This window comes from Excalfactoria chinensis, chromosome 3 (assembly GCF_039878825.1).
Source record: "Excalfactoria chinensis isolate bCotChi1 chromosome 3, bCotChi1.hap2, whole genome shotgun sequence".
In the NCBI taxonomy this organism is placed as follows: Eukaryota; Metazoa; Chordata; class Aves; order Galliformes; family Phasianidae; genus Excalfactoria; species Excalfactoria chinensis.
Window position 1 is genome coordinate 75196627 of NC_092827.1, and position 246006 is coordinate 75442632.

Here is a 246006-nt window from a genome sequence, read left to right on the forward strand (position 1 = left end):
TCAGAATAGAACTCCCAGAGGGTGAACGTGCTCCAATTTAGATTAATATTTCATATTAAGAAACACATTCTTGTTCTATTTTTGTTTTTGGAATGCCAAGGAATATGTTCTGGGCATGATTTGTAAAGAAAACCAAGGAAAATTCCACTTTTTCCTATCCCATAAACCTGCTAATCATTTGTAGATAAGATCATTAGAGTAAACTCAAGTTAGAATGCAGGGTCTAAATCTTCGTGTTTTTAGTCAATTATTTATGAAAATGTTTTTAAAAGCTCCGTCGTAAATAACATTATCAATTATAACAGCATGTCCTTGTTTATTTTTCCTTTTAAGAAATGGCATATAAAAGAAAGGTTAAATAAAAGCCTACTCCTTACAGACATAAAACCACCTTCCAAACAACACTTATCGCACAAGAAATATTCCAAAAAGCTGATTTTTGATAATTACGTAAAAGTCAACTCGTAGGAGCTCCCTGAAAATCTCTCCCCCATTTTATAGAGCAACAAACTATATATGATATAGTAGCTAAAGAAACTTCACTGTGAAAAACTGAGTAACTTTTGTGTAAGCTATCTATCTATATGCATGCACACACAGACACAAATACAGTGACAGGGATGTCCAGAACTGGTGTTTTATCCTCTGTTTGAGACAGAAGTCTCTAGTTTAATCTGTTGGGAGCAACAGCCTACATTTTTGAAGAGGCCAGGTAGCCACATTCAAGGCATTTGAGAAGATTTTGATGTTTTGAGGGAAATTGAGGTTGAAAATTAGGTTACGACTATTTTTCATCAGAGCCATCCTTCCAAAGTGCAAATGTCACAAATACATCTGAACCAGGTATTAAAAACAGGGTCTGTGACTGAAAGCTCTGATGCATAAAGATTGGAATTTTGGCATAGTGCGGAAGACAAATAATGCACTGTAGGCACTTCGATGCCACAGAGAATTAGCAAAACACCGTTAAAATGTTATAAATACAAAAAAAAATAATTCCTCATCTGGAGTCCAGCTAAAATGAAAAATTAGCTGTAAAATAATAATAATAATAATAATAATAATAATAATAATAATAATAATAATAATAATAATAATAATAATAATAATAATAATCTACTAAAAGCAATTCTTTGTCTCATTTTAAAGCTGTTCATAAAAATGATTAAGGTTCTTTGAAAGATCTTCAGATTAAATTAAAAAAAAGAGTACCTCTACCCAATCAGTACCAATACAATTATTTTTCCATCATTTTCTCATTTCTTACACTTTCTGTCCCTTAAACATGATATTTTTTCTGTCTTCCTATTTCTGTTCAGAAGCCAAAACCAAAACAAAGTCAGAACATGCAAACCAAACAATACATAGCAAGTTTCCATTCTTCTGTTCTGCAGCTTATGACGTTGTTGGCAGTGTGTAGTGGGAATGCCCTACCTCCTGCCATAGAAGGAGACTTTAGCCACCACTAAGAAATACTGGCTATTCTTGTGCCCCCACAAAGACATTTTGAGGAAAACGGGCTTGCCCATATCTCTTGCACCTTGTTCTTAAGCAGCTTGCTGCTACCTGGTCCAGAACAGTTGTGCCTGGTGCAGGCACTCAGTGCTGTCTCCATCCCAAGGCTGAAGAAGAAGCAATTTTAATTTTCCATTCTTCTGTACCAATGTAGAAAAAGCTTTTCATGTATGGATAGCAGAGAAGGATGCTATTAAGAGAAGTTTCGAACAAATGGAAACATTCTTTCTCCAAACACAATAGAATTATTGCAGCACTGAAGGTTAATTTTCATATAGTTCCTGTGTAAAAATTGTGCGCTGTTTGGAGGATCAAAGCCAAAGTCTGATCTCACTGATGTCAGATGAGATACCCTCAAGATGAATGTGATTCTTGGCTTCCCAGGCAGCCATTGGAGTCAATGTGTTTCTAATAAAATGGAGATTCAGAAGGGGCCAGGTGCTCTATTAGCTTAAATGGTGGGTCTAGTAGGAGTTGTGTAGAAAGTTAGTAGATGGAAAATGTTTTCTGCCATTCTAGACTTGTTCTCCTAGGCCAGAAATTCAGTCACTGCAGCCCAACGTTTGTACTGGCTGAAGTTCTGACTGAGGCTTACTTTACTAACCCTTTATGTAACAGTAATAAAGCAAACGCTTGATGTTGCACATTTGTACATGAACTGTATTTCAGCTGCTTTATTTCTCTCTTATTTTGTTTTTGAGCAGAATTTTGCCTTTTTAAGTATTTTTTTCCTATATTTTCAAAAAGACTTTTGTACCTGCTATTTAAATAGACCTTTAGTTCAAAGGTAGACAGTGTTCATTAAGAGTACTACTGAACAGAATACTTTGTGCAAGCTAAACAGAATACTTCGTGCAAGCTAAACACAAAACCCGTGGCTTCATAATAATGCTATAATGGAACAAAATGTTATATTGCAAGATGAAAGCTAAGGGAAGCTTCACGTAGTCAGGCTGGAGTAATTTCAGACCACAGAGCTGCAAAGAGGCTGGCACGCAGGGGGGTGATTTGCACTGCTGTTGATGGCACTCCTAATGGAGGGAGCCCCATGACATCTCAGTCATTCCAGAAGCACTTCTGGCAACAATGCAGCACCTGGAGGAACACCACTGGGATGCCCACATCAGCTTCCTGGCACTGGGCTCTTTTTCCAGAATAGGGAAGCTGCTCATTGATAGATGCAATTCTTCAGGATACGCCGTGTATGTGCTACTTGGCACAGCAAAGTGTATCTTCTCATTCTGACAGCTCCTGCAGCAGCTCTCATCTGCCTTTCCCAGAAGCAAGGCTTTGCTTCTAAGTGGTGCTATAGCCCCAAGATCCTCTTGGCTTCATAAATCCTGCAGATTTTCAGGGACTCAGGACAGATAGAGGTTAGGGAGTACACTGGAAGTATACCCATGGAAAACACAGCTTGAACAAATTCCAATTACCAGTAATCTCTGTTTTTCTCTGAGTGCTTATCTATACACATATTTACACAATATGTGACTTCAAGCAGTACCTCCAATTTACCACAGCAGTGCTGGAGAAGTGCCCTGGTGTCCCTTAAATCAACCACGACAGAGAGACATTTTTTTCAGGACAGAGCAGTCTGATGCCTAAAAGTATCTATATTTGTGTAGTGCAATTAAAGAGAGAGCGAATGAAGTCCAGATGGCAGCCCTGCAACTCACAGAGATGAAAACATCGCATAGAAAGGTCGCTAGTACCATCTGAGCTGTAATGGAGGTTCAGATCACACCGCGCTATCCTGACTTGCTGATGCTTAAAAGGTTTTAGCATCATCTGTGACACACTAACACAGTCTGTGCGGAGATGGCTGACCTCTTTTACAAGCCTTCAGACACAAATTTCAAAACACAGGAACAAAATTCTGTGTATTTCATCAAGATTTTTGAAAAATATACAAGAATAGTTGAGACAGAAAAAAAAAAAAAAAAAAGCAAAAAAGCACCAACATAGATTAATTTTTCAAGTAGAAAAGAAGCTGGACTTTACCATAGAGAGACATGCAGGAGGAGTCCTAAGTGCGGCTTGATCATAACAGAAAAAGAAAAGGAAAAAAAAGCTACTTTTGCTGCAGTGAAAGAAGAAGCTCAGAACTGACCTTTTGGGGAGTAAAGAATAGGCTCAGCTCCTCAAAACACTGATATCTGACAGAGACTTACACATGCCAGTGAACTGCCCTTAAGTGGAGGAAGCAATGTCAGAATGGCCTCCTGCTCTGAGATCTTCCTTTCTCACTGAAAATATCTACTACCTGCTTCTTGCTGATCTGAGTGTTCTGCTGTTCCATCCCACCTGACCACAGGTTTGGTGGTTCCATGGCAAAAACACACCCAATATCACGTCTTTGTAGAAATATATAACTATTATCCGTTCTACCATCAACTAAAGCATCTGCTGTGTGGTGCATGAGGTCCTCGTGCACTCTGCATGTGAGGCCAACCTGACCTCAGTGCTATCAGACACGAGGTGCTCCTCCCTGGGAGTGCAGGTGGCGGGCATGAACTGAGAAGGACAGGCAACAAGGATGAGACCAGGGCACGCTGCCCTGGTAGGAGATGGTAAGGAGGGTGAGTGTGCAGTGGTCCACCTCCTACAGTAGGAAGACTACAGTGTGTGTGGGAACAACAGCGTGAGTGTAGAAACAGCCAAGTACTGGAAAAGAGTCCTTCCCAGAAAATAGCTAGCTTGCATGACAAATTAACAGTCTACCACATTAAGAGATACAGTGCTTTTCTTTTGTAGTCTAGATGAAAATGATTTACTCATAATTAGTTCTACAACATAAGGAAAAAATTAGCTTCCTTTTGAAACCATTCTGTTGCCAGAAAGAAAAAATAAGAGCAAAATCTAGAGCAATATCCTTATCTTTCTTTGGGCAGTGTGGTAACATTTTCCATTCAACAAGTGTTAACACTAAGAGAAAGCAGGTAGTTATTTTGTACAAGCCATACTGGATTCAGCCCCTGCAAAGATGGGAGCACTCTGTCTGAGGTAGATGAGTTTCTATGTCTACCAATTGTGTGTGTCAGCTGACGCAAAGAGGGGCAGCAGAAAGAACTGTCTGACAAATAGATACCTCCATTCAGCCCCTGCACACACTGCACTGCTGTAAATGTAATCAGAAGCAACCACTTTGTGGGAACGGAACAGTAGAGAAGACATCTTGAAAAGCCTTGAGAAGTCTTCACTGTCATCTGATTTTTTTTCTTACCATAGCATAGTTAAAAAATACTCAGTGAGAGAAAAACAAGGTTAAAATGTTTTATTGTATTTATAAAAACAAGAAAATGAAAATGTTGATGATAGTTCATTTTATCGTACTGCTTGTGGTTGAGATAGCCAGACATTATATCAGTATGCACACAGTTAACATTGGGTGTGCAGTTGTCAGTCGGCACTTACAAGCCTGCTTGAAAAGACTGCAGTTGGTGTATTACAGTCTATGGAGGGCTTTATTATTTTTTTCTGCTCTACATATATACACCATTTACAAACACAGAACTAAGGTACATGATTGAAATCACACAGCCAGTGTCAGAAAAGAGTCTTTCCGTCCCCAGACTTGGAACTGGAAAAGGATATCATCCCCTTTTCTGTACTGAGACAAAGTAGGAAATAATTTCAGTGTTTCACATGATGCACGTCTTGTTAAGTCCTATGAAAAGAGAGAGACCACATACTGCGCTAACTTCAAACCCCCATCTTGCTGAAAAATACAGTAGTAATTCCCTGCTCATGATAATCTATTTTCTGAAGGAACTCATTTTTAGATATGGCTCACAGGGGGTATTCATGAAATTAATCAATGAAATTAAAATTACTTTCCCTTTTAACTCAAGCGACTAGTTAGGGCAAGGAGAACACAAGAATAAGGATAAGAGAGCATTAATTAGCTCTACTCCATAAAATACTGTCTACTTTGGGAACAGTATTTCTGTTCTTTTACTATCCTAAGAGCATTTGTCTTTAGTTGTATTTTTAATATGTATGTGAACATTATTATACACTCCTGTCTGCTTTGCAGCTCTTCTAAGTACATGCCTGTGTGTAAACGCTAATGTATTTTAATGATTTGAAAACAGTCATTAAAGAAATACTGTTTTATGATTATACACAACTGTGGGCTTTTGAAATTTTGGTTTGTTTGTTTTCTTTTCTCCAGTATAATTTTGTACTCTGTAAATGGTAACTGGTCTATGAGCTGAGCAGCTATTTTGTGAACACAGTTACTAACTTCCATTGAAAGACATGATAAAAAAACGGTATCTTCTCTTTGTGGAAAGGGTGACATGATTATCTTGGGAGGAATTATGGCCTAAATCAAAAGGAAAACATCTACCCTGATACACCTTCTTACTCGGTATGCTATCATTGCACTACCAACACATTACCATGTGGGAAAATTCTCTTACACTTCCCAAAGGAAATGGTATAAAATAAAAGAAGCCTGTCCAATACAAATGTCCAAGAAACAACTCTCACAGAAAGCAATGTCTTTGTGCTGGATGGTATTATAGAGGTTAGGGTGCCAAAGATTTCAAAAGTAGTTGAGGTTGAAAGACAAGTGCATCTGGAGATGTTTAAGGGAGAGGTCAGCTATGGGTTTGCAAGTGGCTGAAAAAAAGAGCTTCAGCAGAGAGAATAGGAGCAGGTTTTCTTGTAAAAGGCATCATCTAAATTAATAATCTAAATTAATCAATCACAACCCTTTTAAAGTTTGAGCTTAACTTGGAGAAGGCGTTCAGGGATGACTCCCATTTCACCAAAACAGTTCTTAATTTTTAAGCTGCAATCAGCAGACATTACTCTTCAGCTTTCTTAAAATCGTGGAAACACTGTATGTCAAGATCACACATGCACCCTTTGTTGAGGAAGAACAGCGGTCCATTTGTCCAGCTGATGTGAATAGGGTCAAGGGAGTTCAACACCTGCTTTAGGAAAACATGCTCGACACTTAGCACATTTTGCAGCAACAGGTGCTGAACTCATCTAACCTTGGTCATGCAAGACGAACAACTGTTTTCAATGCTATTTGATGGGAGGGGTAAGCTCTGGTATGTTTATTAGCAATATCTTTGCCATAGTTACATCTCTGCATTCATGTGGAAGGGAATATTTAATGGCTATGGTTTACAATTGCGGTTCCCTCAGAAGAACTTCCCTCAGCCAGTTTCTGTGTTTCTCTAAGGTGGGTGAATAAGGCTGATACTTGTCTGTACTTGTGAAAAATGATTCCTAGAAACTCTAAGAAAATGGCCTATCAAATAAAGCAAGAAAAGGTAGATCTCTGTTGTGTGATGTTGTAACCCAGTGTCACAGCACTGTGAGCTGCTCAGTCTCATAAGAAACAAGTCATAAAAAATACAAGAAGGTTGTGAATAAGACCACTAAATTACAATTAAACACTGTTACAATCAAATAGCTCATGTACAACTTCATAAACACTTCAGCTGGTGCTCTTAAATTTCCAGATATATTTATTTTACTCCTCCAAAGCATGCTAAAGAAAAAGCGTTCTTTGTTATCTGGAACTATTTTGGATCTTTAGCAGTTCACTTAACACATCATAATGTCTGTCATAGGCTTTGCTAAAACACCAGGGAAAAATGCATACCTCAGGAGGGGAATAAATCTCCTGTAAGGCATTAGTGTAATTATGTAGGTAGCTCTGTAGAGGTGAAGTGCCTGTCAGTATCAGTGGCTTTTAGTCCCGATTTGGCAGTGTTTAAGCAAGCTTCACTAAAAGCAGCATGCAAACACAGATGCAAGTTCTTTTCTGAGTCATACTCTTTGTCATCCTGCTGGTTCGGGTGAATTCTGCCTCTTTGCTTCTCAATTGAGAATCAGTCTTACAGCACATGACAGAGCCAGATGTCCAAACATAAATTATAAGTCTGTCTTTAAAGTTTATTGTTTCTCTTCTAAGCTGTCAAAGTACAAACCCATCCTATTCCAAACACACATGCTTGAGAGTTGCATTCAAACCCGTGTGTCCTGTGGTAAATCTGCAAGAAAGCAGAACAGTGTGATTAGTATTTTCATACCTGTGTCTGCTCACACAAAAACACACAGAAGGTTGGAGGGAGCCAACTGTCTGGTCCTGCTCAGATCTGAGTAAGGTTGATTTTGTTGGTGTCCAGTTGGGTTTTGAATTATTTCTAATGATGGATGACACAACCTGCCTCAACAACCTATGAAGACTTTCCTTATGTTTAAACAGAATTTCCTGTATTCCCACATGTATCCATTGCATCTTGTCCTTTTACTGGGAACCACTGAGAGTTCAGGGCACTCTCTCTTCTTTACTCCCCGTTTACTCTGTTTCTGAAGCATTATTCTGAAGCATTTCATTTCAGAAAAAGCATTGGAAAGAAAGCACAGATAATTGGAAGCAAATTTCATGCAACACTAGAAGCACAGACCATCAAACAAGCTGGCTTCTGTACTATGATTTTAGCTCCTTGACTCAAGGGTGTTCAGTTCTCTGACCAGAGACAGCATTTTCCACCATTCTTACAAACTAACACGAATCTCTTGTTCTGACATTTTCTCTGCCTTCAGTCTTTCCTGGGCCACAGCCTATCTTCATTTTCTACTCTTCATCATTAACTTAGTCTCATATTAGGGAAATTTTGAAAACAGTGAGATAGTCTGGCTTTGTGACAAGAGATTGAATTAATTTGACTACATGGTACAGTTAAAGCCATGATAGGATCTGAAGTATGCTTGCTGTAACTTTCTGTATTCTGACTCCTCGTGGATGTAGCAGGGGGATTGGTGTTTTTGATGCCTCTGTAGATAGCCTGACATGAAAGATGGATCCCAAAGGACAGAATAAACAAACTGAATGGTCAAAGGAGCTGACAGACCAGCTGCCAGTGCATAGAAGGTAGCTAAGGGGAAGGTATGTGAACATTTCACTAGGCTGAAAAGTTCTCACAGCTGTTCAGGCAACCAAACTCTTCTAATTTTTTATTTGAAGGATGAATTCATAACTACTTAGATTCAAATGCATGCACTTTACATTTTAGTCATTACAGAAATGGCTGAAGAATGGTTTTACCATCATAAAAATACAGCATCCCCTACCAAAATACAGCAATCCCTACCAAACATGCAGATATTTCAGCTTCCCAGCCCCTGAAAGCTAAAGCTGTTGTTCAGGTAGGAGTGATGTTCTGAGTGCTGGTTCATCTCTTTGTGGAGAATTTGCAATGTGTTTTCTGTGCTGGAAACAGTTCAGACACACTCATGCAGATGCATTTGCAGTTGACAAATGCTCCTTTTGGTGGACTTGCTTTCCAGGAAGATCTCACAAAGATGAAGGGCTGGAGAAAAGAAGAGAGAGAAAAAAAAAGACTGATTAACTTCAGTGTAAAAAAAGGGGAATTATTTCACCTTGGAGAATAAGAGGACGCTGAGCTTGAAGCTGGCGGTTGCAGCTCAGGGAAGAGATCTTGCAGTCATCACTGGCAATGCTGTGAAATCACCACCTTAAGATAAAATGGCTGTGAAAATACCCCCCAGGACAGGTCAAGCGTGATCAGAAAGGGCACTGAGGTCATAACAGAAAGCATCATTCTGCTGCAGTACAAAATCTTGTACTCACTCACATCTTGAGCATGGTGTGCAGTTTGTTTTCACATTGCAAAGAGTTACAGTCACATTAGAAAAGGTGCGGGGAAAGATAGGAAATGATAAAGGGTATAAAGTAGCTGCATTACAGAAAGAGACTTAAAGGTCGAAATCTTCAATTTGGAGCAGAGAATGCTCATTAAGAAATGTGAAGGCACTCAATGAAGTGAATGCAGAGCTGTTAATCCACCAAATCCTTCAGTAATAAAACTAGGTGGCACCCAGTAAAACTAGTAGAAAAATAAGTTTTAAAACAGATGGAGTTATATATTTTCTCACACAGTAGGCAGTCAAGTTCTGAAATTTACTGCCATAAATTCTGGGAGGTAGCAGGTGCTAAAAGGATTTGGGTGTGCCTGAAAAACCAGTTAGGATTTGCTTAACCAGTGACTGTGGACACAGGAGCAGAAGCATCAGGATAGTGGCCAAGAGCACTTACTCTCTCCAAACGTTATTTCCTACTGCCACTGGTGGATGGAGAATACTGGTCCAACACAGTAGGGCGTATCTGAGCACTGCTGAGACATAACTTTCATTTGCTTCACAGTACCATGTACAGGAGCCAGCTGGTCTGCAGACTACAGATCAGTAGATCAGATCCACTTCATACTTACAGTGCGTGAAGTCTCAGAGCAGCAGAGAGACTGCAACAGCTTGTAGCAAGTCCATGAGAACCTCAGGCAACATCTGGAGCACGAGATGCGGTCAAGTGATTAAGTCATCTGCTGTCTATCATGCCTGGTTGTCAGGGCTTCTGTCAGAGGAAAGCACTGAGAAAATCAGGCTGATATTCAGTTATAACAAAGCATGTAAATTGCTCCTTCTGATTCCTTCTGTTCCTCTTCTGGCTCCTACTACATGTCTTGAGAACAGGATTATGGGAGGCCATGAACAAGCTTAAAATCTGGGCACTACTTAACCACCTCCTATTTCATATGTGGGAAGGAAGTGGCCTAAATCTGACCCATCTAATATATATAATATATTCCACAGCATGTAATGTTTTGACAGCTTAAGTAGATATACGAGCACTGAATTGGTAACTCATTCAAATCCAAATTGGTATGCCTCCTATCTAAGTATTGCGAGTTCTGGTTTTATTCAGATAATTGTGTTTATTTTTCCTTTTCCAGTGAGATAATTGTGAGTATTACTTCAGCCTCTGGTATGTGTTAATCCCATCCAGGTTTTTTCTAACACACTTTTCTGAAATTTTAGATATTTTTCACTGTTACTAATAAGAAATGTAGGTGCTGGATGGGAACACAGAGGGATGAGAATCTGTTTTGTTAGGGTCAAAGAGTTGTTGCTTCTGTTAGGTATTTTTTTTCCCCAAGTACAACACTACATAGACTTTATGAGGACATCACAAATGAGCTGATCATCCTGGCATGTTCATCAGGAACATTTCCATTTTACAAATGAGGGGCTAAGTCACTGAGAAATTTGTGTTTTGTCAGACATCAGTAACAGAGATAAGAAAAAACTGCAGACTGCCTTTATAATGTTAGTGGGAAGATAAAAGACATGGGCTGAATTTTGAAGTGCTTAATCCCAAAACATGACTTTGATTGCTTAAGGTAATCTGTCTATATGTAGTCTTTGCCTATCCAATCCTTCCTGGATCTTTTTCTTGTCATTCTTCTCTTGCCTCTTACCTTCTTTCTCTCTTTCACGATATAAATTACCTCCCCTTCCAGAATTTGATAGACACTGTTAAGGAGAGACCTTCTGAGAAGCCTGAGAAGGAAGGCAAGGCTGAGGAGCCATTCTGCAACATATTTAAAGCAAACTTCAAGAAGCCACTGAAGGATGCTCATTTACTTCAGCTTTGGAAGCTCAATTAACTGGTTGTTTGTGGGGGTCACAAGAGCTCGAAAGAACAGTGAAAGCAATTAGAAGGGTAAAAAATGAAAAAATACTTCTATGAAGCAGATCTTAGTACAGTTTTTTGGAAACAACCCTGCAATTTCCTGAACCCATGAGGAAGAAGGCTGAAGGAACTTGCCTCATTCACAGGTTCTGCTTATGAGTGCAATTTTATACTGAAGAGAATGACTGAAATTGGGCTCTCTGTGTCCGCCACTATTTAATAGCGCATGCTAAGCAGGTCTATAGAAAATCTTCCCATCAATTTTAATTATTTTTAACCATTTTAACCATTTCCTAATGCAGCTTTTACTAAGGTAGGGTGAGTTATTTTAGCAACAGGCTAAATAAATACACAATAAATCTGGTCGCGCTGCTCTTAGGAAGGTGAGAATATTTTCTAATCTGGAGTTCTGGGCACAGGGAAAGGCCTTCTTGCTTGCGCAAGCAATCCATCAAATCCTCGTCTGCATTTTTGAACATTCATTATCAATACGGATATAAAGCTGAGTGGCTCAAAGATTGCAAATGAGTTGCTCAGTTCCTTTATTCTGTCAACACCGATGAAAGAGCAAGTCCAGTAAAGTGGGGACACATAATACATGCACATAATTATAGCAAAGAACTTAAGCACATTAATGTATTTCTCATATATTTGAAATTTAATGCCCTTTACTTCAATAGTCTTTGATTAGGAAAGTCAGAAAACAATGACAAGAAAACAGAAAAAGAACTGGGAAATCCCCTATGATAAGTGAAGAGGAAAAATTGTAACTCAAGGCAGAGAACATTTTGCTGTCTCTGAGGATTTGTAAAGGGGAAAATAAGAAACATTAAATAAATGTTTTCATTTGCTTCACTATCTGGGTTATTCTTATACTGAGATATATCCTCAAAACTACTGTAACAGATGAATTGTTGGGAAAAAAAATATGGCAGATCAATTTTGTTACATCTGGAGAAAATTAAGCCACACCATATTTAACACTGAATCTTTACTCTGATTTCTATACAAGTTCTCTTAGGTTGCACAGATAAGTCCAAAAGATCCTTTCAAAGCTTACATACTTAAACTTGGTGTGCAAATAAAGAAGTTGTATTGGCTATTCAGTTTTTTAAGATAGCCAAAGAACTATTAAACGCACAATAGTATTTTTCATTTGTTCCCATTTCTGAGATTATTTTGGTGCTTTGGCGAGGACTTTATTTTCTCCTACCAGTATCCAACCTTATGCTGTTACCTTCATGTCTTTCATGTCTTCAGACCAGCATCTTGCTCTACTGCAGCAGCATCTGTGAGGAAGAAGGTGTAGAAGATTAATACATGCATTCCATTCAAAAACTGAGACCTGAACTCCACCTCTCACTTAAATAAAACCTTCAGAGATTCAGAACTTTCTTACATCAAATCAGGAATTATTATTATTATTATTATTTTTTTTTTTTGGAAAATAATTATGCAGAAAAATAGGAAGAAGTCATTGCTGATTTAAAAAACAAAACAAAACAAAAAGTCACAGTACATCTCTGGTCTGTGTTTTAGTTAATCTATATAGCTTAGCGTTTCTGTGGTTATGCAATCCTTCATATCAATGGAAGTGAACTGGATCTGAATCATTGCTCAGTTAGACTTCAAAATGAGTTACAGCAGCGCACTGAAATGCCACGAGGAAGCAATTAGTTCTATCCATGCTGTCTGTGTGGCAGAGCACTGAGGCCATCTCCAAGATCAGATTCACTGTGTGCGCAGGAGGTGAAGCTGAATACACAGCCCCAGATGTGATAGCATGGTGCACAAGGGAGCCTGCAAGCTCTTGTGTGCCCCAGCACACCCTGCATGCAGCAAATCTCGACAAGCTGGCTGCTGGCTGAGTGCAGGTGTCCACATGCCATCCCAGTCAGGAAGAGGCAAGCAGGTTGAGGCGTGCTCTCAGCCACTCCCCAGTCTGCTGCTCTAAGGAGGTGTAAATGTAGCCGCTAGGGCTGACTCATGGCTGCTGCTTTTTGGTTTATCATTAGCACAGTTTTTCATGTGGCAGGAGAAATATGAAGAACGCAGACGATGTTATCAGAATGATGAGGAAAAACGAATAGATGAAGGACTAAGAACTTAGCACCTGTGTTTTGCAGTGATGAAAAGGGGAGATCATTCACTGTAAGGAGTTAGAAAACTCGGATATGTTGAGCATCTGCATGGGGAGGAAACGCCTTATATTTGGATGATGTCTCAACAGATGGTGTTCTGCATCAGGACATGCTAGCTTGCTTGGATTCCATTAAAAAAGGCACTCAGACACTGGGAAGTATTTCTTAAAATGTCATTTATTGAATGGTATAGGTAACATTATCTCACTGCACATGCAGGGAACCCAACTATGCAGGATTGAATAGGCCTTCAGTCAGGACACAACACATTGCATAAATCCTGTCCAAGGAAAGGTGTTCCCATTTTGGTCATTCAAGCTCTTATTTTAATTTATTAAAATAGAACAGTTTTATTCATCATTTTTACTGTCAAATAAAAAGGATGTTCACATGGGAGCTTGTTGCTGCAGCTTTAGAAAAAGGCAGGTCCATGCAGGTGGCGTCCCTACCAGCTGGAAGTGGGAGCTGCCTGCAAGTTCCTCTTTTGCAGTTAGACAGCTGTGTTTATCCTGCTTGCAAGGGACATGTGCTGTACAGACAAACCCTGCATAGGCCTGAAGGCCATGCTCTACATGCAGCATAGCACAGGCCTGAACCCGCTCAGATGGGTCACCAGCTCCATGATGTGCAACGGTCTTCTCACTAGAATCACTACAACTGTGAAGGAGGAATACTGAAAGACTCTTAGGTTATGAGTACAGGTGATAGGGCAGCACTGCTTTTTCAAATGTCAGCTATGGCTAGACATGCCAGGATAATGACTTGTATTTTCTACAGTTTTTTGTGTTTTTTTTTTTTTTTTTTTTCTGTGTGCTTAAATCATTTATCAGTGTCTTCTGAAAGGACATCAGTCCAATCTCCCAGGCCCATCTGTGCCCTTCCGCTACTATCTCTGGTCCTAGTCCTGCTAAGGCTTCTACAAAGGAAAGACAAAAGAATTCCTCAAAGGCAGCATAGTGTTGATGAAGAGCAAACAACTAGATGGCATTTCTGAGCAAAAGGGCAAGGAGATTTAGATCACAATGAAGGAGGCATAAAAATGCGTTTAGGACACAACTTAGAAGTATTCATCTGAATTCGCCCAGTTAGCTCTGGCAAAATCTTATCTGTAGCATGGGAAATGGGAAGCTCATTTCAAGAAAGCCATGAACTAGAAGAAAGCAGCAAAGATGATCAGAAGTCATGAAAATCTGGCCTATGAGATTGAAAAGATGATAATTGTTTTGTCTAGAGAAAAGGGAACCAAGGGTAGACATGAGACCAGTCTTCACGTACTGAGAGACTGCTGTGAAAAGGGTGGAAACAAATTACTTTATTGGTGATGAGTTAAAAATACAATGTGCTTATCTCCAGCAAGGGAAATTCAGGTTAAAAAAGAGGGAAGACTTCCCAAATGTAAAATAAGAAAGCACTCGAATAGACTACTCACCAGATACAATAGTTTGGGGCCCTCTGATGCTCTGCCAGCCTTTTTCCATGGCATGAAGGATGCTTCCACAGTAGTTCAGTTTAGGAAATATTTTAAGTGGGAATCAGAAATACTAGAAGACAAGGTGGAGACCAGCTCATAATTTGGATTAAATGGAGAGAGTAGGGTGAGAGGAAAAGTTAGTGCAGAAGGGATAAGGCTGTATGAGAAGGTGGGTGTGATTCAGAGGAAGAGAAGACAGACCTAAAACCAAATGAGGTTTCAGTGGATTGTGAGCCCCAGCACAACTCCAAGCAAGGAGAGTTAGGTGGCCTAGCGTGCTTTACACTTAAGCATCTATGAGAAAAACTCATTGAAACTGCAAATATAACTAAGAATATTGTTTGACTTTTTAATTTTGCATCATCATCCAAATGATACAATTTCAGTGTGACGTAAGATATTTAATGAAAGCATCTTCAAGTACCTACCATTTGATTTGGGGACTGCCGATGGTGAATTGTATTGTAAATGCCAGTTGTACCATGTTTCTTGGATTTGTTTGATATAAAAGCTGCCAAAAGAATTTATAAAAGGAATGTTTTTTAAGGAACGAAGCACAGACTTCTGAAGAAATTCTTTTCTTTCTCAGTGCTTACAGTACACATGCTAGTCTGCATGCTGACTGCATATGTCATCTTGTAGCTCTGGAAGATTAATCTCCCATAATCTTGCCTCTGTGGAAATTCATGCTCTGTGCTTCTAGCTGACAAAACAATATTTTCTTTAGAATTCAGTATGTTATGTGTTGTACTAACCACGGCCATCTAAGGTCACATGATAATTTTGTTTAAGATTGTTTAATTCAATTGCATTCACAGAATATTTTAGGGACGTTCCTAATAGAATCTTGCACTCTGTAAATTTCCTGGGTGACTTTGCTTCCTGCATAAGTATCAGTATTGCATTACATCTAGAATACTAATTAGTTTATATAAGAGAACTTATAATAGAATATTAGGCAAAATTATAGTGGAAAATTGCATCTGTGGCAAAGTAGAGCAGTTACAATATTTTGTTCAAATCCAGCTAAAAAAACATAAAAATATCCCTCTGAGATGAATATTATGTTTCTCAAATTGTATTTATATGACTAAAACCAAAAGAGCCAAAGTGTTACGAATGGAGTTTAGACTTGACTGATAATAAGTAGCCTACATTGTGACTATATATTTAAATTTTATGTTCAAGATTTACTGCTGTGTGCTAACTGCACCTAGAAGTTCCATCCAAATTCATGTCCCTTTGTCCTTGGCTAATTTTCTTTATTGAAGGATTTCCAAATTAAATAAATGAAAAAGAAAAGGAATGAACGTACACAGAGGCAGGAGGACAATCAAGATTTTTGGGGGCAGGAAGTTGGAAATATTATCAGTAGTATTTCTGAGTCCAAGTTCAGTGATTCAGTGAAGCACATTGCCTGGAGAAATATAAGTTTCACTTAGAAATACCCCTTAAAATCGAATCATGCCTAGCTTGCTCATGGTACTGGTCTTGTTGATTTCATAAGACTTTGAATAAGACGGTACCTTAGTCTTAGAGTTTTCTAGTCTTTCAGTGACTTAGGCTACTGCTGAGCTTTATTTGGTAGACAGATAAGTAGCTGTGCACCATAAAGGCACCTCATTCAGGCACCTGACAAAATTCTCCTCACTTTGGTCTTTCTGCTTTCTCTCTTTACACATCTGTGTAAGATGCTGGTCTCTGGTAACACAAGTCTCTGGTGACACCAGGAATGTATCTTTTCATTAGAGAAGTCTTTTTAGCATTACTATTTCCTTGCAGAAAGTTCATTTCCATTTTCAGTGTAATTCACTCCTGTTGAATTCAGTGTTTTGGATTATGTTTCCCCAAATGTTTCAGCTTGTAAGATATATTTGCTGTGGAGCTGATTTCCACCCATTATTTAGTTGCAATCTGTCTACACTATTATTTATATCTCCCACTAAATTTGAATCACATAGTAGCCATTTACCGTGGTCTACAGTGGGAATTTTTTATTTATTAACATGATAGCTTTCATATGTGATCACAGTACAATAGCAGGATATTCCTTCACTGTTGCCTTATTTTCTTCTTCTCTTTTCCTCTTTCTTTTTCTCGTCCTCTCTTCCTGTCTTCTCTCTTTTCTCACTTTCCTTCTTCTTACTTATCTTCAAAGAGACATGAACATGGACACATCAATCTCTATATTAAAAAAAGCAAAACAAGGTCATTATCCAAACAGTGTATTTTCAGGTAAAAGCACCTGACAATAATCTGTTCACCAAGGTTTATTATATCTCTGTTTATTTTAACTCATGCATTAGTCTATCAGTCATAAGTTATCTATTAACCCTTTTGATTCTCACAGTTCTGAAACAACCTTTTTGTTTCTGAGTTCTCTGATGGAACAGATCACCTACTTCTGTGCTCCACACAATCTCATAGCTCATAAAAACCTTGGTGGAATCATTGGCACTCTTCTTTCTCTGAAGTATAGCCACTGAAGACTGTATAGGATGAATCAAATTAAATGCCCACTAAACACTCAGAGTTTTACCCATGAAATCAGAAGGAATTCTGTTTCTGTAAAGCTTTTATAATGTCATGGAAAGGACGATCTGGAGCTTAAAACTATGCTTGTAGCAACTTGGAGAAGATGGTCTGATCCCAAAAGCCTTTTTATTTTCTGTTTGGTCTAATGTAAAATAATCAGTTGGTCAAAAGTAAAATATTGTTTTTTCTCTGTAAACACTTCTTGTTTGTATTGTTTAACATAAAAAGCCTTTAAACTCCTAAAGCAAACCAAAGCAGTGGAAGCTAATGGCAAAGTATTTTGGCATCTCTTCTTTTGTAAGATAAGTTAAACAGCCACTCATTTATTTGGTATTTGTTGCCCATAACTCTATCACTTACAAATTCTTGCTAGCTGGAAAATAGAAAGACTAATTACATGATTGCTGTAAGTGTATTTGTCATTACTGTGATGAGTCACAATTTGCACTACTTGTGTTAAAGAGAAATACAGGTTTGTGTTTAAGGAGTTGGAGTCAGTAGTGCAACTGGTGACTTGATCGTGTACTCCTGTAAAACTCAGTGATGTCTCCTTCATAAACTGACTGCCACCTACACGTTAATTAGTGCTCTTATTCTGGCAGTGATCTCTGTGCGGCATGTCAATATGGGCAGTATGGCAGTACAGAGATTCTTGAGGTAAGAATGGACAAACCATTTAAGAATGAGCACTAATGAGAAGATGAGCCTTGTGCTATGGGACACCATGGTGTTGGGACTCAGAATGTGCTTTCAGGTTGAATTAGGTCACAGAAATCTGTCTTGCATCTCTTAAACAACACAATAGAGTAAAGTGTGAGTGATCAAGTCTGGTCTTCTGCAGCTCTGCAGAAGTTTAATCTATTCTGGCACTTAAGTTTAAAGCAGGAATACACCTATGTGTGTATCTCCTGATAGATCTCTGCACTCTGGCTTGTATAATGGAGAAGGTCTGAAGTATTCAAAACTGCATACTCCCAGATGAAATGTACCTGGGAGTTTCCCCAAGAGCACAGCTAATACATTCTAAAATGTATTCAGTCCATGGGATCACACAAACACTAGTCTGAAGTAAAACTCCTAAAACAAATAGCATGGGGGTGGGGTCCTATGCATTCTGTTTCTCTTACCAACCCATTCCAATTATAGAAATATGATCATGGCATAGAAACCTAGCTGTACAGCATTTGGCATCTTAGGAAGGAAGGTAAGATTAAACAAGCTTTGTACCTTCCAGTGACACTACAGAGACTGGAGAAGTGTTTGGTTTAATGTAGACAGCCTAGCCTGTAATTTCTTAAGTGCAGTACAGGGTTCAGCATCTTTTGAACTTATTCCTTCTGACATCAGAGTACTTCTTGTGCTTGGAAAGTGGTACCATAGCAAAACTTTTATGACCTCTTTCCTGCATTGCTCAGCCAGTCCTCACTCAGACAAGCACAGAAATTTTAGTCTACATATACCATCTGGCACTGCTGTTTGTCTTGAAACTTTCACTAGAAAATCTTCTAAACAAAAAGTCTTGACTGCATTAAAAGGCCTTTAGTACTCTGACTAGATTGCTTATGCCAGTGGTCCTTATAGAGCAGCAGGAGAGGATACAATGGAGAATGATCATTCTTCCCTGCAGTCTTCTGAGTATTGTTTAATGAAGCCTACAGATAACATCTTCTTTGATCTTAGATTTTATTTTATTTTATTTTTTTTAATTTCCATAACAGTCTTTAGAAAATCCCATGTCCTATCAGTTTTCTTCCTCTTTATGGCTTTTCCACAAATAATTCCTCAAGTGAAGGGAAAGTATTTCCTCAAGTGAAGGGAAAGTATTTCCTCAAGTGAGAGTTTCAGTTTGGGGGTTCTTTAGAACCACGTAGAAATACAGAAGGATGTTTCTCTTGGCCTCATAGAAATGTTCTAAAAGTTTAAATTTAGTTGCTACCTAAAATGAGAAATCATGTTTTAAAAAATACAAACAACAAAACAAAAAAACTTACTTAAAGATGACCTACTGTTATTACCACGTCCTATCTTCACAAACACTTCTACTGTCCAACAGTATTGGTGCTACACTCTCTCTTGCAGCTGGCCTGTAATCCTCTGTTCTATAAAAGAAGGCTTTGCTGCCATTTCCCTGTGGTTTTTCTCTCTTCCTCAGGCACCTCCTTCAGTTCTCAGCACCATACTGCAAGCTCCAGATCAGATCCTGCTTACACTTACAGCACAAAGGAGGGAACTATGGGCCTCTCACCCTCACTGCTCATTGCATTATTACCCTGTACCACATTCAATCATTTCCACCAGGGCAGGAGGCAGCATGAACTGGTACAGTTTTGCAGACAGATATTTTCATTCTGTGTCACAGTTACTAACAATGCAAAGGGCAAAAACAAGGATAAGCTGAGCCTGTTGTACCGAGTTCTCTCACTTACATAGCATGTGATCACACCTATATGTCAGATAAGAGACATAGACAGTGCATATTCACAGAATGTTAGAATCCACCTTAGGCATGAAATGTCCTTTCTCTTCTTGTGTTCTGTAAAATAATCCCCTTGCAAATGCAAATGGTCTGGCAGTAAATGAGATAATTCAGCGAAACTTAATTCATAAAATTGAAAATGTATACTCTCTTCCCTCCAGCAATATATTCCAATGTTTAAATCAAGCTCCGTGTTTCTTTTTAAATAGTCTTTAGGCTTGTCTCAAATGAAAAGTTATTCCAAAGTTTGAAAATATCCTCTATCATATTATTTATGAACTCAAAATATTTTTTTCAGAACCATACATTATTTCTAAGCCTGTTTCCCCAGAGTCCCATTATGAAATGAACTTTAAAGCTACAGTTGGAAGGTGAATTTAATACCAATCATATAAGATATAAAGTTTCAGTCCTGCAAACACATCTGTGTCTAACTTTAAGCCAATGAGTTTTTCTACTGAATTCAGTGGAATTACTCCCGCTAAACATAAGTATGTCTATAGTTTGGAGTCCTGGATCTGAAAGTACCAAAGTAGTATAATAAGTAAATATTTGCACAGCCTTTCTTTTCTCTAAATGTTTAATTCTCTGAGCATCTTTAAGATTCCTAGCTAAGAAGTCTGTTTGGCAATATTAAGAAGTCCAGAGCAAACCAAAAGCTAGAATTCTGCAAACCTTGCCAGTTTTGATTTACATGGGCACGAACAATTCTGGCTACTTAAGGTTCTGGTTTGCATTGTTGCTTTGACTTAATACGGACAAGGAATATTTAGCAACTAGAGCATTTTGAAATATGGATGTGTTTATTTTAGTTTTGATTGAAACCAGAAACAGGACAAATAGCTGCTTATTTGGAAATTTTTAAAGGTAGGTCAAATTTTGAAAAAATAAGTTTGTTTTGGAGAGGACAATGTTTCCAACTTGTCTGAGCAAGAAAAACAGACCTTGACTGAAAACGCTTAGAATCTTCTTTGGACAGTAAGTTGAAGTTACATAAAAATAAATAGAGATGGATGCCTTTAAAAGTGTGTTTGGAAGTGCAAACCTACAATTCAGTTGTAAATGTTATGCTTTGTTTTAAATATCACCTATTTTTCTCATGAAAGCCAAATAGAGACTAGAGAAAGGAAAAGGACAGACAAAAACATAATAGCTGTTTTGCTTCATAAGATTCATTTTAAGTTGGAACTATAGCATGTTGCATGCTCAGTAGTTTTGGAAAGATGCATTCTTTTATCACATACCGTATCTCCTTGTGTTCTGACTGTGCTCATGATGGCTGTAGCCCATTAGCATTGACAGTCTGCCAGAAGTTTGCGGTAGACGTGAAAAGGCTACCTACATTCAAGCTTTCAAGGGAGGAAAACAGCCCCTTTGTAACCAAGTGCAATATATGACAAATGAAAGCAAATGCTGTTTGCCACCATCTATCTACATGCATGTGTAGTCAGCATCAGCTTCTGTAGAAAGCTTTGAAAATACAGAAGTAAATCATTTTTCACATGGACAGTGTCTACAGATCTGTTTTACCAAATGGCACAGAGATGCATGTGAGTGAGGGTCTGTTGCTAACATAGAAGTGGTGAAACAAATGTGCCATTTGGCACATTCTGGGAAGTGGGGAACTGTGGCAAAGGAACAAACTTACTTTGAGATAAAGTAATCCTGATGACAACAGGATGCATTTCTATATATGTAGCATCTACCAACAAGTGTGACTATCAGTGAGTGGAAGTTTGCTGCACCCATATGGGTGGGATGCATTGATCATCATCAGGGACCAGAGAAATCATCATAAAAGGAACTCCGCTGTAGTTTAACATGCTGAGTGCAACTGATGGGAAAATATTAGGAAGTGAGGGAATATTAGGAATTTTAATGCAAAAATAAACAGTTAAAATGTGAATAGACTTTGCAGTATAAAAATGTGTAGTATTTCATTTGTTGTCGTTATTTTTAAGCTTGCAGTTCAGATCAGCATATAATCTGTACAGAAGATGTTAGAAATAAACAATAATGCTGAACAGGAGTAAAAAAAAAAACAAACAAAACATAAGGACAGTGGCAATACTGTATGACAAATCATGTGAATTCTACCATCAGTTAAACAGAAAGTCAAATTCAATGCCTGCAATAAAAAGAAAATATCTGTTTGCATAAATCTAGGTAGTACTGCATAGGAAGGAAGGGAGGAGGGGAGGAAAGGGAAGGTGAAGGGGAAGTTGGAAGGGAAGGGGAGAGGAAGAAGAGGGGAGGGGAGAAAAGGGGAAGAAAGGAGGAAAGAAAGAAAGGTTCTACACACAATTTGATGTTGAGCTTGATGGAGGAGGTGTTTTAGATGATCTGTATTTTTTGTCAGACTTCTAGGAAAAATTTTGTTTTATTCCCATACCCAGGATTGCAGTAGTACAAGAAAGGAGACATAAAACAGCATACATGTCAGGAGAAGGTAGGGTCAACAAAATTATTTCTTGTTCACTCCTTCCATTTTCCATGTGGAGTTGCATTAGGCCCTGATATCCTGATATTGGTTTACTTCCAAAAATGAGAAACAGAGGACAAAAACTCAGATGCCTTGCATGACAAATATGTATTAAAAAACAGTCAAACCAAAAGGCTCTGGGAAATAGCCAGGGAAATATCAGTTTTCCTAGTTTTCTTCCCTTAAAATTCAACCCAATCTGTAATAGGTTTGCATTGGTAACGAAATTCAGTCTGCTAGAGTGAAGCCTTTCCTTGGAGCAAAAAAACTATCTTTTATCCATCTCCCAGGTTATTCTTTGCCAAGAAAATATACATAGCTCAAAAATTAAACAAGATTTTTTTGTTCTTAGCTACCCACAAAAGAACATCCTTCAATATTGTTTTGGAAATACTGCTGCACAATTAAGATAGAGTGTAAATCATAGAAAGAATATTTCCTGTAGCCTTTGAAATGTTCTAAAGCAGCCTGAAGTGAAAGCAAAGGCCTTTATGTTGCTTAGTGCCAAGTGGATATTTCTGTCCAAGAAACCAATTTATGATTAAGATCTCACAAATAAAAATAAATAAATAAATAAAAACCCTTTTCTCTTTTGCATTTCAAAGGCAGAAGAAATTACAGTGCTTGCTTATATACTGTTTAAAGTGAAAAAACAACCAGAAAGTAAAAACCAATAACAGCAAATAGGACTTCATAACCTGTTGGATAAACTACAACATAGGGTCATGACTCAGCACCCAGATGTCAAATGGATTTTTAAGTGGAAGTTTTGGGGTAAAAGAAAGTCATGAGTGAACAGGGGGAAGGGTACCAAGAGATTTAATAATTAAGGGTCTCAAAATGGAGATCCTTTACTCCAGCTCCAGTAGGAGAAAAATGTGGGAAATAATGCAAGCCTTCATTTTCTTCCCTCTCCACTCAGTCATATTGTCTGAAGGACCTCATGAAGACAGAAGAAATTATTCAAGGGTCCTTTTAGTGGAGGACCTTGATCTCCCTGACATCTGTCAGAGTGCTCACTGGCTCAGCCTACTAACACAGGAGTAAAACCACATCTTCACTGGAGTCATCAGTCAAATTCCCATTTAATTTTCTGACATTTTAAAGGTTCTTCAGGAGTTTATCTCAAAATGCTTGCTAGACACACAAGGTTTCCATTCAGACTCTGGATATTCTTGCTTCTTGTCTCAGTGGTTGTTCTCAGAACTGACTTAAAGGACAGGAGTATCTCCCCTTCTATGATGAAGATTTATGAAATGCTGCTGGAGCTCCATGTGCCTCCTGCTGGTATTCTCATTTCTGGCCTCTGTATATGTGAGAGTCTGAATCTGCCAAAGGATCGTCTTCCTGTCTGAGGTAAGGAGATAGTATGTGAGTAAATAGCTGCACTGGATCCACAGAAAGAATGAGATCAAAGGGCAGACACACTTTTTGTGATTTAGAAGGTGCTTCTGCTTTATTACCCCATTTTTAGAGATGATTCAGTTGTGAAGTCAAAAGCAAAATAAACACTTGTGGATAAGAGCAGTTACTTCTGAAATTCAATGAAGCTTTCAATCAATGCAAGCTTGTTACCAATGGATAAAACTTCATTTGTAGAAATGGAGGAAAATGACAAAATGAGGGTAGACACGGTTTCTTCTTTACTGAATATATATGTAGTAAGCATTTGATTTTTAACAAGCAGTAAAGTGATCAGAGTTCTGGTCTTGACAGTTGTGAGTATAGAAGCAGCATTAATGACAAGGATTCCTCAAACAGATTTCTAGAAACAATCGCTATAGTAAATAAATATGTTCTCATTTTGCTCTTATTTAAGTGCTCCAGTATTGGAGCTCCTGGAAGCCAGACAGCTGAAACATCATTTAGAAAAATATTCATAGCTAGATTCCTGACATTTTGAAATGCAATCTGTTCTGTAGTTATAGCTGTGTCCAAACATTACTAGCAGTATATTTAGAAGATGTATAAACTGTGTGACATTAAATTGATTCACACGGAAATGGCTCACCGCCCTGTAATTCCTCTCAATAGCTTATACTAAACTACATTTTATGCAAAAGTGAACATTTTTTTCCCTAATTCCTGAAGAAGGTAAGTAGGATATCAGGAAAGGTGCACCTCATGCAGAATATGCAGATGTCAAAAATCTTGGAAAGGTCCTCAGTAGTATACTTTAAAGGAAGAAAAAATCCACTTAGAAGGTGAGAAAACAGGAGAAAAGGAGACAAAACAGTCATAAATGGAGAGCATAAAATGCGGGTTAGATGGATTAATCTGATAAGGAAGAAAGTCTGCAGAAGTTCTTACTAACCTTGTTTTCAAAGAGGCTTGTACTCTGACATAAATTACTAGAAAATCAGCTATTCTAATAAGGGACAGAGTGCTCAGCACCTTGCAGTTTGACGTCCCCAATGAGAAATAAATATGCAAAAGTCAGTGCTCACTTTCTAATTCCACCACTCTTCATTTCTTTTCACATCTGAGACAAAGATGACGATTGGTATGAGTGACATTCATAAGCAGTGCATCTTTTCTTTATTGGTTTCCATCTCTAAGAAAACACAGTAATGACATTCACTTGACATGTTTGTTCTATAACTCAGTTTACATATGTTCAGTGCCTAAAAGAGCATTTTGCTTGATCAAAGAATCATAGAATCATGGAATCACTCAGGTTGGAAAAGACCTTAAAGATCAGTGAGTCCAACCACGACCCAACCATACTACCCTAACCCACTGCTAAATCATGTCCCTGAGCACCACATCCAAGTGGTTTTTAGACACATCCAGGGATGGCGATTCAACCACCTCCCTGGGGAGCCTATTCCAGTGATTGATAACCCTTTATATGAAGAAGTTTTTCCTGATATCCAACCTAAACTTACCCTGGTGCAACTTGAGGCCATTTCCCCTCATCCCATCACCTGTCACCAGTGAAAAGAGACCAAGCCGCTCTCACTGTAAGCACCTTTCAGGTACTGGAAGAGAGCAATAACGTCTCTCCTCAGCCTGCTGTTCCGCAGACTAAACAGCCCCAGTTTCCTCAGCCTCTCCTCATAGGGCACATTCTCCAAGCCCTTCACAAGCCTTGTTGCCCTTCTTTAGACCTGCTCCAGCTCCTCAGTGTCCTTTTCTTACTGAGGTGCCCAAAATTGAACACAGTACTCGAGGTGAGGCCTCACCAATGCCAAATACAGAGACAGGATTACTTCGCTAGTCCTGCTCACACCATTCCTGATACAAGCCAGGATGCCATTGGCCTTCTTGGCTACCTGGGCACACTGCTGGCTTATATTCAGATGACTGTCCATCAGTACGCCAACTGAAGATGAATCTCAACTTGAAATTAAGCCTAGATAAAAATTATAAGAATAAATAAATAGGTGACTAGGTGAAAGGTATATTTATTATGAATGAGGCTTTTTTTTTTTAGACAGTCCTCAGTCATTTTTTAAAAAACATTATGAGCTTGAATGTTCCTTTACTAGCTCAATACTGAAAGGGAGTTGCTACCACACTGAAGATCTACTAAGTCAAATGGTAAAGGAAAGCTGCACGAATGTGTTAATTTTCAGCACCTATTGTACAACAGTGAAGTATAGTCATTGTTTTCAACCTCAAGAACCAAAAGCCATTTTACTCCTGCTGTCCTTCTGGCTCTGCACAGCTTGGTTTCTTGCCTCTTGTTCCCTGGGCAGAAACAGGGAACTGATGACTACAGCATGACACTTTGCAGCCAATCCTTTGAACTCATCCTGCAGCTGAGTCATAAATCTTATAATATCAGGAGCTTCTTTTCATCTTTGGAGAAAAGGGCAGAATTTATCCTAAAAGCCTCCTCATAAACACTATTTTATAGCTTATTTTTCTATTTATTAAGAAAGCAGCATTACAAAAGATGAGCCCACAAACCACAGAACTAGTTTCTTAAGACTGTTTATTGTAGCACTGCATTTTCATAACAGCTTACTTCGACACTCACCATTTCAAAATAGTTGCCTTCATATTTCCCTGAGCTACAGCTGTCTCACATCAGAAATGATATTTAGTGAGTGGTTTCTGTTGCTCTGGCAACAGCCTTTGACAAGTTCTGTCTGTGATACTGCAGAGAAGAGAAATTGCTTAGAGAGGTCCATGCCTTTTTCACTGATGTTCTGACTTTGCTATAAAAACAGTACCCTGTTTCTGAGAGCTGCCAGTAAATACATGCAAAAGAGTATATTTCCTGACTATCATAGAGTATTACAGGGAGGAGAACTTATGAGATAACTATGCAGGTTAAGAAATAAATTCTTCTAATTCTATCATACATAATATCCAAAGAAACAAAACTGTATTATTATGCATTCTATTACTTGCAAATTTCAATTTTAAATGGTAGTAACATAGGTGATAAAGATACCCAGCAAGTATGAACAACATCAGAGTGGAGAGCAGACAGATTGTCAATATAACAATATTTTCAAGAAGTAATTTCATTCATGTTTATTGTTTATTGTTTTTACCATCAGAAAAGATGACGTGTCTTGCCATTTTCTTTTTTTGTGTGGAAAGGTGATAATTATACATCCCTTGGGCAGTAAGTTAATCCAATCTAATTAATTTGCTTTCTGGATAAGACAGATGTTCCCGTTCACCAATTAATCTTAACCTTTGGCAGGGTCTCTGGAATGGTGCTCTTTCTGTCATGGTCATGTGACAGTAGATCCTTCCAGATTGCTATTTTAATTCAGCCTTTGGGTTGTCCAAAAAGGTTGATTTATGGAGTGGCTTGCTACTGAAGCCCAGGGAGCTTCTGGAAAGAAGCTCTGGTCTTAACCCCTTCACTTGCTGCCCCCAGGTTTCTAAGAGCTTTGAGATCCTTAAAGCTTTGTTTCTTAGAGAAAATTGAGATTGTCTCCCTGGACATATTAGGTATCCAAAGGATTTTACTGTCACACATTAGAAGTCAGTGACAAGGTTAAGGACCATGAAGTCAGATGCATGCTCTTGTCTGAGAACACTAAGCTGTGAAATTAGTTCTTGGCTGCAGTGACAAATCTAGGATCATGAAAAAAATTAGATAACTTAGCAAGGAATCTGTGAGTCTCTCGTATCTGTCAAGAACACTCATACTGTCAACAGCTTCATGAAAATTAAATGTAGGACGTCAGGTGCTGCCATTCCTCATTTTGTTCAGTGAAGCTGCATAGAAAGAAAACTAAATAAATGCAAGAGGAGTCAGCAAAATCTTGACGTTTTCAAAATCTGCTACCTACCACATTGTGGATTCTTTCCCATATAACTGTACAGAAGAGTTTGTTTGGGACCAGAACCAAAGTGAGCCCACACCAGATGTTGCGGTCATCCTGATCTTCCTTCCTGAGTAATATGATGAAAGGGTTTTTTCACCTGGTTCTTCTAGGATGAATTCTTTTCCTAACTTGCAGCAACATTTTCAAGTTCTTTTGCCACTTTCTTTAAGCACATTTTTTTCTTCTGCTTTCAGAGTAAATTTCTGCTGTAGGGTATGTTATGTTTCACAGTAAAAAGCCGTGCATCAAACATTCTCATAAAACGTGAGCCAGATCCCCCAAATTTTATACTGGCTTTGAAATAAAATTTTGAACAGCAACTAACTAACTAAATAAATAAAGATTTCTGTTTCTCTTTAAATGTTTCTTGCTGTTAACATAAAAGCTTCCATCTTAAAGCTTTTACCTCAAAACTGGAATACTAGAAAATTTCTCTTATTTTTATTTTTATTTCCCTAGTAAGAAAATCTGCAGTTTTTAAACAGGCTTGCCATAGCAGTTGAGAAACTCAAGGGAACTCAGGGAGCAACAACTATTGCAGGACTGTTGAAATAATCAAGAACTGAGAGCTTACTAGTTTTATTGGAGCTGAATTCTTTTAACTAGATTTCCAATCAGAGGCAAGGAAAGTACTATATGGAATTCACCTCTAAATTTGCATGTAAGTGAGTGGCACATTCGCAGTATGGTGATATGCATTAATATAGAATCTTAACATAAATAATTCTAGCACTGCTGCCAGATTATCCAAACAGCGAAGCGGCAGCAGAAAGGAGATCCCAACAATGCCAATAAGTTAGTGCTGGCAATGTATTATGGAGTGACGCCTATAATCAGTGCTGAAAACTGTTACATGTATTCTGCCAGTAGATTTTAGGAGGTGTATCTTACTGAAAATGATACAGCTCAGCAGTGATCTCAATGATTATGATTTCTTTCATATCATTTTCATGTATTCCTTACGATTTTGTGCCATGAAGTATCTCACATCTAATAGCCGAGGAGGTGAAACTAGATATTATACAAGAGCAGAAGATGTATCCACCTTTCGTAATTAAATTATATATGCTTATAATTATTGTTAAATTAAACCTTTCTCAATGTTGTATATGTCTGTAGTCAAAAATTCAGAAGCACAGGAATTCACAGGAACTGTAGGTATACAGAACACTTTAATCTGTGGGTAATCACAGGGAAATAACAGATTCAGCTGATGTTCCATTCAGCTGCGTTGTTGGTTCATGTCTCACAGGCAATTCATTATCTTCTTCCCAAGATATTCTTCCTGGGTTCCAATAGCCCTGTTAACCCCGTATAAGTGCTAGCTATTTGCTTACACAGTCATGCCCCTGGAATCCAGAAAAATCCTTTGGTATTACGAACAAACAAGTAGAGAACTGGTACAGGAGAAGCAAACCATCTAAGATCCATAATGGCCTTATGGCTTTCAAATATTTTGTTACTTACTTTATAAAGAGTGACTTTTCACCATGAATTATGTCTCTGAGGACTGATCCAAGAGGCAAGAAGTTATCATGAATACGTACAAATGTACTTATTGTCATCATTTCAAGGGATACAAGGATGAATTTAGCAATGTCAGGGTTGTTACCTTTCCTGCCCAGATATGTACTTCAATTTTTTTCCTACCAAAGAAGTGGACAGTGAGAAAGGCACCAATAATTTATCAAATGGAACGCCTGAGTACATGCTTTATAAATCTAGGCACATTAAATCACACAGTCATTCAAGATATGAAAGTTTTGCAGCACTCTGTTACAACAGAAGAACACATGAGGGTCTCCTGTTCCACTAACAAGTCAGAACTTGCCAGTATGCAACCTTTGATGATATTGATTCTCACCCATTATTATCTTGCTTCTGGGCAGTCTGATGGCAACCCTGCCCATGGCGGGGGGGTTGGAACTGGATGATTTTTGAGATGCCTTCCAACCTAAGCCATTCTGTTATTCTGTGAAATCAGCCAAAAGATTTTAAATGCAATTGTGAACATGTTTTACAAGAATTCAGCTTTGCTGGAAGCATGTTGAGCTTATGTCTTATCTTACATCTTCAGTTTTCTACCACTTTGCAGGAGCGAACTGCACGAATCTTTACCACAATCAAATTTCTGGCAGAAATGAACTATTCCATTTTCAGTCTTAAACATTATTAAAGGACTTTGGGAACACATTGGGAAGTATTGTCTTCTTTTACCAAAATGCGCATGCTTCATCTATTTTTTTATGGCATGGTTTCAGTCTCTGGTTGCTAACTAGAGTATTCTTGGAAGCTGCCGTGCAACAACAAATTTGGCTATTCTACTGTTTTCATTACGGATGTGACATCACTAGCAGTAAGAAGGAGGGCATTTTTTCTTTGTGGAAGGTAGGACCTCATAATAAGTTGCTGTGAGTAGTATTTAATGTTGATTTTTTCTCTAATATTTCCTCTTTATTTGCTACATCTAGTAATGATCCTAAAAAACTGAGTCACATCAACATCTTCTATCCTAGCAGATGCAAACATCAGTTCTGGTTTAGAATTAATGAATTCATCCTAGAGACTCCAATGAAAAAGTTCATGTAGGAACCCTAGATGACACACTACAGTATTTCAGAGCTGCTGGGAAATCATTCTGTTAGTCTCACAAAGCTCTGAATTTTCAAAACAAACAAGGCATAGATAAGAGATTAAACTTCTCTGCAACTCAGTGCTCTCATGTGTGAGAAAATGTATTTTAGAAAATGTCACATTGTTTGTAAACGGGTTAACTCTCCAGTCCCCTGAAGACAATTACTTGTGTTTACATGGTTTTCTTTTATCTAAAATTACTCTTTTCTTAACTATTCCAGTTTTCTCTCTTACTGTTGCATTTTTTCTTCTACATGGAGTTTCTTGCTTGTGTGTCAGTATATTCCATCTGCATTGGGTAGTGACCAGTTTCCAAAGTTTAGGATTTAGATTTCATCTGTATGAGCCTGCAAAAAATGTGGACACATTTACCAGCAAAATGGCTTTTCTATCCACTTTACTTTTAAGCCTGGAATATAATGAGACCTTTGAACACTGTCTTGTTCCCTTTAAGGTTTAAACGATTTGCTCTGCTTTCTCTGCCTTCTCCAAGTCCTCATGTGCAGCATACGAGCAAAACTCATTGCCTCTCTTGGCCACCTGTACAGCCTCTTCTCTCAATATCTTGGGGAGAAACTGTTAGGAGAACTTAGAAATAGGTAGTGCTTACTCTAAGCATACTTCTTATTTTAATTTCCTGAGGTTTCTGTTATTTCATCAAAGTATCAGGGTATCCAAATAAACAGAAATCTCACTGCTCATGTCACCCAGTGAAAACATAACCCTGTAGTACTGTTCTCAGAAAATCTTTTCTGATGGATGACAGACAACTGTATATCACTAAAATGTACATGCTGTCTTGCCCCTCTGTCTTCTGTCTGCATTTCCAAATACCAGTTAGTGTCTTGCCCGTACTTTACAACAGCACTAGCACTGCTTTTCCTTATTTTCTTTGGAGGTGAGAGTAGACTCATTCCTGAATAGATTAATGGCATGTGCAGCACATACGTAACATTTGCCCTGGGTTTTCACTTGGCACCACAAGACCCAACAGTACATCCCAGTTTTTCTTTGGAAGGAATTAAGAAGATGCTGGGAACAAACTATCATTTAGCAGTGTGGATGGCCCACAAATCAGGACACAAAGCAAATGAGGGAAGTCAGTTATTCAATACCGTAAATGTACTGACCAAAAATAGATTTAGTGGTCACTCACATTTTAATCCTCAAATGCCTTTCATTACCATTGTGTGGTCATTACTTGCTAGAGTGATTGAAAATCTACATTCATTGTTTTGGAATTTAAAAAACTACCTTATAAGGCAATATGTATAGATGTTTAAAGCTTTTCACACCAGTCTGCAGGGTGAATTTAAGTCAGAAGTGACTAACTGTACAGTACTTGAGATCTCCAGGAACTTGCAGGGTGCATTTCCAAATTGAATTCTACATTTCATGTGCAGAAGCTCAAATCAATATTTAATTAATATGAAATATTCTTTCTCAAGCATAATTTTATCACTACTTGAAGGACATTTGACACCTTTAAAATGAAACAGCATCTTGGGAAGACATAGTGCAAGGGAAAGAGGACTGTTCTCCCTTCTATTCCCATCACTCAGCCTCCAGCCTACACTGGGATGGTCTAGACATGGTCATTGACTGACCTGCAGCTCTGCACAACTGTGCTGGTCAGGAGAGGCTCAGCTCCTCTCCTTCCTTCCATCAGTTCCTGTATCCCATTTCTGCCACACGTAGTGCAGCTGATTGCCCCCTGCAGTGCTGCAGCTGCTCTCAGTCTCCTCAGAGACACCACCACATTACTTCTCTGAATGGGAGTGGTGGTAGAGTAACAAAGAGTGCAAGCTAACAGGAAAAGAACTCCCTATTTCCTTTTCTACCCAAAAAAAAGTTTTGCCTGTAAAGTGTAAAGAAACCATGATTTGAATGGGATATAATTAGGTTTTCATTTTTTTCTCTCTCTCTGCTTAGCTGCAATTTAAGCAAAGCTGTGTAGTGTTGTCTCGGGGAACAGAATCATTTCTGGTGAGTTCCACAAATGGAAAATGGGGAACAGGATTATATGGAAGCTTTAATAGTAAAAATAAGAAAGGAGAAGAGTGAAATTCCTGTTGTTAACAAAATTCCTTTTTCCAGTAAGGATGTTTGAAAAAAAAATGTTTCATGTGCAGTCTCTTTTAACAGAGGTGTTGTGTTCCAGTAAAATTTCATGTGGTGTTTACTGTGCATACAAACAGTGTTGCACTCCAAACCCAAAGTACCCTTTGGCATCCCTACGTACCTAAAATTATCTAAGAGTAAGAGCCTACCAGAGCTATGTGCCAGGGGTTCACACCTTCAGGGCCCAGTGTAGATTCATTTACAATGGAAACATGAGGATTCATATCTCCAAGGTAAACTGCTCAAGTCTGACCAAAAAAAGAATATCAGAACCAAAGGCATTATAAAAAACTGTCTAATCTCCAGCAATATATAGGCAGGAATTTTAAGAAAGAGCTCTAGAAAAAACTACTACCTCAGAGTATTGAATCTTAGAAGTATTCAGAGATCAGAAATTAGACACATAAATGTAGCTACTATACCTGTTTGGTAGTTACCCAACCGGGGAATTTAGCTTTGTTCTTATCTAGCACTTCATGCTATTTTGCCTATGGCCTTTCACAGACCTTATCTGAGAGGTGAGGCCTCACACATCACGTGTTCTGTTTGTAAGCAAGGAGCTGAGCTGCTGGGTTGGGCCTGGAGTTTGAGTGGGAATCATGCCTCTTCACTTAGGATGAGCAAGGAGATTGCCCAATTCCTTAAAGCACTCTGATGGAAAAAGAAGAATCTATTTCCCACTGCAGATTCATTGCATAGAAGAAAATTCAGCTGAGGACCCATATCTGCCCACTTTTAGGAACAAGGACACCTAACACTACAGTCTCCGGATCGAGGTTATACTTTTACTACTTTTAAGAGTCCTCAGGATTCTTAAATTCTTAGGAACTCAGCACAAAATAAAGGCAAGCCATAGCTGCTCAGGAATTCGAACGCTCTGAGCAGAGATACTTTGGCTGCATGAGGTTCCTGAAAAAGCGTGTGTCTGTGTGTGTGCACACACTGCTCTGCCTGTTTGCGCGTGTGATATGGCTTGGGGAGAGGAGGAGTGGGACCACACACTGAAGGAGAGAAAAAAGCAGCTTTGGCAGTCTAAGCAACTCTGCTGTGCAAGCTTGTGGGAAGCCTGGAGGTGACTCTTGGATTAAGATTCTGGCAGAAAGAGTCTTGAAAGAGTGAGTGAAGAAGCTGTCAGGTTGTTTGATTATTTTCTGTAGTCACAGAATCAGGATTTGTGCGTTGCTGTAAGTTGCGTAAAAGATACATGATTGAATCCATGTCTGGTTTTCTTCCCAATGGTCAGATCCTAGGAGATCCTGGCATTTGAATACCTGCCTTGATCAAAACATGTTGCTAATAGCAGTAAGATGTTTTCCTGACCAATCATAGGGAAAGTTCAGATACTCTTAAAAAGTTTTGTATTTTTACCTACCAGTGGTGTGCCTACTTCCTCACTCCTGCTTTCCCTATTTTGTGGTATTCAAAGATGCTATTATTTTATAAAATCAATTTATATTGGAATAACTCTGGTAACTCTCAAGTGCTTCCTCTCTCCCAAGAACAAAGGTGGGCTTCCCATGCTGTCTGTGCCATTGTAAAGTTTAATCAGTTTTAAGTTCAGTCAACATACTGTCAACTGACATCAGCTGACTTTACATTTGAAGTGAATCCTGCAACCCAGATCCACTGAGTTGCTCAAAATCTGTGTCAGAAATAACAACGTGAGTCTCAGCTACAAGTATAAGCCACAATGCTGTATGTTACCTTTCTTTTCTAAAAATTAATCCCTTGGCAAATCACTCTGTTAACAAAGAGTGCAAGAGACTGGTGTGGAGATGTACAACTGGCAGCCCTGAACAGTCAGGGAGAGACTGAGGCAGCCTGCTTCTAAAGGGAGGAAGGATGGTAGGGAAGGCAGTCAGATTTCTTTTGGAAGAAGGAACCTATGCACAGAAAGCTTAAGAGAAGTGAATGAACTTCAGACAGGCTGCTCTGTTGAAAGCAAGCAGTGCTGGTTTCTGCAGAGGCAAGGGAGGTAAGCAAAGAAGCACCTTCCCTATGAGCTCAGCAACCCACTAATACCGACATCTTTTAAGATGTCTGAATTATTCAGTTTGTAACTTGGATTACAGCAGTTAAGGATAGCAGCTTGGACGTAAGTTTAATTTATATACAGATGATGCACCCATGTGTCCTTCAGGAAAGGACGCAGCACTCTGCATTCACATCGCAGTCTGCACGTGCATCTTGGTGAGGCTCCTGCCCATCACTGCCAGAGGCTCTGGGTTAGGCTGGGTCAGGCTGGGGCTCCAGGTGGCTCTGCTTCCAGGCAGTGCTCAGGGCTCGTCCTGCCAGCTCCCAGTGAGAGGGACATGCTCCCTATGGCTGTAGAAACCAATGTGGAATTTAACTGAATAAATAGTTGAGCAATGAATTTTACCAAGTAACCTTTTAGTTGGTTGCTTTGTTTTTTTTTTTTTTTTCTTTAAACGGAGATAGATATTTTGCTGCCAGTTTGTGTGTTTATTTTCCAGTTGCCATAGAAAATAATTGACTTATTTTCTTCCAAGAATAAATATCTTTATTCAAGCTCCCTAAAAAAAACACACAGCCAAGACTTGCACTGAGGCCCCACCCATGCTGTCTGCAGCTACGGCCCACAGAGGACAGATTAAGCTTTGCCATTTTTACTGAGGCTTTTGAACTGTTGGATGCAAATGTGTTTCTTACAGTACATTTATCCTGCGGACTCCTACTGTTTCAGACCAGTGATGTGGTTCTAATGAGAAGCCTGAGGAGATGCGAAATGTAGAAAAAGCCATTCAGCAGTGTTACAGCCCACAGCTCCTGGCTGTTTTCTCACCATTTCTTTGACTGTCCCAAACAGATAACAAAGTCACCTTCAGAACATTGCTCCCTATCATTCCTATTTCTTTTCACCGCTGTGGATGTATAAAAGTTTCATCCAAAGCACACTGATTTTACAGGAGGTGCTGATCACATTAGGTTTTTCGATGCTAATTGCATTATCCTTTGTTTCTGGGTCATCTTTCTTTTGCTCATGGATTTAAAGGAGAATGAAACCATTGGGATCTTCACGCAGCTTCCCTTCAAAAACCAGGCCATTTGCTCACTTAGCCTTTCTGTAACCCCAGAATGTGTGCTCAGGCACTGGTCACTTTTTCCCCTCGTTCTAGTCCCTTAATATTAATCTTTGTGCATATTTTTCATGTTTGCATACTGCTGTCAACCAGAAATCACTCAAACATTCTTTCTGCCAGATTATAGGCAGTGCTTCTATTTATATACCATGGATTTATTTTCACTGCTGCTAAGCGCTGCACTGAATCTTAGAGCTTTACCTACGGCTTTGTCCAGCAATATTTCTGTTCAGTGTTCAGCGGTGTACATGGCAAGTGAGGCAGGCTTGTTGTGACTGAAACGTCTGCAGCATTCCTGCCTTATTTGCTGAAAATGTGAGAGCGTGTGCTAAGTACAGCACAAGGACACACAGAATGAAAGAACAGCTGTGTCGTCCTGACCTAAATTTATGTACCTGCAGGGGAAGTTGTTATGAACAGCAGAGGCTTCTTCCAGTCTTCTTCTGTGAAAGGATCAGCATCTTAACACCTGTTCACCGGGCAGACAGCTGTGTGTGGCTCCCAAGCCTATCCTTCGCATCTGCAGATGGAAATCTCTGTTATCTACATCCTGTCTTCCACTACCAATTATAGATCATGTGTGCATTAAAATGCACTTGTTTAAACCAGACCAGCTTGTTTGTAAGTTCCTTTTTAAAATACACAAATATACAAAAATGTTTACTTAGTGCAGGATTTTTGCTTAGTTCCAGGATTGTTTCAGGTATTAAATTAAAATCAAGCATAGCTGAAATTCCTGAAATAAATAAGACCTATTGCCACTGGACAAGGAAAGGAAAATTATTATTTACCCAATGTTGGCTGTAACTCCAAGTTAATGAAGACAAGCTTTTGATCCCACTATGTTTTTGTGTATGAGGGTTAAGGGATCCCAAAGATGCTCATGGGCCTGCCCACTCCCGTATTACAAATTGCTTAGTGTTCTCTATGGATTGATAGTCAGATAAATAGAGGCAGTGTTTGTTTTGCCACTCAGCAGATCTTTCAAATATTATTCCTGTGGCATATTTCCTTTGTTTTATTTTATTTCAAGTGGAATGCTAATTAAGACTTCAGGTCACTGCTTCATGCCCTTGGGCAGGGTACAGATCTTTAACCAAGCCACTACAAATAAATGGTAGAGATTTTTGTGTGATTGCAGATCATGACAACCCTGTTGGGAACATTTTATTTAAATGCCATGTCATTTTCACCTACTGCCTTCAGGCCAGTGCATGACATGCAGTAAGTGTCACACAAAATGTCACATCTGTGAGGAAGAGCTTGTGTGAATGTCAAACTGGAATGTGGAAAAATGGTGTCTCATACCCTGTAATCTAATATTGTTCTGCCTTAAAAGGGATGTTTTCTCCACGGAGATATGTGTTTAACCAGAATGACTTGCGCTTGAAGTTCAACAGAAACTAAACTTATCTGTTTATCCCAAACTTTCTTGGGAAGCTCTTGCTACAGTGGTTCAGTTCCAGGTCCTTGTATATTTTGCTGACATGATAAGAGCCTTTAACAAATAAACTCAAAACGTGGAAAGAAGAGGACTGAAATTATTTTTTCTTACAGCATGAGAATATCATCCTTCTCCGAAGGCCCTGGAGCCAAGCTGAGAATATATCAATTCTGTGATATATCATTCTGTACCCAAAAGTTGTTCCTATGTCCATTTTCACTCTGCTTTGTCAACTGGTCATTCATTTAAGGAACACATCCTCTTAAGCAGAAATAATACCTAAAGAAATATCTAAGGAACCAAAGGACAGAAAGATTGTTGTTTTCTCTACTGGTAGATAATAGCTAAGTAGTCGGACTACTATCTTGCTCTGTTTTACCTGGCAAAGTCAAACGGAGTCAGGGAAATAGCCTTCCATCAATCAACATGACATTTTGTCTTTTCCCATTTGCCAAGATCAGGTAGTGGACAACTACCTCTTACTCACCTTTCCATTACTACTCTTTGGCTAATGGAAGTCTGTCATAGTATGCCTCAGCTTCTTTATTTTTTTGTGAGCTGTGTGGCTTCCCTGAATCATCATTTAGCACTGGTGCTCCTTGTTTTCCTTCTCTTTATCATTTTTACTTTTACATTAAGTGGTTGGAGATGAGAGTGCACTATGGATTCATACGATACTCTTTTCCAAAAAGTCCTGAGAATTTTAGCAGCGTAATCACTCGTTATTAAAGACTGACCGTCCAAAATATCTCCTCTGAGTGATGGAAACTATTTCCAAGTCTAACATGTATATAGGATTGTTTGTCCCACAGGCATTACTTTACATTTATGCATTCAGTTTCATTTGTTGTTTTATTACTCCATTAGCATCACAAGGATCTCCCGCAAATCTTCAGCGTCAGCTTTCTTTTCTATTACCCTGGACAATACATCAGCAAATTTTGCCACTTCACTGCTTAACCTCTTTTCCAGCTCACTAATTATATTTTCTATCCCTCTTTTTACTGGCTTAACTAGCATTTTCAGTGGTTTTGAATTCTTATTTCTGACGGATTTATCGAATTCTGTTCACCTGGTATCAAGATGGTTTTAAACAATTATACACAGTAGTTAACAGTTCAGACTTGCTTTCCATTACAGTTCAGCTATGAACAAGGTTCTGGGCACGATGATTTGTTACTATTCATTTGGTTGATGGTTTCACTTTCACTGACAATTCAGTCATGACACGTCCTCAGATACAACCACCGTGAAGAACAAGTCTGAGGGGGAAATATTCCTGAGGTCTCCAAAGGGAGCACAGCCACAAAAAAAATCTGTTTACCATTTCCTTATGACCTTATGTTCTCTGAGTATTCCCTTTTATGCTTGGCCATTTATTACCCTGCAAACTTTCTGGCTGACTTTTCATTCCTCATCTGTTTGAAAAAGAATTTATTATGACATTTTATGTCTTTTTTGAGTTATTCATCAAATTCTTTTCTAACCTGCATTTACATTTAACCTGCCAGAGTTTTTATTATTTTCCATTTTCCTCCTTTTGATGTAGCCTCAGATATTTGAAAGCTGTCTTCCTACTTCAAGTATCTTCCATTAACCCAATACTGAATCACGTCCATCGACTGTTTTGGACATAGGGTGGATTTTGCTGTTATTTTGAAAGTCTGTGCGGATGAAATGATACAATTATTCAGAGCCTTTGACATCTTGACAATAAGTAGCCTTCATGTCAACTGCAGATGTTTACTCTTTTAATTGCTATTTTTTCAATAAGATGTCTCATTTTTGCATGGGTGGGTTTTTTGTTGGTTTTTTTTTTTTTTTCTAATCAACTGTTACTGAATTATATTTTGGAGACTCACTGCTACCTAAAATTTTACTTGCATAGATTTTAAATGTAGGTGTATTACAGTCAGTGGTTTATTTTTACCTACAAGGAGACTTCTCCTAGACTGTTTCTTTTTCCTGACACTGTGCCACACACCATGTTGTCTTCTCACCTCTCTGTATCTCATTCTGTGGCAACCAGTGCATATGTTAGAGTTTGGAGCTCACTGGTCTTTTTGCTAAATAGCATTTGTGTTGACCACATTTTGGCTGATGTGAGCTAAAACTGTTGCTGAAGGGAGTCTGAATGACAGGCAGTGAAAGCTTTAAGTGTGTACAGAGGCCAAATTGCTCATGGATACCTATCAGTGATCTCACCATCACTGATATAACACTAACTGGTATCAAGGGTAATATATGTTACAACTCCATTTTAACTTCAAAATACTTACCTCTTTATTTTCCATTCCAGACTTTCTACCATTGCTTTTGAGACCTTGTTGCTGTCTTCTCAGTTGCCTTAATACCTTGCCATAACTGTCTGCCTTTTTGTGTCTCTTTCAAACATGAAGAGAGATTCTGCCCGTGTCCTACTTTCATCTGAGGTCATGAACGCAGTAACGCGTTGCCTGATTCAGATGGGATTCTCTGCAAGCAACTACACTTTCTTCCAGTGAAATACTCCTTTCTGTGAACTATTTAATTGCATCAACATGCAACTTGTCCATTTATTTCTAGACAGAAGGATAATTATGTAGCATCATCCCAGATTCTTAAACAAACCTGTCAGTCATGCATTGATAAATCAGTCACAGGACTATATTCATATATAGGTTTATATATGCCAACATGTTGGTATCATTACCTCTGCCCTCAAAGTGATCAGCTTTTCCCTGAGCTCTCTTCATCAATCTCAGAAGTAAATCTCTTAAATTTTCTACATGATGGCACAGTACAGGACAGTGAGATTTCTGACCTTGCTTAATACTTTATTAATGAATAAGTGCATTATTAATATACGTACAGAAAGAAGGACCAAAAAAAAAAAAGAAAAGAAAAAAAAAAACCTATGCTATAAATAGAATAAGCTTACTACTTCAGAGTTAGCCATTCATCCATACTCACCTTCTGAATTATTTAACCAGCTGCTCCAATTCATCAGTTTTTTATCCAGAAAAATAAAATAAAATAAAGCACTCATTTCTATGACAGTCCTCTGAATTTACATTGAGATTTTTGTCTGTTTAACCAAAACCTACAAATTCATGTTTACCTTTATCTTTTGAAGATACTCTTGAGGTTAGCACTGGGGCTATACACCGGTAACAGCTACAGCGCAGTAGAAAAATGAATAAAGAAGCTTTAAATTGGTTTCATCAGGATGTTTTAGCCACAGTAACCTTGACATAAACCAGCTGCAAGTTTCCCAGGCTAAAACAGCACTGAGATGGATCAGATTTAATAATACTTCTGGCTTGTGCACCATTGTAATTATATCTAAAAGTTCTCTAGGTTTATTGAGTTCAAGAGATAGTATTATTATTCAAAGAGTTTTATTTGCATTAGTCTCGTAAAACTCAAGCAATAAGCTCTTCACATGCTATGTACTCTAGAGGCTCCTAAGTGACCAGTAAAGAAGTTTGTTGTAAATCCCTTATCTCAAAGCTGAGCAGACAGGCCCAAGTGTAACCCAAGTGTAAGCTCAGAACAAATCATACGTCTCTGCACAAAAGGCCAGAAAAAAAAAATCCTTATTCTTCATTGCTTTCTTGGTTTCTGATTAAGAGGTGGGCCTCTAAATGCCATATCCAGCAAGATCTGTGCCACTGCCCCAAACCTTACAGAAAGGGAAAGGTAACCCCATCAGCCCATTCTCCAGGGAAGTTCACTTTAAGGTCAGTAGAAGTGAGTATCTTCAGTTCAACTCACCTACCATTCCAAGAGTTACTAGACTAACCTATGAGTGATTGCTGTTCTGTTTGTTTATTGTCTCAAGTGATGAAAAGTATGCTTATTTTGACAAGTTTCTTTAGAGCGCATTAGGCTTCTGCAGCTGTCACTGTGTTTAATCTTGGTGAAGAGTGAACAGGAAAGTTTTGGGACTGAATCTGTATTATGGCTGAGTTTGCACTCAGTCTCACTTTGAAGACAAATCTTGGTGACTATCAAGTGAAGTCTGATGGCAACAAATTCTTGTGTGAAATTTCTGGAATATTTTGCCTCCCCCTCTTTGGTGCACTTCTTATTTTCTCACCAGTGAGGCAAATCAGGGGTAATTCTGAAAAACAAATGCTTTGATTAGTCTTGAACTAAGCATTACTGAGGCCAATTTGGGTCTTGATCTTTGAATCTGAATTTACCAGCCACCTGAAATGTAAAGGCAAGAGAACGAGTCAGTGATTTTACATCACTCAGAGACTCGGTGCAAAATGACAACATTTGAGAGCCTCCATGTGTATGGCCTTAGTGGTGACCCTGACACTAAGGACTGCGGTATTAGGATCATGTGCCTAGTACCGCAGTGAAAAGTAGTTTAAGAATGAAACACAGGTTTAAAAAACAACAACAAAAGGCTAGAAGGTACATCATTGCTCTGTCATTAATATTCTTAGCTTATGAAATGAAGAATTTAGGGGTAGGAAACTGGATTTATTCTTCACCATATGATGGAAAGATGGAATAGAAAATAGGTGTAGTTGATAACAGCATGTGTAGCCAAACAGGTAATCCTGCACAAAGACTCTTAAATAGTCAAAGAGAGATGTTCCTGGTGAGACCACCCTTTGCAGTACTGCAGGTATCTCTGCTGGATATGTGGGGACATGTCAGTTTAATCACATCATAGGAGGTGAATATTCCTATTAATCTCGTCTTTTCCCATCTTACTGCACCTATTTGCCATCAACCAAAACATATGCATCCACAGATGTTGCTTTTAAATTTGCAGAATGGGGCTGGAAGTTTGTAAACACCCTGGTTTCTTGTTATTTGGCTCAATGCAATCGTCTTATCCTTTCAGTCCATAAATTTCATCAACACTTGCAGTTTATTGCATTCAAATGAGTGATCTCAGTATAAATGTATGCCTTTGGAGTTCTTCTTTTCCAGCATCCTGTGATTTTCCCTTCAAGGAAAGGGAATTTTGAAATGCAAATGGCAATTTTAAGTAGTGGCAAGACCTTTTGCAAAGCCTTCTCACAGCTTGAGAAAGGTCCTTTTACAAAACTGCGTGTGCTCTCTGGCAGGACTAGATGATGATCTAATTCCTGTCACAGAACCAGAACAAAGACCTGACTGGGGCTATTCAGGAATTCTAGGACAAAATGTAATGTCATTGGAAAATGCTGACCTGTCAAAGACAACATACTCTTTGGAAATAGCTTGGCTTCAACAAACTGGTATCAAATCACAGCCATGTTACCCTTAAGAACTTGCCTGGTTTTCTGAGAGTCTGTGTAGAGATCTGCTCAGGAGTTTGTGTTTCCAGGGTCTGAAGCTCTGGCCAGTTGAGCTGGAAGGAGCTGAAGCCCCAGAGTTTCAATTTCTTGAAAGGAAAGGTGGTTTTCTGAAGAGAACACTTGAGAAAATACTCAGAAGAAATCCCCCTTGTTAGCTGCTGTCTTTCCAGCTCCACTTCTGGGCTACACCAGCTGATGAGATCTTCTGCAGGGAAAGAGGAGGGCCTGCCACTTGGCTCTCCTGCTACAGACAGAGCAGGAATGACCCAGAGCCTCAGGCTCCATCCTGGCTGCCAGGATGCTCCTCTTTTTTCTGCCCCTACACAACCTACTCAGGAAAGGGGCAGGGCCAAACAGCACCTTGCTCTGCCCAACCATTAGGAAGGATGAGGATGCTGCCACTGGAGATGTGGGAGGATACATCTTCATAAATCTTTCTCCCACCAGCATTGGCCGGAATTGGAGTTTGAGAGATCAAATCTGTGGACTGGAGGGGTGGCTGGTGGCTGCCGTGTGCTTTACTCAGTGTTTACAGAACATGCAGAGCACCAACACCTGCTGTCAGGCAAGCTGGGGGTGAGAGGCCCTCTGCTTGTAGAGCTGGAGGCATCCTTCCTCATTAACCCTCAGCCTGTGTCACAGTCCTCAGCAGCACAGAGAGCTTCATGCTCTCAAGTTCCAGCAGGGGCTGGAAAGGCTTCCAGCCTCCCTGCAGCAGGACTGGATGCCAAATGTAGACGCTGCACTTTTTCAGCTGCCTGATCTGGGGTTAGGAGCCAGGGAGCCGGGACACAGACAGGGGCATTTGAGTGCTCTGGGCCAGCTGCCAGAGTGCTGCGTGCCATGTCAGTTCTTGGGGCCTGTGGCCAGGGCTGCACTGGGGCGTCCCCAGGAGATAAGTCAGCTCAGCTGTGCTTTGAAAAAATGTAACAAGGAGAGGCAACAAGAGAAATTTCTGGAGGATGACAGTGACTGTAGTTTCCATTCCAAATCAGAGGGGAGATCGTTCATGTCTCGAACTACAAAAAAGCTAAGTTTTAGGCAGTCCTAGCCACAGCCTCAGTCTGTGCAACAACTCAGGTATCTGCAGACACAGAGAGGCAGAGCTAACCAGATACGTGTTCTGTCCCATCATCAGAGATTGTTTATAATGTGTGATCAGACTTCAGGAGACAAAATACACGTCTCACAGTAATTCAGTACTTACTGCTTCTTCCTTCAGGATGCTGACCATCCTGCCTATTGCTGGGCCTGATCTATCAGCATATTGTAGCTGATACCCACAGCTGTCCATAACAATCATTAATGCTTCAGTCCAGCAACCAGATGCACCACACACATTGGATCCTAAATAAAAAGGCATTTCACCAGCACTTCCCTTGCTCTGCAGCAAACACAAAAGCAAAACATACACTGGATCTCATACCTTCAGCAGAGCTTGCCACACTTCACACTTTCTGCTCAAGCTGGTGTTAAGTCCACAAAGGACAGGAGAGTATCACCATGTTTTATGTCTGAGCCTGGCATAAATGCCACTCATGAGTACACAGTAGAATCACTTGAGAGAGATGGTGAGAGGCCACCTACATGCTTGGACTCTCCAGTGAGTAGGACTTTAAAGGATGCTGGTTAGCAGGACATGGCCTGCATCCCTTTCTGCTTCTGCTCTACCCACTAGCAGACAGCTCCTCTGCACCAGCTTTGGAGAGCTCTGCTCCACAATGGGCTGCTGCTGTTGCAAGGGACCAGGAGTGAGCCTTACAGGACAAGTCAGCCATCAATGATATGTTGTGAAACCCAGAGAGTTTGCGTTATTTAGAGGTACATAATGTGTACTATGGACTCTGAAGCCTAAAAGTCTTTCTGGTTTTTGCTGTCTAGGTCAAAATGGAAGCTGTCAGCGAAAGAGAGGGTTGGGAACCCAATTTTGAGCTGTTCTGGGCAGCAATCAATCTTTTAAAAATGTTTGCTTGAGAAAGATCTGCCTACTGGAGCACACATTATTTACAAGCCAAATTCCATCCTGCAGCTGATATTTATAGCCACCACGAGTCTTTTAAAGGAGAACGGCCTCCAACTGCAGTATGGTATGAGGTTTCAATGATACAGTGCCCACAGAGGTTGGATAATAGGTATGGTAGCTATTTCTTTTTATTTTATTTTATTTTATTTTATTTTATTTTATTTTATTTTATTTTATTTTATTTTATTTCATTTTATTTTATTTTATTTTATTTTATTTCTTTTTATTTTATTTTATTTTATTTTATTTTATTTTATTTTATTTTATTTTATTTTATTTTATTTTATTTATTGTAGCCAACACACTGCAAACAAAGAAACATAAAATGATCTGCATTCGTGCTGTTTTGAGCAATCACAATTACAGATTTATTTATACAAAGAAAATGAACGAGTATCTCTTTTTCCCAGGGCAACCTCCTACTTGGTTGTCTGATCATTTGCTGTCGGATTTACAAGACATTTTTAAAAGGTTCTCACATACACAGGAGGATAAGCAAACTGATGGTTCCATTAGAAGACACAATAATTGTATGCGTTATATGAAATACAGATGTGTTTGTTTCTTTAATAAAGCAGGCTCATTTTAGCTGCATTTGTAGAGACACAGTGACTCCCAGTGTTTCTTAGCAAATATAACAGACTGACCTAGAATTTATTCAGAGTACTGGATCAGCCCGTTAAGTTAACCAGTTCATGTGCACACCAGGGCCAGAAAATTCTCGTGTATGCTGTTCATTAATGGAAATATGAGTCAGTACCCACCTCTATTTTATGCATTTAATTGAATGGCCTAAACTTAGATAAAACAGGAACATACAACACTAATTACACAAAACAAAGAATAATACAAATTTCACAAGTCTCCATCTTCTTAGCTTGCAGTTTGCACTTTATGCTGGAAAATTCCTTTATGAAAATAAAACAGTGCAGTTCTTGATTTTTCCAGCTTCCCACACTACCACAAAGTTAATGCAATGTTTTCTCAATGCCCTCACTAAATAAAACGCTATTGGCTTGAGTACAATTCAAATGATTCACTGTTTTCATTTGTCACAGAACTTCTCCTGAAATCTGTCAGGAAAACTATTTTGTCTTTAGGGGAGAAGATGGGCTCTTTTGAATTCATTTTCTTCCTCCATCTTTATTCTAGCTTTCTGGCTAGGAAATCTGCTTTTACAGTTAATAATGTGTGAAGATCGCTACATATTTTCAACAGCAAAGCTGGCTTTGCACTACCTTTGAAGTGCAGATTGAAATTCTACTGTGGATTTTTATTATTTTATTTTTTTTGGGGGGGAGCAACGTTAGCCTTCCAAGAGGAAATGCAGTGCCAGCTTTAATTAGAAGATAATAACAATAATCTATTGTTTCATTTAACATAAGTGAAAAATTTCCTCCTTGATGTGTTGAGGAGTAACTACTAATCCAACAGCACTAGAGTCATCGATCATTTATGAAGAGCAGCAGCTCAGTAACTCAATTCAATGCAAAATTTTTGCTTCATCTCTGCTGCAAAGTCACAGGGGTTATTCTCACGTTCTTATGGTCAGCAGAAGCGGTACAAGAGTTTAAGGGCACTTCTGTGCCAAGCACAGACTAGCACTGTTACACCGCAAAAGATGAGACAGTGCATCTTCAAGACCCAGGGGAAGCAAAAAAGCCCTGAAGCCCAGGCTCTTCTGATGGTCCAAGAGAAAGTCCTAGTGACATCAGTGTAGCATAATTGGGGGTAACTGCTTAGATGTGTTGGTCCAAATGAGTCAGATGTTTATAAATCTGCCAGTGAAAAAATCCCTCTGGCCTGGGGAATACATAAGCCTATGACTCTTCAAATATACCACAACAGTCAAGGTTGGGATTGGGAGTATTGCTCCTGAGACATTCACATGCCACAGAGCAGCAATAGGCTGGAAGGAGCTAGTTTTCTGCAGACATCTCCAGATCAATGAGATTTCTCTCTGCACACCGGGATATCCATGGGCTTGAAAACGAATAACCACTTTCTGTTTTCTCTATCACGGTTTTGTAGTTTTAATGACTTTTATTGAGCTTTAACTGTAACAAACATTTTCTTCGTGTTATTTTCTTCCTTTTGACAAGTGGCACCATTTGATCCGATTTTTGATCAAATTTTTGAGATCCTAGGGTTGAAAGGATTGGAGCGGATGCAGCTGCCATAAAAGAAAGACGATCATTCTAATTTCTGTTTCAAAATATGTCTCCATATAGTTAGCTATAAATCTCTTTAAATTTAAAAATAAATAAGGGTCTCAGAGGAAAGTCACAGAGTAAAAAGGGAAAAGGACCAGAAAGGAGTAAAGCTGAAGGAAAATGAAAGCAAACACAAGGGAGTAAAGTAAAAGGTTTGCTGCCTGTATATGAAGGAATCTCTGCGGCTAGAAATAGTCCCAATCTTATTTTCCTTTCTCTGGAACCCGTTATATTTTCACACAAGAGAAGTAACACAATAAGGGAGTTAATGCTCTTCTTGCGTGCTAACTAGTTATTAGAGACTCACAGCAAGGAAGGTGATCAGAGAATACTTGTCACATGCCCAAACTACCCTAATTCAAGGAAACTGCCACCTCAGTACATCATATGAGGCAGGTCAAGCCTAGGGTGAAACAAGCTTTTTGTGTAAGAATTTTAATTAGCAATGAGCACAATAAAATACATAAGCTGCTGAAAGTTAACAAGTGCTACTGTTTGAGATTTACGCTCAAATCCATGCTATGTACTTCCCTTTCCTCACCGCCATAATGGATTAGCAGTATACTGGATAGTAATCTACAAATATTACAATCATCCTTCTAATCTTATTAAAAAACTTGTAAGAAGCATTAAGGGCACATTTATACCACTTGTGGGAAACAGTCCAAATACAACGAACCAAAAGCTGCTTATCTACAAGTAAAAACAGAATTATATGACCGAAGGGGGCCAAGTTAATCAGAGCTATCAAGGGACTAATTCAGGTCCAGAGGGCTGGGAAGGCAGATTAAATGATCGTTGGTAAATCATTGAAGGCATACACTATACAGCATTGTAACAACAAACAATGATCTTCTGTAGGGTGCAGTTTCCTGCTTTCTATATATCTATGTTTTGACATTTTAAGTATCTCATCAGCATCTTTTTATCCCTAAGTTGTGAACGTGTAGCAATAGCGTTATAACTCAGCTTGTTAATCATCAGACCCGTAGGAAGGAAAGGGATAGACTGTAAAAACAAACCTAAAAATGTCCTGATTTTTCTCTTCTTTTACTAAAAGCACAAAGCACAAAATAGAATACGATCCAAGATACCGTGAACACAAACTGAGGAGTGCAACTGAGGGACTGTGAGAACTCAGCTTTATATATGTCTTAGGCTTCTTTGCTTTATAGAGTGGCAGGGAGGGCACTGCTGGTTAATATTTTTCTTCTAAAATACTGTGTAGACAAAAGCACCACAGCAATATGAAAGCCCAACATCTGGTACTCACTCCCAATCTCAAAATGTAAGGAGCACACTCTAGTTCTCTATACAACACCATTTTCCACTCTAATGCCTGATTTTCTATTGCTCTGTACCGTGTGCACTTATTTATATCAGCACAAAGTGAAGGCCAAGCATTCTCTGTGGAAATGTGACTCTGGGATATAAGACAACACAACACACTGGGGAGAAGGGAGAGTCCTTCCATTACAATAATTTAATTATCCGCACTTTTTTTTTCCCCCCTTGTTTTTGTTTTTCTCATAGAAAACAGAAAGGTTCTCAACTTGGAAGGGTAAGGCTGAATATCATGGGTGCCTAAAAACAAATGAAGGATGCAGTTCAATCGGATAGAGCTGTCAGACTAAACTTGTACAGATTTGTCCCAAACTCTCCGAAAAATGTGACTTGTTCATTTTTGTGACTTCATTAAATTGTTTCTTTTCCTTTTCTTCCCCTTTCCCTTTCTACAAGTACATATCCCAGTCATAGCTGGTTGCTCAGCACAGCTCTACGGTTCTTGGCATAAGTAAGAAGTCCTCATCTGTCTGTTTCCAAGCCATACCCAAATCTTCCTCCTCTATGGCTCAGGTTTCCAGCTTAGTCCTATTATTTTAAGATGTCAACAGCCAATAAAATGCCACAAGCTCTTGGAATACAAAGAAATATTTTTCTTGGGGATTCCCATTTTTTAACGTCTCATCCAAGATCCTGGTTTGCTGTGACCTTCTTCTAAGGTTCCTTAATTGCATCATCTTCGAAAGATCACTCAGCTATATATATATATACCTTCAGCTATAAATGAAATGAAACAAAAACAAACAAACAGGTCACACTGTTTGGTGTATGCTTCTGGTATGTTATAATGTCTTGGTTACAGCAAATGGATGGAAAGGATTAGATGCTTATTGCCTGGATTGCCACAGTTATCTGTATTTGAATGCCATCATCTATATGATAGCTTCTGTTTGCAGAAAATGATAAACACTGCCTCTTACTCTATTACTGTATCACGTGGCCAATATAAACTGCCCCTCAGCCCAGAGAAGGTAATAGATCAAACATGACCTTCCTGTGGAACAAATCAAGAAGAAGCATTCTGTTAGCATGCCTTCAAAGAGGACATTGGTAGACGTAGGAATGGCCATCTCTGTTTCAGTTACTGTGTTGCATGGCGCCAGCGAGCATTATTCAGACTTTTCAGAACTTGGCATCCAGTGACTGACCACGCAGACTGTCAGCAATAGGTCATGAAAAGTAGTGGTACCGCCTTCACAACCTCCTGACATAAGCTTCATACAGATTAGGTGGACCTGGGACTGGTACACCAGGTTTCTTTGACTACAGCATGCATTGCTGAGCTAGCAAGACCACAATGCAGTGTGTAAGAAATAGCTTCTCTAAAACTGTATGATAAGATTTTCAAGTCCAAATAGTGTACAAACTCCGGATCAACTTGTTAAAACATTCAGGTTCTCAGCATTAACAAGGATCTTTATCCCATCAGTAAGTTCAGCTGCAAGAAAACCTCACCAGATTTACACACCACGTTAAGTTGGTGGAGATGGGCTCCCTGTGAGGAGCTGCAGCCACCATGAGGCCTCCCCTCGGCTCCTCTGCTCTGGGCTGAGCAAACCAAAGGACCTCAGCTGCTCCTCTCATGTCTGAAAGATTAATTTGAATTGGCTCCTGCTGAACTATCACTGTAAATATTACACCTTTTTTTTTAAGCTTATTTTAAGCAAACGTCACCCAGGCTTTTCTATGTTTAAAGAGACAGTTATAATAAATGGCTGAAATTCCCCACTGCCTGACAAAGGTATCTGAGATTTTGTGGAGAAAACCACGTACAGTAAAATGAAGCTAAGCCTCTCTGAACCCTCTTTACAAACTCAAGCGGTAAGATAATGCTAAGAAAGAAAAAAATGAACCCACTTCAGCTTGCTGTTCAATTAAAAAAAGACCCTCAAGGAGCAGCAAATTGCCATAGTGCTATAATGCTTTACACCACCTTATCAGCAAGTTTCTTCTTCTGCAAGTTTCCTTCTGGTACAATTACCTAACATCCTGATTGCTTAAAGAGTAAGTTGTACAATATCTTTCTGTTGCCAAAAATTGATGGAAATAAAAGCGTTCCTTGACATACAACAAGCTCCAGTACATAACCAGTTGAAATCATCAGTCACGGCCGTTCTCATAGGCCTTCAGTCCAAGATCTTCCTACCCACAGGGACGAGCGCCCTCCGGACGACCACCCTCGCTCTCCCCCCAGCCAAGCCGTGCGGCCGCGCTCTGCTCCCGGGCAAAAGCAGTGCTGGGGCGCCCCCTGCTGGCGGCAGGGCGGGTTTGTTCGTCGTCCCTTTCACACGATGGGGCAAAGGGAGCAGCGGGTCTGTGCGGCTTCAAAACCGGCCCGCGGCCATGAGAAGCCACTCGTGAGCAAGGCGTATTTTCGCTTTGTCCCATTCACCCTCAAGTCTTGCTCTCGCGCTGCAGTTTGCTAGGAGACAGGTACCAAGCTCCGCCGAGGTTCTGAGATCCTACAAGGAAGGATTCCGACATAGCAAATGAACGTTTGGCCTTTAGCACAAGCTATTCTTGGACCTTTCGCTCTCGTCGTGGCTTAGTGCTTAACTAAAGAGCTTCCCCAGCGCACTCTTTCCGTACAAATCAGTTTGGCTTTTAGCTTGTTCCAATTTATTTGCGAAGGAACTCGCAGTGATTTCCCGCAATGGAACATACGTGGGAAACAAAGTTCCTTCTCCAAACCAAACTGCCAACGCACGTTTTCTTCCTGTGTTTTTTCAGTCTGTAATATACCCATATTTACAGGTGAGGCTCAGACACGGCATTATGAGAAACTTCCCAGCCACGCAAGCAGTCAAACACTGACACAGACTTCCTAGCGCGGTGGTCGATGCTCCGCAGCCGCTCATTTGGACAGTGCCCTCCTTAGCAAGCTTTAACTTTTGCTTGACCGCTAACGCGACCACCGACGGCTACTCCCCGTTCTAGGCGCCGCGTACCCCGCCCTGCCGCGGGGCGGTCCCTGTTTGGGGCGGTGCTCCATTGCCGCGCACAGCCCTTACGCACACAACTGCGCCGCGCGGCTGACGAGCAACAGGGCGGCGACCGCCGCAGGCCGAACGCGGACCCGGCCCGGTGGGCGTGAAGCTCCGAGCCCCGGCCAATCGGCGGCCGCTCTGAGCCGGAGCCGCACCGCCCGCTCGCTGGGACGGAAGAGGGCGGGCCCTGCGGCAGCCAATCGCCGCGGAGCAGCGGGCGGGGCTATGCGCTCGGTGCCGCCCCGTGAGGCGGCTGCGCCGTGGGCCTTGGGCGCCGCTCAGCGCCGCGGCCGCCACCCGGAGGCCCCAGGCAGTTCCAGGCCTCTCCGCCCGCCCCTCTCTGCCCGCAGCCCCGCAGCCCCGCGGAGGGCGGGGAGATGCAGCCCCCGGGCCCTCAGCAGCAGCAGCCGTCGCCGCCTCCGCTCTTCGCTCCTACCAACGGAGACTTCACTTTCGTCTCCTCGGCCGATGCCGAAGGTGAGTGCGGGGCCGTCGTGGGGGCCGCTCCCGCTGAACGAGGGCCCCGGCCCGGCCCGAGGGCGGCGGGCGGCTCTCGCTCCCGTGGCGGAGGCGCCGGCCTTCTCCCCGGCCCGCCGGCAGGGCGCCGGGCGCTGAGGCGGCGCTGGCGCCGTGTGTGCGTGGCAGGGCCGGCGGGCTGCTCGGTACCTGACGTAACCGCGACGGTTGCTGTCCGCGGCGTCCTATTGCCCCTAACGCTGGCGGTGTCCGTTACGCCGTGCTGCCTGCTGTCGCGCGGTGTAGCCGTGCTCGGGGCTGTGTTTGGCAGGGTAATAAGGGGTTAAGCAGGGACTGCGCGTAGGTGAGGGGGCGAGGTGCGGCCTACTTGCCGTGCAGGCTGGATACCTGTCCTGTAGCTGCTTGCCATGAAGGCTTATGTCCCGGCTCTGCAAAAAGGAACGTGGAAGAGTCAACGTTGTGCTACCTTATTTTGATGGAGAACGACCCTTGGGACTGCAGCCATTTAAATAACCAACTTTCTGCTTCATCTGCTAGTTAACTGGTAGTTGTGGATCAGGTTGGGAACAGTGTACATCCTGGCGCTCATGGCCTAGCCTGGAAATGAAGAATTGAAGTGAAATGCCACTATAGAATGCTTAACTCTGTTCTTCGGTGAGCTTGTCAGTTCTGCTGACAAGGAATGCTAATCAACAGGTACAGTGTGTATTAGTGTCATTTTTTTTCCCTTGGCCTGGAAAGGGAGTCAGGTGCCTCAGGAAGGAGACTCTGGATTCTCCCTGGAAGTATTTGTTGTTAGTGTTGTTGTGTTAGTGCTTTGCTGGGCCTGAGCCATAGTAAGCACCTGCCCTGTAGAATGTGTTGAACAAGGTTTGGCTCTGCGCTCTCTGTGAGTGCAAGCAAGGTGTGATCTCATCCCTGTTTGAGTGTAGCCCTGTGTACTTTGCAGTGTTCTGCCTGTGACAGTGGTGAAAACATCCTGACTCTCTCATTAGCAAACACCAGAAACGTGAATTCCTGTCAGGTTCTTCGGTGCTTGGTTGGCTTGTTATTAGCTATTTCATACAAAGCAGACTAAAGAAGAGGCAATACAAGATTTTTTTTTTTTTCCTTAGTTTCTTCAGCTTTGTCCCACCTGAGATATCATCTTTCAAAATAGACTTAAGGTCATGTTAATAGGTTTCATGATCTATAATGTGGTATTCTATAATCATCTTTTGCTAAAAAGAACATCGGTTAGTAAGACACATGTAGAAGTTTTCTTACCTCAAGGTGGGTAATTATTCTCAACTCCACTGAGAACTGAGAAATCTGATTGGACTGTTAGTTTCTTGTTTTGGCAGGCACAGTTGTGTGCCAAGTGTAGCAAGGACCCCTTCTTGCAAAGCAGTGTTGCGTTACGGGACAAACCAATAACTTTAAAATGATAGAAGGGCCCCATTGATAATAGAAGTCTTGCAAGCCCTTCTCTACCTTGAAGTTCAGGCATGAAAAATCTATCTTTCCTCCTCCTCTGTCAGCAGCTGAAGAAGGCTTTGCTTGCATCTGATGGGAATGATGTGAATGTGCTTATGGGTGCAGGAGCAAAGAGAAGTTCCTTCTTTACGTTACTGTGATCTTTGTGAGGATCCTGTGGGATGATGTTCTTGTAACCAAAGCATTGGTTGTTAGCTATCACAGTTACAAAACGACTGAAAAGCAGTAATGGGGAATCTTAAGTTTAAGCTGGAGTGGCCTGGCAAGCTGCTTTGGGACAAAGAATTCTGTTAAATTAATGGTCATCCAAGTGTAATGGATGATTCAATGATTGAATAAACGCTGGCTGAACGCTGCAGGACATCCTGTCATTGTAAGAATCTAAACTCTCCACAACTACGTTGCTTTTGGTTAGGTGTCTCAGATGTAATCCACAGATGTGACCTGGCTTCTGTGGGAGTGTGCGCTGCAGAAACATCTAAGAAGTACTTGCTGTAGCTGAGTGTTTGAGGAAGTTCATACATGTGTTTGTGTGTGCAAAAGTACGCAATGGTACAGATGCAAAACAAGGTTTTCTTTGGTGAAGCAAGATGATGTTGGATGAGAAGGAAGTTTTTGCTTCTCAAAACATTTGTAACGAGGTTCATGCAGAGAATTGACTTGCTGTCATGTTGTGTTTTTATGCAAAAAAGTGAATTCGCGAGTTCTTAGAATGCATACTCTTTTCATACCCCTCTGTTTTTTTATTACTTGAAGCTACTTAGTGTGTTTTCAGCTACTGTTTTGTTTTTTTCCTTGGTATATAACTGACTACAAAGTGAATGAAATGAATATTGGTGACTTTGGCACAGCTGAAACACGTAACAGTTGCTTATGTTTGTGTTTAGTACTGTGGCAGAGCCAAGATGATAGCATGTTAGAGAGCATTCCTTGCATCTCTCATTGAACAGAAGGAACCTGGGGAGCTCTGGCAGTGTTCTTTCTCCTAACATTTCCCACTGTATTAAAAGCTGGTTGCGAATGAGAAAAGCTACAAATGTTTTAATTCTGTGAAAGCTGGATGTAAGCAGAGAATAGTTTGGATGAAACAGTGCCACTGTGCAGGAACGGACTCTCACAGAGATAGCGTGGTCAGCAAAAAATGATAAATAATCCACAGTTTACAGCATGATGAGACTTTCATTAGTTTAGCTCCCTTTATGCCTCTGAACAATTAATGATAAAGCATGAATTGAAGCATACTCTGTTATCTAGGAGCTAGAAATTGCTAACTGGAGTCCTAAAATGACTTTGTTACTGTTGCATAAAACCAGAGGTACCCTTTCAGATTATGTAAGTGTTGGTGTCTAACTTTGAATATTTTGTGGTGGTGACCTACCCGTGGAGCCTTTGTACATACTAATTTATTTTGCAGTAATTCTGAAACGAAATGTGTTTTTATTGCAAAATGAAAACGTGTTTCTTCCTCTCCCTTTTTCTCCAAGATCCCAGTGGGTCCATAACAACTCCAGATGTTAAGCTGAATCTTGGAGGAGAATTCATCAAAGAATCATCGGCAACTACATTCCTGAGACAGAGGGGGTATGGCTGGCTTCTGGAAGTGGAAGATGATGACCCGGAAGATAACAAGCCACTCCTGTATGTAGTAATCATTTGTGGATATCTCTTTGTTAGCTGCATAGGGAAAACATAGTGCTTGTAAGTCCTCAAACTATCTCCTAACGTGGCTAAAATTCTGTTTGACAAATTGCTTGACCAATTAACCTCTTTTGGTGCAGGAATGAAAATGCTGTTTTTCATTGTGGTGGGTTTTGTTTTGTTTTTTATTATTTTTGTTGTTTCTTTGGCTATTAAAGAGACTTTTGTTATTCACTGCAGGAGAGGAAGGAAAGAGGAATTAAAATCAAAGTTTTATTACATTATAAGTATATAAATGTAATGTTTTTTGTATTCTTATCTGTTGATCTTGTTGTGGTTTAAAAAACTAGATTGTGTTCTGCAGCAGGGTTGCAAGTAAGGTAGCAGAAACTTTATATTCTCTGATGCTACCTTATGAAGTTCTCCTAAGGGAGGTTATTGTTGAAAGACAAAAATGTCTTTGAAACTGCTGATGTCTGCGTCACTTGTTCTGTTCACAGAAACATGATTGTCAGTAGAAAGCTGTATCTGGAGGTTACTACACTGAGTGGGGCTGCCTGGGTCTTAGTCTGTGTTCTCCACCTAAGCAGCAATATTCTTGTTGTCTCAAAGCTTTCCCGTGTTTAAAGATAATGGAGTGAGAAGGCAAGTACCCCGAAGAGTTGAAATAAGAGCGCTGAGAGAAAACAGAAACCTGGAGAGCCTAATAATGACATTGCTACTTGAATAGTGCTTGAAATGTGCTAAAGTAGCACCTGTGTGATTGAGTCTGTTCTGTAAACCTGTAATTTTTAATTAAGAAATAGAATGGCGTATGGAGGCGACAGGATATGAATTCCCTCTTTGTGTAACATTGTATGCTACAAAAAAGAACAAGTTTGTGATTCAAAGACAGCTCTGTGTTCTAAGAAACCTATTCTTAGAAGTGAGGAGAACAAGCCAGGAATAATTTTACAGCAAAGAAGACAAACATCATCTTCCCAACAGAGAAACTCAATCTGACTTCATGTCGCAGCTTTTATGTGCTTCTGATTATTCCGATGCATTCTTATGAAGAATTCTAATTTGAATGCTTCTATGGGTTTAAAGAGTAGCAGACAGCAAAGATAAGTTCACTGATGTGGTGTTGTCACGCAAGCACTTTGTTCAACAATTACATTATTTCTTTCCCCTCATTAGACAGCTGTGCTTTTGGCACTTGTCTCCTCTTATAGCTACTATCTCCTCTTCAGTGAGGTAATTGTCAGCTTTGTGGGAAAGACACTTTATTGACTTGAAACACTATCAGAAGCCATAAGCAATGACAAAGAAGTCCACAGAGGAAATATTTCTGTTATGCAACTGATTGGAATATATTTATGTTAAATAAATTCAGGAGAAATACAGCACTGCTTAGAAATGGGGGAAAAAACGTATGCTTTTGGCCTACTCAAGGTTGTGTGAAAGAACAATTTTTGTTACTTAGGCACAGGTTAGTAACAACAGTTGTGACATGGCCTCAGCAATAGCAGTCCTGAAATGGCCTGAAGAGAGTCACTGAACAGTACTTCATTTTTGAAAGAGAAATTGTGCTGAATTGTCTTTGCATTTATTCCTTGTCTCTTCTTTATTTTCTATTAATCTGATGAGATATATTTTGATTGGTATGAGATTAGTGAATGCAACTAAAATATTTCTTTTAGAATTTGAAACAAAGTTATCCCATAATAGATGTGCTTGTGGCAAACTGCTCAGCACAGGAATACACAGATATCCTACTCATGAGTACGTTTTTGACTTCTGTTTCCAATTTCATGAATGTCTCATGTTCCTGTGTGCCAGAAAATAGATTTGGCGTCTTGCTGTAGACTGTTAAGATGCACTGTGGATGTTTTCTATTCTCAGTCATGTAATTGATTTTTGTAGAATAAAATATATCTGTGCCGTGCTGGTTGTTGAATGTATGATGAAAGTATGGCATTGCTTTTCTGTGGACAAATTGTTCCATTGCTAGTCATGGCTGCAGAAAGCCTTCTGGGGACAGGAGACCTGTTCTACAAACCTTCTCTTAGTCCATGAACTTAATTTTTATGCTCTGTTTCATTCATGTGCTGTACAGTAACGCTCCCTTGCTTTACAATTTCAGGGAAGAACTCGACATTGATCTGAAGGACATTTACTACAAAATTCGGTGTGTGTTGATGCCTATGCCATCTCTTGGGTTTAATAGGCAGGTAGTGAGAGACAATCCAGATTTCTGGGGTCCTCTGGCAGTTGTCCTCTTCTTCTCAATGATTTCGTTATATGGACAATTTAAGGTAGGTACAAACCTTCTACCTGAAAAGAATTCTGAACTAAATTTGGGGACGTTATTGCTAAGCAATTTGCATTCTTATGTAGGCAGAAAGTCTCTTCTTCACATATTAATGTAGGGCATTCTAATTATAGTTTCTTGACTTATGATGTAGAAAGACAGCAATAAGAAATGTATTAAGTAACCTACAGAAAAGTTAATCTTTATTAGAATGTCAGGGTTTTTTATATAATAAAATGAAATAAAGATCTGGTTTCTAAAGGAAATAGATCAATGCTAACACATTTATAAATGTCTTAGTGAATCTTTCCATTTTAGTTGTGACATCTTGTTAATTTTCTTTTTATTGCTAAAAGTGCTACCTAAGAACATTTTTGCGTAGATGTCATGGATTTTAATTTCCCAACAAGTTAAGCTGTTTAATCTCTGGTTCATTACAGTGGTTTTCTGATATGTTTAGTCTTCACTAGCACATTACTCTTTTGTCCTCTATGCTCAATTACAATATCTTTCCTTTGGTTAATAGAATTTGCCTGTAATTCTTTTTGAATGCAAGACTGAGTAGTTATTTGAAGGTACTGTGCAGATTTACTTGGCTTCTCTAAACACAGTTAACCTTGCATTCAAATTGCAATAGAGAAGTGCTATCTTTTACAGTCACAATTTGAATGTGAGCCTAGGTGATGTTTTTCCAGGAGTTAGTTGCATTCCCCCATGGAAATCTTGGATTATTTGTGTAGTTACAGATTGCTTTAATTACAGTATAGAAGAGCAGTAAGGCATAATGTGAAGCAGCAGAGTATGTCTATGCTAGGGTTTTTGTGAAAGGTAAGACGGGCTCTCTGTGGCCTCTAGCTTCCATTTGGTATACCAAATGGGGATGGAGAATTCACTCTGTCACGTTTCTGTGAGACTTGAAGTGAGTAGACTAAAATACTGTCAGATTCAAATCTGGGTGCACCACTTGGCTGTTTTCTAGACAAAGCAGGGACCATCCCTCAACCCCACAATGGAGCAGTTTGCTACTGTTGTTTGTGTGTCTACTGCATATGAAAAGTGGGCCTAATGCTCATTAGGAACGTGGATTTACCATCTAGATCTGAAGAGTGCTTTTTTGTGTGAGAAAGGAAAGCAGGTAGCTAGAAACAGAATGGATGGCAGCAGCTAGGCTAGATGAACTAGGTGGGCTGTAAGCTGGAGGGAGCTGAGCGTTGCTGCTGTAAAGCTTTAATCTGGTTCTCTTCTTTTAGACAGCTGAGGAAAGCAGGAAGTAAAAAGAGGACATATGTTATTTTCACAAATAACAGTGTTGTATTTATCTATTTTTTTTCTTTCAAGATATAGAGTTTGTATCAGTTAAAAAACAAATACCTTCATCTTCCTTCTGATTCTTCTGTAAATCTGGAACTTACATGAAAAAATGGTGTTGAGTACTAATGTTTAAGTACTGCCATGGTACAATTAGAAACACAAAGAGTAGACTGAGATTATTGTTTCCATCTAAACAAGTCTTTCAAAAGGGAGAGTTTTGCTTCTAATCCACGCAGTGGCTGAACCCCAGGAACACCTAAGTTACTTTGAAGCTGGAGAATGATTTTAAGATTTCTGAAACAATAAATGAAGGAGGAAAATAATTAGTTGGTTTCTTTTTTTCCAGGACTCTGGATCTGTTTGTTAAATTGTAATCATTAAGTTTTACCAAGAATAAAAGTCCCACGCCTTCTTCTCAGTATTACTGGCCTGAGAAAAGAATTAACTCATGTCTTTATAGATGAAGGAAGGAGAATCTCAACTCTTTGTACTGGCTGGGCTGACTTAAAGAGAATAAATAAATACATCAAAACCAAATCAAACAAAAACCTGAGCCAATTGTTTTGAATAAGTGAAGGTGTTTAAGTAGCGTGATCTTAGCTTTACTTTAGCCAACCTCTTCCTACTCTGATGCAATAGTTTGGTACTTAGAGAACTCTGTTTAAGCATTCCTTCTTCACTGAACTTACCAATACTGTGATTTTGTAAATGTAACATCTGGATTTTATTTTCAAGCTCTATTGTGATGCTGAATAAAACTATTCTTGCTGCAGTTCAGAACTTAATTTTGTGTAATGAAGCTCAAGTGATTTATGATTTGTCCTTCCTTACAGTGAAAAAGAATAATATAAATTAATTGTTCTTTCCATTTTAAGGTTGTTTCTTGGATTATAACTATCTGGATATTTGGATCCTTGACAATTTTTTTACTGGCCAGGGTTCTTGGAGGAGAAGTAAGTACCTCTAATATATGAAAAGTTGGTGAGAGGGTGGTAATTTCAAAATCTCTTGGCTATGTTTTTCATTAGTGGCTGGGTTTTCTTAGTGCTTGACTTTCAATGTTGTAGCCACCTAAGAATGGGGGAAATTGATAAACTTCAGTGTATAGATTTCAGGTTCTTGGTCACCAAAGCAGAATCTAAAATAAAGAAGTGGGCAGCTACTCTTGCTGTGCAGTGCAGCTGGATGTGGTAAATAATCTGTAAATTCTTACCACAGATCTCAGAGGTTGTTGTGTGCGCCTCTGACCCAGAGCTGAAATCCTTTTTTCAGGTCAGTTTCTTGAAGTGCTTTCCATTTTTCAGACACTGAGCTAAATGGAGCCACTTATTTCACTTTTTTAAAACTGGGCTGGCAGCAGTTGCGTAGTGGCCTTTCATACAGAGCACCTACTGGTGTTTGTTTTCATCCTTGGCCTGATGGAGTTCAAACCCATTAAGGGATGAAAGTCAGTGTATGTACTTCAGCTGCAAAGCCAATTGAAGTTCTGGCCTACATCCCTCCCTCCAGCTGCTTGCATCAGCAGGGTTGGCGTAGCTGTTAAAGCTCTGTGTTTATGAACTGAGTCACTCAGTGATTCAGGTGTAAACAAAGTATCGTGGCTTACAGCAAAGCCCACAAACAGCTACTGTGGAACAGTCACAAGGTCAGAAACTTCTGAAAGTGGATTTGCAGTTTAAAATGCATTTATCATCTTATTGTTATCAGTGATAAGTAATTTTTATGTATTTGCTATGCATTTTCCATTAATGGTCAACTAGTTTTGCAGACTCCCTACATTATTTAAGTTTAGTGTGCTTTGGTGGTGTGGTTTTATTTTATTTTTTACTTCTTAGGTTTTCCCTTTAATCGTAATTGCTAGAGGCTTCTTGTCTGAAAAGTACTTGGAAAGAAAAAGCTTTTATGAATGTGATTGCGTGGTATTTTAGCATACCAGCATAATCCAGATCCCTTTAAGACTGTAGGTTTTGTGGCTTAAAATGTAAAATTATCAGAACGTATAAACTGGTGAGAAAAGGGGCTGGGGGAATCACTACGGCTCTTCAGAGTCGATTGTGGAGAACTTACTGCTACAGGATGTTGCTTAAAAACAGATGCTTCTCTTGCTGCTGTTTTTCCTAAGTTAAATCCAGGATGTCTAACAGAGCCAAGGGACGCTTCCAACTGCAGTAGGGAAAAATCAGACATTTTAATAGCATGAAGCTAAAAGCAGTTATGGAAGTACTTTGAACAATCTGTTTAAGCTACTCATAGTATATCAGGTCCTAGATCTTGATCTAGATCCAATTGCTTCTCTTGGAAGTGTTAAAATTGTCATCTGAAGTTGTTTTTGTTTTGGTTTTTAAAACAAATTATGTTTATTAAATAGATTAACTACAAAATTCTTGAGGATCGAATAGAAAAAACAGTTTGCATGCTAGCAATCTTCCGCTGGCTAAAAATGGTCAACACATTTTTCTGGTTACTCATACTGTTATAAGAGGATGAAACTGAGAAACATTGTTTTGTACTAATGATTCTTTTTATGCACTTGAAAATTCCAGGTTGCTTATGGCCAAGTTCTTGGTGTGATAGGATATTCCTTGCTTCCCCTCATTGTCATAGCACCTGTGCTTTTGGTGGTTGGATCATTTGAAGTGGTTTCTACCTTAATAAAAGTAAGTTCAGTAACGTCTACTGAGAATTGTTTGCTGTTATTCTAAGTTGCTTTCCTAACATTTGAAGTCATCAATCCATTCAGGACAACATGTGATAAAATACTCAGAAATATAACCTGAACTCTGCAGTTCTTTTGGTTATGAATGCTAAGCAAATCATGTTTAAATGTTTCTTTTGAGTATTTGGAAATATACAGTCTCCAAGGAAACAGAAAACCAGCTTAGCCTCTATTTTGCAGCATTATAATAGTTGCATTAAAAATTAAACAGGACTATCATTTTTAAAGAAGGATGCATAATTAAAGATCAGAATAAAGTATCTGAAAATAAGCTATTCTATTCCTTCCCCCAGCGTCAAGTTTTAGTTATTGCTTTACAGATGTAGGGTGTGGGGCACAATGCGAAATGACGTGCTTGATGCTACCTGCTGCTGGACACCTTTTATGAAGTTAGCATCATTCCATGATGCATCATACAAGCCCATAATGTTCTTGAACACTTAGTACAACCCTTACAGTTAGCTTTTGAAATCATTGCTAAACTTCTGGCGCTGACTGAGCAGACTTTTTGAGATCTTATTTGGATGATTTGATTAATTTCTGTCCTGTCGGCTTGCTGATTTACGGTATAATTGAACTACAACTGACTGTATGATAAACCAGAATAATAGCTCTGCTTGTGATTTGATAACTTGCAATTACTATTAGGCGATACATTCAGAAAGCAAATTATTAACTTAGCAGTTAACTAATATGTAACTTAAAAAAAATACAGGTAGTTAATGAAACTGCTGTTACCTGATTGCTATGAACAGCCTTACATTAACTTCAGGGCAAGGCTGTACAAGTGTCTTACCTCTGGATGATTAGTGTGAAAATGCAGAACAAGCTCCACATGGACAGAACTGCCCACACTGTGACAAGTACTGCTGCCTATGGCTTAGGAGCTCAGGGGAAATATTCCTTAGTCTTAAAGCTGGGGAACCTAAGTAGGGAAGCAGCATTAGTCAGTTGTCTTCCAGCCACAGACAGCAAAGTAAACTACTTAAGTAAATCACCTTGATTGTTTGTTTCTTTGTTTTTACTGCAGCTTTCTTAATGTATCAGGGAATTGATCACATTACTGATATATATATATATATATGTACATATATATACATACACATATGTATATGTATGTATACATATATAAAATTATTACTTACTTTCTTGTTCACCTCCACAGTCCCAGTTCAGGCAGCTCAAGCACAAGTATGCAGTCGGGGTTGGTTTGCTTTTAGCAGTGGCAGTTGAACCAGTCACACAATCCATTGACCATGTTGAGCTTCTCTGACAGCACTGTGGGGAAAAATCCTTTACTGGGATTCTGTTATGTCTGCCCTTCCCTGAACAGACCAGACCTCTGGCCTTGCTGTTTGCAGGAAATAGTGCTTTTCCTTTTTCGTTAATATTCAAGTTGTTACTTGAGGATAAAAGATGTCCCATTACTTGTTGCTGTAAGCTTATTAGCTTGAGACTTGTGTCAAATTCACTGACCTGGAGGCAGTGAATAAAAGTTTTAAAAAGTAGGTGGACTAACATGTAACATAGTGTATATTTACACATTGTGATACTTTCTACCAGTCTTTTGAAATGGTTAGTTATTAACCGAGGAAGCAATTGAGCCTTTGATACAGGTTCTATTTTGGGAAGCTTCTCACTGCACCTGGAAGGAGTAGGAACATGAAGTTTCAGTTACTTTAAGTTGGGGGCCCATAAATAAAGTACAGTTCTGAGTCAGACAAATACTGAAATAAAAAAGGGCGTTTTAACCCTCTGGTACATGCCATAGGAGGAAGAGTCAAGCATAGCAACGTTCTTCTCCAGAGGAAAAAAAAATCAGTGTCTTTTGTGTTGAAGAGGCTTATAGCTCGTATTATCCGTGTATTCTATGTTAGAGGAAACGTACTGTGCGTTGGCTGCTTGCCTCGGTAGACATGTTGTCTTAGTCTAAAGTAACATACCCTTTTTAAACACTTTTCAAGTGATTATTCATAGCACATTATTTCTTGTGTGGGGCCAGAAGTTTTGTTTGTGAGGTTTGATGGATTATTTTCTTTCTTCCCCACAAAGCTGTACATTTCTAATTATGTTGAAAGTAGCTGCTGTTGCTTTTTGTTTGTTTGGTTTGAATTTTGGGCAATTTTCTTATAGCGTCAGCTAAGACCGTTTGTTTTCTGTTTCAGTTGTTTGGAGTCTTTTGGGCTGCGTACAGCGCTGCATCTTTACTAGTCGGAGAAGAATTCAAGACCAAGAAACCCCTTCTAATTTATCCCATCTTTTTATTATACATTTATTTCCTGTCCTTGTACACTGGGGTGTGATCTAGTGAAAGATGTGGCCAAAACCCATGTTTTCTTCACTTGCAGACTGATAACGAGTAAGATTAAGGAGGCTGGAAATAACACGAGTGACTGTTTTGTATCCAGTTGTCAAGATGTTTTAAGATTGAAGAGCATATTTGTGTATATTATTTAATGAAGTAATTGTAGCTATATAGATTTGTATCAAAGTTCTAGGTTTGTTTAAGACTCTTCAGATTTTAATGAACAAAATAAAAGACCTTGTGTTTTATAAAAAAAAAAAGAAGTGTAGCAAAACCACAGCTCTATACCTGTGCCAAAAGCACTAGGACCAGATTACTATATTAGAGGAGAAAAATAAGTTAACTGTAACGATCTCAAAGTGCAATTTTTTCTTTTGAGCTTAAACAGCTGGCTTTTTTTGGCACAGCAAAGTCTGTAGATAATATATATATTTATTAAGCAGTCCTTATTGTTCACAGAATAGCCTGTCTAATGAAGACATGAAGATACCACTTATAATTTAGTGCCTCAATTACTTTGATTTGGCTCTTGAGCTTTTATAAATTCCAATTTGTTTCCAAAATATGTATATACTGTGTATTTTGTATCTATGACTTGCGTGTAGCATCACTACTCCTTGCTTAAGGATGTATATTGGGTTTTTAAAATTGAAAACCACAAGAGTTTGAGGTCTTCATTTACCATCTCTGACCAAAGGAGCAAGACACGTGTAACATAAATCATTACATTGCTTCTTTAGAGACTCAGATTAATTTACTCAAGTTTTGAATTCACAAAGAAACAGGTGAACGCCTTCCTCAACTGTAGTGCTGGCTTAGTGTCAGAGGGAGAAAAAAAGGTGACCGATCCGATTTGTGTGCTCTTGAAACAACGTTTTATGATGACCAAATAAAAAGAATGCTTCCCTAACTGTATTTTATAACATCTTGCTCTATTTGTTTTTAATGGTAAGAACATTTAACCTGCGGGTATTTTTGTCCCAAGGTTGATCTCTTTCGAAAAGTAATAATGTTTATGAGGCCAGATTCTAACCCCCCCAACCCCCACTAGAAGAGGTAGAACTGCAGCCTCAGTAACAGTCTTGCTAATTTTGACTATCCAAGGATTATGTAATAATGTGATGACGTTAAATATTTCCTGTGTACTGTGTTGACTGCTTATGTAATAGTCCTAGCGGTAACGTTTCTTCACTAGGAAACTCCTCTGAAATTCACTTTGCATGGTACTTAGTCGTTTGCAACCTTCAGTATTTAGTGTTACCAAATAGATCCCAAGTATCTCTTATTTTGTTTAATCTTTGGTTGGGAGAAGCATTTCCCTCGCCGTTTTCCCCCAACCCAATGTGGGAAATAAAAATCACCCATGAAGGGTAATAGCAAGGGCTGGCTTTGATCCCTAATGGATGTATTTCCTTATCAGAAGTTTCTCAGCTTTTTCCGTGGCGTAACTTGCCATTTTTGCAACTTATTTTTTACCACTCATTGCTGATGCAAAATACAGACGTAAATTCCAGTTCTACTGTGACCCTTCAGTTTACTTGGACTGCTTTTCTGGCTGATGCTTACATTGGTTTGAAAGAAAACTATTGAAAGTTGATGCTGGACATAAACTGTAACGTAATATTCTAGCTTGTGATACGTTAAAGGACAAAACCTGGTGGAGTGACTGACTTTACACCTAATTTTTGACCTCTGTGGAAGTTGGGATGGAATTGCTGTAGAGTCGTAATAAACCAATTATGCTGGCAGCTTAGTTCTTACCTGGAAGCGTTTTGAGAATACTCATTCCCCACCTAAAATAATTAAGAGAAATAATAATTAAAGTGATGCACACTGCCTTTATAATCTTGAGTAATGATCTGGTCTTGCTTCTTTCGTGGCTGTGTTTCTTCTTAAGAGTATGAGACTCCAGACAAACACTGAGAGTTCACATTTAATGCCACTGCAGACATGAGGGGTAGGGATGGATGTAGTTTACTGGGCTGACGGAGAGCTTTAGGCTCACCTCCTCTTTGCGTAGCTGTTGTGTTGGTGTTCATGATAGTCATTGCAGACACACAGGTCTATGAATACTGAGGATGCAACAACGTTCTATTTTGTCTTTAAATATCTTCATTTCCTCTGTCTTAGCATGAAAACTGATAGCTGCAGCTCAGATGTTCCTTTTGGCAGATGGGCACATGCAATATGCGGTGTCAGTGTGCACAACAGCACGTATTTTGTACGCAGTTGCAGATTTGCACCTTTTACTCAGCACCTTTAGGGTCTCACCTTTATGCATATGCTGTGCAACAATATGTACAGACAGCTCAAACGGTTCTCATAGTTTGTAATAACTTTGCATTCAATAAACTTATTTTTAGAGAAGGGATGCGTAAGTACAAGGTGTATTTTATAAAAGTTTTTCATTAAACTCGTTTACGTAATATATATTTATTGAGGCACATCTCTATTCCTATCCCTGTCATCCATCCCAAGCCTTCTGACAATAAATCGTTATATAAATATATATACAGCTTTTATGTATCGTGCGTGGATGCCTGACACCTGCCAGCAACGTGGGCCTCCTCAAGATGGAACACAGTAGGTCAATAGGGAGACATGCGCCTGCCACGTGCTCTTTGCTGCATGGAAGCTGAGCGGTTCTCACCTGCACCCCCCTCTCACCTGCTGCCCATCGCACAGATTCTCGATCAGGAAGAGTTACACCTTGGAAATCACGCTCGGAAATTACACGGAAGCCCTTGGTCTGGTTTGGAGACACGGGCGCTTTCTCGCTATTGACGTCTGCAAATTTGAATGCTTTCATAAAGTCGCTCCAGCGCTGGCTCCGACGGACCGCCGCCAGGGGCAGCACAGAACCCGCGATGTCTGAAGCCTGCCTACGGGCGGCCGCTCCGCTGTAACCCGCGAAGCTAACGAGCAGCGGAGCAGCCGGGCACGAGCAGCCGGGCACGAGCAGCCGGGCACGAGCAGCCGGGCACGAGCAGCCGGGCACGAGCAGCCGGGCACGAGCAGCCGGCACGGGGCGCGGCCGCCGGCCTCCGGCTGTGGGCGGAGCTGCTGCCGCCGCCGTCAAGCAGCGCGGCCCCGCGCGCGACGGAGGCTCGCGCCCTTCGGAGTCCGAGCGCGCGCGGCCCAGCTCCGCCCCTGGCTTCCCGCCCGCCCGCCATTCTCTGTGACGGGCGGTCGCTCGTTCCCTCCTCCCGCTCTCAGGCCCGCGCTCGGTTCCGCATCCGGCGCGATTGCGTCACTTCCCGCTCACGCTGGCGCTCTCCCTTTCCCCATCTTCCCGGACCCGGATGGTGACTGGCGGCGGCGGCCGGGCCTGTCACTGAGCGGCCCCGGGGCCTCTTGTCCTGAGGGCGGCGGCGGCCGGCAACATGGCGGCGGCGGCCTCCTGCTCCGCGGCGGCGGCGGCGGCGCCCGCCGGGCCCGGACCGGGGCCGGCGTCGGCCGGGCCCGGCTCCTGCGAGTGGCTGCTGCTGCGGGACGGCTGCCTGCGCTGCGACGCCGACGGGCTGTGCAGCCTGTGCTACCACCCGGCGCTCAACGCCATCCTGGCCGTGACCGCGCGCGGCGCCATCAAAGTCATCGACGGCACGTCGGGGGCCACGCTGCAGGCCTCGGCCCTCAACGGTGAGCGCGGCCCCGCGGCGAGGAGAGGCGGCGGCCGCTCTGCTGTGCGCCATCGCGACGGGAGGGGCGGCCTTCGGGCAGGGGTTGGCCCCGGGGCAGCGCCGAGGGGGTGTTCCCGGCTCCGCGGCACCTCTCCGCGTTTGCCATCCGGAGCCGTTCTTGCTCTGCCTCGGCGGACGCGCTCGTGTGAGCAGCGCCGGCTCGTCTGCGTTCCGTAACGCGTACCGGCGTGGTCGCTGCGGGCTGAAGCGAGGATGGGAGAAAGGGCCGCGTAGGGCGGCGTTTTGCTGCTTCGGTTTTTCAGGTGCCGGCAGCATAAATTTGAGCCTTTAAGCGCGTTGTGCTGGATGGGCGTAGTTCTTGTTCCTATCGATGTGTAAGTACCGAGCCTTCACCCGGGTTCGTTAAGAAGGTTTTCTCAGGGGTGTGATTTGTCTTGCAGCTAAGAATTATTTAAGATTAAAGTCGTTCTGAAAGTTTTTTGGTAGTGCGTTTTGAAGATATATTTGCATTGTTCTCCAGGCTGCGGAGTGTCTTGGCTGTCTTTGGTGCTAGTAGTGATATCCTTGCTGTGATGGTTGGGCTGGATTATCTTAGGGGCCTTTTCCAACTTAAACGGTTCAATGACCCCGTGGTAGAGAGGTAGTTACACACTGACTTGGTGAAGGCTCTGACTCGATAACTGCGAAGCTGTTCTCTGTTGCCCACTGATGTTTTACTCTACTTACAAACCAGACCTGTAGGAGAAGTTCCATGTGCAACTCATTCCCCCCCCAGTTTATGCCTTTGTTCTTAGGCTGTGCTGCTCGTCAGAATACTGCAAGGTGGCTTTTTGTACATAGTGTGAGCAGACCTTGGAATAGAAATTTGTGCTCTTGTTGTGTGTTTTGCACTTTGTTTCTCCTTACAGTTGTAGACTTGTAGAGTGTTGTGAAGTGGATCTGGCTTTGCAGAGTAGTGTGAGTGAAGGGTTGATGGTTGTCACTTGCATGTGGCCTAGCAATGTCAGCAGCTGTACGGACGTGACACGGTCTGAGTAATATATGTACTTTTACCTTGAAAGCCAGCAGCTACATTATAACGCCAAGCTAAAGAGAACAAAAGAGAAGAACGTGATTTCCTGTCATGATTCAAAGTTAGGTGCGTTAAAAACTGATAAGTGGTTGGAGCAAAAATAATCTCTGTGGGATGCAGAAGCTGTCAGCTGCTTTTGCTGAACCTTGCTCACATTGAGACTCTTGTGTGGTGTTCCCCTCTTTGTTCAGAATTCAGATCACTGCTTCTACAATCCCCTTTCTTCCACCTTACTTGTTCCTCAAGTGCTTCTACATTAATAACTTCCATTTCTTCTAACTGTTATCGCAGTTCGAGGATTGCGTCCAAGTTGTTGGGGAAGTAGGGATAAATGGAACCAATTTGTGATTGGTTGCCTGTGTGTTTAATGTCCGTGAGCAGAAGAAGTGAACTCTAAATCATTGAAGTCTGAGGTTTGGATTTGGTTGGTTGGTGGGTTTTTGTTGTGTTTTTTTTTCATATTTTTTTCTATGATCAAATTCTCGCAAGGGATTTGATTTAGTATTCAAAACGCTAATGGCAATTTTCCCCTACATAGTAACTATTTAAAAATATCTCACTGCTCTGCCTCTGTTACGTACGTTCAGCCATGTGTGCTTCCGGTAGTGTCAGTCTTCTCTGCGACAGGCGGAATGACTGCAAAAGATGGATTCTACTCCTCCTCACGCCAAACAACAGAGCTGCTTGCAATGTGACCAGATATCGTCTGCTCCCAGGTGTCTCGTGGTTCCGTTTAAATTTATAACCTTCACTAATTGGGAGAAAATGTATGTGAACGTCCTTATAGATTGAGACTGACATGGCTGTCAGGAACTGGGTTCGTCTCAGCAGTTGGTGGCTGTTGAGGCTGCTGTTGACTGTGCTGATTGTTGTTCTCAGCCGTTCTTTGGGAAGAAGAGAAAAAGAGAATGTGTCTGTTCTCTGATGACCGTGTACTCTGTGCGGGACAAACTCTTTGAGTGTCAGATGTTGGTAGCTGGACACTCAGACCTGCAGGCCGGCTTTCCCCGTGTGCTCCCCTGACATAAATGACAAGTCAAAGGATATTGTTGCTGCAGGGACTTCTGGTGCCACACCTAAAAATAGAATCTCTAGGAATTAAAACTGCTTCTCTTGAGAGGCCGATGTCCTCCTTGGTGACTGGGCTGCAGGCCTTTTGCCCTGCCAGGAGCTTTGCATTGGACAGAAATGCTTTAGATCGTTCTCCATGGGGGATAAAAACCAAACAAATAAAACCATAGCAGCTTTTCTCTCTAGAAAACAGAGGAAGGAAAAGGGTCCCCAAACAAGGGAAAGAAATAAAAATACAATAAAATGAATGATCACCAAACCCTGCTGTTGCTTGCATCTGAGTTTCACTGTGACAAGATATTAAACGTTGAGCTCCTTCTTATTGAAAAGATTGAATCTGTGGAATACTAAAACCAGTAGAGCAGTGGAGCCTGCTTTCATTAGCATGTATGTGCGGATTGCTGTCATCGGTGTGTTAAAAGAGCAAGATAAAAGATTCACAGCCAGAAGGCAGGTCAGTTATAGATCAGGTCTTTGTGCTTCTGGAGATTTGGACATGGTCTCTGGCCTTTGTGCTTAAGTTTCTGATGTCAACATAATTGGTTTGATTTATCTGGGGATGGTTCTTCTGAGCCCAAGCTGCAGGAATTCCTCGAGGAATACTCATGCTTTTCACTTCCATCCCGTGTTTCTTTGAGATGCAACACTGAGTCTTCCAAGATCCGCCTCCTGAACGTGTGCAGTCATTTTCTGCTGTTTATGTCTGTTCCCTGGGTGAGCATTGTAGGTGTATTCAGGGCAGCCAGGGGATCGGTTGCAACAAGGTAGGGTATGATAGTGAAAAAGAGCGTCAGCTGTAAGGGGAAAATGAAGTGAGCATTTAGTGTGAATCTTTGCCTTACCTGGTCAGGATTGTCCTTTCTGTTCTCTCAAGTGAACATGGTCACTTCAGAGAGACCTGCAGGCAAATGCAAGCACGGTTCTTGTGATTGCTGGTGATTGTGCATTTTTGTGCTTGTTAGTAGTGGTCAGTTAGGAGTAGTAGGAGTCTGTCACACAAGTGAGTACATTGAGTACGTTATTCCTGCTTAGGCATTTCAGTACTTGGGTGCTTCCAGTTTCAAGTTGAACACTGGTATCCAAAGAACATAAATGATTCAAATACCAGGTTCCAGATACAGTGCTAAGGAAAAACCTTTTCCTCTGTCTTAATAAAAACAAAAAAACTGAAAAACTGAAAAGCCTTCCCCCTGGCAAAACAGAATTGTACAATATCAGGTGACTTTCTTAGTGTTCATATGATATTTGATTTGTCAGCTCCGTTTATTTACAAATGAAATGAGAAAACTGTGTGAATAGAGAGAGTGCTGCAGTTCCCAGGGAGGCTTGACCAGGAACACAGGAGGGAACCCGAATGTACTGTGTGAGGGCCAGTGACTGTCTTGTATGCTTCTGTAGTTCTTTTTTTTCCTAAAGGAAATTGTCATAGCAATGGCTTCAGGGTCTCGTTTGCTAAAGTATACAGTGTTTGCTTGCTAGAGTCTTCAGGATGACTGTAGAGGCCCTGACAGTAATCAAAGTACAAACCTCTGAATCCTAGTGCTTAATATAGAAAGGGATCTGTTCATTGTATGCATACACCAGTTCCTGCAAGGGAAACAGAGATTCTGAATTATCACCAGAAGCCCTCGTGTTCCTCCAGCAGAAGAGTTTAGAAAGAAAGAGATCCCAGCCCAGGAGGGTCACCTGTGGTAGCAGGTTGTCCTCAGATACCTTTTCAGTTTTATGTTTTGCATTTCTGTGTGGTGCAAGAAGAAGAGATTCTCTTGTGCAGCTTGGAAGTCGTGGAGTGAGCTTGCACTTTGTGTAAGCTTGGAAAACACGGTTGGGATACTCTGCCATCCATTCCTAGGCTTGAAATGCATGAAGGGCAGCAGAAGCAGTTCCATCTGTTTACAGCTCACTGCAGTAACACTGCTCAAGTCATTTCCATTCAGACCTTTGTATGGTTTCTTTAATTACAAGACAAAAAAGAAAACCATGTGATTACATTACAGTATTGCTGGGTATTTGACAGTATCTTGCTTTTGAATATACCTGGATCTGGATGACCACGCCAGTCTAGGAAAAGTGCTTCTCAATGAGATCATTCAATTGATTTATTGATCTTAAGGTCATTCACGAGAAGTCTCAAGTGCTAACAAACCCCAACAAAACAGGAGAATTGTCAGATTTGGGTTGTATTTAATCCCAGTGAAGACTGTAGGACTACTGTGAGCTCCATTTGTCAGTTGGCTGAATCAGCTTGTGTCCCATATCCCCTTCTGATACGTGTCTTGCCAACTTATCAAGGTGCTGGTAAATGATACTTCCAGGCTTTGTGGAAACACATCTGCTTTATATTCTGCAGAAGCTAAAATAAAAGATCAATTCTTTTTCATTGCTGTGTTTTTTGCAGTGATCCAGGAGTGACAACAAACAGTGATGGACATGTATGTTCTGTTGCCAGGCAAAACATAAAAATGTTTTTTATTGACAGATCATTCGTATCTTGACTGATGGCTTCATGGCTGTCATCACAACAGTGGTGCTGCATGAGTGAAGAATTCAGAATACTTTAATGTATTTTATGGGAAGTTTCCTTTTCTTGTGCAAATGGAATTTGAAAAAGGTCCTCTGCAGGCAGGAAGATGCATCTTGAAATGCTCCTAACTGACCTGAAAGGGTAGTACTGTGCTCTGCAGCAGGGGATTTGAGCTTTGCCTTCCTGCTGTATTCCATCTGCAGGTAGCGGAGGTACTTCTGATGGATATGATAAGCTACATTTCAACTGCAGTACTGACTGTCATCCGTCTTTGGTCAAGACAGTTTTCAACATGGTTACATGACAAACCCTTCAGCTCAGCTCCTGGTCTTGTTGTATGCTGTATTACACAGAATGTAGGAGATAATATGTTCTGGTTGAGCTAACTCCTTCCTTCCATCAAATTCTGGACTTGAACTAAGCAGATAAATCTGCTTGACTCTTCAGTAATGGTAGTGTGAAGAATGCTTTTGCTTTGGATTGCCCAGTTTGTGAGTTTATCTTTTTCCTCTTCTGAACATCATGATGCTCAGTGATTCATGTCTGGATATGCTCTCTTGTGCTACAGTTGGTCCTTTCGAGCAGCCTGCTGTATTTTAGCTGGCTCAGTAGAACCCCTTTCAAAGTCCTTAGCAGTACAGTTTATAACAATGCTTGCTATTGCATTGGAATCCATCAATTGAGCTTAAGTGAAATGCAGCCTCTCTGGTTTCTTTAGACAGAGTATAAGAAAAAATGACCTAGACTGAAGTTTCACTGTAGTCGTTTCTCTTGAGGTTTTAATAGTGATTGTATTTGTTGGGTTTTTATGTGTGTGGTGTATCTGGTCTTTCAGGTTTTCTTCTCGAATACTTTCAAACAAAATTGTCCATCCTTGCTGCTATAAAGATTCTCTTAATTTTCTCTGAACAGTAGAACATCCTTAAAAAATGCTTCTTCAGGACATCTTGGAAGTAGAGATAAGGTTTATAACCAGGCAGACTCCAGGACAACTTCTGAGTGTCTCAAAGTGTGCTAGGTCCTGTTAGGAGATAGCAGTTGCTTGCTGTCTCTTCCCTGTGGCTCTGGAGCTGCTCGCTAGTTTTTTGTTCTTAAATAAAAAATGTCCAACTGGCTCACTTTGCTTTCCTGCTGCTTCTTAATTGATGCCACAGTATCGCCTTCTGCCGTTAGAAAGCTGTCCTTTAAATAGTTAATGCTGTCTTAATTGCAGTGACTGCTTGCAGTCAGCAGAGGAGCGCTTATTGCTAAGTGGACAGTTGTAGAAAGAACAGCTATTGCTCAGTTCTTTGGGGCGTGTGTGTGGATACCAATATTTGTAGCTTCTTTTGGTTTCTGTGGAGTCGGTTACTGGTTTTCATGCTGCCTGTTTCCTTTGCTACCTTGTCTTTCAGAAGGCTGTCAAGATTTGCTAAAGACCCAGCGCATGGTGCCAGTCAAAAAATAGACATGAAGTCTGGTACATGCTAAATGTATTTGAAGATTAGTCCGTGTATTAGGGCAAAGGGCACTGTGCTGGTAAGGATGGGAAGGGGAAAAAACAAGAAACTGCTTTTTGTTTTACTGCCTAAATGAAAAGTGTAAAATTTTGGAAATAACAACTTACTTGTTATGTAGTCACAATCACCGCATTTCAGAAATTATTGGGGCATTTGCTAAAGCTGTTCTGCAGATGTTTTACTGATATTTTTTACTCATTACTCTGAGGAAAAGGGAATTTGCTCATCAGTTTGGTAGTCTTGGAAATGAGTGTCCTTCATGAAAATGCAAATCCTGTCTCATGTTTAGGATCAGAGGGAATGGTTTCAAGCTACAGCAGGGGAGATTCAGGCTGGACATTAGGAAGTGTTACTTCTCAGAAAGGATGGTCAGGCACTGGAATGGACTGCCCAGGGAGGTGGTGGAGTCATTGACCCTGGGGGTGTTCAAGGAACGTTTGGATGTTGTGTTGAGGGACATGGTTTAGTGGTGGGAGCTATTGGTAATAGGTGAACAGTTGGACTGGATGATCTTTTCGGTCTTTTCCAGCCTTGGTGATTCTATGATTCTGTGTGCTGCTTTCTGAAGGATCACGTAGTGTGGTGTCCGCCAGCAGTTCTTCTATCTACTGTACAGTTCATGGGAGGAAAACTGTGGTCCATTGCGCTTTCCTGAGCTAAGTGAAGCAGGATCCCACTTAATATTTGACAGCTCTAGAAGAAGAGTTTGATAAATGCTGCTGACTGAGCAGCAGGCTATGGAAACTGTCAGGAAGGGCTGCTTACGGAAAGGGTGAGCTGGAAGGGTGAAGGGATGGCACTGAGAAATGTGGTAAAGAGTCTGGGTAATGGTGGGAAGAGGACTGGGAAGGGTTGGGGAAGGGGGAAGCTGGACAGATGGTGGCAAAGGGAGGGCAGGGAAGACTGTATTGGAGATCCAGAAGATATTGTGGAAAAATATTGTGGAAAATTCAATTGCCTTCTGCTGGATCCTGCATCTGTGTAGTATTGGAAATGATGGCATGCCACGCTGCTAGATAGACTTTCTTTTAATAGTGGGCTTTTTTTCTGTTATGATTTCTATAGCTTTGGTAAGTCAAAATGAACATGCCTAACATTTTTCAATAACTAAACGTAGATTTCCTCTCTACTTAATAAAAAGAAGTCCTTAGTCTGAACTTCTGGAGGAACCTTCTTCCCACTATGTATTGAAAGAGCCTGGCAAGAACAGCTTTAAAGGGTGATGTTAGCTTTTGTGAATATCTCCTTAGAGCAACACAACTTAGTATTTCAGTGTGGTGACTATACAAGTTGAACTTATGCTGCAAGTAATTGTCTTAAATGTGCAAGTTTCTTCAGTTTTGTTGGTTTTTCTGTAGAATTCAAGAAGGCATCCTGAAGAGTAGTTTCTCGTTTAAACATATCTTAACCAGTAACGGATCTGGCCTTTTCTACTTCAGCTATCCTACGTGGAAGCAGCTATTTGGAGATAAACTCTTTGAGAACGCGTTTAATTAATTTGAAGTCCTTGTAAGAGTTTGGTGGATTTGGAGCCCAGCGTACTGGATTCTGAACTGACTCCTAGTGACAGAATGAGATCTTGGGGTTGTGCTAGCAGTATGAAATACCAGCTAAATGCTCAGTAGTGATCACATAAGCAATTACTAGAGTAGTCCTTAGGAAATTGTCTGAGATTACAAGTCTGCAATGATTTCACTTGTGTGATTTTGATACTTCCACACTCTAAAATGTACAACAGAGCTACAAACTTAAGGTGTGCAGTGGCTTGTGTTCTCCACACAATCTAACAGATGATGAGTATTCAACATGGGGGAAAAAAAATGATAGGGAACCGGAAGGTAAAGCTCTGAAAGAGGTTTACAAAATCTGGGATTTGTGAGCAGTATATTTGGAATAAAACGTATCGTGCAGTTCGTGACTGGAGGCATCAGAAGAAATGAGGAGATCCCTAGTTTAAAACTGAGAAATACTAACACGTGCAGTGGCTGCCTACAGAAGATAGTAGACTCCAGATATTTATGTGAACTTAAAACAGCATTGAACAAATGAATGGAAGAAAAAACAGTCAAAGGTCATATGAAGCAGAAATAACTTTTGTCTCAGAAGGTCCCTGAGCAAAAATTGCCAGGGGCTGTGTCACAAGAAGAGCTGTTGTATGTGCACCCTTTCTTTAGCTGCTGAGCACTTGATCTAGATCATGATCTTGAACGTGGGGTTTCTGTATGGTTGCTGCCTTGTACACTGTTACATTTCCTCAGAAGTAACATAATCAAGATAAATAATAACTCAGTCATCTAATGTAACTGTTGAACTACTGCAGGAAGGGAAGGCTTAGATTTCTTTCTGAACCATGCAAGGCAGTTCCCTTAACCTCTTCCCATGTGTTGCATGCTCCAGCTCCCCAGTCAGCTTAGAGCAACTCCACTGGACCTTTAGAAGTGCCCTGTCTCAAGTGGGCAGCCAAAGCTGGATGTGGCATTCTGCGTGTGGCTGCAGAATTGTCTAGCTGAGGAAATCATGTTTTTTCCCAAATTCATCTGTGTGACTCCTGTGTGGGGAGTTTGTCAGCATGAGGATGTGTTCTGACTCTTGTTCAGCCTGTCCTTCAGGATCACTGGGTTCTTTTCATAGGGCTGCCACCTAGATGTTTGGTCCCCAGCTTCTGTTGATGCATGGAGTTATATTCCATAATAGCTGTAAGACCTTCATGTTGTTGAACTTCAGAGGGTTTGTGTCAAGCCATTTCTCTGGCCTTTTTGAGGTTCATATAAACAGCATCTCTGCCCTTCAGTGCTTCAGTTACCTTTTTGTTACTTTGCTCCTCCTACTTATTGTCACCCATGGTCTTGCTGAATGTGCGTTCAGTCCCATTCTCCAGGTTACTGATGGAGATAGCGAGCCCTATCAGCCTTTTCTGAATGTCACCCAAAACCGCCAGTTACATGTTGAATCATTAACCACCACCTTTGGGCCTAACAGTCCAGCCAGTTTTTTCACTCACCTTGTTTTAGGCCATCTGTCTGCTTTTGAGAACTCATTGCTTCTACCTGGTTGGTATTTTGGAAGCTCCTCATAATTTGGGGGCTTGGATGAGGAAAGGGGTTTAAAAAAAAAAAAGGGGGGGGGGGAAGTAAAAGAAACCTGAACTAGTTCCTGCCCATCGATCATGGAGTTTAGAAAGAGCTTGCAGCGGGAGATGTATCATGGGTGAGCTTGACTGAAATTTCTGGAAGACATCTTTCCTAAAAATCATGGGGCTTTGTTGGAGAAACAAGACTGAAAAATGCACTGCTGCCTGTGATACGTTCCCAGGAGAACTGCAGGGACTGAAACTGTCACAGCTTACCTGAGTTTCTATAAAGGAATGTAGACTATCTTGTAACATCTTTCATAGTTGTTTCTTTGGTGTAATGGTTCAAAATCCTGTGAGCAATTGCATTCTGTGTAGTGTATAAGGCAGCAGAAGCATTAGGTAAAACTGAGGTCTGAAACAGCATGAGGAACGTGGGCACAAAGCTCTCCAGAGTCTTCCTGCTGTTTCAGTCTTCTGCTTTAGATCAGTGGAGGACAAAAGAACCCCATGTCTGCAAGCTTAGTACTTGAGAGTTGTGATCTGCTCTGAACTCAAGTGGGTTTTTGTTTGTTCTGAAACTTTGAGTGGTGTTAGTTTCTTGTTATGAGTTGCTTGATCAGGATGCTTTTCATTCAGGTACACATGGCACTCTCCCATGTTTTAGCCCAGGGAACACATCTTCCTACACTACTTTAGCAACAGTTATTCGAGCCTGCTATCATACAGCAAAACTGGTAATATGAATATTATAAATCACATCTTATTTTTGATTAACTAAAACCAATTTTGGCAAACAACAGTATTACAGATTAAGTGAAGGCACTTTGCAATGCAAAGCTGGATATTTCTGCGTCCTTTAACAGTGTTGCTGTTTAGAAAGCAATTTTAGTTTTCTTTCCTGTTTCAACTCTAAACGTGTCTTGATTTGTTCAGACTATTTGGTCTGCTATTCCAGCTGGTGTGTTGCATGGAGGTGTAAGTATACACGGTGACATTTAAAAGTAAAATTGTTGCTCATGAAGGAAACATGCAGGTTCAAGCTTCATTCATGCACAATAGTAACTTGATCTTTACATCCAGTAGATTCCTTTCCACCCAGGTCTGTGGATGTTCTTGTTTTGCAAGAAAGGGGCTGTGGAGCATCTCCACAGTGGCAGCAGAGTGCTTTGCTGAGGTGATCCTTGGAGCGAATCAGGCTGTGCTTCTGCCTTTCTACCACTCTCTTCTCTTGACGTTTTGGATTCTGTTGTTTTAAATAGCTGGAGATGTTCACATCTGAGGATAAGACATTAAGAGGACAGTTAAAGTTTTTGGACTCCTGAAACTTCATCAACATTCCTGTGGTTGCAGGATTTTGAAACGAGTACTGAGATACTGTTATGTTTTAGTTTTAATTGAAAATGGAAAAGGTGGTACTGGTGCACATGAAGGGCGTTATTTTGCTTGGCTGATGGGATTTCTATTTCTCTGGAAATACAGCTTTAATCTAAAGGCCTAATTGCATTCATAGATAGAAATTATGAGTATTCCTTTGGGTCTAATTGGTCTTGGATATTGGTGTTATGGAATTAGTGCTATGATGCGTGCATTTACTGCTCTCAGTTTATAGCTATTGATAAACCCTAATTAACTAACTTAGAAACTATTTGTTGGTTTTTGTTCTACATTGGGAACTTCTTAGCAAGAGAATTACTAACTTTAATACGTTGTAGTGCAGTCACGCCAGTCAGTTTTCAAGACATTTTAACTCCTTGGTAGTAACAGAAAAGGTAAAATATGTTACTGTCAGCATCACCCTACATCTCATTCAGATGGCAGCCTTGAGTATTCATGGAACAGCCACTTCTTTTGAGCTCTAGCTTCATTGAGCAGCAAAATTCAGGCATAGGTTTTAGTTCTACTCCTTAAAAAGTAAGGCCAAATCTGTAATTGGTTTGGTTCATCAGAATGGCTGTAAACAAGGGGCCACAATAAATGCTTTTAAATCTTTCTATATTCTGCAACAAACTTGTTTTCTGTTTGTTTGTTTTTTCCTTTTATAGGTCAGATTTTGATCATAGGAAATTGCTTGATGTAAAGAAGGTGCAGGGAGAACATTCCTGTTCTCAAATTCTTCATTTCTACAGTCTGGTGTTGCTTTTGTTTCAGCTTTTCAGATTACTACCTGTGATGTTTTAATAGATGACATATCCCACGCGTTGGGCTCTCAGTTCCCGCATGCTAGCGGCCTGCCAGGTTTCCTTATTGGAACTGACAAAAGACCGAATTATTTTGTTGTGATTTGTTTTGCTTTTAATCCTAGACAGATGGGCAGAGCTGCTGGGAGGAGCTGTGATTTACTTGTGGTTAAGACTAGAAAGCAAAATTGTTAAAAACTTCGGCCATTTCTCCTGTTACCATCCAAAATGCATCATAGCTGAAGGACTGAGACCTAAAATAAGAATAAAAGTTGAGTGTTGGTGATCTATCTCAAGTTATTAATGAATTTACATGACATTTTTGAGCTGTGACTTATGAAGCTGTTTCACTACTTAATGCCAGTAAACATATCCAGGGTGGAGAGTTAGTTTATGCTGTAGTGGCACCAGTAGGTTTGTCAACAGATTTTTGTTGGAGTCCTTTGGTACATTATTAAATATCAATCTTAAGTTAGAAATGACCCTCCTGCAGATGCTTTGTGGATGAGTAAACTTCGATAAGCATTGTTTTCTATGCTGGTGATGCATCAATTCTTTTGTTTCCTAGTCTTCTCAACTTACTGTTGTAAACAATGCAACCAACAGTATGTGAACTGTGATCCACTTTGCGACTAGGAGTGGAATCATCTTGAAATGTGTTCTTTGAACTTCAGAATTAATCTGTTCAGTTTGCAGAATAGCTTGTCAGCAGTTCAGAGGCTATTCAAATTGTGAACCAGTTGTTTGCAGAACGTGTTTCTCTGGCTGTTGAAACAGTGCTAAATATTGATTTAATATTTTTCTTGGAGTTCCAGCAGCTTAGAAACCGCATTTTTTTTTTAAGAGATAGCTTAGCCAGATCTTTCTGGCAACCACAGTATAAAAAGCCTTGTGAGGATTGTAGCTGTTGGGTAATGTATTTTTTGTGTTGTTGTCATAACTTTTGGAACAGAGCAAAAATAGTATGTTGATTAGGCACATTATCTATTGGCATTACATTGGCATTACAGAAGTAAGCTACCTTAGTGTCTCAGGTAACCTCTCTCTCTCATCTCTGACAACGTACAGTTGCAGACAGTGTGTAAGTACTCCAGCATTCCTTCTCCTCGCCCACTCTCCTGTTCAGTCCAGCTGGAGTGCTGAGGGTCTGATCTGCTGGGTGGTGACAGTGCTGGAAGGCATAGGCTGGAATGGCATTGGCTCACATCATATGCTGTGCTTAGTTCTCAGAGATTTGAGTATCTTTTTTTTTACTTAATGGAGTAGTATTAATTTGTCTTAATAGTAGTTCAACAGTTTTGTCCTGCTTCTCATGCTTGTATAGTTCTTATTGATTCTCAGCTAACATCAAGCACATCAGACATGTTAGACTTGAAAGTACTAATTTAGGCCTTCCTATAGGAATAAAATGTGAATGATGGCTTCCATTACAGCTCTTAAAAAGGGTTTAAGAGTTTTTTAAATAAAAGTTGTTTTCTAATATAATTTTTTTTCCTTTCCCTTTATAGCTAAACCAGGTGGACGGGTGAAATGTCAGTATATTTCTGCTGTGGATAAAGTGATCTTCGTGGACGATTATGCAGTAGGATGTAGGAAAGATCTCAACGGCATCTTATTGTTAGACACAGCTCTGCAAACACCTGTTTCAAAACAAGATGATGTGGTTCAGCTTGAATTGCCAGTTACAGAGGTAAGGTACAGGAAAAAAAAGGTATATGTAAATAACTGTCAAAAATACTGCAACCAGATGTTTGTCCCCTAGTTTCTACTGTGATGTTAACTGCATGGAAAGTTTCTTAGTTACTAGCCATTATATAGCATTAACTTATCGTAATTATTGGTATCTCAAACAAATGATGCTTCCTTCATCAGGAGCACATTATTTTGAACTTCGGTGAACAGAAATGACACATTTCCAGAGCTCTGTCACTGCTCATGCATGGAATCTTTTGAAAGTTGATGCTGCTAGCTGTCCTTGTTTTGTTGCATTTTTTTTTTTCCCAAGGTTTTCGTTTGGGGAAAAAAAAAAAAAAAGACAGTATAACCAAGCAGTTACTATGACTTTAAGGGGTGAAAATGTGTACATTTTTGCTTGGGGATTTTGCTCAGGATTTTGTTATACTGGCTGAAGGTAAACCAGTAAGACATTTCTTAGATGAGACAGCAGGTACATTAGTATTTTCCTATTTTACCTGCGTAGCAATTTGGCAGACCAGTATGATGGGAGAATTGACATGACAGAAAGGTGCTGTAAGGGAAGGGAAAAAGATCGCTTACCTGTATCAGATGATTCCAGGTTTGTAGGGGAAAGCTCCTACCAGGGAATGAACTCCAGAAAGAGATCCTTCCCCAGTGACAGTCAGCCCTTAAATGGGGTCTAAGAGAGGTGCAGTCAGGCTCCATCCCTTCCGGTCATGCAGCTGAATTTTCTTCACCTGTGCTCCCAGGGCTGACTGGGTCCTTTCCCCAGTTGCTCAATCAGCAGTTCAGGCCATGACTCAACAGTTCCTATACAGCCTGCTATGAGATACGCTCTTGGTGAAGACAGTAGTTTTCACCTGTGTGTAGTGATCATGAAGTAATACCAAAAGGAAGTAAATCTGCACAACAATTTCAATTGCAAGTAGAATTAATTATTTGTTTGGGAAGAACATAGAGCATCTGCCAATGCTAGTATTTAGAGTAGTGCGTACGTTAAAAAAAACAAGAAGAAGAAGACTGGACTGCTGAATCCAGATTCCAGAGCTTTAAAGCACTTGGAGATAAGTGAACTTCCCAGTTTATAGAGGAAATAAATTTGCTCTGCATGATATATCACTTAGGAAAACTTATCCCGAACAATGATTTCAGTTATTTATGTGAACATAGGTTGTGTGTTACTGGTGGTTTTTTGAACTGCTTGTCTGAAGCAGGAGTAATAGCAATGAACTGTCACTTGAGAGATGTCTTTGCAGAGAGCTTTTCAGGCTTCTGGTTTTCTTGGTTTTCTGGGCTTTCTGACCCTGGTGTCAGTTTTAGGCCATTTGTGGGTAGCTATGAAGTCCTTGGGGTGTGTGGCTGACCAGGAAGTGGCTGACAGGTTAGCATTTCCAAGCCAGTGACAGTTTTGCTGTCTTCGGTTTGCATTCTCAGATGGTTTAATACAAATACAAACTATAACATCGTGTCAGTTTTTTTAGCTAGATATTCCACTGGCTCTGAAGAAGGTCATTAAGATCAGATTGGAGGAGTTGAGGGCCAAATCAGAGAGATGAGAAGAGTATCATTAGCAACATTCAGATCTTATTTTTAGCTTTAAACAGGAGTTGCCCAGACTTAAGAAATATTTAGCAAGTATCTGTAGGTATCATTCTATATCTATTAGTCCAATTCTTGCATCTCAGGAAGATAAAGAACTTTTATTCAAGAAGAATTTATTATTAGTCTCTAAAACTTCTCTGCAAATCTTTGCTCTTAAGTACTTGTTTTGTATGATTAGTCTGTTGGCAATGTGTATGCATTTCTAATAGGCAGCATTGACAAGTTCTTTTACTTCCTTTATGCTGGTTTTGCTTCATCTTACAACTATAAAATTACCAACAGTATGTCTGTTGATCTTGTACGTGAGAGTCTTTTGAAACGAGTTGTGCATAATGCTTTATGGAAACCTGAGGAACAGGTACAGCCTTAGCTAAGGGACAGATTTGGCTTATTCTTTTCTTCCCCGAGCTCCCCAAGCATGTAACCAAGTGGTCGTTTGGCCATTCTGTTTGGAGTAGTTCCTGGCTGTTAAAAGTCAAGGCTGGCAGTTGCCCTTTGGAAGTATTTCCTTTTGTTTGTAACTTAATATTTCATGGAACATTGTTCAGATGTAGCCTACTTAACAACAGGTATGGAATGCTATGTGCTTGCTGCACAATGTATGCCTTTGATTCTTACCTGTGATATGATGTGGTACGAATTAGAAACAGATGAGACATGGAAGAAAAGAATTACATAAATGGATGTTTAGAGTGTTCTTTTTCGAGGTGCTTTATTTCTGAGTTGAAGATTCCTCTAGGCAATAGATGTCATCTGTTTTGCTTGGCTTTAATATGTCACGTGTTAACTGTATGACTGACTTGTTTAATGTTTGTTAATATTGTACCTAAGGGAACGTGTAATAATTACTAGCATTACTGCAGAGATTTTTCCATTGGTTGGACTGCAGGATAAAATTTGGAACTACTTGCTCAACTCTGTGTCTTCTGTAGGAGTTATGCTGATATAGCATAAGATAAACTAGGCACGTCAGCGTGTGTTTCCCAGAATGATGAAACAGTTGTCAATCTTTTCTGTAGCTATTCAGCGTGGTTACTAACTGCTCTTGCACATCTGCGTTTTAGGCTCAGCAGCTGTTATCTGCTTGCATAGAAAAAGTAGATGTTTCTAGCACAGAGGGATATGACTTATTCATCACACAACTGAAGGATGGTTTAAAAAATACCTCACATGAAACAGCAGCAAATCATAAAGTTGCAAAGGTGAGAATTTGTTTCTATACTGTCTAGCACGGATTCTTGATTTTAATTTATTTAGCTACTATTATTGAAGCATGCAAAATGCTTAACTTATAGTGATGGCTTTCATTTGAGGAGGACAAAATCTTTATGTGTTCCTTAGTTCCTCAGGGTGAAGTTTGACTTGTTAAGCAAGAAACTAACAAGGCACCGAGATTACAATTTTGAAGATATTAAACTTCCTTGCATTGTGTTTGTATTATTTTTGTGTCCATTCCTGTATTACTTCTTTAATTGATTGAAATCAGGAAAGATTGCAACAGGTCCATTTTTTTTGCTTCAGAAATCTTTGTGAGCTATTTGTTGTTCAACTGCCAGAATCTTAAAATATATTTACCTAGGTGCTTTTTTTTTCTCCATTTAGTGGGCAACGGTTACGTTCCACCTTCCTCATCATGTTCTGAAGTCTGTCGCCAGTGCCATTGTAAATGAACTCAAGAAGATAAATCAAAATATTGCTGCCTTACCTGTAGCATCCTCTGTGATGGATAGGTTATCTTACCTCTTACCCAGCGCGCGACCAGAGCTTGGTGTGGGACCTGGTCGATCTGTGGACAGGTACATTAAGATAAAATCAGTGATGAATTTGACCCTTTAGTAGGATTAGAATAAGCTCCTAAATAATCTTAATTCCTTTAAGGGGAAAAAACAATGAATTAGTCCTGTTCTGTACCTTCTTGCTACTAGTCATACAGCTACTAAATTGTTTCAGGCACGATGCACTGTACCTATTGGTAAACTTAGAGAAATCTTTATGGTTGCCAAAAGCGTTCTGTTTGCTATGTCATTTTAGTTCTAGTTAGATGAGGTGGCTTTGCTTTCAGAGAGATAACGGTTGTAGCCCTAAATTTAGTTCTGTAGGTGGTATTGTGATGTGTTAGTATGTGTTCACCCACGTTTACTTCTCATAATGTTTGATTATTGCTGTGTCTGGACAGTAAAGTGCACCTGACTGATTATTTGAGTTACTGACTCTATTCAAACTAGTACTTAGTGTGAAGCTTACTGAGACAGCAATGTTCAGAAACCACATAGTTTTAAGAGTTTATGTAAGCCTCTTTTGAACAGAGTGAACACATTTGTCTAGCAGAGTTAGAGCACACCCACTATGGTACAACATGAAATCAATTTCCTTCATCCATTTCCTCCCATGCTTTGTCTTTTAGAGGATAAAGTTTAGGCAGTTGTTTGAGTATATAAATGCTACTTCTGAACTCTCTAGTCTGCTGCTATGTGTTTGGAATCAGAGAAAATTTACCTCATAGACTGTTACTTCACCTCTTTCTGATCTAAGTGATAATGTGTAAGTGAGTAAACCTGTTGTTTTAACCTTCATAAGCCAAGACTTGTTGGAATGTTGGCGAATCTTCAAAGTTTATAAATGAGTGCCTTCTTGAAAGTTTCTATATGAATACTATTTTGAAACTATGTTAACATTTCTTACAGTGATTGAATCTCATACTTCCATTCCTCAAACCTTAGTGTCTGACTGTAACTTGTCACACTGGGCTTTTGATTAGGGCTCCCTGAGATCGATCTCTTAAAATGGTAAAATATTGAGTTAAGGCAGCCCTTATGTGAGTGTTGCAAGAATAGTTTACTTCCTACATAGGAAGTGTTTCATGTCCGTTGTCTCTAAAGACAGCAAAAACATCTTGACACTGAGGGGAAGAAGGAAGATGTGAGGCACTTTCCCATTGTGCAGCACTAGTTCTTCTAGCCATATGAACCTATCTGTGCAGGATGGTGAAATGTGGAATGATGCTGGCATACATTTGTTGAAGAGAAAGAAATGATGATAGTTGTTACACTAACTAGAGAAAACTGGTTAGAGCTTAGTTTTCTAGTTAAACTAGAGAATTACACTGAAATTAAACAAGGAAGGTGGCAAAAAGAGATGTGCATTTTCCTTGTAGGTGTAGAGTTTGTGGAGAATTTCACACTTTGTGGTTTAGTAGTTTATATTTTTCATATTACAGCATGCAGTGAGTGACATGTCAAGGGGTTTGCACCATGTATTCAGTCGAGCTTAGAATAGCCCTCTGGGATACTTTAAACATGTGTATTCATATATGTTCAGTTAATAACCCAAAATTTCTGCAGTAAAAGAAACCCCTTGAGCAGTTCTATTAGTTTAGGTAACAGACTGTTACTTCTAGCAGTATCTGAATTATTAAAACATATGTCACAATGAGTTTACTTCTTGGTTTGTGGGTTTTTTTCTCTTTTTGATGGTTTGTTTTTAATGCTTCTAGGTGACACTTTTGGATAATGTAGAATTTTTGCCCTTCTAGGTCTTTGATGTATAGTGAAGCTAACAGAAGGGAGACATTCACTTCATGGCCTCATGTGGGTTATAGGTGGGCACAACCAGACCCTATGGCTCAAGCTGGATTCTACCACCAGGTAAAACGTTTCATTGTTTTTAGTTTTGTCTCCTAGGTGATGGTTTGGAAAAATGCCTTTTGACTTTTCCTTGTAATCAATTCCTGTAACGATGCAAAAAGCATAATGAAAAAAATATATTATTCAACTTTTTGTGCTTTTTAAAATTCCTTTTTTTTTTTTCCATACCTTGAGATGGCTTCTTTTTTGTACAGATAACTAAAAACGTTGTTCTAAACTAAAGCATGATTATAAGATTATAAGGCAATTATAAGTATCCAATAAATCTCTCTTAAATAGAATAAGTAACTTAGCAGCTGAAGAGTTAGCATCTCTTTTCCTTCTCACTAGATTATTGTGTAAATATCATTAGTTTTTACAATAAAAGCAAAGCAAAAAAAAAAAAACAACAGAAACACCAGTAAGCATCAGAGCATCAGAGTTGTTTTAACTACGCTTTCCTAGTGTGGTTTAAAGAAATCTATAGCGTAACACACAGCAGTCCTAGATCACATTACTAAATTATTGAGTTATGAATAGATACAATCTCAACATTTTAACACGCTACTTTTTTCTATTTCAATTTTTCATTCTCTGAAATCGTTTTTACTTTAAAATAATTGTTTATGGAATAGATTCATATAGTGATGATTAGGCAGTATGTCATTTGACATCAGGATTTTACAAGAATGCAACTAAATTCTGCTGAGTTTCTGATTTTTTTCTTTAACTGTGTGAGCTTTTCCCATATAAATAGAAATCTTAGTAGTGATTCTGTTCACGTGTTCTATTTCTGTGTTATTTTTATCCAGTAGCTTCAACACAGACATTGTTTCTAGATCTCTTCTGTAGAAATGTGGTGTATCATACTTGGTTTTTCTAACGTGAAATATTGCCCCTTTAAAGTATGTAGTTTTGGGCTTTTAATGTGTTTGATGTAGTGCTTTGTTATGCCACTAGAAGGAGAGTTACTTAGTCACCTAATTAGTGTTTCATGTTATATAGCCATATGAATTTCAGTTGTTTGTTTTTATATTTATAGCCTGCTTCATCAGGAGATGACAGAGCCATGTGCTTTACCTGTAGTGTATGTTTGGTATGCTGGGAACCTACAGATGAACCTTGGTAAGTTGAATGGTATTTGGAATAGATTTAGGTCTGTGCTGAAGAGATGAGAAATCTTCAGAGGCTGAAGTCTACATACCTTGATAGGATTTCTGGTGAGTTTAGGAATAGTCACTGATGAGAATGGAATTCCAGAATGATTCCATGAGACAAATCACAGAATAATTCCTTGTAATTTGTCAGATTTCTGTGTAATAGTAAAACCAAGAAATTCTAGTTGGTCTTATTTCTTAAATCTGGTTTTGCTGTTTCTTTTTAATAATTTTGTGACAAAGATGATAGCCAACATTTCTTTATAGGGTTCTAAACTCAGTCTTCTGTATGATTGTGACATGAACGTGAGTTCTTGAATTGTGGAGGCCATATAGTGTGCATTTGTCTTCTATGTAAAATTGCTGGAGCCATTAATAATTTTGTGAGTCAATCGAAATTGTGCGTAGTGACAGAAATGTAGAACTGTATTTTGTGTTTAAAGTGGTCATTAACATAATTATTGTCCTGGCTGTTAATTTATAATCATTATTTGAACAAAACCAATTTCTGGCTTGTCAGAGACTTTTCTTTTTAGCCTTACCTATCACAGTTCTCATCTCCTTTTCCTCATTTTTTTCCAGGCATTTTGCAGTAGTGTAATCGCTCTTTTCCATTTCTCTTCTTATTTGTATATCAAGTTTAGATGCTTGCTGGGCTTTTTTTATGCTTCTAGGTCAGTGTGTCAATTTCTTTGTGGATGTGCGGATGCCTTTAGAACTTTTTTTTTCAATGAAATGGACAGATTTTTAAATTATGGGCAGCTTCCTCGGTTTGAATTTGATTATCCATTAAATGATCTAGGACTTTGTTAAAGTCTGCTATTGAAAAATAGCAGGGAAAGCTGTTTTAGTAACTTCTGAGTGATCTTGTATAGTCAACTGCAGTAGCATTCAGTTTCAGAAATGGTTTGCTTTCAACTTCATGATCTGAGTTTGCGTATGATGTGTTTATTTTTGATGTGAGAAATCATTTTTTATATGTCTGTTTTTAATGTGAAAAGGTCTGAACATGAGAGACATTCCCCAAACTGCCCGTTTGTCAAGGGTGAGCACACTCAGAATGTACCTCTTTCAGTCACGCTGGCAACAAGTCCAGCACAATTTCCCTGCACAGATGGCACTGACAGAATAGCCTGCTTTGGATCTGGAAGTTGCCCTCATTTTCTAGCTGCTGCAACAAAGCGAGGGAAGATCTGCATATGGGATGTTTCCAAACTTATGAAGGTATACAATATAAGGAATTGTTAACTAGTTACTTGTGATTTAAGCATCTTGATATAAGCTAAGGCCTCTTCTGCTTTTTTTTTTTATTTCTCAGGTCCACTTGAAATTTGAGATCAATGCGTATGATCCAGCTATTGTGCAACAACTTATGTTATCTGGAGAACAGAGCTCAGGGGTTGACTCAAGGAGACCAACACTAGCATGGCTAGAAGATTCATCTAGCTGCTCAGATATACCAAAATTAGAAGGAGACAGGTATGCCAATCTACAAAATCAGAAATAAGAAATGCTATTGTGATGGCAGCAAATGTCATTTTGCTAAGTTCATGGATGAGATCAGTAAGAGTGTTTTCATGGAGATAATTTTTTTGTAAATGACAATGTCTACTCAATTCATTATATATATATATATATATATGTATGTATGTATGTATGTATATATATATGTATATGTATATAAATGTATATATAACATATGTATAAATTTTAGTTTTTAAAGCCAGTTCCATTTTACTCCCATTGTTTCAGTTTTTAGTCTCCACTAACAAAGAAATACCTAGTTCCATTGCTGTTCTATGCTGATGTTCTAAAGGTGAAAAAAAGCAAGGAATACAAGTTAAGGAACACCTCTTCATTTTAATTATGGATTATGTGTTTCAGGTTGGAAAATGAAGATTATTTACAGGTTTCTAGAAGGTGTCTTTTCTCTGATTGTACCTCCTTAATTTTTGTTTATGTCAGTCATAAAATAAATCTTGTGGCTGTGGTAGGAATTGCTTTCATTTGTGACTTTAACTTTTAAATAAGTTAGAAGGTATGCTGATGCTTAGGAAGCACCAAGTGAGATTAAGTAGCATTCCTTCATTTATACTACTTCCAGTATGTTACTGGAAACTCCTTTCTCATTAAAGCTCACACAAAATAATACAGTGATGCTGCTCAAGACTAAGCATCTTCTGTTCTACTTAATCTATATGAAGTTTGCTGTCCATTTCCCACTCAAGGAGAGGGTAGACGCTAAAGAATTGAATTGTTGCTCTTGTCCAGTGATATAAAGGTTAATCAGGTTTGAGTCAAAAGAAAATACTTTTATCTTGGGCCAGCGGAGAAGATGTCCAGTTTGTTTAAATGTGGGAGTCTAACTTGTTACTGTGAGTTACTAATCCAAAGGTACTAAGACACTTATTTCTGTACTTAAAGGTCCTGCAATAGGAAATTTTTTCTTCTATTAGAAAGCCAAGTGTGTAAAGCTTTGTATGTTGTTAGAACTACTAAGTAACCTGTTTCTCATGAAGAGTGATCTTGAACAGAATCTGCCTTTATGAAACACAACATATCTAGTAGTGTTTTTAAAAGCAACATGATGATTGTATGCTATTTCCTGAAGGGAATGTTTTTGTTTGTCTTTTGTGTTTGTTGTTCTGTTAAGAAAGTCAGAACTTATTCAGGTATTTTGAACTATGAGAGGATGATGTTGGTAGCTGCAGTGCTGTGAGAGGAAGACATTACACATGACTGGAACAGGACTATCCTGAATTGTGACAGTTTCTGTGTTAGCTACGACACTGTGTTAGTAGAACTGAAAACCAGTCTGGCAGCTCCACCTTTCAGAGACTATTTTGAAGAATTTTAAAAGCGTGTCATCAGTTTTTAGAAAGTTTTTCCTTCCTAAAGATTTCTGAGAACTGGTTTTCGTTTTCATTTAATTTATGTCTGAATTGTTGGAAATATAAAAAGCAGAGTGAGACTAGATAAAAGCACAGTTTGCTCTACTGTCTCAGTGTCTGTCAACAAAATCATGTGATGGAGTCTGTTACTAATTCATCAACAGATACAGAATGATGATTAAAAAATATGGGGTAATAGTAAAGATTTGGTATATATATATATATATGTATATATATTTTACTCATTTGATTTATTGAAGAATAGGAATGCCAACAGCATACATGGTAACATTTGTGTGCATGTGGTTTTTTTTTCAGTGATGATCTACTGGATGATTCAGACAGTGAAGAGCATTCCAGATCAGAATCTGTAACAGGTAGGTTATATTTGATCCGTGTAGTATGTAGAGGTCAGGAAGGAAACTGTTATTCTAAGGCTCTTAAACCCTCTCTAAATCATAGGATACTGTATTTGTGGCATTAGGAGAAAAAAAACCAAACAAACATTGACCTAGAAAGAAGTGCCAATAGTTGTCATTCATGTGGTGGAATGAGTACATTTAGGAGAAAAGAAGAACTGTTAAAAGGAATTTATTGAAAAAAAGAACAAATGACAGCTATTGAAAGCCCTTTAAATTCAGGGGATTTCTAGAGAGAGATCCTGTATCTAATTTCCTTGTGTACATGGTCTTTGATTTAAAAGCTGGCTTTTTTCTCATTCTGAACAAAGGTTTCAGATGCAGGCAGAACAGCGCTGTGTTTTCTTACAGGTCTAATCAGAAATATTTATGAGAGGGAGGATTTACTTTTCGTAGTTGGTTTGCTCTTCTGAATCAGGAACAACAGGGGAGGAAAAATAGAGCATGTGCATACACACAAGAGCCTATGTTGAGGGAGTGTTTTTAGACCTTTTCTATTGTTTCATGGCTATTGAGTCTTGAACAAACAGAACATTGTAACACTGAATCTGGAGCAGTAACTTTCTATAATTATGAGGGTGTGTTATATATGTAATACTACGATTCCTTTTTTTTTGAACATGTACTAACAATTTCTGTTTTAAAGGGCATACTTCGCAAAAAGAAACAACAGAAGTCAATCTCGATATAACAGCTCTCAGCATTCTTCAGCAGCCTGAGAAACTTCAGTGGGAAATTGTTGCAAATGTTCTAGAAGACACGGTTAAGGATCTGGAAGAACTTGGGGCAAACCCCTCTTTGGCCAACTGTAAGAGTGAAAAGATGAAGGAAAAACATGGCGAACAACACAACATTCCCTTTCCTTGTTTATTAGCTGGAGGTCTATTAACATACAAATCACCTGCTACCTCTCCTGTTAGCAGTAACTCTCAGCGGTCACTGGATGGCTTAAGCAGGACTCGAGGTGAGAGTGTCTCAGAACAGGGATCAACTGACAATGAATCCTGCACTATTTCAGAACTGAATTCCCCTCTGATAAGGAGGACTTTACCCGTATTGCTGCTATACAGCATTAAGGAGTCTGATGAAAGAGGAAAACTTTTTTCACAGGTGAACTTTATAAGTAAAAGTATACATGAAGATGGTTTCACAGTTCCACAGATCATTGAAATGGAGCTGGACAGTCAAGAACAGTTGCTGTTACAGGATCCCCCTGTGACGTATATTCAGCAGTTCGCAGATGCTGCAGCCAACCTAACTTCTCCGGACTCGGACAAGTGGAGCTCTATGGTTCCCAAGCCTGGGACTTTGGTTCAGTGCCTGCGTCTGCCCAAGTTTGCAGAGGAGGAGAACCTTTGTGTAGATTCAATCACTCCTTGTGCAGATGGAGTTCATTTATTAGTAGGACTTCGGACTTGTCCTGTTGAATCTCTGAGTGCAATAAATCAAGTAGAGGCCTTGAATAATTTAAATAAATTAAACTCAGCACTATGTAATAGAAGGAAGGGTGAAATAGAATCAAGTCTTGCTGTAGTGAATGGCACAAGTATTGATGTAATCCAACATGAGCCACCAGCAGATGTAACAACTCCTTTAATAATTCAGCCTGAACAGAGAAGTGTTAGTGGTGGATACCTAGTGCTTTATAAAATGAATTATGCCACTAGAATAGTTACTTTAGAGGAGGAACCGGTAAAAATCCAGCATATCAAAGACCCCCAAGACACAATTACCTCAATGATTTTACTCCCACCAGATATATTGGATAATCGAGAGGATGACTGTGAAGAACCTGTAGAGGAAATGCAATTAACTTCTAAAAATGGCAGTGGGAGAGACAGAAGATCTGAGATCTCTACTCTTGGGCACCTGGTAATAACTACTCAGGGAGGATATGTAAAAATACTAGATCTTTCGAACTTTGAAATTCTGGCCAAAGTGGAGCCACCTAAAAAGGAGGGCACTGAGGAACCAGATATGTTTGTCTCGGTGATATACTGTTCGGGCACAGACAGATTATGTGCATGCACCAAAGGTAAGACTTCTTTAAAGATGTTTTCTTAGGGTTTATTTGACTGTAGTTGTATTGTACTATAGGACGTTAGAATATAAATCTCAAAATAGCAATTGGCAAATGCCTTTTAATTTATATGCAGTTTACTTTTGTTCTAGAGAGCATGGATTCCAGTTGATTTCTTCTCCCAGTTGTGGGTTTTAATCTCTAAAATGAGAATTATTCTTGGGTATGTTCAGTGTATTGGTGAACTAGTTGTAGTGTCACAGATTTGCTTAAATTCCAAACGAATAGAAGTAATTTTTTTGTGTAATTATTCCTATGCTAGATTTTTGTTTCAGAATAATGTTTTCTGTCTGTAATTGGAGATACTCTAGTGAGCAGAGAAGGTGATGCTTTTATACCTTCACCAGTTATCCGTTAAGATTATTTAGTTTCTCATAGGACTGCTGGTTCTGTTTAGGCTGTTTTGTAATTGGGATTACTCTGTCTTGACTGTGAGAGCTAGACCATCCATCCAAGACTGTTAAATGTGTTTATAAAAAACACAGTTTAATTCTATTCATTTTTCAAATTTCAGGCACTTTTATTGCTATAGTTCTTCTCGCTTCTGAGAAATCAGGTCTAAAGCTGTAGAGTTTAGATGTCTGAGTTCCGGGATTTTATACCAGATACACTGAAGCTTGGGAGTCCTACTGTTGTATGCTGAAATTTGAGGCATTTAAGGAAGGAATTTGTCTTAAATGTTTATTACATAACTATACTGCGTAAAATTCAGAAATACTAAAAGAAAAAGCAAATGCAAAAGCTTTACTGTTGGTACACATTTTTTCTTGTATTACTTGTATACATTTGCATAGAATTCCCTTAACTTTTGTTGTGTTCAGTCCTAGCCATCCCTAATCATTCTAAAGTAAGAGGGTTAAATTTCTTGCTTATCTGCCAGGCGACTGAGAAGGTGTATTTCTTAATTATTTATTTCTGAAATGCTGTTTTCTTAGGCTTCTTCCAAAATCTCTTCACAGTCTTTGCTCTTTGGCCTTAACTGCTGTGTATAGGGTGGTGCCTGCAGACTGGCAGTGTAACAAGGATTTGTGTTGGAAAAGGAATGGAGCAATTCACTGATTTATTGAATGTAAATCCTAGCAAGCAGCTTGCAGTGCAGTGACAAAGGTGAAAATATTCCATAAAATGTTTGAAGCCTCCATGCACTGAAAATGCCTGAATGACATTGGAGAACATTTTTAGGTACCTCAATATCAGAAAGATTAAACTATTAGAAAGGACTGTGAAGGTGATGAAGAGTCTGGAGGGCAAGATGGAGAAGGGGCAGCTGAGAGCCCTCAGTTTGCTCAGTCCAGAGCAAAAGAGACTGAGTGGAGGCCTCATGATGGCTGCAGCTGCATGCTGACTCTCTGGTGACAGCAACAGGGCCCAAGGGAATGGCGTGGAGCTGCATTGGGTGTGTAGGGAAGGTCAGGCTTGGGCTTAGGATAAGACTCTTCACCAGAAGGTGGCCAGGTACTGGTACTGGCAGATATATGTTTTGAATTTTGGGTGAGAAGCCGGGATTTGGATTTGATGATCCTTGTGAGTCTCTTTCAAATCATGGTATTGTCTGATTCTCTGAATTCTTCCAGTTCATATCTATTCTTGAAGGGCTCAGAGAATAGAAGTGGAGCTGTGTATTCTCAATTGCTCAGATTGTGGGTGGAGGCAAAGACATACTTTGTGTTCTCAAAGTTCTGTGTGCAGAATAGTCAGCTCTTCCTGTTGTTGGTGTTCGTTGACATACAATGTCAACACTGTATGTTGGAAATGTTTCCTCTGTGTGAAAGAGTGTTACAGGCTTTGAGTGTTTGTACATAAAGATGTTACAGACTGCATTGTTCATCCCTGTAGTTGGGAATAATTATTTTTATCACACTTAAAAACGTGGCATCTGGGCATCAGCCTGAAAGTGCTTCTGTCTGTTTTGTCAAGGATTGCCTGTAGTTGACCTCTGGGAGGAAGTGTGTTCTTGGTTCCAGTTCTGACAACAAAAAGTGTAGACTTTAATCTCGTGGCATTTTATTTTCCCCTCTTCCCTTTGGCCAAGGTAGATTCTGGTTAGTATCGTGCCAGTTCAGTTGGTTATTCTCTTTTTCTAAATCATTCAGAGTTAGAAGCTATGAAAGAAGGCCACAAACATTGTATGTAATCAGTCTTGCATATCTGTTATACATTCATTTATAAGCACTTTTCTGTTTGGATTTCTCATGTACATAGTCTTGCCAAGACTTTGCTTCCGGTGTTTAACAGGTGATTGTGATGGGTAGCGGTTCTTCTTTGTGAAGGAATTACTGATACATTTTTTTTCAGAGTGACATTTGATCTTGTCAAAAGTGAGCTGTCCATGTATTTCTTGTTGCAAGCCTGACTGAACTGGATGATGCTTTCATACATTTGGGAATTAACGCCACCAAATCTTGTGTCTCTCAATAACAACACATTTCTTGCTCTTCAATTCAATGTAGAATATTAATCTTTATAGAACACTGGAAACAAAAATAGAAAAAAGCTGCCTTCGTAGTCCTTGGGTCCTAAAGGGTTGAGGAGGGGCTGAATTGTTTGCCACAGCAGAATTAATACTGGAAATGTTCCTACGAGATCATCTTCAAGTCAGAATCAATTACATTTAGTATTTCAGAAGGAGATCAGCCTGTTCTTAGAGTTCTTTAACATGGGTGATGTAATCAGCCTGTTCACAAAATTTCTTCTAATAAATCTTATCACTGATGATTTATTTTTTTTTCTAGTTTCATCTGCATAATTTTTGCTGCTTGAAATCTGTTGTTGTGTCCCTTGTGGACATGGCAAAGGCTGCTACAGGGGAAAAAAAAAAGAGAGAAGACAGATATTGACCTCCTCCAGTGATTTGTTTTTGTAAAACAAGTATCTCCAATTCTTTAAATGTTCCTGTAGGGCTTTGAAAGAGAAAAACAAACAAAAAAAGAAAAACATACTACTCTGCCCTCCCAAGAGACCTTCTCAAACCAGTCCACATTTCTTGACCCAAAAAGCAGACACAGATGTTATTGAAGAGAAGATAATTCCTTAGTACATACTATGTGTGCATATATGTACTGAGGCGTTTGCACTATTAGGCAGGAAACTGAGTTAGAGTTATAATATGACTCACAAGACTCTGTTCTGCAGAACTGCTGGCTACCTGATTTTTCTTCATCCCATAGTAGTGCATTTAATTATTTCTTGCTAGAAGTGGTAACTTTTGCTGGTTCGTTTAATTGCATTCTATTTTTTTTCATAAACCAGGATGGAATTTAACAGCTTAGATTTCCAAGAATAGAGAAAATTCTTCTGGAGTGAGGCTTTTTTGCTAAGCTTTCCTGGGCAGATTTTTAAAGGATTCCGAACCAAGTATGTTTAGAGCTTACCCTTTCTGTGCTGCCCACTGAAGAGATGAGGAGGACTGGAACTTGTTTAGTGGCTGGTTTCCTGTGGTTTGGCTTAGTTTTCTAAATTCCTTTATCTATTTGAGTATTGTTTGATTCTGTGCTCACGTTGTGGTAGCTATCAACGGTTGCGTCACTAGTCTGAATTCTTTCCAGAATGCAAGATACATTCAGGGTATTGAACACTCACCAGGTTGGCTTTAACTCTAGAGGCCTTCTCTCTGGCATGTTCTCTATCTTGTGTCAGTGCCACTTTCCTGGAACTGATCACTGTTTTGCTTGGAGGAAGCTTGGGATTTATTTGAATGGATTTATGGTTTTTACATTCTGTTTGTATAATCCGCCAGGTTCCTGAGTCCAAGCAAAATACAGATTTAAAATGTAATTTGGAATTAAATAACTGATGTTTTGAATGTTTTACCTGTCACTTTCTGGAAGTATGACGGTAATATTTTTCCACTTATTCTCCTTTGCGCTTACCGAGTAAGTCAATGTAAGCTTTTATATCCTCTTGCTAGTTCAACAGAACCATTTGTCATCTCTGCCAGAAAGTGATAAAAGCAGCATCTTGAGGTAAACTGCTACGTATCATGCTCACTAGTAGAGCTAGAAAATACCAGGTGAGTCAGTGTTTGAGCCTGGTAGTACATACAGTGAGACAGTAAGGACGAAACAAAAAAAGAAAGTTTTCTCAGGCTTTTTCCTGACATTTGACTATAGAAACTGTGGTAACTGCAGTAAATAAGCATGCATCATCAAAAGGTCGACTCTAAATGTTCTTTGAGAGCAATTACTTCTGTGATACAGAAGCAAAGCCACCTGCAGGGTTTTGGAATGTTTGCAAAAGCACTAATTGTTTTATAGGCTAATACTGTGTTACTGATGTTCATGATAAACTTCTTTACAGAAGCTTTTTGAAAACAAATATGAGGAAGTAAAATATCTCAGCACAGAATTTTTTCTGGGAAGAGTGCCGCAGTCTTTTAGGAATGCAGCAAATCTGTCTTTCTCTTCTACATGGATAAAAGCGTAAGGCAGGTTTTTTCTTGCTGTTAATTAACAGTGTTCTGCTATAGTGACAGAAGCTTGGGTTGAAAATTGAATAATCGAATGCAAAATTATTTCTTTGTCTAAAATGAAACAGAACAAACCCAATAAGAGGACCTTGACACAAGTCCCTTAGGAAAACCCACAGCCTTCCTAAGCTCTTCAGCCTTTCTCCTGCTCTGAGACTTAAAACAGCAGATGGCCAAGCCAATCTGTTAACTTCCATTGCACTAGAGTGTACTTAATTATTTCCAGGGCAGGAGATTCTCAGGTTTGTTCACTGAGATCATTCTGATAAATGATCTTTGAGCTGTAAAGATAATGGGTAACAAAGTGGGATTTGCTGTACTGACAAATTAAGCTGTCAAGGTCTACATTAAATTATATGTTCCTAATCCTTGTTGTTTAAAAAGATTGCTAATTTGTGAGCTATTTAATCTCAAGGAAGCTCATGTTTAAGTATTTACTGTTCTTTCTTTGTTGACTCTTGGCATCTCTTACTAATGTACTGTTCTGTACCAGGGTAGATGCATGAGGGTGCTGGGGGAAAGGCAGTGCAGGCTTCTTAATGGATCTCAATAGGAAAGGCCCCATAACATAGTTCTTCTAGAAAGATAAAAGGAAAAATAATGTTTCTTACATCTCTTCAAACACCATGAAACTCCGTGTTTGTGCAGCATTGCTTGTACTCAGTGTGGATTTTCCCTTGACATTCTGTACTGATTCTGTGTGTTGAATGATTCCTTCTTTTTGGTCATTCAAGCTACTATATTCCTCCTTCAGTTCTGTTTTGTTAAAACAACAATTTTATCAAGCCATTTTTTGGTTTGGTCTTACTGAGATCCAGTAAACCTTGCACCATCTCTCTGCGCCTTTCCATCTGCGTGTTTCACTTCCCCACATTCCCTCAGTGCAAACCATGTACCTGGCAATTATGCTTTTATTTTGGATGTTACTACCTATGTTATCTCAGGCTGGTTTGTTTCAGTTTATCTGGATAATTTGCCTTTTTCATAACAAGTCAAGAGCTGAACGGCATTCTGGAGTCAATTTTCAAATTCTATTTAAGTCCTGCTTAGTAGGATATTTGTAACTACTGTAACTGGTAACACTCAGTGCTGTGTAAAATTGAACATTTCTTCTCACTGATTTTTGTATTAGTCTTTGTGCATCATTTGGTGACGAATTCATTCAAAGCAGCTCCCTCAAACGGTTTCAAGTCTCTAGCAAAACATCTTGTCTGTTGAAAAATTTGGAGTTACTGTTTTGACTGCTGACCAGATCAGTGTTATTCTAACAGTACAATGCAAAGAGCTCTTTAGTTAGGAGAGTTCAGTAGGAAAATATTTTTTTCTTTTCTGGGTTACTGAACATTGAAAGGAAATTAATGCAACTTGTACCAACAAGGTAGTATGCTGTGAGTTGATGTGATGGAATATTTTCTGTGCACAAAATAATTTGAGTTACAGAAAATGTAACAATAGTTCTGATGTGAGGTGTCTGTTGGGGCTTGTTTGGTTAATTACCTTTTGTTCTTCTCTCCCCTAATATTTTCTTTCTTTTTATGGTACTTACAAGTGAAGTTAGTATTTCTGTGGTTCTTTTCTTTCACTCTGAAAAATTTTGTAATAGTAAAGCAGAATGAATTTTCACTTATAAAGAATAGCAGGTCCAATAATTACAGTAATAACTATGTAGCACTTCAACAGGAGGTTGAGTTTAACTGGATGCCTGTCTAAACTTCTTTCATTGCCTCTGATGATTTTAGGTGGAGAACTTCATTTCCTTCAGATTGGAGGAACATGTGATGACATAGATGAAACTGATATACTTGTAGATGGATCGCTTTCCAAAAGTGTAGAGCAGTCATCAGAAGGCATTAAGCCATTATCTAACCCTTCTAGTCCAGGGATTACAGGTAAATTGTTCATGTTTAAATGTATCTAGCTGTACATTAAGATGTTTATATTATTAAAATCAAACTTCTGTGCCATTTTTAATCTCTTTAAGTGTTTTCCTGCCTCATAGATTAAAAAGCAGAAGTAATAGCTTTTCCAATAAGAGTGAGTTTTCTGCCTGACTCTGAGTCTGTCATCTTGAGTTTCATCACTTTTCTGAAAGAACTGCATATATTCACTCTCAAGCTGGAGGATGTGGTACTGTTGGTAACCTGATTTCACTTTGACTTTCTTTGCAGTGTAGTGTCATGGTTCAGACTTGGTGCTGAGGGTGTGGCATTTGTTTTGTTGGTGTTTTTTTTCTTTACAACTAAAATTTTTCTTTTTTTCTTTCTTTCTTTCTTTTTTTTTTTTACTTGTAAGAGAAAATGCTAAAAATCTGTGAAAACTGACATGATGCGTACCTTACTTTCTCTGAAGTTTGCAAAGTTTTCAGTCTCTGCATCTGCAGAGGCCTGTTTTAAGAACTCCTTTGTAATGTTTGTTTAAGTATTTGTCATTCCAAGATATTTTATTTTTCAATACTGTTTGGATGAGTATCCTGTAAGCCTCTTTCTTCAGAACAGGACTTGGATATGGAGACAAGATATTTGTCTAGGCCCAATGTCTTTTAAGTGCATTGCACATAGCATGCTTGTTTTTCATTTTCTAAGTTAACTGAGAGCTTCAAAAACAGAATAAACCACCATAAAGCAAGTCTGCATAGATAAGGACGTGCCAGAGTAATATTTTAAACAACTGTGTGTGATAAAATGTTTAAGTTTCAAACCAATGCCATGTGCCTGTTGTCACGGAATGTAAAACATTCATTTTCGTTAGACTGAGTCCATAAGGGTATAAAAAGTGTTTTAATTAGCTTTACATGATTGAAATATAACCAGTTATCTTCCTTATTGTGATGGCTCTAGTTGTATCTCAGCATCCTCATAGCCTTTTTCTTTTTTCAACTTATCTTGGTGTCACACATAGCTAACTTTACATATAGCAGTTTGATTTTTATGTCAAAATGTTTATATGAAGTTTTGAGGAGAAAAAATAATTTGTATAGTAAATATTTATGTTGTATAATTATTCAGGAGTTGATCTTTTGGTGGACCAGCCATTTTCCCTTGAAACACTGACATCTCTGGTAGAACTGACCCGTTTCGAGACCTTGACACCACGATTTTCAGCCACTGTCCCTCCCTGTTGGGTAGAAGTCCAGCAAGAACAGCAGCAAAGGAGGCATCCTCAACATTTGCACCAGCAGCACCATGGAGATGCAGCTCAGCACACTCGAACTTGGAAGTTACAGACAGACAGGTAAGTAAAATATGTGTACTTTCATAGTCTGCTCTTTTTTTAGTGGGTTGTAAGGCAGCTCTTCCTGCCATAGTTGTTGTAGTGTATTCATGTATTTTTGTAAGTGCTCGTCCTAATGCAACCTGTGTCATAGTTGTTGTTTTTTTAATAAGAAAATAGAACATGGATTTATATATGTTCCTGTCAAATGAAACTGGTTTTTATGTGAAACACTGACTTGAATCAACAGAGAACCTTTACTGTGCTGAAACTTAGACAGAACTTTCCTTGATGGGAACTATGCTGGCACAGTATCTGTGTAAACTTGATTTTTATCTACTTATTTATTTTTTTTCTTAAAAACCCTTGAGAAGACAAAGTATAGCTGTAAGCTGTGTAGTGTGCTGTTTTGGTGTTGTTTTTTTTAATAGAATTGTAGAATAAGGTACTGCAGGGTCTTTTGGGTCCAGCTGTTACATATCCATCAAAGTGCCTTAATATCAAAAACTTAGGCATCACAATCCGAACACCAATTGGCTGAAAGCAAAGAAGCCAAAGGGCTCTAGGGTTACTGGAGATACATGTGGAGGGAAAAAAGATGTATAAATAAGTGAAAGGTAGCGTATGCTCATTACACGTTTGAGATGGAGAAACAGGCCTGGAAAGTAAGGGTTGAAGGCATTCCAGAGCTGACACCTAGGATGAGCTGAACTCACATGTTGAATTGAGTGAATCTTTTTTGAAAGGTATGTGAATTCCATATGTATTTTATTCAACAGTGACATCTAAACTTCTTCTCAGACTTACGTAGGAGATGCTGTATTTATTTGTCTTACATAGATAGACTTCAAAATAAGGGAAAAAATGAAGAGTTAGATATTCATGTTCTTCCTAGCATTTATTCTTTGGAAATGAATGTGCAGCTCAAAGTACAGTTGTCGTGAAAGATGAAACACTGAGATGTTGTAAGATATTTTGTAGCTGTGAGAATGATGGTAAACTTGCATTTAGAACATAGTCTTGTGTATTCTTCTTTAAAAAGATACTGTAATATTAGGAGTACTTCACATTGTTCAGAAACTGATGGAATGGGAGGTTTTTCACTCATACTATAACTAGATTGTTCATTGCCTCAGGTGAGATCTCTTAAGTATTGGAGATGAATATGGGGCCTTCTTATAGGGTCATTATACCATGTACACCTGCTAGATACTTAAAACTTCCTTTGGAGCATCTACTACTGACTTCTGTCTCAAGAAAAAAATTATAGAGTAAACCATTCACAGTTCTAACTTGGTATGACAGTGTGTGTCTTCTAGCATGCAGTCTACAGCAGACCACTGTGGACCAGCTGTTGTGTTACTTTAGCTTAAACTGGATGAACAGATTATGTAGTGTTTCTAAAGGTTTGTTCCTTTGAATGTCTCATTCACTTCATGTTTGCACAGTGTCTATAGCAATATCCAAACATACCAAAAACAAACAGAAAACCCACCTCCACACCTTCTTTTTTGTATAGGGCTAAGTATCCTACAAGACCCAGGAAAGGTATGAATGATTCTGACAAGGTTTTAGTATTATTTTGTGCTAAATTGTTTCTTTGAGGTTTTAGAATATTTTTTCATTATTTCATTTATCTATTTATACTTATTAGCTGAAAATTTGTCACTGTTGCTTCGTAAATCAAAACCAGAGAGTCTTTCTTCTGTCCATCTTTCACCACCTCCCAAAGTAAATAATTTTCAGTACTGCTTTTTTTTTTTGAAAGTAGGAGAGAACTTTGAAATTCTGTTTCTGGTTTTCAATGAGATCCGCAGTAAATAACTGGAGGTGTATAATGGTGTGGATTGTACTGAGCCGTGTCTGAATTGCAAATGCTGTTTGAGCTTCTTGACTTCCAGTTTCCCCTTGGCCTAGAAGTTTTCTACTGCAGCATGAATAGTGCTGCCATTATATGAACTTGATAGTTTGGCAGCCCTGCTTTTCCTGGACAGGCTGTTAATTGCTGCCATTGCAGCAAAGCTCCTGAATTTTCTCTTCTTCATCAAAGGCCTCAAGTGCGTCTGGGACTGCTGAGGTGGAAACCGATGCCTTAAAAGGCAGATGGTTAATTTCATAAATAGTCACTGAAGAGAAAATGAAACCATTCTCAAATTCAGTGGTTAATTCTAGAATTCCACAATATGCAAATTGAGTTTGAAGGTCTAATCTTGTTTATTGCAGCAGAAAAAAAACTGGATTATTTTACTTATCTATTGCTTTAGAATTTGCTCCTTAGTGTCTTCTGATGACTTAAATGTGTAGATTCATTTCAATAACACGATATGTTCTTTGAAAGAAAACAGCTCTTACATTATCCTATTTTTTTTAACGATGAAAAAGAAAATATTGAGATTGTAGTAAAGCTGTAATCCAAATAACCTTCAGAAGTATATACTGGCTTGAGGGGGTAAGTGTCTTTCAGGGATATTAATATTGCAAAGAATTAAGTATACTTTTTACGGATCCTTAATCCCCTTATGAGTCTTCAGAACAATACTTGGTGTGTAGCATATTATTTGATTTAAATACCTTTTGTGTTTTAGTTGTTAGAAAAACATTTGGACATTAATTTACGTAGCTTACACAGTTTCTTAGTGTTCTCTGTTTTGAAATTAGGTAATTGCAGGCTATCGAAGTTTACTGATAAATGGATCTGAAGGAGCAATTAACTTAATGTGATAATTCACTCACAGTTAGTTTTATTTGAATAGCTCTTTTCTTCTGTTTGAAGTATTTATTGCAAACCGTTTTGTATCAAACTGTGGAACTGATCTTTCAGGACTACTTCTCAAGTTTATAATTTATAATTTCGGTGTAAAACAAAATTAGCTTTTAAAGGAAAATATGACTCATTAAGAGAAAGCTGCATCCATTTTGCTCAGCACAGGCTCCTAAGCGTGCATGTGGTAAGAGGCACTTCTCACCCTGTATAAATTGCTAAGTATATTGAATGTGTGTATATGTATTTTTTGAAACTTGTATTTTGAGCTTCCTGGATGTGGCTGTTCTAGCATTGAGAAGTGACACTGTTTAACAGCTAATACAGAATGCCAGTTTACAAGGTTGCAAGGCAGTTATTATCATGCTTTCTCATGGTACAGCAATTGGAAGATCCTTTTCTAGCACGTTGGGGTTTTTTTGCTAGAAATGAAACTGATATTTATAGTAGTATAGGAGCAGTACCGTAATGAAGATAATGTGGAATCTTCATTGCTGTTTTTATTCAATCATTGACTTGTTTTGCTTTCCCCCGTCAACTGGCTTTTAAATTCTTCACAAAATCATTGTGAGCAACTGCAGATTGAAATGCTTCTACTTCAGAAATGAATGTGTATACCAACTACCATGAAAGATTTTTTCTCTTTTAAGGAACACATGCATAGATGGAGTATGCACTAGATAATGCTGCCTACTTGATCTGAATCTTAATAATGTATCTTTGTTTTCCTTTTTTCCTTACAGCAACAGCTGGGATGAACATGTCTTTGAGCTGGTTCTTCCAAAAGCTTGTATGGTTGGGCATGTGGACTTCAAATTCGTTTTGAACTCAAACATCACAAACATTCCCCAGATTCAAGTGACTTTACTCAAAAATAAAGCTCCAGGCTTAGGAAAAGTCAATGGTAAGAAAGGACTTGAGGTATCTTTCACAGTAATTTTTTTTTCCTTGAAATCAATGTACTCTCTGTGGTATGTTAAAAGACTTGGTTGAAATTATGTAAATATTTTCATTTTCTCCTTATTTCACTTTATTCTCTTTCTCAGGATCTTATTTACTTTTTTCACTTAACATGTTAGAAGGTAAATTGGGAAAGCAAGCTTAATAAACAGTTTCAGAATCCTGATTTTGTCCAAATGAGAAGTACATGGTTCAGAAAGGTCAAACCAAATTCTTACTCTGTGTTGCTTGAATCCTGTGGTCATTAAACAAATAAATGAAAAAAATTGCTGTCAATAGTTATTCATACTGAAAGTCAACAGTTGAAACATTTTACATGTCTTCCCATCTATGATTTGTAAGAGCATTCAATTGGAAAAAGAAAGTCAGAATCAAAGTCAAAATAATACCTTGATGCTCAGTGTGAAAAACAATTCCTTTAGCTCATTAGAATTTCAGTACCGGATTCTAATTACTTAGGAATAATCTTCAGTTGATTGCCAGGAGCAGATACTTGGATGGTCATTCAGAGAAATATTTTATAGCATTTACTGCAGTTGCAGTCTTAATATGAAAAATGTGGAAAGCTGATACATTTTCAATGAAAACTACTGCTTCTGTTTTTCGTGAACCTGAAGCAACGCTTACAAATTATGCTATTTTTTTATTCTCCAGAAGCAGCAGTAGATAGACAGATCACGTTTCCTCTATCTCCAGCTCATAATGTTGAAACAGAGAGAAATGGAAAGCCAGGACTGGTTGAATTCAGTGAAGAAATGCAGTATATGGATGTAGAGGAACCACAATGTAAGTTTTAGTTAACTTGTTATAGTTTGTTTAAAATGTAAGCTTGCTATTTTAAACTTACGTTTTGTGTATATACTGGAATTTCTCCATTAATATTACTTAGCCATTTGAAACAGTCTCATTTCTTAGTCCTGCTCAGTGATGCCTTTCTCATTGCTCTGTTTTACTGTATGAGTTAGAAGTCAAAATAGGTGGATAAACTGATGGCGCTGAAGGCTTTTCATGTTTCAAAACAGATTAGTATTTATTTGAATTTAAATACATTTCTAACTTAAATCATTACTGTCTTCCAGAAATATCTTGCTTGGTTTCCTTACGTAGTTCTAAAACGATTGTTTTGAGTTCTTGGCTTTTTTAAGAGATTGCTAACTGCGAACTAGGAAAAATAATAAACAGCTTTTTAAGAGTTCATTACCAGTCATGTTACCTTTCAGCCGTTATCAGACTTGATCTGCCTATTTTTATAGTCATATAATTTATTTATTTTTATAATTTTTATTAACCAGTGCTCTTCCACAAAAGATTCTGGAGAGACTTGAAAGGGCAATCCAATTGGCTGTGACTGATGAGAGCTGACTCCTAACAGAAAAAATTAATGGTTGGAGTGATTCAGTCTGGGAACTTAGATTCTTTTTCTTGGTCTGTTCATCAGTCTTCCTTACCTTTTATGTGATCATCCTTATCTAGGGCATGATTACAAGGCAGATGCTGCACAGGGTAGGAAAGGAAAAATCAAAGGAGAGTTCTAAAAAAAAAGTGAAAATATGGTGGAAAGAAAAACTGTTTCATGCTTATGAACTGTCAGAAGGATGAGTGGATGATCATTTCAGTATGCTATGGTTTCAGTATGCTATGGGATAAAGAAATTGGTCAAGTTGCTTTTTTTTTTTTACTTTTTTTTTTTTTATAAGACACAGTGGTGGTTGTGGCTCAAAATGCATTGGCTCATCCTTTTATTTGTTGTATATTTTGTGATTCTGTGATGGTCAGTGTACATACTGTCATAGAATCACAGAACAGTTTATGCTGTGAGGGAATCCAAAAGACCATCCATTTCCATCCCCCTGCTGTGGACAGGGTGGTTACTCGCTGGATTATTGCCCAAAGCCTCGCCAAACCTGGACACAAACACTTCCAAGGAAGGGGGGCTTCAAACCATTACCTCTTGTCCTGACTCTACATTTTCTGATGAAGAGCCTCTTATAAGACCCCTTTAATTACTGGAAGGTAGCTAGCTATAAGATCTCCCCAGAATCTTCAAATATATAGGCTAAATAACTACAACTTTCTCAGACTTTTCTCAAGGAAAGGTGCTCCAGCTGTCTCTGATAATCTCTGTGACCCTCCTCTGGAACCGCTCTAACACATCCATTTCTTTTCTGTGTTTGGGCTCTGGAGTTGATGTGAGATCTCACAAGAACAGAGAGGGAGAATCACCTCTTTTAATGTGCTGGCTATGCTTCCTTAGATGCAGCCCAGGGTATGGTTGGCTTTCTGACCTGCAAGGACACATTGCTGGCTCATGTTGATCTTTTCACCTGCCAGAACTCATGAGTCCTTCTCCACAGTTGTATTATTCATATAACTGAAGGTGATCTGAAAACTGTCAGTTAGCTCTGTTGATTTCATTGGAGAATGGCTAAAAGTGAACCTAAAATATCTGTCATTTTTTCAGTGTCCATTTGATGTGCGTTTAGCAATTTCTTTGACACAGTGTATTTTTAACCCCTGAAAGTGATCAGATTTTGTGACTTCAAGATTTCTAGTTCAGATCCATATTATTCATGTTTTTTCAAGGTCTTAGGTTGTGTCCATTTCTGGAGGAACACAAGGAGGATATACTCTGTGGTCCAGTATGGTTGGCTACTGGACTTGATCTGTCAGGACACGCTGGAATGTTGACACTAACAAGTCCAAAGCTTGTTAAAGGTAAAACAGCTTACTGTGCTATTCACATGAAATATGCATGTTCTAATTGCATCTTGTATGTTTGTAGTCAGACTTTGGTTTGAATTTGTCTTCACGTTGACAGATTTTGCCATATGTAACACAATAATGAGTTTCTATTTCAAACTGATGTTTAAAGTACTTTAGTTAATGTAGCTGAGCTCTGCTTGTGTATGTTGTATGTCTGAAAGATGTTATAGCTTGCACTTGTGACTTATACATATTCTTCCATCTCTTTCTTTTCTTTTTCTTCACTTCCAGGCATGGCCGGTGGCAAGTACCGTTCCTTTTTAATTCATGTTAAAGCAGTGAGTGACAGAGGAACGGAAGAAATCTGCAATGGTGGCATTAGGCCAGTTGTTAGAATTCCGTCTCTAAAACCACAGACTAACAAGGGCCATTCCCTTGCTTCATTATTGGCAAAAGTTGCAGCAGGCAAGGTACTGAATAGCCAAGAAAGACATCTGTGTTAAAGTTGTAGAACTGGTATGGTTTAGGTCATCAGAAAACAAAACAGCTGTTAAGAGAATTAAGATCCATGACAAATTACTTTTTTTTTACGTTAAGAGTTTATGTTGTATCAATACTTTCAAGAATCAGAGTTGTAGAGTTGTTCCTTGGAAGTTATTTCCTCTGTGAAAGTTTTTTTCCTATTTTGAGTGTTTGTTTCTGAAACTTCTGTTTTCATGAGTGGTTTTCTTATTGGAAATAATTAAAATTGTTAGAACACGATAAAACTACAAACAATGCTAAATTTGATGCTTTGCATATAAGTAGTCCTCTTTAGTACAATACATTAAAATACTTTTTTGGCTTAAAAAATCCTGACTTTTCCCTGTGCTGTTGCTAACAAGCAGTAAGTATTTCAGTGCTCGTAGTGAAAGATTTTGCTTAGCTGTACGTACGTTATCCTGAACAGGGTATACAAGTGCAACAATCAAAAACATTGCAATTTTTGAAATCCTTTAATTCCCCTCTGCTCCTCTCCAAACATCAGGAAAAACCATCTAGCAAAATTGAAGCCGGTAACTCTTCAAGAAAATCAGATAATCTTAGAGGTTGTGACTTACTTCAAGAAGTCTCTGTAACAATTCGAAGATTTAAAAAAACTTCAATATTGAAGGAAAGGTTAGTAGATGTTTTATAATTACAGGAAATATTGGTTTCAGTTAGAGCCCTCATGAAGTGCTTCCTCGAAATATCACATCACAAATCACTATTTAAAGTTGTCACTTCATAAATATGTTTTATGTGAGAAGTCCAGTAAGTCATTTGAGGGCATTGTACTGTGCAAATTGAGATAGGAAAGCATATATAATCCTTAATGTATGCAGCTATGTTCTAAGTGATTATTTGCCCTACTTGTAAAGGGAAAGGTACATAATAGCACTTTTTCTTGATAATTTAGATAGATTATTTAGTCAGACATTTAAAGAGGTATTTTTTCCTTTTTATTTCTACATGTTTTCTTGTTTCTTTTAATAGAATACATATTTGTCAAAAGGTACAGAATCAAATTTGGTTATCAAAGTATTACTCAAATGTGAGGTCAAGTCTCCATGGATTGGTACTACAAATGTAATGCTATATAAATAATACAGTGTTTAATCTGAATTGCCAAACCTCACCGAGTTGGCACTGAGTGTAATGTGCTGTAATGTAATCAAAGAGGCTGCAAGGGTGGGAAATTAAAAATACTTCATTTGCTGTAAGAAAAGTGTCTCGTTAGGACATAACATCGATGATATTTTTAACACGGCTGATGAGCATTCATTGGGGAAGATGGTCAATGAAAATGCAAGAAAAGATGCAAACCTTAAGTTGGTCATGTATGGGATGGAGGATCTGTTTCAAAACATAGTCATTTGATAACAGCAGCTGCAGTACATTTGAATATGTATTTGGAGGAACACCCTTGGAGGAGCATTGAAAGTTAAAAAGTCATCCACAGTGGTATTTGTTGTAAAGAAAGAGTACAGCCTTCACTGAGAGTTGTTGGGAAGAAGATTTAAAGGGCACCTGAGAAAACATAAGTCCTGTCAGCCAGCATTTAAACTGTTGAAGAACATGATAGTGAAATCAGGAGGCCAGGGCATGCTGCTTATGAGGAAAGATTGACAACTGTTCCTTTATTTTCTGTCCTAAACAATAAGATAAATTAATTGAAGTAAGAAGGTTTTGTTCAAAATGTGGATGTCCCATCCTGAAGAAAATAACGGAAGGACTCAGGGTGTGTGTTTACATTAAAATAAGCAAAAACAAAAAGTATTTGAAGAATGAGGAGCAAAATTAAGTAATAGTCATAATTTTACTTTAAGTATCAAGAGCAGAAATCTTGTCACTTGGGCTGTAGGGTCAGTTGATCAGATAAAGACAAAGCATTCAGAACAAAGAATGGATCGGTGTTTATAGTCAGAGATACAAAGAAATCTAAAGCATGTGAATTTCTAGCATGAGTGATGTTTTAGAAGACCAGTCTAAAATGTAATTAATTGTATAATAGGCTACAGATCAAACTGACAAGGTAAACAGTAGTAGTATTGTTTAGGACTGGTTTTTGTTCACTAAAGAATTTCAGGAGTCCTCCAGGATGAAAGAAATGAATTTCTAGTGGAAGTGAAGTTTCATGCTGTGAAATGCTTCAGAACATAAGGACAGGCATATGGTAATAAAGAATGGCTCTGAAAATGGTTCGAGGTGACCATAGACTTGTTAGCCTTGTTGATATTACTAATCTTCCAGCACAAAATTGTTTTTGGTTTTTCAGAAAGCCTCTGGTGATGGCTTTTGTTGGAACTACAAAGTAAGACGGGGTCCTGAATAAATTAGCATCAGGTTCTTTAGTGTGCTGGAAGTAGATACATGCATGTAGTTGTGAAATAATGTTGTAGACAATCAAAGTTTGCTTAGGTTTACAACTTAATAAATGAGTTTATTAAATATACAGCAATTGAGCAGAAAATGGAAATATCGGGAATCATAGAATCACCAAGTTTGGGAAGAATGTACAAAATCATCTAGTCCAGCCATTCACATATCACCAGTATTTCCTACTAAACCATGTCCCTTGTCATCTAAACATATAGGGAAGATGTCATGTATGCATGTTCTGCTTTAGCTGTCACCTAGGCATCTTAAGACAGGTTACAAAACTAGAAGGAGAATAGGAGAATGACCGTACTGAATAACTGTTGGTTTTTATCTCCACCGTTCCCCAGAGTTCAGCGGTGTGCCATGTTGCAGTTTTCAGAGTTCCATGAGAAACTGCTCACTACTCTTTGCAAAAAGACAGATGATGATCTGACCACTGAACATGCTCAGAGCCTTGTGCTAGACACGCTTTGCTGGCTAGCAGGAGTGTATTCAAATGGACCTGGCAGGTGAGAGAGAATTTGTGTCTATAAACTAGTGTAGCTGTTTGTCAATATCATCTCTATTAGAGCAATTTTATACGATTATCTAAGGCATGTGTCTTGTTTTTGCAGCTCAAAGGAAGGAAGCGACAGCTTGCTTTCCAAAACACGTCGATGTGTCTCTGATATAATACGTGTTTGTTTCTTTGAAGCTGGGCGGAGCATAGCTCACAAATGTGCACGGTTTCTTGCACTGTGCATCAGGTGAGCGCAGTTTTATTTGAGGTGCAGATGCCTTTTGTAAGGGTGTATTTGGGTGTTCTACATGCAATCTGAAATATGTATATAGGGTTTGTTTATTGTGTAAATTTATGAACAAGTTGATCTAGAACTTCTGTTGAGGAAAAATATGTTAGGAAATGACTGTGGAGGACAACCAGCTTTTTACTTTATCTTCTGGAGGAGATCTCATGTTTCCTTTTTACTTTGTTAAACCTTAAAGTGTCTGGCTGTGTGTTTCTTTGTAGCAATGGCAGGTGTGACCCAAGTCAGCAGGGTTTTGGATCAGTTCTCCTAAAAGCTTTACTTGACAATATGCCTCTTCTACCTGCTGCTGCAACAGGTGGTATGTATACAATGTTTATTGTCATGCAAAAACACAGTACCTTTGTTTGTCATGTTTTGTTGGACTGTCTTGTAGAATAGGAATTCCATAATTGTTAGTACTGACTGCTTCTTGGTCTGGTCTGGTCCAGTGACGGATGGTAGAAATTTAAGCAAATTACCTTCCTTATAATGCTGAGGCAATAAAGTTTTTAGGAGACCTCATAATAATAAGTGTTAATAAGGTTAAAACATGTAACAGACTGCTACAGAGGATATTGAATGCGCAGAGGAGGGAAGAGGAAAGGAGAGAGCTAAGAATTCTGTTTTCACGCAGTGCAAGGGCACTGTGCTTCCAAATTATCTGTATGGAGAAGTACCCGCAGCAAACACAGAATAGCGGCAGCAGCCAAAAACAGGATAGAAAGAAAGAGCTGAACCTGGAATGAGAGTTGACTCTGGAGGAATTAGAGCCTTTAACCTCGCATTTTGAAGTGGCAAGAGCATTTTGAATGTGTTTAGTGAAAGCAGAGTGCAGAAGTAATGAAAGAAGTGTGTGCAAAATTTTCTCTCTGGAGCCTTAGTTTATTTCACTGTGAACTAGCCAGTAAGAGAAGTATTTGTGGAAGCATGATAAAGAATGATTCTACAATAAAGTTACTCCTCTTGCTCACTCCCTCTGCCCCTCAAAAAAAAGACACCCCCAAAAAAATTGGTAGATGAGGAGAGAAGAAGAATATTTGCCAGTTTGTATTCAGTAATTCATTAGTTCATTTATTGGAGGGCCACGAAGGTAATCAGAGGGCTGGAGCACCTCTCCTGGGAAGACAGACTGAAGGATCTGGGCTTGTTCAGTCTGGAGAAGAGAAGGCTGAGGGGAGACCTCATTAAAGCTTTCCAGTATCTAAAGTAAGGGAGACTGTAAACAGGAGAGAAATCAACCTCTTGCATGGGTAGATACTAATAGAACAAGGGGTAGTAGTTCTAGATATTTCCTCTTTTAGTTTAATTTAAATGTCAGGGCAAGTTTTCAACTGAGAGTGTGGTGAGGTGCTGGAACAGGTTGCCCAGAGAGGTTGAGTGCCCTGTCCCTGGAGCTGTTCAAGGCCAGGTTGGTTGGGGCTTTGGGCAGCCAGACCTAGTACTTGGCCTGGAAGTTGACAGTTGTGGTGAGAGGGCTGGAAATCATTGATCCTTGAGGTTTCGTCCCACTTGAGCTGTTCATGTGTGTGTCATGATTTATCACTTCCATTGATGATACAAATAGAATAGACTTTCTGAGTGAAATATTCACATGATATTTCATTTGGAATTGATTTTATTTTATATTTTTAATGCAGGATCAGTGTATTGGTATTTTGTATTGCTGAATTATGTAAAGGATGAAGATTTGGCAGGATGTAGTACAGCTTGTGCATCACTGTTAACTGCTGTGTCCCGACAGCTGCAGGATCGCCTGACACCTATGGAAGCATTGCTACAGACAAGGTACTAAGAGCGGCAGTTGTTGTAAACTTAAAGACAAAAGTGCAAACTTTCTGATGCTACCCTTCAGTGTTCTGAAAATTGTTGGCTGTTTAAAAATAAAATCCATTTTGCAGTATTTGAGCAAGGTTTAGTATGACGTAGCTATGAGAAATTGTTGCAAAGGTAAAGGTGAATTAAATTATTATCCTGCAATTTACAGCACGCAGCAAGTGTTTAAGTGATGTCTGAAGTTGTGCCATCCTTAAATAGTATTTAAGTTATTTAGTGTAAGGATTAACAAAGCATCATCTCTTGAGTATGGGAGGGATTACAAAATACTTAATAGTTTTTTTTCTGCATAATGCCTCATAAAATTGTAGACTGTCTGCGAACTGACTGTATATTTTAAGAATTGCTACTGAATTTCACATTCTAAGGGTGAACATTGGAGTAATTCACTGGTAATACGCATTCTTATTCTAAATTACACAGCAGTGTGATTCCTGGCTATAGTTTTGCATCTTTTAGATGTTGAACCAATTGTCTGTGTTAACTTTGGGTTTACCTGCCGTATTTAAAGGAGATTTCTGGTGATTCTTTTTTGCAGCAGTTTCCAAGGCCATATTATGATGATGGGAGCATGCTGCTGTGCCTGAGCTCTTCCAGTCTGCTTTTCTAGTCTTGGTTAATAGTTTGGCCAAGTTTTTTTTTTGCTCTTCTTACCTCTTGTTTGTAGTAGGTATTAGTATAAAAACTATGGATTTTTTTTATTTTTATTTTTTTTCCCACTACTTTATTTTTCTTTTTTGTCACATATAAAAGCCTAATTGGCTTGGAACTATCTTGTTACCTGAGCGATTGTTTTAATTCCCTGTGGTACTGCCAGAGTAAGAAGTAGTGAGATTTGATTCTTTTAGGATATTTAAAGTACCGGCAAATGTTGATTGATATTCCTAGTAGCATTTCCCTTTTTCTTCTAACTTCAGCTGGAAGAACAAGCTGAATTGGAATTTGTTTTGATATTTTTGAAAACAGTACTTTGTTTTAATTGGCTTCAGGTAAATGTTTAATTCACTGTGTATAGACGTGCATATTGCTCTAATTGTTTCAGGTTTACTGCTCTACTTTTCATATCTGAGGGTGATGATCTGTCGTATTTCCAGGGCAGTGTTAAATTTCCAAAACTACATAGCAGCATTTCCTCAATTAGCAAGATAAGCTGTTTGAATACGTTTCTTAAGTGATTTTAGTGAAACAGTAGCAAATGGTAGTATTTGAGATTATATCAGTTGATTGAAGAAAGTGGTTTGAAATATTACAGGCAAAATTTGTTATATTTGCTCCTTTTTTCTAAATAAATTTGTGTTAAGTCTTATTGTTTGAATACTGCTATTTGTCTTACTCTGTTTGCAGATATGGATTATATAGTTCACCTTTTGATCCAGTTCTCTTTGATTTGGAAATAAGTGGCTCCTCTTGTAAAAATGTGTACAACAGCAGCATTGGTGTTCAATCAGATGAAATTGATCTGTCTGATGTTCTGTCAGGTACATCTGTTTAACAGTACTCTATTACAGAAGAATTGTTAATTCTCTTTACTGTGCTGATTTTTTAGGTAAGGTGGGGTTTTATACTGTCCATGTTTTGTAGTTGTACACAGTGAAGTTCAAAAGATTCTCTTGTTTCATGAGATCTCCTACAATTCCTGTGAGCCTTAAGGAAATATGAAAGTCTTTTTCTTATCGTATAAAGAAGCAAAGAGAAGGCTAGATATTAAGCATAGAGGCTGACACCATTCACTGTGTCAGAGTCATCAAGGAAAACATTTGCCACTTCAGTTTAGCAGCTTGTCTGAGGTATCTGTTCATTATCCATTCAGACTTGCAGCAGTCTCCAAGGCAGAGAAACATAAATGAATCGTTCAAAACTCAGGAAGCTGCCAGCTGATTCCCTTTAATTAAATATTACAGATCTCATGAGATTTTGTTGTTGCTTCAGAGATGCTGAAAAATACCTTAAATATTCTTGTTGCTGTCATCTCAGATCATTTCATAAAGGGAAATGTTAGGCCTTGGAATGTCCTGAGAAGATCATACTTACCTCTCAGGAAACTGTTCTCATAGGAAACATATTTCATCAATCATAGTGCCTAGTTTCCTTTTCTTGGTTGCTTTTGTACACCATTTTTCCAATCCTCCTTCAATACTACACCATATGATGGTAATATGCTGAATAAAAGCCTTGATTTTATACAGATTTGGTGTATGATCTCTGTCAGTCTGCTATTTTCCTGTCTTTCTTTCCGCGTACATCGATGTATTTCTGCAGCTTTATGGTGTAATAGAGCATCTGCATATAATTTTTCTGTAATTAAGGAAGATAAATTTTGCATTATGCTTTTCCCCGTGATATTTTTGCATTTGGTGTTTTCAGTTAAGATGATCTATTCAGATTTGGCAGCATTATCCATTTTAAAATATACTCCCATCTATATATATTGCAGATGTGATAGAGTTAAAGTGTTTGTTCCATAACATGAAGCTGTAAAATATTAAAATTATTAAATTCAGGTGTTCCTTTCAACTCATTGGTACTTGCAGTGTTGTTGTCAAGAGGTGATTAGATGATGGAGCAGATACTTCTTTCTCTTTCAGGAAATGGGAAAATAAGTAGCTGTGCAGCTGCTGAAGGAAGTTTTACATCTCTAACTGGGCTTTTGGAAGTTGAACCTCTGCACTTCACATGTGTTTCAACAAGTGATGGAACTAGAATAGAAAGGGACGATGCAAGTACGTTTACTGGTATATACAATTTTTCATTATTTCTACTTAACATAATTCTACAGTAGGAGATCTTTTAATTGGAATTAATGAGCAGCTGTTTGAAAAATTGATTCTGGTTTTTAAATGTGGGTGTGGTTTTTTTGTTTGTTTGTTTTTAATAACTACATCGGTTTATTCTTAGATTTTAGCAAACTTTATTTCATATTTATTAATTGGAATGAATTTGTTTCTCTATGTGAGTGTAACGTAACAATTTGCATGTATGCCTTGCAGCCTGACGTGGCAAAAGCATTTGAAGGCTTTAGGAGGATCTTCTATAATGAAAATGTTGCATGTACGCTGTGCACAGCCTACTTGCATATACTTTGCAATTCAGTGTCATGTTACTTAGTAAGAAGTCAATTAAAAAAAGCTTACTTTGTTTTTACATTGCTCTTAGTAATGATTAATGTGTTTATTATAATTTCTGTTCTACATACATGATTTTGGTTTTGTTTGTTTGTTGTTTGTTCCATGCCAGTGAGTACTTTTGGGGTTACCCCAGCAGTTGGTGGTCTCTCATCTGGAACGGTTGGGGAAGCCTCGACAGCACTGAGTTCAGCAGCCCAGGTAGCTTTGCAGTCTCTCTCTCATGCAATGGCCTCAGCCGAGCAACAGCTCCAGGTGCTGCAAGAGAAACAGCAGCAGCTTTTGAAGCTTCAGCAACAGGTTGGAGGCTATTTGGATATTTTTTAATGCTGTCTCTAAACTTCAAAAGCTGAGGAAAGTAATTGCAGAGCTGGTCAATTTTCTTTTTTTTTCTTTTTTCCTTCTGTTTTTTTTTCCATAGTGCATTTGAGGAAGGAACAGCTCTGGTCCGAGGATTCCCTCTCATTAGCAAAATACTGAGTTTCTTCATGCTGTTTTGGTCTTCAGACTTGTTTTTTTGTGTATTTAGAGAGTGAGGAATTTTATTATCAAAACTAGATTAATCCATTAATACATCAATCTGTGAAATTAAGAAAGTTCACTGAAATGAAAAGCATTGTTGCAGATGTGGGGAAGTACTAGCGATAAAGCCATTCTCAGAATGCAGTTTGTGTTGACACTGTGTTGACTCTGCTCTGTTGTTCAGTACTGGGCTTTTTTAAAGTTACTTTTCTTGATCACTCAAATTAACTACTCATTTGCTCATGTTCTTCAGTAAGGGAGGTCAAACTGAGTACGGTTCCTTTTTTCATCTTATAGTAGATAGTTTGCATTCTTATGTGAATTTTTTAAGTCTAGCTTATACTGAAAGCTGAGCTTGTTGTTCAGTACTACGCCTGTGTTCACAAGCAGTAATCTACATATGTTGCTTTAATTTTCCCTGCAGAAAGCAAAGCTGGAAGCAAAATTACATCAGACAACAGCAGCAGCTGCAGCAGCAGCATCAGCAGTTGGTCCTGTTCACAACTCTGTGCCTTCTAATCCAGTAGCAGCCCCAGGGTTCTTCATTCATCCTTCAGATGTAATTCCACCCACACCGAAAACAACTCCTCTATTCATGACTCCTCCGTTGACTCCACCTAATGAGGCAGTTTCTGCTGTTATCAGTGCAGAGCTTGCTCAGCTTTTCCCTGGTTCAGTCATTGATCCTCCAACAGTTAACCTTGCTGCACACAACAAAAATGCAAGCAAGTCTAGAACGGTAATTATTTTTATTTTTATTTTTATTTTTATTTTTATTTTTATTTTTATTTTTATTTTTATTTTCTTTTTACAGAAATGAAATGATGTTAGTCATATCAGGATCTAATTTGTACTTGAGTGCTAGTAGGTACCAGTTTATTTGAGCGAGATGTGAAAATTATTGCTGAGTTTAAACTGTATTATAAAAGACTATGAAAGTAAATTACGGTTACATACCACAAATGATTTCTTTAATTTGGAGCTAGTTTAACAGTATAATGAGTTATTAATAATTAGAACCTAGTAGTTAACATATTTTGCTGCTGCATGCTCAAATATAAATGGAGTGCAGGTGTCTGGACGTCTTTAAGTCGTAAGAGGTTTTCTTAGAGTTTCTTCTAATGTGTAGATTATTACAAATGCACACACTAATGATTTAATTCTAATTTTGTTTTCCTCTTCTTCAGAATCCACTTGGATCTGGTCTTGCTCTTGCAATATCTCATGCTTCACATTTTCTTCAACCTCCACCTCATCAATCAATTATTATAGAGCGAATGCACTCAGGTAAAACCAAAATTCTATTAATGATGTTCTAATACGTGTTTTCTAACAAGTTAAATATTTTCTAAGGTCTTCCATCAGTTGCTTAGCTGCAGTCTTATTTGTCTTTCTAAAGGAAAGAAATTTGAGTTTGTGTTTCCATTTTATCTGGAAGTTTAGGCCAGTGATGTTTACCAAGTCGAAGAATCCTTGGGAGATGCACAGAGGGGATAATGTATGCTGGGTCTTCAGACAGAGCATCAGTTATGAAGTAATGCATAAAAGGCCTAACAGCATATATTAAGTTGAACCCCCAGTTTTCTTTTAGTGAGTACATGCTAGGTTGAGAGATTTTGAGTCTTTGCCGTTATGTCAAACCTCAAATATATACCTTTTTGAATGATACAGAAACAATATTTGTTGTCTGAGGAGTAACATCTCTTCACTGACTAGCATGCACTGGTATTCTATCTAGGCAATCCTGTGCTTTTCCCATAGGAGCAAGAAGATTTGTGACCTTGGATTTTGGAAGGCCTATATTGCTGACAGATGTATTGATACCCACTTGTGGAGATTTGGCCTCGTTGTCAATTGACATCTGGACTTTAGGAGAAGAAGTGGATGGAAGGCGATTGGTAGTGGCTACTGATATTAGCACACACTCATTGATTTTACATGACCTGTTGCCACCACCAGTTTGCAGATTTATGAAGGTGAGAGGAAATGTACTGCATCCTGTCTCTTTTACACTCTTGATCATCATTAGAATGTGAGCTTCCTGTAAGTCTTCAGATCTAACTTTAGTTGACTCCATACTTTTTTATGAGCTCTTTGGATTTATTTTGCCTGTTTTGATAAAATTGTACTACAGTACTGTTGTATTCTCTTCCAGATCACTGTTATTGGTCGATATGGTAGTACAAACGCCAGAGCGAAAATTCCATTAGGATTTTATTATGGCCATACCTATATCTTGCCCTTTGAAAATGAACTGAAATTAATGCATGATCCCCTCAGAGGAGAAGGCGAAGCTGCAAATCAACCAGAAATTGACCAGCATTTAGCAATGATGGTTGCTTTGCAAGAGGACATACAATGCAGGTTAGAAAAAAATATGTACATTTACTAGTTATTTTAACTTCTAACACTGAAATAATCCTAGTGTGTCTTTTTTCTTCCTGTGATATTCTTCAGATTAAAGCAACCAAACAAAATAACTCTTATCTTTGCTTTAGAGTTGTTACTCTAAAGTTCCCTCATTAATGCCTATGGAATTGTGTTGGAATGTTTCCTTCTAGGTATAATTTGGCCTGTCATCGGCTAGAAATCCTTCTGCAGAGTATTGACCTACCACCACTCAATAGTGCTAACAATGCCCAGTACTTTTTACGAAAGCCGGACAAGGCAGTGGAAGAAGATAGCAGAGTATTTTCTGCTTACCAGGACTGCATTCAGCTACAGCTTCAACTCAATTTGGCTCACCATGCTGTTCAGAGGCTCAAAGTAGCTTTAGGTGCAAGCAGGAAAACACTGAAGGAACAATCAGATCCAAAAGAATTGATTCAGATGTCATCAACAGAACAATTGCGTACTATCATTAGATATTTGCTGGATACTTTGCTTAGTTTGCTTCATTCTTCCAATGGTGAGTGTTTTTTCATGTTTCAGTGTTTTTGTCAGGTTTGTGGAAACAGTTTGCAAGTTTTTCATTTTTTTGATCTGTATATTCCTCTTACTAAGGTTTGAAATTATATTCTGATAGTTTTACTATGGGTTTAATATTGAGAAACGTACAGTGTACAGCTTGACCAATTTGCACCAAGCTGACCTAACCACTTCCTGCTTCCAAAAAGGATTTAAGAGGATATGTTAAAGTCCTTCAACCTTTTCCCTGCTACCGGTTGCATATTCCTTCATTCAGATACCCCTCTGAGTCCCCTGGAGGCTAGTTCAATTTGTTTAAGTAACTGAAGACCGTCCAGGCAGAGAACTGATCTTGTTTTTATCAGCTTAACAAAGGATCATGGAGCTGGATTAAACAGTTAGAAGAGGAGTGAGAAAGCGAAGATTATTTCTGTGGGGGAAGAATAAAAACACAAAGGATATACTTAGTTACTGATTTCTAGTACCCAGCAAGCATTTTTTTTCCAAAGCTTAACATTGAAATAGTCATTAGAGAATCAAAACAAGCAAATAAACAAACAAAAATCCCAGGCAAACCCAACAACAAAAAGCCACTAGTAAGTATGGAACATTGTTCTCTAAATAGACAGGCCTATCTGTCTTGCAGCTCTCTGTGCTGGTTTGCTCTTAATCATGGCATTAGGAGCATTTTGATTCTGCTTCATGATTTGGTGCTCACCAAATGGCCTGGTCTTTAGTGTTTTCCTGTGAGGTACCATATCCCTAGATACTGCCCTCTCCTGCTTTCCTTTCCCACGTCAATTAATATCCTCATCATTATTTTAGAAACTTCTTAGGAACTTTTTCTTCCTGTCATGAAGCCATCCTGGTTATAATAGTATCATATGCTGCCCTTAAACATGATTGCTTATTCTCTTTTCTTAAAAGGACATTCTGTTCCTGTGGTTCTCCAAAGTACTTTTCATGCTCAAGCTTGTGAAGAATTGTTTAAACACCTGTGTATCAGTGGGACTCCAAAAATACGCTTGCATACTGGTCTTCTGCTTGTTCAGCTGTGTGGAGGAGAAAGGTGGTGGGGTCAGTTTCTCTCAAATGTACTGCAGGAATTATATAATTCTGAGCAACTTCTCATATTCCCACAAGACAGGTAAGGTCTAAGCCTGTATTAATTTAATAATAATCTGTGGATCACATCTAAATAATTCCACAGTTCATAACTAAACATATCACTTAACAGAGATGTGACCAAATAATGCATATCTGTCTATTCCATTGGCACTGCAAATGATAAATGTTGGTTTATGGAGTTTTTTTTGCATATGTTTGGTACTTACACCACAATAACCCGCTGTTTTTCCTTACTTGGAAGTGATTAGGAAGATATTTCTGTCAGTGTTCTTCACATATCTGGATTGATTTCCAGTGATGTGAATTGCCTTCTACTTTATCAGGCTTTAATATATCTTCATCGCATGGCTGCTCTTCTAATACATTTGACATTATGAATGAGACAGAAAAGCACAGTTTGCATTTAATACATAAGTCTTCTCTGAAATAAGAGCAAACAAGTGTGTAGCTGAATAACAAATGTTAAAGGTGTTGGTTCTTGTGTTATTTTAATCTAACTTACTTGCTGTTCCATAGCTTTTTGCCTTCTTTGGCTATTTAGATTATCATACTTCTTATAATTGGATTCATTCGAGGGTATAGTAATATAGGGTTTTAATCATTAATTCCTGCTACTCAGTATATTACATGGGATAAGAAATTAAACAGATGAAGTCTTGTTTCAGAAGATGGACAGAGCGGGATGCTTTGCATGTAACTACTGACCTCTTGAGGGTGAAAGAGAAAATGTGCAATCTAAAATACTGCATTATCCTTTTTGACAGCATATCTTGAAATCTAGTCTACTTGCTGGGCCAGCGTTGCTTTCTCTAGCAATCTGCTGGTATCTCATCTAAAAGCCTAGGGGACTAGTGATCTAGAAGGGGTGTTTCATGATGTGATGGAATTTGGAAAGGAAATAAAATCTTAAATATTTTATTTTATTTTTAGGGTCTTCATGTTACTTTCTTGCATTGGACAAAGATCGCTTAGCAACAGCGGTGTTTTAGAGAGTTTACTTAATCTCCTGGATAACCTTCTGTCACCACTGCAACCTCATTTACCTGTGCACAGAAGAACTGAAGGTAGCCCTCTTATTTGGGAAACCATATTTTCATATCCACTATATGCTAAAAATTTGCAAGTTTAGCTCACAGTTTTTGGTGTATCAAAAGAAGAAATTGCTTTTGTTCATTATATTTCTGAAACTCAGATGTCTTTTTAAATGTGCTAAAAATTCTTGTTCTTTAGGTGCTAAGAGGTGTTTTCCCCCAGTAAACATGAACAAAATCTATTTTCAGCTAGGAAGCCCTTTAAAAACGTAGCTGAAAGTGGAAGGAATGCACAAGGTTTACAGAGCTCTGATGACTCCGGTGAATTACTTTGGATTTTAGCCTTTTGGAAGGAGGTGTCTGGTTTTGCTCATAAGATCCCTTTTAACTTTCAAGCATTGTATGTGAAACATGGCCATGAAGATGTGTTCTTTTAGTTTCTGGAAGCTACGTGTTGGGGTTTTTGTTTCGTTTTGTAACCACAAGGATTTTATATATTCCTGTCCCTAAAAATTACTGAAATTTTATCCTCTAAACTTGATTTTTGAGCATTTTCTACTCAAAATTCCCTACTGTAAGCCTGAAGAAAATGCTTGATTTTAAAGACTAGTCTAGGCTACTTCATAGACTATGTACGTGTTGCAGAGAATTGCGGATGATTTGCTAGTTAAAATTCTTAGCCTTGTAAAGTTGGTAAATACCAGCTGAGACTCTTTTCCTTGTCTCCTGTCATAAACAAGCCTCAAGCTGGTGTCAGGCTGTCCAGTTTATTGCTTCTTCTTGGTCTGCCATGTACTTTCTCTTGGCCTTATCTTGGCCATATCCTGCTGTAGTCTCTCACTAGTCTGAGGGAAACCCAACCTTACATCTCCTCTACCTCTGTTTGCACTCTCCCCACAGCTGCCAATTCCTTTCATAGCTCTTGCCTTACTAGTTGTCCTCACGGAGGACTTTAGGAAGCAGGAGAAGTAACTGATACTTCAGAGCTTTATTTGCTGGTCTTCCAGCTTACTTCCTCCTGGACAGTACAGGTAAGTACTAGGGCACTATTATGTGTGATGGAAGCCTCAGGTATGGCACAAGAAATGGCTGTTTGAGAACTGTCACGCATTACTAAGAGTGAAAGGGGTACAAACTTAGTGGGGAAAGAGTCAGAAAACAACAGACAATGAAAGCAAGAGGTGAGCATTGTGGATTTGTGAAATTTCAGGCAGAGGGAGAAAATGAATAAACAAAACATTCTTGGAGGGAGAGAGAAAAGCTGGAAATTCTGATTTTTAAGAGACAGAAGACAAAGAGATATGTTTGTACAAACAGAAATATGAAAAATTATATACTTCAGTCTCCAGCAGATTCCTTCATGTTTGTTTTGCAAGTCAAAACAGTCGCCAAATGCTACCCATTTCTATCCTTGAAGTTTAGTATACAGTTCCTGCAGGGGTGATGGAGCGGCCTCTTGTTCCTCTGCCTAATTGAAGTGGGCTGCTTTCGGCCAGTATGGGACAGAAGACTAGAGTGAATAGTCAGGGCCTCCATCCGATTGCTTTGGCTGCCAGCAACGAGGTGTGATCTTGGACATGGCATTTTTAAGCCTTAGTGTTCATTTGAGCTGAAATGAATAATAATTTGATTTGCCTACAGCTTAATTCAGTATCCTTGCTTGAAAAGTGTAGCATGGCTAAATACAGCTCAACATTGTGCACAGATATGAAACTGTGTATGAAACCTGTAGTATTGTCAAGTTTGTGCTGTTTATATTATATAAAAGAGTGCAATTTCCATAGTGACAGTAATCCAGTGGTCATTAATTGAAAGGTTTCTGATTTTTATTGTGTACTCATGTATTCATTTTAGAACTGTTCGTTTATATTTATTTACTTATACAAAGATTTTCTTGCATGATTTGTAAGATACGTTTTATTTCTGCCTGTATTGCATTTAGAGTGAGACTGAAATAGGTGATAGCAAGCCTTTAATGCCACCAGCATGGTTCATCTCGTCTGAATTCAGTCTTGGCTTTTCTTATTATGGTTTGAATGACTATGTGAAAAATACATTTTAAAGGAGTGAACATGAAGCTTTGTGAGTGCACATTTATAATGGCCTTGTAAGAGCCCTTGGTAACAGAGGAATTTCAAGCTTTGGAATTAGACATCTGACTTATGAGCTTTAATGAGAGCAACCGTCATTCTGTGTTCAATGTTTAGGAAACTTCAGCATAGAATTTTAGACTTTTTTTTAAAAATCCTGCTTAATTTCTACCGTAAACAGTAGAGTGAAGCTTTTCACTCCTGACTTTGTCAGCTTAAAAGAAATGGGACCTCTGCTTCTGTGCCTGAGTGCTACACCAAATATTTGATTTCTTGTCACGCGTATAAGTGCTTAGACTATTGTCTCATCGGGGGAAGAAAAAAGAAAAAGCAAAAAGAGAAACAAAAGACATCCTTGTAAACTACTGAAATGTGTGCCATTTAGTTCCTATTGTGATTTTTTTTGAATTATTTTGTTACAGTTTCCAAACTATTAAGGCACTCAAATCTTTCTTTTTAAGGAGTGTTAGATATTCCCATGATCAGCTGGGTTGTAATGCTGGTATCCAGACTACTGGATTATGTAGCTACTGTTGAAGATGAAGCAGCCACAGCCAAGAAACCTCTGAATGGAAAAGAGAGGGAACGTTTTTTGACAGGTGTGCAATACTGATATTTAATTACTTAACAAAGCTTGTTGCTGCAGGTATTTGTTTTGGTGCTGTTCATACACTTAAAATACATCTTTGATTTGTTTGAAAAATGAGATTTTTAAATGAATTATGATCATTTTTATTTGTACTGTTGTCTGCTTCTTCACTTCCTTTGTTTTATTTACTTTTTTTCGAAATGACTTTTTAAAGTGATAAAAGTAAATGTAGTTTTATTTTGTAAAATGTCATTAACTCCTAGACCAGTCGACTGAGAGTCTACCATGTTGAGACTAAATGTTTGCATTGTGAAAAAATACACTAGTGTGGCTTCATGCCTGTTTGATTATTTGTTGTTGTATATGCACGCAGTACATTTAAATTCATTTTTTAATACTGCTTTATTTTTAAGTGGAATAGCGGTTCTTTGAACTTTGAAAGTTGGAAAGCTTTTCCTTTTTGGCTTTTTCTACCAAGGCTCTTCAGTTATTTTTATTTAGCTTAAAAGTAATAAGAACAAGCAATTGAAAATTGTGCAGAAATATTATCATCAGCCTTTCACTAAGAGTATTTATTGTATTTTGCTCATTTCCTTAATAGTTCTAGTTGCTAACCCTTGCCATGTGAATGTTTTTCTTTGGAGTTAAGTGAAGCTTCATGTGACTAATATCTACTTATTTTTTTTTCCATTAGGAAACCAATGGAGTTTTATAAATAATAGCCTGCACACTCAGAGTTTGAACAGATCTACTAAAGGCAACAGTAGCCTAGATAGACTGTATTCTCGAAAGATCAGAAAACAGCTTGTTCATCATAAACAGGTGACTTCTGACACGGTAGTGGCTATTTTTATGGAAGATACTGTATATATAGCATATTTCATTTCTTGAGTGAACAGCTTTGGCCTTGGGACTCATTCAGCTTTGCTTTTGTGCAGTCTAATTCTGTAGCTGCAGAGGATGCCTATTTTCTTTGACGTTTGTCTCAAAGTATGGGGCATGGCATCTATTGGAAAAACAAACGTTGGAATGTTCTGTTGAGTACTTTGACCCACATAGGGTAATAAGTAAAATTTACTTTCTATGTAAATCTGAGTGCATCAGGGTGCAAGCTCCCAAGCTGTTACTTAACAGTGAGTAATTCTTAAGATATGAAATTTTCATTTCTAAATACAACAGTGTGGTTTTTATGACCCATTTATGAGCATGAATGTCTTCAGCTTTAAAAAATACTGATTTGTTTTTATTTATTTATTTTTAAAAAAACTTTGTTTGGAGACTGGTGGCCCCTGAAGTTGTCTCAGTTAAAGCTGTTTATACAGCCATATTTAAAAAGCTCAGGTTATGGGTTGAACTGAAGCTTGATATCATGTGAAAATATGGATCCTTTTAACATCTTATTGCTTAGATTTTCATTTTTTTCCTATTAACATTTTCTTTTAGCAACTTAACTTATTAAAAGCAAAGCAGAAGGCTTTGGTGGAACAGATGGAAAAAGAGAAAATACAAAGCAACAAAGGATCGTCATACAAACTTTTAGTAGAACAGGCAAAACTAAAGCAGGCTACTTCCAAGGTATGATGCTCTGAAACTGTAATTGACTTCTTGTTCTATGTGTGAAAAGAGCTGTTCCTGCAAAGCAGTGTTTGTCCAATGTTAAACGATCTTTAATGTTTTTGGTCATGGCTGCTATCAAGGATTCTTTGATGCAGAGTACAGCAGCCATCTGGAAATTTCTCACACTGGGAAAATTGGTTTCCCCTTCAGCATTTTGACTGGTAATCCTGTACCTTTGGGAATACTAGTCATATCACTGAACAGCGGGTAACACATATGGATAGAAATTAGAAATAGCATTTTATATGCCTGCTTGTTACATATAGTACTCTTCTGAATACAGTCCTGGTTGAGTTAGAAGAAAATAATCATGCATCTGAGCAGCTCCCCAGATTAAGAAATATAACTTCCTAAAAGTATTGTATAAATTATGGCATGTTGCAGTAAAGCCTAGGTACTGAAAGTGAATGGTGGATAGTAAAGGAATTAACTTGATTACGAGGTAAGATGCTAAACTTTAGAGATCTCTCAAGTTGGCATTGTGGACTTTTCTTGAAAGTACACAAAAAGAAAAAAAGATAGATACCAAAATTAAGCATCTCTTTATACTATTCCTGTTTAGTTCCAGTTGTATTGATGTAAATTATTAATGTTTGTATGACTGAGAGTAGGATTGTGAAATAAGATTATGGAATATTGGACTTTAGAGGCATTTTGAAGAAAAAAATTTAAACCATTTCCAGTAACTACAAAAAAAAAGAAACCTAGAAGTTTAAAAACTAGCCTAAAAAATAAAGCCGTATGTTTTCACCAACTCTGCTTGTCATGAGCTGTTCTTTCCTGCACTATCCTCTGCTTTATTCCAGCACTTTATATTGGGAGGACTGTTATAACAGGTCTGCTCCAGCAGTGGCCCCCTTGAGATGTCTTTTAATGATTCACTGGCAGAAATACGCTGTCTAGCTATTTAAGTTTCACTTTATAGCAGCCATGTTGCATCCAGAAACGCATGTTGAACTAAAAATTTTATGTTGAAGTATCTTAACATCTAGTTACGGTATTATTGTACATTGGATAGTTGCATTTCATGTGGTTTTTACTACTTCACCTACTAATCACTTCCAGTTATGACAAGCTTTATGTAACCTAAAATATTTATTGATTCAGCTTTCTCCAAAATGCAAACCTTTTGTTTTAGTAATTAGTTCTTTGGTCTGTTTCAGTATCTAGGAGATGTGAGATTTTAAGAGGCTTTTGTGTTACCTAATTTTAGACTCCTTTTGTAGCTGATGCAATGAGCTGAACTACTAAATGAGTGCCTTTGGTCAATGGTAGGATTATTAAAAGCACATTCTTTCCTTCACTGCATTGGTAGCATCTATATATTAAAAAAAAGTTTAAAGTTTAAAGCTCTGATCAAGCATTGGATTAATTTAGTTTATAGAGTTTAATAGATGCTTCATAACCTGTTAATGTTATGAATGTTGGAAGTTGTTGCAGATTCTTCTAATGTGATGAACTGAAAGTAAGCAGTCTTTTTTTAAGGGTAAATTTCAATATATCTGTCTGCGGTTCACTTCATGCTAACAATAATTTTATATGCAGGTGATATAATGTGTATGTATATGAAATACATACACATTATATGTTTTATGGCAAACATTAAGACTTAAGTGGCACTTGTGCGGAACTGAATAACTTGGTTATTACTCAGTCACCTGAGACAAAATGCTGCCAAAATAAATTTCTGCCAGTAAAGCCTTAATTCCATTCCAGATTCTCATATACTCCTAGACTTTACTGTTACTGCTGCCTCAGATTTTTGTTTGGAAGAGATCCAGAGCTTAGTCTTAAAATATGTAACTTGTTTCGAATTTAATTTCTATAGCACTTCAAGGATTTAATACGTTTACGTCGTACTGCGGAATGGCCTCGTTCTACTTTGGATACAGAAGTATCAACAACAAAGGAAACTCCAGAAATTGAGCCTCTTCCCTTTACACTGGCACATGAACGTTGTATTTCTGTAGTGCAGAAGCTGGCACTCTTCCTTTTGTCTATGGACTTCACTTGTCATGCAGATTTACTTCTGTTTGTTTGTAAGGTAAACAGAATATGAAATGCCATTTTACAGTTGCAATGCGTATCACATTAGATTAATTTTCTATTACTTCTTTCTGATCAGTTGATGATAAAGGTTAACTGTAACATTAACATTTCTGGTAATATGAGGTGAGGTAGGTTTTTTTGATCTGCCACCTTGTCTGTAACTGGTGGTATGATGGCTTCAGCATCACCTAGAGAGAGTAACTTCAAAAAATCCTCTTGTGTAAATGCATGTGCGGAGTTCTAACATTTAACATAGTAAAAATACCAATTTTTTTGGTAACCGAAATCTAATGTTCGTGGAAATGAAAGCTATTACATAGCTTTATGGTATTAAAAATGAATAAGTAGGAAGAATTTGACTATTTTGCTATCCCTATATTAAATAGTTGAAGGTCTTTTCCAAATTAGTCTGGACACAAGATTCTGAGTCACTGTAGCAGTTTGCTTCACTGATAGCTGTAGGAGTTTTTCTGTATTTTTGGGGGACTGTTTGTTCATTTTGCATGAAGATGTCTGGTAGTACATGCTTACAACTTTTGAGTTTGGCTGTAGAAGTGTGTAATTTCTGGAGGATCCATGAAAATATTTATTGTAATTACAATTAAGCATATTAATTTAGTTTTTACTGTGAAAGGGAAATTATTATGTATTACATGTATTATTTCTAATTATTTCTTGATAATTCCCAAGGATTTTCTGGATCTGTATAATATGAGATTTGAGTTGACGTGAGTTGTCACATCTTACTAGTTGAAAGAGCTTGGTTTGCTTTTTTTTGTACTTCCCAGGAAACATGGGAAAAATGTGATCTATCAGGACTGTGAAACTTGCAAATTTTTTTTTTTCTCTTATTGGATTAATAATATTAGCTATGATGGAGCATCTCTCCAGACCAGAAGACTTTCTGTGTTCATTTATAGATTTCATCTTGTAGGTAGCAGCACAGAAAATCTTCAAGGATTCAGAGAATTGAAAATTGGTCTGAAAGCTAGATTTCTTGTGCATGCTTCACAAAAGAAGTAGCCATCCTTGCATCAGGACAGGAGGCAGGAACGGTGTTGACTCATATTGCTCTTCTTACAGTTGCATCACTGTTGTCTGTATTTCCACTAAGATTTTTCATTGTTGAGTATTATTTCATAGAATCATACAGTGGTTTGGATTTGAAGGGACCTTAAAGTTCCTACCCCTCCGGTCATGTGCAGGGATACTACCCACTAGATCAGGTTGCCCAGGGCCCCATCCACCCTGGCCTTGAATAGTTCTTGGGATGGGGTATCCTCCTGTTCTGGTGCCTCACCATCCTCATAGTGAAGAGTGTCTTCTTTCAGTCTGATCTAAAAGTACCGTTCTAGTTTAAAACCATTTCCCATAGTATTTCTGATAACTCTATTCAGTATACAACCTGCTGTATCTTTGACTTTAACCTTTACCGAGAACTTGTAACATTTTTTTTTTTCTTGGAACTTGTGTCTGTAATTAGATAAATGCTACTTCAAAGTGAAAACTTCTCTCAATTAAGAGAATTAGATAGTTAATCTATTAGTTAATTAGTTAGTTATTTAAGACCACCAGGTAACTTGGCCTGGTTGATTACAAAATCCTGAATTTAATACCAGCTTGGTATTAAATTTGGACTCTATGACAAGGCAGATGCTGCTTGATTTACTTTTGGTGCATTCTTCTTTTTTGGTTATATTCCATCCAATACATTTGAACTTTTTTACTTTTTGGATAAAATACTGTGGACTCTCCAAAGGTTTGTGTGTGTGTAGGATGTTCCTTTCTAAAGACTATTTTGTTGTGCTATCTAGTGTGCTCTTCTGAACTGTTGTGATGCAGGTATTTATAGTCGATCCATAACCTTAATATGGATCATCTTAAACGTGCTTCAGAAATTGAATTAGTGCTCTGATTTGGTTTTTCATTCCAAAATTACTCAGCCTTTGAAGGCTGCACAAGGCATTTCTAAAGTGTTTGGAGATATTTTTGTAGCTTCACTTTGCCATAAAAACATTTCTAATCAGAGTTTCCTTATACTTATTTATTTATTTTAAGTTCTTGAACTAAGCTGAGGGAAAATAAGGACCACAGTGTTTTCCTCTGAGCCAGAAATGATAGGCACTTTCGCTGATAGAGAGTGAAAATCTCTAGTAGTAAAATGGACAGGTAAATTTCATGGTTGAATTGTGTTTCCACATTGTTTTTGGGAAAGCTGATGCTCGAGTAGTCAGTATTTGCATGTAGGAATTGAAAAAAATTTAGTCATAATTTTGATGACTTAATGTTTTTGAGAGGGAAGAGTGGGGGAGATTCAGTACAGTTATATTGTTCTGTCTTTTTAGGTTCTTGCTAGAATTGCAAATGCTACAAGACCAACGATTCATTTATGTGAGATTGTAAATGAAACTCAGTTGGAAAGATTGTTGCTCCTTCTTGTTGGAACTGACTTTAACAGAGGAGACATCTCTTGGGGAGGAGCATGGGCTCAGTATTCTCTGACTTGTATGCTGCAAGATATTCTAGCAGGTTTGTTTTAAATTCATAGCCCTCAGTCTCTAACTAGCTTAAGATAATAACTTGTTTTCTTCAGGATTTTTTTTGAGTTATTGTCATTTTAAAATCTCCTGACTGTTGGAAAAAAATTCATATACTTTGCAAGCAAATTGAGATTAGATTGCAATAAGTGCATTAAAATATTTTATATTAATTAATTAAATCCTTCTGCACTGAATAGTCAAGTGTATATATATGATCCCAATTATTTGAAAAAAGTCAGAACTCCTCCCTTCAGAAAACACGAGCACTTTAAGAATTTAGAGTTAGGTGGAAAAACTGGAATGAAATTTGAAATGAAGTTGTCTGCTTGATGCCATGTATAGGAGAACTGCTGGCACCTATAGCAGCTGAAGCTATGGAAGAAGGTGCTTTGGGAGAGGATGCTGGCGCTTCAGCTGGGGATTCTGATGACTCTCTTCAGCCATCCACAGTTCAATTAGTGGAAACAATAGATGAGCCTTTGACACACGACATCACAGGTAAATTATTCTGTGATCTTAAGTGTATATTGCCTGCTGAGAAATAATAAACAACCATTGCTGTAATTAATCTACCAAAATATCTGTAAAGATTTTTTTTATGATAGAACAATTAGTTTCTGAAAATAAAGGCAAGATGTGTGTAATTCTTGATCTTAGTATGATGTCTGATGAGTAAAAAAAAATGAGTATTTTTCTCATTATTTCATCAAAGCAAATTTGACATATGTTTCCATTAAGAGCTGTGTTTATTAAAAGCCTTAGCATTACATGTGAAGTATGTTATATATCCTTGTTTCATAAACTGTACTCGGTAATATTAAAACAGTCATAAACATTTAAAGGTGCTCCACCCCTGTCATCTTTGGAAAAAGATAAAGACATTGACCTTGAATTGCTGCAAGACCTGATGGAGGTTGATATTGATCCTTTGGATATTGATTTGGAAAAAGATCCCCTTGCAGCCAAAGTTTTCAAGGTATGATGCACCTGAGATTCCCTGTCCTTCCCAATGTCAGCTTAAGCTTTGGGCCTCATTTGAGTTAAAGTGAATTATTTTTTGCACCACTTGTTCAGACAGTACTGTTTTCTTATCTTTTCTATACTGTTTTACACCTGACTATGTATCATGTTGAGATTTTTTTCTTCAGATCTTCCTCAACCGAAATCTTCCACTCACTGCTTAATTTTTTTGACTCTCTCCTTCATCTGTTATAATTGAGTGTGGCATTATCCTCCAGTCCACTTCACCCAGAGATATCTTCCTGATCTTATTGTCCAATAGGATGCTGTCAAAAAAAAAACTAGCCAGAAAAACTCTTCCTCATTCCTTAAGATTTATTTTGCTTTTCTGTTTATGTAGGATGATAATTGACAGATCTTCAATTAAATACATTGTCTTATGCAGTTTGCTTTCTTGAAGTCTTTTACTACTATTATCTCTTTTCCTTGTTGTCCATGTGCTTTCTTAATGCCTTTAATTTGGGTAGAGATTATTCAACTCTTTCTTTTGCAGAACCCAGTTCAAATAGCTCCAAAGCCTCTCTAAGGCCACGGGGTTTCTTTAATAGTACTGTCACGTTAATAATATAGTATTGTATCTTGATTTATAGCTTCTCAAAATACCTGTGTGGTAACTCCACTTCCAAGTTCACAATGTGATACAAATATATGAGCAAAAACTGATGATAAAATTTTAAACTGGTTTCTTCGGTCTTAGAGGCAATGAAATTGCTGGACTTTTGCAGTCATTAAGGAAACAGTAGTTTGTATGGCAACAAAAAATTGCAACAAAATTTTTTACAGCTGTTAGATCTAGTTTTCTGGTTTTAATTTCATGTAATTTCCATGTTTGTTGTTAGTCATTATGGATTTTATTTTTGTGCTTGGGCAGTCTGAAGAGTTGCTGTTATTTTTTTCCTTTTTCATTTGCTTTTTAAGCCTATAAGCAGTACATGGTACGATTACTGGGGTGCTGATTATGGTACCTACAATTACAATCCTTACATTGGAGGTGTTGGAATTCCAGTTGCAAAACCACCAGTAGCTACAGAGAAAAATGGATCACAGACTGTGAGTGTGTCTGTTTCTCAAGGTAAGCAATGAACTCTTGTGGTTATCTATTTTGTGATACCGTATGCTACTTTTCAGTATATCAAGTTAGTGTTAGAAATAGCTGCGTGCATTAAATGGAAATAAATTTTCTACATACCAGACTTTTTCTGTGAGTACTGAGAAAAGGTCTTGTGAAGGTTTTTATTTAAAACTGTGTCTAACATAGCACAAAATCACATTTTCTGAAAGTTTTGAGCTCACCTTTATGGTCTAGACAGAAATTCATTTTTGAGTGCTACTACTAAGCAGGAGAGATTTTATAAATCTCTTCCCTGCCATACTTCCTTTGGTTCTTGTTTGAGCAATTACTGTTTGGAAAAGTACAGGCTTAAACGTGCAGATTTTGTTGTATGTGATATTAAGGTGACTGTAAAAAGAAATGTGTGCATTTTATGGGAAGTTTCTCTTTCTATTAATTATGTATTTCACATCCATGAGGATCTTGTGTTCAGTTCAGAGTGTAAGTTGCTGGCATCATATAGTAATATTCAGCTTTACATCAGATATACTGAGATCTTTTTCAAGTTTACTGTGTACTGTATACCTATATTGCTTGCACAGATAAGTAGAGTAACTGACTATAATTGTCTTCAGTATAAATCAGTTTGACTCTGTTGCCCTGTGTAGCTTTAGATGCACGTCTAGAAGTTGGACTTGAACAGCAGGCTGAACTGATGCTGAAAATGATGTCCACTCTGGAGGCTGATTCCATTCTGCAAGCACTGACCAACACATCTCCTACATGTAATTATATATTGTCAAATTATTCTCTTCACATAATGACCATTTGAAAATTATACTCATTTTTTCTGCAGTCACATAGCAGATTAGAAGAAGCTGAATTTTGCTTTGATGATATTGTTAGGCTGTACTTTATAGATTTCTTCTTTTCAGATTTTTAAATTGTGTATAGATACATTTAAGACACTTTCTGAAGTTGCTCAAGTATGCAGGACTGCTTTTACAGCACATAACAACACAATGGAAGAATTAATTTTGTTTTCTCATCTATGAGCATCTAAACATTGTTTCCTATTTTTTGAGGCTTAGTTATTACTTTCAATGTGAAATTTAAGCTCTTTGATAGCTGCTTTGTATTTGTTTCACCTATTCAGTGATAAAAGTGAAAATACTTAATAGTATTTTGAACTTGACTGTGTAATAAGCTTCTGTTGTCAAAATACTCATGTTGCTGAGTTAGTTTTATCAGGAAATTTCTAAAATACATCTTTAACAAGGACCTGAATTTTGCTCACCTTCCAAACTGTTTTTGTGAAGATGATGTCTGACCATCCAATGTGCCTTTCACAGTAGCATAGTTAGTAGTCTAACACAGATGAGCACCACAGTGAAGAGCAATGTTGTAAATTATAATATAAGCATGTTTCCCTTAGATGTAGAAGAAGAAATAAGTATGTAATTGCTTTTGCCAATTTTAGAAAATAATCCACTTTTGTTTCATATAGTAACCCAGTCTCCTACTGGAACAGATGATTCATTGCTAAGGGGATTGCATGCTGCTAACCAAAATGCCCAGCTGATTGTACAGTTGTCATCTATACCAATGCTGAGCGCGTGCTTCAACAAACTCTTTTCAATGCTACAAGTCCACCATGTTCAGGTATAGAATTGTGAATGGTGAAATGTTTTAATAATTGTTTTAATAATATTTCTCTCTAAATTTGTAAGTTCTCTTCCTGTATTTGTATTGCTTAGGATGCAGTTAACCTGTCAGGTTATGTGCTTCATGCACAAAAGTTGTCATGGACAGCAGTACCAATAATGTTATAGATTAACTGCTAACAGCTTTTTAGTAAATAGGGAATTTCTTGTTAGAATAGGAAAATAGGTAGGTGTCTTAGTTTTTGTATTTAAAACAAGTGTGAAGGTTTAGTAGAAAGACAGTTGTTACCCAGTTATTACTGTTATAATAAACGTGCACTTGCCATCTGTGGAAGTTTTCAAGACCCAGCTGGATAACCCTCTGAGCAGCCCGATCCGTGTCTTAGTTGACTCTTCTCATAGAAGAAGGTTGGAATGGTCCCGTGATCCAAAATGTGAAAATGAGATCTATGCTTTTTGAAAAATCATTAGTTTAAAAATGCTTAATATATAAAAAGGAATGTAGTTTGTGTTATAGAAGTGCCTAGGTATCTGCCTATCTGTTTGTATTTTAACTGGATACCTGACTGCATTTAAATAGTCAAAACAGAGTTAGGTAAAGTACCTTGAAGCTTCCTCAGAATATCAACTATTTAGTTTCTTCCGGGGAGTCATTCAGAGTAAGCATTTCTGACTCTCTGATGATAAAAGAAATTTCCCATTAGTTAAATTGGCTTCTGTGAATTCTTTCTGATTTTTTTCAGTCGTCCATTCAGTGTCTCTTGGCTAAATTGTAGAATTGCCAAGTATACATGCTAACCAGTGTTTCAGTACAGAGATGACGATACATTGATTTCTGAGCAGTATTTACAGCTACTTTTTCAACAGTTTGAAGAAACATCTTAAGAGACACTTATGTGTATTTTGAAGGAGTCCATCACAAAAAAAAAAACCCAAACACCAACCAACCAACCAAACATAAAAAACATTTGCTAGTCACGATAAACTTTGAGTGTTTCATTTATCAAAATTCTAAAATTTTGGTAAAGAAAGGAGGGGAGAGCAAGTTGTATGTGCACATTATCAGTGAAACAGGAACAACTGAAGATGTAGATATGACTTAAAATGAAAACTTTTTGTGCTCTGCAACACAGGAATTTGATCTAAATGTGGTTTTGTTTCTTTTTCCTTTTTGCAGCTTGAATCCCTTCTGCAGTTATGGCTCACATTAAGCCTGAATTCTGGCTCTTCTGGAAGTAAAGACAGCGGTGCTGATATTTTCCTTTATAATGCTAATCGAATTCCTGTAATTTCTTTGAATCAAGGTAAAATATATTAAATAGGGAAAATTAACTTTCAGGTGTGAAATGCTTTCTTAAGTACTTGATATTTATTTGTTCTTATTAAGATCAGTGTCAAAATGAATTATTTCTATGTTGCTAAAGAGCTCTTACTATCTGCTTGACATGAAAATTATGTAGCTAATAATAATTGAGGAATTGTTCCTTGAGTTTGTGTAATCTTGTCCTAAATTAAATATAAAATGCATGGTTCTTAATTCATCATTACTGCCACAAGGGCTCTTTAAAATATACTTCAGTCTAAAAGGAATTGTGCATCTTTATGCGCTTCTTTAATGAATTTTTTTCCTGGTACACCATTCTCTGATTTGTTTATTATTACTGTCCGAGGCATAGAGGGTGGGCATGGGGAAGCCCTATTACTTTCTGTTTTCAGTCTGCTGACCTAGGAGTAAGATGCGTCTAATTATTTCTTTCTATAAAGTAATTATACAGTTCTAAAGAAATCTGTTGTATTTTGTAGTAAGAGTCCAAAACCTCAATGCCTCCTATGAACTTGTTGAGTTTCTTGGAGACTGTTTCAAATAAAATGTTTCTTTGCATCTTTTTTTTTTTTTTTTTTTTTTTTCCTAAGAAGACATGGGTTGACATTAGGAAGTTCTGTGGGCCAGATCCCGTGGCACATTGGTGATGGTATCTTTTCCTAATTGCCTGGAACACTAGTTGTCAAAACAAAGGAGTCACAACAAACAATAAAGAAATAATATAGCAGCTTACAGTCAAAATGAGAAGCTTCTTGCAACATTTTGAAGATTAATACTTGGGAAAATGTGTTTTTCTTGACAGCTTCAGTAACTAGCTTCCTGTCAGTTCTGGCATGGTATCCTAACACCTTACTCCGAACATGGTGCCTTGTGCTTCATAGCCTAACTCTCATGACGAATATGCAGCTTAATGGTAAGTTGTGGAGTGTTTTGTTACTGTTTGTTGCAGTGTACAAGTAAGTGTTGACTTTGATATTAAATGTTACCAAAATATTCCCTCTGTCATAAACGTACTTTGATTTTCCAACAACGAGGCAATAGAGGGTGTGTTCTGTGGGCTGCTTGTAACTTGAAATCAGTGTTAATTAATTAGCAGCATAGCATCTTCTGAAAAGAAAATCTGAGGACTAGCTAAAGATCCTTGGGAAGTAGCTTTGTATTATGGGAAAAAGTAACAGAGAGTGAGGATTAAGGCAGTGTAAGGAATTTATGTTTTTTTGATGCAGTAGGAATATTTTCATAAATATGCAGACTCCAGTCACTGCTGATGTTAAGCTTTCTGAAGATAAGCCCCTAAAAGCTAAATGTATTCAGAAAAAAAATCCATCCACTTCATTTCACTTTCCTACGTATGTGAGATTATCGTGCGTTCTCTGCGTGGCTCCCTAATGTGATAATGATAATCTCCCCTACTGAAGGAAATTTTGCCACAAGTCAAGTGTAGACATTAAGGTATGCAATTTTCAATGAAGAAATTTAGCTTCTAAACAGCTATGATGGTAATTGGGCAGCTGTCATGGGGACTGCTATTGTGGCTTTGTCCTTAAGCCTAAAGAAGACTGAAATCTCTGAAAATGTATGTATTTAGGCCATATTCCGTTTTGACACTAACCATATGACTAAAGGCAATGGTAACAGAAGAAAGAAATCCAGAGTAACGGAACATTGTACTTTCCTGAAATAATTTGTTATTTCATGGTGACACAACTGTTCTCAACTGTTTTCTGTAATCTGCCCCAGAATCATTTTTTTCCTGTATAAGCTATCTGAAATCCTTGTCTTTGGAACACTTTTTTTTTTTTTTCCTTGATGTTATTTAATGATCTCATGAAAAACTTCTGAAACTCCTCCTGCTAAGTGAAAGTGATACCTGCCTAAAAATTTCAGAGCTTCAGAAAATGCAAAAATGAAATTACACAAGGGGTAATGGAGGTATAGTTTTGCTTTCAAACCAGTCATGGTAAATCAGAAAAACTGCAGAGCCTTCTATAGAAGCAGTGGAGCTGAGCGTTAGCCTGTGGACTTGGCTGCTGTTTGTCAAGAAAAGATGGTTTGGGGCTGTCAATTCTGAGGAAGTTCTAGCCTTTAAAATAAAACAAAACCCCACAGAACATAAGCGCTGCTTGTCACACTGATTGTAGACTTCATAGGCTGTTCTGTGAAGGTGCCATGTAACAGTGCAGGAAAGCACAAACATTTTTTCTTCAAATAAAAATTATAGAACATTTTATGAGCTTTTATACACTTGTTTTAAAATAAATTTGGATACTTCTGGAAAAACTGGTGTTGTAGACCAACACCAGTTTCAGTTTTGCAGTTACACAAGATCAGCAGAATGCTCGAGAAAACAGGTCTGAGTGTGCATACAAGGGATATGACCTTTGTAAGTTGATACCTTTTGTCATCTGGGTGTTCATTGTCATTTTTCACTTGAACTATGGAAGAATTAGAAATTTAACCCCCCAAATATAACCAGCCAAGAAAATACCTACTGGCAACCTATATACCTAGTTTTCTCAGGGGGAAAATTAACATTCTGTCTATTTTACTTCAGTAAATATTCATAGGTGCAGTTTCAGGTGAGGAAAATAAACTTGATTAGTTCACCAAGGCTGGTATCTCTAAGACCCATCCTGCAGTGGAAGACTTCTCTGTTCTGAAAAATTTGGTTTTACTTTCAGGCAACCAATAGAAGTGTGTACTTAGCTTCTTTTACAGGATGTCCTTCATTGCACTGTCAAATGTAAACTGCAACAGGTTTAATGTCTATAATAGAATGGAACTGGAACGCCTTGGGATGCTCTATTGCTTTTATTCAATTCTAGCTGTTGCCCTTCCATCTTCCGTCAGCTATAACCAAGCCTAATTGTTCTAAATCTAATATTGGTAAATCAATGCAAAATTGTATAGCTATACAAGGAATGCTTTCAGCATTAGCTTTTTGCAGTCATCTAAAGGAGTAAAACTGTTTATAGTTAGAAAATAAAATGGAATTTGGTAAGGGGAAACCTTAGTATCAATTATCTTTGTTTTTCATTTCATCCACCTTCCCATAGGAACTTCTTCTTATAGCAAGTCTATTTCCAATGCTATTTTTATTTCATTGCTCTGGATGCTTTTAATCTGACGTGGAAGTAGTCAGGATTTAATTGCCATTTTGACTGAGAAGTTTCCTTCCTATTTGGTTTCTTATTGTTCAGTTTAAGGAATTTCTTTGAATGATGAGGTCTCTGATACAACAGAATGACCAGTAGGTAGTTCAGAATTTGATTATTATAGTGTCCTCCCTAATTGGGAAACTTATCTTGAGATGCAAAGAGGTGTCAGTCAAACTCTTACGCCACAGCACAATTTCCTCTTCATTCAGTCTTTCTTTCACGTACTATGAGAGTCTGAAGGGGATCATATCTTCAGCATGTTATAACTTGAAACTTCACTTAGATAGGTATAAGCTGTGCTTATTTGTTTGATCATTAAAGGGTGTATTTTATTTTAACTTCTTGTCCTCAAAGCCCTTATCTGTTAAATTCCCTGCAGAGTTAATCAGTGATGTGAAGTTGCTGAATGTGCCACAGACAAAAATATCTTGATTGGTTACAGGATAGTAGAACATGTGGTCTCTGACAAACTAAGAGATACGCATAAACATTACTACAGAGGGGACTGGCAAAGAAAAAAAGAAGTCAAAATATTTATAGATATTATTTCTACTGAATTAGAACTTTACATTTGTGAATCTTACCTTAGCAAGGTGAGCTACTGGTGAAATATTGGGGGGTTGTAGCTGTACTTGGTGGAAAAATTGCTACTCAAAATTGTAGTCCTGAGAAAGCAAGGTTGTTAATTCTACTGTGAATATTTACGCATAATGAAGAAAATGTAATACATAAACAGTATAAATGTTGCATTTACATTACATGCTTAAGATAAGAGGCTTAATTTTTCATGCATTTGTTTTTAAGCTGGTCCAAGCAGTGCCATTGGAGCTCAGGAAAGTACAGCCCAACTGTTAGTGTCAGATCCAAACCTCATTCATGTGTTAGTGAAATTTCTTTCTGGCACAAATCCTCATGGAACAAATCAACACAGTCCACAGGTAACTAGTAATTAGAATAACTCTTCATAATTGCATTTAAGTAAACTTGACAGAAATGTGTGTTATGTATAATGTATTATGTTCTTGTCTTGTTATTTTTCCTTTGTTGTTGTTGTTGGCTCTGACAAACAACTGGTGGGAACTTGATGTTGATGATCTGCTATGAATAGTAATCTTTCCTTTTTACATTTATGTGGACAGCTGCTCCAGGGAGGGATGCTATTTGATTTTTTGGTTAATGTGTTTTATGTGAAGATTTTTTAGTAGTGTGCAGTGCATAGAAAACTGGCACAATTCAGTTTGCTCACTGAAGTCATGCTGGATTAAGATAAAAAAGACAATGAAGATTAAATATCTGGCAGTCCCAGAATTTAGAAGACTGTTTTGTGCTCCTCTTTTCTGCCTGTTCTATTAATATGATTTCTGCTGCATTTCCAAATTTCAACTGATGATTTTCTGCTCTTTGTAGTCTTTGAATTATTTGCAAATGGAGGTTAAAAAAAAAAAAGGCCCAACTTAACTTATCATAGAATCATAGAATTACTCAGGTTGGAAAAGACCTTGAAGATCATCAAGTCCAACCGCAGCCTAACCAGTAGCCTACCTCTTAAAAAAAAAAAAAAAAAAAACAAAAAAAAAAAAACAACCACAAAACAGTACCACAACAACAAACCTCTGCTAAATCATATCCCTGAGTACCACATCCAAACGGCTCTTAAACACATCCAGGGATGGCGATTCAACCACCTCCTTGGGGAGCCCATTCCAGTACCTAACCACCCTTTCTGTAAAGAAGTTCTTCCTAATATCCAACCTAAACTTGCCCTGGTGCAGCTTGAGGCCATTTCCCCTCGTCCTGTCACAAGTCAGTAGTGAGAAGAGACCTGCCCCACTCTCACTGTAAGAACCTTTCAGGTACTGGAAGACAGCAATAAGGTCTCCCCTCAGCCTCCTCTTCCTCAGACTAAACAGCCCCAGCTTCCTTAGTCTCTCCTCATAGGGCTGATTCTCCAAGCCCTTAACGAGCCTCGTTGCCCTTCTCTGGACCTGCTCCAGTACCTCCATGTCCTTCTTGTGCTGAGGTGCCCAAAACTGGACACAGTACTCGAGGTGAGGCCTCACCAAAGCTGAGTACAGGGGCAGGATGAATTATGTAATATTTGACAAGAGTCTCAGAAACACTTAATGAGTGTTGGGCAAAGAACTGAAGTCTTGTTTTTTACTCATGTATAATGGTAGAAAAACACATGGTATAAATTGGTATGGAATAGAAAACTCTAAAATTATTCTGAAAGCAAGTTAATTTACGTAATACTTATCTATTCTCAGAAAATGTCTTTCATGACAACTTCCTGTTCTTGAAGACATTGAAGACATTTCAATTTTGTATATACTTATTAAAATTCTTTTCCCTCTAGGTTGGGCCAACTGCTACGCAAGCTATGCAAGAATTTCTTACTCGATTACAAGTGCACCTTTCATCAACTTGTCCTCAAATGTTTAGTGAATTTTTATTGAAATTAATACATATACTTTCAACAGAAAGGTAAATCTTAGCCTTTTATTTTCCTACCCTCTTTGTCTGTAAAATCTGTTCGTTAATCACAACCAAAATGTGTACATCCCTCTCTTGTTGTACAGTCAGGTTATGTATGGATTGAGATCACAGCACTACTAGTGGCACCTAGGCAGTTTCTAGCATGTGGAACAGTGCACGTGGAATCCACACACAACCAGCCATCTTTATGCAAGGGACAGTGAATGTAAGCAGTGAGGTGTTGGCTGGAGTGTCACTGCATCTTGGACTAAGATTTAGACCTTTTTCAGGGTTAGAGTAATCCCTAAAATAAAGGCTCGTTTGATGAGTTTACCCTTTGAAAAAGAAAAAGTATCCTGACAGGCCTGAATTAACCAAAGGTAAAGCAAAGTATTGATAGACTACTTTTATAAGATAGTAGGATGAAATGTGTGATTGCGTAATCGTATTTATTTCATAAAAATGCTAGCAAGAACATTTATGATTTTGGTTGTTTAGAGTAACGATTACTTCAGAAGTAGTGTGATAATGCATGCATACATTAAGGATGCAGCAGTCCAGCACATGTTGACGAAGATGCACGCTTTTGTATATACACATGCAAATAAATGGAATTGATACAAACAACTAATTACAGCTATATCCATTATGTAAATTTCTTACCCATAAAGTAAATACATCAGCTTCATTCTGATCAAAACTATGTAAAACCAACCATAAAGTTGATTAGAAGAATAAAAGGAGCTTAGTAAAATAGAGTGAATCTGTATATTGAATGTTTTATTGCATTTTCCTTTTCTTATATTGTCATTGGAGAAGGCGTGTGTTTTTGCTACCATCTTTTGAACACTAAACTTTGAACTACCCCACTCATATGAAAATAAGGCTTTGCATCGTATTTATTGTCTGTTCTTTCTCAGTTTTTTCTCTGTGTTCTACAAAATCAAGGACACACAGGTAACAAAAAGAAATGTGGAAGTGAATTGTAGGCTTCTTCTTAAGATAGTGGGGAACACATAGAAGACAGAACTTTTAAGCGTATTTTCCTTCTTATAATGTGATTTCAATAGAACATACAGTGAAAGCGCTACAGTCTCCAAGCAGCTGTGCTAAGGCCATATGGAGCACTAACCACTAATTACCAAACCTATTTCAACTTTCAGCTTCTTGGATGTCTTGTCCTTTTCTTACTCATCTGTCTGCTTTTTCTGGATTCAGAGTCTCTTTTAAACCTTAGTGCAAGGTCTGAACATCTTATGTTTGTGTGCTATTCCTTTAAAATAACTAATTGCATCTAGTAAAGAAAAAAATTACCACATTTTGAATATAATACCAGACTACCCAATTCTGGTTTCATTTCCAGCAAACAGTGGAAACTCCTAAGATACTAAATGGTCTGGCAGCGTTTCTGCATTTTAAATGCAGCCATGGTCCCTGAGCATCAATATAAGCTTCTTTAGATCCAGCAGTGTTCATGCTTGGAACTTCTGTCACTGTTGATAAGGTTTCATTCTTCTTCCCTGCCATTAAGTTATCATAACTAAGAAAAGGTGAAGGCATCTTTTTGTTACTACTTCTTTCTTTCTTTCAAAATACTAACCTGATTTTCAGAACTTTACATATCAGTTTTGAAAAGGTTTCAGCACTTCAAACTCTGCTAATGTGGAATCTCAAAAACTCTGCTAATGTGGAAAATGAACCATGTGTATTACTGCTTACTCTGTATGGATTTCATCAATATCTGAAGCTGGCTTTACACAGAGTGGTCAGTGAGGCAAGTCATTCCTCACTGACTTTTTAGTGTCATTTCACTAGCTTTATTTTACTTGTTTCTGAATCTGGGATCTGGAAGTTTTTTGTGGTGGTTTTTTTTTGCTTTTTGTTTTTTTGTCTTTGGCTCTGAATTGAAATTTTCTCATCTCTTTCTTCTCTTTCATTTTATTTCTTCCATAGTTGAAAGCCATTGTGGCCTGCTTTTTTGCTAATGAAAGCACTTTCATATTTTCTGTTTCTCAGTCTTCTTAGAGAAGTTTTCCACCACACTGTGTCCTGTCTACTATGCTATTCAATATGGACATCTGATGTTGTGTGTTTTTTTTCCTTATCTGAGCCATATTAGCTTCCTGAAAGGTCCTTAAGGTCCTTTTGACACCTGGCAATGTGTGATGTCTGCATCATACATTAGTTAGTGAATGAAGGGTTTATTCCAGAATGCTCTGTCTCCCTCTGTGGTTGAGCTGTCGGATGCTCTGTGATTTTTTTGGTTTGTTTTTTGTTTTTGGTTTGTTTTTTACTATAACTGCATGTTATTTCAGCTCTGCTGCTTAGTTCAAAGTTCAGGTTAAGGGATATCCATGTTGGGTAATCACAAATGGTACCACCCTAACATTTATTTACATGGATACAAAAATATATAAGGACTATATAGATTTGTGGTTTTCCAAGGCTTTCAGCTTTTGGTTTTAGAAAGAGAAGGGAAACTGTCTAGTGATCTGTCTTATGCACTCTGTGGTATTGCTATGAGGACAAGTTCTTAGCCTGGCTATCTTCATGCCTGGTAGGGCTGTTGATGGCATAGCACTGGGGAAGTTGGAACTGTCTCCCTTTTCTCACTTCCTCTTCTCCACAGTGGGAAAACTTCCTCTGTCCTGCTCTTTTCTATTGATGTAGTGTCTCCTCAGTTGTGTAGAGAAAGAGTACCTATGCAGCAGCAAAGAGCTTATACCTGGTGCTTAACAGCTCTGCTTCTTGAAGGCTTAGTCAGTGGGCCCGAGACTGTTGTGTGTACAGCCTGAAGTGCATTAGGAGTTATGATTTACATCTGATAATGATGTTCTACATGTCTCCAGACAAAGTCTTAATGTAATAAGGGAAGGGCTTCCTCATTTTCTGGCTTCCCTATTTTCCAGTAGGTGGCACTTTGGTGTTATCTAACCTTTAATCTTACAGAAAGCGGTTTCAGCTTTCCCTGAGAAATCTTATAACGATAAATTGAGTTATATGGGCATAACATTCACTAGGTTATGTTAATGGACTATTCCTCGTACAAGAAATCTAATTATTCTGTAAAATCACTAATTGACGGTGAATCTTAAAATGCATACTTATGTGTTATACTGAAATAAGCTTATTAAGCCACTGAAATGATAGCTTTTCAGTTGTGTTAAGGTTTTTTAAGGTAGGGCTGAAATATGACATGAAAGCAGAGTACTAAAAAAGGGTTTTGATGACTATTTGTAGATCCTCAGGCAGTTATTGAACTGTACCATGTCTGACCAAATTGTAATATTGATTGTAAAGAAAAGCACTATTTTACTGTTAAATTAATTAGTTGGCAAATATTTTCTTCAAATCTGTTTATAGAAAATATTTTGTTCTGTATGTAATGTTATAGTGGGATGACTCAGTGTCAAAAGTCTCAATTTAGTAACCAAACCACACTTAGAGAATTAAAATCAGCTTTATTTTAAAGACACTTGATTCAGAAATTTCATTTTACAGTCTACTGGTAAATGTGTGAAAGCACAGAGAAGTGCCACTAAGATGATCAGAAGGCTGGAGCACCTCTCATATAAAGAAATGTTGAAGGAAATGGGCTTGTTTAGCTTGGAAAAGAGAAGACTCTGGGGAGACCTCATTGTGGCCTTCCAGTATTTGAAGGGAGCATAGAAACAGGAGGCGATATGTCTGTTTACAAGGGTGGATAGTGATAGGACAAAGGAAAATAGTTTTAAACTAAGACAGGGAGGTTTAGGTTGGATCTTAGGAGGAAGTTTTTCACACAGAGGGTGGTGATGCACTGGAACAGGTTGCCCAAGGCGGTTGTAGGTGCCCCATCCCTGGAGGCATTCAAGGCCAGGCTGGATGTGGCTCTGGGCAGCCTGATCTGGTGGTTGGCAAAACAAATAAGATCAAACTAGATTTCAAACTTTTCCAAAAGAAGCTTTTGTTGTTTGTAGTGTCAGAAAAGTTAAAGCATGAAGAGATTCTACCGACTGTGTAATCATTGGTAGTTAAAAATTATGAATCAAATTAGGCTTCAGATTGCATTTCTGAAAATGGCTTATTGGAAGTCTGGTGTGCTTTTCTTAAATCTCAAGGAAACAACAACAAAAAATGGTCTATCTTGTTAATATTGAATAATGAAATATCTTTTTTCTTTTTTTCCCTCTTTCCCTTCAGAGGTGCTTTTCAGACAGGCCAAGGGCCTTTGGATGCACAAGTGAAACTCTTGGAATTTACCCTGGAACAGAATTTTGAAGTCGTGTCAGTTAGCACTATTTCTGCAGTCATCGAGTCTGTAACCTTCCTTGTACATCATTACATCACGTGTTCGGACAAAGTGATGTCTCGCAGTGGCTCAGACAGCTCTGTGGGTGCTAGAGCATGTTTTGGAGGACTTTTTGCCAACATTATCCGTCCAGGTGATGCCAAAGCAGTTTGTGGAGAAATGACAAGGGATCAACTTATGTTTGATTTGTTAAAGCTGGTGAACATCTTAGTTCAACTGCCACTTTCCAGTAACCGAGAATATAGTGCCCGTGTACCGGTAGCAAGCAGCACTACAGACAGCGTGTCTGATGAAGAAAAGGTTTCAGGAGGCAAAGATGGCAATGGAAACAATCCTAGTATTCAAGGATCAACTGCATACGTTGCAGACTTGGTGTTAGCCAATCAACAAATTATGAGCCAGATTTTGTCTGCCCTTGGCCAGTGTAACAGCAGCGCTATGGCAATGATTATTGGTAGGTATTTCTTAATTAAACGGGAAGATCTTTTACGGTGGTAAACACTTTAAACTTGTACAAATGAATGCACTGGGTGCAGACATACAAAATGTGTCAAAAAAAGACAGAAAAGGAGAAGCTGATAGAGAAGTGAGGACAATGACAAGTTATGTAAGGTGTGGAAAAGAAACAATGTAAGATTGGAGACAGCAATTAAAGCCAAATGGGAGTGTGTTTGGCATTTGTAATTCTGAGATTCAGCAAATTCAGAAGGATTGATGTTGGTAGGTACCTCTGGAGATTGACCAGTTCAGTCTCCCTTCACAAGGAGATCCTGGTACACAGAGTAGGTTGCTTGGTACCTTGTTCAGTAGATTTTTTTAATTCCTCAAGAGTGGGGGCTCCACAACTGCTCTGGGAAGTCTGTACAGTGTTCAAAAGGAATTTCCTGTATTTCAGTCTGTGCCTTTGCATGTTTCCATGCATGGATTAGAATTAGTCTTCAATTTATAGTACAGGCACGTTACCTTGATAGGTTTCTCCATCTAGCAGGATTTTTCTTTTTTTAATCACTTTAGGAAGAGAAGAATTACAATTGTGCCACTGCAACAATGCAGGCACTTTTCCTCTGTTTTTATCAGAAGTCTGCTTAGCATCATACTCTTTAGGGTTCTAGTAATGTATTTGTGAGAATTCTTATTGTTACTTAAAAGTGCGGATTGCTGATGACACTTCAGACAGCAAAGCTGCTGTTTGTTGGACATCTGTCTAGGGTAAACTATCTGATAACGTACTGACTGCATAAATGGTAATGCACGTGTAAAAGTAGAAGAACATTTTACAGGAATATAGGCTTGGACCGTGCACTCCATTTCAAAGACAGAAATAATTGTGAAATTTTGTACTGTTTCTCTTATTTCCAAGAAAACTCCTCTGTCGTTTTCTGTGCTGATTTGTCTTAAGCAGATGTGAAAGTGTTTAACCAATGTGGTGTTAGAAAACAGTGTGTTCTTTGGATGAGAACGTATGAACGTCTGACCAGTGGTCTATTTGTTATTAGAGCAACTAAGAAAGTTGCAATCCCCAGCAGTCAAATTAAACAGCAGGCAGGGTTTGACCAGCCTGAAGTGCATTGCTGGAATCTTTCTGAAATTCATTCTGAAAAACCACATCCTTCACTCTGGATAGTTGGTGTTGTATCACAAATGCAGTGTGTAAGAACACTGAAAGTAGTTTGTTCTCTGCATGGTTGGTTGTTTTGAGTGTGTGTTTTTGGGGGGTGAATTCAAATGGTCATTAACTCTGATGTCTTTCTAAACCAGTTTGCGTCTAGCAAATATTTTGTATTTTTTAAGAAGTCAATTTGGAAAGATAATGCTGTTTCAGTATGTTTTTCGTAGAATTCAGAGTACTGGGCCAGCTGAATCCCTTCAGTGGATTGTTTCCCCCAGGGTCTTCTGATATAGGTTACTGAAACTAATTTGTGTGTGTATTTTGGGAAGATATAATGCAGCTCTTTGTGGTTTTAGTTCCTTCAAGAAAATTTGTATTTAGCTCTCTCCAGACAATTTCTTTGAACAAAATGTTTCTCCGAGATTGCTGCCAAAGTTATATATGATATCAATTACCAGCATTTAGTAGTAAACACGTAATGGGTAGTGTAAAATGCTGGCTACCCAGAAAAGATAAACTGAAAGACTTAAGCAGATGTGCATTGGTAAGTAGTAGCTATAGTGTCAGAATTTCTGCTAATAATGTTGATTTACTACACCTTGCAAGCCAGTAGATCAGCAACCAGAACAGCCTTCAGTAACTCTTTTGTCACATAAGTTTGTGAGTTTTGTCTTTGCATTTCATTAGGATTTTGTTTGTCATTGACAGACTATGAAAATCACATAAGTAATAGTACTCCCATCCTATCCTTCCCTTCCCATGCCTCAAAATCTTTGCAACACCTTTTTCAACTGTGTCATTTATTTTTAACTTTTCTAGTCACCACAGAGATTGAGTCCTACGAGATTTCTGTCTCCACGCTTTCAAAGCTTACCGGTATTTTCTTTCTTGACAACTTAAAAGTGATTCAAATACTATAGCTGTCAATTCTCTTGCCAAAATGTTTCTCTAAGGCATAATGCAAAGATCACTTAAACACATTCTCTATATTATTTTCTGTGAGTATAATTCCAGTTCCTGTAAATGGAAAGGAAATGAAATCCATTTCCCCAACTCCAATCTAAAACCTCTTTTAAAAGCTCAAATTGATGTCATATGCTCCGTGAGGCAGTAATTTTTACAGAGGTAGTTTCTCTTAGGGAAGAATATATCCTACTGCTTTCCTTCCTCCTTTTCAGCAAATATGTAATCAGTATTACTGAATAAATCCTCAGCTGTAACACTGGGAAGACAAGTTCAAGGAGAGGTGGAGATGTTAAGCGGTCTAAAAATACTAATGGTAATTTATATGAACCTGAAAATTGTTCCTTCCTGTAAAATCCATTCTAATAATTAGATAAAATGAATTTTAAATATCCTTGAGTTCTCCTCTGTGCTGTAGCAATTTGTTAGGTTTCAGCTTCTGAACCTTGAACTGTTCCTGTTTTCACTAAGGTGCAAGTGGCTTACATCTCACCAAACATGAGAACTTTCATGGTGGCTTAGATGCAATATCAGTCGGAGATGGATTGTTCACTATCCTGACAACACTTAGTAAGAAAGCAACAACGGTGCAAGTGATGCTTCAGCCAATTCTTACTTATATGGCTTGTGGCTATATGGGAAGACAGGTAGGTGCCCTTTAATTTTGCTGTTCTTCAAGATGATTACATTTTGGTTGATACAGTAAGCTATAATCATGTCAGTAAACTAACTGTTATTAACATTTTTCCAACAGTGGTGGAGAAGATAGAATTCTCCATCACACTGAAGGGGGAAGAGAGTTAAGGAGTTTCTCTAAGGATAATTTGATATTCCTGTAAATATTCCTGGCTAAAAGTGGATTGAATGTTTCATAGTGTTCAAGTGGGAAACACATTTATTGTGTTTATATTACTGGGTATTTAAAACGCTCAATATTCTTAATTCCCTTCAGCTACTTACCTTGTTATTAAATCTTTTCCTTACTGCAACGGCTTCTCCTGTGTAAGAGTAAACCTTCTGGAGGATGATACTGCTTTATTGTGGTGGAGAGGTTGACTGGTGGGATTTCTTATTCTACTTTCTAATTCTGTATGAAATTGTATTTCTTAACTTTCTTCTAGGGTTCTCTCGCCACTTGTCAGTTGTCTGAACCACTCCTCTGGTTCATATTACGAGTCTTGGACACAAGCGAGGCACTGAAGGCTTTTCATGATATGGGTAAGAATGTCTTTTCTTTGAATGCTTCCAATAGGAGGTTTATTATAGATTTTATGGCACTTAAGGAATACAAACATGTCTAGAGAAACAAATTTATTAAGTATGTGTTTGTTTGCTTAGAATCTATCACGGGCTTCTGAACAGGTTTTTTTTATTGTTTTTTTTTCCTCATTCTAATTATACATAGGTGGTGTTCAGCTTATTTGTAACAACATGGTAACGAGCACAAGAGCTATTGTTAACACAGCAAGAAGTATGGTTTCGACTATTATGAAATTCCTTGATTCTGGACCCACCAAAGCAACAGACAGTAGTTTGAAAGCCAGAGTGCTAGCTTCTGAACCTGATAATGCAGAGGGAATTCACAATTTTGCACCCTTGGGTAAGTAATACAACCTTCTCTCATCTTAATATCCAGTGGCCGTTTGAATCTGTATCATGTCCATAACAAGAAGTACTGTGTCAAATATTGAAGTACTGCCAAGCCTTCTAAACAGAGAGGGTACTAGTGTTTCAAAATGTAGCCGAGTAAACAAATTCCTTGGTGAACTTTTCTTCCACATTAATAGGAGCTTGTTTGGTTGGGGGTGGAAGGAAGGGAAGTGGTCAGTATGTGATGTAGTCATTGAAACAAGGTAAGCCCCTTCCTCTCCTGGGTTGTTTGAATACACAGGTCCAGCCCAGTTTCTGTGGTAATCCATTAAGGCTCACTGGCTGCACTTAATGCGCAGATTGAATCCAGCTGTTACAGAAGCTTTCCATAGCATTTCACTCAGAATGAGCCTGAGCTAGGTCAGACAACAGCAGATGCTGGAGCATTGGGCTGTTCTTGCTGACGCTGTTCTCATGCTTGTACCTAAATGCATCAGTGCTACCTGCATGAACATTTATTAGAGTTGCAGTGCTTTTTTGGTATTATTATAATGGCTGCCTCTTATTAACATGCATGAGTTTTAAGGTGTATATACACTCTAATATTTTATTGAGGTTTTCTGTCTTCCACCGCTAGTATCTTGATTCGTGCTGCTGCACATTAGCCCAGTGTAGCTGACAAATGTGTACACCCAGTATCTTACTCTAATAAGTGAAGAAGACTTATTTTTTAAAAAGCTTTGGAAATACTGTAGGATAAGAAAGAAGTCCCTTTTAGTCCTTTCATTCAAGTTTAAAATAGTAAAATAACATTAGGGGGAAAAAAGGGGTTTATTTATCAGAACGTGGAACCATTTGTAATCTTCTTCACTATTCACTAATTCTGAAGAGATACATTTGAAAAACCTGCAAACGTTGGTACTTACCTACTTTCAGTACTAAAAATCCTAAATATATATCACAGTGGCTTCTTGTGTGTCTTGTCCTCAGCCTCGTAAAGTGCTGCATTTCTTGGTGTTCTGTTTTGAGCTTATCTGCTTTCATAATTCACTTCCTGTTGAGAGCATGATTTTGAAGTGTACCTTCCGATGGACTTTGCTTTCTATATGTTGATTCTCACTGGCTGGTATTATCTGAGGCACAAACTGAATTCATTTGGGATGAAAGTAAAATGTGTACATTAGGAATTTACCCCCAGCTAATAATAGGCAGTCAGTCATAGGATGAGGCTGGAGCTGCTCAAAAGTAAAACACCTCGTGTATCTGTTCTTGGTACAGCACAGATCCAGTCTTGCTGAGCCATTCAACTTGCAAGAGAAAATGTAGTCTGGGTCTTTTTACTTTGTTCTTGAGTCATTCTAAGCTTTGAAAAGTAGGTTGTTGATATAGTTATAGGCTTTTGGATTTGGTGTCTAAATTTAGAAAAAGGGGTTTTGTGTTAAACTAAACTACAGAAAAATGGCTGCAGATTTTGATTATAAAGACATTTGTTACCATTCTAATACTGAAACCTTTAAAACTCTCATTAGGTTTACTATGAATGAACAGAGTTCAAGTTATAAGCATACTATTTAACCTGGACCTTTAGATTGGCTTGTTTCTGTAACAAGATCTTGATGAAAAGTTCAGGGGTTTGATAGCAGATGTACTCTAGCATGCGTTCAAGCACCTTCACGTTCATGTAGATATGTACACTGTATATGTAGAACACTTGAAAATTGAAAGAAACATATGTCAGCATTATCATGTATGGAATGGGTGAATAAACAAAACAGGTATTAAAGAGTTTTTTCCATAATTCAGGTGGTAAATTAATCTGGATTTAATTAATAATAATTATAAATAATGTTAATACTGCTGTTTTTTGTAGGTTCCATCACCTCAAGCAGCCCTACTGCCCAACCTGCTGAAGTACTGTTACAGGCTACTCCTCCACATAGGAGAGCTCGATCTGCTGCGTGGTCGTACATATTTTTACCTGAGGAGGCTTGGTGTGATCTCACAATTCATCTTCCTGCAGCAGTGCTGCTCAAAGAGATACACATCCAGCCTCATCTGGCCTCTCTTGCAAGTAAGTACATTCGCTGACACCACTGATTCGAAAACTTAATGATTAAGTTTTAGCAGTGTCAGAAACAGCATCAGAAGAACAAAAACAAATACACTGTATGAAGAATGCCAATAAGTGAGTTGAAGAGCTTACTATTTCTGCTTGTCTTGAGAGTAGAAGTCTCTGATTCTGATTGATTTCGTGCATCTTAGTGCATGTTTTGTGGCATTAACATCAATATGCCAGAAAACTTGTCAAAGATGCTCAAAATTTAGGAGAACATGATGTTGGTATTCAGGTGAAATGGTGTTGTATGGGAGTTGCAATGAAGCATGAGAGAAACAAATTTTCTTGTTTTCCTTAGCTCTTCTTGCAATAGCCCAAATAGGAAAAACTGTGATATCTATACTGACAGGACTTTTCTTCATCTTCCATCTTTGGAATAAGCTGTATAACCCGTTTATCCAAATGCTTATGCATTTCACCATGTGTTATCACACAGGGTACATACTCTAGCTGCAGTTCTGTATTAGTGTTTGCGTAAGTTCATTTTCATCATGTTCTATCTCTAAGATGAATACACGTGTAATGCTTAAAATCAAACCAGTACAGGTTTTTAAATGGTATTAAACCTTCTTACCTTGCTCCATAGCTTGCCCTTCATCAGTATCTGTTGAAATAAGTGCAGATGGTGTCAACATGTTACCTTTGTCAACTCCTGTTATCACAAGCGGTCTCACATACATAAAAATACAGCTTGTAAAAGCTGAAGTTGCGTCAGCTGTCTGTCTTCGTCTCCATCGCCCACGGGATGCCAGTACATTAGGCCTCTCTCAAATCAAGCTGTTGGGCCTCACAGCTTTTGGAAACACCTCATCTGCAACAGTCAATAATCCATTCCTTCCTTCTGAGGATCAGGTCTCTAAAACAAGGTAAGCCTCTGGTATCAGTTGACAGAGACTAGAGCATGCTTTGTAGTGTGCTTATTCTGCATGTGTAAAATGAAAATGTTTCATCTCTGTAACGGTGAACAAAAACAAAGGATGTGAAAGCATTAAAACTTACATTTTGGTGTCCTTAAGTATAGATAGTTGTCAAAAAAGTAGCGGCATATTTCTTATCTCTTCTGAAGTCAGGAAACTTACGTAAGTGTTGAAGCAGGAATAGAAACAGAAGAATAGGATGTTTTGTGGAAGTCGTATCCAATATTTCTGTTTACAGACAATTGAGAGATAGGAACTGAATGTTGTGATTCTGGCATAGCAGCAAGAAGTCTTTTCAAAAGCTTTGATTTGCTTAGGTGTGATTTTGAATTTCGTACTTATTTTTAAAATAAAAATAAACATTTAAGGACAGCCCCAGTGTTTTTCAACCTGAATTTAATCATTTGTAGGTAAATATTTGAGGTTATTGGTTTGATTGAAATTTAGCTTACTTAATAATTAAAATTCATGACTTTGGAGTGTTTCAGCTTTGAAGCTTGTTGTTTTTAAGTCGGAAGAGGAGATATGGAGAACATTTCTAAGTATTTTATGACTTTAGGAAAAAATAAAAAAATAAAAACAAAATAGAAATGCAAGCTTTGTGTAAGATATCTCTTACAAGCCTGCCATGGTTTCACTGCCTCCCGCTCCCAAAAAAGTGGGCAAAATTAATTGTGAAAACTTATTAGTGAAGTGACGTCATTTATCTCATGTAAATTTAGATTGCCTTAGGATTACTTTTTATTATTATTAAAAGTAATAGTGAGCAATGTTGTTCACAAGAGACTTGGGGAAGAAACGCAATGATAAATGTAATTTCTGTAGTTTTCTTGCAGTTTTTATGTCAGGTGGGACTCTCTGCTCACTAGTGTTCACTGTAATTTGTGAGTGACCCTAAAAAGGTACGCAGCTAGCGCTGCCATTGCAAACAATGGCAAGCAATCCTCTTAAAGCTCTTATTTCTAGGAAAGATATATAATTAGTTGCCAAATGTTACTGCGGGATCTTGACTTTGCTTATCTATCCATTTGTGTCCAAGTGAGGAGATGCGCTATTTAATCTTTCACATTTATGTGACCTTTCCCATTATGTACACGTTTATTGCAGGTTGTAAGGAGTACTTCAGAGCTAGAAAAAAGTTTGGTTTGTCCCTGTACACGATAACATAATTCAAAAACAAAAACAAGCATAAAAATACTACCTTTACCCATGAATTTTGCCTTTCTTAGGAACTCAAAGTAGTCATTGCAGCAGTAATGCTCATGTATGTTATGTTGTACTCTTAGATTCAGTTATTTCAATTTACTTTTCTCAGACTGTCTCATTGTGTAGCAGTAGTTTTCTGCAATACTTGTCATAGAGTCTAATAGAAGTAGATGCAGTATAGATGAAAAATAAAATGAGAAAATGACACATTTTCCTCTTTTCCTTTTTTTTAGTATTGGATGGTTAAGATTATTACACCACTGCCTCACTCATATAAGTGATTTAGAAGGAATGATGGCTAGTGCTGCAGCACCCACAGCTAATCTGTTGCAGACATGTGCTGCGTTACTGATGTCACCATACTGTGGCATGCATTCTCCAAACATTGAGGCTGTGCTTGTAAAAATTGGGCTGCAGTCTACCAGAATAGGCCTCAAATTGATTGACATCCTTCTCAGAAACTGCTCAGCATCAGGGAGTGACCCTGCAGGTGAGTGCATTATCTTTCTTTTCAATTCTTGCTTAAAAAGTTGCTTGTATAAACTTACAAATGTAGTGTATTTGCATGTTACTTTCAGAGTTTGAATTCTGCTTGCCAGTACTTGCTATTTTTTTTTCATGACAACATTGTTTAACTTGCCATTATATTTCTGGGTATCGCAGAGCTTTGTGTCTGAGTAGCTCTGCAATAGTAAAACAGTAGAACCAGCACTGTTTCATTTTGTGCAGAAATCTATGATAAGGGGAATGTTCTGAAGTCTCAAAAGTAGGCTATGCAGTATATCCGAAGTGCAGCTGTGTGTCTACCTGTACACAGTGTCTAAGTCCTTCAACATAAAGAATACCTCAGAGTAGTTCTAGGGAAAGAAGTATGGGCATGTTTGATCTGTAATAAGCAGTTGGATAGAGTAAAATCTGAATAGCACTAAGTGAGACAATTATTCAGCAGCTGATTTATGTCCCATAGCAATAGCTCTTCAGTCAATGTACTGTGGGGTTTTTGCATGCTTATGATTCTGTATCACTTTGCTTAGCTCTTTAGTGGCTTTTAAGTAAAAGAGATCTGAACTCTTATTTGTGCTGTTTTGAAGTTGCTGATTCTAACGGAAAACACCTTTTCAAAATGCCTCATGTGATGTACTTCACCATGAGTTAATGTGACACACTATAGCACATTATCTTTTATTGGAGTGCTGTGAAATAGGAGAGTAGTTTCCTAAATGACAGGGGACGGGAGAATATAGGAAGGAGAAAATGAATTGGAAATAATCCAAGGAATTCCTGGGCTAGAGTCGTGTTGGGGGAAATTGGAATTAAGTGAGCTTCCATATTAAACCAAACATTTGCTTGCATATATGAGGTTTGACAGCTCTATTGTAATTAGTTAAGTTCTTGATTCTATGACTGGATTCTATGCCTTTTGGGAGTGTGTTGAAGAAAATAGTGCTAGTTAAATCTGCAAGTCTTCTGTCTGATTAATGTTGCAATTAATTTTTTTCTTCTGTAGTAAGGTTGAACATTATATTGAGCACATTAAGTGTGGGATATCATGATAGTGATGTCTTAGCCTGCATATGTTAATAGCAAAGCTCAGTTCAGTGTTAATATTGCAATTCCTTAACAATTTTGTGAATACTTTTAAAAAATATGTATGTAAGTACTTCTGTTGTTTTCCCCTTTTCCCCTCCCTCCCAAACCCCCCATTTCTTTATTTCTTTTCTTTCTTTTCTTTTTTTTTTCTTTTTTTTTTTTTTTCTTTTTTGAATGCGGCAAGATCTGAATAGCCCTTTACTGTTTGGAAGATTAAATGGTCTCTCTTCTGACTCCACAATAGACATTCTTTATCAGCTGGGAACAACTCAAGATCCTGGAACAAAAGATAGGTAACGTTATTTGGATTATCCTATGGAAGTGTGCATAGTCTGCTAAACAGTGACACAAAAGCCAGAGCCTTTTAAAATCTGATTATTTTAGTATAGCCTGAAAGTGCATATATCTAAAGAAGCCTTTCAGCTTTCCCTTCTGGCTCTTCCCATCCTTTACAGAAAATGCTTTCCCTCTCTTATTTGGTCTTAGAAAAGTGAGAAAACTCCTAGTGTTCAGCTGAATTTTCTCTCAAATACTTAGAATCTAGTTACCTTCTATGTTTTCCTTCTCTGTGGTAAGAAAGCTTACGTTTGACTGTCAAAGCTGATACGTGTTTTTAATTTATTTTGTGCTGTTAGTGATTTAAGGCTTGAAAACAGAGTTTGAGCTCATTCTTGAACTCTGCTTCAAAGAAAGTGATAAATGTCTAAATCAACCTACTCAAAGAGAGCAAGTTAATTTGGCTTTGAGTGTTTCTTTGACCCTTTGTAATGTACTACATCATCTTGCCTTCCAGGATTCAAGCACTGTTAAAATGGGTCAGTGATTCCGCAAGAGTTGCAGCTATGAAAAAAAGTGGCCGGGTCAGCTACATTTGTCCAAATAGCTCAACAAGAGAGTATGGTCTTTTGATGCCATCTCCTTCCCATTTGCATTGTGTAGCTGCAATTTTGTGGCATAGTTATGAACTGCTTGTTGAGTATGATTTACCAGCATTGCTGGACAGAGAGCTCTTCGAGTAAGTAAAACAAAAGAAGTATTGTACCACATGCTTTTCTGACTAAATTATTTTGTTTGGAAATAATAAAGCTTGAAGTGGAATAAGTAGTGGAAATTGATAGCCCTGATGCTGGTTGAAAGGATGAATACTAAAAAGGTATCTAAACAGGTGGCTTTGTAGATAAACACATGTGTATTATCAGGTGTATATTTTAAGAATTATAACATTTGAGAAGAAAGAACTATAATAAGATAGATTTCTTAAAATGAATAACCCAATTGGATTTGCACCAATATGGAAGAGGGATTAACAATTGAATCCCTGTATGTTGGAGAGTATGTGGTTTTCAGCATGGGATGAAATGAAGAACTGCTTATAAAACTATTGTACCTAGTTTCGGTATGCATGTTGCAATATAGCCTTGTTCCTCTGCCTCCTGCCAAGTAAACCTATAATTCATATCAGCCAGCATCTGGAGCAAATTATATAATATGCTTTCAAATGAGTAGAGAAGGATTTTTGTTAAACATGGGAAAAATAGTTCTTCTAAGAAAAACAACATCTCTGCTGTATTCATCTTCTTTGATACTTCAACTTTTGAAGTAATCCTGTTGTCTCTAACTATAACTCTTAAGTTCTCCTTCATGTGATGTATCACTTCTCCTTTGGATGTATTTTCCAGTCATTCCCATGTTCGATTTCACTATTTTGGTTTTGTTTTTTTTACTAGTAGATACTAATTTATTCCTTAGTTACTTTTAATATCTAGTTGGAAAAGAATTTTATTTTTCTGTGGACAATAAATTCACCTAGAAAATCTTGGTGGAAGGACTGTGTTGAATTTAAATTGAAGTGTTTGTGTGCTGTTGTTATATGTGGATTTTAAAAAATACTCTCCACTCAAAGTTTGGGAACTTTTCCAAAATCATCATTAGTGTTTTGTCTTGGAGGAGTTTTTAATCAGCCAGCACTGAAACTAACATTTGTTAGATCTACATTCTCTTTTGGAGTCTTCAGTTCTCTTTAACCGAACATAAAATAAGACTTCTATCCAAAGGGGAAAAAACAGTCCTTATCTTTTAAATACAAATGTGATATCGGATGATATATTCAAATGTTAAAATACTAACTTCAGCATAGGAAGTTCCACATAAATGTGCACAAGAACTTCTTTACAGTGCGGGTGACGGAGCACTGGAACAGGCTGTCCAGGCAGGTGGTGAAGTCTCCTTCTCTGGAGATGTTCAAGACCCGCCTGGATGCCTACCTGTGTGACCTGGTGTAGGGAGCCTGCTTTGGCAGGGGGGTTGGACTCGATGATCTCTAGAGGTCCCTTCCAACCCCTACAATTCTGTGATTCTGTGATACTAACATCATAGCGCTGCAAGGTGTGCATTCGTGTGTATATTTAGAGTTCTAGATTATATATCTTATATATGATGTCATATTAACTTGAATGCAGTTCAGAAAACTGCTTTTTAAAATAGTTCTTCATACTGGCTTGTTCAGAGTAGGAGAAGTATAATATTTCCACTAATCTACAAATACCGTTGCACAAGTATAAGCTAAATAATTGGACCAGAATAGCTTTTTCATTCAGTTCACTTTGTTCTGATATTATTTGCATAGAACTGAACTTAAACGTAGATGTTGTCAACTTGTGTCCTAAGGATAGTAAGAATAGTGTCATTTAATCAGTGAGATTCTTCCTGCTTTCATTGTCTGTGCAATGTCTTCAGTTACAATTCTAATAAAAGAAATGTTAAAAAAAGAAAAGGGGGATGCAGGGGGAGAAAAGCAAAAGTATTAAAACACTTTCCGTTTTTACAAAGGACTAATAAAGAGAACTTTGTGGAAAATGTGTGCTATTCTAGAAGCTGCATCTTGAAGAGTTGAAAGCACAGGGATGTTGCAGTTGTCTCAAAAGTGTGTAAATTGACAGCTGTCCAAAGATGGAAATCTTGTCTTTGATGGCAACATCTCAGCAAGAGCCACCTCTTTGCTATTTTTGATATAGTATGATGAAATAAATTCAAATATAGGGGTGAGCCGTGCCTTCTCTGTAATGAATGTCCTGCTGGTACAGTGATCCAAATGAGTCTGTCAAACTCAGTTCTACAACAGCTTCTAGAGTAGTTAATGTGGAAAGATGATGTATAAAATGATGAGGAAAAGGGAATATGAGTGGTAAGCTATCTATGTTTTGATATTATTTTTGTCTTCTACAGGTCACTGTTTAACTGGTCCATGTCTCTTCCCTGCAACATGGTTTTGAAGAAAGCTGTTGATAGTTTGCTTTGCTCAATGTGTCACATCCACCCAAATTACTTTTCCTTACTCATGGGATGGATGGGTATCACTCCTCCTCCAATGCAATGTCAGCACAGACTGTCCATGACTGATGACAGCAAAAAGCAGGATCTCAGTTCATCTTTAACAGATGACTCTAAAAACGCACAAGCCCCTCTTGCACTAACAGAGTCTCACCTGGCTACTCTTGCTGCCTCATCTCAGTCTCCTGAAGCTATCAAGCAGTTATTGGACTCAGGTTTGCCTTCGCTGCTTGTAAGAAGTCTTGCTAGTTTTTGCTTTAACCATACATCTAGCTCGGACTGCAATGCACAATCAACAGATACCACCCAGGACAGACTCAGGAGGCACCATGTCCCACAGCACTTTAATAAAATGCCTATCACAGCAGACCTGGTTGCTCCCGTTCTCAGGTTTTTGACAGAAGTTGGCAACAGCCACGTAATGAAGGACTGGTTGGGTGGTTCGGAAGTCAATCCGCTGTGGACGGCACTTTTATTTCTGTTGTGCCATTCTGGTGCTACTTCTGGAGGACACAGTGTGACTGCGCAACAGACAGGTGCAAGATCCAGCTTGCTTTCTTCAACTGTAACAGCGGGGCTGACCACTCAGCAGCGGACAGCAATTGAAAATGCAACAGTTGCTTTCTTCTTACAGTGCATTTCTTGCCATCCTAATAACCAGAGGCTTATGGCACAGGTGAGACAGAAAGCAAATGAGATTGTTGTTTCTTGGTTAATAATGAGTCAAAATTTGCATAGTTTCTAATTTTGAAACTTTTTTTTCTTTCTTTCTTTAAGGTTTGTTTTGTAAGTTGTCATCAGCTGGGAGAGTTTTGTGTTGAAACTGTTCGCTGATTGATCAGACTTAGAAAACTATAAGAATACTTGGGCTTGGCCATTCAGTGCTGTGTATGGATTTGTGTTCTGCTTGGCTGTATCCAGATGTATTTCTGGCCTTAACAAGACACTGCAGTCCAAAATCCACAATACTGTATTTAAGTACATGGGCTTAAAATCTTTTAAAGTGTGATTTGAAAATGAAGCTCCATGCACGTATTTGAAATTAAGAAATTGGAGGAAAATTGCTGTTTATTTAAACAGACACGTACACTGTGCAATTGGCGTCCAGGAATATGTGGAATATTACAGAATTTACATTATTCTAATGCAGATTCAGCTAATTTCCTCACAGTTGGTTAGCCTTTCAGACCTACCTTAATGAGGGTACAATTAAAATGATTTCTCCTTTCAGCATTAAGAATATCAGTGCCCTGGGAGCAGTTTGACTAGAGTGAAAAAAGGAAGGCAGCTCATTTCTCTGCAAATGGCCAATAGTGACACTTTGCTACAGAATAGGAAAGTCTTGCTTTCGGAATTCGAAAGTTATTTTCCTGAATACTTATTTTCTGTTTTTATTTTTCTTAGCACCGTACATGTTTACCATCACTTTGCTGTATTCAGTATTTTGTATGTTCTTAAAAATTTCTGTTGATTGTTTCTTCAGTGGTGCTCACTGCTGGTCTGGTTTGAATGATAGCCGGAAAGTAGATCTTAGGCATTGCTTATTATGGCTGTGTAGAGCTGTATTTTGGAGACCTAAATATAGAAATACTTTAAATATGATGTAATTTTGTATTCCCAGGTTCTCTGTGAATTGTTTCAGTCTTCTCCTCAGCGTGGGAACCTCCCGACCTCTGGAAACATTTCAGGATTTATTCGGAGGCTTTTTTTGCAGCTGATGCTTGAGGATGAGAAAGTGACTTTGTTTCTTCAGTCCCCATGTCCAGTAAGGGTTTTTGCTATCTACATGTCTCAAATTTAACCCCCCAAAAAGTCATTGTATATTCAACTTTGAAATGGTCAGGCAGCAGCTTTTACTTCTTGTACATATCTGGAAAGTAATGTTTAGGTGAATTGTAATTCAGCATTTTAAAAGAAAATTTAAGACAGTATTTTGAGACAAAATCATCTCGCTGAAAACATCCACATTCTGACAGAAGACTGGAATTTTTTTCTATGGAAGACTTTTTTAAAGTATTCTTAAATATTAGCAATAAACATAGATGTAAGTTCTTTATTATAAATTTTGTTGAAGAACTGTCTCAATTTTGATGCTCCAGAACTGGCAGGGATCCTTCAGTGTTAGCCGTAGCACCACAATTAAATTCTTGAATGACAAATTCTTGAACTGATCTGTAGAACAACTTTATGCATTTACACTTCTTCGCCAGAACAGAGTTAAAATCATTGTCCGAAATGCTGTGCTCTTATATAAGACAGGGAAACTGGATTAGATGGTGTTAAATGGAAAAGGGAGAGCATACAAATTTGTAGTACAAGAACGTTTAAATGTTTTGTTTTAACCTAGCTGAAATCAATTCTTAATATGGCTTTTGGTATTATAGAGGTAGCATCAGTTTTCGAATAGAATTGTTTACATAGAACAGATTTTTGCAGTATTACTGAACTAGTTGAGAGCGAAACGTTGCCAGATAATTCAGTTTCATCTGCTAACAATACCAAGAAATAGTCTCTTAGTGGGTAAAAGATTCCTCCTTTCACATCCAAAGCAGAGACTTAAAAGTGATCTGGTTATGCAGAGTATATTTCTAGTATATATCTAGCAAATATATCTTTAAAGTGTCGGATCCCCGTTTTGTCTCTGGAGGTCTTAGCAAAACTGTTTATTTAAGTCAGTTTGCCATTGTCATGAAGTATTAAATGCATTTGTTAGTATTGCACAGCAATAAATTGGTTCTGTGAATAGATATTAGTAATCAGTTTTCCTGATGGTTTGGAAATGGGAGCTCTCTGTGCAGGAAAGTTTGTAAAGTTATTGCAAGCAAAGAACAATACAAAAGTATGAACACAGCTCAGACTAATGTATCTGATACTGAAATACTTGAAATATTTTAATTAACAGTGATTTAGTTATCCATCATAACTGCAAAAAGTAAATACATTAGGTAGAAGAACTTTATTCACTAGTTGGAGCTCTTAAAGAGGTAGTATCTTGTCATAATTTGACCCTCTAAAGTTGAAGAGTAAATAAGTTTTCATTTTAAGCACGCATAAGAGATAATTTTATTTTGCCGAGGTCTATTTATAAAAACACAGTGTTTTAACTTATTTCTGAATCTTTAAAGCATGTTCACTTTTTATCTTTCAGCTGTACAAAGGTAGAATTAATGCTACTAGTCATGTAATTCAACATCCAATGTATGGAGCGGGGCACAAATTTCGCACTCTTCATTTGCCTGTCTCAACAACTCTAGCTGAAGTTCTTGATCGTGTGTCAGGCAAGTTTATAACAGTTTCTTTTATTTTTAAGGTAGTTTTTTTGTTTTGGTTTGTTTTTTTTTGAAAGCAAAGGATGTCTTACATGTATGTTTGCAGTGTTCCTAGGTACTTGTTAAATGTGACACAGAGGTTTAAATTATAATCTTATGGATATACCTTGCATGTTCTGTTTTAAATGCACTTCACTGGTTGTATACTTTTTTTTTTTCTTCCATTAAATTCTGGTAATTAATTGGTACCATTTTAGAGGGGAAGGTAAAATTTTTGTTGGTGTTTTGCTTTGTACTCATGTATTCTTAAATCCCTCAAGTCAAACTGCAAATATTGCACTTCAGAATGCCCTTTCACTTAAATATATCCCCAGTAATGTCTCTTAATATCCTGAAACTTAAAAGGTTATCTCAATGGTGTTGTTATGAGAAGAGTGCCGATGATCCAGTTTCTTTGGATACACATTTGTATACTATACAGGCACTACAGTTTACTTATTACATGGAGACTGGAAAGCTTAATCTGCTTGTAGAGATTAATTTTCAAGGCATGACTTTAGTTTATTTTTATAGAATGGAGTATTTTGTTATACCGCTTGAATTTCTGTGGAGAAATGAATCTATAGGGGACTTTGTTGATTAGGCCTCCACAGGCCATGGTATGAGATTCAGTACCTGAATGGTAGATGCCGTAACCTTAAAATGAATTTCACCTAGATATTCAATTAATACTTTAGAAAATAGACCTGTATTTTTATGATTCTGGTTAATGCTCTTTTTCAAAACGTAGAAATTGTCCTAGAGGTATTGTGTTTGTGCCACAGCTCTCTATAGGTAAAATCATCAAGTTGATTCTCTTCAGGTAAAATATAGAGCAAAATGTGTTACCTTAAAAAAAATCAATATTAAGCAGGCATAATTCAAAGAAAAGAGACTGAGTGATGGAAGGGGGAACACCAGTAATTCTGCTTTAATCCTAAGATGTTGTCAATAGTAGCTAATCAAAGTCAAAAATGATCATAGCAGTTAGGATTTTGCCATATTGCAGATGTGCACTCTGAGGGGCTTGCATATGTACCTGACTGAGTATGTAGTCCTTATGCATACGAGTTAACTTTTCTTGACTGTAGGATCGAATTTAATTTCTTAAGCAGATCTTTTCAGAGTTCGGAAGAACTGTTGCCTTTTAATGTGTACTTAAAATCTATATGTTTACATAATCAATAAGTGCATTTGGACTATAAATGTGTTATCTAATGAGGTGATAGAAGTACTGTGATGGTACTTGACAAAAACAGCGCGTGCTTTGGAATGTTAATTAAAAACAGTGAAGCCTAGAAAAATGCTTGAAGTTTATTTAACACAGAATAATTTACTGTTTTGCATAGAAATCTTTATTGACTTAGTGTTCAGATGTGATCATGTGTGGGATGTGACCATGAGCTCTAGTTCCTTCTGCTGTTTATGGTCAGAAATACTTTAATGAGAGAAACAGCTGATGCACATGGGGTGAGGATCTTGTTCAGCAGTGACATAACCTCTCCTGATCAGCTGCCTTGGTGGTGTGTTGTGCTCAGCTTGATAGCCAGTGCTAATAGGGTCTGGGGAAGGGAATGTGCTGATGTGATGTTCAGTAATGCACATAATGAAACCAATCAAATGCTGACTTCATAGCACATCATAACTTGGCTTTATGCTATGGAATTGTTTCATTTAAAATTGGAAGAATTAGTTCTGGAAAAGTTTGTGGTCTTTTATGCTTCCCTTCTGTATCTGTTGTGATTTTTCTGATGATATTAAAAGCTTTCTAGAGCATTGCTAAACTTGCTGCTCTCACATCCCTTCACGAGTGGAAGAAAGTATGCAGTGTCATGGCAGATAGAATAGTCTAGAATGAGTTCCACTTGTTCTGTATTCCATGTACCTTAGTTCTAATTTGCTGGTCATGACAGGTCAGAAAGACTGAACAACAAAGGTGGATATTACCTGAATACTAAAAATACGTTTTCTTAAGCATCTTTAGTAATTTTATTAATGAAGTTTGTATTATCCACCAACAAATGGGCATTCAGCCCATGAGACCAAACCAGAGTTTAGTATATAAATAATGCTAATGAGGATATTAAAAATTCTAATGGGGACATCCACACCAAGTCTGAAATATATATTAGTAAATAAATATACACATGGACATGTACATAAATAGATGTAAATATATATTAGGTCCCGAGTAACAGCATTTTCACACTATGTATTTAAAATTTGTGATGCCAGTGGTTTACAAGGTGTAAAATAATCCATTGAAATGAATAAACAGTTTTATAAGCTGCCTGCTGATATCTTTGAACTACACTAACGATCAAACCAAAATTGTACTGCAGTTAACTAAATATTCACTGAAGCAACTGCACAAGTTTTGGATGTGTTCTTTATGCATCTTGTAATTTCACCAGATCTGAAACTGCTATCTAGATGCAGTGATTAAATACAACAATATAAGTAACTCTGTAGATATCCTTTAAAATTAAATAAATACATTTCTTTTTTTTTCCTTAGGGTTTGATTTGATTCTTTGTTTGCTTGTCTTGTCTATTTTTATCTCATTTTTTTTAATTGCAGTTCTGTTTTAACCTAAGTATACGTGACTTATCATGTAACAGATTTAGGTTGTAACAGTTTTAAATTGTTAAAAAACAGATTTGGGGGGAGAGGAGATTGTGCTTGCAATACCTTAATTCTTAGATATTGATAAGAATATTGTTGCCTGGCATAGAAGTCTAAGCCACGGAAATAGTTCAAGTATAGTTATGTTAACAGACTAGAAACTGTCAACAAAATCAATGTGTTATATTAAATGCAATTCTCCCCTGTTTTGATTTTATTTTTTTTTCCCATGTTTAGATACACCCAGTATCACAGCTAAGCTAATTAATGAACAAAAGGAAGATAAAGAAAAGAAGAACTATGAGGAAAAAGAAAAAGTTAAGGCGGAAAATGGGTTCCAGGACAATTACAGTGTCGTTGTTGCTTCTGGTATGTTTCTGTTCCATCTTCTGAAAAATTGTCTTCCAGACTTTAAAAGGGTAGGGGAGAGGAATCGAATCTAAAGTTATTCATTTAATTATTAATGATCGTTAGACAAAATTGTAATGTCCTTCAACTCAGTGTCCAAACGTTTCTTGAACAGCACCAGGTTCGGTGACTACACCACCTCCCTGGGCAGCCTCAGTTATCCTCACATTTCCTGCCTCATCCAGTAGAGTGGAGACTCCCTAGTTTTCCTCTTACTGTTGATATATTTGTAAGAGTTTCTTGTTCCTTTTTACCCCAACAGCCAGGTTGAGTTCAGGCTGGGCTTTTGCCTTTCTGATTTTCTAACTACACATCTTAACAACTTCTCTGTGCTCTGAGTTCTTCCACAGAAGGTAGATTATCTTTTTCTCCCGAAGCCTCAAGAGTGGCTCCCTGTACATCCAGGCTGGTCTTCTTCCCCACCAGCTCATTTTGCAGCTCAGGGGGACAGCCTGCTCTTGCTCCTTTAAGACTTCCTTCTTGAAGAGTGGCCAGCCATCTTGGACCCCTTTACTCTCTAAGACTGAAGACTGAAATGAGCTGAGTAGTGTAGCTTTTACCCTACTAAGAAGGTGAAGTCATAGCATATTATAACATTTCAGGTCAGGATAATGTTAGTTTTACAGCTGCTCTTGGCTGATTATAATGCAGCAGTGGCACATATGTTCCTATTTAGATCTGTTGACTTCTGCCTTTCTGTACAGTTGACAAAACATGCTAGTACTTCAGTTTCAGTATACTTCAAATCACCATTGATCATCTCAAAATGTGGCAGTTTTGATACATAAGCTCAGTAAGCTTTCATGTACCCATTGAGCCCTTTAATTTTCATGTAGTTCTTAATTATAAGGTTTTGACCAAGGCAGCTTTAAAAGTAATTTAAAGGTGCTTTTTGTCACTTGTTCTAATGTCAGTACTGTAGCTGAAGTCACCTGGTAAGTTGGATGTTTGTCTGTGGACTATGGACTGAAATATTTTTTGCCTTGATTTCCATTTGAAAAAAACAACCTCAGAAGATTTACTGTAGGTTCCTGTCATATTATGAAGCACAACAGGGAAAGAGGGTCTCTTTCTTCCCCTTTCCGGGAAAAGGAAATTAAAATACCTATCATTATGTCATTACGTGGTGCACTGATAAAGCTAGGACAGTCCCATTGATAGATAGGCTCTCTAACTGTGTTTAAGAGCAGAATCAAAGTAGTGGTTTACAGTCACAACTTGTTTTATACCTGGGACTTAGTTGGGTACTCAACTGAAAAATACTGGGATTAGATTCAAGTGTATTTTATATGTGAATTATGTTCTGATATTTGTTAGTTGTATTTTTCAGTATGACATTTTTTGCAACAGTTGAAGGGATTGAGTACATTGCGACTTGACTATCTGAAGTTATTAAATACTATAGTATCTTGATTTTTATTATGATCTCTGTACTAGGTTTGAAATCTCAGTCAAAAAGAGCTGTTTCATCTACCCCTCCACGTCCACCATCAAGACGAGGAAGAGTGATGGCAGATAAAGTGGGTGCCTCTTCCTCAGGAGCAGAATCTTCCAGCAAGACCATTAGTGTTCCAGTTTTCCATCTGTACCATAAACTTCTACCAGGTAGCTTTAAAAACTTGTTTTAAGCTTTACAAAAATCATCTTTTTTGGTAGCTGTTATGTCGTTAGAAAGACAACACAATGGTGATGTACTTCTTTGTCTGTTTATTCACTCACTCAAAGTGTAGAGCACTTCTGGGCTGATGAGAGCTTTCAGCAGGGGCTGAACTACCATAGTATCTTTGTAACTGGGTGGAAAAAGAAAAAGGAAGCAACAAATGGAATTAAGAAATATCAGATCTCTAATCAAAGATCTTTTTTCCCTTGATGCTTTCTTCAGTATAGAGCTGTTAAACATTTGACTGTCTTCTAATGGTGCTGTAGGCCATTCTGTATTTGTGTAATGGTCTCATTCGTCACGCTTCTCCTGCAACCACTAGTTCTCACACACACATAAATGCAGAATCAGTGATGGAAAATGGTGGAAGACTTGTTTCACTTACACAATGGCAAGACATAATTAGCATTCATTTCATAAGGCAACATCCTCCAGTGATGAGATGGATTCTCACTGAAGACCTTACCAGGACTTGTGTTAATTGTCCAAGTACTGTCAAAATGAAATCAGTATGCTAAGTATATTAAACGATCTAATTCTAAAACATTTCCCTTTTCATCCAAGTCTCATAATTACCGGGAAAATTTGTTCTGCCTTAAGAATAACTTGTAATTTCAAGGAATAACACATTCTTCGTTAGCAGAGTGGCCAAAGTCCTGACATGACCAATTGATTTGGTCTGTAGTTATGTGTACATTTCATTTCTACAAGGCTGCTTTGAAAATTACTCCCTGCACTGCCATTCACTGTTTTCTGAATTGTTGCGTCTCAACACTGGTGTATTGAGGTAGGCCTGGGATTTGTAGTGCTGAAAAGGGAACTGCAAGTTTGTTTTCCAGTTTATTCCTCTTTGGCCTTTTTATCTTACTGTCGTGTTCTTTTATGCCACCACCACAATTTACTCAATTGGATTTAATACTAGGGGGCAAGGCAGTATCCAACTAAAGTGCACATCAAATTACGATGGTAGCCATTTGTTAAATATGCCAAGTGCTTTGGGCCTTTGACACAGAGCTACTGTAGGGATTTCCCATGAGAATATACACTGAAAGTAGGGCCTTGGTTTAAAGCCACTTAATATTTAATATACTAGACAACTGCGGCATGAGAACAGCGCGTGGACATTTGTTATGATAACCCAATCATAACTTTTCACTTTGTCTCAATGCCATTGTTGTTTAGGCCAACCGTTACCTGCTGAAATGACGCTTGCCCAGCTTCTGACTCTCCTCTATGACCGTAAACTCCCTCAAGGATACCGATCAATAGATTTGACAGTTAAGCTTGGATCCAAAGTCATCTCAGATCCAAGCTTATCGAAAACAGACTCATTTAAACGTCTTCATACTGAAAAAGGTAAGTTGTTTTTTGTTTTTTTTTTTCCTTTTTATAATGCTAGTTCTCAGTAATGTGTGTTTGGGCTAATAGCCAGGGCAGATTAAGTAATGCTTACTTACAAACACCTGTGAAAAGTGCTATTGCAGTAGCCTGAGTACTTAACATGTTTCATGGAAAATGAGAATTATTATCAAGCCCATCTGAGCAGGTCTCATAACTCTAGCTTTTAAGAACATCCTTTTTAAAATCGGGTAGTATTGTCTGTTTCTTGTTAAGGGGTTTTATAATTGCTTGCTATCTTCTAGTTACAGTGAAGGGGGAAAAAAAGAGGGAAAAACTGCATTTCAGGTATCTGATTTGAAGTACTTTGTTGTTGTTCATTCAAGAAAGGAGCTTGAGGAATGAGACTTAGAAATTTAGACAAGTGATTTGATCGCCAACCTGCCTGCACAGCATGGAATTACAAACTTAATCATGCAGCTATTTTAGGACAGAGGCTTTTGTAAAAACTCACTAGGTAGATCAGTCTATTTCTAAAAAAGACAAGTGAACCTAAAGTTGAATCCAATTAAATATATATATATATATATATATATATATATATATGTATGTATGTATATATACACATATGTGTGTGTGTGTGTGTATATATGTGTGTGTGTATATATATATATATATATATATTCTTGCTACTAGTCTGAACCAAGTGTTTCCAGACTATGCATTGGGGATGTCTGTACAGATCTATTACTATTGAAATGACTTCAAGTAATATTTGTGTTTTGGTTTTATGCTTATTTAAATTCTAAACGTGTCGTTATTTGAATGAAATTAGAATATGTTCACTTTACTAGTAGTTGCATGCAAAAACCTGAAGATGCTCTGAATTTTTGCTAGATTACTGGGGTTTGTGTTGGTTTTTAGACTTGAGACTAACACTTTGTACATTTTACTTTGTCATCACAAATGCCACTAAACTACTTTTATTATAAGTCATAGAAGTAATTCTTAAATTTGTATTAGTATTTTGATGCAATTTTCAGTAAGAAATTTGAATAACTGTGTGATGTATATTCTAGTAATTAGCATACTAACTTGAACAAATTATCCATAGTTATGGCATGAGTTTCCTATAATTGTCAAAAGGTAGCAATATTATTATTTACTTTTGATGTTCTTGAAATCATTCATTTCAGGTTCTTGACTCAGGATTTACTGTAAAAGGAAGTTCTATTCTTGATGTAGATATTTTGTATGAGAAGGAGGAAAAAATACACAGTATTGATGTTGATCTATTAACTTGTGTTACCTTTATGCTTTTGTAGAACATACGGATTTACTGGGTCCTTGTCCTGAAGATGAAGCGATCAGTCCTGGGGATGAATGCATGGATGCAGTGCTAGATGAATCACTTCTTGAAACATGTCCCATTCAGTCTCCACTGCAAGTTTTTGCAGGGATGGGTGGATTGGCCCTAATTGCGGAGAGACTCCCTATGCTTTATCCTGATGTAATTCAACAAGTGAGTGAAAAAATCAGTCTAGAAAAGCCTGCTAAGAATTTTTTGTTCAAGAACAGTATTTTTCCCATATTTCTGTATGGTTTAGCTTGACATCGCAGCCAGAGGAGAAAGCTGCTTTAAAATACACAAGTGCATGACTCCATAGCAGTCCAGTCATACATGCTGTTTGACTGAGTAGCCATGTTTTTGTAAAACCAAAGCAGGAATTCAGTGTTGCTCTTGCCTTACCTCTGTTAATTCTTAAGCTGTTTGGGAGGGTAAGGTACGAAAGAGTTGCTGTTGTGCTATAAAGCCATAACCACATATCAGTTAATTATTCTCAGTGATCATTTTTTGTGGTTAAGTGGAATGCAATCTTCAGCGTGGAGCATATAATTTTGTATATTATAATTATAAATAACCTTATCTGAATTAGTTTTATTATAATAGCATATGAATTTCACAGTGAACACATGATTTGTATAGGTGAGTATTTCTGAGTATAATAATTACATGTAGAATTTCTATGCATAGGCTTTTCGAAAATATCAGCAGTTGTATTAGTATGGAGTTACATCTTTGGCTGCTTTTCTTGGTACACAGGCCCTTATTATGAAAAAAATCAAAAGTAGCCCCAAAATTATTTGGTAGCTCATGTTTCTTAACGTTTTGTAACTGATAAGAAATAAGAAAGATTGTGAATATCTGTTCCCTGTGAAATAGAGTTGATCGTGACTGAAGGGTGCCGCTGAGTACCTTGACTGCAAAACTCTGGCAGTAGTGGGTAGCCTGTCTTGAGATCAGGGTGATTAGAGCGAGTCATTTGTAAATAGCATTGCCATTCAGGAAGAACACATTCAGTACAGGCAGCACGTTACATGAAAGTATAGTTTTGCTGAAGATGTTTTAGAGGGATCGCACTGAGCCTGTAAGATATCTAAAAGATAAGGAAATGTGTTTGCTTAAGTGATTACTGTACTTTGAAATACTGTGAGATAGCATGCAGTCTGCACTGATCTGTGGAATTCTGCAATAGATCAAAGTCAACTTATGGCCATAAGAAGTTTGATCCCTTTTTTTTCCCTTCTTTGAGGTCTTCTGGAAGTCCTGGGAAGTTATTTTCTTGAAACATTTTTTTTTCTAATTTGTGGTACATTTAAATTCAAATACAGAATAAGAACTGTGTGATCTGTAAAAACAAAACAAGTACAGTAATGCTAAATAGAAGAGTTGTGATTGAGACTCTTGAATTCTCTAGACTCTTTGCTCTCTAATTATACTTATATCTTGCTTTATATTACTGTCCAGAATTCTCAGCGTAACATTCTGCAAATGCTATATTTTAATATTTACCTTGTTATTATATTAACATGTAGATAGTTGGAGGCAATACAGCTAGTTGTAGTTTTGACTTCTAATTAGAAATTTGCCATTTTGAACAAATTCTGAAATGACATTTTAGATTAATCGTTTTCAGTTTAGTTTTTCCAGTTAAGCCTATTAAGTTTTAAATAGTCTTACATCAGTTGATTTAAATATTATAAAAGCTTGAAACTTCTGTGATGTTAAATTTAGAGGGACATGAGTGTCTGTAGTGAGTTCATACAACGCTGTGTTTCTGCTAGTCCCCAGTCCATGCATCTGTAAAGAGTGTTCTATTAGATATGAATTTTAAAGGTATTTCATATTAAGGTTTCGTGTCCTTTAGATCCTGATTTGGCTGTATAGCTACCAACTCTTTTAATTCCTGTTCTTGTTGTTTAAGGTGAGCACTCCAGTTGTTACATCTACCACACAGGAAAAGCAGAAGGACAGTGATCAGTTTGAATGGGTTACCATTGAACAATCAGGAGAATTGGTGTATGAAGCACCAGAAACAATAGCTGCAGAACCTCCACCGATCAAGTCTACGGTTCAGACTATGTCTCCCATACCTGCACATTCTTTGGCTGCCTTTGGTTTATTCCTTCGTCTCCCGGGCTATGCTGAGGTGCTGCTAAAAGAACGGAAACATGCTCAGTGTCTGTTGAGATTGGTGTTGGGAGTTACAGATGATGGTGAAGGAAGTATGTGCTGCAATTATTATGTTTTTTTGTAGACCACGACTAGATCATTTTACTTTAAAGTTATTTATATTGTAATACTTGTAGCAGGAAGTTAGAAATGGCTTGTGTGATTTGTAAAGAACTGTGTCACTAGTACCTGTCATAGTATCAAGTCTAAATATGAAATTCTTTCTGGTGAAGTTTTGTGACAATCAACAGTATTCATATGCTTACATCTAGATGCTAGAGTCATTGTAAAATGACTACTGATAGAACTTAGAAATGATATGGTCAAGATGCCACTGCACTTGGGCAGAACTGTCTTGGGTAGTAGAATGTGCTCAACTGATTGAGCAAATGTTGTGTATTCCTGCAGCCAAATGCAAAGTAGCATAGATAGAAGCATAGCTAAAGCAGATGTAAACTTTTGGAGACTGCATTAGAATAGGAGGGGTTGATTTAAAGATTATAGTAGTCAATTAACTGAGAATGAGCTCTATTGTAATAGTGTGAGTTCACAGGAATAAAGGGACTAATCTTAGATAAGTGAACAAATGAGCATACAAATTCTTTGTAATCAGCATATTCTTTCCAACCTCGAATAATGCATATAGTTCTAGTATTGATTATTTCTCAATGCTTTTCAAAACAAAAGATGATGTCATACTTTCAGACTTCTTTCATTATGCCTTTGCAAATAATGCTGTTTTTCCACATGTTAACCAACTGCATTTAGTCTCTGTTCAGCAGTATAAGTCTTACTGTCCTTTTCACTTTATATTTTAATTCCCGTATATACATAGGCATAAGACAGTGATCAGGAATACGCTGTGTAACAAACGGTTATGCAGTTGACTGTCTGCTTACTCCAACCTGATTTAAATAGTAATTAACTAGAAGACTCTGTATGCTCACTCTGATTTTTATTTTCTTGAGTTGATTTCAGTCCTTTGGTTTTGCAAACAATTATATCTACATTTTGTATATAGAAGAGGCCAACACAAAACATTTTTTGATTGCTTTTCTTTCTTCTTGCGTGCTTCCACTATTGCTGTTGGAATACAGCTCCAGAGCACCATTTTCCTGATAGATGGGAGCTATCTTTCATTCTCAGCCTAAAATTACTCCTATACAGATTTGTGCTCAGTTATCATTGTACCTGCATTGTTTTTTTTGAATAACTCTTCTTTCTCATGCACTTGATGACTAGAATTGTATTCCCTTTTACCCTATGGTTTTGCTGGACTAAATAGTCAAAAGAGTAAATTCAGCTCCTTATCAAATACAGTATTAGTTGTTCATAGTAGTTTACACCAGTTCTCTGTATGAAGTATTAACGTTTTCATACACCTATAATCTTTCTCACAAAATATGGAGTTCTGCACTTAAAAATCCATGGTTTATAGGTTAAATATGGATTAATTGTCCATGAAGGTAAATCCTGGGCACATGCTTAGATCTCTTTTTAATTTTATCTTTTCTTCATTGTCATTTGGGTACACCATATGGAAAACTATCAGGGTCTTTTATTCCCGGAGTTATACAATTTTATGTAGGATGATCCAAGTCAAATGGTGTTTTGCATCCTTCTTTTTCCTTTACAGAGAATAGCAAGTAGACACAAACTGGTGTATGGTTGTGCATACGTATACATACAAATACATAGCCATATTTGTAACGTACTTCATTAATCCTTCTGGATGATACAGCTGATAAACTCTTATGTCTGAGGGAGAAAGTCATATAAACATCTTTAAAATGAGAAGGAAACTTCTGATCAGAGTTGTCTATTTAGAAGTATTTTCAGTGTTTAAGTATCTTTATTTTATGTGTACACTGTAGATATAACATGAAATGCATTGTTAAACACACACACACACACAAAAAAATGAGGCTGTTCCCAAATCTGTTTTGCATTTGTAGGTCATTCCATTATTTGTAATGTGGCTTTTAAAAGAGGTAATTTTTGCTCATAGTACATAAGGGTTAAAATCTTTGGATAGATCTACACAATGTAAGGATGCAGGGCACGCAGCTCATGTGATTAAAATTATGCAAGTATTTCATCACTTATTTGACTGGAGTCACATCACAACTTGGATTGTGCAGTGGTTTAATTCATAATTTAGTCATGAGTATAAAACAAAACCAACACATTGTGATAAATTACAGCTGCTTGTCAGCTGAGCTGCTGTTTGTTGACCATCTGTGTTCTCATTCTACTCATCTCATGACTCATTCTACTTGCAAGGTTTAGAAAAAAAGAATTAGCCTGAGCCAGCTTCATTCTCTTTTATTTAGAAATATAACCTGCAGTGTAGTTAAATACAAAGAGTACATGTTGTTATTTAGGAATTAATTTTCCTTCCTGGAAATGGTGAATCAAATATTTTAACCATTGATTTTAATAAAGCCCACAATGGAAACAAAGAAATAATCTTCTGAAAAGGTGTTGATAAGATAAATTTAATATTATGTACCTTACCATAGCTGAATGCTTAAGTCCTTAGTATATTTCTGTATTGCTGTGTTGTGTAAATCATTGCAAAGGTTAACAGACAATATTGAACTACAGAAATAAAATGTGATTTTTTTATTTTTTTTGCATCTAGGTCATATCTTACAGTCTCCTTCAGCAAATGTGCTTCCGACCCTGCCCTTCCATGTGTTGCGCACTTTGTTCAGCACTACGCCATTGACCACCGATGATGGAGTACTGCTTAGGCGAATGGCACTGGAAATTGGGGCTATACATCTTATTCTTGCTTGTTTGTCTGCTCTAAGCCACCATGCACCAAGAGTTCCCAATGCAAGTCCCAGCCAGGCAGAGGTAAGTTAATAGCAGAATAATTGCTAAGTAACAGATTTTGCTATAAAAAAGAAAATAATCTCACTACTTTCATTAAAATTTAATTTCTACACAGTTGGCATTTGGATTAAGAAAAATAATTAGAAAATACTTGATTAAGTAATTGCACTTGCTTGTTGCAAATAAACATAGTAATTATGAAATTTAACCAACAAAGATGGCTTATTGTGAAGCATTAAGGTGTAATCAGTTTCTTTCACAGGATCATTTTTTTCAGTGCATGAGAGGCATGATAATGGAGGGTTGTTCTTTCTTTCTTAATTATCATTAGATAGCATGACCTCATTACCTTATTTAGCATTCATCATCTAAACTCTACTGACTGCAAATTATTTCCTCTTAAATGCTTATAAATGTAAATGAGTTGTGAAAATTAATGAATTACGGAGAAGTCTTTTAAATCTCATTTTTCTATACTTGTCCGGACCCCAAGTGGATCTCCAAAGTAAAACTTTTTCAAGGTGCTTACTGTGTTGGACTACCGTATTTGCAGGATGTATATCAACTGAATTTCTTAGGATTATGAGGTGCCATTTCTGCACAAGACTGCCTCAAAACATGTTTAAAATTAGTTATTAGCCTTCCCTCTCTTACAGTGTTGTGGCAGAGATTTTCATGGGAAAAGTTCTGGTGGCTAAATATAGCTAAACAGCTGCTAAATAGGGGGCTGCCCATAATTTAGCAGTTTTTGATACTGATAGGTGGGCTGAGTAAGTAACAGAGAAAACTATGGAAGTATAATTCACTTTCTTGGCTGGTCAGTTTTGAAGGGGATGTGTGATATTCTGCATCTAATTGAATATCAGACTGATGACACATAAATGCCATAGCATTGCTGTATGTTTGGAGGGAAAATGCAACCATTAATTCTTACCTCAGGTTGAGTTGTTCCAAGACCTCTGAAACAGGTTTGGGTGCCACAACATATAAAGGACATAAACCTATTAGAGTGCATTCAAAGGAGGTCTACAAAGGCCAGGGGAGGGGTGGCTGGAATTTTTTTTGCATCATTTCATCAAAGATGTGAAAAATTGTCAACATTACCTTAAGTATTTAAATAGTTTTGTAAAGGCTAGGAAATTCAGTAAAGGAGTTATGTTATTAAAATGCAATTATACAGACCATTGAAATAAGCTGTACAAGTTCCTCTGGAAAAATACAGGCTGTCTATCTCAGAACGTTGAAGAGCAAGGCATTTCTTCCTTGTTACCTGCAGAGGAAATGCATGTTTCAGTGACATCATGTACCAAACTATACATATAACTTGTATCACTTCCCATTTTGGCACATTTATTCAAAAACAGCATATTCTTGAGTGTCTTAACATTTCAGTTGTTTACTCTTGATGACATTCCTTCCTTCCATCCCTTCTTCTAATTGTTATTTGACTTGAGTAGGAGATAAACAGCAATAATTTCAAGAGATTTATTGTTTAGCATGATATTGATTAAAAAACATTGTAATGTCTTTCATCATTTGAAGAGTAACAGTATTTTAAACAAGAACAAAAATGGACTTGTAATGTTAGTTAATCCAGAGAATCACTTGCAGCAATTTAGTGCTGACCTGTACTGGAATTTTGTGACAGGAGTATTCCTATTTACAGCTTTTGAGTTCACCTGGATCTTAATATCTTGATTAAATTGAGATTACGTTTTTCTGTAGAATAAAGGCTTTTTAGATAATTGATTGATAAGATAAAAAATACAAAATTATGACTTTTTTTTTCCTGTATCTTAGCCACAGGTGTCAAGTACACACAACAGTGCATCAACAGAAGAACAGCAATTGTACTGGGCTAAGGGTACAGGCTTTGGAACAGGCTCCACAGCTTCAGGATGGGATGTTGAACAAGCTTTGACTAAGCAAAGACTAGAAGAAGAGCATGTGACCTGCCTTCTACAGGTGTGTAATGATGAAATTTTGATTAATCACAAGTGATTAAAACATTAGGGCTTAGGAAACAAAAACATTATTTGTAATTTAGTCTGATAGTACACTAATTGCGGTATATGGGGCAAAAAGAAAACCAAAACAGAACAGTTTACAACTGTGTGTATGACTGTCTACATGAAAAATTAAATATATTTTGAGTGAGGCTGTTTTCAAGCTTCACTAGGCAAAAAAAGGACACAAAGGAGTAAGCTTAGGTGACAGTTCTGAATAGACTCTGAACCAAGATGTTTTCTAGTATATTTCCCCAGAGCTGTCATACACCTCTGTGGCATTCAGTCAAAAGTGAAGACTGTCTGTTAAGGAAAAAGGATAAGGATGTAGACCTTTTTTATGCAAAAGTCGCATTGCCTATTTGCTTTTCACTGTTTTTTTCTCTGCTTTAAGAAAGTATCTGCAGCTGTTAGTAAGGTGTTCATGAATGTGTTTTATGCCAGCAAGACATAAAGACATATGCCTCACTCAGACGTACTGATTATGACATCTTGATTATGTCTCTTAAATAGCAGTATTAAATCAACAGTGAGCATCTAGATACCAATAATACCAATACCTTTCAAATACCTTATATTAAGGACAAGATAGTCCCATTCAGTTAGGCCTTTTAAGTCCAATTGGGAAATGCAGCCAAGCTCTGTTATCTTAGAGCAGTGTAAAATGAGAAACATTCTAGTCATCAAAAATTTCATTCACAGAACTGTCAACTCAAGTGTGTTAACTAACATTACAGCTGGGTGAGAGCACAAACGAGGTCAATTTCTGAAAATGCCCATGCCCTCACTGATGAAGATATCAATTTGATGTAGTCAGTTATTTCTGTCACTGTAGATTACAAGGCACAAGTATCGCATCCTCTTACAGACGCAAAACAAATCTGAAACAATTCTCTTAAGTGCAGAAGAGTTCAAAGCACCTGAATCACTCTTGGCGAGGCTTGCAGGGTGTATTGTGTTATGCCATGCAGAGGTTTAACTATAACTGTCAGAAGTCATGAGGAAAGGAGACATTTGCTTTGAGCAGTCAGCAATTGGAGGAAGAAGTAAAAAAACCCTTCAGCATTTTGCTAAAGATGTCAGTCAGTTTTACGATCAGTTCTCCAGAATGATTGTTTAGGAAAATTCTTTTGTATGGAGTGCTGGTAAAATAAGATGCTGCAGCAAAATATAGTGGGTAGTGGGGTTAAAGCAAAGAAGAATGAAGGAAAGTCTTCAGCATCCATTAAAGTCCTGTGAACTCAGAGCTGTAGCTGGGATGTCCCGGGGCAGCTTCCCACCTTTTCTGAGGGGAGGGTTGCTCCTTGTTTACTGAAGCACAAGCACACACATGAGCAGTTGTTCAGGATTACTGACATGCTCATCACAAGTTGCCTCATCTGCAACTGGAAGTTCCATCCAAAAGTAGATTACAAATAGCTTTTAAAACATTTGCATTAAAAAATACAATATCTTTTAGGTATTGGCTGTTCTAAAGGGAATGGGATTGGCCAGCACTGAGCTTGTAATCTGCTGTTTTGAATAACTCTAGCAGTTTTATCAGTACTTACGTTAGTTGATCTCTTGAAGTCATTCAGAATTAAAATATTTAATTCTGTCATTTGCCAAAATTGTGATCAGAATCTAGGAACTGAATAAAGTTCCTTCTGAGACGTCTTTGGGACTGCTGAAAAGAACACAACTAATGAATTTATAAAGTACCTTGTAAAGTATTATGGTGTATACCTTAACGAGGAAAACCAAAGTTCTTTTGCCTAAAATAAATCAGTTCTGGTTAAATACTTTTCTGCATTTCAGGTTCTTGCCAGTTACATAAATCCTGCAGGGAGTACATCAAATGGAGAGACCCAGACTAGCCATGAGGGTAGAGGACAGAACAGCAGTGCTTTGCCATCTGTTCTCCTGGAGCTACTCAGTCAGTCTTGCCTCATTCCAGCAATGTCATCATACCTCCGCAATGATTCAGGTAATGTGCCACTCTTTCCTTCTAGATCCAATGTACTTATGTCTGTCAAATAAGTGTAATAGGAAAACAGTGCTGTATCTATCAGCAACAGATTGTTCTGGATAGTTTCAATAAGTTTGCTGTTATAGAACAGTTCTAATGAATGTTTATTCACTTCAGCCTTAGAAAAGTAAATGACAGTGTTCATTGAAATACTTGTTTTTGGTGCTTAAACTTCATTGTTTTAGAGTCTGTAAATCTGAAATTCAGTTCTTAAACTGTTGAAATTGACATGAATATCGTATTTGCATCTGAAAAATTCTTTTTCTACTTATTATATAAAAGATCCATGGAGAGAGGGTACTTTATAGTAGACCGGGAATATTTCTGTGAAGGAAATGGTTAACTTTGTAAGAAAGTAGAACAAATATACGCCTGAAGTATGTATATGTTGCAACCACTAAGTTCTAGAGCCATACTGTGTTTACCTTGAGCAGAACTTTTACCCATGCATTTAGAAAATGCAGAAGTTAGCCTTCTAAGTAAGCTGCAGTGGGGAAGAATGAAGTCATCAGAGTTGTTTGGTTTCTTTTTAAAGAAAAAGCGAATGAGTTTTGTGGTGTTGTGATTCAACTCAAAGATGTTTTGATGGATTTCATTCAGTGTGTTAAACCTTGCAGAAGACACTTCAGTTATCCAAGAAAGTTTCAAGCGGTGAACTAAGCAAAATGCCTCTGTGGGAATAGTGGTGAAGCCATCAGGTTGGGTTTGCAATCAGTGTTCAGTCTCACTAGATGACAGGTGTTAGTATAAAGTTGTCAGTAGATGTGGGTTTTTTTCAGATAAAATTTACCCTTAAGCTTTGGAACGTAGACTTTGCCTTAGGCTGGATTTTTGTTCAACATGCTTTGTAAAGGTGGATTTAATCTGTAAATAGCAGAATATATTGTTCCAGATCTTAATGATTTGGTCTGGAACCTGATTTTGTCTCCCTTGTCGAAGTAACTGATAAATATGTTAACACATTACTGTAGCTCTTTGGTTGCCAGTTGTATTATGTAGTGATGTGAATTTCTTCAAACAGTGTCTTTTGCCAGTAGAGCTGCTTGGTGAATTGCATGATATATTTTGTCTCCAGAGTTTAAAGAGAAATCATCTGTGTCTTAAGTGTCTACAAAACTACCCAGAACTAAAACAAGATCATGGCTCTTTTGTTCTGTGGTAACTAGGCATTACATAGTCCCACATGATGGAGGAAAAGTAGTTCAACCAGTCTACTGGGGCCTTTCAATAAAAAGCAAAAACACAGAGATGTCACTTGCCAGGCCATAGTTTGACACCTCTCTCAGTTTTGTAATGAATTTGTTGGTTCTGTTTTGCACATATTGCACTCAGGAAGATGAACTATGTAGCTTATATACCAGGCTCATTGCTGCAAATGAAAATCTAATGTAAAAGAATTTTTTAAAAGATGAAGTAAAACAATGAGGAAAAGTAATCTCTCTAACAGACATTCATAAATTCTTCTGCTGCTGAGGTAGAAGGGAAAAGTCACTGAGAAACCTGGCAAAAATGCCCTTCTATCTAGAGGATGAAGCTGTTGATTCGGAGTTATAAATGATTCGCAGCTGTTGAAATTGCTTTTTTGCTGTTTTCTATTGGAAAACATATCTGTCTGTGTAAGTCACCTTTAACTGGGGAAGAACGGTCGGATACTGATAGAAGAGATGAGATATGTGGCTGGAAGAGAGGAGTTTAGACAAGTTTGACTTTCAGGGCCGATTTGTTTTCCTGAAGTACAAAGAAAAGGAACAACCTCAGTGGAAAATGTTAATTTTAGGTATCTTTTCCTTTGCTGGACTACTGCTATCGTGACTGTCAGAGGATGCTCAAATGTTGCAGGTCTGAATTAACAATTACAATGCAGGAACAAAACAGATACTTCATATATTTTCATAAATGCATGTGTAGCTCTTAAAGAGACAGATAAACTGTGTTAAAGCACAGAGAAACCTTTCTTTTCAGCGAAAAGCTGCTACCTACTCTTCCAATTCCAAATTCACAAAGACTATTATTTTCATGGGAATTTAGAACTCAATGATCTTGTTATGCTGAATGCGTTGATCTGAGCAAGACAGTCTTAAGCGCTTCCAGAATTTTATACCTAAAGCTGTAATTAACAGTGGTTTTAATTAAAAAGAAAAATTGCTGTGCAGGCTTGTATCAGTCAAGCTGATACATACTAGGAATATTGGAAACATGCTAGGATGCCAGTATGAGAGGAAGATGCGCGAGTAGGCATGAATTCTGGGAAGAATGTCCCTGAATCATGAATATTTGAGTCGGATGCATTTAATTTAAAAGGAGTCCCTGAAAACAGTTTGTCCTAGTGTTAGCCAGGCATACCTCCAATGCTGTAATTACTGTTTAGTGCAAAAGAAGACAATTCTCACATCAATGAGTATGAGTTCCAGGTGGTGCTGGGGTTCTTAGTATCACCAGCAGAGTGTCAGGAGACACAACTGATGGGAGAGCCTGGCTGCTACAAAAGAGATGGAAGCTGAGATGCTCTGCAGCAGAGCTCTGATACAATGCTCATAAGATGGAAAAATTACCTTAGCCAGTGTATTTATGGTTGGTAACTTCGATGGCTTATTTTCTGTAATTGAACCTTGAAGACTAGTGCTGTGTAGTAGAACAGACTTGAGTCTTTCACATTAGATCTTCTAATTTTATTTCAAGGTTCCCTAGCTTAAATTCTTATCTGTACCCCAGTAGGGCTGAATGCTTACCCAGTAGAAGTAGGAAAGGAAATGATATTATTGGTAAAGCTCATGAGCACAGTCTTCCAGTTCTCAAAGAGGTGTATTTTCTGCTATCAAATGTACTTATATGTAGAAACAGCAACTAATTGTATCTTTCCTGTAGCATGCTAGACGGAGAAATTAGAACACTGCATTCAGAACACTAATAGAGTGTTCCCAGGTTCTGGCACTCCATCAGTAACAAGCTGTTCTGAGAAAAATGCTGACAGAAAGTAGCAAATTTCAGCTTCTATGTAACTTTCTCAAACCTGAATGGGTAATATTGGAACTAGTGCATACTTTCGGCACAAGAGTAACCTTTATTCTCTTGCCAGATTACAGGTTTCATTGTAAATCATGGAAATGAGTGGTGTTCGCTTATTATTTCTGCCATATGCGTAAAATTATGTGGTAAACATTTTCTATAAAGAAATACATGTGAGTAAAATGCTGGCTTTGCTGTGTCCCACTGTTGCGCAGTAGGCTGATGCCACCATGGTCAAACAAAATGAGTGGCGTTTTGGTGTCGGTGAGAGTTTTGTGTATTACTTACACATGTTTTGGTAGGTGCAGGTGTGCAACATCTTACAAATGGATGCTGTGTTGAGAGATGTGCTTTAGTGGGAGCTATTGGTAATAGGCGTATGGTTGGACTAGATGATCTTCCAGGTCTTTTCCAGCCCTGGTGATTCTGTGATTCTGTGAAAATTCTTGAACAGGCTCAGTACCAGAATATAAAATTTACCTTTATTGTGCTTAGAAATTTCTCTAAGATTTTTGTTACGTTAAACATGTTTTATCATTACCACTCAATTTCCCTGAAATATATACAGACTGGATTGTTATCTAGATTGTTCTAGATTAAAGTAATATTAATCTGCTAAATAGTGCTCACATCCTTCAGAAACCTTACCTTGAAGTAGATCTTAACAAACCAGACCGCTCTGTCACATTCTGCAGCTTCATCTGCTTCAGAGTAAGGTGACTGTAAAGCCCTTGACAACTTCGGATTGACCACTTCCATTAATTTCCAGAACTGCTTTTTTTCATGTCAAGAAGGAAGGTTTATCTGACTATGAGGGACTTCTGCATGTTATACAAGAGATCTCAGCACAAGTCAGAAGGAAAGATATCTCCTGTAACTCTCCCTGTTTCTTGAATGTTTTTTCACATCTTTGTGTCATAAGTTGTTATGGCATTACTATGACTTTTGTTATATTTCATTTTATAAAGAAAAATAAATTTGTAGCATGCTGAGATTTTTCTACTACATTTATGTTTATTCCTAAAGAACACATGTTTTCATTTGTAAAACTGATACCATTCTTAACTAATGTGCCATGGAACATCTAACATGTATTCATTACTGGGCACTTATGTGTATTTTGTGCCAAAAGCTGTCATGGAAAAACTCTGTTGACTTTCATACAGCATGTTTAATATGAAAGAATAATTTCTTTTTAAGAACTCCCTCAAATACATGAAAATTTTTCTCCTTAGCACAGTGTACCACAATGAAATTTGCTTCCAACAAGAAGTTCCCAACAAACACAACCATCAGGTACTGAGAGGAGTACATAGCTATCTTGAAGGTTCAGATTTTGCTGATAAACTAAGTTATTTGACTGGGAGATGTAAGCTCATGAAAACTCATAAAAGCCAGTATTTAATAAGGAGAGAAGAAAGCTCCACAGTAGTAGGTAGATGGTTCTTCCTTAAAAATGTAGATGTACTAGTTGGATGTGAAACTAATACCTAAGAAGTCCTGAGATGACTTAACCTTGTTTAAACCCAGGAGAGATTTTTTTTACCACCTGTTTCCTGGAAGACAAACTTCATGACAAGTAACAGAATTGTACCTGAATTCTTTGCTTGAATTCCCAGGCACACAGAAAGCAGACGGTGATATGATTTGTGCTGACATCTTCTTGCAGCTACTTCTTTGCATGCTTACCTCTTGGCTCTTTTAGTCGCCCTCCTTTCTTTGGTGGATAAACAATCCACGTTATGTGGTCAGCATAGATTGTGGTGCTGGATCCAGCTCAGTCTTCCTTGGATTTGACTGCAGAGAACAAATGATGTATTTCTGTGGGAGGGCTTTTGTCAAGGGATTGTGTATGCAGGATGTCCCACATTATAACAGTCCAGTTTTTGCTTTTATTACATATTTTGTTGTTTATCAAGTACTGGGGCATCCTGGATATGTGGATTCATTAGCAGTTGGATTGCTCCAGCCTGCTGCCAAATACCTCATTGTGAAATGTTTACATGCAGTACATGCTGTGGACAAATCTGCCTAAGGTGAACATACTGAGTTTGTTTTTCAGCCTCTTGATAGATCTTTGAGGCTTTATCTATTACAGTCATTCTTTTCAGGCCTTCCACATCTCAGAGCTTGAACTACATCAGCTTTTTGCTGAAGCATTTGTTTCCTATTGATCATACATCTCCTCTAGGCGCTCTGTGGTGTTTCTTTGCTGTTTTAAGAGCAGTCCATTTCTACTGAACTGGGAAGGCTGAGTACTTCTGGAATCATGTGTTCCCTTTTGGGTCTCTGAAGTTGGTACATTGAGTTCGTTAAGACGTGTGCTAACATCTTTACTCATCCATTGCTGAAGGTACTACTGTAGTATAAACACTGAATCGTCATGAAACTCTGTTTTTACATATATATATATATATAGTTTTACTATAAATAATAAGAGGTATTGCTGTTAAATTCCTTGATTGTTTGAAATTCTTATGCATATATTTGATTAAAGGTGTAAACACTGGATCAATTGGATCGGGGCTTGCTGAAGTAAAGTTAGATCTAGGTCTGCACGAGCACAGAGGTGTAAATACTATCGTTTAAGAGAGGATATCAGACTTCTTTTTTGGAACAAAATACAGCTCACGTGCCTGGGGCAATTTTTGTGATAATATCACCCGGTAACTTCTTTCAAAAAGTCAGTGCCTGTATAGTGTGAAAAACCAGAAGCGCAATGGCTGTTTAGGTAGACAGTGTGTAATTATCCAAACTAGTTTTCATTAATGTTAATGAACTATTCATTGGTAATGGTGCTGGACCTCCTCCCTGGATGGTTCTAACTTTGGACGCACTCTTTACCTAGTGTGCTGTTGAAGTGCTTACAAAGTGAGAAGTGCGGTATCACAGTCCAGCATTGGTGTACTGGTCAAGTCACAGTTTGGAGAAGACAGTTATGCACTGAAATGACATGAAATGAAAGTGTTTATTGATTTCACAGAATTGACAAGCTTAAAATAACTTCAGGATCAAAATAAACAGTAGTTTCTATCTGAATTTTCCTTTCTGTTAGTTTCCAGGTTCTTGTAACTTCTTCTTTTAAGCTCCATGTATTATGAGATTGATGTGATGATGTCCATGCATATATATAAGTAGAACATTGAAAGAAAGAAAGAAAATACTGACTATGTTATATAGTCCTAAGTGAAAAATGAATAAGCTGCATGATTTCTTTTCAATACAGCTGAGCCTTACAGAATGCTCTGGTGCTTCATATCCTGAAAATTAGTATACAGTACCAGAGAATTGCTATAGAGTACAGACAGTGAGTAAGTTTTCTTGTCTGCATGCTTTCTTCCAGTGCAGCCTCGCCTCTACTTATCATTTCTTCTAGATGAGGCAGTACTGACTCAATATGCCATCTTCCACCTCCTCCTTCTGTAAATCACTGAGTTACGGTGTCATTTCTGTAACTGGCTGAAATATCATTGCCAAATACTATTGTAGATCCCTGACCTTGTTTTGTGTACATACTTGGTAAGAAATGACTTTTGAAGGCTCACTTGGCTAAGCAGTTAGGAGGTTCTCTATGGCAATAAGCTGTTCTCTTACATGAGATTCTGTTTATTTGCTGTCATTTTATGGAGGGACTGCGTGTAGTTTTGCAGTACTGATTTTCAGAAATGCAGCTGTCTTGTTCTTTGTTTGGCACATGTAATACTACGAATGGTGGTTTTTAAAATCAGCTCCCCATCCCCTTTGTTTATCTGGGTGTGAATTTTCTCTATTATGTTTTTAATCCTAAACTCTCAATAGTAGCTTTCCTTTTAGAAGAAATACATGGATTATGTTCATGTATAAAAAAAACCTTTTGATAACCTCAGATTGTCTGCAGATTTGGATTAAATTCAAAAACATACATAAAAATCAAATAAACTAAAACACCATACATGAAAATAGTTTAATGGATTTCAGTAAACTAATGGTATGTTCCATGAAGTACTCATGGGAATTTCGGTTCTGGGCCTAAGCCATTAACAGTTCAGACAGGGAAGGACTTGGTCCAGAGAGAATATATTCTTCTGGGAAATATTAAAGGTATTTTCCATACAACACCACGAATCCTTTTTATTTTACCTGAAAATAAGCATGAGGTAAAACTATGAAGTTGTATTTTACTTGCATTAAACACATTCTGAAAATGGTGATATGGAAAATGGCATTTATGGTATCGTGTTAAAGTATTATAATTTTTTATAATTTTTAACATTTCTTACAAGAAGTACTAAAACTCTTACTTTTTTCACACCACTTAAAAGGAGTTTTAATTAGAAAAGCACATTGTCAGTATAGCATGATTTCAAATACAGATTCAGTAAAGGCAATAGAACCTAAGTTTTTTTTCAGCTTTCCACAAGACTAACAAAAAAGCTGCAGAATATAGTTGATAGTTAAAATTTTACTTATAATATTACAATTTTTGGTATAACATTGTTCCTCTTCCACACTTATTGCACATCCGTTTAGATTTCACACCTAAATTATGGTGATCTGGAAATAAAACCCTTTTGTCTGTTTTCTGGTCTCAGCTATGAAGAGACAGACTGCACAAAACTACAGTAAGCATCATGGGACTTGCTTATATATGTCTTCATGTGTTTAAGTAATCTCTTTCTGTGTTCTGGTTCTTTTCACTGTTTTTCTGCTTCTATTTTTTGTGCCTTGCACGTGTGTTGTCATCTCAGCTTCCATTATTTGGGTTTCATCTCTTATCCATGAGAAACTGAATATTGTCTGTCTTGATTTACATAACGTAGCACCCTACCTGGGCTCACAGATGCATGTAGCAGTTGTTGCAGTGCCCGTAGCCAGACACTTTGCTCTGGAATGTTTCTGATCATCTTTTCAGACTGTGGGTTTTCTTGCTTTAGATTTAGAAATCATCCTTACCATCGCTGGTCTTTGCACCGTGTGCTATGCAATTGATGTTCAAAAATGCCATCAAAGTGTAGTGTAGATGTACACAAAAACAATAACAAATAAATTGAGCACAGTTCCAATAATTCCAAGCAGTGCTAGAATAGATTCTTCTTTCTCCTCCTTCTCCTCCCTCCTTTTTACATCCTCCAGTGTTGTGATGGCAGAGGTCCCCATTTTTCCTGCAAATTTCTTCACCAGTATTCTGGCAGCTAGCTAGAGGAAAGAAAGCAAATGGTAAATCTGCTCTGATAAATGTGCAAGCTTTCATCTTTTTAAATGCTGTTCTGTGCTTTGCAATATTTTTTTTCCCCCTCATTTCTATGTTTATTGAGTTGTATTCATCTTTTGTTTTCTTTTTGCATGAGCATGTACATGGTAGAAATAGATGCAGATTGGATAGAAGGAGTGAAAAATAGCTTGATGTTTCAAACTTAATTAATGTGCCTTATTATAAAAGAAATATAAAACGTGTCTTTATCCAGCTGATTTGTTTCCTCGTGTAACATCAAATTGGTGAATGCAGGTATGGAAGCATCGTCAAATGCTCTGAAATGCCCGCAGAGATTCTGTGAATTTTCAGCGGCTGTTAAATAATTTAACTGTCACAGTACAGAAACAGTTGCAAATGTTCATGTCTGTTGCTGCCCAGCATGGATAATGTGCCTCCTTAACACAGTATCACAGTCTCTTTTTTTTGAACAGCGAGCCATAAGTAGGAGATTGCAGGTGAGATCTCATCCTTTTATTGGTTTAATACATTGGCTTTTGGACATCCATGCAACAGTAAACATTGAACAGAAAATGTCTGTCTCTCAAAATATAAAGGTTATTACTATTCTGGATGCTTATTGCTGCAGTATGCCAAAGGACGGCAGTGCTTTCATAGCAACAAAATTCTGTGCAGTTTAAGGACTTGAGATAAAGATTTACAGACAAATTTATGATTTATTACCTATTTTTGTTGCACAAGTGAGGCTGGCAGCCTGCCTCTATTTCTTAGCTGTTCTTGCATCCTTAATTTAGAGTCTGATATCTTCTGGAAACATATTCTCTGTAACATTATGTTCTTTGGTGGCTGGGATGCTGACACTGTGTGCCATCTGCTATGCTGTTTTAGCCTTATCGATCAGAAATTTCAAATCTTAAACTGAGATTTGATTGGGCTTTTTACTAGTACAGATAACCCACATTAATTGAGGGTTCGCAGTCACGTTTTATAGGGCTACAACATTTTTCTCCCTTGGCAAACATCTTTAATCATTGATGATGAACGTATTTTGCTGAGTCTAATTAAAGCCACCAGCTCAGAGCACATCTCCCAGAAAGGTAAAATAAGATGATGTTTCTTACCCTACATTGCATCAGGAATAAAATGTCATCAGACATGCTTCTTACTCGTCGATTCGGTGGCAAGCCAGGCTTTTATCTTCATGAAGGGGCTGCTCTCCTCTCTCAGACAGACCCAGCACAAGCACGGACAGTTCCTTGATGAAGAAGTTTAACAGTGAGGGGAATAACATTACAGAAGCTTCCCAGTGACTGGCCTTCTCCCTCCGTAATCCACCAGCACTGAGGGTAGTCGAAAAATCCTTCTGGTAATGATCCTTGCTGTTGACTAATTCTCATTAAAACGAGGATTTTTTTTCCTTGGATGATGTAGAGCAACCAAATGCATGCCGTCTGGTTATGCCTTGGAAAAAAAATAAAAATGAGCAGCTCCCGTTTTATTCAATTATTTTTAGTTATTTAATAGGACTTCCAAAACCCCCCTCCCCCCCCAGCCACCAGCCTGTGATTTACGCTCTGTGGCAGCCGCCTGAAGAGGCTTTCTCACGTTGACGTGCTGTAATTCCAAACGTAGCGAACTACATGCAGCCTCGCTCCGTAATTTTAGTCCAGACCGAGGAGGGATGCAAGGAAGTCTGTGCTGCTTGCGGCCGTGTCAGCGCTGCCACACACCTGCGCTCAGAGGCTCTGGAAATAATTCCAAGGTATTCTTGGGAGCACTGCAGGACTTAGGCAGACAGATCTGAGGAGCAGAATGACGGCGGCTCCAGTCGCACGCTGTGGCGAGCTGTGACATTGATTAAACATGCACTTGGCACTTGCTGAATAAAGAAGGAGCTACGAGCCACCCTTGCAGACAGCGAGTTGCATAACAATGTGCGATGGCTCCGCCGCTTCATTGTCAGGCCGGGCACATTTTCATCCTGCAACAGCAGAGAAAGTGTGCGGCGTGGGGAGGAGTGCGGCTAACTGTACTTCGGGGGGTGCCGATGGAGTGCTGCGTGACAAGTGGTGACATTAAGGCATTCAAGCTGAAACTGTGTTTCTGCCTTTTGTCTTTTGATGCTTTGTTTGACAGGCGATTGTTTCTACGGGAAATACTGACTCTCCTAACGCTTTTGCTTTTTGTATTCACCACCCGAGGAATGCAGGTTAGGGTGTAATTAGTGAAAGCAGGGACTTAGAGAAATATATTCCTATTTCCCTTTCAGAAGAAGCAGTAGCCTACATTCTTCCTAGGTAGATGACAGAGGTGTTTTCTGCCTGTGCCAGTGCAGGGGAGAGGGCAGCTCGCTTCTTCCCAGCCTCTTCAGAGGAAAACTGATGGTACCTGGAAACCTCCATCGCTTTCCAGAACAGCATAGTTCAGAAATCACAACGCGCTGCTTGAAATTCATTTTTCAGTAATCTTTTTGTGAAGTGTTTAAAGAAAACAAGAGGGTCAAATCATCACTTTAAATGCTTCAAGTTCAATTTTGTTTTATTTCCACATTAAGTATTTTATCTCATGTTTCTGAAGTGTTTAAGTACGTGTTCTTTTTAACTTCATAGATGACTGGCAACACTCAGTATTTCCAATGTGCATTATTTAATGGCAGCTGCCATGTTTGACGTACGCTGCACTGTGTTTGGTGCTGGTACTTGATTTGTCCCTTGTGCTGAGATTCCTGTTGACTCAGTGCAGTTGTTTGGCTCTAGAAGAATGGTGTAAAGAATTAGTTTAAATCTGTCCAGCTTCCCTAAAATGTATTATAGTGTGAATGTGCAGGCTTTCTCTTTAATCTCTTTCTGTGTTTTGAACAGGCTGCTGCAGCTTCACTTGTTCTTGGAACTGTTTCCTCTCGATGCATCTCAAACAAAGTTCTGTTTGTTTAGAACCAGATGGGAAGAATGTCACCCATGTATTCTGACCATTCCCACTTAACAGTAACCTAATATTCAAGCCATCGTACCATATTGACCCACACATATTAGAACCTGAACTCTTTGTGAAAGGAGATAAATTGTGCAATGCGTGTCTTCTGTTTAACGATAAGTGATGTACTCAGGGGGTAAGAATCCATCACCTTGTCAATTTAATGCAACTTGATTTAAAGGATTCAAGGCCAGCAGAAGAATGTCTTGCAATGTTGTCAAGTATAAATGGTGACAATAAAGTAAATTTAGCAGCTGCACTACAAATGGACAGCTAATTAAGATGTATCCACGGAGAGCAGCAGAAGGACCTGCAAAGTATTTATTGGCCTGGTTATAGCCATGGTTGAGCTCTTGTATCAGCCTGCTGTCGTGAGCCATGTGATGCAGCTGATGCTGCAGGGACTACATGAGCCCAGGGAAACAAATCTCTGGAGGCTCTCTCTGCACACAGTGGAGGGGAAGCAACAGCTCTTGCACGCCTTGATTCAGATCCACCCTTTGCTTGGTTTAATAACCTATCCTTCTCTGCACTGGTATGTGTGGCTGGGCAGGCGTGCTGAGGTTTAGAGAACACACCCAGCACAGCACAGTGAAAGGGATGGGGTAGCAGTGGTGCAAAAGAGTTCCTGTCTGTAGGGGAGAGGAGAAGATTTTACAAATACCAAACTCCCTTATAACTGCAACTATTCCATGTGAGATTTTTCACATTTTTACATCTTTAGTGAGTAATCTGGGGTCTGTTTGATATGACCTTGATTTCTGCATAATGTTTTAATTTGTTTGAAAAATTGAGGAGATATTTTATATTTTGCCTGAAATAGTCTTGGAGCTGGCACATCACAAGTCAGTAATAAAAACACTTGTTTTGTTATGGATGTGAAGTGGTTATGTGCTGTTGGGTTTTGGTATGCAGAAGCGTACTAAATGTAATTCTATTTCTTCCATTTAGGCCAAGCTTTCAAGCACTTAGTAAGACTTTGGCAAGTCACTGGCAACTCATTTATGTAGCATCCCAAGAGCAGAGCCAGCGATTTCTGTTGATTAGAGGTCATTCTGTTCATTACTGCTGGTGTTTGAGCATTTGTATTGCATGGAAATAGTCCTGAGGCAATACGAATATATGTCATATTTTACAGATATTCCTATTTCAAGAGAGAGTTGCCAAGTTGTATTGTAAAGACTCAGTGGTATAAATACAATGATATACAGTTTCAGTCCTTAGATGATCATTATCCTGCTGTATGCTACAGCTGTGAGTAATGTGTTATACCCACAACATCACACTTACAAAAGAGACAAGTGCTCTTAGCCAAGGTGTAAGTTTTGGTTTTTTCCTCATGCGTTTTTATGAATGTATATAATTTTGATTTTAATGTGATCTGACATTATTGTGTGTGTTGTATCTTCGTTAAAAACTGCATATTTTGAATGAGGTATTTATGCCTTGTAGAGAATGAGTGCTCAGGAGAAGATGTCATGCTGAGGGAGAATGTGAGTAAAGATTTGAAGGGGAAAATGAGAAGAAAAGCGTAAAGGATTGTATAGACTTAAAAATCTATTTAAGACACTGTAATGTAGTCCAGAGGATCACTCAAACTTCACTTATCTATGAAGATTATTTCACCTTGTATTTGTTCTGTATTTTCCCTAAAACTCAGAAAAATGCATCCTGTAGGTTATACGTTCTAATGTTCTCCTGTGACAACATCCACAAACATCTGTTTGAGGTCTGACACTGTTTCAGTTTGAATTGCAGTACAATAGAGAAATGCTGTGTCTGCTGCGAGATGCGATAATGAAGATGAACCAGTTTGCTTAGTGTAACCAAGAAGCAGATGTCCATGCCCTTTCCTTCTCCTTGCTTAGGCTTTTGGTATTTTATTCTCATGAGATGTAAGCACAGCTACTGTTTGTTGTTTGGTGGGGTGTGTGGCTGGGTAAGAGCTCCTTGCTTATTCTTTGACACAGGTGATGTGTGATGCCTTTCAGTCCGCACTGATGGTCTGGTTAGTTTGAAACAGATTTTAAAGTCTTTATTTTCCTGTCTGTTGTGGGGAAAAAAAGCTCAAATTACCTTTAGATTTCTTACTGTTATCATTCATAGCTCTTGATGTGTAACTCCTCGGCCTTGTTCAAATGATGTTGACACTTAGCTACGTATCTGTGTCTTGTATTTTCCTTCTGATTGTGGAACTTCAGTCATACAGAATTCTTTCATAGCTAGAAGTTCTAGCTTTTCCCATCTGTCAGTCTTCACTCACCAGAGATTTACTTGTTCCAGTCTCTCACACTCTTATAGTAGTTCTATATTAAGAAAGCAGCTTAAGCTTTATCAGTGCCACCCAAAGTAGTTTGGCAGAGACAGTAACATCCGTTCTTCTGCCACACTCTTTTTGTTGCCAGGATCCATTAGCACCAGTCGGGATCAACCACTGCTTTTTTGTCTGTGTATATGGTTGGAACGCATACCAGTATTTTATCAAGAAAACTGGCCAGCTTGACAACTGAGCTCAACGTGACTTTGGAGGATGCTGAGTGATGTGTCCCATAGTGGCTTGGAGGGAACTATTTTAATCTCTCTTGATGAATGGAAATTACTCGGGAGCTGGTGACTGAATCTCGCTGACTCCAACTGTAGTCACTTATTAGATGTGGTGGAGTGGAATGATGGAAGAAAGACTATTGTTTTAGTCTTCAGTCTCACATGGGATGTCAGGCATCTTCATTTTTACGTTTGCTGTGGTATCAAAGAGAATCTGTTGTATGAGTGTTGTACCTCTGAACAGTGATTGGTAATTTTAAAATGCTTCAGTGATGATTCATTGCTATCCTTTACAGCTCAAGAGGTTTTCTTCCAAAGGTATCTGGGACTAATTCTTTCAAGTTAGTTTGAATGTAGGCTGTGCAATTCTGGAGGATGGAGGTTTTCAAGTATCAAATTTCTAAGCTATCGTGTTCATAAGTTTTATCGTGATAGAATTATCTGCTAAGTGAATTTTGGATGCTTCTCCTGGGCAAGCCTGGAGAGGCAAAGTAGTGAGAACTGATCCTAGTCCAGGAAAGTGGCTCTCAGTGAACATCAGAACTGGAACAAATCCCTTTTTCTTCAAAGACTTTAAAGCATCTTCCCTGGTGAGAAAGAACGAATCTTGTGCATGTGAGTGAGTCCAGATGACTGCTCTTATTTAAATATATGGAAGGCACTGTCATCCTACTACCTTTTGCTATGACTTTCTTCTGATTTCTTATCTTCACTTTAAATTGGTTTTGGAGCAAGACCATGACATTCTCTTGGTAAAGTCATTTATTTCCTATTGCAAAAAGAATATAATATTTCTAAAGAACTTAAGGCATTGAATTATTTCCTAGTGATGTTTTTGTACTATAACTTAATGAACAGATTAAATATATGTATATATATTAGAACTGATTATCCACATGTGTGGTTAATAGTAATGAAGATTTATGAAAGAGCTAATTGTAAACTTGTACATCTAACTTGACTCCGTTACAGAATGTTATTTTAATTTACAAGGAGTTGTTATGAAGTACACATTGAAACATTACCCTACTGAGGTATTTAAGAATTAAAGACAAGGCAGCCTTCCTTTCTTTTGTAACTAGATACTGGATTACCTGTTGGATAAGACGTTTCATCCTTTGCAGACTAAAGCTTTCTCCCTCCAAAGTGAGGCTTCCTACATCATATTTTGTTCTTCTTTCTGCCTTTTGCTCACCTGTGTGATTATGAATTTCTGTGGAGTACTTTTCAGAAAGGCAGATTTCTGGAATAAAGAGTGGAATTTTTCTGTCTAATTTTTTTAATGAGATTTAAGTTACAGGTATTTTTCCAAAAATTATGACTGAACCCCCAAATGTTCTTTACGGGGCAGTCTTGAAAGCATAAGGAAACTAGGTTGTTTTCTTATCTGGAGACTGATATGAAGTTCTCGACCTCTGTGGTTGTAGGATAGTATGATTGTTTTGAAGCAGGAGCAATAGGCTGCTTATCTATCTGTATCAGTCTGCCAAGAACCTGTAGTTTTATGGTACCCCTTTAGATCTACTTGAACATCAGTTTTGCAGTACTGACATGAAATATATTTTTCTGGCAGACTTTGATGCCTTGCACTCGGCTGTGCAGTATGTTTTATGTAAAAGGAAACTAAACTGCAGTGTTTGCCTTTTGCCTTCCAAAGATGAGATATCTTTCTTAATAAGCTTCCATGATATACAAGGATTTCTAGAAGCTAACATCATATATGAGATGCAGCTGGTATTCATTCTATTACTGAAGTTAGTTTCTGTGGTTTTGTTTCTAACTGTTTACTTCAGAAGAAAAGGCAGTAGGGGCTGTTGTCTTCAGAAGGATTTGGTTTTGGCCACAAGTGTTCAAGGGGCATGGCAGAAAAGCTTCTGCCTTGTTTAAAGAAAAGGGAGCCAAACCATAAGCTTTCCTGGTCTGTGTTACGTTACTGCTAAGGTCCAGGAGTGTTTCATCCAGGAGTTTGTTCCTTTGTTTGTTTGTTTTTCCCATTTCATTAATTGGAAGCCAAAATTGGTAGGTACTTCTCTGTGAACAGGATCAAACTGGGAGCCTCTAACTACTAAATTAGCTTTCCCTCGCAGTGTAATTGGTAAAGACGCTTGACGGGCCCTTTAAAATTTGAGGTACTACATTGCATCTTTGAAAATTTCTATGGTAAATATTATCAGAACTCCCATTTTCTCTTATTTTCCTCTAGTCAGACTGTACATCTCAAATGGTTTCATGTCGATTTAATAAATGTAGTTGGATAGTTGGTGGGTATCTCGAATAGATTCCTCTGCAGTCTACCACATGCTCCAAACACATTCACAGACTCATCACCAACAGCATCAGTGCTTTTTGAAAAGAGAATATGATATCATAGGATAATAGGACGTTACACTAAGTGTCCTGTAGTTCTGCGTTACACTGTAGATAAGTTGATGCCCTCCAGTTTTGTTCTTATTCCATTCTGCTCCTTATTGCCAATGATACTGTAACTGCTGGGCATGAGCATTTTGTTGATGCACAAAAGAATCTCCTAAAAATTTAGAACAGTAAATAATGCATTTTCAATGTGTTTCTTTTTTCTTTTTCCTCTATTAGTGACTTAGACATGTAGCATAATTGAATAAGGTGCTAAGGTGTTTCTCGTGCAAAGAAGAAACATACAGAGCAGATTGCCATGGTTAGTTTTAGGTAATTTACTTAAGCTTTCCTGAGGAGGAGCTCACTGTGCTTCTGGGGCAGACTTTATAACAGTTAGGAGCCATGAAGTTCAGAATGAATTTGAAGAGAGGCTTAGTGAAACGTTGAGCACTGCCTTTAATTTTCATCAGTTGGAGCTCTCGTGTGTTAGATGGAGTGATAGGTCCTGATTATTCTGGGCAGTAACAGTCTCACTATCTCATCTGTCGTTCTGTGCATGTGTTCTTGTTTTCTTTCCTCTTTTGAAAATAAAAGGTTATATCTGGCATTTCCCATATACAGATGACTTTAAGAAGTGGAACAGGAACCTGCTTGGCATTGCATGGACGATGTAAAATCTCCTGTTCTGCATGTCTCTGGTGTGGAGATTATTCTTTCCATCATACACGATGCTCAGGCATGTTGGTTGGTAAATTTACCACATAGCTGCTCGCACTCTAGGGCACTCAGTGTGATTTGAGTGCAGAAGATTGCCTTTCATATAATGTAGGCTCAGGAGGGCTACTAGGCTTCAGTTTCTCCACAGCCCACACTTCACCTCTTTATACCAAAACCCCATGTTGATGTTTAAATAATCAGCTATCCCACAGAAAATATTCCAAAGTGGTCAAGGTTCTGTCTTACATACATACCAGGATTCTGTCTTGTTGACCATGCAAAATAGTTGGGTATTTAATGCAGAATGAGATCTGTAAAATAGTCTTCTTTCTGTCACATGAGGGCATGATCTTGCAGGTATGCTCATAAATGGGACGTTTGCCCTGAAGCACAGTGAAAGCATGTCCATTCACTCAAATAGTAATGTGAGTATTCTTTGCTGATAGTGTGGTTGATAGAAGCGAAGGCCTGAGTCCTGGCCTTCTTCCATCTTCTGAAGTCATGTTTTTTTTCTTTTTGTTTCCTTCATTGTCTAATTTTGAATTTCCACGTTGATTTCTGCAGCATGTGCTATAAAATGGCAGATTTCCATCTTATTTTCAATTCCCATCTTGCCTTAAAATACTAGTGACTGTTTTATGGGCTGGAAGGGGTAACATGACTTGCCGAGGACCATTTCAAGGTGGCTGCTTGCCCACTCCTCCTGCCAAAAATAGTGAAATCATTGTTCCCTCTCCCAGTGCTGAGATGATGAAAGCCAGATTAACTTCCTTTAAAATCCTGCTTTGTGTTCGTAGTGATACCTTTCCTGTACTCTCTGTGGAGTGCCTGTGCTTGAGAATTAGCTTCAATTATACCTTATGATTTAGGAAGTCAAAAGGGGTACATATGTATTTTGTATTCTATTATTAGACTTGGAGCATGCCAGTGTGAGGGTGCAACAAATGAATGGGCCGACAAATCGAGTTGCTGTGTAAATCTAAGTATTTGGTCATGTCCAGATGTAAGCACACTTAACATGGAGCCAAAGGCAAGCTTGCACCTCATTTTATTTAATTTTATTTTTCAACAGTGTTTTTGTCCACAGGCCATTTCAGTCATGGAATTTCTCTTGAGGATAATATTTTTCTTACTTTCTTAATTAAGAGGATGGTTAATTTGACACTATTAGCTTACAACTACTATTAGATTGATTTCATTAAATCTACATCAAATGGAAATGTTCTTTTTTTTTTTTTTTATCATATTAAATGCCATAGCAAAGAGAAGTACTGCTGCCAATTTATTTCCATGGAGCTACAACACATACAAACAACACAATAACACTGTTTTGATAGAGCACTTTCACAGCCACAACTCACTCCATTTCAACATGGTCTCCACCAATAGCTATGCATTTTTGCCAGTCATAGACAAGAGAATGCATACAGCCTTCATCAAAATCTGTACCAGCAAAGGTGACCCTTTCACAGCTGCTGTGACAGCAACATTGCTAGGAAAGCGTTGCCCACAGTCAGTCTTTCACCAGCCCAAACAGATGGAAGTCAAGAGGTGCCAAATTTGGACTTACAATGGGTGTAGTAGGACAGTTCAACCAAACTGGGCATCGTGCTCCACAGTGTTCAAGCTGGCATGAGGCCTGGCGTTACTATGTTGGAAGATAAAGGCTGCTGTCTTCTATCGTCTGACTCTGGAAGTTTGAGACTTCAGCTTAGTCAGTGTAGTGATGCAGCAGTCAGAGATGATGGTTTGATTGGGTTTCAGGAAATCCTGAAGGATCAGTCCTTTCCTATCTCACACAACAGTGCACTTCACTTTACCTGCTGAGGGCTGTGTCTTTAACTTCCTTGATGGGGAATTCGCATGTTGCCACTCCATGGGCTGCTGTTTTGACTTCAGCTTCTAGTGACGACATCGTGTCTCATCACTGGTAATGACAGGATCCAAGAACCTTATCACCTTCAGCATTGTCAGTAGGTCTTGACAAACTTGGATATGATGTGCTTTCTGTTCCTATGGAACAGCCTTCATATTAATAATGAAACTTTTTTCATCCTCTGTCCAGGTATAAAAACCTAATTCTCATGTGTTCTCTGAATGTCTTTTATATAAAACCTTTCTTCTATCTTCCCTGTATTTCCTTGCTTTATCTGGATTTGCATCATTTTATGTCGATTCCGTAACTTTACCCTGATGCTTCCTTATACTTGTTTTCTAGGTTGGGATGCAAACATCATTTGGTTACAGCTTTATCATTTACTTGCTTTTCTGCATGTTTTATTGTTTGAAAGAATTGACACTGGAGGGAAATGCATTGACCTTTGGGAGGGGAGATTTTCATAGTGGAGATTTTTTCTTAGCAAGTTTTTTAAGTGAGTAATGTTATTCAATTTCACTTGTAAATAAAATCTTGCTGAAAATACCGATCTTCGCCCAAATCAAGTATGCTTAAATGAAGCAGAGCTATTTAAGAGCAGTGGGCTGCCCTCTGAGCAGCATTCCTACCCAGACTGCAGGTGACTGACCAACTAGCTTGAACAATGCATCTTGCTTCTTGGAGTAGAAATGCACAGTTTCCCTTTCCTGCAGCAGATAACCTGATATTTTTGCCTGATTTCCCAGAGCGGGCATGTGAGCACAGCAATACTGGGACACACCATGCTTGTCAGCCCCTTACTTTTATCACTAATAGTGGGCAGTAACTGCTGCCTGTGGGAGAGCTGAGCGGTAGAGCTGACCTTTAACTGCTTTGCTGCTAATAATGTTGTGTGGCCAGGGCTTGTGTCACCCCGTTTATGAGTCCTTGGTGCCCCATTCTTACATACTTAGATGAATTTACCCAATTCCTTCTGAATCCGTAATAATATTTCTGCACCAGCATTTATTGCTAAGCTTTTCCAAAGCCTAACTGTGAAGCATTGTGTGTGTAACACATCCTGATGTTCTTTTCCAATTAGCAGTCTTCTCATGGCATGCAAAGTGCTTTTAATGTACAGATCAGCCCTATTCACGTTTTCTTTACCACTGATAATGTTGAAAAACTTTTATCATTTGCTTCTTTAGTCACCAGGGCTGTTGTTTCATTTGAGGTAGTACATTTGTTTCATTTGAGGTAGTACAGAAGAAGCTCATGACGTACCTTCAGGTTTTCAGTTGCCTTTGTCCCTTTCCCAGTACTGTGCTGTCGTGACATAATGAATAAATTCATGTCTGTTGAAGTCATACTACTGTTAGAACGCCACTGCAATAAGTAATATCTGATTTCTTTCAGTTTGCTCATATTTGGTCTATTTTATTTATGTATTTATTTATTTATTGACTGCTACTGAGCTCGGTGCTGACACCGTAGGAACAAGGTGCTTTGAAGAAAGCTGAATCTGAATCATCATCATCATCATCATAATGAACTTGGAGCCTGACACTGCACATGTTAGGAGATCCACCATTCCTGTGTTGTTTCACTCTGCTCTGGCACAGGATTTGTACCTCGTGAGCTGGAAGCAGGCTTCCAGCATGAGGCTTATCGCCCTCCTCCTGCTGCAAAGGGACTCATCTCTTCTCGTGCCTTTTTATTTTTATTTTTTTCCAATGGTCAAAAATGGTGCCATGAAAATATTTGTGCCATTCTTATATATGGAAAAGCAAAGAAGAAGTCTAGAGTAATTAGATGATTACAAGATGATGATGTTTAGAAAGCTTTTATTGTTGCCCTAAGGTTAAAGTTTCCTTTAAAATATCTGATTTTGAAATACGCTATAGGCAATCTTTTTTCTGTCAAAATGTAACAGAACATAGGGTGCTAATTAGGCCTATTATAAAAGAGGCTTGCCCTGGGTTGATTGTGAAACAGAAAATCAAGAGGCAGCAGAGCATGTCGTATTTGGAACTGACACTATCGCCTGCAGCGTGGGCTGCATTCACAGATTGTATGTTTGAAAAGATGCAATAAAGGGGGCCGAGGAGGGCCTGCACTCATAAGATGTGTAGGAAAAGGAAGTAGGGCCCTCCTAGAAGAACAGTGTCTGACATGGATTCTGGCAGTGTCTGTGGCTGCAAGGCTGTGCGAAGGTTTTAAATGAAAATACTAAATCAGTGAATCAGTGTTGTTTTGTGTGGCTTTTTGGAGAAGTGGCTTTTTTGTTGTTGTTGTTTTTTTTTTCTTTTTTGCTGCTGCTGAAAATCTTTAGTAAGAGAGTGAAAAACTGCATCCCAGCCGTGAGTTTTATGTTTGTGAGTAACCTACTGAGTGCGCCCTCAGAAATTACGGGGCTTATTTTAGAAATGGTATGAAGTTGAGAGAACCTCTAAGTGGTGTGGAGGTTAAAAAAAATAAATCAGTGGCAGATGTGTGTTGTACTGCAGTTATGATCTTCACATTGAGCTTAAAGGTTTTTAATAAGAGAAGGGCAATGAGAACCTTGTTTACTTCTGTCTTTTTAAACTGAGGAGACCAATTTCTTTTAACTTTGTTGCTGTTTTATAAAAAAAATCTGTTCTTTGGAGTGCAGAAGAGTTCTCCTGTGGTTGGGTTGTTTGGCTCTGTTGGTTAGTGGGGGTTTTGTAGGTTTGTTTTTTCTGGGGGCGGTTGAATGCATTATAGTAAACCTTGAGCCCATATGCCTGACGTAAATAGAAGAGTTATAACATTATGAGTTGCTCTTTGTAGGTACTGCTTCTTTCACGTTACTTGAAATAGAGGCAGAGTTTGTATTTCTGGACAAAAAGGAAAAGAAAAAAGTACTTTCTGTCTTTCTAGGAAGATGTGAAGTCCAATAGGAGAAAAGTAGATCCAAATCAAACGAGGAGATGAGACACAGAGAAAGCTCATGGGTGTCTGGAAACTACCCCATGCAAGAAGCCAAGCTCTTGGCATGGGAGATGAGAATGTTACTGTAAAATCAGAATTCAAATTTATCTTGGATTATAAAGGGCATTTTGTTCAGGTTTTATCTGTTTTTTCCCCTCTCTTGGTCTATAAAATGCAAGCTGTACTATTCACAGGAATTTTAGGTTTACCTTCCTATTTCCTGTTTCTAGTCTGTGCGTTCTGTATAGAATGCCCCTTTCTGTTATTTTCTCCTAAGCGTGGCTGTACATCTTGTGGCTGCAGTGGGAACTACAGGAAGTGGCCATCACTTGGAAAGAGTGACTGGTGCAGCTTTGTGTCCTTCAGCAGGGGCAACAAGGTTGTGTATGGGGCTTAAAGATGTAAAGAAATTGCACGTACAGTAAAATAGTCTGAGAAAGTCACGCTTTTGTGGGCCTCTAAAATGTCTTAAAAGCAAGAAAAGGTTGTGAAATGATGCAATTGTAGTAAGTGTCAAATAATGTACAGGATATACTTTCCTTGTACTATAGAAGCCCGGAGTCTATACATCTGGCAATGGGATGCACTTAAAACTGGTTTGGAGTGGGTTTTGTTAGGTGACAGTTGTTCCTCAGGTGTCTGTTTTGCCTCACTTTACATTACATTTACAAGCACTCTGGGGCAGAAATTCCTGTTATAGTTATAGTAAGAATCATAGTGGGAATGTCTTCGCATTAGATCCTGATAAAGCACAACTTGTCATCATTTTCTTTAAAATTATTCTTTTTTATTTTTTCAATCTACTGTAAAGTGTGAACGTTTTTAATATAGTGCATAGTAATACTAATCATTTCTTTTACTGTAAAATAAATATGTTTATTCTTTGTATTATGTTTTAAACATCCATTACAATGGAAATAAGCTTTATAATCTTACTCGTACCCAGTTAAGTTGTACCGAGGTTGTTAAATGAATTGCAGAAAAATTTATTGCTGCTCAGTATTATCTATTTAATGGGCCATTAGGCCTGGCTATTCTTTGTTTGAATGTTGTATAATATTAAAAGAAAGCAAATGCATTAGACTCACCAGGGCATTATCTTGTTACAGATACTTACATAATTTAAGGCAATACCTCTATCCTATGACGCTACTTGCCCTCACGTGCTTTTACATATATTGAGGTTGTAATTGCATATGGATTGACTTAGGTCCTCTTAAGAAGTATCAGTGATGTATAAATAGATGTGGAAAGCAATCCAAATCTCTTAAAATCACACACAGATTATACACTTAAATCAGTTATTTTCCAGGAGTAACTGGATTGTGTTTAGTACTCTTCGATGATGTGTTAGGTGCCTTCCTATCTCACGACCTTTGGGTGTTTGGGAAAGATGGGCATTTTCCAAAGACAGATGCTCGGCATCTTCTGACAGTGGAGACTTCATGAAACAACTTCAGTTTCTTCTCCCCTCCACCAGTCCTTGGTCAGAACTGCTCACTGTTGAGGTACAAGGGAAGCCTGGCTTTATTAATTGACATTTTTGACTTATTTTTAGCCTTCTTTGCCTTTCCAAATTGCAAATACTGCAGCAGGAAGCTCGCAGACATTTGTAATTACTGAATAATATTATTGGGGATGGAATAGCAGAGAATCCTGGATAATTTATCCATCTGTCATTTATTATAAAGCCAGGAATTTCCATCTCCTGTTTTCATATTCTTAGGGATGCAGTGTATTTGCAGTTTGGTATGCTCATGTATGTGCCCGCGTGACTTAAATGCTGTTTGTGCCGCCCTGTACAACTGAAGCACCCATATAAAGTAATTCTGATATGTTTAAGATGTACTAATACTGTTCAAATTATAGCGTCTCTATAAGCAAAACTACTTATTTTTTATTTTCTGATGTGTAGAAAAGAGAATCCAGCATAAGGCTCTGTATTTAACGTCAATAAAATGTTACTGTAGGCTTGCATTGCTCAATTCATTAAGTCAGAAAAAGAGTTCCATGTGTACCCAAGGTACAGCATGCTTCAGCACAGTGGCTTACTCGTAACACTTGATCTTCACTGATGCTTTTATTTGCTTAAAAGCCAAATTGCTGTGATTATGGACGTAAGGATGGAAGTCTAAAGGTACGATTGCTTCTATTTGACAGAAATGGGATTTCTGTTTTTTCAGATTTGCATTGTATATTTTTCTCCGCGATACTGAGTGGAGGACATTTGATTCCTTTTAATTTTGGTTGTCTTTTAGACTTAAATACGGGATCTAAATGACTTTTCTTTTTTTAAGAGTCACATAATTTGTATTTCTGAAATGCTCTCCCATCTACATCACTAATACTATCTAAAGGAAAGACATAGATCTCATAGATCCCAGCTAACTTAGTATGTTGCAAACTGTAGGAGCAAGGAAGATGATGCTGGAGCCCAGGTGCTGCAGGCTGACCATCAAGGTTCTGCTGTGCTCTGCGTTGCTCCTGGGATATTCTATGGACATATGAGCGTGTGCTGCTGGCCCGCACAGCAGAGGGTGGACACAGCAGCAGGGCTGGGCCAGTTGGCTCCTTTATAGAGAAGCATTGTGTACTCCTAATGGACTAAGAATAGAGACTTAAAAACAGAGTGTAATCCAATTTGGGACATTTAATTATAAGTTAATGTCAAGATTGTTAAAGTGCTTGAGTCGTCTTATTTCAGAAAACTGATGCTGTTGTCTGTTTGGCATCCTCTTTCCATTGAAAGTAAAGGAGGCACAAGGAGTACAAGAACTGCCCAGTAAATATAATGAACAGGAATTTGCTGAATTTGAGTTCTTTACAGCAAGTTTTATACTTGCCCAGATATCCAGTCTCAAGAGAGAAAATTTCCCCCTGTTTGGTTTTACACTGGGGATTAGAGGGAATTCTTATCTGGTATTCTGGACAAGCATACTTGCACAGATCATCATCTTTAATAAGTATGATGAACAAAAGTAGTGTAAGACACAGTGATGACAAGGAATTGAGACAGGAGAGTCTAGAAGGCGATATGTTAAAAACAATGATAAACATTAAAGAAAAAATGGCAATAAAAAATGGTAGTTGTTCCCTAGAAGTAGAGTGTTCCAATTGAAACCAAACAAATGCTTTTCATTTGCTTCACAGGGGAGCAATTGCAAAGCAGTGTAAGTTGGTCGAATCTGATAAAAACATATAATCTATCCCCTCTTCCTGGAAGAGATTTCTGTGTTAATGTCAGTTCAGTTTCTCACACAACGGTGAATTTGAATGTAACTCTCCATCCAGCCAAGGAGGAGACGGCAAACAGGCACTGAAGGATTTGAAGCTGTTTTCTGTCCTTGTGAAAATTTGTTGGTTAAATTAAAGAAAGAGCAAAGCTTTCCTGGAGTAAACTGCTGTGGTTATCGAGGGGTTGGGGTTTATCCTTCCCCCAGCTGTCTCATAGCAGACCACAGTTGTTTATATGGTTTCAGCACTGCAGGCTGGAGGTGGACTTTGAGGGGGAAGGGTAGAGCAGGGTGTTTTATTTCATCTCTTTCTTTTCCCCTCATGCTTTTTCTCCAGGAGCCCAGCTGCACCAGCCCTTCACATTGACCTCCTCACCTCAACCCTGTTCTTGTTGCTTTAGTGAGCGTTTTACACGTTTGGGGGATTTTTCAGTGGGGCGGTCTTTATTCACTACAGAGTAGGCCATGAGCATAAGGAATGAATGTGTGTTTTTAATACATATTATGGCAAATAAGAAGCTGGGTTTTTTAAATGCCAGGGTTTAAATTCATTGGAGGTTGATTCAGACCTGACAGATTAATGCTTTGTTTCAGTAAATCTTCCTTCTGTTCATCCAAGAAAATCTTTGCCCAGTCCAGTGATTGGGGTGTTTCAGTAGTTTCAAAATACAAATAGCAAAATCTTGATCAAAGAAGAAAGAAATCCAGCTGAAAACTTGGATAAACTCACTGGTTGAATTGTAGTTGGCTATTTATCCTGACCCATCATGCTGCATTTAGTGCTGAGGGATTGGTAATGGGACGTGAAAGTTTGTGATATGCTTTAGCTTGGAGGGCGAGATGTGCTAAATGAAACATTAAAGAGTTATTCTGTGCTTCATTCTGTGCTAATGCAAGTTGTCAGTTAATTTTTGTGTGTGTGAGTGTGTTGGAAAAAACAGGAATGTATTTTATCAAACTCAGTCATTTGTAAACACTTTGAACTGGAGCAATGGCTTTTTTTCTGCAGTTAGGTTAAAAATAGTATGTCCTGGGGACAGAGGAAGCAGCTGTGTTAAAGTATCTGCGTATTGCTACATTTTCAGGATTTCTATTAATGATATAAAGTCAGTTGAAATGACATCCATTGCACATTTGTCCAGGCAAGTGGAAAAGAAAAATAAACAATGTGGTGCTAGAGAATCCATTAGAATCATGAGCGTCTCTGCATGTCTTTTCTACTTAGAAGAGCTGATACCTATGTACTGCCTCAGTTACTTCTATCATTCTGAGCAACACAAGGACAATGAACACTGCCTGCCTAGTATATATTCTTATTCATCCTTACTGGTTTGTAGTTCACAAGTGTGCAGATAAAACATGCATCTTTTAGAAATAGTCCGTGCTCTGAGGAATGCATAATTGGTTTTTAAGATGATGTTTTCTACATGGAAGGGAGAAAAGCTAAACCTCTGAGCAGATAAATTCATTTATTTTGTGGCTATAAACCTGCAGTAATGCTGACAAATTTTCCCAAAGAAGAAGGTAACTATAGATAAAAACAAATGATATTTCAGTCTTTCCTCATCAGTGCTTGTGCTATTAGAATACCAAGCGCTGCAGTGGTACACTGTACAGCTTTTCACTTTGTCTTGGAGTAAAAGGTTAGAATTTCTTCCCCATAGATGTTTGCCATCTCTGCCAGCACACACCATGACCCAGGTTTGTGTAATAAGCTTCCAGAAAAGAATTGTTTGTTTGGTAATCCTACTGTGTACCTCATTAACACTTTTTCTTTTGTCCTCTTGTGTCTTTGCTAACGTTTGTTTTCTAGGTATCTTCCCAATTCTGGACAAGGCAATTAAAACTTAACATAAATTTTAAATGGCTGTTACAAAATACCATGTTATATAACTAAGTATCATTAACATTTTAATAATTAGTTTTATATAAATTTAGTAATAAATATAAATTGTTTTTCCTCCTAGTTTTGGATATGGCCCGACACGTCCCTCTCTACCGAGCCCTGTTGGAATTACTCCGTGCTATTGCATCCTGCACATCAATGGTGCCATTATTGCTTCCTCTGTCTGGAGAAAATAGCGAAGAGGAAGAAGAACAGTTGGAGTCACAAGCTTCTGTTGGGACCTTGTTGGCTAAAATGAAGACTTGTGTAGATACCTACACCAACCGACTAAGGTAACTGTTCTTATTGTCCCAGCTGTTTTGCCATTGTCTGGACTGAAAACATACCATCTGCTTGAGGTACATTTGTGTTTACTATGTATATATTCTGTGTTATTATGCTACTTACTAGATTATTTTTTTTCCATGACACAAATAAGTTGGTGGGTTTCATACTTCTGTCAGAAAGGGGTGCCGCTTAAGAATCTGGGAGCTTCGGATTTCTTTCTTCAGTGAGGACTTCACATTTCCTGCTGTCAGTCTGAAAGCAAGAACATCCTTGGAAGCTCACTCTGTAAAGGACAGGATTTAGGAGGGCTAAACCAGGTGGTATTTTTTACCAGAAATAGCCCAGGTTTCTTCTATACACTGCTGTGCCCCTTTGAGTAAGGATTCCTCTGTCAGAGGCTAACTGGTTAGTAGAGAAGACTTTTTGGGTTCTGTCAGGAAGTATAAGATTAAGAAGGCAAAAGGCTTAGTTGTTATTTGCGGTGAGAATCCTACTGTATACTGCAAGTCTAAGATAGCTGAAGATTTTTGACTATCATCATCTGTTGGCACTACATACGTAAAGAATGCTGCTGCACACAACGATTCTACAACAGTTAATCTTTCCATTAATGTGAGCTTTAGAGGTGAGCTGGTATGCTGAAGATGATTTGAAATTACAAATGAATGCCCTGGAACTGTCTGTGCCAGGTTTCAAGGTCTTCTACCCTTTTCCAAGAAACTCCACACTTGACAGGTCTCGTCAAACATTCCTGCTGTCTGACAGAGCCATTAGTGAACAAATGGAAGTGTCCAAATCTCTCTTCTCTGTGGTGATGCTATCTGGCTGTGTAAGACTGGCAGTATAAAGCCATACAGGCTTGTTCTGTGCACTGTCCAGAGTTCAAGGGACTTCTTAAGGAAAGTCATGCAGCCAAGTCATAAATGACAGCTTGTTTCAGTACCCATAAACCAGTCTCCTGGTATCTCCCTTTATTACTGCCTTTTTAAAAGGGCAGTAATAAACACAGTTTCTCTTCTGTGGAATGTGTGAGCCCAGGCTAATTGGTAGCTGTGTTTTTCCTTGATGATTCTGGCATAGTCCATGGCAGTTTTGCTTTGTCAGACCTGGTATTATTGTCCTGCTATCGGTCCCAGGCTGGTTGGGCCATAGATCTTGGACAACAGCAAGGTTTAGACCAGTCGTCCTTTTCCTGTTCTGTTCAGTAACAACCATTTTTTTTTCCCTTTCTAAATTTACTCTTTTGACAAAGAAGAACTGCATGTTTTGGATAAATATAATGCCATTTTGTGTAATTTTAACAGCCCAAACAACTTAGTTTTGTCTTTCTTCTGGTTCTTTGCAGTTTCTGGCTCTTCTGTTTCAAAGACCGAGCCATCTTCTCAGAGCAATTCTGAGTGATCAGATGAATTTGCTCATTGATTCTCACACTCTGCAAAATTATGGCTTATCTTCTGAAATTCTGCTGTCACTGAGATCTAACTGCTGACTTACATGAAAGGCTGCACTTTTGCTGTGGCTCACAGGGCAAGAGACAAGTGTGAGAAGACTTGGTTTAAATCAGTTGACCAGTTGCGTTGGTGCTGCATGTGCTTGGTGCTTGAAGGGAACAGTCACTGGACTGGCACTCTCAGAAGCGAGGAGCCCCTGCATGCTTCCCAGTCCCTTGTGCCTTTGGCAGGTGCTGGAGTTGGTACAGATTTCACAACCAACTTTTCATCTGTTTCTGGATGTCTGCAACCTTTCTGGTTTCCAGAGCTGAGGATTTGAGTGGGTTTTTTGTGGTGGTTGAGTCAACTTTTTATGCCCCGACGGAGGGAAGTGAGAGAACTGAAAGGCAAATGCTGCAATTCAGATCTCCATTCTTAATCTTTTAATAATTTTCTGCCACCAGCAGTTAGGGGGTTTCTTAGGTTCTCTTGAATTGCTTCCAATGTGAAGTTGGCTCATTAAGAAACAATATTCATCTTTGTCTGAAAAACTGTAATGATCTCACTAAGCGCATGGTGAAATACCATGAGATGGGGGTAAACACAATATCTGAAAAAGGTGTATATAAAATGTTTTTCTCCAATTGTAAACTAAGAAGACATGCCAATCATAATAATTTCTAGTAGTTGCTGATGGGCTCAATTTCTTGTCAATTTCTTTAATCCTTTTTAACTTAGCTTTCTAGTCTTGCCTTTCAAGCATGTAGAACCTTTTCTTGCCGACTTAATACAAGAGAGTAATATTACGTTATATTTGATACCTATCCAAGAACTGCCCACTTGTGCTTTTGTGGCAGACGTGGATAGTTCACAGTGTATGTAATCCTCTTAAAATAGGAAAGAAAATTGTATTTGGCTTCTGTGTAATTCATTTCCAGTACAAATGCTTTCTTCTTAGTCTGGGCATCTGTTGGGTAGTCTCAGATTTAATGGGCATGGAAACCTGTGCCTTCTCATGTTACTTCCCTAAGTTGAAGTCTATAAAAACTCTCTGTGAGAATGGCACTTGACCACTACCCTCATAAACTCTTATTTGTTTTGATAAAATAAAATATGGCACTAATAGTTTTTCATTGTCACCTTAGGATCTGAAAATAAATAATTCTTCGGGCACAGAATTATTATCAGTATTAATAACTTATTATTTTTAAAATTGCAATTGGTTCAGTTGTTTTATCTATATGCCTTTTGGTCGTTGGTGTAAGCATAATACTGTTTGTCTTTAAAGCTGCATATAGACAAGGATGAAAATACCAACAGCCTGGACAGCCTGGAATCATTGGACTGGAAGACTTTCATTCTCAGCCTTTTAGCTGAAGGTTTGCCAGCAATATAAGCAAGCGTTGGCATGTATTATTTAAATGGGACAATCTGCTGCCCTTCTTAGGTCAAATGCCAGAAGAACAACATAATTATGGGATCTGCTTTCAAAGACAACATTTTCCTTTAACTGAACAGCGGTTCTACTCACTTGTCAACCAAACATCACTTCCATGTTGGAACATGACTTCCATCCAAAATTCAAAGGGATCAATTTGGTTTTGGGTTCCAGTGTTAGCATTCAGTTTCATTACCTTCAAATGCCATAATACTGATTTGAAAAGCCAAGAACCTTCTGGATAGTGGAGAAGATGTTTAGGAATCAGATGTTCTCATGACTGTTGGTCTGATAGGGAGGCAAAGCCATCTCTAACTGGAGTGGTTGGGCTTGCGGAGAGGGTTGTCGCAAGGGTGAGTTTGAGACATTTGTTCTTCTGCTGGCTGAACCCTCTGCTGCAGAGAACTCTGTATATGAACAGCCATTTACTTGGTCGACTCTGTGGCAAATGCTTCAGGTAGACAGAATAAACTGATGGCTAATTTGTGTAACATTGGAATATAGCAAGCCTGTATCTAGAAATTCGTAACTAGAAATGGTTTTACTTTCCTTGTCACCCTGGCCCCCCAAGTGATAACTGCTTCAGGGAGATCTGAATTCAGTGGTCTTACACACTTCTGTCATTTGTCATTCTGCTGCAGAGGGTTAATGCAGCACAGTTCCAGGGTGGTCTGAAAGTATCTGACCCTGCCTGTCAAGTTGTTGTTAGAGCTCTTTGTTTTTCTCTTGTGTGAAGGTGTTTGATGTAATCAGCTGAGCCTGAGGCATTTTCCCTGCTGTAGCTTTTCAGTACCTTCACTGATATTTTGCAAACTTCTAAAAGAAACAGTGCGTTCTGCAAACAACAGTTTCCTTTCTAATCAAGTCCCAGGAATTAGGGTGTAGTTTTTTAATTATTGTTTTTTAAAAGACAAAACTACTAGCAGTTTCTTCTGGGAAGCTCATGTTCAGGGTTCATGCTTGGTGGCAGGGAGCAGTCCTGCAATCCCTGTAGGTTTGAAATCTTCAAGTTAGGGTCTGTAAGTTCAGTGCTTGAAGCCCCAAGGATGAATATGCGGATCCATCTCAGAGGAAGCTGCTAGGCTTTCTCAGTTCTATTTGCAAAGGCAGGTTCCCTTGCTTGTTTTGCCACATCTCAGGATATTGGTTTAAAAAATCTGTAGGTTACTGGAAGGGACGTGCATCTATTTGGTGTCTGTGCAAACCTACAGGAGGTGGGGGGGCATTAGGGCTGGGTGGTACCGATCTCATGGCAATTTAATCACAACAAAGTGTCCATCAGTATAAAACAGTAGAATTCTGTTCCAGGCATCATCTCTGCGGTACAAGAATGGTTCACTGCTTTTATTTTGTGAATAATTTGATAGATGTATCATTCCATATTGTCACGTTTACCTCTAAGTACCTGGCATGAGTGAGTGACTCTAAGTATTGGCTTTAAAAATTAAAGTTGCCTTGGGAGTGTATCATTCATTATTCATTTATCACAGCGTGAAAAGAAGGCTGTCATCTTTCGGCACAAGCTAAATTAATGGCTTAAATTATTAGCATGTACACTGCTGTCTTCTCTAGCAAATATATTAGTTATTGTCATCCTTTTAAATACGAGTTGACGTGATATTGTCCACTTTTCCTTCAGTGGGTGAAAAACTGCAAGGCAAGTTCTAAGTCCTAATTAAATACTTGGCTCTTCCTTGACTCTGAAAATCGTAACGTTTGAACAAAGGTTTGGCCTGTATTAATGAACTGATACATTCTGCTTCGTACACAGAATCTTGGTGGAAAGAAACGTGCAGCATAACAGAGACATTTAAATGTTTCTAAAAATAGATGAAATGTACATCAAAATAGTTAAATGATTACATTTGCTACCTTAGTTTATTATTCAGGAGAATTATTGGTCCTTCAGATTCTCTGAAATACTGAAAAACTCAGAGCTGAGGATTGCGGTAACGCTGCTAGTATTTCTGTGTACATAAATGTATGTGCTGCAGTGCAGGAAAGATGGAAGGATCTGACTGTATTTATCATTTCCATTCCAGTATTTCATCTGCTCATTCATAGCATTTTGGGAGAAGATCTGCAGTTCGTAGCAGCTGACTCTCCCCAGCTGGGATCTCTTTGGCCTTCTGAGATGTGTGTGCAACACACAACATGGAGAGCTGAAGCTCTAAATTCTCCCTTCTTGGTATCATCTCCACTGCTGCACAGTTGCAGCAGCAGTGGAGATGATACCAAGAAGGGAGAACAATGTTTCCGCAGCTAATAACTTGTTTTGCCCATATTACACATGCTTACAATTGGGAAAAATGCTCACCTAAGTGGTTTTTTTTTCTGTTAGGACACAAAATAATATCACACATTTAAGATTATTTTAAGATACAGTTTTTGGGACCAAAAAATCATCTTTTCTATTGCTGCAAATTTGTCCTGGGAGTGGTATTTGCACTGCTCTGAAGGTCCCGTTTCTGCAAACCCAACAAAATCTTGTTCCAAGTATTTATTACTCAGGCTCCATGCAGGACACCATTAGGCCTCAGCAGGCTTACAGAGGCCACAAGGTACTCTGGCATTCTGTGTTTGCTTCTCTGAGTGCACCGAGTTCCCCGTTCATCAGTTGTATGTGAACTCCATTTTGCTTTCCACAAAGCTTTACATTACATTTGTTTTGTGCCTTTTACGGACATTTCAGGATAGGAATTATTTATGTTTCTGGATTTTCCACGTCAGGGAGTGTGAGCGTTACTGTTGTTACCTAAGGAAGGTGGGTGCTTGGAGCAGATGCACACCTCCAGCAGCAGTTCCAGAGCTTTCACACAAGGTTTAACCTTTTAGTGTACCTAGTCTATTTTTTAATTGCATTCATCTAATAGTCATAATGAACCATTTTATGGGGATGTGATTTTAGAAAGGGCTGCTGTGATCTTCTACTGTAAAATAAATCCAAAAATTAGCTGCAGTAGCGCACTGACAGTGATGTTCAGATCTATCTCAGGAAGCAAATGATGACAAAACTGTGTGAACTTCAAAAATTGTAATCAGTGTGAAAGTATGTACCACTGGGGAGCCCATCTGGAGCCGAGGGAATTGCTTGATTTACCATATGTTGATTGTGAATAAACGGCAAAACTAAAAAGCACTGTTAATATCCCCAAGTAACTGTATAAAACTGAGTATGTATATAAGGTAGTCCTGAAGCAGACTCAGCTGTGCAGGATTAATCACAATAAGTTGATATTTTAATATAGTTACCAATAGATCTGAATCAAGTAAGGATAGGAAAGCAAAATGAGGGAAGAAAAATTTCTCCATGGTTTTTGTAGCAAAGAGTGTAAGGGTTGCACACCAACAGCAGGCAGTGCTAACTGTGCACACACCCCTTGGAACTGCTGCCTGCTAGCCTGTCCCAGATATCACTTATCACCGAGGTTTAGTGAACTCAAATATACATATCAAACCTTAACAAGCTATTTAAAAAATCTTGCCCTAGATTTCCGCAAGGAAAAAGACAGTGGTAAGGATTTCTGGTGGTGTAAATGGGAGAGGCAGCTGCTGAGTTCTAAACTGTTTCTTAAACTCTGAAGTACGCTGTTTGCCTTCAGTGCATTCCTCCTGACTTGGAGGATCTGAAAGCTCAGAGTTGCTTGAAGTTTACAATGGGCTAACATCAGTTGGGATCGAGTCTGGAACACAGAAACTGTATCATGCTGCAGTAATGAATGTTATTAATATTCTCTAGTGATGTTCTTATTTTATTAGATATGGTACAAAGACTTTTGTTATTGATGTAATCACCTCCTTTGAATACTTTAGAGATTAGTTATTTATGCATTATTTACGTCTAGTTCAAAATAAAGCATTTTGTAACTGATATTAACTGAAAGATATGTTTGAAACATCAAAGCATTGCTTTGCTAATTCTTCTTGCTAAGGTAGCTTTGTTTTGCTTCTAGTTAAGCTAGCGGGAAAGAAAGCTGCAGCTTCTTGGCTGTTTATCTTGTTTAGATCTTCACCAGAACTTTGTTCATCTTAAGTGATGCAGTGCAGAGCAGTCTCCCAGGCTGCTCCTGTAAGGGCAGGTTAGGCTGAGCACTCAGTTCAGATCACATTTGGGGTCTATGTGGGATTTGAGTCAGTGTTCACTTTTATTAACCATCTTTTCAGTACAGTATTCTTTTCTCCGCCACACGTGCACTGTGCCTGCACCTACTGCAGGAGCACCAAGTCTCTGTAGTTGTCATCATCACTGCATGAAAGCATCTCTGGTGATTCACAAGGCTGTCACCTTTAGCACAGTGCGGGCCTCAGGTTATGAGGTATTGCAAGGGAAGGATCTTTCTGGGTTCCTGAATCCTTCCATTTAGTGAATGAGGAGTTTGAATCCATCTATTTAGTGAACAGGGATTCTAAATCCTTCCATTCAGTGAGCTAATGTGACTTGTTTTGCATTTGTAATACTGGCTGGGGAATTTGGGGTTGTTGTTCTGTGTTCTGGTGGGTATAGAGATCTTTGAAGAAGGGTCCTCCATAAAGGAGGAAGAGGAGTTGGACTCGATGATCATTAAGGATCCTTTCCGATTCAAGGTATTCTGTAAGTGATATTGAAATACTTACAGAAGACAGCTGGGAGGTCGGGGCAGGGAGTGCTCGTTAGCAGTAGAATCTCCTGCAGTATAACAGTGTAAACTTATTCCAGTTCTTAAATATTAAATTCTGAAATAGGCATGGTTATTATTAAATACCACATCTTCATTTCAGTAACTGAATATGCTGGTAAAGACTGAGTTATCACAATCGAAATATATAAATATATCTGTATGTCCACAGGTCTAAAAAAGACAAGGCTAAAGCAGGGGTAAAGCCCGATACTTCTGACCAAGAACCAGAGGGACTGACACTTTTGGTACCAGACATCCAGAAGACTGCTGAGATAGTTTATGCTGCTACCACCAGTCTACGCCAGGCAAACCAAGGTAAAATGGAAATAATTTTTTTTGTTTATTAACAGATAATTTAAAAACTGATTTAAAAGCAGAAGAAAAGACTTCCCCCCCAGCTGCAGTGACTGGCTACATTCTCAAGCGTAGCTGTCTGGAACCTTGCATTAGTCTTAAATTCTAAAATCAGGATATAGAGTAATTCAAGTTAGTTAGACGGCATCTCACCACTTTCTGCACCATTACGTAGTACATTGTTTTTCCTGTAGGAAGACAAGAGATACAACCTGTAGTAGCAAGGCCATTGCTATCAAAACTAAACCTTGTGAATTAGCATGGCTATATGCAGGACAGAAATCTGAATTGTGAATTGAACTGCATACAGCCAACCAGCCACCCGATTGTGTAGTAAAGAAAACTAAGATGAAGTGGCTTAATTAGTGAGAACTTGTTTTGTGAAGGAGTTTATAACCAGCTCCTGATACTGGAGATTGGATAAAAGAATATTCATGGCAGCACTGGTCTTGAGTTATTCCTCAGCTGGGATAACCATCCTTATTTAGCTGTTTGGATAATAAAAAGTAATAGTGAGAAATGTGGATATGGTTAAAGAGGTTAAGATCGGAGGCAGCCTGGGCTGCAGCAACCACGTCCTGGTCAAGTTAGTGATCTCAAGGAATGTGGGCCTGGCAAAGACTGGAGTCAGGATCCTGACCTTCAGGAGAGCAAACATCAGGTTGTTTAAGAAATTGTTGGAAGAGATCTGGGAAATATGTCCTTAGGGACAAAGGAACAGAGCTGGCAGCACTTTAAGAATGTTTTTGAGAGCACAAGCTCTTCATCCCCCAGAAGAAGAAATTGGGCAGAAGAGGCAGCAAACCAGCATAGCTGAGCAAGGACCTGCTGGTAAGGCTGAGAATAAAGAAGGAAAAGTATAAGCAACAGAAGGAGAGATGAGCAGGCTGGGAGGAATACAGGGTTGCTTTCAGGATGTGCAGAAATGGATTCAGGAAAGTCAGTGTGGATGGAATTAAACTAGCAAGGGATGTAAAAAACTAGAGATTTCTTTAGGTCACAAGAGACAGGCAAAGGAGAGTGTACCTCCCCTGATAAATGAAAAGTGAAAACTGGCCGCCTCAGTTGTGGAGAAGGCTAAAGTGCTTAATGACTTGTTTGCATCAGTCTTTGCTGTCAGGCTTCGGATATGGATTTTAAGGGCAGACTGCTTAGCAAATAAAGAATTGGCTGGATAGTTATAGTCAGAGTGTTTGTGGGCAATGGCTCTGCATCCAGGTAGAGGCCAGTCATGAGTGGCATCCCCTTGGGGGTCCATCTTGGGACCGGTGTTCTTCAACATCTTTATTAACAGCCTAGACTGCAGAATTGAGTATACCCTTAGCAAGTTTGCTGATGACACTAAGCTGAGCGGTGCTGTCAATACAATAGAAAGAAGGAATCCCACACAGAGGGACCTGGACAGGCTTGAAAAGAGGGACCATAAAAACCTAATGAGGTTTAATAAAGCCAAGTACAAGGTGTTGTGCTTGGGACAGGGCAGTTCTAGGTACAAGTGCAGACTGGTACATGAACTCCTTGAGAGCAGCCCTGACAAGAAGGATCGTGGTGGATGAAAAACTGGGGATTCTGGTGGATGAAAAGCCGGACATATGCCAGCTTGCAGCCTGGACATCCAAAGGTATCCTAGGTTGCATCAAAAGAGGGATGGTCTGCAGGGCAAGGGAGGTGACTGCCTCCTCAGCTCTGCCCTCATGAGGCCCTATCGAGTACCACATCCAGAATTGGGGCTTCCAGTACAAGAAGGATGCTGAACAGTTGAAGTAGGTCCAGAGGAGAGTCATGAGGATGATCAGAGGGCTGGAACACCACGCTTATGATGAAAGGTGAGGGAGTTGGGATTGCTTGTCTTGGGAAGTCTTCAGGGAGATCTCATCGTGATCTCCCAGTAATTGGAAGGAGTTTATAAGCAGGGAGGGGGACAGACTCTTTACACAGGTAGATAGTGATAGGACAAAGGGGAATGGCTTTAAACTGATGATTGGGAGGTTTAATTTAAATGTTAGGAATAAATTCTTCACTCAAAGGATAGTGAGGCACTGGCACAGGCTGCCCAGAAAAGCTGTGGATGCTCCATCCCTGGAGGTGTTTAAGACTGGGCTTGATGTGCAGTCTGATCTAATGGTTGACAACTCTGCCCCCACAGCAGGATGGTTTGGACTAGATGATCTTTGAGATCCCTTCCAAGCCAAGCCATTCTGTGATACTGGGGAAAACAGATTTGTGTGTTGTGAGTGATCCCCAGCATTCAGAATTCTTTGCAGATACTGTAATCATACAGTGTCATTTTGAGATAAATAATCCCCAAATGTTTGGTCTACTTGTCCCAGAATTGCATTAACTACAAATAATCAGCACGTTCTATATTACAGAAAAAAAGATGGCTGAATATTCCAAAAAAGCTGCTGTGAAGCCCAAACCACTGTCTGTCTTACGCTCTCTTGAAGAAAAGTATGTGGCTGTCATGAAAAAACTCCAATTTGGTAGGTTGGGAAGTGTGAATGCGTTTTAGAAAGCATGTGCATACGAAATAATCTGTTGCAATGATACCATGATTATTTTTTGAAATAATTCAAAAACATTTTTTAAACGATACTTTTCACACATGGAAAATCATACAAGTCTCCATTCTCTCATTGCCAACCAACACAGTCATTGAAGAAATAGGAGATGTGTTACATTATCTGTACACTGCTTGAATGGGACCAGTCACAAAATTCAGCAGTATTTGTCTAATTCATTTGTATGATTTGTATAATTTGTATATTTCATATATATGAATATATATATATATTTGTATATTTCTATTTGTATAATTCAGAAGAAAACTCTAACATGAGTAAAATGGAGCGGCTGTAAACCTCATTCTATGCTTTTTTTTATGAAACTCAGTATGTTGCATTTGGAAAACAGGATGAGAATCAGTGCTCATTTTGGCCATAAGAGAATGTGTTCAAAGAAACTCATAAGGAATAGTATCTCATCCACATAGAGCTGTAAAATTATTGTAGAAACACGTTAATGAGTACTTTTGGAGTTGCAGTGGCAGTACTTGCAGTCACGTTTCTTTGCTGCTGCATTTGTAAGTGATTTTCCTCACAAGTGTTTGTGGAGTTGTATGCCCGGAATAGGCAGGTAGGAAAGTTTGTAATGGCAGCTTCTCGCTCTGGCAGCCAAGCTGCAGATTGTGTGTAGTAGATGACTAAAGAAAATTAACCTCACTGTAATTTTGTATGATCTTCTAATAGCGTTGCAACCACTACACAATTAAATGCCATTGGCACACTGATTCCACTAGTAGCATTATTAGGTATTTATAAGTATCACTGTGTTCCTGGCCTGGAGTAGCTGGTAGCCTTCCAAATCAGAAATGGTATACATTGGGTAAATTGCATGTGAGAGCTTGTAAATTTGCTGCAGGAATTCATTTAACTCAAGACTGGCAATGGTTTGTTTTTTGAGATCACTGTTAATTCACAAAATGCACATTTTCTTGATACACAGTAGCATTTCCTGATCATAATACTCAGAATTTTTACCCAAGAGTGATGTGTTATTAGCTTCACTGTTTTGTTTTTTTTTTCCTCTTCTAGATACATTTGAAATGGTTTCTGAAGATGATGATGGAAAGTTGGTTTTTAAAGTAAATTACCACTACATGTCTCAGGTAAAAAATGCAAGTGATGCCAACAGTGCTGCCAGAGCCCGACGTCTTGCACAAGAAGCTGTGACTCTTTCGACATCACTGCCTCTCTCATCTTCATCCAGTGTTTTTGTACGCTGTGATGAGGAGCGGCTTGACATTATGAAGGTAATGCTATTTTCATTTCCCTCTTTCAGCCCAGTAGATAAGAAGATACAGAAGTATTTCATTCGTACTTTAGTTGTTATCTCAACTTCTGAACTAACATATGGATATTAGCAGGATGGCTTAAATTATCTAGACTTAGATATTAGAAATATTAGATATTAGACTTAGAAATAGCCTTTATGAGAGGATGATATTTAATAATAACAATGATAAGTGGCATTTAGAAACAAAAATGATTCCCATAACTTAGAGAAATCTCAACTGGATGACAAGTAAGATGGCTCTTTCTGAAAACAGTTTGTTTGCTTTCATAACATTGGTAGGTTCTCATTACTGGTCCGGCAGACACCCCTTATGCAAATGGGTGCTTTGAATTTGATGTGTATTTTCCACAAGACTATCCTAACTCTCCTCCACTTGTGAATCTGGAAACAACTGGAGGCCACAGTGTGAGATTTAATCCGAATCTCTACAATGATGGCAAGGTAGGTCAACTTTACTCTTGTGAAACTTTACTCTTGTGTCTTAAGTATGATGATTCTGATCTTGCAAGCTATAACAGTTTAAGAATGGGAGGCCAAAGGACTTTCTACTTCAGTACCTTGCTTCCAGTCGTGTCTGCCCTCAGAATGTGGCATATTTTGTACTCTGGGTTTGGCAGACCTGGTAGTTTCTCCAAATGTAGGTCGCTCATCCAGATGCTTTGTGATTGTGTGTCTGTGGAGACAGGTCCTGCTGTCTTGCAGCTGTGGCCAGCAAGCCTTAAGAAAAGGGCAAGGGTTGATCAGCAGCTTAACAGGCCCCTCAGTGAAAAAAAATCTACCAGTTTGTCCAGTGAATTTTTGAAACCCTAACTACAAAATATTCAGATAAGTCATAAGAGTTGATAAGCATTTTCAATTCCTTGTCAGTGTGACTGAGAGCACTTTAGAAATGCTTGGCCAGAATGATTTTCTTTAAAAACAAGAAGCGTCAGAACAGTATTTAAAGAAGAAAAAATACAACCAGGTATCAGTGAGTCATTTATTTTTGGAGCCACAAGAATCCACAAGTCTTCTTTGAAGAAAAGCAATGCAGTTGTTTTGTTCCTTAATTAGTGTGTGCTGTTCTTCCTTCTTTTCATTACTTTTATCCACTTTCATTTCAAATTAATTTTGTGGCAAATAAACTTTTGCAGTGAAGTTACACAAATGTTTGTCCAAAAAAAAAAGGAACTTCATGCGACGCTAACATTTTGTTCTACCCAAGCAGAGCAAATTTCTTAGAATATTTATCTGTGGTACTAATTATGTGACCTTCTCAGGTGTGTTTAAGCATTCTTAACACATGGCATGGGAGGCCAGAAGAGAAATGGAATCCTCAAACATCAAGTTTTTTGCAGGTGAGTATTTCTTGTTTCTCTTCAGTTTGTCACTGAGGAATAAGTCTGTCAGTCTTAAGACTTTTATTTTCATGATTTTATTCTGGAATTTTCTTCCTTGAGTAAGTAAAAATAAAACAGTCGTCCAGAAAATGTATTATTGTCACATTCCTGTTCTGTAACTGGTACCAACCTGTTCATCTGAAGTTGTCTAAGCACTATTTTGCAGATGGACTTGAATTTAGTCTGCCTATGTACCAGGTCAGTAAGCAAGGTGTAATTAAGAAGCTGTATTATTAAATGCTGCTATGTTGCCACAATCAGTCTGATGTCCAAGGAGTTCAGAGCATGGGAGAATAAACTCACATCAGATTCACGAATGCAGGTAGATGCATCTACATACAATTCTTTCAGTGCACAGTGAAGGGGCTGTGGGGGAGTTCCTAACAGTTGATTGTTACTTAAATGTTATTGCAAGGATTGATGGACATGCTGTGAATGTCCAGCACTCAGGCCATTCTTGAAAACTAACTAAATAAAAAAATCCATTGCGCATTGTAGGTGAGTGTGGCATTCTGGTGCAGTAACTATGCACTTCCAGATTTTAATTCAGGGAAATCACCATCCTAGGTGAAAAAAAAAAAAAAAAGGCTTATGTAGGCTTATCTTATAACAGGGTTTCTGTGGGAGATACATAATCTTAAATGACCTTCATTGCACACACCTTGTTCAGCTGTTTTGAGATACTATTTTTGTGAGCAGTGATTTTAGTAAAGCCAGTCCCAAAACTTTACATTTCTGAAGCCTGCAGTGGCAGTAATTCTGTGGAACATGTATCAAGCAGCTGAAGGAGCTGGGATTGTTCAGTCTGGAGGAGAAGAGGCTCAGGGGAGACCTTATTGCTCTCTGTAATTACCTGAAGGGAGGTTGTTGTGAGCTGATGGTCGGCCTGGTGATAGGGCTGCAGGGAATGGCTTCAACTGGAGTATTAACCTACTTGATCCTTAACTACAAGCTTTTGATTGTAGGCAGAAATCTTTTTAAATCTTTGTTGTTGTTTTGTTTTCTTTTGTTTTGTTTGTTTGTTTTTAAGGAACTTTATTACTTTCCTAGAACAGAAATTTTCCAAGCTAAAAGACCCAGCAAGTGATTATAGGATCCAAAGTTTATGGTGGGGATTTTTGTGCCACTTAAGATGATGTGGCACAAGATCCATGTAACTATTGTACCTACTAACCTAATTGGTTGGATGGTACCTTGTTTGCAGCTGCCTTTTTATGTAATCACAGCATGATGAGACACTTCAAGTTATTTAAAACACATTGGAACTGCTGCATAGTGTCAGACTCTGACTATCAGTGTGATTGTGCAGAAATACTTTGCTGGTAAGAATAATTCAGGTGTGTACAGGCAACCTATCGTCTTAATAGCACATAGTCTTTTGGTCAACATAGTTGTCAAGTGAAGCAACATCCCATTTATTTGATGAAGAAATTTGCACCTTTAGACTTCCCTTAGTTTTCTCCTAAGTGGCCAATGGAGCTGTTATCAAAGTTTAAATAGGTAAAAATAATGGAGGGTAATATTTTTATTCTACCAATACACAGACAAATAGCGGGCTGCTTTCAGGCACGTGCTGTGCTTTCCGTACACTTGGATTTTTGATATGTTGTAGTATTATCTTTCAATAAAATTCAGTATAATGAAGGCAATCCTTATAAAGATATTTTGAAAGGCTGCTCTGACCGAGCGCTTTCATAAGGAACAGTGGTTTGTAGATAGCAGTGAGGTAGCAGCATAGGTGTGAAAAAACCTTACGAAATACCTTTCTGTAAAAACAATGTTTTGGGAGAGGTGAGCTCTCTGATTTCCATATTGCTGGGTGCTGTAATTTTCCACAGAGCCATATGATTAGCATTTGGAAATGAGTGCAAAGCGTAGTGCCAGTTGCGATAGCTTTCACAGACAAAATGTGTGTGGTGAAAGTCACCTTCCTTAGTATCTCTGTAACCTATTATTTTTGGTATGAGAAACTACCTTTTAAATCCTGGGAATTTTTATATTGATTAAATTCTTCTAATAAAGGATGTTTCAGAAAAGTTAAACTGGAAATTCTGAAGATATTTTGCTTACTTTAAAATAGTCTCAATTGAAATTGCTCTTGAATTGGGACAGCTCTAAAAGTACTTTGCTAAGTTACTGAGTGACTCCTGAGAAATCAGGTTTGTCTTCAGTTCCAAAAGTGAGTAATTTTGTGTCCAGTCTGATTTTGTATGCTTTAGTTCTCCAACTAGAGCTAACTAGAAATCATCTCTTTGCAACAGAAGATACTTGTGCTGAGAAAGAAGAGACACCTTTGAGAGTGATAGAATGGCTCTGAAGTAGGAGACAGAGGGCAGGGCTGACTTTTACACTAGCAGGAAGTGTTCACTTGAATTGTCTCGTTGAATATTCAGGTTTGGTTTCTTAAATTGAGCTTGGGGTATACATATACATACCGAAGCTGGACTTCGTGTTCTGTAGGGAGTCAATTCAGTCTGGCTTTGAGATGCTCAAAACTGAAACATGTTCTGCTGCACTTATAGTCTGCCTCCTATCTTCACTTTGGTGTTTGATTTTCTTACATATTCATGACTGTTAGTAATCAATTATGGAAATCATATAGCGTGAGATACAGGTGATGTTTCTGTGGCTCTGAAAGGTCATTACTTTGTTCAAGACTTCTGGATAGCCCTGGAACACTAGAAAAGAAACACTGGAAATTATTCGGAATCCTACTTCCAACCTGTATACCTACTGGTCTTGTCTTTAAGAGTTGCTGTTTGATGTGCAGCTCATTTCTGGTACCACACAGGCTTGCTCGGATTATTTATTTATCCATTTATTTATTTTAAAGACGACTCAAAGATGGCATTACTTACTGGAATTCATGTTATGTTTATACCTTAAGCTATTAGTGGTGAAGACAAAGCTCTGCATTCTAAGAGATGAACAATTGAAGTATGCTAGTGAAAACTGTAAAAAAAAAAAAAAACTGTGAAAACTCCTGGATTGTATAAGAAAACTGAGTAGAGGAAAAAAACTGAAGAGTTAAAGTATAGCTGTGCTACCGTTAGTAACTATCAGTGTTAAATTAGTCCAGAATTTATCAGGGCATAGTAGGTTATAGCTGTCTAAACAGTCCTTAACATTTTTGGGTTTCTGCCATAGAAGTGTGTTAAGCAATAAGCACATACATCAAGTAAAGTAAAAACCTGCAATTATTTGTTAAGGGTTCCATGGCACTTTCTCATTTTATCCCCTGGAATAGTTATTTCACCGTACAAGGTAGATTTCCTGTTCCAGGTTCTAAAATACTGTGCTGTTTCTGCTTCAGCATAGTAAAATTGAAACTCTTCAGCAGGAGAGATTTCAACTTGTTCAGGATTTGGCTTTGGAGAGCTGGTTGATCAGTCTCCTACAGACTCAACTATTATGTATTCCAGTGTGTCAAGTCAAACAAGAGGGGCAGAAAGCCAGCTTGAGTAAATAAGGAACTCCTGCCCAAGCTCAACTGTAAAAGAAAGGTACACAGAAGGTGTAGGATGGATTGGGCTTCCTGTAAGGAATTGGCCAAATGGTTCAGAAAAATCAAAGCTTAGCTGGTGTTGAAAATGGCAAAAGATCTAAAGATCAAGAAGGGCTTCCTATAAGTATGTTGGCAGCAACAGAAAACAGTGGGAATTTGTGGTCCTGCTGCTCAGTGGAGCAGAAAACTTAGTGACAAAGGACATGGAAAAATCAGAGGTAATTTTCTTTAGGGTAAAGATTTCCTTTCCCTTTTCCATGAGTTCCCTAGGTCTGTGCGAAAGAGGAATTACCCACAACAGAGAAAATAAGTATTAAATGCAACTGAGCCTGCAAGTTCATGGAACCAAATCTCATGCATCATGGTAGCTCACCAGTGCCATTGGCAGGTCTCTCATCTTTGAGAAGTCACAACAAGCATGGCAGCTTCCTCATGACTGGCAAATTTCACGCCACTGTCAAGATAGGCAAGAACAGTCTGGGGAGCTTACAGCTTTCTTAGCAACACAGGAGTTCTTGGGAGTTTTATGAAACAAATCCTCCTGAAAGCTATTTTCAAGTACTTTGAGGACAGTAGTTAATGTGGATGTACTGGGGTGAATAGAACCTAGTGAACCTACTTGATGTCCACAGTGAGATATCTGGCTCCGCACAAGGGGAGAGCAGTGGACATAGTTTACTTTGACATCAGCAAAACCTCTGATCTAGTCTCCTTCAGTGTCTTTATAGCCAAATAGGTGGGATATGGATTATAAGAGCAGGTGGAGAGGTGGCTAAACCAGTGGCAGAGAGATGGGGAAGGTATAAAGAAGATGGAGCCAGATACCTCTTAAAGATGCAGAACAACAGGGCAAGTATCTAATGGTATAAGGTGGCACTTGGGAAATGTTGATTAAATATTAGGAGGAGCTTGTTCACTATGAGGGTGACACTAGGATAAGTGTCCAAGAGAGACCGTGGAATTTCCATGCTTGGAGAGGTTCATGTTTGCTCTCTTTATAAAGGAAAAATATGATTTGGAGATCTGAGTTGTAGTTCTGTACATGGTGCATCTTTCCCAACATCCAACTTTGTAATCAAGAGATGAAGTTTTGAACTATTAACAATAAAACTGATGTAGAAAGGTATTAAGAAAGCTTATTTTTCAGTAATTAGATTGATTAGATTTGGTTGTTAGAAATCTCACACAGCATTTAAGTTTAAAATGCTTAAGTTTTCTAGAGCTTCAGTTTGAAGGTAGCAAGGGAGTTGTTGGAAAACTTTCTGTCATTCCCCCGTCTGCCCCCCCCCCCCCCCAGACAAAAACACTTTGTAGCTATTAAATAGAAAACAGCTGGAGGATGAAATAAATTGCTTGGAAAGCATTAAGTACTGCATGGGGTTTTTTTGACTCGGAGATGGAACTATTAACAGACCACCCAGACACACTCCAGCAATTGACTTTTCTGACCCAAATTAAACTGGAATATCAGTTTAGAGTTTCTTACTCATTACAGTTATTATACATAGTATATTAAGGCCAAGAAAGTACAGTGCTGCATATAGGCAAATTTCTGTATCATAGCTATTTAAAAATTATATATTTAAAATAAAAAACTTCAAAAAAGCAAAAACTGATTTACTTCCAGACACATGCGAAGGCCACAGAATACACAAATCACCACAACTCCTTAGGTATCTGAGCTGCTGGAACAGAATTAGGTTACTCTTCTTCCTCAGAGTGTTATAAATGACTGTTTTCTTGCTGAGACCCAATTTGTGCAGAGCATTCTGTATATTTTAATGTATTTATCTGCATTATTACTTTTCAGTGGAATACAAGATAGCCATGGCTACTTCTAGTCAAATGCATGGCAAGCAAGGGAGGCAATATTTAATTTTCCACCTCAGCTCAAACTGGGGACACAAGTCCAGATAGAAAGTGTCATGGCATCAAAAGAGCTAAGGATGCGGTTCCATGAGGTAGCAGTGAGAATAACTTTAGGTCATTCAACTCCTTCTTGGCTGTTGTTCGGAAGTAACTTACTATTTAGACATTGTGTCTTTGTAGTCTATAAACATGACAGAGAGAGTATGGGAAGCTGGAATGTTTCTTTGCTAGTGTTACTACAAGAGAAGATGTGTGAGAAGGCTGCTCCTAAGCACGGAGCACAACTACCTATAAGTAAGCAAAATTATGTATATTCTTAAAAGCACGTGAATAGCAGTTCTAATACATATGTTGTTTTTTTTTCTAACAGGTGTTAGTATCTGTCCAATCTCTGATACTTGTAGCAGAGCCGTATTTTAACGAACCTGGTTATGAACGATCAAGAGGTACCCCAAGTGGTACCCAGAGCTCCAGAGAATATGATGGAAATATACGACAGGCAACAGTCAAGTGGGCAATGCTTGAACAAATCCGAAGTCCATCGCCGTGTTTTAAGGAGGTGGGCTTTGTGAAACTACGTCAACACCTTCATGTTTGAATAGCTAAGGAAGCTTATCTTTTAAACATGCTTATGTTCCTGTTCACAACTGCTTTTTAGTACAAAGAATCACTGTTCAGTGACGCTTTCCACTGTTCAGTGGAATGTTGAGAGTGATGCAAATACTTAGAAGCATGTCTTGCATGAGATGTCTGGTTTCTGTTTTATTCTCCTTATCCTCTGGCACAGCTGACTCTGGAAACTGAACAGAAAATGAATTCACCTGGCTTTCACAGATCCCTTTCTGGGAAAGGGCTGTGTAAACAAACTGGGAGTGACCTATAAGTCAGGTTTGGTGCATAGGTTGATTAAAGAATGGTTCGTGTAGGTTGGCTCACTCGTAATGCCAGGTGTGCCTTTTACATCCAAGTGACAAGTATTGATCAGCCTTAGAGTGGACATTCAGTCTATGTTCATCAGCTTAGGTAACAGGGAAATATTTTTCTATGAATCATGAATGTGAAGCAATGCAGGAAAAATACTTCAAAACAAATTTCAGCCTTCACGTTATTCATTTAAAGAACACGTAAAAGAAACTTGTTCCTTTGAAAAGAACTGTCTTGATGTTGATTGAACAGTACAGTACTAACCTTCATCCATTCACACTGCCTTAAAAACTTGCTTGAAAAAAAACTGAATTAATTTTTTTTTACTTGTCTGAAAATAGAATAAAACTCACTCAGAATATCACAAAGTAATTTAGGTTTTAGGGACCTCTGTCCTTGTCCCAAGTCCAGTTTTATCCCCAAAGTGGGTCCATTTAGGTTGCTGGGGTCTCAACACGCACAGCAAACAATTTGAGGAGAGAAAGTGTGAAAGTTACACTAAGTAAGAGAATCTGTATGAATACTAATGCAAAATGTTTGACCAGCCATTGCACAGTGCTACCAGCCAATAAGTAGAAAAAAATGCATTTTGCTCTAGAGCATAGAAACTTTTGCCACTTCTAAGCTGAGGTGTGGAATTGTGTAGTAGCATCACCTTTGTTTTCCATTGTTTGCATGCTAGAATATCAAAAAAGGACAATTGTTTTAGGGTTATTCACATTAGTAAGTGTGACATCTGAGTAAGTGGGTGGTCTCCCATCCCTTCCTTACTATCCATAGAAACATCCTTTGGAATGCAGAAAGCTTTTCCCGCTTACTTAAATTACTCAGTGTCTTTCAGAATGAGAAGTCATGAACACTTAACCTGTATAAGAAGTTAAGCATTCTGTCCATTTACAGGTGGAAAACCATATGCTATATACTCTGGTGTTTTGTGTTAATGCAGAAAAACATGGTTGCTATTCTCAGCTATTTCTTGTGTGTCTTACTCAGTAAGCGGAAGACCATGATAATGCCATGGCACCGAATCAAATAACTTCTGCCAATAGTTACTTTCTTATTTTAAAATGTTACAATTGCGCTTCTGCAAAAATGTTCTCCAATTGTCATCAGTTAAAGTTAGATGAAGATGTTATAAGTTGGTGAGCTCAGACAAGAACGTTGTGTCCTTCTCTTCCTGTCCATAGAAATGAAGGATATATAATTTACAAGATTTGATAATTAAATCCAAGTTTGCTGTTACGGCCTCTTTGAAAAGAATCTTAAGAACGTTACATGATTATTCTGTAGCTTATGTTTTACTGCTTTCTATGAAAAAAAGCTTGTAAGCTGACATCCTGCTGCTCTTCAGGAAGGTAAAGTAATAAAGTGTAACCAAACAGTGTTGTTTCAATGGAAAAACAATCATTCCATGAGAATGGGGGACTTGCACATAGCACGTCATTACCAGAAGGCAGATGTTGAAAGCAATAAAGCTGCTAGCTTCCTAAATGCAGTATTTGTCACTAGGACTGAGTTCAACTAAACCACACAAAACGTAAATGCGAAGTAACGCTAAGAAGCAGATATCAGTTTGCAGCGGTATCGTGGACATTCTAAACTCCCTTCTGTGAGCAGATAGCAGTTTTGCTGCACAGAAGAGAGCTGGCTAGCACTTAAAAGCTTTGGATCCAAAGCCGTTTTGTTCTGGTTTAGATGAATGCCCACATTTCCCAAAGTACAATTTTCATTTTTCTCTGTGTTTGCCTCAGTTTTTTTGTTTGTTTTTTTTTTTTTTTTTTAATCTCCAGATGCTTTTAGGCTTGATTCTCTAGAATAGTATGATTAATTCCTCAAGACTGCGAGAAGAAATGTGAAGCTATGATAGCTTGCTTTTAGGAGATGTTTGAGGCTAACATAGCTTGCATGTGTGTGAAAAATACAATCATACAAGATGAAGCATGGGATCCAAGGGCGCCTTACCAACTTACGAGAGCTCCCTCTATGCTTTTTTGAGTACAGACCCCCTAGCACTGGGAAAAGCAGCATTTATCTTTCTTTACATAGCAGAAAAATAAAAGGAGATTCTGCATTGAGAAACATTACGTTTCTCATTGATGTAAGAATTAGCAGAATTTATTAGAGGAAAGAATGCTACATTCTGTTTGTAGCCCGTCCAAATGAAAGTAACTTCTCCAAGCAGATTATCTGAGTATTTCTCAGAGAGAATTGCTTGCTGTTATGAACTGTAGGGTTGTGTTAAGAATAATTGGAACAGTTACAATTCAGCAATACATTAACACCTGGAAGGCTAGGTCTAAGAAAGCATACGCATCTTTCCACTCACACCATCTTCTGTCTTGAGCTGTCTTCCCTTCAGTGCCTTAAAAGACAAGACCCAAGAGATCTAAACTGCCAGTCTCTGGGAGTTCTTCCAGATTCCATTATGGATATAAGGAACACATCCAGAATTGGAGTCTATTAGGCTTTCAATATGCAGTTTTTCCTTAGACAAATAGCTATATTCTCTAACCTCTAGAGGGAGAGATTATTTTCTCAATCATATTGTAATGTTGCCAAGAACCCACTGTGCTCAATAAAAATTCCTGTAATGTTATTGTTTCTTTCACCAGGCAGAGTTTTAAAATCTTTTTAAGGCAAATCCAACACTAAGTAGAGTTTCGTAACTTTTTGTATGCTTTGTTGTTTGTTGGTGGTAGGTTTTAGTTTGGGGAGGGGTTGTTTTTTGTATTATAAATAAATACCAAAATTTCTGTGTGATCAAATACTGGCTCACAACATGGGTGCAGCTCAAATGCTATTGATAGGGAATTGTAGTGTCCTCAGTGATGCTGCTTATGCTTAGAGAATGTAACTGTCGTTTATCTTTCTTACAAGCTGGTGATCCTCCTTCTCTATGCAGAAGCGTGTTATTTTTCTGTGCTTGAACTGCTCAAAGGGTTTCTGCTCATCTGCTTTTCTGTTCAGACAGCAAGCAGTCAGTAACAAGACAAGATAAGGTGCTTATTAAAGAAGCATAGGTGGGAAGTATAAAACAGAGCAGCGAAAGCAGCAATGAAAGCCCTAACATTTTATCTATCTTGTATCCTTGCATGTATGTTAATCTAAGTGTGCTTACATAGCGCCTGCATAGTAAGATCATCTGTGGACTGGAGAATATCTGGCATTCCGCTTTCACTTTGCTGTTCTGCCATCTTACACCTCATGGTTTGGTGCTGAATTATCCCTACAAAGTTTTGTTTTTTTTCCATATCCATTTGGACTCACGGGGCTCTTGCATGTTTTCTATTATATAAGCATATGGTTCTTAGATGAAAACACCTTTTTTCATCCCAACTATTTTCTTGCAGGTCATCCACAAACATTTTTACTTGAAAAGAGTGGAGATCATGGCTCAGTGTGAGGAGTGGATAGCAGACATCCAGCAGTACAGCAGTGACAAACGGGTAGGCAGAACTATGTCCCATCATGCAGCGGCTCTCAAGGTGAGACTTGCTTTTATGACTTTGTTCTGTAAACCAGAAGTGACGAGTAGCAATTAAACTGTATAACACCTGAGTTTTCTAATAACAATGACTGAAAACTGAGGTTTCATGGTGTCAGAAGCTGAAGTGTATGTACAGACCACTTTCTCAGTAGTTTTTTTTTCTACAAGTAAGATCTTTAGTTCTTGTCCTGCCTATTTCTCCATAAATATTTATATAAGGTATAAATATTTCATTCTGTTTATTTTGTTCTTAGGGTTTCGTTGTTCGTTTGTTTTTATGACAAAATTGTGCTACAGCCACCCTTCAGTAAAAGCAGAGTTTAATTCCTTTGCAGAAGACAATCTTTTGGGATAGATAAACACAGTTAATAAAATGTGATTCATTACTTTATAGATGTGCTTTCTCCTTTGTTTCAAAAGCTTTTATCAACAGTTTCAACTATTAAATGTTTCCTTCCTTCCTAGGCAAGTACTATTATTCATGTATCTTGTCTTCCACACTGACAACAGACTTATGTATAAATTACTTTTTATCTAACTATATGGGGAAATTTTTAAAGATTTCCTTTTTGCTGTAGTTAAACTTGCATTCTTTCAGTGTGATTGGTCGTTAAAACCATATTAATTAAAATCTCCATGCATCTGTCTCTACAACAGTTCTCACTCTTAAATAGTTTTGCCTGTGAACTACCTTGTCCAAAGCAGGCCAGTTTCTGTCATAATCACAGAACGTAAATGTGTCTCGAATGCAAAAGAGATAGCACAGCTCTTGCACTGATGCACTCGTTTGCTACAGTTCTATGCGCTGCCTTTAGTTTGTCCTCCAGTAGCACCTAATTACTATCACTATAAGGAAAGTACCAGTGCTTTAATGAGAACTAGGAGAAAACCTTATCCAGGCAGTGAAAGAAGACATTAAAACCTGTGCTACTTACTCCTTCTGTTGTCTTCTGTTCCCTAAAACTGTGAGGAGTCGTGTTTTGACTGTGGTCTTCATCACTGACTATTTGTTGTGTATTTAGCGTCATACAGCTCAGCTGCGGGAAGAACTTCTGAAACTTCCCTGTCCTGAAGGATTGGATCCGGACGCTGATGACGCCGTGGAAAAATGCAGTGCCGCGAGTTCAGAAGAGACCATGTTGCACGAACAGGTGAAACCCAGCAGCAGTAAAGATATCCCCACTGATTTCAAGTTATGAGTTGCATTGACATGGACTTTCTAGACACAAAAGGCTTTGAAGCACAAGCCAAATATGTCAATATTTGTATGTAAGATGCTAATTATGTAATAGGCAATGAAACTGAAACTATACTATGCCCTTAAGGATATACAGTTTAATTCAAGATGATCTTTTATTTACCTGTACAAGAGTGTAAACTTTTTTGTGCTTTTATTTTTCAATTGTGAGAACCACTGATTGGTATGTTGAAAAAAGTTATGTATACAAGAAATGGAGAAATCACTGATATATAAGGGAAAACTACCTTAGGAAAGAATGTTTACTGAATGTTTATTATTTTTTTTTACTTGTAGAGTGAGGGCGGTTGTAACAAAGAATATATATTGGTCATTCTTACAGCTACTATTTAAAGTCAGAAAATTTTCACTGAATTTGATAGATTTTACGTTTGGCCATATATTCATGCTCATATTTGATTCTAAAGAGAACCTCCTGTATACTTCAATAAAAGTTAAATGGACATGATCCCTCTTTTATGATTTACTGGTACATTTTTTAAATAAACTGCCATAAAATACGTTACAGCTGAAAGCTTGCACTTGTATGACTGAATTCATTGCAGTCAACCTATTTAATTTTATGCTTACTAATTCTAAAATGCAGTTGAAATAAATGCACATGGTTTTACCTCATGCCAAAACCTGGACTTCTGAATTCATCTTTTGTTTAGCTACTTTAAGCAAGCTAACAGTGTTCTAAATTTCTTAAGGGCTGTTGTGGAACAAAGTCTGTTTTCTGTTGAAATGTCTGACTTTTACCTAATAATAATAATAATAATAACTGTACTTTAAGTACTGACGGGCTGATGATGTGCCATGTAGGACACTTAACGTTCTGTAGTTGTTGCTGCATAGGCTTAGTTCTGATTTTACTCTTGCAGCCACGGGTCCCTCACTAAAAAGGGATTTCCATGATTCAATTATCAAGTCTCGCTTTTAAAGATTAAGTGATAGCAATGCACGTTACATTAAGTAGTCCTTGAAGGACTAAAAAGATAATAGTGTTATTACCTCAGACTAAATGATCTGTTGTATCAATAATACTACGAGTGAGGTTAAAAAAAAAAAATCCTCTTTTTTGTTTTCTATTTGTTCTTTGTTTATAAGTATCACGCTGGAATTTTTTCACTTTTTGTTTTACAATGTATTATTTCTAATCATTAAAAGTGGCACCAACTGAGGTTGTGTTCTTATGCTGATGGTTACCAGGCATTGATAGTTCTGTCCATAGTACAGTTTGTTCTTTTGATACATCGTGTTATCCTGAGGCCCATCCAGATATTACGTCATTCTCAAAACATCAGTTCACACATTTCTGTGATACTCCTTAAAAAGGGAAGCAAGCAGCTCTGTGCCAGTGTTACACAGGTAAGTGTACAAAACAGTTTATTCCATAGTCAACATTCTAGACCGTTATCTGTGTTGAACCAGCAGTGTGTTTCTCTAGGTGGGTATTCTCCTAGAGCATGTTTATGGTACCATGGTGATGCTCGTGTGAAGTCACTGCTGTTAAATTAAGCAAATGCAAACAGCTGCATGGGATTTAAAGCCTAATTTGTAAATGCATACCACCTTTTCTTGCTCCAACTTGAGCACCATAGAGCAATATCATACCAAATTAATGCAGTGATTCTATCATTAACAACTTGCTACTATGTTACCGTGTCATACCGTGTAGTGAGTAATATTTCCTGGAGCTTTACAGACAAGAATGCCAAGCTTTTCTCTGATTGCTTCAATCTACACCTGCTACCAAAGAGAGAATGGCTTGGCAGCCGTTGCTGCCGTTTGCTCCAGGAGAGCAAAGCAGTCATCAGTAATCTCTACACATAAACAGCCACTCTGTTTTGCTGTTGTAGATGCAGTACTCAACATATGCAAACGTGAATGCTACCTCTGTAAGATTTGTCAGTTTCCTCTGAAATTTCCTTTGGGTAGAAGGTGTGCGTAAGTGTATGGATTAATGCTCATCTGTATCTCTGCCGTAGCTGGATGAGACAGAAAAACCACAAAGATGACAACTTAGAAAACCCGAGATAAGTTAAATATAAGAACCCTGTGGGCAACTTGATGTTTCACTGCAATAATTATGTGTTAGATGTCTATAGATACTAAAAGAATAAATTATGCATAGATTGTATAGACTACAAGTTGGCTGGGTCTGAGGTAATAAGAGAGGTAAGGCACTGGGCTACTGATAGCTCATAGAGAGCTTACGTCTGGGCATGGCATCAGTACTGCAGTTAGGTGATAATCTCTTGAATTCTTGGAAAAATAAGGAAGTTCCCACACAATACAGGAAATAAATGTACTACGATGGTTTTAAGCAATTTAATCTCTGCTTGATAGATCAAATAGAGCATCAGGTTTCTGGCAGGAATCACATTATCCAGAAAATATCACCCCAAAAACAGTATTTTTTGTCCCACTAACTCTGCAATGCTGTATGTAGGATGATTATTAGGAGAACTTTTCTTCCCCAAAATGTTCCTGGAATTGCATAAACAAGTGCCCTATCTTATACGCTGAGGCAAATAAATTATAGGTAAACCACTCTATTATTAATTTACCTTGATCACCTGTAAATGTCTGAACAAAAATCTAGTTTGACCTACATTTAAGGCAGGACCTCTGGTTATTCTGTTCCCTCCGGAGGAAAATTATTTAGGCTTAGGTATTTACCTGGCGTTTCTCTGACTTTCCTTCCGTTTTCTTCCCTCCATAATGCCTTGGTGTTTGTGTGTTTTGCAAGTGTTCTTTTCTTTCCTTCTTTATTTCCCCAGAAGCCAGTTGCCATCATGTGGACATCCCTCTGGACTGTAGCTCCCTCTATCAAGGAAAGAGAAATTGGAATGATTTTTCAGTGAGAAGGTGATGCATTTTTACACTTACTGTAACCTAAAGAATAAGGCACAGAAGACATTTCAAATACATGCATATATACTTATATGAATAAGTAGGTCAGGTCAGGCAGTTATTTCTCTTTGAAAAACAGTTTTCCGAGCTTTCACTCTTTTCCCATAAATTCTTAACATAAGGCGGAACATGCTGGCATTTATATTGAAACAGGAGCTTTCTATGAAGTACAATAAGCTGAATAGGTAAATGAAGTTTAACATTTTCTGAAACTAATCAATAGTGAAAACATTTCATTCTCTAGAGCCTGCAGTTGCCATTGTTTTATTCTTCTGGAACACGGGTGCAGTGGTGACTCCACCACATCCCTGGGGTGTCTGGTCCAATGCATCACCACTCTTCCTGAGAATAAATTCTTCCTAATATCTAACCTGAACCTTCCCTGGTGCAACCTGAGGTACCCTCCTGTCCTATTGCTGTTGCCTGGGAGAAGAGGCTGACTCCCATCTCACCATAGCGTCCTTTCAGGGACTTATAAAGAGCAATGAGGTCTCTCCTGAGCCTCCTCTTTTCCAGACTGAACAATCCCATCATCTCCCTCAGCCAATCCCTATAAGACTTGTGCTCCAGACCCCTCACAGCTTTGTTGCCCTTCTCTGAACAGGCTTAAGGACCTCAGTGTCTGTCTTGTAGGAGAGGGGCTCAAAACCGAACAGTGTTCAAGGTACGAACTCACCGGAACTGAGTACAGAGGGATGATCATCTCCCTGCTCCTACTGGCTGCACTACTTATTATACAAGCCAGGATGCTGTTGGCCTTCTTGGCTACCTGGGCACACTGCTGGCTCATGTGCAGCTGGGCATCAACCAACACCCTCAGGTCCTTTTCCTCTGTACAGTTTTCCAGCTACTCTTTTTCTCAAGCCTGTAACACTGCCTGGGGTTGTTGTGGCCAGAGTGCAGGACTGACACTACGTTTTGTTGAACTTCATCCCACATGGCCTCATCCCAGCTATCCAGCCTGTCCAGATCCCTCTGTAGGATTTTTCTGCCCCCAGGCAGATTGACACTTTCCCCCAGCTTGGTGTCATCTACAAACTTACTGAGGATGCACTCGCTGCCCTCATTCAGGTCATCAATAAAGATAGGCTAGGCCCTAATACCAACCCCTGTGGTTGGCAACCTCATGACCAAACACCATCTGGATTTTACTCCATTCACCACCACTCTTTGGACCCAGCCCTGCAGCCAGTTCTCTATCCAGCAGAGTACATCTGTCCAAGCCCAGGGCTGCCAGCTTCTCAAGGAGCATACTGTGGGAAACAGTGTCAAAGGCTTTACTGAAGTCTAGGTAGACTACTTTTACAGCCTTTTCCTCATCCACCAGGCTGGTCACCCTGTCATAGAAGATGAGGTTGGTCAGGCAGGACCTGCCTTTTGTGAACCTGTTCTGGCTGGGCCTGATCCCCTGGTTGTCCTGCATGTGGTGTGTGATCTCACTCAAGATGATCTGTTTCATAACCTTCCTTGCCGCCAAGGTCATGCTGGTAGATGTGTATTCCCTGGATCATTACAACCCTCCTTATAGAAGGGAGTCACACTAGCAAGCCTCCAGTTATCTGGGACCTCTCCGGTTGACCAGGACCACTGATGGATGATGGAAAGCAGCTTGGCAGTCATGCTCACCAGCTGCCTTGGCACCCTCAGGTGGATCCTGTCTGACCCCAAACTCTGCACTGGGGGCTAATGCTAGAAATGTTTCTGTAATTCATATAGAAAAATCTTATATTTAAGCTTGTTCAGGAAACAGTCCAGAAAGGAAAGGTATCCATTCTGTATCACTGACCATGCAGGATATTTCTTATCTCACTGTGTTACTGTTAAAAACCTTTGGGCGGCTTTCCTGGTTCCCGTGTTGTGCTCCATACTTCCAGCTTATGCACTTGATGCATTTTTTTCATTTGCTCTACATCTGCAGTCATCATTCTTTTCCTCACCCACAGACCCACCCCCACAGATACATACGCACAAAGCCTTCAACAGTTTATGAACTCTTTGCATAAAGCTCTTAGGGTGAAGCAGCCACATCCCAGCTCCTCAAATGCAAACTGAGGAATACATTTAAAAAATATTTTCCAACCAGGAAACTAAAGAAAACTAAAACCACACCTTTAAAAACAAAACAAGCCAAAAGAGTGTCAGTATTACAGACTGCCTCTATTGCTTCGTTAAGTATTTTCTTATTTACCTGAGCAAAACAGTCTTTCTTCCATCTTTTTCATTTGCTTAAACAAGCGTGTGATTTGGAAGGGGAAAGTTGGCTGTGATGGTGAAGGCAACAGCTTTCTTTAACCTACTCCTAAGTAATGGCTTAGAAGGTACCAGAAGTCCTGCTCTTTCACCTCGAGTTTAAAAGCTAATTTTCAGTCACCAGCTCCTTTCCCCTTATGTGAGTTAACCACAACTATATCGAAGCTGACTTCCAGGACAGCACACTTTCTGTCTGTCAAACCACTAGCAATAACGATGTTGGTTACCATTTTAAGTAGGTCCTAAGGAGGTGGCAATGAGCTGGACATCACGCAGCCATACAGCAGTCCTAGTTGAAGCCCAGAGCAGCACAGTTCTAAGCTTGGAGTATGAGGGCACATCTTTTAACACTGCATGAGAAATACCAGTGCAGTTTATTTAGAAAGTAACAAGGCCTTAATTTGTTACATACACACAACCAGCCCAGCCAAGCATGGACATCATCACATTATGGAAGTCAGGGAGTCAAATCCCTATGCATATGGTTAGGAAGCATTCTCCAGGATGCAAGTCACAGCCTGCATTCTGGCTATAGCTACAGTTCAGGCTGTCCCAAAAACCTTGCAAATGTTTGTTGGCAATGAACTGTGGCAGTGACTCAAGAGGGGACAGAAGTGACGTGGCAGAACAAAAACTAATAGCCAGCAGCAGGATTGCTGAAAAGGAAATGGTAAGTCTGCCAACTGGGCTGTTCCTCTCTACTACCAGGATATCAGTGCAAATCTCAACTGGGTTTTGAGGCAGTTTCAATCAGTGGAACTCATTATGATATATAAAATTCACAGGGGCTGGCCTCCAGATCAGCAGAAGTCACAAGAGAAATCATGCAGCCATCTGGCTGGCTGAATTTTGCCATAATGTTTGGGATTCTGGCTAAGTCCCAGAGTGCTTACAGTAGCCACAGACTAGCAAAAGAAAAACTCTTTCCAGAGTCAATTCAACGCATCTCCTGCCTGCCTCACTAAAGGCAGCAGAGCATGCAGCTAGGTCGCACAGACATCACAACACCTGCTGTCATATGGCTCCCTGGGAGGCTTTACATGTTGGCAACATGACGAGAGACCACCTCATCCATATGACAACAGGGAAGATGAGGGGGGAAATTACATCTGAGTGATGATTTAGCTCAATACAGATTTCACTCTAGCTTAAAAATAAGTATCTACCTACAAGTGCATGCTCAGTCACAAACAATTGCTGTTGATGGCAGCAAATAGAAACTGAAGCAAAAGTACTCCAGAGAACAAAATATCTGTTTGTATCTGTGCTGCCTAGTGATGTGTTAAACCTCCTCCCGCTCTTTTCTAGCTGTTCCTCTAAGGGAATCATTCATGTTAGAAAACAAATAGCCAGATGAACAAATGACATACGGCAGGGAACTAAACATCAATAACCAGTATCAAAGGAGAAGCCAAGCCATATTCAACAGAGGAGAATGACAGTACATGGCTCCTGATTAACAACTGTGCAACTCGGGAAAGATGGTTCTATCTCACAGAGCTCTCAGGAGTCCATATTGCTGGCAGAAATCAATGAAAGACAGCGCTGAAATTTCAAGATTGAATGTAGAGAACTGCAGCAGAATTCTATATGCGGTTACTATGGTTCCTTGTAGTTACAAAGAGTTTCTGATAACACTGTCTTCCTGAAAATGTTCATCTAATTTGTTTGAGTGGGTTTTTAATGATTACACAAAATACTCTTTCACTTGCTGGTGCATTTTCAGGCACAGAATCCAACAGCAAGCGACTTTCCATTGCCAAGTGTGCCTTCAAACACAGTTGGCCAGTCAGTATCACCAAGGGCAAACCACGACAGTAAATTCATCCAGTTTTCATTTTCCCCTGGTAGTTCATTTTCCACATTTCAACATTCTGAGCTTTATGCATCAAAGCTTCACGGAGACATCAGAACAGCATTCAGCGCCCTGGTATTCATCACAGCCTGCAAGTGGAAGCTCCACCAGTCAGAATCTGGGGTCAGAATCGGTACAGCACACCTAACTGTTCTGCACCTCTTACTACATCCTGGGACTGTCAGAGAGTTTCCATGCAGACCTTGTTGCCAACAGAGTTTACCTCAACTTTTGCCTTCATTTATCAGACTGAATTCATACCATTAGTCTTATGGAGAAAATGACGTTATCTGCATTTTTCCTAAGTGTAAGTATTTAAATGGTTTGAAAGCTTTTGCCTTAATGCCTTTGAGTTTTAGTTCAGTTAGTATATGGAACGAAAATGTTTCTATTATTTTAATATGTTAATTAAAGGTCAAGAAATGTATTAGCGGCTGAAAAAGCAGGGAAGCCTTTTGTGATTCCCGACTATAAACCGAGTAAAATGACAAGTGCCAACTGTACAAATCTTTAGGCCATGGCCTCTCATCAGAATTTAAGGGTAGGTTCAAAAGCATTAATCAAACTGGGCTTACCTATTTGCTTCCATTAGTGTCATTTATTTCCACATGTAGCAACATGGAAAGCAGACTTTCCACAACAGTGGAATTACTGAAAATCACTTTGAAATTGACCAAACCCGAAGGACAGACCCATCAGCAATCACACGATTCCTGTGACACCATCAAAACCATTGTGCTCTTCAGTGCTAAACTGCTAAACCCAACACTTCACAAAGCTTATGAAACAGACTGAATCTGTAAATAAGGAAACCACATGTAAATAAGGACACTACTGCATACTCACTGCGCAGCTTTGAGATACTTAACCCATTATATCTGCAGTAATATTTCCATATGCATGAACACCCTTATATTCACCACATGTACTGCAAACAAGAAATAGTAATTGTTAAGATCTTTTCATCTTCGGGCTACGAGCCCCAAAGTAATGTGTTGAAAAAACCTTTCTGCTGCCATAAATTAATTTGCACAGATAAAATAGAAGCCAATTATCCTACCTAAAAAAGCTCATTTTCAAGAGAATATCAAGAAATTGACAGACTATACAATACCTCCAAAGTTCTTAACCAGCGTTGTTTTCTCATCCTAGTTTAGATCCTTATAGTAAGGAAAAAGACAGTTCAGTATGAAGACAGTAGAGATGTTAAAAGTGCCATTTTAAGGCACACACCTATGCTTTTCTTAATTAACGTGACTTAGCCCTTCATAGAACCGCACCATATACTATCTTCTGCCCAAAGTCAATTGTATTGTAGAGCCACAGAAATGATGACCAGAAAGGGCAGCTGGAGGTGATCACTGCTCTTCCCCAAAGCATCGAGTTTCCCCACCAGCTGTCAATGGACTTTGTCTCTCCTACAATTTCAGTAGTTTGGACTCTGCTTCAAGCTAATTGCTTTCTTTTTGTCTCTAGTCCCAGCTACATTGCAGTGTTATTATGGACACCCTACATGTATAGCTTACTTCAATTACTAGGTAATTTTTATTTGCTCAAAAAACGAACTATTATAAAATAGATGAAGGAAACAGGGAAGAAAACAGAGCAAAGGTCATGTTGCACTTTAAAAAGTCCAGCCGTATCCAGTTTCTCTCATGGTTGCAGTGAAACCATTAATCATAATAAACTCATTTTGTCTAAATGCAGAGCTAATACATTTTTCCACGTAAATCATTTCATTGCCATGACAGAATGATGCCAGAGTGTCTAAATAGGTGATCTAATAAATTTTCCTTTAGGAACATTGTTTAGCACTAAAGGTTAGAGTGGGGAGGGGCAGGGAACAAGGGGCAAGATTGATGGCAGCTGTTGGTAAGAAAGATTTGGTTTTAATTTTCTTAAAGTAGATCCAAATACTACATTTACATAGAAGCATTTTCATAGGCTGAGAAAAAATACTGGAGCAATAAGAACTGATGCCTTCCTAAAGGAAAAATACAGCTCTAGCTAATAGTAAGCTTTTCAGAAATGCATAAGAGATGACAGGAGAAAAAAAAAACCCTAAACTTTGCAAGCTGTTTAATATCATTCATCTGTTTAAGGACTATTTTTGATATAATTGAGCACTTCACATTCACCATTTGTATGCAAAGATTCATACACACAGTTTAACACTTATTTTGAACTGAAGGTAGCTCTGTGTCTGATTTGACGACGTGCACAGAAATGCTCCAGTAATGAGGCAGCAGTGCAGGAGACAAACAGCAGCTCATCCCCCACCCCTCTTCCAAAAACAAACAGAAAAAAAAACCCAAAACCAAACTTGCGTTAAATGCACTTCGTACTTCAACGTAAATGTGACTGTTTGATGAGGTTCTACGGCAACGTGGGAGAACAAATACACACATTGGCATTGTGGAAAATGAATGGCTGCTGACGAAACATTAAAAAAGAAAAAAATCAAAGCTGCTACTCCCTATTTGTTTGCATCAGATCTCCCCAAGTCAAGCTTTGAAAGAAATTACTGATTTTGGTTTAATTCCAATGATTTTTCTCTATTTGTTCTTTCTTTCATTTCAGTACCCAAACTGGGGAAAACAGAAGAAAAACTGTGTTTCATATAGGATTAATCCCTACTCTTTACTGCAGCACTGGGTACATTCAATAATGACAGCCCTGCTGTGTAAAGAACAGCAATTCTTTTCTTCCCACACATAGTTGATCTAGTGAGATGTGCGCTGCTGGCCACACAGATTGGCTGCAAAGAAAGAAGCAAATCTCCATTAAAACAGCTATTTCATATACAGATAATACAGAAAGCTGGATAACCCTCCGTGTTTTTCCAGCTCTTACAATGGGTGACACAGACTCTAATGAGCTCAGTAGTTGTAGCTCTCTCTGTAGCTCTCTCCTTCCCAGTCAGCTCCTTTAAAGCCAGCTATTTTCAGAGGACTTTCATATCTTCTCTTATAAACTAGATATGTCAAAGAAACAAAGACCATCTTCCAGCACGCCTAATCTGGCTAAAAGAGAACTCACCAAATACAGATTGGTTCATTATTTGTTTTCATGTTTAAATTAGACTTCAACACCTGACTCCAAAGGAGATGCTATTTTGTCATGGTAGTTCTTCTGGCAGCTTTGTTGACATTTCTGTCATGTGAATTGTTAAACAGTTAACCAAGATGGATATTTGGATGCCTTAATCATCCATTTCCACCTGAAGCCCACTGGATAGCAGTATGAGATGGCATGAAATATTCTAACAAATCACTGCTGCAGAAATGGGAACGATCCACTTATCCTCACTTCAGAGCTGCACTCCTACAGCTAAGCTGCCAGATCCAACCACTGCCATCACGGTGACAGTGTAATCTCCAATCCAACAAGAAACTGTCTGTACAAAGAGAAATCTGTCAGGAACTGGAGGCTGCCAAAGGAAATGCTCCTCGATATCAGAGCAATCCTCACAGAAGGGGCAGGGCAGTGTAGATGGAATCAAGGCAGGAGGGAAGGGCAGTGAGAGGTCATATTTCCTGGTGCAGTGAGGAGTTTGACCAGCTCAGGTGCTCACACAGGTGCAGCATCAGTTCTTCCACCTTCCTAATTGTTAAACTTACTCTGTAACTGGCAGTTCTCTGTAAAACGTTACAATAAAATCTATTTTAAGAAAATTAAGATTTTAAGAAATCTGTTAGGCGATTTGATTCACTGCTGCCTGACATTTTCTCAGTGTATTCAGTGTAATCTCTTCATCAGTGACATTTATTCGCTTTTATTCAGCTTGATAAGTAGACTAATTTTAAACTCCTCTAAATGTGCTCCATATGTTTTGGTAAGATGTACCACTAACGTGCCCTTGTGCCAGGAAAACATTAGTACATAGAACAGGAAGAAGAAAACACCAAAACAATGCATCCAGCATCAGTGGAGCATTTCCCTAAATACTCACAGGAAAGAAGGATAAATCTGTCTTTCAACAACAAAAATGACAACTCGGGGAAATTGAATCATTTTAATCTTTTTTTTCCACCACTAAGAAAGACGTGTGCATCATTCTTTGTACTTCCATAGTTGTGTGTGTGTGTGTGTGTGTGTGTGAGCCCACTGACTGTGACAGAAAAGTATAACCAAATCAAATAGTTCCGCTTTGTTTTCAGAGGGGTGACATGGTGTCTTTCCTTCTGAGGTATTCTAATAGGCTGCATCCATTGTCAATACTGATAATGGAGAAAGGAAAGGAAATCATTTAATATGCAATATTTAGTGTTTTGGATAACCTGTAGCTGCACATCAATTCAAAGAAATCCGGGAGACTGCTGCCGTAATTGAGAACGACTCTTTGTAGTCAGGATCTAGGTGGAATAACTCCCCAGAACTGAGTCTCTACTGCAGACTCTCAGGAGACACAACAAAGCATCAGATCTGAAAACTAGGGATCTTCTAGAGAGCCCAGTGGAGGGCCACCGAGATAATTAGGGCACTGGAGCGCTTCCTGTATGAAGAACAGATGAGACCCCTGGGACTGTTCAGCCTGCAGAAGAGAAGGCTGAGGAGGGAATCTCATCACTGTGAATATCCAAACTGGGGGAGTGAAGTGGATGGAGCAAGACACTGGAACAGTGGTGTGCAGCAATAGACAAGGGATAATGGGCAAAAACTGGAAAGGAATAAGTTCCATATAAACACAACGAAGAATTTGTATATTATATATTATATATATTTTCCTTGCATAACTGCTTTAAAAGTTGCTTCTCTGCTCATCTGAAGAGAAGAATATAACCCGGAATTCAGTAACTGAGAAACAACTGTTCACACCAAAACTGTGTCAGTGTAATGTTTAAGTGATGGCAATGCAACTGACACAAGCAAAGAAGGAAACATACTCACATTTTGTATACTGCATTCAGTTTAAGAACAGACTGCAGATGCCAACCCTGTATTGCTTTCACTTTAAGGAAACCGGGGATTCATACTTCTTTACTCCTTGACATTGATAAAGGCAGTATATTTTTAAAATTCATATTGAGGCCCATTATCATCTAAAGCCGTTGCTAAAAGCTGACAAATTAAGCCTGCCAGCCTTGGATGTATTAAACTCTCCCTAATTCCCTCAGCCTACTACATGCTGAAACCAATTACATTTTGCTCTTAAGCTCCCAGCATTAACACAATTTCACATCTAGCGCATGCAGCATCTGCTGTAGTGAAATTTCTCCTTCCTCTGCTTCTATCATCACCCCAGTGACTGCGCTGCAGACCTGCTCTAACCACCGCATTTATCTGCACGTTGTCACCTGTGACTGGTATCTTATTTAAATTCTAAAAGGGTTTGTGGAGGTACCTGAACTATAAGGCTAAAATGATCTTTATTCCAGCACAGCCATCTGGATAAACCTTTCTGGATAAGGCTGGATGTACATAGAAGTATATAGGGTGTGACTAGGCTCCACTAGCTTGGAAGACTCTACTGTACTTCAGTGAAACAAAGTAAGCTTCAAAATAGAAAAGCAAGTATACTGTCTGGGTCAGCATCTTCTCCAGATGTTTAACACTGCCACAACTTATCAGGTTGTTCTCGTTGATCCGTAGCTCTCTGTAAAAATTGCTACACTTAATTATTATTTTCCTTGTCAGTAAAAATAATGCATCAATCAGACCTAAATCTGGAAGAAGATATAAGCTCTTAATATACATATACGTAAATTGATGCATCCCAGTCCTGCACTCAGCTAATAACATTCACTTCTACTGCTTTATCCTTTTCTCCACAAACACATCCATGCTACCTTTCACACTGCATTATGGACAAACTAAAAGACACTCCTTCTGGGCTTGTTTGCAATGCCACTTCTCTGTACTTTCTCATCCACTTCCAGTATCCACTGTGACAGCTCCTGAAACATACTGGCTGTATACAGACGGAAGATTTGTAGCAATCTCCATTATTTACATACCATTCAGATCCTTTTAATTAAAATAATAATAAAGTAAGATCAGACATAATTTAGCTGTATGCATAGCTGGTTTATGAGAACATTTTCTCTGCCGCACACTGCATTAGCCTTCCACAGCATCTGTAGGTTCATCTTATAACTATTCTGTATTCCCATCTGTATGGGAAACTCTTGATCACAGCCTCTGATTAACCACCTGAGTCAAGCAATGAGTCAGCTGCGTGAGCACAGGTGAAGAAAATTTATCAGTGCTACTGCAAGGGGTGGAGATTGAATCCACCTCTCCTAGATCCCATTTAAGAGCTGACTACCACTAAGGCAGGTTCTCTTTCTCTGGAGGCTGCTCCTTTGTGAAGTTTACTGTGAATCTTCAATATTGGTGAGTATTTTCCATTTATCATAGATTATCTTTCTATTGTGATAATCTTTCATATGAAACATCTGTTTAACCTCTGTTTACCTATCAACTGTATAATTGTATAACTGTACAATTGTATAGATGGTGTACAGCTAAAACACCAAAAGAGTTTGTCAGGCTGCTTAGTGTACCAACAGGCCTTAAGAGCCCCAGCCAGTCTCAGCTGGGGCCTTTATATATCTTTGTCTATGATCCCAGGAGTTGCCACATTAGTCTCTATGCCCAAGACCTGAGCTGACTTCCTGGCCTGACCTTGGACCTTCTGCACCACCATGAGTTCATTCCTATCTCATGCTTTCTCTCTGATACTTTCTTAAGGAACTTCTTGCCAACACTGTGCTAGTACCTGAACCAAAGCAACATCCTCCATCTTGGAAATTCTGGAGCACACTGGTGATGACAAGCAATACAATGACAGACACAGAAGAACTCTACAAAGAAAACAGCCCTCAATAGAGCAAGAACAGATTTACCAGAGTGAAACTAATTATTTATGACACACATCTAAGAGCCAACCACTACAAAGCGATAATCTTCAAAAATTGCATCTCTTGAGGACATATTCCACCTGTTCTTAACTAAATCCCAGTAAGTCTCTTACTCAGCACACTGCCTGAAGACAGACGATGGCTGCTTAATTAGAGAAACACATGGAGAAATGTAAAGGTTTCTTTAGAAATTTAGCATCAGAAGATAATGATGTTAACTGACAGTACAATGCCCCAATAGATACCAGGGTCAAATGAGTACGACAGCTTCCTTCTGCTATGAGCTGAGACAATCCTACAACTCCAAAGCACTTAATGTTAAGTAGAACATTCCTTGATTCAAATAAATAAAAATAAAGGAGTCTTAAGTTTAAAGTAGAAGAAAGGAATAGATTAAATTACCACAAAGCTGAATGCATATGGCTAGTGAGGGAACTTTAAAATTATAAAAAAAAAAAAAAAAAAAAAAAACTTTAAAAAAAAAAAAAAATCCCACAAAATATAGGATCAAGAAGTTTGTTAGAGCAACATTTTCAAAAAGAAACCAATGAAAGCAAAGGACAATTTTGGCTAGTCTGAAACAAATCTGACCCAGAGTTCCTTCTATTCAATGAATTCTACTAAGGGTGAGAAGACTTCCTTGGCCTCCTAGCAAATTCAAATGAATAATTCTAGGCATGCAACGGCAGGAATGTATACAGTAATGTGTACTGTCATTCCACAATCCAAGGGCCAGCCAAGTTGCTGTATCTAAGAATCCAGTCTTCCTCATCCTTTCCCAGAGGACCTCAGTAGGAGTTAGTCATTAGCTCTATCTCAGAACAGAAATCTGGAGATCTTAGGCTATGTGTTTTCATTGATTAAACTTATAACACTAATTGTGATGCAGGACTAAAGGTGAACTATGATAGTGACTTGCATCACTAGTCACAGGAGAATTTAGCCTAGAAACACATGGTTACTGTAGCATTGGGAAACATACTAATAAATTTAAAGTGCTAAAAGTCATATAAAACAAAGGGAAATTAAGAGAGAGAAAACCTTATTGGGAAAATGGAACAGTTTTCAAATTTATGTTCTGGGAGTTTAAGTTTTAAGGATTCTGGTGATAGAGATAAGTCAGGAGTTTTGCAAACACAAGAATTAGTGAGGCCTGGATTCCCACTGATTTGTTCCTCAGCTGACCACAAAACTGAATTGAAGCTTTTCCTGCTCTCAAGGTATTTAATGTTTTCCCCTTGCTCTTCACTCTCTCCCTCCCCAACCCCAAGCTGAGTTCTCTGTTATATGATACCACAAAAGTTCTCATGCAGAACACAGCTGTAGGTGTCATATTTCTCTCCTATCTATCCACATTTTCATCAAACTATGAAAGGTGTAATGACCTTAGAGACAAGTTGTGCCTCTGTTTAAGACTGTCTGAACAAGGCCAGTAGGTTCTGAATATGCTTAATGGGGAGAGGCAGCAAGACAGCATAAATATGTTATTCTGAGAAATAAGGCTAGCAGGAACAGAAATAGGGTAGCTGGATAGATTGTTTCTGCTCATTAATATTACGTGTGCTGTTTATTTTCGAGTCTATGCAGGTCTAAGATGTTGGTATTATCCCATTATTGGGATTTGTTAATATGTTCTTACATATCATCATCCAATAAAAGGTAAGGTCTATTTATTTAGGCAGTGAGTCTGAACACTCTGTCATTAGTCCAAGTTTCTGGCAGGATCTTTTCCTGGAGGTTAAATGGCATCTTTCCAAACTATACCTTGGCAGAGATTTTGGCTCTGCTTGGACTCATGGTGTTTCCCTCTTGATGTATTCCTAAGAGATTATGCAACAATAAAATCTGGTCAGTGAATGTTTTGAATTTTAGATAAATTATTTTAGTGGTGATGACACCATTATGAAGTCATTTAAATTTTGCTCCTTTATGCTGCATTATCAATCAATTAGTGTGTCAGAGATTTCAAGGCTGTACAGTGTCATAACAGATACTCTATACACTGAGTGTGGAAATTTCCTAAAATATGAGTGTTACAGTATCTGTCCTTACCACAAGTAATAGATAACAGTAATTGCTTCAGATTTTTGTAATGTTTGTTTGCAAAGGCTAGAATAATGTAATATCTAAAACCAGCTGAGCTGTCTCAATACAAGCTGAGGCAAGACAAGCTGAAGTTTTATTTACAGTAACTTAATAGCAAATTCAAGAAGTAATTCTAATTAACAGAGGTGATAAATAATTGTATTTCAGTTCCATGGTTCCAAGGAAATCTGTTTAGATTAGCTGCTCCTTCTCTTTCCCCAGGTGCAACTGTGGGGGAAGCTGTGTCTGAAGCAGTTAAAAGAGACTGTGTAAAGCTTAAACCTGAATATACTTAGAAACATTTAAGCTTAATTATTTCTGACTGCCCTAAATTAGAGACATGCTATACTAACAAACATGGCGCTTGCCTGCTATTGGGCCTATGCCCTTCAGTACAGAGACAGAACAAAGGGTTTGGAATGCCTGAACACTTGGTCATTAAAGTAAACAGGGGACACATTCAAAACTCAGTTCATTCGTCAACCTGGCAGCAGCTGAAAGATTTCTGCATATGAAATACAGGAGCATCTGGCTATCAAGAATGTTTAAGACCTTACCTATTGATCTCTTTCATCTGCTTAAATAATTCAAGATGTTAACATGTCTAAAAAAATGTGATTAAAATTGTGGTGCATATAAACCACAAAGCAGGAAGGAGAAAATGATACAAATGCTACTAAACAAAATCAGCATCAGACATCCCAAGGAACTGACCGAAAACCTGGAAAGAGCAGAAATCTGTCTGCCCAGGGAGATGTGGGGAAGGATAGAGAGAGAGAGGAAGAACTGTGTACATTTTATGCCTTTGTAGAAAAGATGGAAAAAATTATTAATGATTCTAGTAGATGGTTAAAAACAAAAAGATCAAGATAATATTATTTATGACTGTAAGCTAGGTATAAAGTCTCTAACAAGGATTTACAGCCTCTGCAAAACTCTAAATATCAGATACTAAATCTCTGCAGTAGATTCACAAAAGTTGGAAACTGGAGGGCTTCACAAATATAACAAACTAGTAATGTACTCTTTACAATTTACTTTTAATAGAAATATGTATTTATAAGAATTAAGCTGTACCTGGGACATTATGTAGTTTTGGGTCCCTTGCTAAGAGGAGAGAGCAGATCTAACTAGCGAGATTTTACTTGAGGATGATTAGAGTAGTTATAGGCATACTGAGGAGGTCTAAAGGAGTTAAAGACAAGGAGAGGCTGAGGGCATTATGCTTGTTACATCTGCAAAAGAGAAGTAACAGCAGCCTTTCCCATAATTAGAATAGGGTTGTAGAAAATGTGGAACCAGATTCTTCTCTGATGCTCATAACTAAAGATCAAGAAGCAATATTCATGCGATTTGCAGATCCCTTCAGACTTATAATTGTCCATGGATGCATTTCATCTTACCCAAAAAGTTTCAATATTCACTAAATCACAGAACTTGTTCCAACAGTGTCAAGCTGCACAGAAGAGCTTATCAGGAGAAGGATGCAATTTTAAAGAGCTAATTGATAAGCAAAACAAACCAAAAGATTTTCTTACATCAAGAAAGCAGATGAAATCATCCATTTTTACTGAAGCATGATACTAAGGAAAAGAAGCAATTCTGCTGAGCGAAACTGAAGATCATGGTAGCGTCTACAAAGGTATGTGACAGCTACATTTTGAAACAAGAAGGAGAACAACAACATACTGTTTGTTTCTCTTGTACAATAATTTGTGGAAAAAATCTGTTTGATACAAGTACATTTTGATCTGAGTAATTTTTCATTTAAGTCATTCTTGTGATTTTTTTTTTTCTTTTGAGATTGTCCTGATCCGTTTCCATGGCTGTGAAGAGAAACAAATACTTGATATTTCTAAAGTTTACACCAACTTATATTGCTAAGCTAAGTAGGCAATTAATATAAGTACCTTATCTTACTTCTCTTTATTCATTTTTAAGAGAGAAAGATTAAAATCAAGTCACCAGCACCTACTTCTTTCATTAAAAGTCAACAGCAAGGATGCTATTTTTATCCTATGCCTTTCCATCTTTCTTTCAGTACTAGCATTGAAATGTTACAGCTTGAAAATGAGATGTAAATAGAAATAGCAATTATTTTATGTCAGGAACAAAGAGATGACATTAAAGGAGAATCTGTTCACACCAGAAGCCAGACTAAATTAAGTCCTGACCTACACCACTGTGATACCATCAGAATCTGGCTCCATGCCACTAAGCCTTAGCAATGCCTCAGCAATCTAAGTTGAGCTATTAATAAAAACAACTTACCTATAGAAAAGAAGGAAAGCAACATAGAATTGTTAAAAACCTTAAGTTTACACAGAAGTGATACCGCT

General features: G+C 38.3%; 2 protein-coding genes across 8 annotated transcripts; both read left to right on the top strand.

Annotated features, from left to right (window-relative positions):
• The first annotated feature begins 50835 nt into the window (after window positions 1–50835).
• Window positions 50836–65176, top strand: YIPF4 (Yip1 domain family member 4). The gene is made up of 6 exons (XM_072333006.1): window positions 50836–51066; window positions 54027–54180; window positions 56306–56477; window positions 58660–58737; window positions 60328–60441; window positions 62666–65176. Exons 1-6 carry the CDS (start codon window positions 50967–50969, stop codon window positions 62801–62803), a joined length of 756 nt encoding a protein of 251 aa, XP_072189107.1. The 5' UTR covers window positions 50836–50966; the 3' UTR covers window positions 62804–65176.
• Window positions 65177–66112: 936 nt separating this feature from the next.
• Window positions 66113–228879, top strand: BIRC6 (baculoviral IAP repeat containing 6). Of its 7 annotated transcripts, none has more exons than XM_072333401.1 (74): window positions 66113–66444; window positions 79371–79552; window positions 82227–82364; window positions 82765–82958; window positions 84695–84806; window positions 85828–85910; window positions 86944–87166; window positions 87261–87421; window positions 89152–89210; window positions 89899–91287; window positions 97537–97686; window positions 98803–99028; window positions 102512–102672; window positions 103383–103514; window positions 105312–105443; window positions 105723–105901; window positions 106459–106589; window positions 108680–108841; window positions 108926–109078; window positions 109342–109439; window positions 110758–110905; window positions 112298–112431; window positions 113539–113685; window positions 114188–114375; window positions 115022–115336; window positions 115785–115884; window positions 116359–116573; window positions 116753–116961; window positions 117159–117505; window positions 118432–118651; window positions 119563–119696; window positions 122215–122352; window positions 123037–123179; window positions 123786–123917; window positions 125788–126003; window positions 128354–128537; window positions 128891–129046; window positions 129391–129524; window positions 130487–130640; window positions 131288–131404; window positions 132127–132281; window positions 133461–133587; window positions 134410–134520; window positions 137570–137703; window positions 139122–139249; window positions 143423–143985; window positions 146575–146750; window positions 147225–147321; window positions 147509–147703; window positions 149564–149764; window positions 150396–150675; window positions 152166–152422; window positions 153707–153815; window positions 154316–154537; window positions 156748–157528; window positions 158474–158617; window positions 160001–160130; window positions 163023–163154; window positions 164631–164798; window positions 166036–166209; window positions 167517–167713; window positions 169458–169758; window positions 172350–172567; window positions 174347–174511; window positions 176350–176518; window positions 203354–203564; window positions 211255–211400; window positions 213812–213922; window positions 215033–215250; window positions 215574–215735; window positions 216554–216631; window positions 222418–222606; window positions 226322–226456; window positions 227481–228879. In XM_072333401.1, exons 1-74 carry the CDS (start codon window positions 66189–66191, stop codon window positions 227655–227657), a joined length of 14613 nt encoding a protein of 4870 aa, XP_072189502.1. In that variant the 5' UTR covers window positions 66113–66188; the 3' UTR covers window positions 227658–228879. The 7 variants fall into 7 exon arrangements, with proteins under 7 accessions (XP_072189502.1, XP_072189503.1, XP_072189505.1 ...); XM_072333402.1 differs by having other exon boundaries at window positions 66114–66444; window positions 123037–123164; XM_072333404.1 differs by having other exon boundaries at window positions 66114–66444; window positions 113539–113673; window positions 123037–123164.
• The last annotated feature ends 17127 nt before the right edge of the window (window positions 228880–246006 follow it).

Excerpts from the sequence above, each read along its gene's own strand:
- YIPF4 (XM_072333006.1), top strand. The coding sequence starts at position 50,967 with ATGCAGCCCCCGGGCCCTCAGCAGCAGCAGCCGTCGCCGCCTCCGCTC. Across the intron at positions 51,067-54,026 it reads CTCCTCGGCCGATGCCGAAG|ATCCCAGTGGGTCCATAACA; the intron begins GTGAGTGCGGGG and ends TTTTTCTCCAAG. Across the intron at positions 54,181-56,305 it reads GAAGATAACAAGCCACTCCT|GGAAGAACTCGACATTGATC; the intron begins GTATGTAGTAAT and ends TTACAATTTCAG.
- BIRC6 (XM_072333401.1), top strand. The coding sequence starts at position 66,189 with ATGGCGGCGGCGGCCTCCTGCTCCGCGGCGGCGGCGGCGGCGCCCGCC. Across the intron at positions 115,885-116,358 it reads TATAGAGCGAATGCACTCAG|GAGCAAGAAGATTTGTGACC; the intron begins GTAAAACCAAAA and ends CTTTTCCCATAG. Across the intron at positions 213,923-215,032 it reads CATGAAAAAACTCCAATTTG|ATACATTTGAAATGGTTTCT; the intron begins GTAGGTTGGGAA and ends TTCCTCTTCTAG.